Here is a 263,186-nt window from a genome sequence, read left to right on the forward strand (position 1 = left end):
CTTGGAGTAAGAAATTGGACCAAATGGTGGAGAAGGTCTCCAGGGGAAACATACTTATGTTGTTAAGTATTCCCACCAGAAAGCTTAGAAACTGCTTACATATTACCATTCTGTCCACATTTAGCCTTTCACCTTATTGCAGCTGAACAGAGTGAAGGGGGGTGGTTAGACTTTTTTAAGGAAATGTGAACCTTCTTTGTTTTTGTCATTACGTTTTTTCCCCTTATTGTATCTTGTGAGCTGGACACTGGTAATGGAATGTCTCATTTTTGACAGTAATACTGCATAAAGGTGTGTTTGTTTTATGTATGCACCACTAATGAAATCACAATTATGAAAGCTTCCTTGGAAACTCTGAATTTAGTTTTTGTTTGAGGATTAAAATGAGAGGAGCCTCTGAGAAGATCAGAAGATGGAGGTATTTGGATAGATTTATGGGACAGCAGCCATAAGAACAATGTCTGAGCTGGAACAGCATAGTGTTTCCTCTAGTTTGTGGAATAGTTCCACATCAAAGATGGAGGTGCTTGATACGGTATCCTTTATCAAATGAAAATCTCAGAACAATGAGAAATATATTCGTTAAATTTAGTAGTGGAGGTCAACAGGCTTCTTAAAATTCAGCATTTTTACTCTGTAGAACTGTTCTTTAAGGGCTGATAAGCCTGCAATTTCAAAAAGCTCCACGTCTGTTTTGCAGACAAATTAAGGACCTAAAAGCATATACAAGATGTAAGTTGGATTAGAAAAGTTTTGAATTGTTCTTCATCTTTGGTTCACACAATTACCCTGCAGCATGTAAAGTGAAAATAGATACTAGTGTAATAAAACTTAAAAGCCAGATATTACCAGAATAATACACTGGACAAACATGCCCAAATGCAGGACACTTTAGTGCTTGGTGAGTGGCTTGAATGGACCATGGAGCTGAATTAGAAAGGAGCGTCTTGCAACAATTCTGAGTCATGTTCCTGTGGGCATTTGGGGAAAGCGTGTTCTACTGCCCCAGATTTGTTTGATGGACAAAGAGAGGATTTTTGTCTCTAGAGTCTTTTCTTTGGCACCTTCAGTGCTTAGAAAAGCAAAAACAAGTAAAAACTTAACTGAATTTGTTTTTTTCCCCACTCAATTTTATATGATATTCTATAATCATAAGTGTTTGAAGAGAAGGTCAAACCTTAGAGGAGCTTTCTCTATTCTTATTTGAGATCTACTCTTTCTAAAAGTTTTTGTTTGTTTGTTTTTGGGGGTGATTTTTTTATTTTAAATGAAAGCAAAGGCAGATTTCCACTGTTCATAACAAAAAAGACCATTAAGCTGGTCCAGCTGTTGAGGGACTGGCACTAAAATTGATGACTGGAAATTGGCACAGGGTTGTAAAAGATTTCTGCCAAAACATATTTAAATTATGTAATCATATTAAATACACACTAATTACACTGAGTTATTGCTAGTTTCAAGTTATGAAATCATTCAATAACAGAAACAGTATATAGTAGATAATACAGCATTGTAAGAAGAGAGAAACTGTTCTGAAGCATATTGAAATCAATGGAAATACAAAAAATACAAAATAGTGGGTTCTAGATGAGGGTATATAATTGGTATTGCATTATTTCAGTAGGGAAAAACAATCTCCTTGTAAGATCAGCAGTTTGACCTAATGTCCAGAACCGTGATGCAACCAACTATTTAGATGTTTCATTTCTGCCATAGAACAAATGTAACGAAGTTGACAACAGGGCCAACTTCTCACACTGACAATTCCTAGTGCTTTTCAAGCCTTTAAGGCAGCAGATGGTGTATTTAGTTTGCAAGAGTAATGTCATCTCCAGAGCAAGTGACAAGTCATGTCGAAGTGTGTGGTTTTTTTAATTGTGGGTGCTTCTATGAAAAGGAAGCTCAGTCACCCCCATAGCTTGATCAGCTATGAGACTGGACCAGAATTTCCTCTAACAATCCATTTAAGATGGTAGTCCTGCAGATGTTGCCACTGGAAATCACTTGGTTTTGAAGAGCTTGTGTTCTTCAGAGTTTTTCTAACTAAAATTATCACCAGTAATGAAGCTGAGACTTTACTGCTGATGCTTTTGCTTTAATTCACAAACTCATTCCAATTTAAAAATCATCCTTTCCAGCATACTTCCTTACCATGCCTCTCAGAATGTGTGTGTCAGAAAACACATCTACTTGAAAGTTCTGAACTCTAAGAATATTTAGTAGAATCAATGGCTGCTTAATCTTCCTGCTGCTGTTAACAAAAAGTAAAAAGATATATTTACTTTTGCTTCCTTTCTCAGCCATTTTTTTCACTGCAGAACAAACTTTTAAAAACCGATTATACCAGATGATTTAACGGTATGGCCAAATAGTCCCTGCTTGATTAAGATGGATGGTAGCTGTGTTTGGAGCAATAGTAATTAAGACTCCCATGGCAAGCAAGAAAAATAACAAATGAATCTAATAAGAGCTTATGGGGAAACTCTTAAATTGAAAAGTGTTTTTAAAATCCAAAATTCCTTAACACTAGTAACACGTTAGGTTATTAAAACTCAAAGGATTATTAAAATCCAAATTATTTTTTACCATGTGTATTATTTATGTTTTTATATTTCAGTATTTGTATATTTTTAATTTTTTAAGTTATCAAAGACCTAGCAGAAACTTAAGACCTGAATTTTTCAACACAGAATAGATACTTCCAGTTAAACTACAAGATTACTTTAAAATGAGATTAACTATTTTAACAAGTCTTTTTTACCTGATGTACGCACGTGACAAAATGTCTTTCTATCACAAAATCACTGCATTTCTACAATGCGTCTTCTGTCCCGGGCAGGCATACCTTCTCAAAATATGCTGAAAATCAAGACTATGTGATCTAATAAACATTACAAGGATTCCTAGTCCTGAGCTGCTTTTGTTTATGATGTTCTAGAGCTCTTTTGATATTGGAGAAGTCATTTCATAGTTCGGTGCCTCAGTTTCTACATGTGTAAAATGAGATGTTCTCCACCTCTTGACAGCAGTGGAAAGTATATTTCCAGTCTGCAAAACACTGTGACACAACCATTGAAGTATTAGTGTTTTTAACTATTTTTATACCAATTTTATCTGTGTGTACAGAGGTGAAGCAGTTAATATCTGATGGTCAGGAGCATTAATGTTATTGCTGTTCAGGTGTGACTGAGAAAAAGCCCAAATGATTTAAGGGTGGCACTGCTTTTAGAAGAGAGGTGGCTTGTTCAGCTTTTTAAAGTCCTTAAGATAATGTCTTTTATATCTATGATTGATTTATTTGATATTTATGCAGTTGGCAGTGGGATTTGAAATATAACATAAGCACTTCCTGAGATGTCAGTACTCCAATGTTAGTGGTCTGAACAAGGATGTAATTCATATCTGCAGGTGCTTACTCTGGTATCAAACACTTCAATAACATCATGCTTGTGGAATCCGGCGCTCCCCAGTGTCCCATTTGTATCCTGATATGCCCACGTCTTTCCTATGTGTGTTTTTCTTTCTTAAGGAGCTCTCATTTCCTTCAATAGGATATGTTTTATTTCATCCTTTTTCCTGCATTTACTCATATTAATGTCACCGCATTCACTGGTAATAGCTCGGCTTGGAAATAACCCGTGTATCCCTGAAAACACTGGGCCTGAAATTTAATGCCTGGGATACTTTATTAAGAAAGAATAGATGTTTAAGTGAAGGGAGGTGATCACTTCTTTTTGGGCTCTAATTTGATTTAACTGGTTTAAAGGTGCATCAAGCATGCTCAACCACAGTATGGTGGCCCTCTGCATTGCTCTGTTAGGCAGTGTTTGAGAATGCTTGGCACAAAGTTTTCTGGGGCTTTTCTGCTTTTTGGCCATGCTATTGGAAACTGGATGCTGTCAGATGGGGGAATTTAGGCCTCCTCTAAAATAGACTGTAGACACCTTTTAGGGTTCTCTCATGAGAATTTCTGTAGAATGAAGAGAACAGAGGATGTAAGTGAGGTCATGGGCAAGTTCTGGGAAAGGAATCCAGTGTGGTGGTTAGATCAGCTGTCATTCTTGGGGCTGTATTCTCAGCCATACACCTGATAAAGAGGGTTGCTTGTACTTTTTGCACCATAAAAATTAAGTTTTCGTAACTTTTTTTTTCCCCTCCCTTTCTCCCATTTTGCTCCATTTAGGACATGTGTCAGTTTAGATTATAGTGTTTAAGGCAGGGCAGTCTATTCACTTGCTTTGCAAAAGCCATCTGCATATTTGGTGGGGTCTTAGGATAATGTTCTGTGAAAAGAATTGCTGCTTAGCACTCTTCTGAAACGGCACTGTCCCTTTTCCAATTGCTTTGTAGACATCAGTCAGTCTTAATAAGCCCCCTGTTGGCAGGGAAGAAGTATCTTTGATGGAAGGAGATGAGACTTGCACAGGTTACAGAGTTGATTACCAAATATGACAGTGACAGGAGGGATCCCATCTCAGAAGCTCCTAAATGCCAGAACAAGTTTTTTGTTCGGAGGCCATTTTGAGGAAGCATTTTTGATTAAATACTGTAGTGTTCAGTGCATGAAATCTTTTTATTTCCTGTCATTATCTTGGTACAATCACTAGTGCCTTTTTTTATTATTATTATTATTATGCCTGTGCTCATCAGCTATAGTCTTCCCCATCCCTGTGGGAATTTCCCTTCCCTGAAAAGCTGAACTTGACAATACTGGTAGAAACTGCATTTTTTTTCCCAGCTGATAAGTAGTGCAGCACCAGAGTCTCTAGTTAACAGTGCTCTACTTGGGGAAATTTTATGAGCAGTAATCTGTTTGAACAACCCACTTGAGCAAGTTAGTGCTTCATTGCAAACTCTCATAGGTGACTCATCTGGGAAACAGCAATGAACAGAAACGCATTCTGTATTTCTACAGAATATAGGGTCTTGCTCGCAACATGAGCTACCCCCTTTACAAGGTATATGATCTGTACATATACATATTACTTTAATGCCAGCCTAAATTTAATGCTTGTTTGCAGCATGAGGCAGTATGTGTTACTAATCTTTAGCTAGCGGAATAGCTCCATATTTATAGTGGAAACAGGCCCACTCATTTTTATTACAGCAGCATTTATATTGCAGCTTCATATACAGTTGTACTGAGGTATTTTTGCATTAGACTGCATACAAACCAGATTGAATTAGAGACAATCTTTGCCATGTTAGACTGATTTCACCCGAGACTGTGCGCTTTGTTCTTACATTGCATCTTTTGTATACACAAAGGTACAAAATGTAATTTAGTCCATGAGAAAAGAAGCACTATAAACAAGCTTGTGGCCCTGTTAGGATTTTATGCCCATCATTCAACCAACCACATGGTAACACTCATAGCAGATAAAATGACCATCTTGTTCCAAAAGCACTGGCTCCTACTACTTGCACTAAAGAGAAGCACTTTACCTTGAGCTGTATGGGAGCTATGACCCAAAAGGTAACTTCTCCAGTTTAATATAATGGAAGACAAGGGTGCAGTTATGCTGAGCCATGTTATGGGTTGATATGATGAGAATGCCTGTATAAGATCTTAGAAGCATTATCTGTTGGGAGTTTTAAGATACTTAAAACCTCTCAGATGGTGAGACCGGAGAGACATACAGTATTCATGTTATTACACTCTCACAGCTTATAAATAGCAAAAATGCAATTTCCTGCTTTCGATCAGGGCAGCTGCAAGTCACACTGGCCTGTGGAAACTGGCGAGTTTGACTCACGATTAAGCCCAAGTGCCACATGCATCTTACCTGCTTCAGCCAAAACTGAACTTCAGCAAAGCACTTAATATCTCCCTCTATTTCAGCTTTCCCCCTCCTCCCCATCACCATACAACTTTTTCTTCTACTGTCCACCCTTAGAAAATAGTTACGTTTCTGCTACTAGCAGGTGGGGACAGGGAATACATGACATCAGCCCTACTGTAAAAGAGGAAGAAACAGAACAAAATAAAGAGGAATTAATTTCATTTCCTTTCTTCAGCAGGTGGAACAAGTCTGCCTGCCTGAATAAAGCATTTATTCCCATCCTCCTCTCCTTTTAGCCTCTTAGGCTTAAGGTTTTTTGCTTTTAACTCTGGCAGGACTTCAGCTAATCTCACCAGAGAGGTAAGCAAATGTGATTTTTTTTTTTTTTTTTTAAATAAAGTTTCAAATATCCTAGGACTTCTAATTCTGGGAGGGGAAAAGTTTTTCCACACACAATTACTTCCTGAATGTGCTGAAGGGAAGCAAAGAAATAAGTACAGAAATCAAGCTTTCATAATTGCCAAGGGTGTGTACTTCCTCTGTGTTGCGCTGCATAAAAGCCACACCTCAAAAGAGTAAATCTCTGCAGATGAAAGTTTCTTGAAGATTCAGCAGCTACTAGACATAGAGAAAAAGACTTTGCTAAATCTATCTGAAAGGGACAGGCCAGCACATCCCAAAGAGCAACACACACAAAGGAACATATATGCACACATAAGAATGCATTAACATAATGATTAAATAACAGTGATAAACCCAAAACAGATTGCAAAAATTCACAACTTTGTAACTCCCCCTTTTACAATGGAAGTGCCTGTAACTCCAAATATGCTAAAATTTAGAAAGTAAAATACTATGCTCACATTTTCTCCTTTTCTTCTGATGGAACTTTGTGGCTATATGGCCCTGCATTTGCTTTGCACAGCTGAAGGCCGCTATTTTTACAGAAGAGAAAAAGGGTTGCTGCAGAAGGAAATTTAAGACACAACAGTTGTGCTGTGAACTGATGAGTCACCTGTGGAGCAGGCTGGGCTCAGGTGTGTTTGATTACCCCTAGTTACACTCTTCTCCTCAGCCCTAGTTCAGGTGACACTGGATTTTGTGGAGGGTGAGTTCTCTGAGAGGGTTTTCTCCTCAGATTTGTTTTTTATGTTTATCTTTCTCCATTTGTGTGACCTAATGTAGTTTTGGTACGTATAAGCAAGGAGAAGCTATAAGCTTCCTATTGCTGGGGATGCTCTATGGTAGACAAATTGTCACCTGGGATCTGGCTTAGAGCAAGCCCTGCTTTGTGCCTAGTGAATGGGGTATGGTATTGCTTTGTGAAGGAAGCCTTAGTTTTTGAAAACAGTGATGATGCTTGGCTTCTTCCCACAATGGTGCTAGTCAGTGGATGCTGGAAGTTGTCTGAATTGGTTGGGCTCCTGGGCTCCTGAAATTTATCCCTTGAAGTGATTTTCCTGACCAAGTAATGCTTCTAGTTGAAAATGGCCCCAACTCCGATAGCTAGATCACTCTCGCCATGGTCTGAGTTTCAGTTGGTTTCACCAGACAACTTGGCTGCCTAGGATTAGTTCCTTAGAAGGTTGTAGAGCAAGTAGGTCCTTTGATTTCTCTGAGAAGTGCACTCTCTGAAGTCTTATTTACTATTCAGTGGAAAAACCCCAACAAGAAATGCTCCCAGGTACTATTAACACAGACATGATAATCCACAGTGCATCTCAGTAGTACCTTGATTTCTCCCCATTGATTTTGCTTTTGTTGCAGTCCCCATCGGTCTCCCCTCAGATTCCCAGCCTTTTCTGGAAGCTGTCTCCTTGCAGAACAATGTACTGCATCCACTTTTGTATTCTCCCAAAATTTGGATCTGAGGCCTCATTTCAATCCTTCTGCAATTAGGAAAGCAGGGTATTTGGTCAGTGAAGAGATAAATCAAAAATGAAATTATGGGGTTGAACTTTGAAGGCCTTAGGGAGCATGTTTTTGCTTATGTGGCACATATTGCCTGTAAAGGAACAAAAGGAAAGGCTTGCTTTTGGTTTGGATATGAGCAGAAGACCTGAGCAGATAAGGCAGCATTACTTTGCACACTGCTGGGTTTGAGGTGAGCTTGGTGCAGGCAACCATCTTGTCTTTCCACCCCCCCCATTTTGTGCTGCAAGTCACCAGCTGCAAAATGGGTCTTTTACTTCAGAGAGCAGTTGTTAGACGTTTGGGTACTTGTTATTTTGAGGGGGAGAGAAGCAAGCAGATAAATATCATACAAAGAGGAACACTTGGCTTATAAAAAATGCCGTAACCAAATAATTAGATATATCTTGGAACTCAAAATAATGAAATCTAAAGTTGAGTACTAGGTTGATCTGGTATTAGGCAATCGTTAACTTCAAACATAACCTGTAAACAGCATGCACCTGTCTTTAATTCTCTGCATATGCAGCAGCCAGATACTAATAAACAGCAACCACTCTTTGTGAAAAGAGGATGATTTAACTGTCAGTGTACAATATTTATGGAACCTATAAAAGTCTACAAATAGGGAGCAAAGGAGAGTTGGTGGAGAAGGCTTTATTTCCAAAGTAGATTTATAGAGATGCAAACTTAACAGTCCCCAGTGAATCAAGTTCTATGGCCTCAATGCTGCTTCCATATCTGTAGGAAAGGACTTTAGTGGGTATTTTGGCTCTTCTCCATGACCATAGAGAACTCATGAGCACAAGTTTGCTTTTCTTATTTGCAGCACTGAGCCCTGAGTAAGATGCAAAGTTGTGTTGCATTTTCTTACCATTGTTCACTTCTTTCTTTTGTTTCCCTCTACATCAAAATCTTTTGATTACAAGTTGGTAGGCATTATTTCCCTTTAGTTCGTTGTCCTCTAAAGCTGTGTGGCACTGGGGTGTGCAGACACACTCCTGCAATTGAATTTTGGCGGGATGGATCCGTTCCCCACCCCTCCCACCCCAGTTTCTGTTGATGTAGCAACATAGCCTAAAAATGAAACACTAAGTGGAAATGCTAAAGATAAAGTTTTTGTCCCTACTGGCTCTCTCTGGGTACACTTAAAAAGCATAATGCGATGCTGTTCAGTGATACCTGTTTTAGCTTAGCTTGTAGAACCAGTACATATGATTCATTTTCATATGATCTTTGTTCATATGATACTTTGCCCAGACTAATCAGCCTTTCTGCAAAGTAGGATATATTAGCTAGCGCAGTGTGTCCTGTTAGTGGGACTGAACTGCTTCCTCTAACAGCTGTATTTTAGAACTAGTTCAGGTATACAGTGTTGCATCATGCCACATGGACATAACTTTCATGATACTGGGTTACTTCCCCTTTCCGTGATGCTCTTTTCCCTTTCACCCTTTGCCTGTTTCATAATGACTTAAACGCATGCTTAACTTTATGCACTATGTGTAACCCTATTGACGTGCATAAATCTTGTGAGAATAGGGCTTATGCATGTGTTTCAGGAAATTTACTCAGTGGATAAACTCAAGCACGTGGATGAGTTTTCACAGGATCAGGGCCTTGGATACAGGGCAGAATAGTCTTTTACTGTGTGCTTGGACAATGCAATTTATCATAACAGAGGGAAAAGAACACATGAATGAAGGAGTGCAAGGTGTCTGCTTGTACAAATCCAGTTGCCTTAAATTGCAAAGGTGGAAGTAATCTTTGAGGGTGGGGAGGGGTGGAGGACAATGAAAAGTTATTAAAAGCAGAAGAGATCTCAAGAAACCCAACTTCGTTTCATTCTTATGAAGAAGCTTTGAATACAATAGGGAAAAAGCATTGGGAGTAATTATCCAAAATGGGTGGCATAAATCCGAGCAGAAAGTAATACATCAGTTTTAAAGCTACTCATTTCAAACTGTGAGTTAGATTTATTTGACCTGCATTTGGGAGCAAATATTAATGAAAGGGCGAAGGCAGCTTATGGCTCTTTCAGTTCTTTCATTTCCCACTAGATGTCTCCGGTGTAAAAACTAATTATGAATGTTCTTGATTTAATTTGGAAAAAAAAATTGGATGAAGTTTTTTTTATTATTTCTTTTAAAGTCTTGTGCTATTGTGTGCAGTGTGCAGCTTAACCCTTGATCTTTCTTCAGTAACTACTTCAGCCTCAAGTATGATGAGAGGCCACTTAGAAACAATGCAGTTAATGAATACTTTTTTTTTTTTTTTTTTTTTTTTNTAATAAAGAGTTGTCCAAGAATTATGAGAAGAGAATTAAGTCTTTATTCCCACCAATTCTTTCTCTGGTATTTGTAACATGTAACTTATCTCCCAGCTCTGATGACACATGTTCAGTAGCCTATGAAACTTCCTTGTTTTTTTTAATTTATCACCTTATTGGCATGTTGTATTTGAACTTGGACCTCCTTTGGAGTTACTTTGTTCAAGAGTAACTTTATGAAAATAAATGTTCTGGGTGAATCTGCAGAAGAGGATTCTTTTGTCTCATTTGCTATTTGTTAAAATTAATGGGGCTCTAAATAGATAGAAGCATCCAGCCATGTAGATCTCACTGCAGAATTGAGACTTCACTTATCCTAGAAAAAAGCAGAATTCCTGTTGGCATTACTCTGTTGCCTGCAGAATAGAAGCCACACGGTGGGGAAGAGCTTTGTGTAACACTGATTTGGTTGTTGATTGACCTGTTTATTTAAAATGAGTTGGTTTGACCCCTTTTTTTTTCCCCTTTTTTTTGAAAGTGTGGATCTTCGTACTATCTGGATGATATCCAATGAATATCTAGGTGCAGAGGATTGGACTGATTATATCTGGAAGGAGTAAAAACCCATCTACATACTTGACCTTTTTGAGGTAAGGAACCAAACCAAAGTGCCAAACGTGGACTAAAGCATAGTTAGTTTCATTGTTGCGGACCTCCAGTTATGTGTTTGCTCTACCATTGTGCATGTTTTTGCCTTAACACCCAAGTCGACAGATTGTCAAAATCTAGATCCAGGCGTAAAATTTTTCATTTGGGTTTGGCCTGTAATGATGATTTACATTGAAATTATGGGAGGTTCTACATTTTGGCGTCAGAAAGCCACATTGTCCTGATCATCACCTGTGTAGACCACATGGAGTAAATGAGGAGGTGCAGAGAGTAGTGACTTGCTCATTTATGTCATGATTTTTCACAAAGGTTCATGGATTGCTTAAGTCTATTGAAGTCAATAGGGGATTCATTATCATCCTCAGGGGAAACAGAATTAGGCCAGTATAAGATGGTTCTGGAAAACCTCATCTTTAATTCTTTCCTGCACCATTTCAGCCTTTATCTAGGAGCCTTCACGATAGCTTCAGCCTTGAGGAAGACTGCTACAGCTAATAGTATGTTAGTGTCAGACCCAGGGCTGGAGCTCAGATATCGCCAAGGCCCTTTCCAGGCCCTAGCGGCCTGGTGACAGCTCCTCTAATGGAATGCAGGGATGTACAAATTCAACAGCTGTTCCATTGTCCTCTCCAGTCCCCTCTTAAACTCAGCTATGCTCTCCCAAGATAGACATGCCATTAAACACAGTGTAATCACTGGCACAGCAGGTGTATTGAGATACAGACATCTAGCAATGTTTTAAATAAAAGGCATGAGTAGTAATAATAATAATATAAAAAAGCAAACAAAAAAAACCCTGCCAGTCACCATAAGAAAAGGTATCCTCTGGGAAATTAATAATTGCCCTCTGTGGACTACATAGCATATGCTGGCTGCATCCTGCTGCCATTTTCATTTAAAAACCTTGAAGTTAAATTATAGCATTATAAGGAAACACATTGCAAAACCTATGCATAAAGGTACATAGGCAACAACAATCTAAACTGAAACGTCTTCATAGCTATTTTGTGAATATAAGACCTATGATGGATAGCAGAAAAAAAACAATGAGCAAATGATTCTTCCTCCCAAAAAAATGCAAATATTTTTTTCCAATTAAAAATGATAAGCCATAAACAAACATTTCAAAAGAACTGATTACATTTTTCTGATCACCTTATTTTACTCTGCTGTTCAGAATACTGGGTGCTGGGATGCAATTTTTTGTGTATGAGTGTTCTGTGGTCAGTTCTGTTTTAAACATCTCAAGGATGGTTTCCCAAAATGGTCAGGAAAAAGACTTACTGTCCCATCTAATCCCATACTCCTAAATTTCACCTCTCTGAATTTTAGACGTAATATCTGTGAGCAGATTTTCAGAATGGTTTTGTATAGTTGAGTTCATTGAATACTTTGGAAAAGATGTTTTAAAATTGTTATGCAGATTTTCCATTTGTGTTTGTGTGTTTTTAAAATCTGGCAGCTTAGATGGGAATGGAGTTCTTAAAAAATCTAATCTTTCACCTTTAATGGATTCACAACTGCCTGCTTGTGCAAATATATAATGAGGAAAGTTGATTCCTTCCAACCCACCTCCTCCTTCACTCCAGAAATGAAAGGCTTCATAATTCAGTGGAGCACGTAGGCATGTAGTTACATTCACATGATGTTAAGCCCAAGCTGATATATCCTGCCTCTTGGCAACATTTAGCTTAAACCAGCACTGCAGTAGCAGTGCTTGGCATATGGTCTTTTTGGAGCATAGACAAAGCAAGCTCATATCTGCTTGTAAAAAGCATCATCTCAGTTTTATGAATTGTGAGGAATACAGATTACACTGCAATTAAGGGTGAATCGGAAGCAGTGTATCTGTGGCTTATAGCCAGCGTGGATTTTCCACTTATAGGTCTGACCTGTTACATGATGAAATTTTCAGTGGCTCTTCCAGCATGTGTGGTGTTAGCTCAGATGTTCCTTTTCCTTGCTTTGTTAAACAGTACAGACATACACTAAACAGCTTTGTCTTCGACTACTGTGGGGGGTGGTACAGGCTAAATAGCACACAGTCAGCCTAAAACACCACCAGCAGGAATCTGTCCTTCCTTCACTTTCTTTCTTATACTTAACATATTTCTGTCTTTCGCTTCTTTTTCTTGTACTAACTTGCTGTATTGTGTTTCAAATTTAACCCTGTTCTTCAGCCTGGCCTTTCAGAGTCATGGTAGGCACAGGTCTAAACACACTGCTGCTGGGAAAGCAGAGGATTGTATATGCATCTGTTCTCTCTATCGCACCTCACAAAATCCCCAAGCTTAACAGGAGTCTGTGGGCACTATTATAATTAGATAATAGAATAATTTCATATGCAATTGAAAGTGCTGCAGGGAAAGAAGAGGGGTATTTAGGAAAGTAGATTGTAATTACTTGAGCTGGAATTTGGCCAGGATACAGAGGTTAGTCTTGTGAAAAGTACCAAGGGATCTTCAATGAACACAACTAGTTAGGATCTCAGTTAGACTTCTGATTCAAAAGATGCAGCCCTTGCAGCCTGGTGCCCCTCAGTGTACTGGTTCAGGGCTGAATAGAGCTACCAGAAAAAGACACAAGCAATTTTCCATGATAAAGGTAAAAAAGGAAATAGAGGTTATTGGCAATGATTTTTATTTTGCCCCAAATTGTCCCTGGCATTTACTCCGATACTTTCCACGTAGAAACAGAAAGTTTGATTCAGCCTAAAACAGTGTGGAATGGAAGAACATCTCTGCTGTAGGGAGTTGAAACTTTAAGTCTAAAGGTTAAAGTGGTTATATAGCATAGTAAGACACCTGAAAAAGTTGGGAATTAGGCACCTGTGTGTTCTTGATTTTTTTCAGTGGGAGATGGGCACAACCCCTGTGTGGCCTAATTGAAAATCCCAGAATAAAATTTGTGCCTTAATCGGACTGAGTAGTCCACTAATGCTTCAGTTTTCCATCATGGAGAAGATGCTGGTATCATTAGGGGAGACTCTGAGTTGTACTCTCTGAAAAAGACCTTTCTAATTTTCATCTTTACTGCTAGTCAGAAAGATATATACTCTCCAAATAATAGCAGTTTCCTTGTGCTGGAGTTATAGTGGCTTCATGATACAATAAACAGCACCCTGTCATAAGTCTTGTATAAAAAATGGCCTGACATTTCTCTAAAAGTAAAGAGAAACACTACTGCAGTGATGACCTCTGTGCAAGGTCACAGATGTTTTGCATGGTGGGGGAAACTATGGTTACATACTTATATACTACGATATATTGCTTACTTTTCACAAAGTGTTTTCCTGAAAAATTACAGTGCATTAAAAAATGTCGAGTGAGCTCCATTTAGCCTTTTGGTGCTAGCTTTTTAAGTGATACAAAACAGAATTAATATGGCTGGGTGGATTTTTTTTTCTCTTTTGTTCCCCCTTTCTTCCACTTACTTTGCACTTTTTAGAAAAATCTTTAAATGCTTAACCTTCCAAATTGGATAGAATTTCGAAGAATAACAGTAGAGCGGGTCCTGAGAAGGTTTGTAATTCAGCTTAAGTTTGGAGAGCTGCCGAAATGTTTGGATATTTATCAGAACATCTGCAAAAATTGAATTGGAAATCTCACCATAGTGTTTTGCTTATTAGATTTCTTGTGCTTCCCAGCATGTGGAAAGTCAACTGGTGGAACTTACTGCCACTGTTAAAATGCTGTTTGGTGTGTGCAAAACCCGGGTTAAAGGTTTGAGGTTTATATCCTGCAGTGGTGTAAACTGAGCTACCTCATTAGAGAGAGCTTTTTCATTTGATGTTGATGGATCCAGTTGTGCATTTGACCCTTGTATGTATTTATACTGAATGCATCATCAACAAGGAACTTGCTAGGGTTAGAAAAAAACGTTTCCCCTAGGACATTTTACTTTGTGGTCTATTCCCCTGAGAGATTGTGCAGCTGGGTTCCTACTCCTGTATCAGCTTAGTCTGAGGGTAGCAGAACTCTCTGAGCTCTGGGGAAATTGTGAAAACCTTGCTGATTTACTAACTGAAAATGGGCACTTTAATCACAAGGAAAGAAATGTGCTGAGAATCCAGTCCATCCTGCCAAAGTAAGGATTCTGACTGATGAATTCAGGTTGAAATAGCTGGGACAATTCCTGCTCCAAGCTATCTAATCTGAAGTATCAGGGTAATCCAAAATCAGTGCCAGTTTATCTTAATACAGGGAGTTGAAAATCGCATCAGTTCAACAGTTGCTCTGTGAACAATTGGAGATCTCTGCAGCAAAACCAAGAACTAGGTCTGAAGTTGGTTAGAACCCTAGTCACCAGTTGTACCTAAAACACCAGTTGTAAGAAGAATGAGCTTGAATGCAGATTTTGGTTACTTATCCAGGTCATCACAGAATGTTCACATGAGCTATTAGCCCAAGTTTTTATGTAGAGCATATTCAAGTATAGTACAGTGATGCAATTTTTCTGTTTCTAGTTCTATAGGTGGCTTCTTCAGGGTAGATTCAGTATGTCTTCATGAGGCTGTGCTTAAAAAAGTGTTGTTTTGTTTGTGTTTAAAATAAGAAGCAATTCTTCCCCAAAGAGCTTAGCACCTCAAGAAATGTAATTAAGGATACAGGGAACACGGACTGTTGTATTTCATTTTTTCCTAAAATCATACAGCAAAGCGAAGAGAAGAACCTAGTTCCCTAGACTCCTGCTCTGCTGTTTTGTATTTTGGACTAGGTTTTTTCAGATGCTTCCAGCTAGTTAGAAGGCCAGATAACAGAGGGAAAGTGAGTAAGAACCAGATTCTGCTGAGCGGCATGTTCTTTGGTGAGCATTCCCCCTGAATGTGATGGCATACATGCAGAGTAAGGCACTAGGGTAAGGAAGAATGTCCTGGTGTGAGACATTTTGAGGTTTGACTCTGGTCCAGCAATGAGCAAGGTGTAATTGTTATTCTCTGAGTCCCATGCACACTCAGAACCGTTCATGTTCTGCTTTGCAGTCTAATAATGTAGAAGTTTTAGCTACCATGTGGGACTGGTAAAGCACATAACCCAAAACTAATTTGTTATAATTTAATGGTGTAATGCCTTTCCTAGTAGGGTAGAAAATGATCATTTTCGTTGCCTGGGGACGTGGTATAATGGAAAACATTCCCCCCCCCAAAAAAATATTGTCTGTGGGACATTAATTTACTTAACTGACGTTCTGTTTAAAGGACAAACAGTGTTTAACATCAATATACTTATTCTTAAAGATCTGTGGCTGTTTTATATTTGGCTAATAGGGAGTGGTTGTTGTCTGGTCATTCCAAATGAAGGGGGGGTTTTTTGTTTGTTTGTTTGTTTGTTCTTAAATTATACTGTATTGGAGGGTCCTCGATATTTAATTGTGGGTAATGATGCATCTCCTTCATTCTCCTCTGCATGCACTTGAAAGCATACTTATTGCAACTGGGTTTCCATGTGATTGACACAAGTTGTCAAAAATGTCCTATGTCTCTGGTGACTTCCATTCTTTGGCTGCCTAAAAGGGGGTCTCTGTAACCAGATTTTTATCCATGCCTGACTTGTCATCTTCTTTATTCCTTCCTCATTCCATATATTCTAATATGGATACTGTCATAGATACTGTGCTGTTCTTGACCTTATGTTGGCACCTGAATTTAGAGGATTTTTTATAAAAGATAGCATGTGATTATAGCTAACTCTTAATAGCACTCTGCACCTGCAAAGTTCAAAAGGTTTAATAAATTAAGGTCAAGGTAACAGTTGCAATTTCATGTGTAGGGAAATTGAGGCAGAGACCTTTTCTGGATTATATGGCAAGAGATGTAAATGTATTAGCTGTTGTTACTGGCAGGCTGCTGAGCTGGTCAAGTCTTGTGATCTGAGCCAATATGCATAAATGTCAAAGGGTGGGATTAGAAATAACAACTTCTATAGGCAGAGTTCCAGCTACTCTCTTGCTCTTCACTCTTAAACTGGTGACTTGAAATGGGCTGCCAGACATGAAAAGCTTCTATTTTACAGAATTAGTCAACGTAGTCCCATGGCTTGGCATTGCATAAATTACACTAAATGCTTTCAACCCTGAGTAAACTGTAACAGGAGAGGAAGAGCAGAAACTAACTTGAATCGCAACTGTTAATGACAGAAGAAAACTTTTAGCTGTTTTTCAAATGTATGTTAGTTTAGGGCCATTTTAAACTTTTCAGTTAGTGTTCACCTATTGACCACTGTGCTTGATGCATGAAGTTGCAAAGCAAGCCCTTTGTTTGGCATTTGGCATAAAAGTTTGATCTGCCTTCCCCTTCTCCTCTCTCGTCCCTCCCCCTTCTCCCTCTCGGTTGGTCTTTTAAACTAATTAAAGAAATTCAAATTTGATCCAAGCTGCTCTTTCACTGGCTTTTTCAGTCAACAGGAAAAAGTCCTTTATAGCTTTACAACAAACAGCAAGCAGCTAATAACATGGTGGAATAGGAGTTCAGAGGTAATTCAACAGGAAAGATACTGAATTTTTTTGAGAAGGGGACTCTAGACTCTTGCTGCTCTGATTTTGGCATATTTGATTTTTAGCCACTAGATGGCAACAGACAGCTACCTACAGAGCCCTGTGTTACCACAGCTGGCTGTCTCCAGTTTAGGTTCCTTCCCTTTATCTTAGTTGCTTTATTTAAAGATATAGTATACAGTGACCTTTGCTGCCTTGAACTCTATGGAGAAATGTCTGAGACATGTACAATGTGCTTCCTTTGTTTAAATAGATACTGTCAAGGTGTTGTATACTCTGTCATTCAAACCCCCCTGGGAAGCTCACAAGTAGAACAAATTTCCTTATAGGTATTTTATCCCCTTTGCACATGTAGAATTGTTTGGAAAGGACTGTCATTTCACATGTTGAGAGAAAGGATGCATTTCCAACTCATCAACAATTTAATGTGTCACCTTGAGGGAGGTCTCTTTGCACACCCTGGCCTCAATTTCCCACCTGTAAAATGGGGGTGCTAATGACTTATTTTTGTGAAAGATCTGTAGAAAACCTGGGCCATAATATTGCTATAAAAGTATCATTCCAGGGCAGATGTTGGGGGGTTTGTTTGTTCTTCACTTTGCTTATTTTTTTAGAAGGTCATATGTGGAGGGAGTTTAAAAGCATAGCTTGGTGAAAGATGCCATGGAGTAGCAAAATACCCTAGTGTATATTTGGGAATCAAAAGCATGAACAATGTGAGAAATACCTTTTCTGCAACTCGCCTGAAAGGATATAGCGCGAATATCTCTACTGAGGCATGTACATCTTCTAAGCCGTACTGTCATGAGAGCCAACAGGGTATTCTCATTTTGTCTTCAGGTGGACTTCAGCACTGTCCGCTAGAGAGCAAAAGCTGTGTGTGTGACACATCTTCTGTGTAGGCCTCAGGCCATTATCTCTTATCCTCTGCTCTACAGAAGCGTAGGCTAGAAGCTGAAAATGCTGCCTGATTCCGCAGTTATTTGCAACTGAGTTCGTCTTGTGTTTTCTATTTGAATTGAGCTGTATGCTATCACTTTAAAAACAATAGACACTTGGGCGGGGAGGGAGGATAAAGTCTTGAATAATTAGACTAGAAAGTACCAAGGGACATGACAAATGAATCTTCCACTGAAAGACTGGCTGAATATTTAAACTGAACGTGCACAGCTGGTGATCTTGTTCTTCACCATGAGCCCCAAACCTGCTCATCTTATTCAGGAAAGTCCTACTGGCTTGCAGACAACGAGCAAGCTAAAGAGGATTTGGCCCAAATAGTGGTCTTAACCGAATATATGCTTATGTATGAACCACCTTGATATCAGAATGATAGGTTAACTGATTAAATTGTCCAGCTCGGGGCACTGTGGGCTTGGAAGTGTTTGTGAGAAACTCTCAAGCATTTTTATAGCAATAGTTTGACTCTAGCCAGAGACCATAGGCCAAGACTTTCAACACTAGCTCTTGAATTATGGGTGCTGAATCTGAGACCCTTAAAAAGGCTTAATAGTCAAAAAGGAATGAAGGCAGCCGTAAAAATCAGGCAGCTCTGGTTAACCTAGGTATCTGATATACAAGGCACTGGGACTCTTTAGCTGTTTTTTAAAGCTGAAACATAGTGTGCAGAAGTTGCCGTGAATACGTAGGAGATATTTTGGTAGGGCTCAGTCCAGACTCATACAGGTGGCACATCTGCATCCGTGTTTATTTCTACAGAGCTCTTATTGGAGATCTGGAAATGGATGGGCATGGTTTTCTTGGTTTTTTTCTGCCTTAAATATAATCCTTTCAGAGAAAGATAGAGTTCTGTTCACCAGGACGAGTACGGGAAGTTCTCACGAGGCTAGCCTGTGCTGTGTACCTCCTCTAGGTCTAAAGAAAAATATTGTGCCTTCAGGGCTCTTTAACAGATGGTTTCCACCATTACAATTGTACTGTCCATGCATTGATTGTACATATGCTGAAATTAGTGAAAGTTCACAGTAACTTTACACTCTGAAACTGTAGAGCAACATTAACTTTATGAGTGAGCATGATCTTAATATAAATAAAAATGCCCTTTTTGGGGGGTTCTAGTAACACATGTATTGGGTATGATATCAAGGGTATAGTAGTACCTTGTTTTCTAATATAACCTTCCAGTTATATGAAACAATAATGAGGATTGTTGAATAAGAAACCTAGCTGCCATGAAATTACACAGTTTTTCATTGTGATGCTATGTGCTATTAACCACTATACCCCAATGTGTTCTGTGAAATCAATAAAGTAAGATTTCTATCTTGTTTGAAGCCAGTTAGATTTCTTTACTATTAGGCATTGACAGTGTGCTCCTGGACAAATAGTAAAGTAAGGCAAATAATGTGCCAGGATGAATTATTTTACTCTACTTGTCTCTGAATTCTGAAATGTGTTTACTTGTCGAAGTTTGAGGGCTGGGTGTGCTTTTTTGTTTGTTGAGCTCTTTTGTTTTTTTTGTTTTGTTTGTTTTTAGAACAAATCTTGGTTCTCAGGTTCTTTTTGTTGCATTCAGTGTGTGTTTGTGGGCTGCGCCATGCATAAGTACCATGGGCGTTATGCTCCTTTCTTAGCTGACAAATGCAGTGATACCACCAGTGCAGTACAAATGGTGCAATATTGATTTCATAATTGAAGTGTTCAGTTCCACTATTATGATGGAACTGACCCACGTGCAAAGAACTGTCATGAAAGCTATGCACTAATTAAATTCCATTCAAGCCTCTAAATTATACATAAAAGTTCTTTTTCTGTAAAGTCCATTTTATATCTAACAAGCTGACCATCAGGCAGCAGAATTGCTGCAAGAAAAATATGACAATCTATTGTAAAAACACACAAAAACTGCATTAAACTTTATTCATATGCTTTGTTTCTTTTACTCCAAATGCATACAATTTATAGAAGAAAACATTGAAAAACTGGTCTGTTCCTTATGTAGAGCCTGATCTTTCTCTCCTACTAATATGAGAAGAATTGCCTGGTATTTTTATAGTTTTTGGCTTTTGAGTCCAACATGCTTTGATTTTACTTTTCTGTTGTATTCTTGTCTGTTGCCTTCTGCTGCAGTTGCCAGCACACTGACTCCTAGAGTAAGTCAGCATAAATGAGCCCAGGAACACACTCTGCTTTAGTGTAGCTCCAGGTGTTGTTGATATTTTTAAACAATTGTTGGAGAGTCCCCAAGACTGAAGACAGGGCTTGGCGGAGGGGATGCGTGTTCAAATCACTTTTAAATAATTAGAAGTACAAAGCAAGTGAGCAAAGGTATCAAAAGCAAACCCTTCCGATGTGGCGAACTCTCTGTAGCACTTGGTGTGAACGTGAGAACCTTAACTTGGCCCCCTGTACTGCCACACATATGGTCTCACACATAATAATGTGATATGCTGCACGCTGGGAAAATATTTTGTTGAAAATAAGAGTAAAGTGGCATCTTTGCTTTTCCTGGATAATTAGTGGTAGAATATGTAGATGACTTGCTTTTCTTGGAGCAGCTGTGCATAAAAACTACCTCTGTGTTCAATATGGCAAATAGGGATTGAATCTGGTCACTTGCTTTAAAGCTTTCATTTGTCTTATCTTGCCTATATGATTACCACATTCTTTTGGACAGGAATGGTCTCTGTCTCTAAACAGCTTGGTTACTCAACTAGTAGTTGTTCTTTGTATTAATATTAGCTTCACCAGGCTTGCCTAATGGTAATGCCTATTTCTAGGAAAGGGAAAAATGGTGATCTAGTAAAACTGAAAAACATAGAGTTGACTTGTATGCTTTTTCCTATGTTTGATGGACCTTTGTCAATTTTTTTGCCTTTGTGCCTCTTGGAAAAAATGGAATCATTTTTTCCCCTCCCCTTTTTAAAATTCTATGTGATTTGCACATTAAGTGGCATGAGTTTGTCTCTGATCCCATATCTGAATGTTCCTTTTGAAAAGGAGAAAGAATTTGACATCTGGCCTGGAGACCTATTGTACTATGAAAATGTTTGGATTCTGAATTAAAAAATGTCAGACTTTTGGAAATGTGCATTTGTATCTGGATTTTGTAGCTAGACTCTGGTTTTTTAGAATCATGGGAAAGATCTGAATTGAATATTTGATCTTTAACTGGTAGAGGTTATGGATGATGTTTTAAAGGTTCAGTAGTTTAGGGAAAGCTTTAGTTACCCAGTAGTTTAGCAGTGCAGTGTTCTGACAGCATTTTTATTTGAATATCTTCTGATGCTAAGAATGTGGCCATGACTTGAGGCTTGAAACGGCATTTTGAGGTGGGGAGCAGGAGACAAACTTGCAGGGAATAAGGTGTCTTCACTGTGCAGAGGACCTTGAGATAGGGAAAGTAAACTCTGCCACTTAGGGTCCAGATTTATCACCCACATGCTGTATTGTCTACATGCACAGAAGGGGATTTGTTAGCATTATCATTTACCTAGGTAGCGCTGAGAAGTGTGATATTGTAGAACATATGGGCTGCAATATTGTGGCAGAATAGCCTGTGTGAAGGATGCAGCAGTTCAGAAAATATTCTCGCTTTTGTCAGTTTAAATACATGTTGTTTAAAACTGAATTGAAGCAAAATGTTAGAATTACTATGGCTTGAGCAAACTGCTTTACAGTGCCTGTCCTGAATAGATTCCCCACCTCCTTCCTAATTCTTGTTACATTTCAGTGACCATAATTAAGAACAAAAAACCCAAAGGCAAAACTACAAAAGGTCGTTATCCTAAAAACATTGGCCTTGAACAAGAAAGTCACAGTGATGAAGAGGCTCTTAGCAAAGTGAAGCTCATGAGAGTCTTCGTTCCCTGAGTTGAATGAACTGCAAAGAACAAACCGAGGGTCTGGTCCTGAAAGATGATGAGCCCTTTCTTTACCGTCAGAAACACTCAATAGTGCCCAGTGTACCAAAAGGTAAATGCACTATGCATAGACTTTACTCTTCATATAGAGGTCTGATCCAAAACCTATTGATTTGGAGGATCTTCCATTTGTTTTGGTAGGGGTCAGATGGGATGCTTTCTGAGTAAATAGCAAGACTTTTTATGTTTTTAAGAGATGTTATATTCTCAGACTCTAGAAGGTCTGATTCTTCGTCATTGACATCAGTGGATAGTGTGTGGTTCCAATACTATTTTGTCACTTGTTCTTCATGCATTAGCAAAGCCACGATGCAGCTGAACCAAACTATTGTCACTTCTTAGGAGAATTTGTCTTCCCATGCCTTTTGCATCATTGTAACCGACAAGTCTAAGACACAGTCTAATGTTAATTCTGCTCATTGCTGCCAATTATAATCAGAGCTAGTCAAAATAAACAAATTAAACAAATAAACATGTCAAAACATCTCAGTTGTAGGGAAAATAAGCCAAGTCTGAACTCTATCAGTGCTGCAGTACAGCCGATGTGCTGCGTATTGTAAAATGTTCGATCACATTTTTCACCTTTTGTTTAGGCAAGGAAAGAAAAGGTGGGTCAGTTTAGAATTATGTTTTAGTTCTACCCTGCTAAGGAGTTGGCAACTGAAACCAAATCAAACCCAAATGTTCCTTTAGCTCCTTCACCCAACCTAATGATCATCTGCTGTATGTTTTAAATGTTTTTTTTTTTTGGGGGGGGGGTGGCGTTATTTTAAGTTGATTCTTCGCTGTCAGAGTGCCAAGATGCTAAATCATTGTAGGATTTGGACAAGATGCAGGTGAAAATATACCAAATGCGGATATACACTTCAATATAAAACATACTGCTTCTGTGACATAACACCATCCAAAATGGTAAAATACTATGCAGTTTAAATTAGAAGGTATTCCAGGTTTAAAAGGGAAATACATAAAACATAGTTCTGCTGCATGGAGGGGACATCTTAGCCTGGATTTGTTAAGAATCAGTGGTAATGGGAGGAGGGTTTTTTTTTCTTTTTTTCTTTATTGTTTTTTTTTTTTTTTTAGTGGTATGTTAACCTTAAAAATATGTTCTGAGGTTAAAGGAAAAAGCTGTCGCTTTAGACAGGTGGTTCTTGTAAAGAGGTGATCTTTTAAAGTGCAGTCTTACAATGTCAAAAACAACGTCTTGGCAAAGATAAAGCTATAATGCAGGTGATTACTGGGACTTTTCTGTTGTCTGTCACATAACTTTAAAATCTGTTTCAAAATTTGTGTTTGGGAAGGGACTTGCTTTTTTCCATATAAGACACATGCACCAAATATCTGTTTCAAATAGGTAGCAAGTTGGAAATGGATCCCTGAAATGCAATGCATAGAGACTAAGGCCTTGCTTTTACATATCTTAGAATAGCCCTTCTTATTGTGTGTAATCAAAAGAATAACTTCATGTTGGAAACTGTTGATGGGACTATACCCTAATTTCTTGGGAATAAACATCTGTTGTAGAATGGTGTGATCCCACTGAGATCAGGTATGCAAAGTTCTCAAAGGGCATGGAGGCAGGAGCTGGAGACAGACTGACATCTTTAACATAAAATGAAGGGGAATGCCTCAACAAATGACCATGGAGATTGACAAAGCTCTTTAACAAATGCTTGCTTGCTTATCTTAAAACAATGTTGGAAAAACGTAACAATACTTTGCTCTGCCATGCAAGAAAATCCAAGCAACTTCCTTAAGGTGTATGGAATTTTGCAACACTGTTTGAAGGGAGTGTGAATTCCCCACAAAAATATACAGGACTCTTAACTGCTGAGGTTCTTCCTTCTCTCCCTCCTTTCCTTTTCTTCCCCCCACAATGTTTTTAATGTGCATAGGGTCTGGGGAGAAAAGGAACAGTGTGCCTTTGAAATGTTGTTTGCTGAAGACAGTATATAGAATCTTGGTTATTAACAGCCTCTCACAAGACAGTTATTTTTGGAGTGGCCTCTGAGGAGGCAACCTCTTGGAATCGAACTCATTTATTCTGCGTTTCACTGTCCTGCCATTTCCTGCAGAGAGAGGGGAAAAGTGAAACCACATGTTTTGAGGAGCGAGCGTAGGAAACCCCACTGAAGACAAATGACTGCTCCTCTCCCCTGGCAATTAGTCAAACCCGGGCTGTGTGCCAGCCCAGGTGTTCCCGACTGTGTATAAATTTGCCAAAGAACAATGAAAATAGCAGCTGATTGTGCTGACAGATTCTTCTGGTAATTTCCTGTTGTTTGGCATCTTCAGGTTACTTTCCCACAATTATGGATCCTGATGAAGTCCGGGGCCTTCAAATCCACTTTTTAACTGGAAACAAAGTAATTGTGTGTGCATGTGTGTGTGCGTAGCTATGTTCTCCTCTCAAGCCTCTAGCCTTTTCTCTTAGTTCCCAGATGTTTTAATTTAATCCATTTTGCAAGATACATATTTTAATGAGTCTGAATTTAAAAAACTATTTGCACCTGCATCATATAGAATTTCTTGGCAGTCCCACCATGGCTTTTGCCAGGACTCATGCTTATTCTATCACTTAAACCTACCACTTGGAAGGCTTTCCTTTTGTGCCTTCCATTATCTTCTAAATCAGGGCTGCTCAAGCAACACTTGCTAATGGAGCTCAGAGCCTTGAGCTGGCCACGGTGGGGGGGGGGAGAGAGAGTGAGTTGACAGCTTGAGACACTGAAAACATGGTGGTGTTAAAAGTGAGGGGTGTCTTCAGATGCCAGCCATTGATTCTGGATCTGGGGGAGAAATGTCCCTGAAGAGTTTTACCCTCTAGAAGGAGAGGGGGAGAGAGAGAAGGGAAGGCAGACTTTCAAATGATCTTAAAGCTTCATACAATCCAGTCTGTCAGGAAGTTATAAATATTCGTTTGGGTTTTTTGAAAGCAACTTCCCCCCCCCCCTTTGAGTTGAACAGAGCTGGAGGGCACCAAGGGACATTAGCCCCAGGTCCATTGTCTCCTTTCTTCTCCATATGCATCCCAAAGAAAGGGAGACCAGAGTGCATGTATGTGTGTGTTTCTGTGGCGTGTTTAGGAGAGAGGGGGGGAGTTCTGTCCAGTGTTTCCTCTGTATGTTTCCTGCTAGTTTATTGTTCCTGGAAGATCAATTCTAAGAGTAAGTCTGAGTTTTGAAATATTCTGCAAATCTTCAGTGGTGTTTGGGGTGGGTTTTTTTTTTGTTTTCTTTTTTAGTTTAAATGTGCATTCCAGAGAGATCTGGCTTGTATGATTTAAGAAGATTAAATGTCCTGCCTTGGCTAGAGAATTTTCTAGCTTTTTGTTGTCCTTAACGGGATGATATTTCTCATTGTTCTAGGGGGCAGGTGAAGTAGAACTAAGGCTGATCAAAAAGTTCCTGTTTATAAACTTTTTCTCTCAGAAAATTGCATTTTTGACTATGAAAATTTCCTTAAACAAAACTAAAAACCTCAAGTAAATTCTCTTAATCTTTGCCCTTTTGAGGATGGGAGGGATATAAGTTTCAGCATCTTGAGGACCTTTTCTTTTGGCTGCAGGTTAAGGCAACAGCAACTCCCAATTGCTCTGTTTTGGGCTATTCACAAATATGAAAGGAAATGTGGAGCTGCTAAGACTGTGTTCAGGACCCTTAGCAGACCCCTTCTTTGAGGCCACCAGTTTGACCAACTCCTTGTGTAAACAACTTGCAAAATGTGTTCTGTCTCACCACAGTGATTGGCTCGATAGATTCCTTTTAAACTATCTGGTAGAGATCTGTATTTGTTCCAGAAAGTCTCTGGTTCAAATCCTGCTGACAGCCTTTGCAGGGACCATTGCAGTTCCCTCAGTGATAATGGCTGTTACCAGTGACTGTCCTATGTGTATTTCACCGAGCAGGTTAGGAAAAGGAGGGAAATAACATTGTGAAATTCCCCCCACCCACACCCTCTGGTTTTCATCAAAAAATTCTTTTTGGTGGAAATCTTCTCCCAGCTGGAGTGTCGCCTTCTGTTCAAATCCCTAAAATTAGACTGAGAGTCTTCTCTCACTTAAACAAATCCATGCTGTCTGCTTTACGGTAATTATCCTTCTGTAGCAGTGGCAAAGACATGCAGGTTTGCAAAATTCTTTGAAGACGAAAAGCCCTGTGCGACTTGTCTTGGTCCTCACACACATCGGTAAATAGGTAGAACACATGGGAAATGCAGGAGGATTTGAAATGCTTCTCCCCATGAGCAAAGATTTGGCTTCAGGAATGTACTAACCGTGCTGTGAATCCACCTTACACTGACTATTTCAGGTTTTTGGCTCTGGGGAACTGCCAGCTATCTACCCACTCAGCCTGATTCAAAGCCTACTGAAGGCAATTAGAACCTGGTCACTGATTACCAGTGAAATCTAAAATGTCTTGTGTTACCCAGGTCCTCCTGCCTGCAGGTTCCATCTTGGAGCGCATCTCTTTTATGCATCACATCCCCCCTGTTCAGGAGCTGTGGTGATTCCTTTGCACCGGGGGCTTTTTGTCCCTGGGAAGGCTGGGCCCAATTAATGTTCTCCCTGGGTGCTTGTGTGAGATCAGGCAATAAATACTGCATGAATATGACATCTCTCTAATAGGACCGCGCTGTCTTCTAATCGATTTACAGTGAGTGAGTGACATGGAATCGTCCAGCCTCCATAAATCAAGGCTTGTGTTCTAATTTCATACCGTTAGCGGCATGTTGGGGGGCTTACTCCTGTCGGGCTAAGCATTGCTTGCATCATGATTTGCAGTCTCTTGATAGCCTTATGGAGCGTTTGTAAGCTGCAACACGTCAGGTGTGGGAGGTCTGCCCTGTTGCTGGGACAGCTGTACTGTTTACACCATAACTAGTGAGGGCTCTGTCATGGCTCTCATTAGAGGTGTTCATTTTTTTTTAATCAAACTGTCTTTTGTTTTGGAGTTTTGTGGGTTTTTTTAAGTGCTGTAGCAAGTCAGACTTGGGCCCAAAATTGGGTTGTTTCCATTCTGTGAAGCAATGGATAGATGAGGTTGGTTTCTGTTCCATATGTCCTCCCTCCACCCCCATTTTTTTCTGCATTTGTTTGCCCCTTCCCTCTCCGTTTGTCTGGATGGTTTGTTTTTTATGACAAGGAACCTATTTCCCTGTGTTTGTTCAGTTCTTAGCACAATGAGGCCACCATTTCATCTGAAACCTCTGTGCATTATATCATCTTTGTGATATTCCACAGTGTTTAAATACTGTTGGATTCTGCCTGAGCTGGTGGAGAGATAACTGGAATGTGGATCTGTCAGGATCTACTTCTGTATCTTCTACAGACTTCCTATATGACTTTGGAGAGGTCATTGCACAGCTTTCTTCCTCAATTTCCCTATGTATGACATAGAAACAGGAGCTCTGTCCTATAAATAGCTTTAAAATCTTTTGAAGAAAGAGATTTTTGCCAGGGCTGAGCATTGTTTTATTTAAATTAAATGAAAATATAAATATTTAAGACTTGATCCTAGTCTGCCTCATTGGTTCAACTCTTTGATTATTAGCTTTAGCCTAAAAAATGAACCTTGGTAAATAGTGGTGCATAATGAAGCCCTGGTTCATCAGTTTGTCCCTAGACTAACAACCCTAACAATCTGGGGGTTCGTGTGAAAAGACCCCACAACAGCAGGTGGTTGGCATAAGTTGAACCATGGACTTCGGCCAACACAGACTTCTGTGAATTGTATGCTGAAGGTGTTGCTTTGTTAACTGGCTGCAGAAGCAGACTTTTAAAGACCATTTCCACCAACCACAGTAATAGGGGAGGTGACTTTTTTTACAAGTATTTTACTTTTGACAACTGGAGTTTTTATTCTGTTTATAATTCAATGAAAATGTTGCTTTCAGAATGTCCCAAGCTGCCCAAGGAATTTGATCATCCAGTTCCTATAAAATGAATGCAACTGGAAGTCCAAGCCCTGGTGGATGCCATAAAAATTAGTGTCTTGGTGTTTTGGTTTTTTTTAAGTTAATAGCACTGCCTTACTGGGAGATGGGACAAAAGGAGCCAAGTGAGGCCCTTTATCCAAATACATTTGCTATTTTCAGAGAGGTTTTCTGGTTTTAAACCATGCTTTCCATGTAAATCTGAAAAGCACACAGAACCTCACAAACAAACAGCAGGCTGGGTAGTTAAAGATACAGTTACTTTTCAGCAAAATATCTTAATATAAACTTCACCTTAAAAAAGAAAAAAAAAAACCTTTTTATTAAACTTTGCATAAAATTCAGTATTCTGGCAGGAGTAAACTTTTGTTTCTAGAAGGAAAAGGGAAAAATGCACACAGTTTCTATTATGTAATTAGGACAATAAACCACATTAGAAGATGTGCTTTCTGTGCTCTTCAGTTTGAGACAAGTGTTTATGACCATGAAAAAAGAGTGGATGATCTCTGCTCTTCCTTTTCTAAATGCAATTATTTTATGATCAAGCCAAAAATGCTGGAATCCCTGTGGAAACATTGTCCTGGCAAAAGCAGGGTTGGTATAGGCAGGGAAAGGAAGATCAGTGAGGCAGTGTGTAAATCTAGACATGAAATGATACTCCATAGGTTTACCATTTTGTCTGCCCATTCAAGATTGTGGAAATGCTGTTCCAGCTTTTGTGTATGGGTACATCAAACTACCTCCAGCCGTTGGCCTTGCTTGAATATCTGTCTTTCTCTGAATTACTGCCTGTTCTCTCAGAATGGATCGATGGGTTTTGATTTTCTTGCTATTGCTGCCCATTCTCACTGTGGACTATGTGAGTGGGAAAAGTGGGCATGCGAGAACTAACTGAAAGGTTACATTCCTGTATAGAAATGCTGACCGCAATAAAACGTTAAATGATATCTAGATTCCACTTTTTGTTAGGCATTTCCAAATAAGCTGCTGGACTCCTTGTAGTCTAATCCACTTCTGTTGACATTCCAGCTTTGTGGTACAATCTCCTCAAAAAAAAGACTCAATAGGTTGTTATTGCAGTACTTCTCTCATACTTATCCTCTTCACACAATAGTGAGTTTATGGGATTTTACTTAATTATACTTGGATCTTTTCTGTTACAAAGTTTTTACTACCACACATAGACTGGTATAGCTTTGCATGTACGCTCCTAAAAGAAGATCCATAAACAAATTATGCTGGAAGAATAGATTTCTGGGGGAGGTTTATATCAGTATAACTATTAAAATTCACACAATGGCTTATACTAGCTTAGGTTTTCAATGTAAACAAGTCTTCAATGATTAGGTTTATAAAACAGATAGGACCGCTAATAAGGTTTTTAAGTACATGTTGATTTTGATATCATTTTGAAAACTATAGTCTACTGAAAATCAATGGTATTTGGTCCCTTAAATGACTGCAATTCTGAAGCAGAAATTTTCAAAGCAAAGCTTTTGCATAGTGCTTTTTTTTTTTTTCTTAGAAAAAAAGGAACTTCTAAGGGAAACTGAATTATTTAGTAGAAGGTATCCTGCCACAGAAACAGGACAGTGCCCTCTGCCTCATATGAGGAGGTGCTTTATACTGCTGCTGCTGTTGCAGTCAAGACTCGGAGGCACACAGACTGCATTGCAAGTTGATTGTGGTGTAGTCAATTTTTGGTGTCACTGTTTTTCTGTTTAGAAGAAGCAGTTTTGTCAAAATCTAAACTTCGGTTGCAAACAGGTCAGTTACTAAAAACTTTTTTTAAAGGAAGACTTCAATACAAAAGCAATTGAAAAATTGCTCCATCTCATTTCAAATTTTGTACTAGCTTACTGATGTCTTTCAGCCTTAACAAGATAAACTACTTTCTTTATTGCAAATGAAACTTCCTTAAAAAATAATAAAAACAATCCTTTCCCCCTCTCCAACTAGTGGGAATTTCCATTCCAGAGGTGCTTCTTTCAGCTGTAGAGCTGGCTGTGTAATTTTCACTGGTGTTTTGGTAGGGAAAAAAAAAAGTTTCCTGTGCCCTGTGAATGAAACATAATCAAGGTGTGGTTGTCGAAAGATCCTAGTCCAGGCCTGCAACTTCTGAATTTTTCCAAACAGCTTTCCTAAAAAGGTCCATGTAAAATATATTACAGTTACTGCTAAATTTTCAGAGGATTCATTCTAGCTTTATATCGCTATAAGTAAGATCAGAATCTGTCCCTCCCTGTCTGAGCATGTTAACGTTCTTCCACTACCTTGCAACCTCAGGCTTATGACCTCTGAACACAAGCTCTAAAATTAATGATTTTTTTTTTTAAGCCAGTGCCTGCCTTTCTTCAAGTCAGTTATCGTGTCTTATGACAAATGAGCTTCTAGAGAACTGAAATTTCTAAAAAATTATTTTTCTTTTTTACTCTGTTCTGTCTGAAAAACAACTTTCTGCTTCTTAGTCTTGGACAGAAACCTCATGTAAAGAAAACCCTTCAGGCTGTAGCTCACTGAATTTCTTTAACTATACAATAGCTTTTAGGAGTGTTTTCCAGATTTTCTTCTTTGCTATCTCTGATATACATATTTAGCTCCTGGCTACAAGGGTGAATGCTCCTGTAAACCAGAGAAGGAAAAAAAAAAAAAAAAAAAAGCTTAGGTTTTGGTTGTTCTTGTTTTATATGCATTGTACTAACTGCACTGATTTTTGTCAGGTATAACTATAATCAACCTTTCATTAGCTGCAGAGCAGATAGTATTAGATGCTAAAGAGCTCAGTACCGGGGTAAAAGATGGCAGGCAGGCAGCAATCGGGTTTTATTAGGTTCATTTCGCGCTGGTTCTGCTGACGCAAGCTAGGTCTTGCAGAACCATTGAAGTGTTGGACTCCCAGTTCTAGAGGGACCTATATCCTCCAGGCATCTCTAGAAAGAGTGTCTGTTAAACAGATGCTTGCTACTCACATGTGGCTGCGGGTGGGAGGTGGAAACCTTATTACAGAGAGGGATATTGGCCCTGTCGTGCTGGTCAAACTTCATGCTGGCTAATGATATTCTACGTTCTTAGTTTTTCCCTGTACTTCTACTTGACTGAATTACTCCAAAGTGTTAAATGGGCTGAGCAGCGTTGCTGTGTGGTGTTTAACAGCTGCTGCTTGTCACCCAATGGCGGCTGGACTTCACTGGAACATAGAGGTTCCTTTATGCACTGGTTCTGAAACACTTTGTGGCTCCTTTAGGGATTAAAAAAGATTGATATTATTTTAATGGAAAATCTGGGAGCTAAGATTTTTCCAAGGTGAAAAATTTTGCTTTAGGTGAATCTGTTCCAGGCAGTCCAGTTTGACATATCTTAAAGGCACTCAGTTATCAGTAAGGCAGGTGCTTTTCAGTGTATTTCAGTCCCTGAAAGTCATTACTCATGACTGGAAATCTTGTTCCTGTATGTTTAAAAAGTTTTTTTCCCTCTCTTTTCCTTTTCTTTTTGAAGCAGCCAAATGTTGGGAATTACTAGTCTCTTGGAGATGCAGAAGATTTTCAAATGATTTTCATGTTTTTGGAACAGTTTAAATTTGGCTGATTTCTTTTAGCAGAAATTCCTGGATTTTTTTTTTTCCTCTTTACGGTTATAAAAAACACGTTTGTTGCCTTGGGGGAGGGAGGAGGGGATGAGGAAGGAGAGACTGGGAAGCAAAAGATGAATTTATTCTGACTTTATCTTTTATTTCATTCTCCCAAGTTAAACTCTACACTGTTTCACTGAGGCCAGCTGGTTTGAATCATTTCAAGAGACCACTATTTATTAAGTGTCTGTTTCAGGCAGTGTCAAATCCTTCAGCTCCTTCTCTATTCTCCATTGTAAGCAAGAACATCAGTAGTCCAGGTGGGCTTTGAATAGCTTCAGAAAGTAGGTAGGTGAGAATCTATTTATTACTTACTGTAGATCTCAGTAGACAGAGACTCCAATTAAGGCAGGAAACTGACATACTTAGCCAACTTAGCCAAAAAAAATCCCAAACTTCTGCATTTTCTTATACAGTCTGGAATCATAATTCCTCTGTGCTTTTCTTTTCATTCTTTCTCTTCTGCATTTATAAATGCAGAAAACAGTGAGGAAGCTTGTTTTATTAAGCTTCACAAAAGCACAGGTAATACTAAGTAGCGTAGAAGTCCATGATCCAGTGGATAACCTTCAAATTAATTTACTCTAGGACTTTGTCCCCCGTTGTCCTTGTGCCTGAAGTAAATGAATTTATGCTACTGAAACTGCTACGATTTACATCATTGTCACGGAAGATCAAAATCTGGTTTGCGGTATCTCAATTTAAGAGCCCTGAATACCATTTTGTATTATTATTTGGTAAGTACCTGTGTTCAAATCTGTTTTCCTGTGTCCCGAAAAGAAACCTAAAATGTTGAAAGACAGATCATTTATGGTACTAACAAATATATAGATTGCAAATGTACTGAATAGCCAGAAAAAAAGTTATAAATAAATATTATTGGTCAGTTTCACATGCGTTTCCTGACACCTAGTCAAGAGAGGACAGAATCTACCGAAGCCCTGATAGCTCCTGCTTTTGTTCTGAAGAACTTGAATTCAGTAATTGGGGAATCTGCCAAGGTAGTTATTATAACCTCATTTAAAAGCGACTTGTTTGTTAGAAGATAGCTGTTATTGAAATATGTTATTGTTTTGCATAACAGCAGCTATAATTGGAATTTCAACATTTAGCATATCTGATTTTGTGCCAGGACTGGTTAAATATAAGAGAAATATTTTTTTGGTGCTCATTTTTTATTGCAACTTCGATTTTTCTATAACATTTCAACCTCTGTTAAATGGCTTAGAAAACACACCAAAAACTTTTTGGAGAAAAACAACCCATCATCAAAATTTCAAACTTTGGGTGCTTTCCAACCAACTTTATTCTTGAATGAAAACAGTATTCTGTCTTCAGTTTAACATTGGCTCTAGGTTAGACAAATCAGTGCATTCAGTTACACTGCAAAAATCTTTAATGTAACTGCAGGGGAGGGGAAAAAAACAAAGAATGATGATAATCATTAGCATTTATATAGCACTTCAGTAGGAATATGTGATTGTTAAAGCATGAAATGCAGCATCTGGTACTCAAGGAGGAAGTAAATGCTGAAGGTAATTTTTGATTCTGTTGTTCTGGAAAACTTGCAGGACTTCAAACTGCTTACTTTAAGCTCTGATCTTGGCCAAACAATAGTGCAATAGAAGAGGGTATGTATTTCTTCCTCCTGCCACGCACCACCACCTCCAAAAAGCTATTTTTTCAGTTAAAAATAAATGGAAAGATATTTCATTAAAAGATTTCTTTAAGTGCTTTCCCAGGCCTACGTTTTGGTGGTTTCTGTCTGCATCTGTTGGTCAAATATAAATTCTCCATTTTAAAGATAAGTCTTTCATTCAGGATTCAAATGCTTTCCTAGACTTCAAAATGCTTAAAATCTAGCTCCAAATTTTCTGCCATTAGCACTATGCTTCAATCCATGAGATCATTAGATAAAAATTGGGAAAGCTGTAGGAAAAGCAGCATTAAAAGCAAAAAATGATTTTCAAACAAATCCATAGGAAGACTATTTCAAGGACTGAGAAAAACAAGTTGTTGATGATTTTGACAAATTTAAGTAATTAACTTTTACTTCAAAGTGGTGTTGATAACATTGGGGATGACTATCTTTAAAAAACGTGAAACGTGGGAGCTAAGTTTTTAACTGGTGTAGAGATTAACTGCACTGAAGTCTTTTTCTATTTTTATTTTTATTTTTTTTGCTTTGCTTTGCTTGGCTTGGCTTTCCAGAATCAGGTGTAATCTGATTTTCAGGAATTCAGAGTACTCATAACTCCCAGCAACTTCCATAATAGCTGAAAATGAGCCCAAAAATTCTTCCTGTAAAGTCTCCTTTTGACAGATCCCCAGCTGGTATCCGTTTGAGCTATAGCATCTTGTACAAGCTGAGAATCTGGTGAAACCCCTATTAGAGGGTCTAACATTTTTATGCAGCATACATTTTTTTTCAAAGAAAAGCTGATATCGTCCAGAAACACAACAATATATATATATTACTGAAGCACTTCAGCATGTTAAAGGGACTTCATTGTTCACACACATCTCCTCCACTTGACATTTCTGCAACCTTGTGTCATTCTGTAGCATATCCTCTTCATATTAATAGCAATTTATCATTAATCCATTTGAATAATACTTCTTTTTTTCCAACGGAAAGAGACAGAAAACATCTGCATATTGAGTAATATTAGCTACAGTTTGTGTCTCAAGTGAGACTAACTGACAACCCTCATTTATTATGACTGTGTAGGCTTAATTGGGTTGACGTAGGATTTGGACTTTGTGAAAGGAGAAGCAGTTTGAAGATCTTTTCAGGAAAAAAAAGATTTGGAGAGGGGGAAGATTAGGGAGGGGAGCAAGGGAGGAGGGGGGAAAAAAAAGAATAAATATGTAAAACAGTGATGCTGAGATGTTCTGTTAAGGCCCAAACATTTAGGAGGTGTTTTAATAATGATGCTTAAATGAGAGATTAGTTATTAAGCCATATGGTTTGTATTACAGCTCTCATCTTTTGTTTCCTGCTTATGCTGTCAAGCATTAATGTGATTGTTTTGATTCTTAATGTCTTAATGCATCATTCCTCCCGATGCATTAGGCTAATAACTTTGGTCCTCTTAAGGGCAGTGTCGCCATTCATTACTCTTCCTGTTCTGGCTGACCATAGAAGTTGAAATGAGTGACTTGAAAAATACCTACATGTTCCAACATTTATGAAGCCAACACACTGAGATCACTGAGGAAATCTGAAGTGCATTAAAGGCTGCTGACTTCCACTGTGCTGATGACATGCATGTAATGCCTAAGTTAGCCTTCCCTCAAGGCAATTTACAAGCTCTTCTGCTATTAATGAAGGTGATTTGAGTTTGTTGCCTTAACTCTGGGCTAGGTTTCAGGTAGTTCTTTGCAAAACTTCAGGAAAACAGTGTGTTAAACTAGTTGTAATTTATCACTGTTTTGGCATGGTTTTATATTAGATGTCTTTTATACATTGATGTAGGTCACCTTTTGAGTAAAGGATAGTAGTAACAACCCAATAATTCATGGCTCTACTAGTCCTCTTTTCCCACTGTATTGTGCTACCATTGTTGTGAAGCTCTGAAACTGATGTGCTTGATTAAGCCTGATTTAAAAGGGCATTTACAATGCTTTGATCTCAAGCATTTTCCCCAGATGAGAGCTGGAATTTCCAGTAGAATGGTCAACTTTGAGCTTGATAATGACCCATACTGGTTACCCGTCATAGCATAAGAATATTGGTGTACCCCAGCAAAGTCAAACCGGGGGCTTTGATAGAGCTGATCTTTTGAGGAAACATTTATCTTTTGGATCTTCTAATAAATTAGGACTGGATTTAAACAGGTGGCTTTAGTTTTCAAGATCTGCTGTGAAGACTTGATGAGTTGACCTCAAAATGATTTTATCAAAGCCTTTTAGTTTGATAAAGTTGTAGCTTAGTTTTGCACAAAACATTTAGTATTTTATATTACACTTTTTAAAATTAATATTAAAAGGTGGTGGTTGGAATAAAATGTAGCTCATCAAGTGGCAATTTAGGTTTCTGTAGCTGTAATTGGCCTTACTGGTCTAGTGATGTCAGATAAAGTATTTGAAGCATGCACAAAATATTTTGGCTCTTTGTATAATCATTTCATTATCTCCCTTTCCTGCTTGACAGCTCAAATGCTTTGTCCTACTTGTATGATGCCAGGAGCATTATTTGCTTGAGCGTGAATCATAAACTGTCCTAAGCAGCTGGGATTTTAAAAAATCCAGTGCTTTTTTTCCAGAGGCATTTTGGCCTGCATATCTTTCTAATGTAGTTATTTAAATTCTTTCTTTCTAAAACCTAACCCGCAATTTCAAATGGTGATAGTTTCACTTAATATGAGCACTGGTTCAACCTAAGTTCTGTCAACAGAAATGATGCACTGAATCATACGTGAAATCTGTAAATCACTTACGGATCCAGTGGGATGAATAGTGGTACATCAACATGAGATTATTGTCATTCTGTGGTCACCCCAATTTATACGGTAGAAAAAGCAAATGCAGCAAGGTGGAAGAAGGATGAAAGGTGTGACGAGCTGTTCACAACATTAAAATGACCAGTGTCCGCTAGGGAGTCTGTTATATATTCAACATGTCACTGAAACACTTGTGTGATGGGATTGCATTTGAGAAAGTGTCAATATGAAAGACAAGTAAATGATTTAAGTACAGGATATACCCAGTAGTATTGTCACACAGACTGAAATTTAAATACACAGCAGATCACACAATGGGAAGAGCCAGGATAGAAGCTTTAAGATGAGACATAGCAAGTATGTGGGAGAAATGTTTTGCAAGGGAAATTATCCAGATGGTTGGGTTTCAGGTTTTTTGGCTTTCTTCCCATCCCACCCCCACCCCACTGGCTGAGATGCCAGAACAGAAAGTTTTCAGTGTATCTATGAACAAATTGGGTGTGTTAGATGCAGAAATGCAACACGCTTTCAGAGACTTTAAGGGACTGAAGCTGAAGCATTCAACCTGTTGAACAAAGGATGAACCTTGGACAGATAATGCAACATGTTGTTGAAGCTCAAGAACTGTGTGTGCTCAACTCAAAGGAAAGTGGGTTTTTGTAGTTTAATTCTGTTACGTGAGTGTTGATATTTCATGTTGCTTGGCAGAACAATATCCTGTTATATGGGGGCTGTGGAGATGAAAATGCTTGTAAGATGGAGAAATGCAGAACTCAGTGAGGCCAATTCAACACTGCCTTTCTCCTTGAGTCTGACCTAAAACCCAGCATACTTTTTCCAGTAAATGATGTTGCTGTGGATCGGGTCCTGTGTTTAGTTATTCAAAATCTGTGAAGTGTGAAGGCAAAAAAAAATTGTTACCATGAGTGAAAAAGTTTTTCCTTGTCCTCCCTGTCCCCAGTGGAAATAATTCTGCAGATTATAGTGCAATATGAAAGTGGGCCCCCTCTGTTATCTCCAGGGAAGAGAGAGGTAGCTAGGAAAAGTTCCCCCCGAGGTATCCATCAGGCAGCATTCACTTGAAATCTGTTCAGGCTGCTCAGTATGGCAGGAGGGAGTGGGGAGGCCCAGTTTCAAGAGATGTGAGGGTTAAGACAGCCCCAGAAGCACAAGCCGTAGTGATAGTTTTCCAGTTGGGGATAAGGGCTTGATCTTCTCACCAGCCATCTTCACACAGTTCATCAGTTCTGCAGAGCGTGTCATTTCCCTAAAGCTCTGCACTCCTTTTCACCCACAAAATTGAATCTTGCACAGGTGTGGGCAGCATGTATAGGATTAAAGGCTTGTTTCCCCTAAAATCTAGACCTGTCTGTTTAAATGAGTGCATTCATCCTGTGAGTCCTCACTGTGTGCGAGTTTGAGATAGTTTGCTCAAGACAATAGCATTAAGTCATCTCCCATGCTGACTCTACATGGCTAGGACCCTGGAGAGAGATGCTTCAGACTCTAGTGGCTGACGAATTAAACAATGAGGAATATATGCCAGCTCTTTCCATTTGCTTATTAATAGGTTCTGTGTCTCATGCTCCAAGGGGATTGTCCTTTCTTTTGAATTGCTAGCGGGGAAGCATTCAAGCATTCACTCAATGTAAATGGAGAAAAATGGGGAAGGAAAGAAAAGTGTTTCAGGAAAGATTGGAGCATGTCTTCAAAAATGAAAGACTAGGGACCTGACTTTGCAGAAATACTGGTACTCTTGTTTCCAGTAACTTGGTTCAGGTACTTAGGGCCTTTGAAAATCAAACACTGGTGATCTGTAAGTTCTGTAATTTCCAAATACTGCAGTACTGTAACAGTTGTTCGAGCTAGAAGATGGATCTAAGCCTGTACATTCATGGGATGCTGCACTTGGTGGAATCCCTGCAAGGTAATGCTTGCTGAGGTGAAGAGGTTTGACAGTTTCAGTGGGAAAATTTGTATGAAGCCAGGACTGTAGGGCTCCTAAATATTGTATCCTCTTCCTGAATTTTCAGTGGTTTGTGAACGTGGTTAATATTCTCTACGGCTGATATTTGTGAATATGTCTATCGGTTTTGAGCTCCTTAGTTTTATTCACTTTAAATCCTTGGTTTTCTGTAAATCCTTTAGGTAGCTTTGAAAATCTCAGCTTTGTGGTAGTTGTTTCCCCAGAAATTCCTGGTGATTTAACAAACAATTGTACCTTCATGTTGAGGACAGTCCAATTTCAGTGTAAAAAAGGCTTATTTCTGTCTATCGTAAGCCTTTCTAATAGAATTGTAGGATAATTTAGGCTGGAAAGGATGTCTGAAGGTCATCTGCTCCAATCCCCCACTCACAGCAGGGCCAACCTTAAAGTTACATTGTGTTATTCACAGTCTATAAATAGATTTATACCAAATGAAAATAAAGCAGGCATAATCCCAAATAAACACAGGATAAAAATTTGAAAGTGCTTACATGTTCTGTTTTGAATAGAGATTTCAGAGTTTAAATTCTGTTGACTCTCAATGGCTTTTTTTTACCCAGGAAATCTTTCTAAAGTTATCTAGACACCTAAATAATGCTGTTAATTTGACCATTTTGGAACCCCAAAATTAATATACTTTGGGAAATTCAACACAGGCTCTTATTCTATACACAGACTTTAGCTCTACTTTAATGAGGTCGCTTCCTTAAATTGTTGAAATTCTTCATACAAGCACGGCAGTAAGTCTCTAAATGATTGTTCCAATTTATTGGATAAATGGATGAACTTTCAGGTGACGTTAGCTATAGGTGCAAAATCATGGTTTTAAATCTTGAATGAAAATTGCTAAGATGTGATGTGGCAAGTGAAAGGCTAGATGCTTTTTTTCTTAGAGTGTTCTTGCACAATATTCTCTTGACAAAATGTGCATAAGAAACTATGTAGATGTAGCAGTAATTTTCATTGTCTTGTGTAAGTGACAATGGGGGCATACGTGGTACTGAGCTTGCAATATTTGAAGTATGGATGGTGTGATTGCTCTGGGTACTCAAACAACTCTGTAGCTTTACTGTACTCTCCTGTGTCTTTCTATCCCGAGGTACCAGGCAGTTGTTCACATCTAGTTTTATTTGCTGTGTTGGACATCCATGGGCTAAGTGAATACAAACTGGACAAACCATGCATATTATTCTTGATATTCCATTGGTAAAATAGTGACATCTTATAAAGCAGAAAATTCAATGAGTTAATTAAGGAAGAATTGTCTATGATTTCCTCTTACCTTTTATTTCCACCCCCCACTCCGTGAAAGTCTATGCAGTGGAGCTGCCTCTTGCCCCTTGTGCCAGAATGATTAATGGTGGTACCACAATGAGGTCAATTAGCTGGGGTCGGCTTGAAGCTGAAAGGTGGAGTGTGTTTCTTTATTGAACGCTGCATTCACACTCCAAACCGTGACCTGGACTACTGTGATTTATTACAGGGGCAGTGTTTTGATCACTTACCTTCAGTACCTTACCTTGGCTTCAGAAATCGGGTTTTCACTGTCAGTTAAAATCCAGGAAAAGGGATCCATTCAAAATCTGAAATGTGAACCCCAACTAAAGATGGGGAGCCTGACGATGGTTTTCCAAAAAAATCTCTGTAAGTCTGAGAGTAACAAAGAAATTAGATTATATTCTCTCACTGTGACAAAAAATTGCATCCATAACTGAACTTCTACAGTCTTTTTCCTAACTGAGTTGAAATAGAGGAATGAAACCTGTCCTAACAAATTTTGAAGAGGTACTAGGAAAAAAAACCTCTGCACCTAATATCGATATGGATGTGTCAAGGTAGGGGCAGAAAAACAAACTCCTATTATTTTTGGAAGTTAAAAAATTCTCTCAAGTGTATAAATATAATGTATTTATTAATGAGCAATGTTTAGTGCTTATGAGATATCTTTCAACACAGAATCTTGAACTGTGCTACATGTATTAATTAAGCTTCCTGATGCTGTAGTGATGAAGCAAATCACTGCCATGCTTATTGTAATGGTCAAATGAAAGTATAGAAGGACTATGGGGTTTTTTTGTTTTGTTTTGTTTTGATCCTGAAAGCTGCAGAGCCCCAGATTGACTTGAACAGAGGCTGTTTGTGACTTAACCTAAGGACTTGCAGGACTAGTCCAAAAGTATGATTTGTTTGAAATGTATTCATCATCATAATGAATCATAGCTTTTACCTGGTACTTTTAATCTTGTTGGCAGCAAAGCATTTCACAAAGAAGGTCAGGATTGTCACCTATTTGGAGAAACGGGGAACCGAGGCAGAAGCATAAGTGATTTTTTTTTTCTGTAACCTCAGCTTCCACTTCTTATTAATAGGTTAGGATTCTTTGCACACTTTTTCTCTTAAAGGTTAAATATGTAACACCTTTCAAAACATCCTTAATGCAAATATTGCAGCAATCGCTAAGTAGCAAATTATTAGAGAGGACTAGCAAGAGGTAAGACATAGCCATATCTGATAGATATGGGGGTAAGCATGTTTACCCGAAAATGCTGCCTTTTGTACTATTTGTTCTCTCCTTCCTTCTCCCCACCTCCCCTCCAGTTTGAAGAACATTGCATGTTACATTAAGCTCATCCCATCTGTTAAAAGTAATTGTGAGCAAAAATCTACTGGCAGGTCTTCTGAAAGTCGTCATAACTACTGCTTAAATTATTTCTGAGATCACAATTCTGTTATGTTAGCCCATGTGCAAAATTAGAAGAGAGTCCAGTACCCAAATGGCATTCAGTCAAAGGCTGGAATTTTCTAGTGTGCAGAAGGGAGATACCCAATTATTTTTGCTTCTGAAAACCTGAGATTATATTGACAGAGGCTCAGAGGTTAAACAGCACAGCGAGGGAAATGTGACTAGCCTGAAATTACCAAGTAACCGATAGTAGATATGGGGGTTCAGTCAGGATCCCCTTTGCTGGGCCACACAACCTCTTGGACTCATAGGCAGCTGGAAAGTACAGAATTTAAAGTTGGCTACACAGAAACCTGCTTTGTAAGGATCATGAAAAGTCCTGTGTAATGGTGTAGAAACTTGCTTTGATAATATCTTCCAACATGTTTCTTGTTTGTCATTGTATCATCCCTTCCTGTCCCCTGCCCAAGTCTAATAATTAGAGATGGAGAATACCTATTAGATAATCAGGTCCATCCCCCCTCTGATGCAGGATTACTCCCAGCAGATTATTTTTCCTGTGCATCGTCCAGACACTTTTTAAATGACACATGCAATAGCCATTCAGCTAGTTTCCCTGGGGAGGGTATTCCATAGTCTAATAGTGCTGTCCATTTGCATGGCTCGGTAGCTTCCTCACAAAACAACGCAGCTTTTTAAACTCCTGGTAGAAAAGGGTGCAGGCATCTTTGCAATGCTTTACTTCTGTTTTACTGTCGATATCTGTGCTACTCTTATGGATAGAATGCTTTCATTGAAAAGAGCAGGAGTTCTCAGTAGGTAGTGTCTTCTGGTAGCCAGGCCTATGTTTGATTTACATCTGTTCTAATTTTCACTGTCTTTCAAGTAATTGTCACACCTTGCATGCTTTATGTCACAGCACAGGTTCATGAGAAGCAGGTTGCATAGCTTTGCAGTGCATTAATTCTATCTTATCTTGTGGTGATGGAGTTGGGGGGTGGAGCTGGTTGTTTGCCTAAATCTCTTTGCCATTTGAAAAATTGTGGAAGCGTCTGATTTGGCATTGTGGGCAGGCTGTTGATCTAGCAGACCCATTGCCTCTGGCAACGTTCGGTGTCAGATGTTGCAGAGGAAGATGAAATACCCACAGTGCACCTGGAGAGCTGCACAGTACTGTGCGCTGTTGCATGAGACTGGACTTTGGTGTTTAGAGCTGTTGAGGTATCAATATGAAAACAAGAAACATTATTGATACAGCAGCATAAATGCACATAGTGCTGTACAGCATATAAAAATTGCAGCGTCTCAGTCTTTAAATAGCTTGGGCCTTGGTTCAGTGGGACTACCTGGGACTGAGGATAGATGCAATACTGTTTTTAGGATCAAGTTCTAAATATCATCTGTCCAGTGGTGATCAGGTTATGTCCTGAAGTTTAAGGTTTGACTTTACTTTAGTTTGAAGAGATACAAGTATTGGTTGTTTATGAATCAATTTAATTTATGCAGTTGATTTTTTTTTTTTTTTTTCTTGCAGAATATAATCCCTCTCTATAGTCATCTGTATCCCCAGTGGCTCACAGTCTTTGCTGTGTTTATCTTTGCAACACCTCTGTAATAGAGAGGAGTGTTGTCCCCATTTGGAGCAGTTGATTTGAGTCATGGCAAGCTGTGGCCTTCAACCAAGACTTTCTATAGTCTTGGTAAGCATCTTAGCCGTTCACCTCCCAGTCCTGTTCCCTAGTTTATGAAGTACTGTTGTATCTGTGGTTAAACATATGCAAAACCTCTCCTGTATCAAAGAACAGTATAAACAAGATAGAACTAATAGTTTAAAGATGACATTTAAGTGAATTTCCACTAGGATTTATCAAGAACAGTAGAATACCAGACAGATTCATCTGAGATATAACTCAATGGTAAAATTCTACTTGATATGGGCAAGTCCTTTTTTTTCTTTTTTTTCCCCAAAACAAATAAAACAGCATTTTTTCCCAGTATCTTCATGAGATTTAGTTGTAAATTATTTCCTCCTTTAGACTTTTCTTAGGCTTTTATTGTTACTCCAGAATTTAAAATATGTGCAGTTAAAAAAGAACTTATTTAAAACCTCAGCTTTTCCAATAGATTTTAGCATAATTTCTATGACATGCTATTTTATTCTATAGACTCCTATTGACTTGGTGCCTATTCATTTTTATAAGACTTCTCCATTAGGGTTTGTAAGGGAGAGACGTATATTTAGTCCCTGGCCTGGTAAATTTTAATGACAATTTTGCATGGTTGACTTAATTCCTATTTTTCATGTCCCAGTCATGCATAGCTCTCCCTTTGTTCTTAAAGGGCTTGATTCTTGCTTTTTGCGTCTAATCCAATAACACATATAAGCATCTAACTTGTACCACAGATGTTAACATACAGTATTTTTCAAAGGCATGTTAGTCCCCAGATCCCACTGACTTTCAGTGGGAGTTGATTCCAAGCTTGTCTGTTCACCTTCCATGTCAGTGGTATTCTGACACAATGACTAAAAGAGCTTATAAAAATAAGGGGGGAAGGAGATCTCTTAGGGGGTGCTAGTTGTAGCCTGCTAGAATACTGTATCAAATCCTACAGGGTGGACCAGAAATAGTATAAAAGGAAATAATTTTCTGCTAGCTTCTGCAGAATGTTCTGTAGATTGTTTTGCACTTGCCCACTGAAAAGAATCCTACCTCACTGAGATTACTTCTACTTGTTGTGGGGCCACTTCATGCGACAGGCCACCACGCTCAGCATCTTGCAAGATCTCGCTGTTGATGGCAACCAAATTTCAAAGGGTCATCAACAACTTTGGAGAGATGCCTCAGCTCAGTCTGTCTGCTATCTATGCATTAATCACACATACTTGCAGTGTGATTATGTTTAAACTTACAGGAAAATCACCTATATAAAGATGTTAAAATATTATCACTTCCAGTCCTTAATTGTAATGAGTTGAGCACAGCCACTTGCTCACAAGAAGTAAATTTCCCCTGGATATCCTGATTAGAGAGAGGCAATGAAATAGATTTTGTAAGTATAATAGAATATGCTTTTTATATATACATTTTCATGTATCTGTGAGATGTTCTCTTTGTCTCAAAAAAACACTGTAGCATATTTCAAGAATGACTTTTCATGAGTAGCAATCTGTGTCTTTGAAACAAAAACCTTTAATAAGCTGGTTTGTTAGGCAGAAGCTTCACTTTGGGGGAAGATCAATTGCAGAGGAATGAAGGTACACCATAGCTGGCATTCAGAACTTCCCATATACAAGCCAGCAGATATGTGACCTGTGTTGCCTAGTTTTTGGTGTGTACTCTAATAACAATTAAATATTCCTCTCCAGTGTTTTATTGCAATGTGATTCAGGGAAGATGACAATCCAGCTCTTCTCCTAGAGTATGGCTGGGAGGTTTTATACTGGTGAATGGTACTGTAAACAGCAGCAATTCATGTGATTACATGTTGCGATATTGGGAGTGAAAACAGCATCCTGCTGTTGAAAATAAACAAAAAGAAACCTGAGTAGAAAAGAATATCATAATGAATTTTCAATTTTTGTGACATTACTACAGAAATTCATTGATGATTGTAGCCAAACCATTTAATTCCATAGGATTGCTTTCAATCCCCATACCTGAAGTAACCAATGGAAAGGATCTAAGTCAGATCCTATAGGTTTTATAGGGATATTTGTATGGATGGGTTTCACCCTAGTAATCTCTATAAGGCTTTCCCTAAAGGGGACAGGAACTTATGTAAACCTTAGTAGGAACAGAAAAATAAAAATACAGTTGAAAGTGTCTGGAGCACTTCAATACTGTGAGCCAAACTTTCAGAAAGTGTAAACTGGTTTAGTTTTCTTGAAGCCAAATAAACCAGTTGAAGATCTCCTCAGTTCATGAAGGAGAGGCTCTCCCTGTTGCACAGAAATATGCTGCTTTTACATTGCTGCAAATGGCTTTGTCGCTTTTTGGTTTTGTACCCTGCCTTCTGAACAGGCTCGGTGTGCCACCACGTGTCTTCTGCCTTGTCTGAGTGGGCATAGGGGCATGCTTAGGGTAGCTTCTAGCGATCTCTGCACATATACAGTAGTCTTGTTTTAATATTTAATCGCTAATTGGTGTGATGATCAAGGGACAGACAAGGAAGCACTCTGACATCTGATCTCTTGAACTGATTACACGCACTTTGCACTACATGTTGTTTATCATGGTCAGGCTAATTTCCTTCACTGAGTGCTGATTTCTTTCTGTGAAGAAATCTCAGTCTGGGCTTGTGAAGAGATACTTTTTTGGGGGAAAGGATTTCAATGTGTTTTGGACTCCTGTTATTGACCAGACTTCCCAATAAAAGCAGTGCAATTCTGCTGGATAAATAGAATTAACTATTTTTCCACACCTGCTCTTGCTCTCTCTCTGTTAAGGTTTGTTCTATATTCGTTCTCTTTCTGTCTTTATTCATTCCCTTTCTCCCTCTATTATCTCTCTTCTATTTTTCAGCAGAAATTTTAGATTTCAGAGCTCCTTTCAGTCTTAAAGAAAAAAAATCCATAACCAAGTGCAAACTGCTAATCCTAACATCAGAAGAAGGTTTTCTTTCTTTCATTATGATGTTGATGAAGATTATTATTATTTGGAAGAAGGTGGTAAAAAAAGAGAGAATTTGTCATTATTGTATAATTTAAAATTGCACAGCCTACAGCCCACAAAACAGAGCATGTAATTACACACTTACTAGAGGTAACAGCAGTGCTGATAATTATTCTTTACACAGGAGAATCTCGCTGATATCCCAGAGTCGGAAAGTGGGAACTACAATATCTTTAATACCATCCTTAGAGACCCTCATAAGCAGAAGAGAAGTATGAGGAGGCACACAGGGTCCAGAGCAATATCTTCATCGCGCCAGAATGTCAGGGGCTTTAGTACAGCAGAAATCAATAGATTCAAGTACATTTTTTTTTAAGGTACAATATTTTTTTTATGACCCTACCTACAGAAAGTACAGCAAAGCCAGAGAGGTACAGCAATGGTATGAAACAAACATTTTGAATGGAAGCCATGTCAATTTAGAAGAATAGTGAGCTAAGATTTATTCATTTATTTATTTAATTTTAAGATTTGTTCTGCTGCAAGGAGGTGTTAACCATCTCTGGGCTATATCCTAAAATTTCTTTGGCATTAAATCCCCAGATTATTTTCCTAATGTTCCCCCCACCACCTTTTTTTTTATGTATTGCTCTCTCTAGCTGTTCTCTCTCCACCTTGTTTAGCATTTTGTCTTCTTGATTTAAATAATGATAACAATTCAGATTTGATCTTGCCTTTGGTGTAACGGGAAGTATGGCATTTTGCTTGGTAATTCTTACACTGAGCTAGAAAATAATCTGATGGAGAAACTTCCCCATCCCTAATTTTTTTTTCAGTATTTCATTTAAATCAGAATGTGATTTATTGACCAAATATTTCTCCCCGTACTTTGCTAAGTGGTGTTTTATTTTACAGGTAATTCGGTTGACTTTTAAGGAATAGAAATGCTATTTACTATGAAAGCAAACAGAGCAAAATTTTTTCTCTGTCCAATATTTTGCCATTTTACTTTTCCTAGATGGCAAAAAATGAGGGCACTTTAACCCTCCATCAAAAATATTCATGGAGGGGAGCAGTTAAGCACTCAAGCAGTTGTGTATTATAAGATGGATGAAAAATTTGGTGGCACCTAATTTTCATGTGATGTTGGGTCTAATCAGATTGATTGTCATATTGTGTATATTAGCGTATCCTCTGGCTTGCTGTAACCTAAGCCATCGAGTTAGGTCTGGTGTGGCTGCCCGATGTGAATGAGGGAGGCTTGTCTTGCTTCTTGATGGTCTCAGTTCCGCCCGACCAAATCTCTGTGTTGGTGAGAATCTGGGTCATGGTCACAGGGAGTCAACATGAATAATAATGTGCATGAAGCAGTTGGGAAGAAGTCAGGGGACATAAAGTTAATTAAAAAGATCTGTTCTTAATATCCCTAATAACAAACTTAAAATGACATAAAGATCTCAGAAGTTGGTTTAAAAGGGAAATCAAACTGTTCACTCTTCACCTTTAGCATAGACTACTAGCTAGTGTCGCTTGATTGCATGAGAGCAGGACTACTTGTGGATTTTTGTGGGTTTTGTTGTTCTCCTTTGTAAACAACTTTCTATTCTTTCACATATTTCTCCTATAGTGTTTCTATATAGGGGGAATGGAATTATGGTGAAAAAACATGTGTGCACTCTCTGTACAGTTATGTTTCTGTTCCAGGTGACTTGGGATTCTCAGTGAGCAGCAGGAGGAGGTAGTGGAAAGGGTCAGAATTTCTGCCAGTCAATTGCTCGTATTTGGATGTTCTGAGCTCAAGTCTTAGTTCAGGCTCAGGCTGCTTATGTGCCACTGCTGACTCACTTACCTGCTCTGTACCTCAGTTCCACGTGTGTGAAAGTCAGTAATTTTGGCAGTGTTCAGCATGAAGGTTTTGGCTTTTCTCTTTTCAGAAAAACAAAATACATCAGATGCAAAGTATCTTGAATCGGATCTAAATAGTAAATGATTTTTAAAAAAAAACCAAAAAACAGAGGAAGCTAAGCCTTGTAATAGTCAAGGCACAAATGACGTAATTTTTATTTGCTCCCAAAATCTTGACATGGATAAGAAAGTTAAAGCAGTTGAAAACCTCAGCTCTTTACACTTACAAAGTAGGATAAATGGTCCTCTGGTAACTGTAAAACAGCAACTAATGTCTTGCAAGTTTTTAGGACTCTTCTTGAGGTTTATTAATAGTGATAGATCCGAAATGAATCAGAGTCTCAGAAGCTGGAGCAATATATATATTTTTTATATATATAATACGAGTTTAAAACCCATTGGAGCCACACAGAGATCTTCTGTTTTTGTGGTAGTTGCTTGTGCTCCTTTGTTCTGTGATTTGCAGGATGGGTCATAGATGAAAAGGTATTGAATTTGAGAGGTCTGGATTCAGCTTGTGACTTTGCTACAGATTCCCTGTGTGACCTTGAGTAAATCACAAAACCTCCCTGTGCCTCAATTCTCCATTTTCAGAACTGAGTACTGATTTTGTGTGTGTGTGTGTGTGTGTGTGATTTATTCATCTAGTTTATTTAAAATATTCTTTGGGCTCTGTATATTTTTATTTTAATTTAACCTATGCCTGTATAGTCCCTAGCACAATGGCGGAATGACCTTAGTAGCAGCTCACAGGTGGTAACATAATAATAGTGGTTCATTTCTCCCTCCCCCTACTGTCATCTTTAAAAAACATAAGCTAAGTTAGAGAGCAAATTATTATTATTAGGGAAACAAAGTATCACGGAATGAATGGCATGGGATTCGGTTATGTGGAATGTAGATCCATGCAAGCACCTTGCCTTCCCTTTGTCTAAAATACAAATGTAACTTATAGTAACTTTTGAATTGCTGTGTTTGTTTTTGACTGGAAAAATATTTCAGAGCCATCCCAAGAGGAGGTCTGCATGGGAAACACTAGCAAGTATTTTTCTTAGCGATAGTCCTCAGAAGTTGTCTTGAAGCTTTGCAAAAAATTCAAGGGGCACTTGGATCTGGCTTCCGTTATTAAGATTAGAACCATAGTCTTGCTCTCAGCTTTCTCTTTACCTGATGGTAAGACGTGTGCTGGCATACGAGGAGGTGGGTAGATATCCAGCTGCATGATCGATGTGCTCCGGCTCAGACAATGGACAAATACCTGTGACAGGTATGTTCAGTCATGGGATGGGAAGTGCCGTTCTCTTTATTACAGTGTAGAACTGCTACCTCGCTCCTATTTTGCATCTCCTGGTCCTGGAGCAAGAGTTAAAGGCTGAAAGAATAAGTCTCCTACTGTGGGCAGGAGCTGTGACAGATCTGTTGTCTTCACTGACTTCTTCGCATTTCAGAGTCAGATAAGCAGCTCCACTTTTGGTCTGTCCCTTCATATTTGTGCCCTCATCACCTCGGACTACCTGAGCCCCACCCTCACCCCACAGTTCTCTGCCTAACTCTGATCAGCTTTTCTTAGACTTGAAGTCTATTGCCAAAAGCAAGGTGCTATTACCATATTAATGCATGCATACATCTATTGTGATAGCTGGTCTGATATCTCTCTTTGCTTTTTCGTCTGGATTATATCTTGGTGTTTTGTGATTCCCATGTTATATTACTAATTACTATTATTTCACACTTCATAACATTTTGGTAACTAAAATGCTCTAGGGTTCAAAAGTTGTCTATTACATTTTAGCCCAGAGGAAACTTTGCATCCAGTTCCAACTTCCATCCCCAAATATGAATTTATATTGGAAATTCTGATGGATCCTGCCTGGGATTGGTGCAGCTCTGATAGAATATTGTAAAACACTGACTTTGTTACACATTGAGATCGGGATATTTTCTCCCCCCCCCTTTTTTTTTCTTTTGTGTAAATCTGTTTTCACCACAGGAGCACATGCTGTCTCTTCTGGCTACAACACTACTTACTAATTCATCGATTCATCTTTAATGAGGCCCCCTGCCAATGTTTAAATAGCATTCGGAACAAAGAAAAAGGCAACATTTCCAAAACAGCTGCTTCTCTCCAATCTTGACATATCAGCCTTTCAGAATTTCAAGCAAATTTTTTTTTCTTTCCTAAAGTTGGTAATTTATAATTTAGGTGTAGCTTTATAATTAATTGTTTGCAGGACAGAGGAAAAATAGTAAGAGATAGGAAGGGGAAAAAAAAGAGTAAAATTTCCCTCAGGCTGTTATGATACATGAAACCAACACGGGTTCTGTGGATTGCACTAGCATTGCAGATATAACAGTGGGAGAATTTTTCTTTGCAGCCAAAATTGTTTGTTGTACATTGTGATTTGGTACAAGGACATAACAGAGCAAAGTTTCTCTGCCCCTGTTACATACAGCTTTACTGTGTCGAAAGGCTTAACCCTTGTCATATTTGGGCTGGCTTCATAAACTGCTCCTAATAGGAATGTGTGTTACCTTGGTCAATACAGTTGTTATGATGATTTCTATATTTTCTGAGGAGTGGCTGAAATCACTGCATGATTGCGTAAGATCAGGAGTCTCCTATCATATGTATATGTATTATACTGGATTTTCAAATTCTGCTAAATTCATGTGCTAAAGCCCATTTTTTAGAAGTAACTTGGGCTTTCTGGATGATGCTCATAATAGGAGCAATTCTTACATTCAGATGTCTCACAGTCTTGGAAAATTGTATTCAATATGTACCCCACAGATAACTGTTTTAAATAAATGGAAAGGTGAATAGTAGGCAAGAGAGGTTTATTATTCACACGCTATACATGAGGTATATAGAGGATGAGCCACCAAGGTTCCACTAAGAGTCTCGTACAGAATTATATCAATTCCTTGAGTTGGCACAGTGTCATCACCAGCAGAACACTCCCCTTCTCTTTAATGGTCATTGTTAAATCTGAGCATTTTAAAGGTTGCTTGTCCTTTCCCAGAGACTGAAGTACTCGCAGTAGCACAGGCTTCCTACTGTCCTATCTTCTTCCTGACAGGGAAAATCTACATAGCTGGGTTTAGTCCCCCAAATCAATATGTAATCTCTCTGAAAAAACCCACCACTGTGGCTATCAAGTGTGCCCTGTGTATTCTGTACAGCCAGTAAGATGTACGGTAAAGCACACTGGTCTGCTCAAAGAGACCCTGCAAGCAGTCATCACCTGGTGGCAGCCTTTTCTTTTACCCACTGGGCTGCATTCAGATCTGTGACCTGGAGGTTAAGGGCTCCATGCACTACTTTGTCTTTGGCTCCTTCACACCAATTTATTTCCCAGCATCTTAATAGTAAATGAAAAGGATTATTTTTGTTCCCTCTCTTGTTGAATAGCAAAGGAGAACTAAGCCAAATTAAGCCAATTATTTTTGTTTGTTATGACTCAGATACAACTAAAAGTTTTTGAATAAATGATCTCTTGGGGAGAAAGTGAAGGATGGCAATGGGATGGCTAAAATGGAAAACTAAAGGAAGAGTCATCTTTGCTTTGAGTGGTGCTTTTTCATTTTCTGAAAAAGCACAAATTTGATAATTTTTACTTTAAGCCACTTGACTAAAATAAACAGGCTTTTTTTGAATTTTCACATTTTTAAAGTGAAACTGAGGTAAATATAGTGACAAAATACAATTTCAATATGAAAACTCAAAATATGCTCACTTCTAAGAAATATATTTTTAAATAATTTGGCTGAAATCAAATTTTGAGAAATTTATGAAAAGTTTTAGTTGAACCTTCATTTTTCAGGTGCAAAAAACTGTCAGTTATAGTAATAATTATGGATATACAATAAAACATGCGTATATTTCTCCCTTGTGCAGAAATAGAGTATCTCATAAGAGAACCAGTACGGAATAGGTGAGACATGCATGGATACAATGTATGTGTGTAAGCGATAGTGCTATGTAGTGTTCTGCTTATTCTGCAATGATCTACTGAGGAGCAGAGTTCAAGATTTCATTAGCCTGTGCTCTGCTTCTGTTTGCTGTTTTAAACCTAGTTGGTAAATCTTGGCTCAGAGCTGGCAGCTTTGCACAGTGGTATTGATGGTGAGAAACCTGTATCCAATGGGTAAAGCTGATGGTTATCTCCACAACAGTAAGACCTGATATGCTCTGCAGTCTTTTCTGTGGACTTCTTTCCACTTAAATTTCTCCTCAGGTGACCTGCCATCACTGTCAATTTGCACTCCAGTCCAATCCCCAGCATTGACCAAGGTGGTAGAAAGACTTTAGAGTGAATTGCATAGTTGTAACTGGACCCAGCAGGTTCCCTTTCTCTTTCACTACAACAAAGTCCTATCTTTCCTTGACAATGACAGATACAGATAAATCAGTGAATATTTTAATACCTACATGCCATCCAAACTGCAAGACCAATGTTTGCAAAGGAGCCCCAAACAGAAGAGAGGAAATCCATTGAAAAAGGAGAGGAAGTTGTGCACTCAAATTAATGTTGCACCTAATTCATTTTTCAAAAGGTTGTTTTACATTAAATAATAGCAAAAGTCCTACAGCCTCAGATGTAGATGCACATATGCACACACAGACTTGCCTAGAAACAACAACAAAACAAAATGAAGGCAGTTTGGAGGCATTTCCTGGGAAAAAGATTCACGATTCTGTTTCCATGGAAGCGACAGCACATCCCAAGTGGCAGTGAGAGCTGACGGAGCGCGGCTAGGAGAGTTAAAGTGCCATCTTCTTCCTCTTACTGAAGAGCAGAGCAGGGGAGCAGAGGTGGGGGTTATTGCTTTTAAAAAGAATACAGAAAAATTTAAAAGGACAGATGGACATATGGTTAAAATGGAAAGTCTGGAGATCTGTGTTGGTTCTCAGCTCTGCCATAAACTTCCTGTGTCCCTTTGGGCAACTTGCATAAGGCATCTTCCAGCTCTTGGTGACATCAATAGTTGATTTCATTGGGCACTACATCAGAGCCTTAAGCGTTCTGGACAGTGTTCAGACTTTCTTCTCTGGCACCCAAGTAGTCTATGATGTTTCAAGTTCAAGTCCAGCTTAGTTTGCATGTTGATCTGCTCCCTTAAGAATAAAACATTTCTTTGTTTTTTATAGTTTATGAGCTCTTCAAGACTAGGGCTTGTACTATATGCCTGTACAGATCTTAACACAAGAAACGTTTGTTAAATCAAGTACCAGCAACTTCACGGAACTGAAGATATGGCACCTTGAGGGAAGCCTTTCATTGACTTTATTAGACTTTGAATCAGATACTTGCATTTGTCCCTGTGTATTTTTTTTCTTATTTTAAATATGATTTGATGAGTAAAGGTGTAAAAGGATGAGAAGAGGGTGAGATGGGATAAGGATTTCAGCAAGAAATTCACTCTAGATTGTGGAGGAAATGGAATATACTAAATCTGTTTTCCTGAGAAAAATGGAACACTCTTCTCATCTGATAGGATCTGAGATTAATTGGTTTTAGAAATGAAAGCACTGTGGAAAAGGACAGGAGAATATCAAACTGCAGCTCATTACAAATATCATGTATGTTTTTGTTGTGATCTCCCATGTTCCACTTTCTAATTCTTCACTACTTTCAACCTGAAAAAAAAGTCTAGTTGGCTCAGAAAAGCTTTTCTGTGTAATGTTTTAGGGGCACAGAGAGCAGATCGCAGCAAAACTCTGTTGTTTTACAAAAATAATTTGTCATAAGTTTGGCTGAAGCTTAGTTTGACTGCTATTTTAAGCAGCTGTTTGACCCGCTGCTTAGTTTGGCCACTGGGACAAAGAGTATATTAAAATCTTTCATCTTCTCCACATTTTGATAGGGTGTCTTTTTGGGAGATTTGCTTTAATCAAGCACAAATTCGTGAGGTCAGTGCAAGGGCAATTGGTGAAATTCTCTAGCTTGTGCTATATAGAAGGTTGAGCTAGATGATCTGATGGCCTTAAAATCCAAGAAATAATTCTACAGACTTCTGGGCCCGTGCAGAGACTTCTGCAGATCCCTACTAATATCAGTGAGTCTGCACAGGGTCTGACCACAAGGACTTCCTTACATAATAATAATCGAAAACACTCTGTTGGCAGTGCACATATTCACTGTTCATTGTGTTCATTAATATAGCTGTTGAGTTTCAATCCTGTTTCAAAGAGCTTTAACTATTGCTACATAGATATAACTGGGGTGCAGGGCCATACGCAGCAGGCAGGGCAAATAGTTGTAGTGGTCTGGGTGTGGGTTTTTGTTTTTTTTTTTTTAATGGTTTCTGGCAATGCATTGCACTGAGGTAAGTGCTTTCTTTCTCCCTCAAGTGGCACTCGGTTCCCCAGGGTTTCCTTATGAATGCTGGAGGAAAACGTCCACTTGGGTTTATTTTTTATATACATACTATACAAGCTTTTGGCTGTCTGTACCAAAGGAAAAGACAGGTTACTATTACTTAAAAGAAATATTTTTAATTGCATAGTATTGATTTTCTTTTTTCTTGGTGTAATGTGTGTTTTGTTGTTGATGGATATAGTAGAATATGGGGCAGGTTTATGTGGATAGATTAGCAGTGAAATAATGAGACAATTGAATTAAAAACTGTTCAGTTATTTCGGTGCAAGTGTGTATAGTTCAGCCACCTGGAGTTTGGCTTTTCTTTTGACTGATTTAATGAAATACCCATAGTTTATCCTTTTTCTTTTCTTTCTCTCTCATACTTTATGTATTAATATAATACATACAGCAGTATAACATAGCCATCAGTATCTATGAAATGATACCAAGTCTGCATTTGTGACTGCTGTAATTTACATGTTAGGTTCCTCATCCCATAGCATTCAGTGACTTTTATGGGGGGGGGGGGGTAGGAGAAGATAGTCCATAGATTTTTACTTTGCTTGCCCTTGCAAAATAAAACAGGCTGTAGAGCCCTCTGCACCCCCATATACCCCTTAAGGGAAAAAGAGTAATTTTGCAAACGGTTGGATATAAACAGGTTAACATAGAACTGTGGAGTATAACCCTTTCCTTTATCATTACTCTTATGTGTTATGATAATGTGCAGTTCCGAGCTGGTAAGAGACATATGCATGCATGTTGATAAAGGATCAGGGAGTTCTGAAATTGTTTTCACATTTATATGTAAAGCAATTACTGATATTTCTCTGCCTCATAACCTGAGAAATGGAGCAGACATGCAGGAAGTCTTACTTTTTATTTCACTCTAGTAGACTTGTAAAGCATGCAGCTCTGGTGTACAGCGCAACAAGAGTCAAATGAAACTTGATTTTTTTTTTTTTTTTTTTTTATTGCATTACTTGTAGCCCCTTAATGCAGGCAGATACCTTTAGAGTAGGGAAGGGGGTAAGTGAAAGAACAGCTGACAGTACATTCATTTCATATAGGTCTGCATTCACGATGATCAGTGTGTCAGTCCTAACATACAAATGTTTCTATCATGGTGGTTCCATTCTGTCGTATCTGCAGCACTGAGGAATGCAATTTACTTTTTTTCCTCCTAATTGTTACTTTGTAACAATTTTTTGTAAACTGCTTAGTAAAACACCATTCCAAGCCTACATGTTCTTTCATAGGGTCTAATTAATTCATCTGCAGAGTGTGTTTCTCTTAATGCTCATTCTGCAGAGGTGCTAAGTCTTGTAATCGGAGGGAAAGAACCTGAACAGGTTTGTTTTCACATTCTACATTGCAAAGCTGATGGAATCAGACCCAGCAGCTCTGTGTTGGAAAGACATGTTCTTGTAGACTAACAACAGTGCTTAGCTCAGGACTGTACAGAGTCAAGCCCTTGCCATGCCTCACTTTTCCCCCTACATGCAGCAACATGTGCTTGATACTGTCAGCAGAGATAGGCAGTGCCTGACAAGCAAAGTCTGGGCCTATTTGTGCTCAGCTTTATCTGTAGCAAAAGGTAGGGCTTGCCACAGCCACTTTATTTGCTCAAGGAATGTCTGCAGCTTTCCACCCAGAAGTGGAAACTAAGGGAAAGCCACTGAGTACATCTATCATCAGTAATTAATAATCTATTGCCTGCTACTCGTCTGAGGCTCATGTTTATGCGTAGGCATTTGGTAAATGAATGTGATAGTTTATAGCCTCCATAAAGGGAAGGGGCAAAGGTGATGGTGAGCAATGATGTCTGCCTGCATCTTCCATCTATCTTTGGGTTTTATACTTAGGTGTTTGCTACCTGTCATCATACTTTGCATGAAAAAAAAGGAAGAACAAGAATCCTAGATGGCTATATGGAGTCCTAAGAGCTTCTGCTTTTATGGCTTCAGAACTCTGTTTATATGAGGGTGGCTGCTCACAGGTTTCAGAGGTGGATGGGACCCTGCATTGAAGATGGGTTGCTGTTGTCTGACCGTTATTTTTAAGGGATAGGAAGACTCTATGAAGATATCATCTTCTGAAAGGTATGGGTTTGACCTGGTATCTCTGAGATGTAGTTTCATAGCTGGATCACTGTTCTTTAAAATCTTAGGCATAACTGATGTCCCCAGATGAAGGGATGCTAAAGTGCTGAATGCTGCTATACTAGAGACACCAAGCTGCTTGTGAGGAGTTTGTTGCAGGGTCAAAGCCTAAGATGTTTGTTTATTTTCCCCCAGAAGCTGCCTGTGCTGTACCCTAAAGCATTTTGTTAGTGTCTATAAACTGTAAGGTGTACTAGTTGAATTATTCAATATTCAAATGAGGCACCTAATCAAACAAATGAGATTGCAAAATACCTGCAAGTATTTCTTCATCTTTTAGACACCTTTAGACATTTGGACATAACTTGTTTAAGTTTGACTGTATGTGCTTATTTATTATGTATAAATGCATTCTTACAAAATTGCATAATCTAGGGTGCTTTTTTGGAGGAGGAGAAGGGAGGGAGAGGAACAGGTTAGCAGGGAAGTGTGAGGCTACACAGTAGCTCCAAAAAGAAAGTTCACACTGTCAGGGTTACGTTTTTTAATGAGTTCCTTCCAACCTGGCAGTTTTCAATGGTTAACTCAAGGCTTTATAAAAAGGCTGTTATTAACAATAATTTATTGTGGAAAAATGTTTACATAGGTATCAACATTTCACTTAGCATGTTAGGATCAGGAATAAAACCTCTCTCTTGTCCTGTAGCACTTATATATTATATAATTATCATGCTTGCTGTTTGACTCTTTTCATGCAGAGATCTCAAAGCATTTTGCAAATGAAGGTGTAAGTTGTTATCCTTATTTTATAGAGGAATGGCTTAGAGAGAAATAACTGCACTGCAGGTTGATGGGAGACCTGAAACGCAGTCCTGTGCCTTATATACTGAATTCTGCAGATGCCCTTTTTATTAAGGGGGAAAACATGATAGGTTATATTAAGAGGAAAAAGCAAAGTTGAGAAGTTACTGGCAAGGAAAGGAAAGGGAAACACAATACCAAGCTTTGAGGGGATTTAGAATACATGGAGAAGACAGGTCTTGAGTAAGAGGTAAGTGAGGATTATTCTCTATGGTTGGAACGAACTAAAATGTAAGAAGCTGAAAGCAAAAGGAATTTAAGGTGCATGTGCTCTGATTTTCAGTACTGTCAGATACTGTTCAGGGAGTTGGATAGAATTTCCAGAAACAACTGTGTCCATAACTTTTTCAAAAGCAGTGCAGACGTTTAACCTGCATCCCTTTCATATGCCAGGGGAAAGAGGCACCTACCTTATTTTTTTGTACTTTTATAATTACCAGCAAATATCTAGCTAACTTTATTTTGCAAATGGGAGAAGTCACACTTCAATGCCTTTTGAGTCTGCTGTTAAAATATGACCCCATGTCCTTGTGCTCATTTGCAAATCACCTGGCATATACTCCCTGTACAAATGATGCTGCTAATGGTTCTGCTGCTGGGTATTCATAATATGTATATCCAGGTGACAACATATCTTAAGTCTCTGAGACTAAAAATGTCACTCTGGGCCTGGAAGAATGTTTGATTTCATTCCAGGCATAAAGTAACAAATTGCCTTTAATGGCAGCATCTCCAGAAATAGGCCTCCGTCACTTTTTCGTGTCACTTTCAAGTGCCTCGTTGATATTTTTATGGAGTTTTATTATACAGCTTGTTATGCAGCAAGAACAGCCATGCCAGGTTCTTGGGGATCAGCAGGCAGGGGGGCCTAAGCTATAATAAGAACTTGTACACTCATGGTTTTAATATCTTTTACTTCAAAGCAAGGAGCTGATGTGATCTTTCATCATCTCAGCTGTTGTTTACCAGCCTCCTACAGATGCTGTTTGAACTAACAAACCCCACATTTCCTGGTTGGAGTGAGTAATTCCCTCGGTAGTTGCAATCCCTTCACTTGGAGGCTTAGTAGTCCTGATTGAATGATGCCACTAACAAGAAGGGGATAAACCATTTAAACGTTTAGTATCACCTTTCAGTCAAATAATAACTGGCCAAATTAGTTTGGCTCAGCTTCTCAGCCCTGCTCAGTGTTTGCTGCTCTGAGGGAAAACAACCAACAAGAACAGGACTGTATTTGGGGTCAATTTGCTCCATGTATCAGAAACAGACAGAGGTGTTTCTGATACAAGGACTTCTCTTTGGCACTGATCTGTGAACAGTATTTTGTTTCCTAACAGTCTTTTAAATCAACTGAAGTCTAGAAATTACAGATGGGGAAAGAGCTGTGAGGTCATCTATTCTGAGAAGATCAGAGCAAGTTCTTATTTAGCACCCATGATTATGGTGTGCAAGTATCTTTAATAGCATCAATCACAGACAGACAGGTTCCATCTTTTCTTCCCCTGCTTCTTCCTTTTTTTCCTTTTCCCCAGCCCATTAGCAGAGCAGTCCTGCTGCAGAAGTTGATGAAACTTTGAAATACACCAAAATAAATGTAGTGTAGTAAAAATAGGCTGAGGTGTTAGTGTGCCAGATTGGCTCTTCAAAGAAATATTGCTTTCTCTTTCAGTGAACAGGATAGTAGCCAACCTGGACTTCTTTCCCTACTATATATGTCTGAAACCCCTTTCCAAAAGGATTCCACACAAAAGTGTGCTTTTATGTATATTTATGGTAACAATGTATTATTTAGATCCAGAGACATCAGAGCCTTAGCGTGTGTATCTTGCGTACAGTGAGACAGAGTCCCTGTCCCAACTAGTTGATAGTGAGCAAGTAAGTGTTGGGAGGAAAAGCAGACTCAGGAAGTGACTTGGTTGAAGATTATTTAGCAAGCCTGTGGCAGCGATGGGAAACAGAACATGATTTGCCATGGAACCAGTCTGTTTCCCTCTTCTATGGGACATTTTTTTGTTCTTTCATTGTTCTCTAACACATGCTGTTTTATGGGTATTTATTGGTGAAGAAATGCTCTTTGAAGCTGAGATTTGTGACAGACCTTGGTTGTATCCTGCAGGAATCAGTGCTGCATCGAAAGTTGGCTGCTGCTATAATGGTTGTTGTGCCTACTATAATGACTTTCGAACTGCTAAAGAGTAGTGGTGAGCCGTGATCATCATTTTAGAGTTGTAAGCAATTTATAAAATAATCTGAGTTCGGATGACATGAGTCCCATGAAGATGTGAATCAAGAACTCTGTGATGTTCTGTAACTGTATTAATGGGCCACAGTTCCCAGTGGTTGTACTGAGCATACTCCTGGAGTCTCTGCTGGCTCCCTTTCTCCTTTTCTGAGCATTTATGTGGAAAACTGCAGCCTAAGAAACCACTTACACACAGGCAGCTGAAAATGCCCCTTTTTGAGTGCTAACAGGTTACAGTCAATACCTCATGCTCTTAGATTCTTGTCTTTAGTGCAGTTTTGCTGAACAAAAGTTTAATTGACCTAAGGAGAAACTGAAGTGATTTTCAAAGCCATCAGTGCACCTAGCAAAATAAGCCATCTTTAGGGCAACTTCCATGTTATTTCTATGTTGAGTTTTTTCCCCTGCCAAACAGTTGCCCCTTAAAGCAAAAGGCAAAAACACTCTGTTGGAGCTACTCTCCTCTTAATATTTTCTAATAAAACAGAATTTTAAAATGAAAAGGAATTTTGCTAAGAAGAGTATGTGGGAAAATGACAAGCGAGTCCTGTTTCATAAAGATCCAAGAATAATTTTTTCACTGTTCAGGATGCTTGGCTATTTAGTCTACATCACAGGCATGGGACCTTTATCAATCAAAGAGCCACTTTGTCATTAAATGGAATCTGTGAGTCACACTGAGATTAAACTCCATATAGAATCTGTGAAATAAGGGTCTGATTCTCAGTTACACTAAGGCGCCTCTGTGTACCTACAGCAGCATAAGGGCCCCAAGACTTTATTTTGTGTCAGATCTTTCATAAAATCTATTCACTCAAAGCGCTTTAGGGTTAAAATTAATTCCGTTAATGAGTTAAATAACTGCCAAGGGAGAGAGAAATTAAGAGTCATGGGCAAGGGGGAAAAGAGATGCTTCCAGCTGAGTTTAGAAGAGAGTGTGAATGAGTTGAAGGGGAAAAGAGATGCAAAGAAGATGCACTTATGGGCAGGAGTTGCAGAGGAAAAAGCTCTTATGCCCTGGGGGTCAAATTATATGAGGGAAGGAGAAAGGGCCCTCTTTCTGCAGGAGAAGTGCTGCCAATGGAAGTTGATTTAACACATATTACAGAAGTAGCAATATAAGCTAGGATTTTCACCTATTGTAGCTAGTTGCTATAAAGTCTGTACAGTCTGTGCAAACATTCATCTTTTATTGTTTGTTTATAATGTAATAGAACTTATGGACATTCCCACTGAATCAGGCATTTTAGAAACAAAAAGACAGTTTCTGACTGGGTCTTTTGACACCCAGGATCATTTGAGCCAAATATAACTGTGGCCTTTCCAGCTGAAGTAAAGAGTGTCCTATCATTAAACTTCTCTGTTCTCAACAAGGCCAAGGCTGTTGTAGGTTGTAGAGCTAAGTGGATAATTTACCTCTAGCGCACTACTGCAAACAGCTACGGACAGGCTCTTTGCTGAACCCCTGGATTACTTACCTACCACCTTGGCAAAAGGCGAGAGCTTTAGCCACTCTCCAGGAATGGTCTGCAAGTACTGTTTCCTATCAGCTGTGTCGATAAATAGGGGTGAGGATCTGTTGTGCTAAAAAATGTTTTCCTTTATCTGTAGCAATGTATAGCCTGTGACTACACTTACATGACAGATTTTGAAGTCAGTCCAAACCAAATGGTTAACCAGTCTTGGTTTGCATTCTGTCCAGATCCACAAAGACTGTCTCACATCTGTAAAATATTGGAGTGCCTAGAGTTGTGCCGTTCCAGAGCTTGTCATCTTCTACTATTTTACATAAGTGCAGACATTTATTTTCTTCTATTTAAATGTTCCTTTTCTCTTTGATATCTTCTGATAATGACTTCTATTAATAAATTACTACTTATGAGCTAAAAATAATTTCTCTTTTAAGAAACAGATTTAGCAGTTGTAAATTTCCCATTCTTCATAATTTTGAGGAAAGAAAATTTGACCATCCCCACAGAAAAAATAATTTTATTTATAGTTCTTATTAACCAGAAGCACAAAGGTTAGTCAGGCACAGATATGTGTGGACAAGCACCTAGAAGAAGCTACTAAAGGCTTTAAACACATTGAGCACCATGTCTTGAAACTCTACTGGAGTCAGTGGAGCTTAGGTATCTCTTTCAGGTTATTGCTTCATTAAAATCTTGGAGGTAGGGGGTTACTGGAAGCACTTAGCTGTGGTAGCCCAGAACACAGAATGGGCTTATTTAGCTTTCATCAGGAAGGTGGGTAAATTAACTATTGCTCCACCTGGATTCTTCTCTGCCTTTAGCAATTAGGCTTGTAAGATATTTAGATGCCTTTGAAAAATCTCCCCTCTCTCCCAGTCTTTTTCAAATTTTTCCTCCTCTGAAAAGTCTTTCCAAGCCTTTAATCATTTTTGTTGGACTCCTGGATCTGAATCTATCATTGGTCTAGACAACAAAGAGTATTTGAACAGATGTTTTTCAAGTGTGCCATTCTTTCCCAATTTTAATAGAATGTCTAGCTTCATGCGAGACAGGACTTTATGTTAAGTGGCCCTGGACCTAAACGAAGCTGTGCTAAATCAAGCTTTAAACAACCCACAGTTCCTAGCGTGGTTAGACTGATGACATTCCTTACACTTTAAGAAACCTCTGAGGCTCACAAACAGAAGTTTTATATTTAATAGTTTGGATACTAACAGCCTTGATTCATTTCCTTCGGTTTTATATCATTGCTCTATCATGGTGCGATTATAGTGCAAGGAGGTGCCTTGGAAGCTTAGAGAATAGTAAATGCAGATCTGGCTTTGCTCAGCAGAACTTGTTCAGGGCTTTACAAGAAATTTTCAGACAAACTCATCTGACAAAATTTGTTTAAAAAAAAAAAAAAAAAAAGCCCAAGTGCCTTATTTGAAGAATGTAAATAAAACATGTCCTGGATATGCTCTTGGCTGGGGTATAGTCAGCCTTTGGATGATGTAAGAGGGAATTTGCCCTCACTTAATGTTCAGTCTGTGCAAAGTTCGCTGTTGCATCCCAAGTTAGTGGGAGCCCTTTAAATCAAGGCAGTGAGAATGGATAGTGAGAGAACTGCGAGCTTTATTGATTGTGTCTGCACAGCATGGGGCTGAAAAATACCTCCCTTTACATGTGGGTGGGTTCAGCGTAAAACCGAGAGAGGATTCTCCTGGGAGGAATGTTTCTTCCAAAGTCCCAGTTAAAAATTTGGGGGAAGGATCCCTAGGACATTGTGTGTTCCAAGTTTGACTTGAGAAGGTCCTATAAAACAGCTCTGGATAAGACAGACATCCACAAGGGTTTTCCTGCAGGCCCCAGAGCTTGAAAAGGCTCATATTTTCATGAAGCCTTTTGTGAACACAGGCAAGATTTGGATTTAACATGTTGAGTGTGTGCCCGTTTGCCATGTCTGTAACTAGAACTGGGTGCCCATTCTGAGCAAAGAGAATTATTAAGATAATTTTTCTAGACTGCATATATTCACTGCTGATGCACTTGTCTTTCCCTTATGGTCTTGTTTCTTCTCACACATGCAAGTCTGATGTCTGTAGCACAGAGATGAAAATATGAATCAGTCTTTAATACAGGGTCTGCCTGAAGTCTGTTGTTTTTGGATTCTTGTGCATCCCTCTCTTTAATTTGGACCTACCTAGAATCACAAAGTAAGTCTAAGTGAGTTTCTCTGCAAGCCTCATTTTCTTCTCATCTGTGAAACAGGATAGATAATTTCTGCCTTACAGGCATGTAAATTTTAATAGTTTAGTCCTCAGTACAGCCGAGCACTTCAGTACATGCTGTTGAAGTCAATGGGATTTTAATTCTGTGATTAAATCGTTTGCTGAACTAGGGCCACAAAAAAAATACTCTGAGATCATTGGAACAGAGGTGCTATAGAACTGTAAGATGTCATTATCTTGGTGTTTTTCAGTAAAATAAACCATAGTGACACTGGAAGCATTTCAAAAACTAACACTGGGCGTGATTTTGGCAAATCATTCCAAAAAATTCTCCCTTCAAATCTGAATATAGCAAGACCATGTGGCATCGGAAATCCAGACATAGATTTTACAACATGGAACCGCAAATAAATTGTATATTATCATTTTTTTGTTTCAGTTTTTAAAGACGCTTTTGGTAAGTTATTGTAGTTTATTTTGGGGAAGTATACTTGAGTAGAAATGGGCATTTTTTTCCTACCTCCAACAAGTAATAAATGCAGTTTGGGTCATTTAAAACATATTTTTCAATTTGACAAATAATTTTGCCTGAGATGTTAAGGGGTAATGGTTTGGCTGACCTTTTCTTTCTCACACCCCCCCCCCCCCCGTTTCTTATTTAAATGCAGTAACTTGGAGTCTTAAAGTACTTTTCTGAACATTAGGGATGCAGTTCCTTTTTCTAAAAGTGGTCGAATGTACAATTCTGAGGTATGTGTATCTGTCTGAGAATGGCCCCTAGTTTAATATTAGGAGTCCTTAACCTATCCTGTTACTGATCTTCAGTTTTGAATAAATAATATTATAAATGATCTCTATAAATGACCAAACCCTAAGCTTAGAGAATTACACTAGTCTAGCTCTTTGTCTCAGCGGTTAAAGGATTTTCTGGATTCTTCAGCTGTAATATCCACAGCTGTCTTGTTTCTAACACCAGAACCTGCAGATGCAGAGAAGGGGGGGGGGGGGTTGATGAGAGCAGCACGTATAGAAGCAGAACATAAGAGGTCCCCCAGAAAGGGAAGGAGGAGGCTGAAAAGGAAAATGCAGTGGCTGGGGCAGCTTGTTTATATCACCTCGGAGAGTCGCCCGCCTGCTTATCGCCCGGCACAAAGCTCAGTTGTCTAGACAATCGTCTAATTGTCTTTGCTCAGTAAGTAGCAGCCCTGGTGACATACCAGACCTTGACCTCTGCCCTGTCCAGCGCCAAAAAAGTGCCGTTAGGAATCATGTAACACTGGGTATTAAAGATTGCTGGAAAAGGCCACGGGGTCAGCCTACTGCGGGAGTTTTAGCAACAATGCTGAATGTAGCTGACTCTCTCCTTCTTCCCTTCCTCCTGTGACTTAGGCTCTTTGTATGAGAGTTGGTACAATTCCTGTGCTTTAACTAAGAGATAGGGCTGTACTAGAACCACCTGGGAGTTATGCTGGGAAGGAAGAATATACAAAATGTAAGAGTGCTTAGGCACACCAAGCCTCTTTTTGTAAGGAGCCTGGGCAATCATTGGTCAGGAAATGTACTACTAAATATTCTAGTTGGACACTGTGGCTTGGCACATCAGAGAATAAGCCTACAAAGAAACCACTATCTAGAGCAACAGGTTTATACGTGTTATACCACTATAAATAATAATAACGAATGTGGTTCAGGGATTTAGGAGCTAGAATTCGGAGTATCAGCCACTGCTGAAAATCTGTACAAACCTGCTGAGGGGATGGTAAAGGAAGAGTTTAAAAAAAATCTGATTACGCTACCAAATATCTGCGCTTTTAGGAAGTCTTCTGTATTCAGATCTCATGTCTCCAAAAGGGACCCTAAGTGTATTCATTCCTATTTAAGAATCCTCATGGCTGTTGCTGTCAGAAAACCTAACTTCTACCCAGCCTGCTGCACACAGCTGCCTTTGGAACTGTGGTTTCTCAGCACATTGCGAGATCAGGTTCTGAGCATATAAACTGAGGTTCCACTTCAGGGAGATAAATTACGCATATTGATAGCTTCAGCTTGACCTCAAATTAGGATATCCTGAAATAAGTTCTCAAGTTAGAGTGAAAATCTGTTGTTTAATAACAGCTATTCTTACCACATTGGTTTGGTCTTCTATGAAGTATTCAAGCTAACTGCAACAGTATTTTCTTTTAAATAATGAGAAATTAGTTTGATTAAGCTTTTTTTGAGGAGGTGGACTAAAAGAAGTAAATGAAATGTATGGGAATTCTTGGCAAACTCTTCAATTGGTGTAAACTGAGATAACTATTAAAATTAGTGGAGCTATGCCAGTTTACATCAGTTAAAGATCTGGCTTTCTATTCCCAGGCATGTTAAAGGTGTTAGTGTGCAAATGATTGCAAAAATTATTGCTGAAAGGTTTTATGCTCAAAGGCAGATCAGGTATCTGGTCCAGGGAGGGTACATCCATTGCTGTTAAAGAAAATAAAGGAGAGAAAATTGTGAAGTGTTAACTGATATTTTTAGAAGTTTTATAATGACAGGTCACATTCCCAAGGACTATAAAGTGGCAAATTTAACACCCATTATTCAAGAGGGGCAAAAGGATACAGCAAGCAATTACAGTTTAACACCAGTTGTGGGAAAAATATTAGAAACCATTTTATGGGGTTTGGGAAGTGAACAGCTTGAAAAATGTAATTTGATTGGAGATGGCCAACGTGGGTTTTTAAGGTAGGTTTTAACTAACTTAGAATTCTTCAAAGATATTGCTGCCATGGGAGGCAATGGATCTTGATCGGATGGCATGTACTTGAGTTAAATTTGCCAAGTGGCAAACTGGGATGTAACTGCAGATCTTGTCTTAGTTTCATTGAGCTGTGCTGCTGAACCTATTTGAAATATGTTTAAATGAAAGGATGATGAATCCTCTTGGCCAGGCAAGGGGATGAAAGCCAGACTTTGTTTGAAGGAGTGAAATGAAGCTGGCTTCTTTTTGCCTTCTACTTCCTGAAAGTCTTAAGAAAAACCATTACACAGGACAAAAAAGTGGAACTTGGACAAGCTAGACTCCCATGCCAAACTGTGTGTGACCTCGGGGAAGCCACATAGGGAAGGTTCTTTTGAATGAGCTTTTTTAGATATGCTGTTACATGTAACTGGAATTTAGATGTTTTCATGAGATCATACAAAGACCAGAGCAGGATAACTGTTGGTATTAGTGGGTCTTAGCCTAGGTACACATCCCCTGTTTGAATCAATTTGAAAGCAAAATGCTGATGGTGTTCGTGTTGCCTGTTTAAATTGCAGACTGCAGCTCAGGGAATATCTCCTATCATAGGTTGCAGTCTTACCTTGACCACTGACACTGTGAGTCTGGCCAAGTCTTTCCTTTGCACTCTGGTTCCTTATCAAACCTTCTCTGTCATAAACATGGCGTTGGGACAATCTCCTACCGTGTGCCTGTACAGTGGCTGTTACAGTGGATCGCTGGCTGCAAAGTCCCCAAGGCTTCTTGATAGTACTGGAGCATAAATAATAATAATAAAAAATAGTGTTTCGAACAAAGAAACAGATATAGAATTATAAATAATCATCTCCTGAACTGCAAGAAAGCAACTTAGATCTAGTATAAGATGTTTATATATATATATATATTTATGTATAAAATATAATATTATATATATATAATATATATAAATAATTTCAGAAGAGATTTGTTGATAATTTCAGCGATAAGGCCAGAAGTTAGGTTAGGTTATTAAACTGTGTTTTAGACTAAATAATTTAGCTGTATTTTTTTTCCCAAAGTATCAAGTAGCTATTAATTTCAATAATTATTCTTTGTTTAGCACTTCTGAAAATCACGCTTCTTGTGCATGGTATTTCAAAAGTACTTTAGGATTCTGAGTTATGTAGGTCCTCTTGAAATTTTCTTTTTCCACTATTGAGAGTCTTGGGTATGTGTGGGAACTGTATATATTTTGACTTATTTTTTGTGCAAGCGTGGGAAGTGCTGAGCAAGGAGGTAGCAATGCCACCCCCTCTGGAAAGGCTTGACTTTGAGGCCAGCAAATGGACAATGCAGTTTTAATGCAGACGAATGTAAAATGATAGGTCTTGAGAGCAATGCACCAAAAGTGAGAGTACATATTAAATGGATGAGTACGTACTAAATGGAAGAGCCATGCAGCATAGCGATCAGGCAGGGGATTTAAGAGCTATTGTAGAAAAGTCCTTCAAGCCACCATGCCCATATATTACTGCAGGAAATTGTTCCATTTCTTGGGTGAGGCCTCAAAAATATTGTTGTTTTCTCATAGGGAACAAAGCATTTGCTCTTGGGGGGACTCAGACATATAGCAGAGTGCTGATTCCTTGGCTTTTCCTGATATTTGTAACAGAGGACAGTCTTGTGCAGCTGAAATTATTTCCCCTCAGGAAACAGAGGCCAGAGGCCTTCTGCGGTCAAATGAAGTATTTGGGATTATTAAAGGACCTGAAATAGTGGAGGCTGCAAGAAAAGTGGAACTGAATGCTTGAGGGTCAGGCCTCAGCTGGAGTCAGCTGGCATGGTGCCACTGAAGGCACCGCCGGGGCGCTACGAAGTGAGCCCAACAGTCAGAAACGGCATTTGGTCCTTTTTCTGAACCCCAGTATCATTGTAACATCTTGGTGTACAAAGACTTTCAGCTGCTATAAAATGGGTTAGGGACCAAGTAATACGACTCCTGTGTCTACTAGTGTTTAACATACCGTTAGTACCTCGTAACAATCCAACTCTGCAATTTCTGATTACCCCTTTAAATGTATTGAATGTATTTCCTGCAGTGCCAGAAGGTACCCTGCATATTTGTATTTGGTAAACATGAGATAGGTATCCTAGGAAGGAGATGGCACTGCTGTGTAATGAGAATCTGTAGGACTTGTCTCACTTAATGAGGTTATTCTAAGATAAAGGTCTTTAAATTTCCAGTGATGAAGGATGAATCCTAATTCCTTAAAACAAAAGATCCAATACAAAATGGAGGGAAAGCTAGAAAAGGTGATGGGGAATCAATATAACTGCTATGGACGTAATCGCTTATGTGAATCAAGTCAGTTAACCTGTTTTTTCTTTCTGCTGCTATCAGTACACAAGGAATAATAAGTACTCATCTTTTTACAAAAAAATGCCTTGCGGTGCTTCGGTGATAGATGTCATGTTAGGTGTAGAACTATTAATGAGGTTCAGAATAAATATGAAACTCGAATTAAGCTTTCGTTCTCATCTCCGTGTGTGTGTGTACGTGCAAACTGATGTTCGTCTCCACAGCTAATCAGCCTGCACTTAAATACTTCCAATGATAGGCGCTGCTTTTGACTTCAAAGGTTGAATTCTAGTATTTGAAATGTGTTTGTTATTTTTAAAGTGTGTTAATGTTGCCTGGGTAGATTCTAATGTAAGATTTGCTCCTTGTGTGTATTCTCTCCTTGAGATAAGGCCTCCCTTTCCCTGGACGTGACTTAGCCAATCCCCACACCAAGGAATTTGTAATATAAACGGATGGGACAGTTGTAAGGGGACAAGGGGAAACTGAGGTACATGGTGGGGAGGGGGAATTATTAGCCCGTCATATGCAACAGGTGCCAACATACAACCGTGGTCCCCTGCTTGCCCGTCTCTTAAACTGAATGCTGTCCACCAGACCAAAAATGTGATTCTTTGTTATGCGGAGGCACCCATTTTGGGAAGGGATATTTGGAATATTGGAACCAGAATCTACAGACTCCATCTTACAACTGAAGATGCTTCTTCAGTTAGATTGTAAAGTTTTAGGGGGCAGTGATTGCCCTCTGGTTTTGCCTTAGCATAGTGGAGTCAAGGTCCATGATTGGCTTTCCTAGGTGCTGCTTTAATACAAATAACTGCACCAAATTGCAGTGTCCTGCACAGGAATGGTTGGGAAATACTGAGAAACTGTGTGCTTGTTATTTGAAAAACAGAAATGTTTACTCATTATATTTAAATAGGTTAGGATCATTGTGGATGAAAGTGAAACAAGATATAAGCCTGCAATGACATGCATAAATACATAATTAACTATATTTCCTTTCCATATGGAGAGGATTAGCTTCCTTGCCTCAGCAGGGAGTTGCTTTATTTGGTGTCTGCTTTGGTGTCCCTTTCTTTTTGACAGCTTACAGAGGTACACTGAAAGGGAATTTCACTCACTGGCTAATGAATGTTGGAATAAGGACTCTCAGGGCATGTGGAAAAGAATAAGTGATTGCCTCAGAAAACTGAAGTTTAGGGACCTTAAGGGCTGTACTATTATCCTGGCTTCTCTTTTTGACCTTAAGTGGGCCCTATGGGATGATACTGCCCACCTTATCAGGACTTATTGCTTAGTCATAAATCGAGAGAGAGATGTGTCTACAGTAAATGCTGAAGTGTCAGCAAAAGCTCCTTATCTCAGGTTTCATAACTTGAGAAATATTTTATCACCCTTGTGAGCCAAACCTCTGAAAATCAATAGAACTTGAGAGTTGCCTGTATTGATCCGAAAGGCTGAGTTGTATTGAAATATTCATGGCAGAGAGAGTGTGTGTGTGTGCGCGTGCGTGTGTGTGTGTAGGGGACTAAGAGGTAGGTAGCTTTCAGAGAGTGAAACAGTCTCATTTTTCATTTAAAATAGATTAAGACTATTAGGTGACTTGCAAAGCATATACTTAAAAGGGAGTGAATTTGTTTGTCTTACAATGAGGCTTCTGATAGGCAAAGAGAAATGCATTCTCATTATTATTTTTCTTAAATGACAAACTGTTTGGAGGAAGAAGTCAAGGAGATCTGATAAAATTAGCACCACGTTCTCTTGGGGCTCTCTGGGGTTGCTTTGTTTGCAAAGCCAATTTGGACACTGTGTCTTTGATCTTCACTTTCAGTATTTGAGCAGGCATGTTTAGTATCACTCATTTCACAGGAGATTTGGGATTCAAGTTTCTTCAACAATCTAAAAAGCAGTACATTAGAAGGGGAATTGTCTGCCAGTTGTCTTAGAATCTCAATACCCTTGATACTAATTTGATGTGTTGCATTTCACCAGATGTGTCTACCTGAATGATGTTTTATGCCCAGGAGGTTTGTGCTACTGTAGAGTATTAAACTTGGTTCTTTTTTCCCCCTCCTTCCCACCCTTTTCTTCCAAAAGCAATTGAATGAAAAGCATCCATAATTTTAATCTGCATATAGATGTGACACATTACAAGTATCTGGGAGAAAGAGGGTGTGTCAGGCAGGATTCATGCAAGGAGTAGAACAGTACCATGAAGAAAAACATTGCCAATAATGATTCAAAAATGTTTTAAGAAAGTGATGCTCCCATACATACTAATAGATTAATATATTCAAATGAAACTCCAAGACCTGCCTTTTACTATGTTACTTAAGTACCTTTGTCACATCCAGGGCATAGGTTCAAGTCTCTGCTTATCCCGCAGACTTCCTAATGGGCTTTGGGCAAATCAAGATACTTCAAGGGGCAAGATACTTCAAGGTGTTCAGGTGTCATTGACTTCCATATGTATCTTGGTGCATCAAAGCCATTTCTGTAAAACCACAGCAAGCAAATACCACAGTGCTGTCCTGCCTTACTGCACCAGGTGTAAGGATTCAACAGCTGTGAGATACTTAGCAGCTCAGGTCATATGCCTTCCTCAGACAGATCCATAATTATGGATGTAAAGGGAAAGGGTGAATGGAAAAAGGAGAAATGGAGAAGAGAAAAGATAGCAGTTATTATCTGAGAAAAAAATATTAGCCATATAGGCTGCCAGTGGGCTGAAAATACTATTACGGGAATAGACACCTCCAGAATCTTTAAGACAAAAGATATGTAATGCAGCTTATCAGGGGTTTGTGCTATGTGGTTATGGAGTCCAAATCTTAAACAAAAGGGAAAATAAGGGCAATTTGAACTGATTTCTTTCCCCAGTGTCCATCATGTGTAAGTTCACCCACTGTTAAAAATAGTTATATTAAAAAAACAACAACAACAAAAAAAACCCAAACAAACAAAAACCAAAACCTTGAGGGGCATTACTCCCATGTCTCAAACTGAGCAGAAAAGCAGGCTTTGTGCATCTGAGATTTGCTGGTTTTCCTAAAGAGAACAGGAACTGCTCATTCCCTCAGTTATGTCCATGGGAGCTGCATGCCTTGGGGAGTGGACTAGGAAGCTACCTGGGGTAGGCTTAGGATCTGTGTCCTCAGCATTTGCTTCTCTCATCTCTGGAAAAAAATTCATAAAGTTGCTGCTGAATGGAGCTTACTAGAAAAGGGAACCTCTATACTGCATGGTCAAATATCTTAAAGGCAACCGTTGCCAAACTTGGCATATGGTTATGAATTGTACAGTGCCTTGTACACTAGTTGTATGTAAATACCAACTGCTGTTTGAAATATATTCAGCTGCACTGTTGTGCATGCAAGCATGCTGGAGTTTTTGAAATGCCAGATAGCTAGCATATGTGACGAGGTTTTATTTATTTAGTCTGGGAGGGCGTCATCTTATGTATGGATCTGATTTTTATCCATGTTACTACTTCCTAGGCAAGTAAATTAAAAACAAAAACACAAAAACAAAAACCCTAGAGGTGTTAGGTATTCATTTCCACACTCTACTTATATGCCCAGTAAAGAGACACAACTCAGATACTGTTGGAACTGATATTAGGAATGTCCATTATCAGTGCAAAATTTTCCTTTCATCTGAAGACCTTCTTATATCCTCCTAGCACCAGCATGTGCGAGTTAATATCTAAGTTTCCTAGCAAATAGGCCTAGAGAAGTCTAAATAGCAAAGTTCCTGCCTTTTGGCAATTTTAACAGGCCATTAAACGTCGTGGTATTCTGGATTGATCTAGAGACAAGGCCCCTCAAGAGTGAAATTTTTCTCCTTAAATTCAGAGGATCTTGGCAGGCCTGGAGAGCAAGAGAGAAAGAGAGAGACTATATGGACAGAGCAGGAAGTGTATGTCAAAGATGCTATAGACTTCCCATTCCATGACTTGAAATGCAGACTGCACTGGGCAGTGTGAATAGAGGCAGAGGAGTAACAACCCAGGCACTAAATCAGCCCCTAGCGTCTATTGAGATCCCAGACATCTTCATTTAAAAAAAAAATAAAAAATAAAATAAAAATCCAAATTTCGAAGCTTTCCTGTAATAAGTAGAGTGAAAGGAGGAAAAAACTCCATATTTGCCATTCTTTCTTTATTTGCATTCCTCAATGGCAAAGTAAACTGAATGTTTAAGCTACTGACATCAGAGGTTTGATTTCTCTGAAGCTAGAAAGCCTATTAATCACAATTTTAAAGTGTTCTTTAATTACCCTATGATAAAATGACACAGAGCAGGAGGAGAAATTGTATACTTTTGGAGTTCCTTATGTTTGCTTCAAATCTCACTGGAAATCCTTGCTGATCCCTCTTGCCTCTGCTGCTTAATTCTATTCTACCACAGCTATTGTTTATCATTTAGCAATGTGAACCATATATTCTGCAATTCTGAGGCAGGGAAAAAGTGTTTAGGGAGAGCAGGCCTGATTCTAAGCTGGTTTCTGGAGGACAGAATGGCAATGGAAGCTTTATCCTCTGAGAGGATTAGGAGGCTTTGAAATGCAGAGCTTATTTGGGGGCTGAGGGTGGTGGTGGTGGTGCTAGACCCCTTTGCTCAGAAAGTGTTTCATTTAAGCTACAGGGACCGTTCCCAGATGCTAGGTTTGATGGGCACCTTGGTGCATCAGGGCTATTAATCCATGTGGTGTTCTGGGGAAGAGGACCTTTGGTGCTTCTCTAAATAGCAAATCGGGAGATAAAGAACCAGTAGATGGTGCTCAAGATTACATAGCACTGGCCTGACTCATCTAGGACCAGTACAGCTCCTTCTACTCATCAGATGGCTGGTTTGGGTCATTGACAATGGCCTCTTGACATAAGCATTGAAATGAGGAGACAGGCAAGGGACTTTTTTTGGAAACACTTTAAAGGATGTGAACAATCAAAATTAGCTATAAGGAAAAAGACAAGGTGAGTCTTTATTTAAAAAAAAAAAACTTTTTGTAAAACATAGTATTGTTTTTAAAGGAAGGAGAATGAAAAATAAATAAAATCAATGTTACACCTCGCTGCTAGCTTTACGTTATGAGATAGGTGTTCCTAGCAGGGATTTTGTAGAAAAAATATGAAGCAAATCCAAAGAAGTCCCACAGTGTTTAATGAGACTTTCAAGGTCCTTTTCAAGTTCTTAATACTTGAGATCATTCATAAAACTGGAAACATCAGTTGCCAGCATGGAAAGCAGAATACAAAGATATGACAGTCCTCTCTTTGAGTGTTATTGACAAATCCTATTATTGGAAGGAGAAATAGCTGGTAGCTGTAGGTGGGTGATGCCACAGTCCCATCTTCTGCAGGCAGTTGATCTGGGCTAGTGTACTCGGTGTTTGAATTTGCTGCTATTGCAAACTCAGCCAAGTGGGTAACGTTCTGAGTTGATCTGTTTTCAGATCCAGACAGTTGTTAATGAAACAGTTGCTGTTTTGTTGACAGAACATTAATTACTTGATCTTAAGACTTGGTAATTGCACGGGCCCCCTCTGTATACATCACTAATTACATTAGCAATTATATGGCATTTTAAAGACAAAGAAATGACTGCAGCAATTGCAGTGTCATAGGGACCCTGCTGGTAAATTTCAATCAAGTTCCTACAATTTCAGTGAAGTGTTGAGGAAAGTCCTTCTACAGCAGGATTCTGCAGAAATATCAGTCTGTGTTGTGTTATAGTGCTGTATCCACTTAAACCAAAAATTCTTGAGAAAAGTAGGGCCACTCGAATTTCACATCAAGATTAGCTGCATTCTCAAAATTGACTTGATGCAGTCTCAAAAGCTGACTTGCTATTAGAAATATTTCTGTATATGATAGGCTGTATTTATCCTAAAATAGTCAAGAGTCATCTCAGGAGATCGTGAATTAGAATAAAAACAATCAATCACAGTTATAAACATACTTTTTGAAAGCTGAATTGTGTTTCAAGAATCTTTTTCTGCAAGTTGGTTAATAGACCTGAAAGTACTGAAGCTAAAATTCCTAGGCCTCCAAAAGTTGGAGTTTTAAAAAAGACTTTCAAAATCAACACAACTGTAAGCATGAGAACTGGCAACACAGCATATATGTAATGTCACTGTTGTTTTGGAATATGATAATAAGCATAGAGGCTCCTTTTTTCTTTGAAGAGCCTTAATTTAAATAAGAAGCACCCTTAGAATATGTAGATAATCTCTACAAGGACATACTTGAATTTCTGTTGTCATTTCCTTTTCCAATCCCACCTGCCTGTGCTTTCCTTCTTTTAATACAACTAGAGCGTCTCAACTTGAAAAACGATTGCAACTTCTTTGGGTTAGGAAGCGTTTCCGTTACTTGTTTGTACGTTGCCCTCCATGGCGGGTATGGATTTTGAAGCCCCTACACACCACTGCAGTGTAAGTAATGAAAGTGATCTGTACACTTTTGGGTGCTGTGCTAGGATGAATGGGAACATAAAAGAAATCCAATGCTTGTATTTTTTTTTTTTTTCATTTATTTTGTAGCTGTGCTTCTGGTTTGCAGGCCAGAGGGGAAAGTAATTATATGGCCAGATCTATAGATGGCCTAAATTGGTACACTTCCACTGACTCGAGTTTATGATAGCTGAGGATCTGGCCCATGTCTTGTCGAGTTTTGAGCTTGTAAACAGGGAGAGAGGGTATTATTACCAATAGACAATCTCTCTCACTTGTGCTAGCTATTTATTCCCATGTTCCTCTCTCCCCTCCCTTTTCACTCTTCCTCAAGTACTGTGAAAGGCTGGCAATTAGAAAATAGACAAAAGTGTATACAATCAACTGTGTACTTGCTACAGAAAACACTGCCTGTAGAAATCCACTTTATAAACTGGTATTTGATACAAAGTCCTTTATCCCAGGAGCTAAATGTGGGATCATGGCTGTGGCTAGGAAGAACGCTTCCCTGAAGTGCAAAAAGTAATTAGGTATGTTGTCTGGTCTGCTCTGTGGCCAGCATGTCGTAGCTGAAGTCTTCTTGGTAGTTATTTCTCACCTTAAAAGATCTATGAAAACACAGATTTTTTTTTTTTTTTTTTTTTTTTCCTCCAGTGATGAGGCAAAGTCATGGTTAGAGTTGGTTGACATGCCTTTCGAGGGATCAGCTTTCTATTGTGGAAAATAAACAGATATCAGAATGAGGAAAATCTAAAAATGTGTAAATTTTGATTTCTTGTTTCATCTCAGTGAGCGAGTGTTCAGTTGAAACTGAAAGTGTTCAGCTGTGACATTACCGTGTCAATTTATATGCTTAAACTGCAATGGAAGATGTGACCTTAGAGGAGCAAAAGATGTTTTTTTCCCAGGGAAGAGAAATCCCAGTTTCTGACCAGTTCTACCCAGAATCATATTCATTAATGCTTTGATTCAGTATTATGTAAGGTCAGTTTAAAGCTCCAACAGACTTTAATGGTGGCAAGATTAGAACAGCTCCTCATTACAGAGACATACTAACTTGTATTCAAAACTGATTAGCGTCAGTCTCTGTGTCCACACTGGATTGCGATGAATTCTTGATAATATGGGCACAAATGCCTAGGAATGCGTTTCCCCAGGTATGCAGGCTATAAAACTTGCAGAAGACTAGGAGGAAATTAGCCATCTAAGTAGTACCATAGGAAAAGGAACTGGCAGCGGACAGGCTTGAGTTTTGTCATGCTCATGTCTTTTTCTTTTGTTGTTGTAAAGCTTAGCGCAAAGACAGAGGAAGCAGGACACCGGATACGATCCCCACTCCCAGCATTCTTATATTGCTTCCGTGGGACAGTATTTTGGTGCCTTCCACTTGGGGAGGGGAAGTGTTGGGTTTCCTGCTTCCCCTTATCTACACTGATGTTTGCAAGACATTGTCTCTGTCATGGCTGCTCTGTCTGCACCCTCCGCTATGGCCACCAGCTGTCTGGTTAATCCAGTCCTGCAAGCAGAGTTAATGAGACATTCCTACTTATATAACCTGGTGCGATTAAAGCTTCAGATCTTTGCACCTCAACAGCTGTGCGTTGTCACTGAGATAAATATTTTAACTGGTCTCGCAATTCCCTAGCCGCCCTGCATAAGTGGTTGAAAGAGTGGCTATTGTTTCACCATTTATTAAAGTGAAATTCAAGTTCCGACAAAACAACCATCTAGAAACAACCCTTAAAAAAAAGGAGTGTGGGATAGAATGGTTTTCTAGAAGGCCTTTCTTAAACAATGCATTGCGCAGATGTGCAATGTGAACATGTGTAACGGTGATCGTGCAGATATCTATCTAAGAAAGATACTTGGGGTTTGGAGAAGTTGTGTGTGTGCTTTTTTTTGTTTTATTAGAAGTTAATATTTTTTTCTGAAATTCTTTTGCTGGGGTACTTCATGCATGTCCCTCCCCCGCTCAGACTAGCGGAAGGTTTCTAAAGGTCAGAGTGATAACATATCATCGGCACATACTGTACTTGTATATCAGCAGCTCCTTAGAAGAGGCTACAAATAAGTAGTAGAACATAGTAGATCTCCAGGCTTTCATTTCCACAATGAACTTCCCCACTTGAATATGAAAGTAGGTCACTGTTATAGACTTAAGAACCTTTTTCAAAGTAACTGTGAGTTATATCACTAAAATCATCACTTAATAAGCTGCTGGGAGTTCATAGGAGGGAAAAAAAGAAAAAAAACGCTGAATCTGTTTTTAGATAGTATAGGCCATAACCCCTGTTCAAGACGAGATGAAGGGTATTTCACTATGGCAGTGGACCCTTTAGGTTTCGTGGTATAGGAAGAAGGTCATCTACTAACTGCATGTTCTTCTTGAATGAGTAACTGAAACAGATGACCAAGAAAAGTTTTCTTCTCTGGTTGTTTTTTGTTGATAATGGCTAATGTTTTCAGATGCTTTCACAGACATCCGCAGGAGTTTAAACACTCACTCATATTCTGTCTTCTGTTAGTCAAAAATGTTGTCAGTAAAAATGGCTTTCATCAGCAAAGAAAATTTTCATTTGAACCTTTCCAATGAATTTCACACAAGAAAACTGAATATTCCCGTTCTTGATAGCCAGTTACTGTTTTCCAAAACACTTCTCGGCTCCCCAGTTTATTTTTTTCTGAGAGGATAAAGTTAATTTGCATTTTTGATCAATGCTCTTACAAAGGGAACAGGAATCCTCTGTCTTATGTGTGATTCACCCAGGCTTTGGCTCCCCATATATCCTCTTCCTTCTAAAGGGCAGAATGAAGGGCAAGTGGAGCAGTGCCTCTGCCCTGGGGGCTCATTGGCTGGTCAGAGCATGGGAGCTGCAGAGAAGCATAGTTATACATCCCACTGATTAAATCTCACCCTTTACTGCAAGAGGGAATAGAGATACTCGAGACCTTTTTTCTTTGCAAAGAGCTGTGCATGAAGACAGTACCTAAATTTTTTGGTCATCTAAAAAAGGTCCGAGGAACAAAAGCAAATTTAGTTCTGCAGTCTGAGTCCAAAAAAAAAAAAAAAGGCTAGTATAAGACTATATGAGTTTTTTGTTTTTTGATTTTTAGCTTTGACCAATGGTTTGCTACTAACAAAAAGGGGGGTGGTTTCCCAAAAGAAAATTATAGAAATTTGACTCCTTCTCTCCCCCAAGAACGAAGGTGTTGCCTACTTTGTTAATCAGGTGTAATGAAGAAAAAAGGTCAGAAGAGCCACTACTATCTTACTCTGTGACTTGTATAACCTATAGCTGACTCCCCCAAATTGTGAATGAACATCTTACAAGCACAAAGGCCCGATTTTAAAGCTGTTACACAACATATAATTTACCTTTTTTAAAAGTCTTATTGCTATAAGAGTATCTTGAGTGACCCATGAAGATGATAAAAGACACAGAACAAAGCACACTGAATACTCTGAAATTAAGATAATTCCCCCCCTTGTTTACAGTACAAAAATTTTATTTTTTTTGTTAGGATAATTTAAAGTTTAAAACTGAAGTAGACATATTCATTTTACAAACAAGATATTCTTCCATAAGTAGGACCATTAAAAACAGTAAACAAAAAAAAAGCTGTCTTTACAAAAGCTCTGTGCATAGCAACTTCATACCGTATAACTGACAAAGCAAAAAAACAAAAAAAACAACCAGCCAACCCCAGACCCCAAAACTATACAGTAGGGAGAAATGAGGCCTTAATTTACAGAAGGGAGAAAACGGTCTTTAAAAACCATGCATATTGGAAATGTGCAAAGAAATAGGGAGAATAAGATGCTATACCAAGATAAATAATGAAATAAAACATACTCTTTAAAGTTATGATAAAATTTGTAATCATCTATCACAACAACTTTCTTCTTTTTAGCGGCAAAAAAGAAAGCTGTTAGGGAGTATTAAACAGCAATAACTAAAAGAGGACAGATTTGCTTATTACACTGAAAAAAAAATCCTTACACATAAATTTTTACATAACTTTTTGCTGGGTGCTTGCTACTGCCAAAGTCCTTCTTTCATGTTCAGGGATTCCTGATTGTATTTATTTACACACATTTTTCCTTGTGAAGCTACCAAGTTCTACACTCATCTTCAATATGATGATTTCCATGCATGAGCAAAACTCATGTTCTAAATCATTCCTACATTTACTTTGTTTCATTTGTTTGGCTCGAATCAAAGCAGAAAAAGTGTTGTTTTTTTTCTTGTTTACATTAACTTAAGCAGCTACATTTGTTTCCCTTCCTACAAGTGTTTGAAGTAGTTTTCTAGGGAAGGTTTTCTTTTTTTCATTGGACTCATGGCTGTCCCACTTGAGCAACCGGATGGAGCTCATTAAAATAACTGAAATGTGAAAGGAACATTGAGAATTTCAGAACCTTTTCAGTTTGGGGTTTGTTTTTTTGTTTGTTTTGTTTGTTTTTGTCAGCTTGTCAATTTTTCTTGAATCTTTCTGAGACTTCAGTGACATTTTATGCAATAAACCCCCCAATTCATGTAATTGGTGGACAATTAACAGAATAGCTTTTCCCCTGAAATGTCTCAACTTTTCATTTGAAACCTTTCTAACTGAAATTTTGTAATGAAAAGCTTTGTTTGTCAAAAATGTGAAAGGAGTCAAGCTAGCAAGCTGCTGCTCTTCAGCATGTGGTCTAGAAATTCATATCCAGAATATTTGATGGTCATAACTTTTGAGTGTAGCAGAGATGACGACAAAATTTGAAAGCAGCCTGTACAAAGAAGGGCAGGGAAAAAATCCGTATCTTCATGCTTTGGAGCTATTTGGGTTTTTTTAGTAGGCCAAAATGGGGGAAGGGAAATAACATACCAGAAATGAGACTGGTATGAGAAATTTTTTGGAAATCTAGGACTTGATGCAATGTTCACTGAAATCAATGGAAGTCTTAAACCCAACTTTAATAGTCCTAAGTCTACCTTTTTTTACTCTATGCATCCAGAATTCCATGCATGAATTTAGACTTCCCATTATTAGCCTTTCTGGGATACTGATACCTTTGAATATATGGAATATAATTATTTGTTCTGAATGACAGTTATGAGGTTAGGCAGTATGTCTTGTTGTGCTATCCAAGGTGAATGTACAGCAGAACACGCATACAACTCCAGACTTCTTACCACCTATGATTCTTCCATATTTTAGAGATCACTTAGCTTCAAGGTTGGTTGCTATGTTGACCTCCAGTGATTGCTACTTCCTTGAAGACATGAAGGGCATACAGAGAACCTGCAGCGTCATTGAACTTGCAATCACAATTAACAGTGAGTTATTTTATTTCTTTTCTGGCGTGTAGACACTTTTAGTAACCTGACTTGCAAGAGCAATGAACTATATTCATGCTTCTTAAAACACGTTATTCCCACGAAAGCTTTTTTAAAATTGTTCTTAATTGCCACTTTTGCTGATAAATTCAGGCTTGAATTTTAGAAGACAGTAAAAAAAGTCTTCCTTTTAAAAAAAAATGTAATGGCATTAAAAAGGCACCTAATAAATCTCTTACTAAAAAGCCACAGCATAGTCAGGAGTAGTACAAAGCTCACAGGTGTGTCATCTCTAGCAATGACAGGAGTAGCCCACTTTCATTGTCTTTGCTGTCCCCTGGCTTCTCTGCTGTACCAAGTTTGGTTAAGAAACAGCCCGTAAACATTTCTGTACACTAGATATGTTTCTCACATAAGCTCAATTGTACACCATACTACAAAACTTGAGCTTCAGTGAGAATCTATTCTTATGCAGTTTGAATCAGAAGCAGGGTCACAGGAAGTCGGTTTAACTGCACTGGGGTATTTACGTGAGTGAATTTACACACGTTTGCAGAACGCAGTCCTATGGCAAAAACTACTGGGAAAAGCCTGCCTGTTAGATGAGGGTCTATAAATTCATACCACACACAACACCAAGCCGCTTTGTCACTAATCATTGCAGCTGGATTTGAACCATAGATCTAAATAGAGACTTTCTAGTCTATTACTAATCCAGATTAGCTCCAAAATACAAATTACCTCAGCCATGCAAGTTGTCACAGTTGTTCTCCATCCTGAGTCCAGTATTGAATTGAACATTTTCTACCATATATAATGATCACCAAAAATCCTATTTTACTTATCAATCAATAAAACTACTGGGCAAATGGACAAGTACAGTTTTGGGGCCATACATTAAGGGTATATTTATAAATAGAAAGATGTTATCATAGGAACAACTATTTGTGCAGCTATAAATAGTATGTATTTGTGTGGGTTGTAAGTAGTGTAGCTGATTTTGGTTTTTTTTCTCTCAAAAAAATGGCTTACCAGCAAAATTGAGTTCTTTAGAGTGCTCTCTGGTTTAGTCAAATAACTAGTGATTTCTTTTTCATTGCGTTGTTCTCACCTTCCAATTTCAGGAGAGGAGATGCAAAGGAGAACTAAACTTTTTTACACTAAAATGCAGAAAAATTCAAACAAAGCAATTGATTACTTCTATGAACTTCAATATATAAATGGAAAATACTTACCATTTTTAATGACTCAGGATAAAAGTGCATAAATTATTCAAATACATATTTACCCTTTATAAATGCACCCTTAACATGAAGTATAACTGAACTTAAGTTGTTCTAACTACATGGAAAACGATATGTTAGAGAACCCTTTCCCTCCCAATTCATGTATGGAATCTCTACTATAACTCCGTACCTCGTGCAAATCTCCTCTGTTGCAGTCCCTAAGCGCTGCTCCTTTGCCACTCGGCTCTCTGCAACTTACCAGCTTGTCCTAGTACCTGAACATTGCCAAAGCAAAACACGGAAGAGGGGAAGGATGAGGCGGAGGAAAATTCATACGTGAATTAGTGACCTGTACACCACAACGTGTAGAAAAGTTTCTGATGAATTTGTTAATCAGAAAGAATCCTATACATCCTTGCACACAAATTCAGTAAGAGGGAGGAAGTGAGGAGCAATTGCAGCAGTAATAATATATCTCAAACTTGTCACTACATTTTTGCATCATTTTTCTTCATTGTACAACTGGAGGAAAAAATCCAAAAAAGGGTTTAATTTCTACCTCTACATACAATAAGTTACAAGTTTATTTATTTAAATAATTGTAAAACATCTTACATTTTTAAAGAGGTTAAACTATAAGCAAATACACACATACACCAAAGTTCCATCATTCATGTCAGTTTGTCCTAGAAATTCTTTCATGCTGGTACCCTGTTTTGTTGATTTTTTTTCTGCATAAACTAAATCGGTATCTGAAAGGCTCCATAGAAAATAGAAACTTCAACTTTTTTCCCCTACAAAGTAAAACAAATTATTGTATCCAAAATATCAAACTTGAATCATTTTGCCAATTTCTTTCTCCTTTTAATATTTTACAAATCTTAGGAACGTTTCATGTCTTTCAAGAAAGACTTTGCATTTATGATTCCATCCTGCCAACTGTTGTTCATCCTGGCTCTTGGCTGATTCTTCGTTCACAATGTTTTAGGAGTTGATGTGGTTGTGTCAGAAATACGAAACAGGTAAAAGATGCAGACTTCTATCTTGTCCAATCCATAAAAAATGTTCCTTTTTTTTTTTTTTCCTGGGCCTGGCTTTCCCCCAAAAAAAGAGCTTGTAGTGCTATTTTTTTTTTCTTTTTAATGGTCCATCACAATAAGTAGTTTTGTGCTGTAAAAGAAAAATGAAAAAAAGAGGAAAAAAGGGAAGAGGGAGAGGAGCAAAGCTGCCTCTTCCTTACATTGGGGGAACGACAAGACCAGTCATGGCTGAAAAAGAAAATTGACAGAGATGAAATTCTGGCAGATTTTTATGGAACAAAATATATTTTTTCACCCTTCTGTGAGCAGTCAAATATTACAGGCTAAGTTATTACATTAAAAGACCTTCAGTTTCTTTTAATGTTTTTATGTTTAGTGAGAAGAACTAACATTGTGAGACTGACAACGATCACACACAATGGACAATCTGCTATTTCTTAGTAAATTCACCAAAAGCCCAGCTGTCTGGGGTTCTTAAATGCATAAAGGAGATAGTGGATTAATTCAAATCTCAGGACAATTTTCAGAAATGCCTAATGATTTTTTGGGTGCTCAACTTCTGAGACATCTTGGAGATGGACATTGCTCAGAACTATACCCAAAAATTCAGACTTCTCATGCTTTCTTGAGCTGAATACTCAAAATCATTCTGGAAAATCAGGATCAAGCAGGGTCTTCAGTTTCCCGCTCGGCCTGCTAATTTGCTTGCAGAAAGGGTTATGTTGTGAGTAAGGAAGGATGACGTGAAAGCAAATGGGAATTCGCCCATGAACTGCTTACGGGACCTAGCCATAGAATTACAAGTCCCAATTCATTGGACAATGACCGGAGCTAGGTTTTGCTAATTTAGTTTCAGTGGAAATAATGGACCAGCCTCTCTTTCTCGCTTGGTTTACCCCATATGTCTGAATCACTGTAGTCTTACCTGGCACATTCCCAGAACACTGGGCTTATGTAAATTATTTATTAGTCACTCTCACTGCCTTTAATTGCAGCTATATTCCTCATAACTGACAACAGGAACATTTGAAGCTGCCTGGAACTGGTCCTGTTCCCAAAGGTTTTGAGGGGTAAGTTAAGTTTATACGTATTTATATAACAAATGAGTGAGTCATATTTTCAAAGGGGCCTCAGTGCAGCGCAAGGTCCTAATCCTGCAAAGATTTATGTTCACTGAAATTTGTGGGATTATTCATGTGTTTAAAGCCCTGTCCTCTGAGAATTAATTTCACCCTTATGTTCATAGTGTTTAAAAAAATGCTCAGGGCAAGATCCTCAGCTAAGATGACTTTTATTGGAGCTGTGTTGATTTTAACCAACTGTGGATATGGTCTATGATTTAATACAATAGGAAAATAAATATTTTTGTATTTTGTAACTGACTAGGGCTAAAAGTCCCTGCCAATTTTGGCAGATGGCTGAAACAGAAAGTGAAACTGACCGGTCTGAAATCAAGTAGCTACTTTTTTTAATTGCTTAGGCATTTGCTAGCATTTTTCAAACAGGGATATTATAAGGCAATTTGCCTACGCTAAATAAGGTAGGTAAATATTCATGTGGTTGTTTTGCAGGGAGAGGGACAGGCGGGCAAACAGACAAGGCATTCGAAGAAGAGAGATTTTCTGATAGCACTAATGAGGCGCTTCTCTCCTTCACCCCATCCCCAAAACCAGAAAATGATCCTAATTTCCTTGAGGTTTGGTAGTGTTCCAGCCTGGCACTGGAGAGCCTTCTCCCTGTGCATTAACCACACACCTGCCTTTCTGTCCTCTAAAAAAGAAAACATAATTTTAGTCTCAGACTGATGCCCCCTTCCAGATTCTGCTGGACTGGTAGAAGATATAAACTGCCCTCAGCTGCTCACCGCCACCCCAAGGTTTCCCAATGGAGCAGTCTGTGCAAGCACTTCCTAATTTGCCTCCAGCAAAATCAGCCAGGTTAGCTCAAAGAGTTTAAATTGTTTGTCTGAGGTAACCCGGATGGGTTTTTTGCCTGAAGCGAATAAAGGAGCACCTACACAAACTGTGTGCCTGGCCGGCCCATACGTGTGCTAATCTTTTCTGCTGGCATAGCCAGATACAGTGACAGACTCTATACAGAGCTGTTAAGACTGTCTGTGCAGAGAAGCAGCAGACAGTCTTAACCTCGTATAGCTAAAGTGGTTTAATTTGAAACATGCAGGGGCTGTTGCCAGTGTAGTTTAAAACCTATTCCCAAGGGGGATAAGCCATACTGGCATAAAAGCTTTTTCTGATACTACTCTTATCAGCGTTATTTTCTTTCTCTTAATCTAGGAAAACTTCCAGCAGAGCTAAGGAAAGACCAAGCATGAGTCTCTTCCACCTCTCTTCAAAAATATATTAAGGGTATTTGTAGATGCAGCGTTTTGGAAAATTTAAGTTGGGGGGAAAAGTACATTTGTACTGTATAATTAAAGAGTTTATGTTAGCTAGCAGTCCTGAACTTGGACTATTGAGAGCAACAAAAAAACCTACCACCTACAATCAGCAGGAGTATGCTGTTACTTCTGGGGTTCTGATCCCTCTTTTGCCACCTTTTCTAAAATCCTTTCCTCCTGAGCACACCCCTTCTTTCCTCTCCTTACTTTTGCCCCCCAAAAAAGTCTGTTTTGTTATTCCAGGTTCTAAGTGCTCCAGATTAGAGATACTCCTCAGAGCTTGTTAGGACGGAATCTGCCAGTGGGGAAATTCAGGTAACGCTGTAACACAGAAAGGATGGGCAAAGCCTTATCATTTCCACGGCATTTCATCGGAATTTTGCAGCTTCACCTCTTTCTGCAACAACGAACAAGTAGGCTGAGGAATATTGGCTGGAATCCTCACCTGTTTTTCAACAGCACACGTAAATGCTTTGCTCTGTGGTTCTCTCTTTTTACATACCCTCAGCTGTCCATTTCTACCCACCTCCACTCCCCTTTGGGGCTACACTGTCAAAAGCCTATTCCCAGCCTGTATCGCTTTTTATTGAATGTTTGTGAGGTTTGGATTAAGGTCTTACACTGCTAGCAAAGCTGTAATTATTTTTGCCTGTATTACTATATATTGAATCGATGTAACTTTTCAATAAAGGTGGTTCAATGCAGGACACTCCCTGATGAGTTGGGAATATAGAAACCACAGTCATTATCCCAGAGGGTTTTTTTTTTCTTGGAGGGAAATGGAAAAAGAATTAGAGATGAGCCTTATTGTATTAACCTTGACAGCTTGCAATTATCAACTGAAACACTTGATTAAAATTGTCACAAGGTTGGAGAATTTTTTTATAAATAAATAATCAAACATGGATAGTACCCAGATGCTATGGTGATAGGCACCTTTAATGGGTGTAATTAATAATGATCATAAGCCTGGTGTATAGGAGAGGTTCCTGAATATGCTGTCTTGCTTTGCTGTGAAAAAGAATTCTGTGCAATTCATACAGTCATTTGGTAAGAACTGGCAAAGGGCTCAATGCTATATTAACCTGTACACACATGCACACTCACACCCCTATGGCTGGTGGTTCTGAGGTGTCTAGCTTGTGACCTGTTTTAAAGAGGATGCTTTCTAGAGAAGATGAACACTGAGTATTTTCAGTCATTTTCATATTAAATGTCTTGATCTTTCATTTGGTTATATCACCCTGATTTTTCTTCTTTTGCCACTAAGTTTCCAGAAAGCTCTGATCATATTTCTCTACAGCTCTTAGAAGAGGAAGATAAAGTGCTGCAGATGTGCTACTATGAGCATCTTAGATGAAGCCTCCTACCATTTGCAATGTCACAAACATTTCTACGCACAAACTGTCCTGGATATAAAGGCAGGTTTGTATGGTGCAAGCCACTGAGCTGTTGGTACCAGAGCTAGCTGGTGTGCAATTTGGTCTAATAAAAGATAAAACTTATGCTTGCAGGCCTCACTTTATTGATATCTTTGGACTCCCATCATGACTAGACCTGGAAACTACCATCACCACTAGAATACGTGGGGCTTTACTTTCAATATTAAAACCAGGGAGATATTGTAAAACAATGCACCTTTATTATCTCCTTCTCTAATTGCTGCAGGAAGTCTTATGTAACAAATCAACTGAAAAGGACAGAAGAAAGAAAGGATTTTCAGAAGAAAACACAGCTGGCTTTTATTTAAAGCAAGCAGAAAACATCAGTGCCTTGCATGAAAGGCACCATCATCCTTTATACTAGAATGTAAGTAAACTAAAATCCTTCCTTGAAGGACCTTGGAAGATAGTTCCACACAAGACACTAAAAAGTAGCCAAAAGTTTCAAATATTTCTTTTTCATAAATAATTTCCTCCCCCCCACCACCATAGGAAATGAAGAAAAATCCTTGCAAAAATCCTTCAATATTTGTTTGGAAGATATTTATCCATCCATCCCTGATTTGTCTAATCACAGACAGGTAAGATATTTTTAAATTACTGGTGTTTTTGTCTCTTTTAGATGATAAGCAGGTTAAAACATGTAACATTTTTAAAGAATCAAAGTCTTTGATAGCTAAGAGATGGAGGAGAAGTTAACGTGGCCTTATCTATTGAGTTGTATTATGGTAGTTATATATCTCACCATTATGCTAAGTTGTATGCGTACAAAAGGCTGCCTGAACACTTAGTATGATTTAGTTCAAGTTAATTAGGAACAGCCTTAAAACCAAAAAATGTCTTTGCAAAGTCATATGCATTAGCTTAATAATTAAAGGGCACAGGAATGTATAGCCCCCCTGCAGTTATGTATTTTTCCAGATCCATTAGAAAGTGGCTAAGCTTTTAACCGCAAAGCAAAGGTCAGGGTCCAATCTCTGTCACAACCAACTTTTTTTGTTTTCTTTTGTGTTTTTGTGATTATATCTGTCCTGAATACTTTCTCCCATAAATAAAAGAGGCCAATTTTTGTTTCCTCTCATTAAAAATGGAGCTCATCTAGCCCACATGAGCCTATGACATATGATAAGCTAGTGAAATTAACATCCCAATCATCAAATGAAAAATGAGTAATTAATAGTAACAGGACAGATTTCTGTTTAGTTAAGTACTAACAACAAATTTTAGATATCTCTTAAGAGTTTCTTTGTTTTGAGGTAAAGTGTGCCTGATGCATCTCAGCCAAGAAGCTGGGAGAAAAATGTACTTGATCCTTCCTATATATCAGATGACAAATACATATTGTTCATATATATTGACAGCATATATATATGATTTGCAACTATTAGCATACCTAAAGCTCTGCCTAGGTTCTGGACTCAGGATTTAGACAGAAGCATATTGCTGAACATTCCTAGCATGAAAATGCCCATGTAGTTTTACCTGGCTAGAATCTGTCTTAAGAGTTATTCTAAAATGCTGTAAAAGTGTTGACTGGAGCCAGGCTTTGAAAAAGAACGGTGGCTCAGGCACTGGCCTGGTAACAATCAGGAGCCTTTGCTCCGTAAATGTGATCCAGTCATGTCATCTGAGTCCCATCCTTTACATACTTTTCAGAGCAACTATTTTCTCATTACCTACATGTACAGTATTTAATGCAAGAGGACCAGAATGCCCAGTGCTGTTGACACCCCAGACTGTGTCAAGACAAGATACTAATAATCAGGGTCTTCAACTCAAATACCTGTATTTCTTTAGGGAATAGTGCAGATGTCCCCTTTGTTAAATTGAGGCTGTTCCTAAGAGTATCAGACTTCAGTGCCTTTTGGATTGGCTAGGATCCTGATGGTTAATGGAACATCTGACCTTCTGGGGCTTGCCTGCTATTCCTTGTAACTGAGCTTGCATTTTTATCTTGAGATGTGCTGAGCTGGCCAAAGGTAATCTGGGCAGTCAGCGGTCCATGCTGTTCCAGCAGTTTCCAATTTGCTTGCATTTCCCATCAGCTGCCTTACATCTGAGATGAGTTGATTAGGCATTTGTGTACTTATCATGCCATGTTGCGTCACGTCACATTATATCTTCCCAGTGCCTTTTTTAAACTGCCTTGACGTATGACACGAACTGAGCACACAATTGTTCTGATCAGGATCACCTGCTCTCAATTTGGAGAGCATATAGAACTGAGTGGTGTCCAGTATGGATTGCTGCTTGTTCTCTACCTATCATGTCCTGTTACACTGTAAGAATGTATAGCAGATGGCAGATGAAAGAGGTAAGCAAGAACACATGGCACAGGATGGGGTTATCTGAGGGTATTCCATGTCTTGGGTGCATTGTGCAGCCCAAAGCTGAAAGCCAATAGATACAAGAAGTTTCATGCCTGGCTTTGAGTTACAATATATTTTCTATAAGCTATTCTCCTGTATCCAGCACCTTTATCCACAAGAACTTCCCCCAAATACAGTCCTGAACAAAAACTTCTACCCCTACTGTAAGCTCTAAAAACTCTCAGGAGTGATGGGAATGCTAGTCTGAGGATGAAGCTTGAAGAGCTCTGTGTGTTTAAACTAGTTTTTACCCAGGCTAAAGACTGCTATGATTAACTTAACTGGAAGCTTTATTCTAGCATTTTGTTGCTGCTTCTAAGTAGACTGGCATGCCCTGAGGTGCTGGTAATATATCTAATATTCTCATTGCAAGAGGATGCAATAAGTATGATGGAGCCTATATCACCAGGAAACTTTCACCTTTAAATAACAGATGCACCCAGAGTGCGCTGCAAACATTACATTTGCAAAAATCCTTGCTGGGGAGACATTTTCCCTATATTATGGGTGGGGAAATTGAGAGGTAGTGTCAAAACATCTGTCTGATGTGCAGGGGGAAAGAGTCTGCATGTACTTACTGCTTGTTCTGCGCTTTCAGTGTTTTATCTCTATGGGGACCGAAAGCTCATTGAAATTTTTTGAGAAGAATCCTACTTAACATTATATTTACTGAGGCCTAAGTTAGAAAAGAAATAATAACAAAAATTACATTACCAGCTTGCCTGTTCTTAGCTTATAATACAGGGCAATGGCATAGCAATGGAGATTACCAAACCCCCATTGCTGCAGCACAGTAAGTCCATTCAAGAAGCCTCTCTGGGACACTCCTGTTGACTTTCTGGCCACATCTGTCTGTCAACACTGTGGGAACGTTAATTTGGATATCAGGCTTTGTGTATCTGGATCCTTTCCAAAGCATGTGCTCCCCAGCTTGCATCAATTTAAATATTTCAGTTGAAAAAAAAATCACATCTATGGCTGAAATAGTTAAATAGTTACAAAGACCAGGCATAAAGAACCTTGGACAGACACGTTCAACTCTGAGAAGCAACTACCATCTTTGCTGTGACCCACATCTGATGCTGTTTGTTGTTGTAGTCCAACTGACACGTCCCATTGTACTAGGCAGTGTGCCTACTGACAGCTTGTCTAAATGACAGTTGCAGCTATATCACTATATTTATGTAATCACAGTGTGGCTGTACAAGATTTCCCACAATGAAAGCAATAAGGTTAACCTTTATACCAGTTTATCTTTGCCCAAGTCCCTGCATTTCTATGTCCCTAAAGTATTTCAGTAAGTAATCATGACCTTAATCAATAGCTTAATTTTGAACGCCTCAGAAGCAGATTTTTGTCAGCAAAAAATGCATAGATGTAAGAACTTTGATTTCATGTTACTGTTTACATTAAGATTGTATTTCTACAGTCTCTTATTTAGTGCCCTTTTATAGATTAGATAAAATATATTGCAAACAGTGAATAATAGCATGTATTATTATAAGCAATGAGGTGGACTCTAATAATTTGCCTGTTTATAAAGGAGTTTTTTAAAAAAAGAATAATAAATCCTTGCTAAGCAGAGTCTTAAACAGGCAGGACAGACATGGTAGATGACTGAGGAAAAATATTAACTAAATAAGAAGCCAATATTCTTCAAGCTATCATTTTTCTGTTGCCCAGACACAGCCTGTCAGAAGTGATTTTCTTACTGAACTGATTGGGGTTAACACTGCCTTAAGTGATTTCTTAAAAATTAGGCCCTCTCAGCATGGTAGTTACACACATTTCAATTTAAATCAAATTTAAACCTATTCTGAATGCAAGCCTACTCTTGAGTGATTTGTCTTTAGCTTATAGCACTTTCCAACTGGATTAAGCTAAACAAGTAAACTATTCTTAAGTTGAATAGGCCTTCCTCTTCAGAGAGTTAACTAAATCAGCTTAAAATCATGTGACTTTGAAATAGTAAAAACCACTAAGCCTTCATGAATTTTTTTTTCTTTTACACACACACACACCCATCCCTCCTATAGCCGATATGAAGAACTTGAACAGCTTTATAGGGGTCAAAAAATGAAGTTCATTGCAGAACAAGTAAATGATAATAACTTTTAAAGACTGTGATTCTGCAAAACACTAACAAATATAAACCCATTTCTAAACAGTTTAGATAAATAGCTACCACTGTTGGGTCAACAAAACTTTCTATACCTATAGTTCTAAAAATTTCTTCAAATCCTTTTCTTTTTTTTAAACAGAGCAGGAAAGAAAATTATATTCCCTGTCAACATGATGCCTGTGCCTTCACATCCATAGATCACTGTTTCATTAATGGGGAGGAGATGATTTTAGAGAGGCTGACTTGCTTCTTTCCATCCTAGAGAAGGAGCACAAAGTTTCAGGTAATGGGGTAGGGAGAAGAGAAGCTGTTTTAAATGTATAGCAGAATTCTGTAAGTTAGCTTTTGAAAATGTAATTATTTTTGTTCAACACACTTAAAATTTCCTTATTGTATAAAATAATCACAGTTTATGCAAGTCCCTGTGGTCTAGCTAAGGATTTATAATGCACCCAAATCAACAGGTGTGGTTTGTAGGGCTCATTTTGGAATTACCACTGGCTCTTGGCATGGCTGAATTCCCAGAGCTGTGTTTTCTACGGTATCTCCAGTCAAGCCCGAAGGAGCCAGATGACTTCTCAGGCCCTATAAAGACTTTTTTATGGAGACTTGGAGTGTATTTATGTGCCGCATGCCCCCCACCCCCAGCTTTTTAAAAGAAAGAATTTAGTACAGGTTTTCATTCTTATCTTAATACTCACATTTGTTTTGCAGATCACCTTTAAAAAAGGCCATAAATGTACTATAGGGCTTATTCCCTGTATGAACCTAAACCTTGCAGCAGGTTTCAAGACATTGGCTATTGCATACAGAGCTGTGTATTAACTCTACAGGGCAGGCGTTTGATTTTACAAGTCCCTTAAGTCTAAGGAGAAGTCATTCCTCACAAAAGAGCTGGTATTTAAATGCAGTGTGGGTCAAATCCTTCCTGGTATAAATGAGTGTCAGTCCCCTGTTGTCTTAACATAGAATAAGCAGAGCTTGGAACCTTGCTTTAAAACAACTGAATTCTTTTTTATTTCAACTAATCCAGACCATTTTTGGTCTATATAATATCAGAAGTCAGATTTCACTATTGAGTCCTGTAATATTCAGTGCTTGCTATATTTACTTAGACTAACAATGTGCCGTTTATGTGCAAACTGAATACTAATTGTACATTTCTTACCTCTAAACCCATTTCCATTACCGCTAGAGCAGGCAGGAGAAGGAGACCCTTGGGGTCTGATGACGGGAGCAAAGGCACTCTTCTGTTTGACAGCAGGAAAGACGGAAGAGGAGAATGGAAGGATGGAAGAAGTGCTAGAAGAGCCAACTGTTGGACTTGAAGACATTACTGCAAAAATAAAAAGAGAATCCTCTTCAGAAATGCAATTATACAAGTTTGGTAAAACTGTTAAAGATGTCTAACTCTTGATTACTTATTTCTTTCAGAAGATCTCTCTCACATAATCTTGACTGTTTAAGACAAGTCTGAAGTAGAGAGTTATTTATATTGAATAGTGTAGTTCAAGAAAAATGTGCTTAATTCATTTAAATTCTGAGATGAGGATATTGGAAAACAATAAGACCAGCAAGGGAGAGATATAGTCAACATGAGCAAACAGTACAAAATAATGCTGTGCATTTCCATACTCCTCCTCACAGTGGTGAGTGTCAGCCTGTGCTACAGAGATGGGGAAGAGAGATAATTGCTCTCCTCTCCCTAGTTTTTAAAAAATGAAGATTTCTGTGGTAATGAAGGTGAGGGGGAATGTTTTAAGCCTTTGTTTAGATTTGCATCTAAATTGGATTCTTTTTAAAGAAATACCTTTCAAGAAAAAAGTTCCACTATATATCCAATAGTTCGTGAAGCGACTGTATACTTACCCTCCAGAAAAAAAACACAGTCATTTCTCAGCAAAACAAGGAACAACTGACCACAGTTTATGTGGGTTCAAGTAAAATCGCGTGACAGTACTAGTTTGAAATCAGAATAGCAATAAGCCACAGGCCTAGTCCTTTCCCTATTGAAGTCAATGGCAAAGCTCAAAAATGGGAGAGGAATCAAAAGAACCTGAACATCCTTTAAGTTGCACCTTAGCCTTAAATTACAGCTTAAACTGATGATGATGTTTAGTAGGTTTCAGACCAGCAAGAAGCCTTTATCATCACTGCAAAGCAGGTCAGTCCTTACACAGAGGATGTGAATGTAAATAAAATAAAGAATATTTTGCACAATACCAGGTAGACCCTACTTAATATATTTAAATATTTACTTACTTCCATAGGGGGATCCTGTTGGAGAGCCGTTAATGAATCCAGGTGACCCTGGAACACCCAGATTTGACATAGGGACATTGCTGTAGCCATTCATGCTATTGCTGGAAGTGCTGTAATTGGACTGTTGAGGTGTGGAACTAGATGAGTAACCTCGCGGTGAGATGCTGCTTGTATTACGAATGTAACCTAAAAATAAAACACATTTCACAGCATGTTAGTGGATTTGGCTTAAAACGGTATTTTCCATGCTCAAAGAAATTACATATTTAGATCCAAATTAATTAAAACAGTTAAGCAAGTACTGAATTCAGTGGGTTTTATGCACATGCTTTCAAATTAGGCAATCTTAAGTTTTAAAACAATGTGGGCAACTAACTTTTTAAAGGGGACTGATATATTTTCTATTCAATGAGATTTGATTTGTTAAAAGTTGAAATTTGTTGCGAGACCTGGAAAAAATGTGTAAGCTCATCCTTTAATGATGTAGAATTTATATTATATGTGGGACTTTCTACAATTTTAGGGAGCAGGTTATACTTTTCAAATTATTTATGAATTTTTATAACCAATATGTAGTTTGCAGCTTTGACATTGAAGATACTCTATGTGGGGAAAAGAATAACCTAGATAAGTGAAAAAACACTTGTCTTTAAAACCAAATCCCCAACATTTTAGAACCAAAATTTAACCTTTTTCTCACCAAAAAGAGACTTGAAAAGAAGAAGACCCTAGCTGCCAGAATTAAAGTACAAGGCTATTACAGCTGAAAAATGTTTTTCCACTGAAAAGTTTTCACTAGAAAGATGTGATCCAATAACTACTTTAGAAGTAGTTATCATATAGATACCAAATCAAGTATTTCTGCCCATCGATATTATGAAGCTCTAATTCAAATTTGATAACTTTTGCTAGTTTTATAATAAGGTCTTACCACATAATGACATTTAGCATGGCCTATGTAGAATTAACTTCACGTGACATGGTTTTACAGCCTTAGATTGTCAAACACAACTGTCCATGCAGTCAGACACCACAGACTGTGTTACTGGAATCCAGTGTTAAACTGATCAAACATTCAAGAGAGTCAGAAAATGGCCAAAGTTAAGTTCTCATTGCTGTTAGCATGCCATTTTGTGGCACGTTTCCCTAAAAAACAATGATATATTATGAGTCAACATAATATGTTGAACATATGCAAATTGGCAAAATCAACATTGTTGAGGAAGAAGCACCACAAAAAAAATAGATTCCCTGACTCTTCAGCAGTGAGTGTTTTTTTCATTTGATGTCCTTGGTCTTTTATGAGAACAGAGATATAATTACAAAAAGGTATTGAGGGGAGAAGGGAATGAATCCAGGGTTAAATTGATATCAAAAAAAATACTTAAGAATGACTTCAGCCACATCTGAATGGAACCTGGTGCAGACATAATACCATCCAAATGTGATTTGGTTTTCCTTTTTTTAAATTAACACTGTACTGCTTGCAGTAGTTACCTTGGTTGTTTCCCTGTGTTGATTCTGAAATGCTGACTCCTAACTGGCTACCATATGAGTTAATTCCCATCATACTGCTGTGAGCAGGAGAGCTAGACAGTGCAGGGATCTGTCCAGGATTCCTTGGTACACTGTAGAGAGCTTCTGCAATATCCGCAGCTCGTTTCAGAATGATATCCTACAGTACAAGGAAAGGGACAAGATCAATAGTTTATTGGAGAAAATTTCTAGAGTTTATTACAAAACCTCAAAATACTCCACCCCCATTCTAAGAGTAGCCATTCTGACCTGGTTGTTATGTGGTGTTCCGTACAGTGCCTCAACTAGGTCAGCAGCTCGTTTCAATAGCATTTCCTAGAGGATGAACAGATGCACAAAATTGACATTTTAACAGAAATGGATTTCAGTGCAAGTAAAATCATGGGCTAGTATTTTCTAAGCAGTAAGTGATTCGTGATCATGAGTGAACATTTCGAAAACTAGCTCCCTTAAAGAGGCATTCTTTGCCCATTATCAGAAAAATCAACCCCCTTACAGTATCTCAAACTAGACATCTAAAATCATCAGTTGCTTTGGAAAGCATTGATGTGCAGGCGATCGAAATGTCAAGCCCTGTTTGCGTTTTGTGGGACCAGTGTTCCATCGTCATCTGGGAGCTCTCCATAGTCCTGAAACTGCTTAAGAACACTAACTTGAAAAATTGTGGAGAAAATTTTCAGACATATCTAAGTGAAGCAGGAACTCAATTCTCTACTGAATTTCACTATATTGTTTTGTATAAATACATAAAAATCCATTTAACTTCCATGTCCATTTATTTTTTCTCAATAATGGTAACCAAACAAGTTAAAAAAAAACCTTAGCTAGTTACCTAATCTTCTGTTACCGCTGGTTGTAGGACTTAAAAAAAATTATGATCTTCCACAGAAAAAAATTATACATTATCCTATTTCTGAACATAATAGGCTTTCATTCTGCAAAGATAGTTACTTTTGGTACTACAATAAAGTGTATGAATACAGTTGCTAATAACTGTCATTGCGCTAGGTGCCACATCAACACACAGTGTGTAAAATTACAGATACATAAAATATTGAATTGTTTCAACACATAGGTACTGCAGTTGTTGCTACAGAAAAAGTTGAGCTTCAAATGATTTTTAATAAAAGATTCCCTTGGAATTAGACCTCTGCAACAAATCGTTTATGTCATATTTCACTTCACAGATTTGCCAACATGGATTAAACAAAGGACCATGAATATGAACTGGGATGATATCTGCATTGGACTCTCCTATTAGCAGTAAAAGAAAGTTCACAGGCAGTGTTTGCACTCCAACAGGTAACAATTAGCGGTAGCTGTGCATTTTACATGATCAAATTCCGATTTGGACCTACAACCAATTGGTGAACAGTTTTGTTCTTTTATGAGTTAGAACTGAAAGACAATATTTAGAGGGCTCAGTGAAATGCTTGAAAATATTTTACCTTAGCTAGTCTTTCAGGGTCACCAGGATGTCTTGGGATGACTTTCTGCAGTCTTTGGAAACCATAATCTATGGTAGGTTCATTTAAAGCTGAAAAGGAAAACAAAAAAAAAGACATATGACATGAATATGTATCTTAGGTAATGAAACTTAAAAAAAAATCCTTCAAAAAAAAAAAAAGATGTCTTTCACAGCAATTTCACAGATGTATTTCATAGCAATTTATAGCAGCTTCTCCACTGTATATCCCTCCCCYCCCCCCCCCCCAAATCTCAAAACCTCTCCTTGACTGGGTTCCTAGAAGCATACATTGCCTAATTATCTCTGTGTAAGATAAGCTGAATAATAAGCAAAGCTTTATAAGAACTTTGCATTATAAGAACTTCTACATGGGGATGCCTCATCTCTTTTTAAAGATAATTCTTATTCTACTGATAAGAAAACTGGGACACATAAGCTATTAATGTTGGACCATATTATACAAACTAGGACTCCTGACACCTAACTCCACCCATTTAATTGTACATATGTTTCTGCCATTATCTATATAAAAAAAGCTTCAGTGCTTCTGTAATTTGTTAAATAAAGAATTAGTGATATCCTCCTGTGCATTGATGTGCGTACACACACGCACAGACACCCACACACACCACTATGCCTGCTCATTCTGGTGGGCACAGCTGAACTGAATGTACATGCTCATTTTCTGCAAATATTCCAGGAAATGCATTCAGAGGCAGATATGTTGAAGCAAATGTCAAAGTTTATGCGAATGCTGCATGCTACCTGCAAAGCTTCTAACTGAAAGTATTCCAATGGGTAGCACTAGTGAGTTTGGCTTACTCAATGAGGCAACAAAAAAGCATGACATCTGCACTTGTAACTGCTCCAGTTTCCAGTGCTGACTTCTCACCATCTATTAGAAACTGAGTGGATAATTGGAAAGATATAGCAGGAAAGCATTGCCACAGAATACTCCATCAGGATAAATGTATATACTCTGTATGAACCTGGCTATGCAGTTTATATAGTAAGCTATGGTACAAATGGAAATTAGAACAGGTCATCTATATTCATTATACAGTCAGAAATCGAGAGTACTGTATTTGCTCATATAATCAACACATTCTCCCCCACTCTCCCCAGATTTTGCCATCACAAGCTAGGCTGCAGCTATTCATTAGACACATTAAGTTCATCCATTGTGTGTGGCTATTATGCATACCTTGCCACTTCACTGTAATGATGTTAATCTCTAGTGGCTAATCCAAGGTATTTTGACCCAGATACTCAGTTAGTACAAGCTGGTAGAGCCCTACTGGCATGATTGATAATTTCACAAAACTTCACGCACACTGATACGCTCTACTGTGAAATCTTGACAAATAATTATCTAATTTCTGACTATTCAAAATTAAACCGATTTAAATTAATATAGGCACCAAATTCAGTTTAGAATTCTGTATTCTCATAGTCTCTGACTGCCCTCTAAGACATTAGGATTATCAGTATTTACTAATACAGTTATAGGTCTGGTTTTTTAGAACTTCCTTATACTTCAGGATGTTCATTATAATTTAAATGATACATCCATGCAATCATGTGCTGAGAATCTTACTATGAATTTCATGAAGTATTTAATAAGTAACATATGTAACTCCTTTAGCAATATCCTCATTCAGTGCTAACTTCTTCCATCCTCTTGTGATATTTGTGCTTCTTCAAAAAATATATTTTGAAAGAACTGGTGACATTAGCACAGCTGAAAGTACCTGATTCCAGGAGATGCTGACGGCAGTTATTGCATCTTCCCAAATACACTCAGCACCTTGCAGGTGACTGTCTCAGACACTGGAAGAATGAAACTATCAAGTGAGACAGACCATTACACTGATCCAGATTTTCTGTTTATCTGTGTCTGTCTTTGGTATAACAACATGAAGGTAAAAGGTCATATTCCCGACTGAGATACATTTTATATTTACTTTTTATTAAATAATTATGGCATGGCATGAAGTTTAAATATTACAGAAGATAATCAAATGGGAATTGAATAGAGAAAACCCAGACCTGAGAATTTAGTCTTGGCTATACTTAGAATGTCTTTGCTCTCCACTGGGAGCCATTCTGGTTTGCTTAAGGAGTTTAATAATACACATTTCAACTGCCACAGAAACTACATCCCATTTGGGAAGAGGGTTTTTGGGTTTTTTTTCCCCCCCAATAATCCTGAGAATTATAGGCCAAATCTCTCAAGAGCCTATACATCATTATGTGCCATTTCTCTTCTTGATTACAAGTCTAATCAGTTACGTTATATATCTTAAGCTAAGCAAAAGCGATGTAAAGTATATGGGAATTTAAATATATATGTATATATAGTTAACTAAAAATAGCTAATGGGAATATCCAAAAATCTAACCCAGAAAAAGAAATTGGCTATTATCCAAAATTCATTTTTTTTCCCAAGGGTTGACATGCACATTTTCATTCTGTTCTGATAAATAGAAAAAAATTTCTCAGCAATGTAGAATTGTTCTAAGAAGAATTCAGCCATTTTGAATCAATGTATATATTATTTCTTTCATCACAAAAGATTTTCTGCACAGCCTGCAAAATTGCCTTACTACTAGTTTTGAAATGAAAATTTCTCTCATGAAATGCTGTTAAAAAACAACATCCAACACTTGCAGAAGTAAATGGTACCTTTCCAATTGAAGCTGCAACAGGTGAAGGCAAGATGTAGAATCCATCAGGAAGTTTAAACAGCTTCACCACAATACCACTTCCACAGAGGAAAAAAAAGAGCTATTGGATCAGTAGTGATTTAGCTACATATGTTACATAGAAATATGCCAAAATTAGATCCAAATGCTGTTGGGTGCATGGATTCAGAGACCATAAAGTAGTCCGACATGGAAGCAGAACGCTCATTATTTCCTACAAATCAGATATCTGAAATGAAATCCCCAACGAAAGTGGTTCAGGTATAGCAAAATCCCTTTGGCAATTCCCCAATCCAAATGTATTTCAAGCACAAGAGGTCTCTTGAATTTTCCAGAACATAATGTGAAAAATTGTGCATTGATGTAAGATAATGTGTTCAAAAAAAAGCAACAATCTAGTGAACAAACTAAATTGTCACTTATTGTATAAACCTCACTCCAGCATATTGTTTTAACAACAGAATTGTTGCAGTCAGTAGCAAGGAGAAGTCAAAATGCCCTACAGCTTGCCTGACTTAATTTATGACAAGGCTCAAACAGAGTATGGCACAATGCTGCCTCTTTTAAATTGTTCCTTATCCTCCAAAATCCATGCTTTCATTTTAAATACAAGTCTCCAGCTATTATGACTCACTGGGATAGAAAAAAAAATCTCTCACACTTGAGCAACTGATGCCATGACATCTGTCTGCATTTGCAAAACCTGAAACAACAGCTCAGTCCCATTCATCTCAACGGGGACTAACTCAGATACCCAATGATAGCAGTGCTGACATTTAAAATATTAATTATTTCACCACACATCAAAGCACATAAGACTGGTGAAGGAGGATGATGTTATGAAGATCTGCACAATTTACCATGAGTGACAGCTCACTCTTAATATCGTCAGTGAGTGTCTTGGGAGATGCACACTTTTCCTCTCCTCCAATCAAAGAAGGGCCACAGTCAAAGACCTTAGCAAAGTTGTGCAGCTCATCTTTGCTTTCCTTTATGAAGTGGCGCAAAGGTCGAGAAGTCCGTGCTTCGCAGAGTAGCAGAGAGAAGAAACAAAGCATGCAGAACCTCGAGGTGCATCTGTGATAGGAAAACCGAGCCAGAGCGCATAGGTAATATTTTGAGTGTGATGCCTAACCTTCTTAGAGATGTTAGCACAGAGCAAATAGGGTACCTGTTGTGGATTTAAAGGTGTGAATTCCAGCCTTGCACCACTGACTGCCCTCACGCAACCCAGCTGCAAACAGATGCTTGGTATTCACCCTGCAGAACCAAAATTGCCATGCTACTGGCTGCAGAAGCTTGCTGGCTATAACCATGCTCATCTATTGGTCACCTGGGCTGGGGATGTACATACACACAAGTCAGTCTACTCTGAGCAGTATATTACAGTCTACAGTTGGAAGTACGCCACCAGAAGTGTACTGCCACCTTTCTTTTTCCCATTCACACTCACTGCAGCCCTTTGATTGTGACATTATTCAGTCCTATGGTGTATTTGCTGTGCTGGTAACAGCTGTTCCAAACACCCTACTCCTAACACAGTGCTGTCTCCTATTTCATGTGTCTTCCATAGGCTAAAACAGTCTCTGCAAGTGCATTGTGTCATATCACTCGTATTCTGGCCAAGGTTAATTTCCAGAGCTCACGGCATCCTTGTAAGCATTGTTTCCCACAAGCAGATAACAAGACCTTCTCAAATCTCCTTACAAGCTTTAGCAAAACAGCGCCTCCTATCCGTGGCACCTGGCTCACAGACTGATACAGTACAACTGGGAGTCCAACATATCCTACAGATTATTTTATATTGCATTGCTCTGACAAGTTAACCCCTGGAGGATTTCTTCACAGCAAGGAAAATTATGTTCAAAATCTCCCCGATGCACACATTTCTAGGTTAGCATCTCTATGACAAACTAAATGCAGAGCTGTGATCAAACTTAAGATATGAAAGCCTAGGAGACATATCCTCAGCTGGCATAAACTGATGTAAGCATTATTAAAGTCAATGGAACTATAATGGAACTACTTACAGCAACAGAGAAGTCGAATTTGTGTATTATTAAAGACAGAGTATGAGGCTACTGCTAGATTAGCAGCAGAGAACAAATGTCTTATTATTCTAGGAAGAGCTGATGAAAGAAAGGTAATTCAGAACATGGAGATCTATGCCTAACTTTATTCACAACAGTCTAAGGTTCACACTGGGACTAAATGTTTAGCTGTGGTGAGTTAAAAATATACTTTTTAACTCTCTCATTTTAAATATATACCCATTACTAAATTACGTAAGTTGGTTCAGCAAACCCTGTTATATAACAAGCCATTCTCTAGATCTTTGCTGTACTCTCTGTAGTATACTGTTAGATGTCCACAGAACCCTGCTGTCTTCACTCTTATAAGAGTTTTTCATCTGGGAACCTTATGGAAAAGTCCACACATTACATTTTGGCGATGAGAGGAATTTGATGGCTGAGTTGCAGCACCCTGAATGATAGCACTTAAGAGTGGAAATGCTGACAGAACCATAACTGCAGCAATGCTAGCACAGCACACTTTGCTAGTAGCCTATTATAAATACACATTACAGAACACATAGGAGCTCCCATAACAGCTCCACTGTGGCATTTAGATTTACCCTTGAAATTTATATCTAATTTTTATACTCATCTTTTTAACAGTTTATCATTTTCTTCTTCAAACAACCTGTCTTAACATTACTCTTTAAAAAAAAAAAAAAGCTCAAGTATAATCAGGTCAAACATTAATACTTGATTGTATATTAAATATTGAGGGCATAGGCAGATATAAACTTCACACTACTAGGATCATTGCTTTTCTGTTTCCACCCTTTAGAATAATGTTGGTGGTCTGGTGATTAAACTATAGAACAGAACCTGAGAGATCTATCTCCCCGCCCAGCTTCCGTTTTCCTGCATAACCGCAGGCAGGCTGCTTAATCTTTGTGTGACGGCGCCTTGTCTATAAAGTGGAAGTACATATCTTTCTGGGCTGTAACTGTTTCACCACTTCTAATGCAGCGAGGCCCTGATGAACCTTCGGAGATCTGGTTTTATATGAATAATTATTACTGTTGTATCTGTGAAGTGCCTATACCCAGCTATTCAATACTTCTCATATGACTTGACCCTTTGTGCTTTTCATCTGATGTTCCCTCAGCACTTAATAATTATTAAGGACTTAATACAGTGAGATCCTGGTAGTACTGGGGCTGCTGGTTGTTGCTGCTGTTATTAATGCTGACAGAACTACATCTTCCAATGCTATAAGCTTGCTGGATTTCACACTCTGCAGTCTCCTGGGCTTGATGTTAAGGTCTCTGCATTTCTTAGGTTTTTGCCTAATGGAGGTTGAATATAGAGGGAATTTATTTAGAGGAGAAATTCACATTTATAAGGGGGACTACAAATCAAGAGAGAGGTAGTCTTACATCTCTGACACGTTATCATCTATAAACTTTGTGATAGCTAGGAAGACTATATTGCAATATAAAGTGCTAATACTATCAAGAAAATAACAAGCTTCAATTATCACAAGAAAATGGGTTTTCTCTGTGATGCACTGGGCTACATTACCAACAATATTAAAATCTATTGAGCTTTCCTCCTCACTATTTTATATGGTATTTGTCTGCCAAACTCTACCCAACAAATAGCTGTACTTCAGTATATTATTAAGAATATTTTGCAGAGTTCTGTGGATATACACACACACTGTGGGCAGTGGGATTTAAATAACCTGGTTTGTTGGAGTTGTTTCTCTGGTAGCTTCTCTGCTGTCTAATAATATGGTTGAGCTCTTACTTCAGCCTTTCCTTCAATGGAGGATTAATTCAGATCTGTTTCTTATGCTTTTCCATTTTCACAAAATGTGCAGGAACCGTATATCTTTGACAGTTCTACCTTTCTGATAAAATCTAGTTGAAACTGGTCAAGAGGTTCAAAAGTTATTTGGGAGGGTCTGAAAAAGAGAGATTACAGGCAGAAGGACCTTGTTTGCCTGAATGTGGTTTGCCTAGGCTAAAAAATCAATGTGTGTGTTCATAGCAGGATCACAGTAGTCTTCTGATATCACAGCCGTGGAAAGAAAAAAAAAAGCCACCATGTTATTTTCATAGCTTATAAGTTGTTTTTACTGCTATTAGCAGCAACGACCTGGGGGAATTGATTACACAGGTGAGCCTCTACCTAATAGCTGTGTTTATCATTTTGCCTGCCATGGTGGGAGAACTGCAAGTTCTTGAATAGACAGCTTGAAAAGTTGTCTATTCTACCCTCCCTCAAACAGCTCGGCATCTTCTGTGAAATGCTGTTTTGTAACATATGGCAGTAAGCACCCACTCACTCCTCAGAGAGTGCTAACAGATATCCCTATGCCAATAGCAGCAGTTAAACAGGGATAGTATATTTAACTTTCTTCTCTTCTGCCAGTTCCTACCTACATCTTCATGTTGTCTTTTGTAGAGGCAAACTAATTAACATGTCAAAGAACTGAACTACAGTTTGAGTCCAGTCCTCTCTAGGTGGCACAAATAAGTCTTGCACTTAAACCAGCTTTACAATGATAAAAAGACTTTTTTTTTTCCATGGAGAGATACACAATCCTATCTTTTACATCTCTGTGCCACTCCAGTCCTGAACTTCCTTCAGTACAGGTATTAACAGCATACATTTGGTGACCCTCAGTTATACTTGTGTTGAAGACACTGTGAGATCAAGGTCTCAACAAGCAGAAGTGTCATAGAAGAACATTTTCAATCTGTAGCAATAACCAAAAAATTAACAGTCTCTCTCTCTCTCTGAAGGTAAACGCATGAGGCTTAATGCTGCCCCTACAAGTCCTTTGCTACTTACAAGTCAACAGCACTGCTCCTTTGCTTAAGGACTGCTAGACGGGGGAAGTTAACCTGTCCCATCTCTTTACAAAAAAAATGTGTATTTTCATGCAGATTTGAAATTCTAACCTTCTGGGTGGCTTTGGCCAGTTATCTCTCAGTGAAAGGACACAGGCTTACCCTGCTTGGATTTCAGATTCATCTTTTCCCAAGGACTGATGAATCAATGAACTGCCTTAGAAGAAAATGTATTTTAAAAGCTTTTGGTCAGATTCTGGTCTCGCAGACACTGGCATAATTCTAGAACAACTTTGTACTGCTTTGGGGTGCAAGATCAGAAGGAAGTCCTAATGTCCTTGAGCTTGATTCAAAGCCAGTTAAAGTCAGTGGATATCTTTTCACTGTCTTCAGTTAACTGTGGATCGGACCTTTATATCATAACAAAAATAATCCTTTGCCAGTTAAGCTTATATATTTTTAGAGCACCTAGTATAACTGAAGGCCTAAGTCTTGCTGCACATTTCTAGGTTTACCATAATATAAATAAATACCTATTTACATACAGAACTAAATATTTATTTAGTATGTGCACTAATATGGCATATGCAAAATGGCATAAGACAGTATCGGGATCTTTACAAATTACTGCTACTTCCTAAATTCTAAAATGTCAGACTTCCATTCAAAATTTTCCAATTTTGGAAAAATTCTGACTAGTTCATTCTACAGTTGGTTAAGATCTTCCCCTAATATTATTAATAAAAAGTTTGTTGGACCTTCATTATTATTTTTAGTTGAGTTAAACCATGATTTAAAATTTGTCACATATAACACACAAATATTATTTAATGAGGAGTGCTGCTAATAAGAGGCTTTTAAAAATTAAATTGTTGCTTGTATTACCAGAAATCTGAATATTATTTGGCAGTCACAAGTCATTCAACTCAAATACAAATCCACCATTTAGAACTCAGTGCACCATTACTCTCCAGACATACTTAACAGGATACAAAAACTTTAGTATGTACATTGTATGCCATCACTATTACTACCGTTACTGACAGTTCAATAAGATGGTCATCTGGTCCCATCTGATTTTTCCTTTCAGATCTATAGATTGCTCTCTCCATAGTATTAATGTTCTCCTGCTAGCAGAGGTGAATGTAGGGCACTAAACAAGTTGCTAATCCATTTAAGAATAAAAAAGCAATTGAATTTATTTTCAGTTCAGCTCATTGGCTTCTCTCAATACAAGATACTCTCCTTGTCCTCTGGGATTATCTTGAAAATGAAAGGTTACCCCCACTGAGAGAGAAATGTAAAATAAATACTGTTATAAATAAAACATCTTCCAGTATGTAGAACAATGCTATCATGTTACTGTATACTCTCTCTGTATAGACAGACCTATACTGTAACAGCATGAGCTCTATTCTGCAAAAATATTAACGTGTAGTAACAGCACCTTAACACCTCTGCACGACAATGAAGCTATCTCCTTACGTGTTCAAATGCCTCAAGTAGCACAGTGGCCTTCAGCAAGGGGCAAAATAAATATATAAATAAATAAAACACAGAGTTGTCAATACTGTTTACCAACAGACAGACACTCAGAGCTCCAGCTCCTCTAGCGTAAATCACAATCGCCTACCTGTGTAAATAAACCTGCCCGGGGCGCCTTTGCAAAACTGTTTGGATTTGTATGATAATGTCACTTCAACCACTCCGGGAATGTGACGTGGAGGTGTCTGAACTCGAATGGCATGAGGTGTGATAAGCTGGGAAATAACAAAAGGAGGGACACAATTATGATATGTCTGCATTATTCCCCCCCCCAACTTTATCCTACACCCTCCAAACGTGCTTCTTGAGTAAATGCATCGCTTATTACTGCATAGGAAATGCTATAGATCAGGCGGGGGCTACATCTGCTCTAGTTTATTGCTTCCAAGAGAGGAAGACACATTTTAGGATAAATTGTCATCAGGAAAATCCTATTGCCTATCCCCATTGTTTAATTGCTGACTTATGTCTGGACCCAGAGGGATTTATTTTTTTCCTTCCAAAACTCTGACCCTTTCCATGTTCCCTCCCCTCCTCCTTTATTTCTTTACCTTTACCTGTCTCCAGATCCATATTCTCACCCCTAGAATTGTTCAGTCCCATTCTGGATATTACTAAGCAGTTGGCCTCAATAATATCACATAGCAAGGAGTTCCACAGAGCAAACATTCCATAGAAAAGGGTTTCCTTAAGGCAGCTTTATATGGCCCACCTTACACACCACAATTTTTGTACCACTGTTGGAATAGGCAAATAAAATGTTCCCCTTCCACTCTCCTCAAAACAGCAACGCATTTTTTCAGCTTAGCAATAGGGAAGTACTTCTGCCTACCTCACTCCATACAAGCATGGTTCCAAATACAACTTGCAGCCCGTCAAAGAAGTTGTCTCCAATAATGATCACCATTGCTCCCCCTGTAGTCCAACCTTCACTTGGGCTAATTGCTTTGATGCATGGTGTGGCTAGAAAAAGGACAAAACAGAGCAGCAGGTTAGGGTTTTTTGCACACAGTTTTGAGACTGTTTACAACGCTGGGTTTGTAAACCCTTGCAAGCAGATGGGTGCAGGCAGCTTCTGTGCACATTAAGCAGTGGTAAGTCATATTGATGCAAACTGTAGCTTAGAGCAGCTTCACCTGTCCACTCCTGAGAGTTTCTGCACTGCTGCAGCTTCTCGGTTGGCATGAATTCCCCCATGCTAACCAAAGCCTAGGACAAGTCCCCTCCAGCCATTCACCCATGAAGGCTGCTTTACCATTCCAGGAATCCCAATAAATAAATAAATAAATAAAGCATGTTTTCTGCCTTGCTAGTGTTAATTACTTGCCTATTCATTACTGGCACTTAACGTCGTGTCATTAAAGCCTAATAGGCCAACTGTAGTGGGTGTAAAAATGAAACGCTTAAATGATTGTGCAGAGGCTGTTTTAAAAAAACGTTCATTAGCATATGATCACACAAAAGCAAAATCCGGTGGAAGGAAACAAAGATTAAGATTTATTAAGTTTATCAATGGGTAAAAAAAGATATGGAAATATCAAGTGTTTCCTCCAATTCCTATCAGGAGACAATTTCTAATAATTTTCTTGACTTTATAGAGTAGATTTTTTTTTTCTTCTCTCTTCCATATGTTCAAGGCCTCTGGACTATACATCCCATCAGGAACCCAATATGGTTTCCAGGCCATAACCAAAGTCAATCCATCACTCCATTCCCAATGTTGACAGGGTCAGAGGTGGAGGGGAACTTTGGCAGGGCTCCAAAAACATGAGACTCCTTTGAACAGCCAGTCAATCACATCCAATCAGTCAAGGAAAAACTGGATGGCTTCCTAGGCTTGGAATCCTGGGATTTTCCTTCTACCATTTCACTGCCCACTGGGGGAGAATTAACACCACTCTGAATTCTTTACTGATTCAATCATTTTCTTCCAGTTCATTAATTCTTCTTTAAGGGTGATATAGGGCACATTTAAGAAGCGGGGCAACAAAACATTATAATGAAATAATATCCTTGCTTGTCTTTTCTACTAACATCACTAGCTCTTCTCACTTTCACTAGCTGCAGGGGAGGGGAAAGTAGACACAGATAGCATTTTCTAGTAATTTTGAGTACTGTCTGTGTGAGAGAGAGGTGAAACATGTTGGAAATGAATGGATTAGAAGAGGGAAAGGAGGGGCCTACCATTTTGAAGCTTAACAGATATAAGTATTTGTAATTGCTTTAATACACTCCAAGAACCATCCTGTAGACAGCCATGAGTCTTGCTTAGCCAAACAAACTAAAATCAATTAGTGTCAGTTGCCTTCTGTGCATTGTTATGCTTTGCACATAGTTTGTTTAAGGGAACTAGTGACACTTTTTCATACACATCTTGTGCTGTAACATTTCTGTTTAACTAAGATGTCATGTTGCTTAATTTGCCTGAAATCAAATCTATCCCAGCTGAGCAAGAAGTCTGAAATTTAGATAATATTTAGTGGTTTTATAATGTTTTTCATCTTCACAGTACAAACTAATTAATAATTTGGGGGGGGAGAGAGGGGAGTCAACCTCTTGATGTAAGGAGGATCATATTTTTGCATGCAGTAGACAGTTTTTCCCTGCTTCTTGCTTCTCTAAAACCCCTGAGGTTCTGTAGTTCCCCCTTAGCTCTCCCCTTGCCTCCTGAAAACAAACAGAAATTCAAGAATGGGTAATATGCTTCTGTATTAACTTGTGTACTGTTCTTCAGACAAAGATCCCACCTTCTGAGGGGTCAAGTCTCCTTGCTCTCCGTCCATGCTTGGAGTTGTTGTGAACAAACATGTTGTCAGACACTGCCAATACATGCCCATCAACATTCACTGTTGTTGATAGCACAACCTAGATATTTAAAAAGGGAAGAAAAAGGAAGCAGGTAAACAACTTGGATATTCAGCTTGTAAAGTATTAATTATTCAGTTCAGTTAAAATCCTGTTCTGTTTGTAAAACGTGATCATGTCCTGCAGGGTTTACTCCCTAGCAAGGAAGGGGGAAATATTTTCAGCCTTTATTCTGCGCATTAATTCTATTTAACATAGCATCCTAAGGGCCATATAAAGCCTTTAATGTACAATGAACCAGCAACTGCAGATGGCCCTAAATCTAGTTTCCTATGATCCACTGTAGCATAGCTGATGGCATAGAGGTCTATATGTACCAACCAGGAGGGCAGGCTGCAGAGCACCACAGCAATTTGCCCTCTGATACATACATGCAGATTCAGAGCCATCTGCTGTACTGTGCACACATGCAAATGTATCTGCATCTGCTCTGAAAATACAGGTCTCCATTGACTGAGCAAAATGGAAACTTCTATTATGTGAAAACAGTAGCTAATATCATGTCTGGTGTTTGACAGATGCATGGTTAGTGCCTCTTCAAAATCAACTGAGCCTGGGCACCCAGAATCAAGCATCAGTTTTGAAAATCTTGGCCTCTGTGCCTTATCTTGCTGGACTCCGATAGCTTACAAGTTCTTAGAGGAAGTAACTGTATATGTCAATTAGTCCCATTTTGTTCTCCCTTTAAAACACAATATCCAAAGCTGTACGTCCTATAACTCTAGAAATATATGTGCCTGTAAACCACACACTAAGAAAAAAAAAAATTCTTTGTTTTAACTACTCAAAGAATATGCAACTTATTGAAACTTTGAGGTTTGGACCCTTAACTGGTGTAAATCAGCTTAATTCCATTCAGTTGCCACACAGCTGTTGAGAATCCGACTCCAGGTGTGTTTATGAGTTTTTACAGATACACTTGTCATGCTCTAGGTAAGAGAATGTCAAACTCTAATTGTTGATAAACTATATTCAGTGTATAGCAGGAGAAGTCTTGCCGTCTTACAGGATTATGCTAGTTTAAAGACTGTTCTCTCTTTCTTGACACAAGTTTAATTCATTCCAAAAGGCTCTTGTCATACTGTACTCTAATACTTCTCAAGCATTCTTGTCACAAAATGTGTTGCTTTTGTTTGCCAACTGATTTCATCATTGTACATTTGGGTGGAGTGAGACTCCTATCCAAAGTGAACATTTCCCGCATGACATAGCTGAACCCACTCAGATGCACTTCATTATTTTCCGTTAAACAATGGAAATAAATTTTAATCTCTCACTGGCCAGAAGAGACCACACTATGGCAACAAGGGAATAGACCCGAATTATTCCAGTGTCTGAAATATTTACGACAAGTGTTTAAATGGTAACCAAATGTAAATCACAAATATATCATATGTATATGGTTACATTATACAATATACACATATCTGGCTTAACATACACAAGGTATGTGATAAACACACACCCACATGCTCACAGTATGAGATTTTTCTAAAATATGCAGACTTCAAGCATACACCCATTCCATGTTTGAATAACCGTTCAGGTGTAAGTGTTGCCCAGAATACATGAGCCCCACTTCCGCCAGAGTTGCAGAGATCCCTGTAGCGTGAACACTAACAAGAAATAGTCCTCTGTTTAGAAGATAAGTGCTGAGCATCTTCTATTCCCTGAGCAAGCGGGAAGGGAAGACACACTTTTAGACCCCTCTCCATGGCTGGTTCCTTTTTTATTTACCGCTCCCATTCATCACAGGAGGGTCAAAGCCACTTGGCATTTCACAGGCTGAGACCTAGGGTAAATAAATACAGCATTCTCAGGGACAGGACAAAATACAAAGTTCAGATCTGGACCAGAACTTCCTCAAAGTTTTGGACTTTATTTGCCTTAATCTCTATGGTACTACTGAAATTCAAGATGGACCTTTGCCATCTTTGCTAAGACACTGCTAGCCAACTCATTAGCAATGCTGTGAAATAAGAATATGTAAGAGTATGGATATAAAATTTACTGGACTTCTCCACTTTGCTGCAGTCATTTCCTCTTGCCTGATGAAGATGACAATTCAACAATCCAATTGTTTTATACTGAAGATTAAAAACCAATGTTTTATGGATAAAACGAAGAGGAATGTGCATTCCACTATGGTCTCTAACTCCCAGGCCCTTCCCTTTCACAAGCCAACTGCTTTCCCCCAGTGAGTATTTCCTGGGTCACGAAGGGTGACCCTTTCCATCTGGAATCAATCAGTCAACTCCTGACAACTTCCTGAAACACCTCACTCCATTTCCTGTTCTCTCCCCCTTCTCTCTTTCCCCCTGGTTTGCTTCACTCTTCAAAACTGCAGGCCACAGCAGCTTAATGTTAGAGGGTCAGACACAGTTAGACTCCAAAACACTACACAAGAACACCTTTGACCTTCAAAAATCTTTACATCTTAGCTAAACAAATCAAGGTCAACATATCTTACCATTACCTTGTTAACCATTTATATGCATTTTTGCCAATACCCTTCTGAATACATATTTATCAATAACACTTGTTCTCCTAACATCATAAAATATTCCAGGCTTTTTTTTTTTTTTTTTAACCTGTATTTAGTGCTGATGAAAGGTGATGTGCAGACTTCCCTGGAGATTTAAATTCTCAGATTTGTCCGATTTGTCCACAGCACTGGCAAATTACTGGCAAATGGGTTTCTTTTCCTGACCTGATGGCACTACTTGTAGTCAATGAGAATTTGGCCTCTATGCCAGTTCAATTGATGGGGGGTATTTTTTAGCTAAAATCAGTAGTTAATGCAAAATATAATCCTAGGAGAATGATGTGAGAACATCAAAATATGTCAAGGAGACAATGCATCCTGATAATTGTAGTTTAGGGCCAAATTTGACCTAGACAGCATAGAGACAAAAGATTTTGCGCCCTTAGCTGGATCCTCCACTCACTCCTCTAGAGTTTCAGAAGGCAACAGGTAAAGTAAGACATAGATACAGCAGTACGCTATTCCTTCAGAGATCCAAACTTCCCTCCATAAGAACTGTGAGGGAACTGCAGGCTCCTAAGTGGGGCTTCCTGCAGGTGTTAAGATTCTCTTTGCAAATCTGCAAGGTTCTTGTTACTAGCTGTGAAGCCACAGAAATAAGATAATGACTCCCCTGCAGCACTGAAGAAACGCATGCGCTATAATCTCCGGACTATTTTCATTTCCCAGGTGGATTTCTATAATGTACTCTCCGCTCAAACACCACGCTGAGGGTTCACCTACTGTGACATGTGGCCCAACTGTGTTCAACACACCAAACTCAGGTTCCCTGAGCTGCACTGTCCCCCCTTCACTTGTCTGCCCTATTTAAAGTGCTGCTATTACTTTACAAACCTTTACCTGGGTACCTTAAACATCGCCTCTCTGAATCCCCACTTCTCACAGCAACAATCAGTCTATACAGCTCCCATCACCAGTTTTCAGACTGAAATCTTCAACTCTTGCAGCAGAAGGTTTCTGTTAATTATTGTGTCCCCTAATCAGTAGAGAGCGCACAGAAGTGAAGGGTGGGTAGTGGAGAAGGCAAGTTCTGTATCTACCTAAAAGGTATTATATTCAAAAATTTAGAAGTACTGTGAAGCGTTTCGAAATCCTTTGACAAAGGTATTATGATCTTTCCTCCCCCATCTATATATTGTATCAGTATTTGCATGTTCTAAAGTATGCTCCAAATCACATATATGCATGTAATCATATATCATCATTCATATAAAAGCTATATCATTCCTAGACACCTATATAGACATATGGTACAAACATTCCAGGCATACAGGCATTTACTTACATGTAACATATCTCATCACTGTGTAAATGATCTCTCTCAAAAAATTCCTGTTACCATTCCAAGTGTGGAAAAAATTCTTTATGACATTGTACATCTGGAAACAATATTACATTCCTGATGCACTTTCCCTTATAACTCTGCAGTCACAGAACCATGTTATTTTAACTTTTCAAAAGAATAACTATTATGAGGATTTTAAAAATAATTATCATTATTATTATTTTCCAGCTGGGTGGAAGAAAAGATACATGTCAGGCCTCATCCTGCTGTCTTCACTTGCACAGGACTCCCATTGATGTCAACAGGCTTTTTGGTTAAGTGACTAATACAGGAGTAGATGCTATAATATAATGTGTTTGCTTCATAGTTGGATTAGGAAAAGGATGAACAATGTGAAAAATGCCAGCAGCTTCTCTCTGCTCAAAATTTCCACAGAATTCTCTGGGAATTCCTCTCTGAGCCCCTGACACTGCTGCGTGGTCCAGGCTAACAGAAGAAACTGGGCACATGGCCTTCATTTCAGGAGTAGGGTCTCCTCAGATTGGAGGGGCACAGGGCTAATAGACACCTCCTGGATCACTGACATCCAGTCTCCTTCTATTACAGGCAACCAAAACATGTAGCCACTTTCCTACAATTGTCTTAAACCAGTTCAAGTTTTTGTCTTCAGTATTCCTCTTGTTTTAAAGCCTACTTGTCCTCATGGTTAGGGACCTTATGTCTTACAGCCTAAATTTATTCGTAGTCAGTTTATACCTAACACTGTCTTTAAAATTATTATTTCCCTTTCTGATCCACCTCAGGATATTTTTAGACAGCAGTTAAGTCCCTTCTCAGCCAATGTTACTAAGCTAATTGAGTCAAGCTTTTCTACTGCTCTCCTGTCCACTCCCCAGTCACCTTAATGATCCATTCCTGCACCTGTTCCAATTTCATTTTCATCCTTTTTTTGAAGATAGTTAAACCAGAACAGTATATTGTATTCTAAACAAGATATCAGTGGGGTACAGTGGTACAAATACATCCTTCTTTCTACTGTCAGAGCTTACCTGAGACATCGCAGGATCTCATTTGTGGTTTGTTGTTAATAGATTTAATAGATTCTTAACTCACAAGAACCCACCTCTCTTACCCATTTTTCTCTTTTCTGAATGACACAGATCCTTCTGTGCTTCATATTAGAACCTAGCTGGGTGAATTCTCAAACAGAGCCAGCTTTGCTCACGTGCCTGGTGATGAACTGATCCAACCACTCTGAGGTCAGGAAGGAAACTCCCCAGGGATATACCTTATTTTTCCTTTCTCTCTCTCCCTAGAGCACCTAGGGGGGGGACACCTGCCAGGAAATATCCCATGTCATGATTTCTGCTGAAAACAGAGGGCAATCGCTGACCTTTCTCTTTTCTGTTCCTAAAAAATCATATTGGTTCAAAGATGACCATTGTTAGCAGTGGTGTTCTGTTACCCTGTACCGTTCTCTGGACCGTGCCACTTTAAGATCTGTTTAATCAGTATGTTACTGGATGAGGCAGAATTCCCAATCAACAGGAGGCTAAATGCGTTACCACCAGATCTAAGCTGAAGCACTTTAGTTGAAGTGCCTCATCTTAATTCCACAGAATTATTGTCCCCCATTACACACTGGTCGTTACCATTAAGTATCATTGGGCTTCAATCATGTTCTCTAGGAGAAGTCCTCATTAAGTGGAGGGCATCATGGGTTTTTTATTCTGTTCCTGGGAGAATCACTCTCTGAGAATACAGCAATGACAGTAACAGCAGTATCTATGAAAACTCAGATGTGCTTATTAGCTGAACTTAAAGAATCATCATTAGGGTCATTTGAATAGGTGATTGAACCATGTTTTGTTTCGTCTTCCTCTGATGATCTCTCCCTTTTATTCAGAAACATTTTAATTGATAAACAATCAATATTTGCTTCAGTTAAATTCACAAGGACATACTACTCAATCTGCATACATATTTGGGCAGCCACCAAGTAACCATGAAAATATCCATTAGTTCTAGAAAGATTCCCTTAGCCTGCTTTACCCAGTGACAGACACTGAAGGAGTGTGTGACTCACAATAAAATTATCTTATTACTGCAAAAAAACTAAGACAGTGATCACACATCCTTTAATTTCTGAGGTATAAGAATTCTTTCAACAGTAGAAAACCCCTGTAATCTGAAAGTTAAGAGATTTTCATTACGTGTTTGCAGGTCTACTTCATATTACAGCAAATTTCAAACAGTTAATGTGATCACAAAGCAGCTGGTGCTGCTCTCAAAACTAAAGAATTATACTAAAAAAAAACAAAAAACACTGCAGGCATCTGGAGCTGTATTAAATTTACAATGCAGTGTTAATGTAACCTTTCCACCCCTCATCCCCCCACCTCCCCTTTAAAAAAGGGGTGTGATAAGTGAAATTTAACATTTAAGTTAGTTTAATATACCATAACTATACTATACAATAACTAACTCTTATAGCAGATCTAGAAATGAGGCCGAGGCCAGGCTCAGAGACTGGATCCCGACGCCCTGGAACTTTGGTTATCATCCAAATCAAGCCCTAACTGTGTAGCTTCACACCCATCTCTAATCAGAAGCATTAACTTGACACTCTTCCAGACATGAGTAACCATTCTCCCATGCTTGAAGAACTCAGCAAGATGCACTGTGCAGTACAATTTCCATGTCTCTTATTTACAGTTGCGTCTCAACAACAAAGCCTGAGCTTTGGGCTTTTGTTCAAACTCCATTAAAGAGCAAAAATGTTTTTTGATGAGACTATTTCAGTTCAGATTTCAGTAGCAATTTAAATGATGAAAACTTTGAGAGAGGGATTCTCTGTTTCTTTTATAACCATAAAAAAGGTATCTTAATGTCTCCTTCACTTCTAACAAGCGCTATTCCACTAACAATGAATATATGTGGTTCTACAGAAAACACAGGTATAAATTAAAATATATTCAGCTGAGCAATGCTACAGAAGTCAATTTATTTATGTACAGAAAGTTAAATGTGTGGAAATGTTTGAAAGACAAGGGCCTTAATAACAACAGCTGTACAAATAATTTATTAGGGAAAACCAATAAATGTTTTTGAGCTGACCCAAGAATAAAACATAATGAATTAAATCATAAAATGAATAAAGTACCCTCATGCACTGTGCTTTTTGACCCTGCTTTACTCTGCTCATATGTTCTTGTACTGGTAGGATGAACAACTGTCCTTTCAAACCTAATAAAAAATCTTGCATATTAATTACTTTGCCTGGTGTAAATCTTAACTAAAATGAAAAGGAACATGTTCACAGCGTACACAGACACTAATAATGGTTGGGGTGATATCTCTCTTTTCCACATCTGACTTAAAAGGTGGCTGACAAACTCTGCTCAACATGAAGCAGGCAAAAAGTGCTTGCACAAATTAAAAGAAAAAAGAATAAGGAGGTCCCAAAAGTTAGAGACAGTAGAGCATTCAAGAAAGCTCTTTCTTACATCATATTCAGGGAAACTGTGCTTCCATCTTTAGAAACAACACGACGGAGCAAGAGCAAGCTATCTCTGTTTATTAATCCTTACAGTGACTAGATGATCATGGCTAATTTTCTGTGGAACATGAAGCATTTTTACTCCCAATGCATAAAATTTTGCAATTGAAATATATTTTTAATCTTTTTTTTTATATTCTGACCTCAGTTGTAGCTCAGTACAAAGCTCATCAACTAATGTGTCCAGTTTTGAACAAGTCTGAACGAAGATCCTGCTTTCATTCAAAACCCAAGCATTTTGCAATTTCTTTCAAAGGATTCATTTTTGTAATTCTGAAACGAAGTCTTCTCAATATTTATGGCTTTGACAAAAAGTAAGATAAGCCTAGTGGCTTTCCCTGAAACTCTTGATTAATTTAGGGGTTTGAACTTAAATCTCACAATGAAACTCCAAGGGTACGAACCCACATGGACTGAAAGTGCAAAAGGAGTTTAAACAAGCCCTGCAAAACCGAACCAGAGAGCTTCACTTGGCTCTATTTTTCAGGCTTGGCATGCTGTAAGGTAGAAAACCCAGATGAGAAGGAGTCTAGCCCAGACCATTTTCTTCTCCAATAGACCGCTGATTTGGGTAGAAAGATCAAAAGCAAGGCTACACTTCCTCACACGTACAAGAGGCATGCCAGGTGCATGGCATCCGAAACCCCGTGAATGCTCAGAGACTCATTCCAGTTTCCCTGTTCAACGTTCCACTGGAAATCTGAAGTTGTTAAGGCTCTCTAACATCACCATTTTGCATTTGGAGTTATGGAGGTGAAACACAGAATAAGGCTGATATTAGAGATAGATTTCAGCCAAAAAAAGAATTGGGTCCAAAATCCTCCTGCAGTTCAGCACTTAATCCAAATCTAGGATTTTAGTTTTGCCCGCTGTAGAGAGGGGCCAGCTAGCATAAGATTGAAATCAGATCTGAATTTTTTTAGTGTTCAGGTGTGTTTGGATCCAGAGTTTATTTTTCTGGCTGTTTTAACCAATATTACTTGTATTATGGCAGCACCTACGATCCCCAAGTGCTAATCAGAATACCCTTGTGCAAGATTCTTTACAAACCCATAATAAAAATAAGAGGTTCTCTATTTATGTTTCATTACATTCCACAGTCAGCCATGCTAGCTGGCTCTAAGAGCTAAGAAGTTCTGTTTACATGCTATAAAGCGAGTTTTCTTCTACTCTCAGATTTTTTTGCAATCTTGGCAAACAATATCTAATTGGTGTTTTTTCTTTATAGAAATTGCCACTTGGAAAAAAAAGACAGTACAAATTTGCTAATAATGACCATCTCTTTTTTCTGATCTCTTAGTATCTCTCAAAAACACATAATGGAAAAGTCACTGCAGTTGCTTTAAACCACTAGTGATAAAATAAATTTGGTCAGGAATTTTTCTTTAAATTTATTTCCATTGAAACCAAAAAATGAATTATTTGTTTGTATTTTTTGCCTACATTTTTCTTTAATGTTTTTGGAGCTTTCAAAAATATCAAAATGGATTTTTGTTTTCATCATTCAACATTTTCATTTTTCAGGATTTCTATTAAAAGCTGAACTTTTTTTTTTTTTTGATAAAAATACACCTTTTGTGACTTTTTTTCCTTCCCGGCAAAAGAAAGAAAAGTACTTTTCTGTGGAAAAATGTTTTAGTGGAAAGTTTTAAACAACTCTGCAAACTCCTAGGGAGTTTTAGCTTCATTTCATAAATGGCAACATGGCAAGTACACAAGCAGTCAAACATGAATTGGCAAACCTAAGAATAAAAGCCACTTTCCCATTTCAAGTCTTGTGAATCTGCAAGAAAATCACACTCCCCGCAACAAGTTAAGTTCCTCTTTGTACAGTGGATGTGTCCCAGTGAAGGTGCAACAGTAACGGTAACAAGTAATAACACCATTTACAAGGATAGCCTTTTTCATCGGTAGATTTTGAAGGCCTTGACTAGCAAAGTATGCATGCACTTTCTCAAAAGCTCTCCCGAATCAAGACCAAAAAATTTTATACAGGTGAATAAGCCCATCTGGAGAGGTGGAAAGTCATAGGTAAAGAAAGGTAAAATGATTCATCAAAGTCACCCTGTAAGTTAGTGGTCCAGCCTAGTCATCTAACTTGCAGTCCTGCATCCCCTCTGTTAGACCCTGCTACCTCACTCTCAATTGCACAAGGAGGAGTTAATTCTAGCATCACTTTTCTGCAGGGGTCTCCACAAGGCCACCTCAGTGCCACCATACAAAGACGCAGCAATGCAGCAATGCATCCAGCAAGTAAAAGGCTTGAGCATTCTGATAAATTTTTGCAAGGGATAAGTTACGGGTGAAATGCTTTTCAAACATAGTTGCTTAAAAGATTAGGGTAAGAGAGAAGAGGGATTGTGCCTGCCTTTCTCCTCACCAGTGTTTCAAACCTGACACACTTCACCTCCTTCTGTGTTTTTATTAGCTGGTATTCACAATACATCAGCGACAGCTATGATGAAACCAGTGGCAGGTTTCACTGCAAAGCAGCTGGGTCATTATCCCATGGGTCTTGTTGCTTTGCTGCGCGAGATCTTAAAGTGACCATGACTATTTTGGCAGCTGTTTTTAAAGAAGCTGAAAGGAAGGGAATGAAAGAGTTAAAAAGCAAAAGAGATGGTAAGAGATAGGGAGTGGAGGGAAATAAGGAGGCTGCTTGTGTACCACGTACAGAGCTACTTTGAAAAATTCTGAGGCATCTAAGTATCACAAACATGATCCCTGCTGTGGGCAGCTGTATGTGCGAGTGCTTTGCCCGAGGGTGTCAAATCAAATATCCACTGCTGGTTGGTACAGTACATCACTTCCCCTTGGGGATTCAGAGTGGGAAAAGAGAGAGAAGGGAAAAAAAAGGTTTAAACACAACAAATGAAGAAAAACTTTAACAATATCTGATATGACTTATCATTTACTATCATATTTATTATGAACAGTGTAGGAGGAGAAGAAAAACAAAAAACAAAAAAAGAAGAGAAAAGTAAAAAAGAGGAAGAGAAGGGAGAGAGAGAGGAGAGAGAAAGGAGAGAAGAAAGCAGACAGCTTGCTTAATGTTGAGCCTTATAAGACTTACCTGGAACCGTCTCATATCTCTGGGGTTCCCTGCTGTTTTCAAACAATTCTGATTGCACTTGAGAAAAAATTTTAAGAAGAACCTGGAAAGATAAAGAACCATGTCACTTCTATTAACCATAACAAAGTATGTGGTGTTATATTCCGTCTTAAAGTAGACATCACAGTGCTTTACATGATGGCATGTCAGTAGACCAGGACTCTGAGAACTTACAAAAAAACCTCAGAAGTTAACAAAAATCAGGTAAATTATAACCAATGTGATTGTAATCCACTTTGAGTTGCTCTCTTAGCTGGTATGAGTCAACATATCTATGCTGATTTATACCAATTTCTTCACTGCACTATTTTAGCCAATTTCTTTATCTTTCTCTTGCAGATAAGGTCTTTCTTTTGCTGTCTGAATGGATTTTTCATGAAACAATATAGAAGGATAATGTTATTGTAAAAACTACAAAAACCGACAGGGCAGCTCTGAGGCAAATAAGCCCTGAAACTACTTAGAATGTATTCAGAAACATAGAAACAAATGCAACTCCCAAAAGAAGCTGATAAGATTTCATGACGACTACATTTTTAGTTATTAAGATTGCAGTAACTAAAGCAGAAAAGCAGAACTGCCAGGAGTGCAGATTATAATCTTACATAGATTTTGAGAGAGGATAACAAAAACACAAATTGAAGTAACACATGACAGCTCATGCTGTCCAAACAGATAAACCTATTAACAGTGTACAAAGTTATCATGCCAATTATTTTTGCCCTGTCACATATACCTATCTTCATTAGTTATTTATTCTGCAGAATTTAGTTTGTCATGTACGTAAATTGAATCTTCAGTATGCTTGACTGGCCTACCCAACCCTATGAACTAGAGCATACAGATTTTTATTTAGAAATATTAGGCAGACATTTTTCAATAAGCTTTTCCATACAAAATTTTCTGTCAAAACCATGGACAAAAGGATCCATCCCTTTATCATCTGATTCATTTATTAAACTTGTGAATTTCAGAGACTACACTGTATGAAAAATCATAGCTGTTGGATTAAAAACAAAACAAGGATGTCTGTAAAATTCAGATGTAACGAACAAGACTTTTTTTAGCATCCTCTATCACAAGTGAAAATATTTTCTGTGATTCCTTTCTGATTGTGCATTCCCATTTGCACGACAAAATGGGTTTAACTACAACAATTAAAAAAAATCAGAGATTTTAAGATGGGTGTGAAAATAAAAAGGCTCCGATACAACAAAAAAGTAAATAGTTGAAGAATTGATTTAGAATACAAAGAACAGTTTATTTATTTATTTCTCTTGCTGAGTGCTTTCCTTAAAAAAAAAAAAAAAATCAGCTTTTGCAGTAAGTTAAAGTCCCAGGTGAGCTAGGCCTATTTCCCTTTCTGTTACTATGACAACGATTTTTTACCGCAGTCCCTAAGTCCCTTCAGAACTCACACATTCATGCCTTGAATTAGAACTTTAAAGGAGAAAGATGTATATTTCCTAGGGTTTACCAATAACAACCACCAAAATAGTCCTAATACAAGACAATAAAGCAGAAATCCACTTTTCCTTGTTATTGCTACTTTCTTTGCATCGCTTACCATTGTGGTATTTCTCTTCCATCTGCCCCCAACGCACAAAGACATATTGAAGGACCTGATCCATTTATATGTTGCTTGAACAAAAACCTTCAAAAATCTCTCTACTACTGAACACACAAAGAAAGACCCAGCTAAGGTCATATGAAAATGACCATCACAAAATACATCCTTCCGGTGAGCTATTTTCATTACAATGTTCTTCTTTCCCCCCTAACATTTGTGATAATATTTTTAAAAATATCTAAAGTATTTATTTTCTGTGTGTACATTTTGCAAACTATTATTTTTATCCCCATTATTCCTTCTTGTTTACAATTTAAACAGCTCACTGGTTCTTCATGTGGCACAGACTAAGGCAGAAGTGTCGTGTCCCTACTGCAGTCTCTCCTCACGTTGGTATTCAGGTTCAGTGGGAAGGATGGATCAATGCTCCTTTGTCTGAGGGCAACTTCTGCGAACAGAGCCCTAGTCACTTAGCTGTATCTGAACTAAAAATCATACACAACTTCATGTCTTCGGAGTAGCACCGAGTGAATACGGCACACAAATGTGTCTGCTAACATCCTCTCAAATAAGTCCTATTGACTTCTCATGCTAAAACCTGTGACCTCCTTTATTCGAATGATTTGGTAAGCAAGATTTTATCTGTTAGAATGTTTTCAAAAAGTAAAAATATTATGCAGACTGGCATACTCAAACATTCACAGGAGAATTGGAGCCAGAAATATTTCTCGCAAACCTTTCTTCCCCCTCCCCTCTCCCTACAGTTATAATGCTCAAAAAATATTTGCAAATAGATAAACTGTGACGAGATCTATATATGCAAGGAAAAACTATAGAACAGAACTAAACTATATTAGGAAACCAAGACCAGTAACTATTTACATGGAAATCAATGAGCCATTGGATAACTGATTGTTTTAGAGGGTAACGGCAAACAAACCCCACAAGAATCATGCCTGTTGTTACTTTGAAGGAAAAACAAAAGATCAAATCAATCATGAAAATGTTTACTGTTTTCTTTTAAAAATTTTCAAATGTTTGCATCGCTATTCATCCAGACCAGACAAACACACAACACAAACTAAAGGAAGAAGATCGGAGCACAGAAAGGTGTCTATAAGAGAACTCACGGTGTCAGCTCAACTGACTTGAGAAGAGCTAAGATACTGCGGCAGTATATAGTACACAAAACCATAAAAGGCAGATACAGAAAGATAAAAAAATCTAGTTATGTGTTTAACAGTATTCATGGCTGAATTCTGTAGTATTGCATAGCAATGAAAAGAATTCATATTTTCTGCTAAACAAATTCAAAATTTTGGGGTCCAGATCCCCGGCTGGTGTAAATCAGCAGTGTATGTGAAAATTGACTTAGATCTCAGTTAGATCTGTACTGATTCACACCACTGGATGTATTATCCCTTAAATATTTACAGAAAACAAAACTCTTCTTCTCTCAGTGTTGTCTGTCTCCTACGAGATGCAGAGCATTCTCATCTCTCCTCGCCTGCTTTGGAATAAACACCATTCAGCACGCAAACATACTCTGCTTTAGAGTACTTAGGCCAGGATATTTAAGCAACAGCAATTTGGGGAGTCCCACTTGAGACAATTTAAAGGTGCCTGACTTTCTCAAATTGCTCAGCACCTAGGCATCTGAAAATTATGCACCTTTAAGATAACACAAATTGTGCATCAATAATCCCGTGCTGGCCTTGTTTTTTAGTACTTAAGCATTGTTGCAGTATTCTTATATTGCCTGACTTAAGGAATCTGTAGTTTCTTTGGAACCCACTAGACAGGCTACACAGACAGTCTTCCCTCCCATCACCCCAGATATGGACTTATTTAAAAGCACATAGAGGAATTTTCATCGTTCCTCCAGTTGAACCAGGTCACGCTCTTTTCTCCTTTCAGAGTTTTTCCAGTCAATTTTTAACTGCAACTGAGCATCCACATAAAGTATTTGGTCTGTTGTTATATATACATATATATTTTAAGTGGTTGCATCTGGGAAAGGCATTAATATTTATTGCAACATTAGAATAAGAATGACTTGGGGGGAGCAAAGAGGAGGGAAGGCTTAGCACTAAATGAAGCTGATTTAGGGCTAACAGGAGAATTGCAGAAGGACTTTAATATATATTTTTTTAATTAGAACCTTTAGCCAGTTTTTGGCCTTAACCTATAGATATATCAAAAAATAAAAAGTAAGTTTTAAAAAATTAGCCCATTTTCATGTTTCTTAGTTGGCCTTTGTTCCCTCCGAAGGACTGCGTTAGCTATGGGTTTAGCAGATAACTCTGATTCCAGCCAAGCAGAGAGAGCATAGATCAACATTCAAGGGCACTGAGGGAAAACTTAAATAACACTGAATGACTACCACCAAAAATTCTGGCATTGCTATAGAAGAACCAATTAATTTAACGCAGAGACATAAATTAAGAAATACCATAGACTATCTTTTTTTCTCTCTCTATCATATACTACAGCCTTCTATCTACAGATTGAGTACACTCGCAGAGGTCTCCAAATTGCCACTTTAAATATTCTAATAACTCCCTCCTTTAAGATTTAGAGGTAGCGGTTTTAAAAGTTACTGCTTCTTCTAATGGGAGTTAATATCATGCTGCTGAGTTGGGTTGGTGAATCATTTAAATGCCCTTTTTCACTTCAGTAGAAAGATAGTTGCGTTATCTCAACTCTTTTTCAGCACTAGTTGGAGCAAACCTGTCTGACCGCGCGAGCAGACTAGGAGCGCCCAGCTCACCCCACCCCTGCTGCCGTGCGGAGGGGGCGCAACAAGCTCCAGCAGGGCACTGGCAACCAACAGCGAGCAAGGATGAGGGCAAAGTAGGGAAGGTCTTGAATCTCAAGCTGCTTCCAGAGTGACTGCTGACCCACACCCTCACTCTGTCTATGCATTCCTGCATTATTTGCTTCTCTAACTGTCTGAGGCAACTTTAAAATGTGACTAGAACTAGAAAGCATGTACTACCTTTGGGAGTATTTATCCTCCATCTCTCGGATGATTGATAAAAAAGTCAAAGGCTGTTGGAGTCAGAAAAAAAAAAAAAATCTTTCCAGTGACTTCAACAGGACTAGACTGAGGCCCTAAAGAGCAGTCCCACATGCAACAGAAGGTGTAGTTTTAAAAAAAAATCCATTAATGTTTTTTTTAAACCCTGCCACAAGACCTGGGACTGATTAGTCTCACCACATGGAGCCACAGAAATAGATAATACACTTTGCGCTTTTATAGCGCCATTCTATGGGACTTAAACTTCAATTAATTCTGCCTCACAAAACCCCTCTGCAGCAGGTGGTGTAACTCACCATTTCACAGGCAAAGATGCCGGGGCCTGCAAACTGGGAGGGAATTGCTCCCCATCACATCCCATCACAGGTTTGCCGCAGAGCTGGGACCAGAACTCAGATCTCCTGACTCCTGGTTCTACATCTTAACTAACCTTCCTATCAACCTTTTGTGCTTTCTTACAGTATAGGTACAGAGCCAAGAGATCTAACATTGTTTTAATCTTGTAAACAGCCACTAGAGACACTTGAAAAAATATCCCTTGTGAAGCAAATACTGAGGTAGTCTTGTCCCGTTTGGGTTGCTGTAGAAGTTGGATTCATGGCCTCAGTCATTCTTTGGCATGGGAATGTGCCTACCATCTAGTTTCATTATGTTTTTCAGTAAATCCAATGATGCTACTATCTAAAGAGAATGTAAAGACATGATGACATTCTGCTTCCATGATTAAAGTGCTTTCCAAAAAGTCTCAAAGTGAACTAAAAGAAAAAAACAGAAGCTGTTACTATGAATATCTTTGCTCCAGTTTAACAGTATTAAGATGAAATAGGTGATGAACCACAGAGCTATCATTACACTAAGGGCCTGACTCCAACTCCATCAAAGCTAGGAAATTCTGAGATCAGGGTCTCTTGTCCTCCCCTCAACTCACCCATGTGTGTCTTGGCACTGCAAGCTCTGAGGTAAGTGTGACAAGTAACCTTACCCAATGCCACAGCACGACAAAGCGGAAGGCTTTACATGGACTTTCTTCCTTTCAGAGGGACTAGATCAGATCTTACACATACATTTGAAGGTCGGTATTTAAAATCAATTAATTGCATTTATTTGATATCACCATCTTGATTTTAATGAATATCTCAGTAGAAGACTTCTTTATAATCTGCATATTTGTCTCTGGAGTAATTCTGCTCTATTATGTCAGTGAGTATTATCAGGGAGCTGATCAGAAAATTTCCTACCCTTTTCCAGCAGTTATAGTCAATGTGGGATCAGGCATTTCACAAAGGCATTCTAAATGAACGTACGCCTTATACTGCGTGAGAAATGAGTGAGGTTATTATAATAACCCAGAGTATTTATATGATACTCCACAAACAGCAGCTAATTAATCTTCACAAAACTCCTGTGCATAAAGTGTGAACCCAGTTTCACAAATGTGAAAACCAACATATGTAGGTCAAAAGACTTTTCTGACTTTGTCAGAGCTTTACTGTGAGAGAAGGCAAAAGGAGTCAGACGATACTGTATCCCAAGCTTAGACCATGAGAAGGGAAGTTGGTTGTTCGTTAGTCCCTTGGTTTTTAATAGAAAGACACCAGTTGAACCAAAGAAGTCACATGAACGTTATGCCTTCCACTCCTGCCCCCAGCAACATTCTCATTTCCCGACGTGAAAAACGAGAACTTCTCCATCCTCCTGCCACCCCAATTCAAAGCAATTTCTTTAGTTACGGAAGCACCAGTCTGGTTAGACTTTTCTCAAGCATTCTACTTTTGCGTGCAGAGGACAATCAGGCTACACAGGAGATTTCCATGCATAAGGGATGAGGGCTGAAACACCAAGTGAACTCTGGAGAGCAGCGCCCAGTGTCCCACTTGGCTCTAATGAACACGGGGACCTCCCACTACCTCCCTGAATCCCTTGGTTTTTGTTCACACTAATTCCTCAGTTCTCAGGCTTATAATTTCCTAACATTTATTGCCCTCTACTTGTCTTCCCATACACTCTTCTATCTAGTCTTTGTCTTTACATCTTGTCTGTAAGTTGATATAGGGAATAGTAAATACAGTACTATATACAGTCCTAAGGGAGATGGACTAAGTGATTTTTTTGAGGTCCCTTACACATAAGTTTCTATGTTTCTTACTTTTATGCTTCCATCTATACTGTTCTGCAAAATATAGCCGCTTACATCTTTCTCTTCATCTCCACTTCTCTCTATGTCCCTCAGCTTCTAGGTACTAATCCTGACCGCTTTCTACAGAGTCTTTTTCCTGTACTCTGCATTTCTTTTTTAGCTTTGAAATAGAAGCTGCCCTAGGTAGGGTCTGCTTCTGCAATGGTCTAAAATGTACAGTTCAGGAGTAACTGCACTGATGTTAGCAGAACTGTAATGGCAAAAGTGAAGCTGGCTTCAAGATGTGAGACTTTTGTGTATTTCTACTTGTATTATTAAATCAAGGTGGTTTGGACCAAAATCTACAAGTCTAGATCAGAAGTTTTCTGTTTAGGCCCATCTTTATTATTAAATTAATATTTAATAAATCAATGACAGCATGCTCATTCCAAGAAGCTTGCAATGCAAAGCATATGAAGACATACAGATCAGATAAACATAATAGAGAACAGGTGGAATCAGTGCTTTTATTTTTAAAAAGGAGAAAAGCTCAAAAAGGATGTTAAAATGCCACAAGGCATTGTGTTCCCCAAATAAATTGGAAACATCAGATAATTTTAAATATCAAAACTATTTAGCATTCCAAGGCTAATGGTCCAATGTCATATATCCACCTCTACTGCTTAATATCCTGCTTTCTTTCTCCCACGCTTAGTTAATCCCTTTAATTTGGATTTTTAATCTAAACTTTAAGTTTTGAGGTTGGGACCATTATTTACAGCCTATTTTCCTGTGCTATGCATTCAGATCTGGAATGCAACCTGGAAGCACCATGAGAAGGCAGACAACTATAATAGCAGGTATCTGATTTTCAGTCTCTGTCCCCTTCCAATGCTGAGCTCAGAAAAACTAACACAGGGGATGGATGGGAAAATGGAACAAGAAAGGTTAGTGATTCGGCTAAGGTAGGCTGATAGATCAGCCTACCTTAAAAGTCTACCTTAAAATTATGAGATGACAGTATTCATCTTAAAACTGCATCTAATTATGATTGTCATGCCAAGAGGTCCTAATCACACTTGGGCAAATAATGCTCTGTGAAACATATTAAACAAAGAAAATACAGGGTTGAAGTGCCGATATCTTGCATTTCCGATGAATTAAGAAAGAATGTTGCACCTTGAGTTCATGACAAAGGTTGGACTTGAATTCATGTCTGACTCCCAGTCTCATGGTTAACCACAAAACAATTCCTCAGACACCCTGTCTCTCCACAGCTTAAAACATTGTATTCCTCACTGCCCTCTATCTTAGAGGCTGTTTTTAAAGGCTTAGTTTCCAAACTAATAGTAACTAAAGGTAAAGCTGCAATATGCCATCCAAACCCAAAACATGTCAGTATACTTGATATTTATATTCTGTATATTCTCCAACTTCTATACCAGTTTCATCTCTGAAGTGGACTCTGTCCCACTCTGTTCTACCTGCGGCAGCAGGTATACACATCAACAACTGCAATTCACACTCATTTGATAAATGCTTATGCTGTCTTGAAAAATGATCCCATTTTCAAGAAACAAGGGTTGGATGAGAGGGCATTGCCAGTTATATAGACAGCCATTTCTCAGTGCTGAATGTAGTTATTTGGCATGGCCACATTTGCTAGGAAAAAAAATCTCCAAGGAAAACCTCCTTGTTTGTGCACTCTGATGAAAACCTGACACCATTAATGAAAATAATAATTGAACTCTATGGGTTCGAATTGAAAATGAAACACAACACTAACAGCGTGTTTGTAATTGCAATTGTTCTCCAAAAAGTCTTTGGAGGGCTCTTTGCAATCTGAGCAGTTTCCCTTTTCCTTTGGGTTTTCCTTCTCCCTCCCACGCCAAAACTTTCCAGTAACTTACAAGACAATAGCTAAGAGCTTATTTATACTGTAAGATCCATATTATTCATGCCATTTGGCACACAACCAAATGCCATAGCATAATCAAAAGTCAATAGGCAGGGAGGTAATAGAGTAGAGGATTGGGCTGACTGGCTGTTGAAAGGGACGTTCAGATAATATTCCCTGGTTTATTACAGTATCTGTGGGCTCCAACTGTGCTAAGCGTTGCACGGTCACATTGTGAAAATGTTATTGGAGACAAGATACACAAAGGACAGGAGGAAAGAAAGGCTTTTATCCTCATTTCACTGATGAGAAAATCAAAGCACTGTAAAAGTAAGTGACTTGCCCCAAATCATAGTTGAAGTTGATCTTCAAGCCAAGCACTGAACACTGTTCCTGCAAGCCGTGTTTGTGCTTTTACTGATACTCGTTAATAGCGGAACAAAACTGAAATAGCTCTTTGCCTCAGAATCTACCCCTCAGCAGGATTTTGAAAACAGGGCCAAATTCTTCTTCATTACAGTTATGTAAGCCTCGACAGTACATGCATGGTTTGGTGCTGGACTCTTTCAGACGAACTTAAGCCTTACGATACTCTACAATATTTGTTACATCTATTTATTCTTTAGTAGCACTTTGTCTGTGCAGCTGTACCCTAGTGCAAATTTAGCTCAAGTTCTACTTTGGACCTTTGGACCTCAGAAAAAGGTTTACACAGGTGTTAAATGAGCACAGAATTTGATCGCCACTCATTTTCCCAGTGAGGTGGTTCATTACCCAGAGAAACCAGTGATTCTTCTGTCTCTTGACTGTTCTACTCTCTCACCCCATCCTTCTCAAAAAAATGTATATAAATTGAGGCATGCTAGGCTGAACAGTGAACACCAATTACACCAATAGCCTTTTTGCTGCTGATTGGTCTGCTGGTTTTTACTATTTCTGCCAGATGGTAGAGGCCAGCACATAAAAGCTCTCCACCTTGCAGTTAATTCGAAACTTGATAATAACTTCCCCGTGATCTGAGAGATCAGAAAGTTGGGCTGATGCGAATGTTAGAGATGGAACTAAGGTTAGGCGCCTATTTTACACCTGCCACAGCGGATATCACTCATTGAAAGCTCTCACTCATCTATCAAGTCAAGAATATTGCCTGTCCCTAAACTGTTGTTGTATGGAATAAATGTGCATTCGTTTGCTAAAGAAGCAAATTTACACCCCCATAACTTGGTTCCACACACATTTTGCCACCTCCCTTTTCTGAGGTCTATTCAGTTGGTGGGTTTGCACCTATTGCACTTCTGGGTCTAGTCGCAGATGACCTTGAATCTCAACATTGGTGTAACATTATATTCCTATGACAGATTTATAGATTGGCAGATAGGGGTGCATTCAGTGCATTCCTTCCCTAAGACAGGACAGCATCCAATGTTTGTTAGCATCATTAAACTAAAACTGACTTTTCACCTGCTCCCATACCATATGCAGCTGCAAATTTTTAAATTAAACTATGAAGCCATGCATAAATTTACATATATTACAGACTAGCCTCTCCATTTAACATGCAAATGTACTCCAATGTTTCAGAACACCTTCTGTCGCTAATTAATTTGCTGAATTATAATTAGACTAATCCTGCATAATTAATAAGCACAGATTTTTTTTTAATTTCTAAGCAGCTTGATGAGATCATTCACTTCCTTCTATAAACTGCTAAGTAACTGTTAAAAAAAATCTGGAAAGAACATATGTGAAAAGGTATGTTTGATGTCGCATACAAATTTAAACTAGCGGGCAAGCTTCGAGAAAGTCAAGATTAATATAGGTATATGGCTGAAGCAAAGAGACCATCAGCACGTTATTTTCAGGAGCAAGAACCAAGATTTTCCTTGTCTGTTTTCTTCCTTTTGCTTTTACCCATCGGACCTTCCAAGATCATAGACTGAGACAGAAAAGGATTACAGAACTGTATGTAGTATTAGGAGATGATATGATATTAACACACCGTTGTATATCAAAACACTCTCCCTGTACATGCTGTGTGTGGATAAGCTCCTTTGATGGTATTTGGAATTGTTTTCATTTCAGCTGCCAAAACCAACGGAAATCATTCTAGTGAAACAATTAAGTGCTATTAGTACTGGATCCATTCTGTAATGATTAAAATGAAGGGTCTTGCTTTAATGTTGAAGAGCTTAGACTTGGAGAAACATGCATGCCAATATGTTTTTTAAATGTGCAGCGTTATAGCCTGTATACTATGGAGTCTACTCCTGACATGCAAAGCAACCCTTGCACATAAAACAGCCAAGTCCTAAGATCTCCTCCAGCAATTTAATAATGCAGAGAAAGAGGGAAAGAGCATGTAGGACTCCTGTAGGATATTTTGTAAATAAGAATGCAGACAATAATATGAGTGTATTATATTTATACACATATACATACATTGTTGGTAGTCTCATTTACTGATTATTTATTTATATAGTTACTAATATGTATTTCAGCTCTATTACTAATGTCCTTGTTCAGTCTTCAATATTTCTCACATGCAGCATGCTCACCAACTTCACTGGGTGTTTGCTGCAGTTGTGAGTAAGCAAGACCTTATGGTTTGACCCAAACAAAGGAAGAAGGAAGAAGGAAAAAAAAAATTCCTATTCTAGGAGATTACTGAACCATCTGAAGTCTGTAAGTACGTAATTTAGGGAGGATGATGGATTGGAATATTGCCTACTACAAACAATATACGTAAAATACTTATCAGTCACTTCTGCCTGAAGTCTCCATTATTTTTTTAAATTCAGATGGGTGCCCTTCTTCAGATATATTTCTCTTTTAATGTAACTTGTGTTCTACGTGCCCATACATAACTAGAAGACTTAAATCAGACCTGGCTTACACAGGGCAAGGTATTGGCATTGTGGGTCAACCAACTCACTTTCAAGTATTTCCTACTGGGCACTCAGAAATCACTTGTTTTATTTTTTGCCCGAGGAAGATTAGAAATTATCCTGCTGTTCTTTAACTCATTGTAAATCTCCTCAGAAAAGATGGGCACATAAGAACAGCACATGTTCAACAAAGACATCTCTAAGAGAAGAAACACTATCTAGAAATTAAAAATACAGATGAATTGCACACTTGGAATCCCAGACGCTCAAGAAACATAGCAGTAGCATGAAACCCGTTCATTGTGGCAGACTACCATGGAACTAAAGGACTCCAAACAGGGAACAGCCTCTCTAACAATCCTGTGCTATGTTCGTTTTGGACAGTCCCAGTATACATTGTTTTTCTAATAGCCACTGAACATATCACCAGATGACATGGGAAGCTAAAGGGGAATGAAACAAGCAATATAAACAGAAAGCATCTTTCTGTCTGATATGCCTCTATTTTTTATTTTCCCATAGCTCAGCAGAGAGAAAAAAAATGTAATGAGTACAAAAAAATACAGGATTGGGTCTGTATTTTTCCTTCCTCATTTCTGCCTGCACCTCATTTTAAACCGTGGATGAATTGGCCCAAAGATATATGGGTCACATGGTTGAGGCAGAAATGAAATCCATGTCTCCCAAGCCACAGTGCAGGGTACAAGAGCAAGTCACTGAAATTCTGTTTTTGTTTCAAGCTAATTCTTCTTTTCTCACAATAAGAAATTTCTAAGACCTTTTTCAGCCATAGCATAAGGCTGAAAATATCAGCATCTACATCTTTTGGAAGATTCCTGATGTCCAGGGCTTCTTACCGTTTCCCACTTCTTTGACCATGGAATTTGGCACAGCTGATATTTACTTTGCATCACGAACACTCATATGCCCTATGCAGTCTGTTATTGCCTCAACTCAGGAAAAATGATTGCGTGTGTGTGTAGGCATATATATAGAGAGAGATATTTTTACTTTAAAGAGAAAAATTGAATGAATACATTTAAAGTGATTCCACCTTTCACTGCAAACATTTCATTTGTCTCTGCTTACTAGCCTCCAAATTTAACTAACCTTTTCAGTACCCTTTGATGTCATGCACATGTGCCAGAGGCCAAAAAAGCAGCAGCATTTTGGGGTAGGAGCTCAAATCAGATGAGAGAATACAAGTGTGAACTTTATAAGCTGGTAATGGGTGAGCCTCAAACGATGCAACAGCCTGATTCTAAGAAATACCCTGCAGTTCATATGCCTTTCCAGGACCCTAATATGGGGCTGAGGAGAAATGGGGGAGGGAAGAAAGGGGGAAATGAGAGATAATCTACTTTCCTTCACTTTTGCATCTCTGCTTGGCTTAGTTAACATGGTGATGCCACTCAAGGGGACCTGACTTTGCTTGTTTTGACTCCTCAGTGATCTCAGGGCAACTGTCCTATCCTAAGGAGTTATGAAGATTACAAAGTTTCAAAGCGCCATAAGCTAATGTTTTTAGAAATAACTAGCAGTTTTAGTGGGCCCAATATGAGGCCCTTTAGAAATAACACTCTATTAAGTCACGGTCCCAAAAGGTGCACATCTTTGGAATCAAATGGGTCCCAAAACCAGCATGAAATTTCTCTTGGTTTGGAGGGTGGGCTTCAAATTTGAAAAGCAGTGATTGTACACCCATGCCCTACACACAGGCTCAAAGGCCACGTTTCATGCAAGAAGAATCATTTTGTGCAACTGCACATAGTGTCCCTAGCCTGTGTGAGGGCTCCAGATGTTTCCAAATGCAGCAACTACGATCTGCATTCCTCATTCACTTCAAATTCTTCTAATATACTTCCCTGATTTTTGAAGATCATAGGGACAGATTCAGCTCAAGGCATAAGCATGTATTGCAAAAGCCAGCGATGAGAGTCTTTCACGAGTTTGGCAGTATTAAAGCTGGATACATTTCTTTCACAAAATCCATACTTTGCTGACTTTGAAAGACTTCTCATGGAATAAATCCAATCCACTTTACCTCTTGGAGAGGAACAACATATTTTTATGTATATATATGTTTTATGTACTCCCAACTACAGTCATACACACATACATACAGAGCACAGTTTTTTAAGGCTACAGTTGGCTGGCTGATTGGAAAATATTTATTTTTGAGGCTTTAAATAATAAGGCATTGTTCCATATGCATCATCACAATATACTCTCTACTGAAAAAGGTTTCTTGGCGGTTCCCAATTTTAGGTCTTCCTTCCCATGGCCATGGTGCAATGAGAAGCTGATGCATGCACTGAATTTTGAATTTTTTCCTTCTCAAGTTGTACTGCAGTCATAATTTCTAGAGAAAAGTTTTAGAGTGCATGCAACATTTGCTGGATGTTCTCTTCATTTATTTAATCCAGATGTTTGCATTTTAAATAATTGAAAAGCTGCTATGGTAAATAGACATCAAGGGAGGCTAATGGGAGTAGCACTGTCATTAGAAAGAACTTGTGTGATGAGACATTAGACGAAGGAATCAGCCTCCGGAATGTGTCAGGACACATGAATGCATGTTGCATGTTGTAAAACTTTACACATCAATGCAGGACCATCAGTGACAGAGATTGGTTAGCAAGGTTTAACACAAATTGGATAGAACTTCTAATGAAAAAACATGTTGTGACCTTTTTCGTTATAAATGTTCATATTTCTTCATATGGTTTGATTTAGTCGCACACAAAAAGTTTGCCATAGTTCAAGTGAATTAATTTTTTTAAAATCACTTCTTAAATTACACTCATGTAACTGTGGATGTAGACCAGCCTTACAATCACTGAGCTCTCTAGGATGTCTTACTGTTATTTTCCCTGAAATAGTTTAAAAACTCGCAGCCATATCTCAGCTACGTAAACTGACGCAGAAGTCATTAGAGTTATAATTATTTGAACCAGGTAAGGATCTGCTCTGCAGAAGTCAGCTACTGTATATTTTCCTCCCTTTGCACAACTATTTTTCCCCCAACATGCAAAAAGATCTTAATAGTTCCAGATCATGACACAATCCATTCTAAAGTCTCCTTTGAAGCTGTTATGAAGTTTCTACTGAAATATCTATGGAACAGCTATTTTATAGTCTATTGGGCCTAAATCCATTTTTTATAAGAAGCTAGCAGGAGCACGGGAGAAGAAAACTGTTCCATAGAAGACCAGAAGATTTCCAAAGATGTTTTGTCTATAAAGAAAATAAATTCTGCAAAGTTTCTTCATTCATAAATGTATAATTACATCATTGATAAATACTGTAAAGATGAATAATATCTGATAAATCATTCTAACTTGATTTCCATTGAGGCTGCCTGCATATGCCATATATGAAAACGTACATCATTGTGTTAATTATACCAAAAGTTAAGTTTAATACAGAAATTCAAGGTTAAGTAGCTTTGAATAGTTCAGAGACACTAATTTTTAGATATTGGGGATCTAGTGGAAAAATGATGTTGCATTTCTTTCTAGAAGACTTACACATCTTAATACATGTGCTGAAGAGATGTGCCATAGCTTTGAAGTCATAAGGAATCATCAAACCAATGAATGTCAAGATTGAAAATCTGATCTCTGCCAAGACACTTAGAGATCTTTAGAAGATTAATCAGTTCCTGTAATATTCCATCTCTGCCTTCTCTACTTCCCCCTTCCCCTCACCCCCAAAATTTCCAGTCTCCAGTTTCAGTCCAAATTCTGTTTCTGCAACAGTTCAGTGAATGCCAACATAATCTTTTGCTGCTTAATCAGACTACCAGCTTGCAGGACAGTTTAGGAAAACACTTCACTATAATTCTAGAAGTGAGGCAGTAGAAACCATTTAATTTGTCTTACATAATTACTTTGCACATATCAATTAGCTAGCAAAATATTAAGGGAAAAGAAAGCATCTCTTAAACACAAGCCTAGAACACCACATGGTTTCTTTCTAATTAAAAAGATGCTTATTTTTTTACTTGGTGAGTAAATTCATATTCCTGAGCACCTGAGCAAAAATAATACTGCAGCCATTGTTTTTGACAAAGCTTTTACTTTAGCTTAGAAAAAAAATCACCAAACATGGAAAAAAGTGAAATTGTTTTTCTAAAAGGCTTTCCCTCTACCATTAACTGGCATCGTTTGGCTCACCACGACTACGAACGCCGTTGTAAACAGGCCAGACTGGCAGACTGAGATGGCTAACATTTGGGGACTTGCGAACATCCTTCTCTCATAATTAGAGGAATTATATTTACTAAGAGACTATCCAAAAACTCTGAAGAGGGATCGGGGCCTCGTTGTCCCAGCAGTTATAAAATAACAGAAGACAGAACAGTCCCTTTCCTGAGCCTCTAAGAAACGAACAATGAAGGGAAATTGTTCCAATACCTTTCTTAGGTCCAGCAAAAGTTTTGTTTTACAAATAAGCATTCCCAAGCAGAGCATTTGCAACTCAGTCATTACAGACTTGCGCTGAAATCAGGAGTGGAAAGTAAAGCTGACTAAAAGTTAGTTATTTAAAAACAAAACTCCTGTTTCCTGTTTATTAAACTCTCCTAGTTTCTTTCTTAGAACCCACCCTCTCACTGTGAACCTTTCATTCCTTTTTTTTTCCCCTCCCTCCCGTCCCCTCCAGCATCCTGTAGGGAACTCCCTTTTGGCCTAAACTTTGGGCCAAATGTTGCAAACCTAGCCTGCCGCAGCCTTAATGGGACTCTACCCATTTAATTAGCATCCCCAGTGGTAGTTAATATTGTTTTTGTAGTAGCTGTTTACAAGAACAGATCCAAATCTTAGAAACACTACCACACAGACTTTGTTTTGAGCTGCCTTATTTAAAACTACTAGGATTTCTTTTAAGTTTAAAGTGAGGCTATTGTAGCTAGGATCGTGTGAATTCTGACTCCTCCTGTGAGCTTCAGTGCAGATGCCCTGTAAACATAACAGTCACCCCAAATTGTGCTCTGCATGATGGTATCTCCAATTAATCACAAGCAAATAACAGATCTGACCATAAAACAGTAATACTCACAACAAAATAGGATGACATGGAAGAGGCAGAGATTTTGTAATAGGAATTTGTTTGATAATGCTGGAGAACAAGGATTTTTAAACATCAAAAAAAAAAAAAAAAATCGCAGCACAGTCCAACGCTGTATGAACTCCCCCAGCTGACATGGTCCAGCAGTCCTCAGCACTTCCTTAGGGACAGCCAAAGTATGATCGTTTATTTATCCCTTCATATTCGTGCCTATGATCAAATAGATACTATCCGCTAATTCGCCACGCCTTTCCGTCTTTGGCCTACTTGAACTGTCGACTTAACAGACAAAACGATCTTGTGATGGGGGAAATCTGAGACAAAACTCAGGGAAAAGGCACTTGAAAAGAGACAAGTAATAACAGTCCCGTTTACTTCAGACGGAGAATTGATACGAGCATCTAGAAGGAGCTCAGAGCCCCCCTCAAACTCCAGAACCGAGGAAGGGAGGCTTCCAAGACAGCTCAGCACATCCGGACTCTCAAAACTAAGTGCTAACAAGGTTTTTTCAAAAAGTACTCCCATTAATTCACGAACGAACAAATGAAAGAAAGAAAGGAAGGAAAGCAGCTACATTTTCTGAAGTACTTAACATCCAGTAACATTTCGGGCCCATCAGGGCGCAGGAGCCGAGCGCATTTGGACACCTAGCCCCGTGCAGCCAGCCCCCCGCGGCACCAGGCAGCCCGCAGCCCCCGCGCGGGCCGCGGCGCGCAGCGCAGCCCGGCAGGCTCGCAAGGGCTGCAGAAGCGCCAGCGCTGGCCTACGGGCTCGCTGCTTGAATGCCCAGTGCGAGATGCCGTCAGATGAGCCTGATTTTCTCCAAGTGCTAAGCACCAGCCCTTTCAGTGCCCTAAGTTTAAGATCCAACATTTCCGGACCTTTTGGAAAGGTTGACCACCCACTATTTCTTTAATGCCCCGTGTTTTTGTGGTTATTACCAGAAGAGTTCATTTTATTACTCAAAGACACTGAATAAATATGTGTACGCATGAGTGAGTGAGTGAATGAGAGAGTGTGTGTGTGTGTGTGTTTAGGTAGGCAGAGAGGGGTAAGGGGCATAAATCACTTCAAATTGCTACTGTAATAAATGTGGACAAAAGAATAAAATTTGTCACCAACCTAATATTACCATCAATGTTTTGTCTAGCTACATTCCTTCCAATTTAAAAACAGTTCAATACCCCTTTTACCTTCAAGTAGCAGCACTTAATAAACAGTGATGGATGCTTTTTATTCCCTTTTCCCCCTTCCTCCTATTCCAGGCTTTCCTAAGTCTGTTACAAGGGGATTGTTTAGCTTGGGGGAAATGTAGATCCTCCATCTTTCTTGCATTGACATGCATCCCTCAAGGAATGACGACCATATTTAATTCATAACCCCCGTTGGCTACACAAACATACAACTTCCCATCAATTAGGCAACACAGAGATGCTGTTAAAAATCAATGAGCTTATTATTAAATATATTTTCTTTTCATGTTACAATAACAGTTATTGCTGCTCCATTGTTATAACTGCAATATCAGCTGGTTAAGTAGCTCTAAAGAAAGGGGGGTTGATTGCTTTTTGATCAGCCTGTGTAATATCAGAGAGTATCAGAATAACATTGTCCTTGCTGTACTGCTTGACAGAGATGCTGAAGAAAAAGGTGATAAAAAGTGACCAAATGGATGCTTCTCGAATAAAAACATCTGAGTTGGAACGCAGCAGTTGCTGAATATTTACCTGATTTTCATAGCCATACACAGAAATTCATAGAAGTACAAGGCACTGAACATCCGTCACATACCAGACCCATCAAAACACAGATAGGCACACATGTGTGTTTTCACTGTGGTGTATTTATTAGAAATTATTTGGATATTTTGACACATGCCACTACTGCGGGAGCTCCCTGCCTACAAACAGAGATGTTAAATCTGTGCCAGCTCATGCAAAGGTTAAAAAAAAAAAAAAAATACACACACACGCACAAAAACCACAGTGCACAGATTTTGGCAAGTACATCATATGCTGTCTGGCCACAGCTGATCTGAAGCGAGTCCCCTGTAATTATGGGAGAAGGTGGAACAGGTTTCCTGCTAATTGGAAAATTCTGCAAATGGCACCACTGAAGTAAATTGACAGTCGTTAGAATATTAGCAAAATGAGGGAACTGATTAGGAAAAAGCTCAGATGTGGATTTTTTTTTTTTAATAGTGCCTGAATCTACTGACAAATTGATAATAAAAGCTGAACTTAACAATAACAGCTGTTAGTTGACCTGGATGCAAATATATTTGTGCATGTATGTGTACATACACATACAGTTACTACATATTCCCACACAGACATTATATATGTATTAAGTGCATAAACACATCCATATACGTATACCTGCCACTCTTTCCACATCAGTATAAATACACAGAATGTTTGTTAACTTTTCTAAAAGTATTTCCCCCCAAACCATATACACACAGTGAGGGAAAAAAGCTGCATTTAAGAGCACTATCAAGAGGCATGTTCTGATGAAACTGTACTCACTTGAAGCTTTTATGCTTCAAACAGATCTTGCAAGATATTTATTTACATCTTTAAATCTTTAAGCGATTTGTTCCCAGGGGAAGCTGGATTTCTTTTGTAAATTTGTTCTTGACTGACTGCTGTTGAGAATTCTAGGAGCAACTTCTCTTCATGTTTCAGTTTAAACTGTACAGGAAGCAAAGTGGGATTTGGCCACGACTTTGGCCATCCATCAACACTTCGGTATTTGTATTCGTTATTTTTCAGCTACTAAGGGCAAGGGAAAAACAGACGTGAGGGGAAAAATAAGACATCTAATTAGAGACACTCCTACAAATACCAGCAAATCCACCTCTCTGTAACTTCATTACGAGTCTCATTTCTTTTCCTACAACCCCCTGTTTAGTCTCAAAATAATCTCTGATCCTACTGCATTGACTTTATTGGGAGTCCTAACTCTTACAATGCTAACAACCGTTTTTGACACAGAATGATCTTTTTCTGTTTGCTGAAGCTCCTCATTTCTTATCAGCTTCAGTGGAACAAAAAGATGTTGAAATGGTTGGGGGTGGAGGGGGCAAAGAATGTTGCTTGAATTTTTTGGTTTTAACCAGGCTTAGCTATATACTCCCATCCTCACAGAGAAGTCCAAAAGATGCTAATGGGAATTTAGCCAAAGCATCCTGAAAGAAATTCCTCTAAAATCCTGTAACATCTGTAAAAAAATGAGATGCTATCAATAGATTAGGAATTTTTTTTTAAACAATCCAGTGGAATTCTAGAATAAATATCCAACTGAGTCTGAAATCCTACAGATAGTCCAATAAAACTTCAAGTTATCATTCCAATAAGACCTTCCCCCTCAGCAGCTCCCACAGAAATTTTTATTACGTCTAAAACAATGCACACTCAAAATGTTTGCTGTGAATTTGAGATTACTTTATTCATCCCAGTGATACAATAAATCTAATAAAAACTCTAGCCTGGATGATTATATCACACTTAGAACCAAAATAACCACATAATATTTTCCATGCCAAACACAGTCTAACCCTGAATATTGATGTTATGTATAACACTTTCAGGCTTAGGAGACTTCAGTATTAAGTAGCTCTTCTTCCTCTTCCTTGTATGTATATAACATTTTATTTCCTTCTATGTAATTTTTATTATAGGTTTGGTGTCTCTTCTATTGTACTTCATTATTTTGGGGGGAGTTCTCATACCTATATCTTATCCAATAACAAAAACATTTATGCCTAATATATAATTTTACATAAAAGCATAAAGAAAACAGAAGGAACTTTCACAAAGAACAAGGGCTTCTAGGCCAGATCCTTAGCTAATTTAGATCAGCATGTGTTTGTGTGCGTGGGAGGACCTCAACTGTACCTCCAGAATCAGGCATGTTGTGTTTATAGAGCAATTTCAACAGAATAATATTAGTTTATATCTTGTTAAAATTCTACAAGACAATTGTAGTATGAAATTTTCTGTATAATTTGGTTGATCTGATTGAGCAGACAGCCTAGTGTTTGCATTTCGAGTATCCATGTTTATTTTCACATATTTATTTAAACAAATCAGGGAGTCAAAATAATGCCAGAACTAGTCTCTTCATAGTGGTCCCTAGATGACAAGAATACACAGTAATTCCCAGTCCTCATGCTGTTCTGGCCACTTCAGCATCTAATATCCAGCCCCAAAGCCAATTCAAAATCAATGGGCTGATTCTCTTCAACTGCTATGGATTTTGGATCAGGTCTTTTGGTGCCAAAATTCAGCTGAGTATTTTTTACAGGAGCAGATCTGTGTGCCCACAGAGTTAGCTCAAAAACCCACATGGAGCAGCATGCAGGACAGGAACAGATAGGTTTTTTGTTTTTTTTTAATAAAATAAGAGAGAAAGCACACAAATAAAAAAATATTTTGGTTCGGTATGTTGTTTCCCTTCCTATTCCTGTAGATGATGGATGTACTGTCCCAGGCTTCAGCTCCCTCAAGAAGAATTCTCCCTACATTCAGGAGGTACAAAGACCTTTGAGACATTTGCTGACGGTCTAAGAGTAGGTGGGCTTTGACAGGTTTTATAGGAGTAACTAGACTCCACTACACATAAACCTGGTTTTTCTTTCCCACCTTTCCATGTTTTTTTTCTAGTTTTTGCTTTGTTTTCCATTTTTGGTGTGCTCCATTTCCTAGTTTTCATTCTTCCTGACAATTCCGCTTCATGAAAACAAAAGGGGGGGGGGGGGAAGGAAGGGGAGGAGGAGAAATCCTACCAAAAAAAAGAAAAAAGAAAAAATCCAACCCAGACAGTTTGTGCCAAATACAGTTAAGAGTGGTTGGGGAGTGGGGGAGGGGGGAAAAAATCCAGTCACTTTCAATCAAGTGTCACACCTTTAAATAGTGGTTAAATCTTTGCATTATGCAGCTCATCCCTTTTACAACACGGGGTTCCCGTAGAGAATTCCCTGTTTACACTGGGAATTCCTCCAGGAGAGCATCAATAAAGCTGAACAGATGTCAGGGTGGAATGCCAGCGGCGGTGGCTGTTGTCGGGGCGGCGGGGAGAGAGGCAGGGAACAATGAGCGGCGGCAGCTGCCGCACAAAGCCCGGCGTGTGGGCCCGGCGCGCCGGCGGCCGCGCTCCCTCCCTCGCCTTTGTCTGGGCACCTCGCCTCTCTTGTTCCTGCCTGACAGGGGTTGACACATGTCACCCAGCCCGATCAGAAGGGCTATTTGTTTGGCTCTTGCATATGCACCAGTGTTTCTGACCTCCCCTGCTTGGAATACATTGAACGACCCTGGCGGGGGGAGGGGGGGGCTCGCAGGTCCTCCCTGATACACAATTTCATTATGCACTTTGTGTCCAACGTGAGGCTGGAGATGCCCTTCTTTTTAATTAAGAGAGTGATTGATGAAATTTAACCGACAGAAAAACCCAGGATTTGAATTACTTCTTAAAGAGGAATCCACCCAAACACTTGAACTGAATTTAGTTTTGCAATGAACATATAAAAATGAAAGTTATCAGCCTATAAGGAAAAAAACAAGCTAAGCTTCAGGAGCACGGAACAATATTTAGCTGAAGGAGCTGAGTCCCAGTTTGACTGAAAACTTCAGCTCAGCCCTAACTAACGACCAGACATAATACAGGCTTTTGAAAGTCCATCCCAAAGCTTATGCAGAATTTGAACCTCAGCATGACTTTGTTCATATTCAAGTCTTGTGATGGCTCAATAAAATAAAAAAAGGGGGAGAATGAAATTAAACGATAATGCAAAAGCAAACAGCATTAGCTACATAAGGAGAACTCTTATGAACGTTAAATAAGAAAATAGGATGCCGTTGTATGGCAGACGAGCAGTTTCCAGTCCTAGAGTCCCTTCCCCCAGAAGAGGTTAACTGTATATATTTGAAGATCCCTAATGAAATGCCGATAAAGCCTTCCTGTACTTACTCCTCAAAAAATAGTAACGACAAAATAATGGAGAGATTAAATGCTGACAGTTTGATTAACTTTTCCCCTTTAAGAACTACTCATTGTTATTCTACTATCCTTCCCTCCAATTAATTGATAGTAAAAAAAGACTTATTTTAAAATCTCTACTAAAATTAAAATCTGCCCCGAAGCAATGCTTACTGTTTCGATTGCCCTTAAAATTGCAATATTCCTGACAATAATAAAATATAATTCCGAACTAAAAATTGATCAGTTTTAAGTACTGCAATAGGTCTTCACTGAAAAATGTCCCCTAAATAGTAATACTTAGTTTTAATTTTGAATTGCCACATTAGGACCAGCACGCAAAGGCCGCAGGCCGGATTCTCAGCTGGCAGAATTCAGCCCGTTACTGCTGTGAAGATCTGCCGCTTACGGCCCCAAAGCGAACACTGCAGGCTGTGAAAGTACTGCAGTAAGCAAAACACAAAAATGAAGGGGAGGCTAGTTGAGTTTTTCAGGTAAAATGAAACGGTTTGATCTGAGATTCTCATATCATCTTTTGTCTCCTACTAATATCCTTGCTGTGAAAGGGATATTTTGGGGAAAACAGAATCTTGAATTACAGGGAAGGAAAGTCCGTCTTTCACCCAAAGGGATTTAGAGATACCTTACAGGTGGCACTGTGCAACTGTGCAGAGTCAAACCTTTGAATATTTTTCTCTCCAAATTTTTTCCTTACTTTCAGAAGTCCAAAAAAGAAACACACATCTGCAGAGTTTAGAATTCCTCTCTGATTAAGTGCTTGCAAAACAAACAAGAAAGCCCACTTTTTCAAACCTTTATATACTTCAGAGGTTCAGGATTCCCCCGCCATTTGACAATTAGAAATTATTTTTGGCTGCTATGTAGCTAGCAAAGGTTAATTGGTCTTGCTGCTGTAAAATACTGACTTCTGATCACTTGATTAATGAGGTGTCAGAAGCCACAATTAACCAACATTTTTTTGGAGGAAAAACACACACAAAAATGTATTTTTAAAGATTTAATGTTTCCCCCACTCCTCTTCCCACCATCCAAAGAGGCAGCTGTTTCAAATGCAGTTCAGTTTTCAACATGGTCAGAAAAAAAAGAAAAAAAAAATCACTACTCCAAATCAATCAAGCTTAAAGAGATAACCCACAAAAAATGTTTTGTGGTGTATAACCTCTTTAATCTCTGAAAACATGAAATGAAAACTTCTTGGGGCCAGGTCTTTGGATGGCACGGAACAGAGTAAAGCAATGCAGCTCTACACGAGCCGGAGCTGGACTAATCGAGCGTGAAGGATACACTTCCTAAATTCTCTACCTACTTCATTCACTTCTTTTATTTCTATCATCAATAGCAACGTTTGATACATACATTGGGATGATTCCTCAGCTAAAAATCTTTCTTTGGGTATTTTAAGCAGACTCCATGCAATTTGAAGGAACACAAGTTTCATGTATATTTGTCTTACGCCTGCAGTGAAAAAACCCCATAGTAAATAGCATTATGCTCCCATTTGACTCCTCTCAAGAGCAAACTGATTTTCCTCTATTTGTGGTATAGATGCACTTTGTCACAATAAACCACTGTATATTATGTTTATATATGTCCTTCAGGCATGTCACAACAGTTTGGCATTCTGAGTTGCTCTACCACTGTGTACATTAAATAGTCATGTAGTTACATTAAACAGTAGGGAGTTCACACTTCACAACCACTCAGTGTTTTAAAACAGATGTGGGCTGTCTGCTGTCAGGCTGTAATAGAAAGACTTAGGAGGATCTTGGTGGGAATTTAATCTCCAGATGATTGAATGCTCCCCAGTCTCTTTCCACGGTATCTCCCCTCCTCCTGGAACCCCAATTTTAAAGGAGGAGGATGTAAATAAATAAATAACTGGGGCCTACAACTTTTGTACCATCGAGACCGGAGATGGGAAGGGAGGGGGAGAGGGGGCGATTCGGAATTCGCAATACTTTGTGGCACAGAATATTTTTGAGTGGGGTGGGCTAGAAAGAGTACCCAGGGATTTACTGACAGGAGAATTTTTGACAGTTGATGGACAGATGAATTCCGTCATGGAAGCGTTAGTCGAAAGCAGCAAGGCCAGATGGAAACTCACAGCTTGTCTTTAATATTAATTTTCTCCCCCCCTCCTCCTCTTTTTTTTTCTTTTGCAGGAGATCAGAATTCCCTAATTCCCTAAAATGTTTCAATGCATCTTGAGGTATTATTTTTCCAATGCCTTTACCCACCTACTCTTAATAAGAAGTGCTCCTTTGTGTTAATGTTATTTTTTCTCTTTCCTCTCTGCTTATTCCCCCCCCCCCAAAGTCAAAAGAAATCAAGGAGAAAAAAAATCAGTATAGCTACACAGCTACTAAAAAGTCTGCCTGGGTTAAAAGACAAATAGATGAGTAATATCTTAACCTTGTACAATATTTTAAAAATACATATGACTGGTTTAGCTAGTGAGTTTTAGCTGCAAAGAAAGAGGAACAAATAAACACCTGAAAGAAATGAACAGTCAGGGAGGAAGTCCTAATGACACCATCCGTATTTTAATAGAGAGCAAAAACCCACAGAAGTGGGAGCGCAATTGTATGTTGCATTCCAGAGGAGAGAATTTTCAGCATTTGCTCAGCGATCCCTTTTGATTAAAACAATTTTTGATACAACAGAGAATCAAAAATCAGCCAAAAGTCATACACTTCTAGATATTTCTTCCATATTTGTTCATAAGCTTGACTGCCAGAACATGTCCCCTTTTAAATGAAAATTGACTCCCAACATCCAACAGTGGCCTCTTAAAATAAATAAATAAATAAAGATCCTTAACGGCTTCATTTCCCTAATACTTCCTTGTGAAACTGATGTAAATAGACAATGATGGTTATGCTGAAAAAGTTATAACACCATCCTCTTTTTCAAAAGTCCCGTATTCACTTGGGAATAAACCATATGGTTCTATCATAACTTAACATGTAAGATCCTATGGATATTTACTCAGTAGAATTCCAAGAGGGAGGAAGCAATAAATATTTTTTCCAACTATTCTACTGAATTCAGTAACAGATACAAAATTAAAAAATATACATACAGAAGATTCAAAAGACTTCAGGAAGGATCTCCTTCTCCAGGAAACCCAATGGACTAATCTTTAAATGTTCTTAACAAAAGGACTCTCATTCTAGCTTCGCAATCTCTGAGAGCAAGTTCAGAGATATTCCCTCGTAAGAGTATTGCTCCCATCTAGTGCATATTAACAAGCCTGAAGATTATTATTTCACATTGAAATTAGAACATATGCACATTTTGTATATTTGTTTTCTTCTCAATCTTGGTTATGTGCAAACATTTGCAATGTAAGATGATTGATGTGCAAGCATGATGCCCTTTTGTAATTGCAGTAATTAAACATTTGGCCAAACCACTCAAATCAGGGGTTTATGATGGAATTGGAGTTTGGGAAAAGACAAAATACCACTTTACTGCTACAGGCACACTCACTTCCAGAGATCTGACTGAAGCACTACTCAGAAAGAAGTAATTGTTTGCACAGAACTTCAGCTTCAGCAGAGGTTCCCTGTAACCGGAATTGCAATTTGCACATTACAATCCAAACTTTGGGAAACGTGCAAGGATCACGCATAGATGATGCAAGATACAATTATTCAAATTTAACGTAAGCACCATGCCTAGTTCCTAAAGACATTCGTGCACGTATGACCTATGATTGTTTCATCATGCACACAACATCTTTGCATTTTTGCTAGACTGAGACCCCTCAAAAGAACAGTTATGTGTATTAGCTGTTTCACTCCGTCATGATTCTATGCTCACTGACAACAGACTCTGAATCCAACAGTTTTGCAAACCTTCACTAACTTATGCTGTGAATTAGAGTTTAAGGGAACAAAACAATCTAGGAAAGAAAACACAACAATCTAAACTGGATTTGAACCAAGGAGTAGCTCAGACTATAATATCACATCCCAACGCCCATCACTGTGAATCTGGAAATGAATCCAAGCTTGTGGCTCAGACATATCCTTATTCACAGCTGCAGTTTCTGCATACTTTTGACACAAAAACAGCAACATTAGCCACCCACACAGGTCAGGAAGTCCTCTCAACCCTATTAGCAAATCTGGTCCTATTTTTGAGTCTGGAAATTTACCATCTTCCTTCTCCCATCATCACCCTATCAATCTCCCCAACTTGCGCAGACTTAAAGATTAAGATTTAAAGATTTTGGCACATATCCTAGCATGAAAGTTGAGAATTTTGACCTTCCTACATTGTTAATAGAATGCAACCACCTAGAACCTCCATTAGAGATGAGTTCCCCAGTGTTACAGCACTTATCTTGTGGGCAACGATCTCATAGACAGATAGATATATCACTAAATGGGGATATCCCCAGAAACAAGCTACCCACCAAACCAATGAATGAGCCATAGCTAAACAGGAATCACATCACAAGTTGTCCTTTAACAAGGGACATCTTGGATCAATAACTGCCCAAGCTAAGTTAGTTGTTTAAAGCATGCAGTCAAAAATATGCAATTTTAAAACTGGGACCAGTTTTGTCACAGTCAGAACTACGCATGTCTTGTATAACAGAGCAAGGGTCTCACCTGTGGAACATTTCTGATTCTGGTCAATGAGATAAACTTTCAGTTGCTAATCTAGATACCACTCACATCATTAACAGATTATCCTAAATTAAAAGACTGCTTATCTGCAAACCACTGCTTCTTTGTCAAAGGATTTCTTTAAATCAGAAGATGGGAGATTAAGAAAACATGTCTGACCAATCTTTGGCAAAGGATACAGTCTGCAAAGAGGAGAGACTGAATCAGGAAGTATCCCCCTGGAGCACGGCAATTAGAGAGGGAACATTCCCAAACCTTCAGCTCCCCTAGTGCAGCAGGCATAGCAAGAGCAAGGAGAATCATCAGGCCCTGGGAGATGGCCATGGGAGGGTTCCCAGAAGAGGTGCAGCAAAGAATCTTCCCCCACGTAAACCCTCTGATCACGTAAGGATTAGCAACCACAGCAGCACTTTGTTCAGACTGCAGATTAAACCACCTAGTTTAGCCACGCAGAAACGGACAGCTTCACAGAGTCTGTATGTAGCTAAACCCTTCATCCTGTGAATCACAGTGGCAACTCTTTGCACAGGAAAGGCAAATTAAGCAGAACACTATCATTAGTGGATTTTGGAGCTCTGAGGTAAAACCTTTACAGTCGCATACGTTTCATGGACAGTATGTGCATAACACCTTTTGTTTTAAGGAAAGGGACTTACTGCTATGTTGCTGTTTTGAATTCCTGCTGTGGATGAACAAGACACTGTGCATCAAATTGCAGTGCTTCACCACAGAGATGACTGCATTTTAGTACTGCTAAGTACTAATCCTAGTACAGATTAAAAAGATGAGAAAGATGACTTTGCAATTAAAAGGTATTATACGCAGCAACAAAATTATTAATATACATCTCCTCCCTTGAAGGATCCCAAAGTCTTCTTAAAACTTCAGTGATTTATGTCTCTCCTCATACAAAGAGGCTAAAAGATCTATTCACATGGAAATTAAAAAAAAAAAAAAAAAAAAAAAACCAACAACACTATTATCATTGACAACAACACCTAAACTGAAGTTTCATTTCTTAGGTTTTATTATTAGATGTGGTTATATATTATTAGCAACAGGAATGTATTTTCAGATGCAGGCTTTCAAAACATTTGATAAACAGTCATTAAATATCAACCCTCTACATCTCCCCAAGGTAAGCAAGAACATTTCCCTCCAGACCCTTTCTCCTGTGTTTGTTAATGGAAGGGAAAATGGAGGCACTGATTTTCTTCTCCATTTTGTTGGTGATCTTATGGAAAAACAGGTCTCTCAAGTCCTGCTCTCTGACTATCATCACCTCCGTAGTAAGAAAAAGATTCTGTGAAGCAATAAGAGCTCAAAACTCCTATTGAAGTTGAGGGCACTGTTCACATTGGAATTCCCTGTTGCCCTGAGCAGGCAGCAAAAATCAGTGTGTAGTAGGTGCAGGCATAAGCTGAAACAAGCAAACACTGGGTGACTGACCATCACCAGCCTACTGACAAGGAGCACCATTAGAAACAGATGTTTACTTGAGGAAGGAGAGAGTAGGAGGCAAAGAGAAGAAAGTGATTGACTTTGGGTCATTAAAAAAAAAATCAGCTTAATTGTGCTTAACACACCCTGCTTTTTGGTTTCAGGTCCTGTAACATACTCTAACTTTTACAACCCTGATGTGATATTTTAACGCATATATCTCCAAAACCTTGATGAAAACCTGTTCTTTGCAAGGGCGATATTTACAGTGCTCTAGTTAGCTATGCACAGTCAGCTATTCTGTTTGAAACTCAGTTTGCCCACTAAATCCTGCCCTAGTGAAGAGCAGATCAGCAATCGTTTACAGATTTCTCATTAGCTAACTTTCCTGCTTTTTTTTTTTTAGTTCTGTAAATCAAAAAATCTACTCCTATTTCTCACCTGTTTATATTCCCACCTTTGTTGGGCTTTTTTTTTAAATGATTTTTCTGTACCACATGTAATTTAGTCAACCCCAGCTTCAGGGTTTGAGGGATTTTGTGCATTTATTCTACATTTTCTGATATCTCTGCCTTGCTGTTGCACAGCATTTATCCTTCATAATCCTCTAAAGCCAGTTTCTCCTTTGCTAATTTGGTCTTGTCCAAAGGTATAGTCCAGGATCTGGGACCAGACGCATCATTCAGCAACACCTTAAACCCTGAGGCCTGGGTCATTTTGCTAAATACTAGCTGGCCATAACATCCTTTCCACCTCCAGGGACAGAGCCCTTCTAGATACTCAAAGACTTTGAACATAAGTTAGTGGGAGAAGATCCCATCTTACTGATGCCAAAAAATTATATACAGAAAGGTACTGACAAAAAGTTGGTCTTGCTGAAGTGCTGTAGCTAAAACTCTTCCATTTTGGGTCCCACTTCTACTTCTAACATCACATAAGCCAGAAATCAAACCCTTTGATGCCAATGCCCCCAGATCTTTGGGAGAGCTCAGATCAAAATCTTAGTCTCTCTCCATACTTTTTTTTAACTGAAGTAAATAAACAAATCATGTCAGTGAGATAATTGTGTAAACATTCCTTAGTTATAAAAAGGAGGTTGTGGAAAAGGGTGGGGAGAAAGCAAAAAAGATGCAGAAACTTGAGAGTACACATGAGAAAGGAACAATAAGAGGCTAGCTTTGAAATTGGAAGTCCTGTGCCAAATGCATTACAAAGAATCCGCAGATGCATGCATTACACAAAGCTGAAAACCAGAGTCTGATAAGCCAGATGTCTGGGTATGCAGAAGGGTAAGTGGTTAGGAACAAACATTACCCACAGTTACAGCTAACCATCTGCAATTCCTGCATATATAAAGATGCTTAGTGTTGTATCAACAGGTTGCACTTCCTGACACGCGATAGAAGATTCCACATGCAGACAGACCTCTGATCTAACTCGCAGAAACTCCCCACTCCTTATGCCTGCTGCAGTTATCTCTCCTTCCAGTACAGGCAGGGCCACAGAGTTTCACAAAACCCCTCTGCTCCAGGAGCATACTGTATTTGCCTAGAGGCAAACAGCCCATGGTTCAGATGCCATTAGATGATGTTCAAAACCATATCGCCTACTACTTGCTATTTGTAGTATTTGTTGCTGCCCACCCTGCAAGTTTCATAAAGCCGCTGTGCTGCAGCCGCGCGTGCCCAGCCCCATCCTGCAGGGCTGATGTTCTCAAAGATGGGTGGTCCAGCAGCAACCCCAGCTCAACAAATTGCTCATTGAGGACTTATCCACCAACTCCCAAATGCACATTATACCGAGGTATTTAAAGAAGTGAGGTAAGATTTACACCACTGCCACTTTCTCCAATGACTATGGAACATCTACGAAAGGCAAAAAATAATGGAGCAAGGGCAAGCTAAAGGATTTGGTGAAAGGACTGTGAAATCCCTGTCTGTGCTGGAAAAATCTAATCTGCATCCTCAGCATGGGATCAAAGACCATAGAGTTGGAAGGAACATCACAGTGTGTTCCAGCTTGTCATCTTGCACAGGCACAGTATTTCTAATTTGTAAGTTTGTTTAATATTCTCTTTAAAAAAAAATCTCAAAATGAAGATTATACTCCTTTATCAGGCTACCTAGCCAAAGGCTTACTGTTACCTTTCCTGCTCTAGCATAGGGAGCAAAGCATTGCTGCTGAGTTCTCCCTTATACGGCCCTCTTGGAAGGGAAGAAGCGTCTCCAGTGTGGTGATAGTGCTGTCCATATGTATGCCTCACTATGGCGCATCTGTTAGGCATTTACAGGGGGTTTGCACTGGTAGTTTTACAGCTGTTTAGGCATGTAAGTAGCATCTATACTTAAAAGACTCCATAAAGGGAAGAGGAGGGGGGAGGGATGAAGAAGAAATGGAGAAATAGAAAAAGTGATGTGGCCAGATGCTACTTTAAAGGCAGGCATAGCAATCCTTTTAATGACCAGGATTTTTGTCCCTTTCAAACTGCATTTGATTTTGTGAGTTTATTTGCCTGTTTATTAGCATCATCTAGGAACTGACACAGGAAAAGGCAAGAGTTCTCAGCTAATATAATAATGATTTTGCAAAGGAGTATAATGGGGTTCAGCTGTGAACTCCTTAGCACCGAGATCCACTCTTTCATTTATATTTGTACAGCACCTTTCTCAGTTGGCCAGGTTTGGTAACTGAAGCTCTTCAGAGCTTTACGTTGCTTAAGGATCAACTTCTTTTAAAAAGCAGTTGTTTAATTTCAGTGGTTACACGAGATCTAAACTCTATCGAAATCTCAGCTACAAATAAATATCTATTAGAATAGTTCACACAAACCTACATCACACAAAGCATAAAGGTGTAGTAAAGAGCTCAGAGACAAGTTGTCCGTACTTTGGCTTCACTTAACCTGATCCAAGCTTTGGAGGCTAACAGCCGCTGCCAGAGTTTTTATTAGCGTTGTTAGTACAATCTAGCCAAAGACATTCAACTGTCTGTCCATAAAAACTAGGAAGGCTGCACTGATTTCAGTGAGTACCAACAAAATACCAGACACACCTGTTTTTTTGAATCAGGAAATTGTCTATTGGTTACAAAGGAACACACATAACCAGAAAGCACAAGGATTACAGTACCAAATCCAACCTTAGGCTGGGTTTGTATTCTAAAACGGTCAGTTCCAAGTGCTTCTAGAAGGAGGTATAAAAAAAAACCACTATGGCATAAACTGCCCAAAGAGAAAATTTCTGTTTATTCTGAATGCTGCTAGCAGTCAGTTTATGCACTGAAGCACAAGGATCTCTCTCTCTTAAAAACTATGCGTGTTACATAGTGCTGACTAGCCCCGTTGTCCACATCAATGCCACTGGCGGGTAGTAGAAAAGTTGCCAGCTATTATGATACTATTAGGCCATTTAACCTAGGATCTGGTCTCTGATAGTAGCCAGCATCAGACACTATTACAGCTAGATGCAAGAAAGCCAACAGCAGTTAGTCGAAAGATAGGCATCATACAGCCATACAGAACTTGGCTGTAGCCCTGAAATGGGAGCTTTAATGTCTCTTCACAGCTTTTCTTTTAATAATCAGTGTAACTTTGATAAACTGTATCTTGGGGGTTTGGGGGGAATGACTGGGGGGAGGGAGCAGGGATTTCAACCCATATAAGCATTACTCTTATTAAGTCCCTGTTTCTTCCTTTAAACTCACTGTCATCTTTGTCAAGACTCTTGTTTAATCTCGCCACGCCTTGCTTTCCACATCTCTTTTTTTCAAGTGTCACAATAATACATGAAGTTCTGTTTGTGAGCCTTACACCACACTTAGAAGTCACATTTTGCACTTGTAGGCAAAAAGAGTTCCTCACCCATGCACATGTGACCGCTTAATACATCAGTGAGTATGGTTCTTTGCAACTGCCTTGGGTTAGGTCCCAGTGTAGTGAAACAATTTTCCTGGACAGGCTCTTAAAAAAGTCAACAGGGCACAGTACAGATCAAGTTACAAGATGAGGGTCTAACACCATGAACCCAAAACCCACAGTATAAATTGGTCAAATACAGCTCAAAGACTGCCATTCATTTTCACTGCTGTTTTCAGAGAGCTGTGGTCTCATGCAGCACTGCACTTCATTTATTAATATCAACCAACTGTTAAGTAGACACAAAATGCTAACATACTTTCTTAGTAAATGACATGTGGTATGGGTCAATAGAGAATCAGGCCCTTCGGATACCTTCCAAAATATTTATAATATACATATTTAAGTTAGAGAGAAAAGTTTTCAACCAAAAGTAATTAAGTCTATATGATTTCCACAGTGAATGCAGTTACACGGCTAGAAGGACACTGTTTATTCCCTTGACAGTTTACATCCTAAGCTACATCCATAAGCACAATATCAAAGGAATATGGTTCAGTGTTTGAAGTCCTAGCCTAAATTTGGAAGACCCAGATACTACTCTCAGCTCTGCTACGGGGCTACCTGAATATTTGGCAAGTCACTGAGAGTCATATTTCTTATTTTATGTGCACAAATTAATAGGAGGCAAATGCCTAAATGCCTTCAAAGCTCACAGTGCTGTGGTTTACCAAGTATACAGCAGTATAACAAGCATGACAGACTTCCCTCTGTCACTGAGGCAATCTGAGGCCAGATACATAGAGAAGTACTCAGAAGGAACTGTAATGTGGGCCATAAAAGGACTTTAGGGAAAGAATACAATAGCATTACTCATCAGATGAAATGTAAAAAATGAACAAAACTGTAATTAGTCTGCCCAATTGCAGGGAAAAATGGCTTCACATTCACAACAGTTTAAGTAAATAAGCCTACTTTGTAATTAGTAAGAGCACATCTATTGTCAATTGTCACAACATGGGTTTATTTATATAATCCATGATAAATTTTGACTGTGCAACCATATGCCTAGATTTAGGCATAAATACTCCACAGTAGAGAGGTAGAGAGGAACTAAAACAATTGACAAAAGAAACAACAACAACAAAGTGTAAACAAAACTTTTACATCATAGTGTCTTTATAAGGAATCCAGAAGCATAAATCCTGTAGTCCCTGAAATGACATCACCTCTGCTTCCTAAAGAGATACTGCCAGATGATGAACGAGCAAATCCCTAAGCCCCACCTCACACCTAGATGTTGAATGCTGCATGATCAAAAAAAACGTGGGGCAGAAACACGCTCGGGGCAAGACAAGGTATATGTAAAATACGTTCCCTGCAGAATGCAGCAGTCTGAAATAAACCTAGACCTGTCATTCTGTACAGACACACAGAGAAAAATCATTTCAGAAAACGCCAAACATGAATGCACCTACTCTCAGCATTATTTCCCCTTGATTTTCTTTTTTCTTTTCTTCATTCCTCCCTCTCTCCCTGTCAGCCCCTCCCCCCTTTCCACTTTCTACATCTGTACTTTATTCAATGAACACATCTGCATTCTTTCTTTCTGTTTTTGGCCAGAAACTCTATCCAACCTTTATCACTGACACCTCTCTGCAGTTTCAAATTCCAGCGTTGTGCCAAATCCCCATTTCCTGCTGCTTAATTTCCATTCATTTACTCTTGTTTTTGCTTCTTCTGCCATTCCCAGCATGGACCAGCTCCAACCCAGCTTCTTCTAATTTTTTAAGGAAGGCTCCCTATTGAGTGCTATTGGAACTTGATCCTCTGCTCCAAGCCAATGGCTGGCTATTGTTTATACTACCTAACAACAGTTGCCAATATTACTGCTTTTTTCCTTTTCTTTATTTCACTCTTTAAGTGTATATCCTAAGACCCAAGAGAACTCCTCTCCACATATGGTGACCCATTAGGTCTGGTTTTATTATTACTTCTGCAGAATCTGAAGTAGCCTCTTTATATATATATATATATATGTATATAAAAAAAAGTTAAAAAAATACTGAGAAGAAAGTCTGCGGTGTCTTGTTTACACAGGTCTGTTGATCTGGCTCTGTTCCTACTTGTGGAATAAACTGGTATTAGGACTGTGGTCTTTAAAGAAAAATTATCCTCTTAGTGGTTCAATAAAAGATGTGCTTCATGCAGGTGAAACCCAAAAGCTGAGCTGCAGCAGAACTCAAGTCTTCACTGTAATTGTCAAGACTGCAGGAACTTTCCAGGTTCTAAATTACACACAACTGTTCTGCTGGATTTGCAAAACTTCTCTCCCATTTTTACACATAAGGGAAAGACTTTTAATAAATAGGAAACAGAGTATCAACGCTCTCGCTTACACTAAGTAGATGTCATCTACCAACAGATAATCAGAGGATCAGGTAAAGGACTAAGATACTAAGCCAAAGCAGCCTTAAATGAACACTAGGGTTACATGTGAAATGACATTTTCCTCAAGTTGCAACCTGAAAGTGCTGCATCTCTCCTCCATGAGCATTCAGTTTGGTGCCTTTCTTCTGTGTTTATTGGCTCTTTGTCCAAGATTAACTTCTCCTTAATACCCCCTTCCTTTAGGTCAGCTTGCTCCAGTAATATCTATATGTTTTCCTGTACTCGCACTTCAGAGTAGCCTGTCTCACCTGCTAGAAAAGCTCAAACTTCTCCAACACTCCCTAAGTGTTCTCTTCCACTCTTGTAGCATCTGACCATTTCATGAGCAATTTTATCCAAGGACTTTATAAATTTAAACAAATAGTCCCTGCAGCACTGTTTGCAGCACCTAGGCTGTCTTTTCCTCTCCAACATGAGCCCTGTAATCACTGAACAATAACAGGATTAATGTCTTCTGCTCTTTCTCCTCTGGTGTGATTCATGGCTTCAATGTCTTTCTTACCACAGCTTGAGGCAACTTCACCCTTCTTAGATTTGGGCCTTCTTCCTTTAACCTAAGGATTGGAGATCTGGAATTTGGTGTCAATCAAACATTATTATTCAAGTTTATCTGCTTCTTTATTTCAGATATTTGAGGACCTAATTCTGAGGACACTCAAAGAGAATGCTATGCATTACACTTTGGTGGGAACCGACAGCGTTTTACACCTGACAAAACTAGATCCCAGTATCTCGCTTAAGCTTCTCACAACCTTACTGTGAGAGAACAGAACTCAAGCAAAAGCTGTGTTAAAAACCCATCCAGACTCAGATGAAAATTTCAGCCCCACAGAGAGCAAGGGGGGCTGCAGCGTGCTCCAATACATTCTCCTGCCCCTGGCTTGCATAGCAATGGTGTTATAGCTCAGATTTTCAAAAGAAGTTTGCCTCCTTATAACACCTTTTATGACACAGATGTGTTGCACGCTTTGCTGAGCTGCATTCTCTTTTTATTTATTTATTCTATTGGAAGTAATAATAATAAAAATGTTAAAAGCAACAGGTTTCTTCACAGTTTTGGTCTCCGTTTCCACATTTACTAGCAGCCTTGTGAGCTAACATCGCATCTCCCAGCTCTCTCATACACTCTACCCAAAGACAACAACCAGCTGTTCAATACTATGGCCAAGTCCACCTGACAGAGTCAAGATCTAATGTTGATAAGGAAAAAATGTGAAGTTTCAACCTCTAGTCCGGTAGTAACACAGCCTAGCAGGTAAGTGACAAGGTTAAGATTCACAAAACCTGGTTTCTAGAGGTAGCTCTGAACATGATAGTCAGGAAGTAGGATACTAAAGGCAATGTACATGGGATGAAATCAGGATAACACTCCAGGACTATTTTCAACTCTTCTGCTGATCTATCCTGTAATCCTATTGCTTTCTCTTCCAATTTAACAGGTATTAGTCCTGTTTGGACTGGGAGCTCACCAGAGCAAGGACCATCTTTTCCTAAATAACAGGATCCCTCATTCACATTGGTATGTCCAATACTCTGAAATATAGTATTTCAGACCCTACGTTACAGACTGAAATTGAATCAAGATCAGTGAAATATCAGTAGCCTTTGGACCTCATCTTTTGAACCATATGTTAATTAGCAAACCCAGGAATCAAATACTACATGATCTCTGTAAACCTATGTGCCAAGCAATCAACAAAGTAGAAATGACACCTAGAGATTTCGTTCTGTTTTTCAGCCTTCAGATTCTAAAGAATGTTGTATCAGAAAAAGAAAAATTGCCCTCTCAAAATGCAAAGGCTCCAATTCAGTAGGCTCTGAGGTCCCAGGTTTTGATGAGCTCAGATTAAACCATTGCTTCTTCTGAAATACAGCAGATGATGGGAGTTTTGCTTTCTTTTTCGCAGAAGTGTCAAAACAGCTGAGAAGAGCACTCTTACTCCATATCAATTAACACACAAGTAACTATCAAAAGTTAATATCTTAGCAAAGACAATGCAGTTTTGCTATGAACGAGTTTCAACAAGTCTAAATAAACCCCTCATCTCCTCTACTATTACCTTGACCTGCTAACACTTATGAACATTAAAAAAAGCTTTCTTTTCACTCAGAATTTATCCTGCCACTTGAAATTCATGCATCTGTCTCCCATTTGTTTTTATGAAGATATTCTTGTGAGTTTAGAACATTCCACTAACATAAGGGATTTTCTCTAAATCCATGCTTAATATTTCTTTATGCATGCTTCATTTGTTACACGGCATGGCCTGATTCTGACTGCACCCCACCCCAGAAGCAGATGCATTTCTCTAGTGCAGAATACGCACATTCTTTTGAGAAGCTGGGTCTGAACACAACTATTCTTTTATTGTCTTCTTTCAATGACTGCCAACATTTTAATGGCACAGAAAGCAGGCAGAGCCAATGACTGGTAGCTGTGACAACAAAAGTGTGTACATGCGTCTACATGACTGAAGCTAAAACGATTTACTGGGGATCAAGATCATATGTAAACGAGTGTCTTCTATGACAACCAGCAATCTTAAAAAGCCATTAGGCTGCATCAGGGCATTATATCAGTTTTTCTCATCTAAGGGAAAGTGAGTCTACCCGACCCCAGAAGTAGGTATCGCAACAGAAGTAATACAAACTTATTCTCAAACATTTTGTAGTTCTAACCTGTGCTACAGTTCAAATGGCTTAGAAAAAATAAAGTGGCATCATTATGATTAATATTTAAAGAAAATACAGTAACATATGAAGCTTTAATGTGCATGACAAAAAATGAAAACACAGATAGGCTGAAGATATTTGTTATACTTTTCATAGTGGGCGGAGACATCAAAAGCACAAAAATATTATCACATTTTTTGAAATAAGTTCTTTGATTTTGAAACAAAATTCTGCTATTAAACTCAAAAACAAGAAGAAAAATTCTAGTCTAACTTGAAATTTCATATTTTTAATTTTCCATTTTGTCGCAAAACTTTTAATTTTGTATTACTCAGAAATATTTTAAACAATGAACTGAAAAGTCAACTAGCAACATAGTTCTAATCAAAGCACTTAGGTTCTGCTTAATGTAACACCCCTAAACCAAAATCAGGAAACTTTGCTGTCAGATGAGAAATAGACTGAAAAGGACAGGACTTGTACAAGAGAGTCTGTAGCAAACGAGTCAGATCTTCCGCACCCCTTTACTGTGAATGTCTACCCACAAAACCAACCATCATTTCCCTGTAAACCTTGTACAGGATGACAAATGAAGACCAAAACAGCAGGTATCAAGATTCTGGCAAAGATTCTGCAAGTTTAATGCTAGCCAGTTCTAGAAACCGTCACTGTTGGCTAAGAGGTTTGTAATTACAAATGTTAGATTATTCACTTGGAGACAGCTGACACATCCTGAAGTTAACACTTAACCCAAATACAAGCTGAGGGACTGTTTCTTGTCCTTAACACAAAGTTACTTTAAATAAGTCAGCTGACTACTTCATACCTCAGTTTCCCCATTTAAAAAAAAAAAAAAAAAGTGAAGTAATGCTATCATAGCTGAGACTGGGATTTAGGGAATATGCTCTAATCCTAGCACTGCCACTACCCTGCTGTGAAATCCTAAGGAAGTTGTTTCACATGCCTATGTGGTTTCTGTGCTCAATGCCCTGTGTTTATACAATCTGTTTTGAAAGCAAGTTCTCTTAGGCAGGAACCGTCTTCTGATGATGGCAAACAGTACCTAGCTTAGATAGACCTGATCCTGGCTTGGTCTCTGGGCGCTATTGTAACACAAACAAACAACAAATTTTGCAAGTTTTGATGGAAAGTTTGCAAATCACTGTCAATTGTAAGGGAAGCAGGGAGAAATTACAATCCAAATATTAAGTGTAATTATAATAACAAATCCAGACAAATAGATGTCATACTTTGTTGAAGACTTGTCTGTCAGTACAAATTCCATTTTGTAAGAACTTTCTAACTCATGACATAATTTTAAAAGTATTTTTGTGGTTCTTCGCCCTCCCGGATCCTACAGCAGGCCTGCTACTCGCTTGGTAGCTTTGCGCCACTGGTGGCCTCTAAATCTTGCTTAGGATAAAAAATAGGGTATCAATACAAGGCACGTATTCCCCCCTGTGCATTTAAGCCCTTCTTAAACCTCAGAAAGGAAACAGCTTTCAGCTCACTACAGTGCACAACTGCAACACAGGATATTTTTCCAGCTCACTGATATTTCATAAATATCATTTGTTGTCATGTGGTTAAATTAAAAACTCAGGATATCAAACATCAAACAGTATGTTAATGTCAAGTATGCTTGAATAAATACTAAAGAGTTCAACTGACTGAAATATGTGGACTACTAGCTAATTAAGAAAGAAGCAGGTGTGAAAAAAACCTAATTTAAGCAATTTTTTTTTATAATTAATAATGTTTACTTGTAGTTCCCCTTATAATAAGGCTCCAGTTTAACCTCCAGAGAATTCATAGCTGTAATCCAGCATTTTAAAAATAATAATTGAACAGGACATTTTTAAAAGGAGATCAGTTTTCAAACCTGGATAATCCGCCTGGCATATATTCAGAGAGGATTTTTATTTTAATAATGATGAAGCTTTGTATCAATTGGATCAGTTACCAAATTATTCCAGCAAATTAAAAAAACAACCAAGTTCAGTGTCCGTCATGTTAATACCTGTAGGGATTACAGAAGTAACAAGCAGAAAAATGTTTGGTGTGATTGCTGCAAAAATCATCCACTTAACAAAACAAACAAAGGCAGGCAGGTAATTTGGAGGCCGAGTTTTCTGGTGGTTCTGAAACTTCTCAGAGGAACAACATCTCTCTGACATTATAGTCTAGTTTTACACGGGCAAAAAAATAAAAAACAACATTAAGATTTTTATTTGAACTGTTTTGGCAGTATACACACAGCCAATCAACTAATCCAAGACTGTATTTAATGTAGACTTTCTTTCCAAGAAGGCAAATGGAAGTAAAGGAGGAGAAAATGGCTACAGATGTAAAAACAGACCTGGAATATTTCATTGACATGACATATCTACTGCATTTAATTAAAAGAAGAATGTATGGGAACAATGCATCCTACTCAATCTGGGTCGGGGGAACAAAACAGGACTGGATTAGATAGGACAACTCTAATCCCCAGAGAGTTTCCCATATTTAATGGGAGCGCCACATGTTTGATATGTAGGGAAGCAAGTGGGTGTTCCTGGACTTGATCCACTATTCATCATAATACCGCAGCCTTGTTCATTCCCAGTGTGGAGGCTTAAAACCATGAAACCATATGTAGAATATTAAAAATCATTTAAAGTTAAAACGAACATTATGAAACCATGCACTCCGGTTGAGGCTTCAGTCCAACAGCCCTCCGAGTGCTCACTGTTCCTGTTGATATTGGTTAAGGGAGTAAACGAAATCACACGCACACATACGTGCGCACACACGCGCACACACACCCCTTCAGAGCGGCAATGCTTCAGTGCAGATGATGGTTCCTCACTAACACTGTAGCAAGCTCATTATCAATAATTGATGTGACTTTGATACCTACAGCATCAATGCTTTAATTTATAATTAAAGATCAGAAACTCCAGTTCTATTTTTCCACCCCTACTTTTTGGTTGTAAACTTGTTTTTTTGCTTTTTTTCTGACTTTAAATTGTTTCTCAGACACAGTCAATAACTTAACTATATTCTCATTGCCGCTGAATTAATCATAGCTCTGCCCTAACCGCATGGAATTCAATTTCCCATAAGAGAAATGTTTACTTTGGTTTACTTTGTTGGAACTCAATGTACTTATACAGTCTATAAAGATTTACTGTAACATATTTTGTTAAGCAACATTAAAGCCTGTGCTGACAGATCTTGTCTTACATTACTTCACTTATATTCAGATCCTTAATGCTTTTGCTATACACCATTGCACCAATAAGACATCAGGACTAACTTAGATATGCATGTTGCAAAAATACACGAAATACAAGAAACTTAGGGCCATATTTTATCACAAGTTTATTCATGGTCAGCTGCTCCTTACTTTGCATGAATTTTTGTTGCAGTCATTATAACCATCAGGATGAATGAACTGCATGAATAGAGGATAAGAATTTTGCTTTTTAATTCCTTGTAATACATTAATTTAATATAAATTTATTGCATCTAAGGAGACAAAGGAAGTTTAAACTAAATCTAAGGCAGCTCCAGACAAAGTACCTAAGGGACAGGACTCGAGATATGAGAACTGTAGCCTAATTGTGCAGTGGGTCAGTTCATTCCTCTGAGCCTCAGTTTCCCCATTCTCACCTTTTATCAATTTGGCCCATTTATACTGTCAGTATCTCAATCTGCAGGGCTTGCACTGTGCATGTGTACGTGGTCTCAGCAGAATGAGTTTTAATAGGGAACTGACAGCGCTACCACCAGCAACAAAAGCCACAGCCATTCCTACTTGTAATAGCCAGCAGTGTTGCTAATACCACACAAATATACCCAAAGACAGAGAACGACTTCTCTTCTTTGCAGCATCCCTGTCCTCTGGCGCTCAGAGATCCTATGGTACAAGTGCCACTGAAGCCCAGGGGAATCATGATAGATCAGTGCCAGTGAGGATCAAATCTGAGATCTCAAAAGCAGAAAATTCCCCCAAACATTCAAGCACTGGAAAGCAGACTTGCATGTATATATTAGGCAATCCTATTACACAGACTACATTCAAACATCATGCTTTTGGACGTTAAGCAACAAGAACTAAAATATTTACTATAGCATTAGCAAACTTGGTTAGGGGATTCCATTTGGTGCTGACAAGCTTTCACAAAAACTTTAGTATGCTCTGTCTGCTGGCAACTGTGACCAGGTTGTTCTGATCTTGCATTTCTCAGTGATGGATTATCTCTACAGTATATATTAAGGTCACATTCTCACTGTGTGATGATCTGTTACCCTAGGATCCATAATACCAAAAGGACATAGGTAAGGGGAAAAGAAAAAGGGAACTCGTGAGGGGAAAACAAAACAAAACAAAACATGATTGCATTAAGTTCTGGCGAAATCAGACCTATCACTCACTGCATATGTGAATTCAGTTCACATGCGTGCATGTGTGTACACACATTATGGGGGTGGGAGCTGGCAGCTGGGTGGAGAAAGGAAAATGTGATTTTTAAATATATTTATTAAATCACTGCTGAGAACAGAGGAGGAAAAGAGGAGCCTGGGAATCTGCAGCTGAGGCTCAGCTGGTGAGAAGACAAAGAGAGACCACAATGTATTCACTATAGGAAAGTCATTTAAAAAAATGAAAAAGAAAAAAAACACCCACAAATTTTCACTCTCCCCAAAGAAATTGCAAAATTTGCCTTAAAGTGACAGTACAAGAATCAGCCAGACAATTTAATGTTAGGATACTATCGTGCAAATATTTTGCACAAAGCCTGCATTTAGCACATCCCACCAGTTTTAAACAGAACTACTCAGGTTAATAAGCTTTTATAGTAATTAAGTGTTTATTGAGGGGCATGCTACTGCAGCCACTTGCTGCAGACAAGGGGGCTTCATCAAAGTCAGTGTGACTGCTCCCAGAGCACTGACATGGCACATTACAAACCCTCTCGCTTAAGGGACTGTGCCCAGTAAGATTGAACTGTGTCTCCAGGACAGTCACAAATGAGTTACTGCTCGCCTGCAGGTCTTCCGGGAAACCAGTTGGTTCTAATCCTTTTCCATTTTCCTTCCTAGTGTCAGCTAAGACCCTGGAGATTGAAACCAAAACATTATTCCCTGTCCCACCCACCTACCTACACAAACAGGGAATGGGAAGAACAGACCAACAGCAGTCCTTTCCCCTTGAGCCCTAAAATAGCATTTCAGTTGAAAAAGCATGTTTTTCTGATGGTCATCGAATGCTAACGATTAGGTCACATAGGTGCGATACCTCCACATTGCACCAAGTGGCTTCAATAATCTGCTCCAATAATCTGCTCCAATTATTCACTAGACTGGATCCCACACTGTTTTGTACCTTCTTTCAGTTTTAACTTCTTTGTGAAGAGCATGCAAATGCTCATACACCAGAAGCTGCTTTTCACCACCTAGAAAACTTGCAAGTTGCCTAAGAGGGAGATTTAAACCTTCTGCCTCTTCAGCTGGTTTATGAAGTTGGTCAAAAATGGAAATCCTACAGAAAGCCCTGTTTTATGAAACCTGAAGTGTTTCATGGATAATGATTAATCTTAAGAACAATATTTCAACATTTCTATTTTCTTATTTAATTTCACCCATTTAGGGTTATATTCATTTTATTACAGGTAAAATGTAAACATAGCATATAATTAGGCATTTTGCTTGTTATTCAATACTTATTATGTTGCAACAAAGTGAAATTCTGCCAGAAGACTGTTTCACTATTTCCTAATCAAAAGATTCTTAAATTTCCACCCCATGAAATGTGAAAAAACCTTGACTTTTTGCATTAATTTGAGCTAAACAGAAACTTCAAATGTTAGAGCTTCCCACAGAACACAAAATATGTTTTGCAACTATCTTTGTTAAAATCTCACAGGAAAAAAGATTTCTAAATAATTTCTATTGCTATTTTCCTTGAAATTCTGAATGCAGCCCCTGCAGTTGTTCTAGGTAGAACCAATTTATAGATCAGTCAGAAGAGAGACTTTTCCTGTTCAGGATAAGGTAAACACAGCTCTGCATTGGGTGTTAAAGGACTGAGTTCCCATAAAATTGGAGCTGATGGAAACTGCTTAAACAAAGAAAATCCTTTATGGAACTTTTCATTAAGTGTGCATTCCCTCCCAACTTTTTCCTGGGTTTGGGCAAGAATGAGAAAGACAATATTTTGCTTGGTTGGGGTTTTTTATTCCTTTTCCCATTCTCTTCCCTACTTTCATTTTTCTGTATCGAAATTCTGGAACAGGAAAGTGGCAAGAAAAAATAATTTTTTAAGAAGTATCTTAAGGAGCTGTAAATAACCAAAATATAAACACTATATCTGGAAAAAATCTGAAAAATTTTGGAAGAAATATAAATATATATTTTTTAAAATATGCAGAACTAGCCAATATTTGGGAATTTTCCCCTGGAAAATCACCTAAATTCCATTTTTTTCCCACTACGTAAACATTTGAATACAAATATACCAGCCCAAGACTCACAGGCCTGGATGAAAAAACAAATTGCAATATTACCTTCCTCTCATTTTGCCCCCAATCTGCCCTGGCCTTCTGGGAACAGGAGACTCTCAGAGCACCACAGAAGCAGGTGTAGGTGTATTTTAAGCAACAGAAAATCAGTTTAATTAAGCTCTCCTCAGACTTGCAAACCAAGAGAGTTGCTTTTCTTTCCCTAATAAAATAGCCCACAACAAACAGAGCGGCTCATGGGTCAGTTCACCCACCGTTTCACACCTCCGATAGAAAGGACTCAGTACTCAAATAGGGAGCGCTTTTGAAAGCACATCTATTCTTGGGAAATGCTAATGGGGAATTATTTGGGCCCATTTGACTTTGTGGCACTAAAAATCCCAGGACCCCTCATCACAAGCCAGATTCCCAGTTTGCTAAGCATTTCACAAACTCAGGATAAAACACAGTCCCTGCTAACAGGGGCCTTCCAAAAGGAGCCGAGCGTTGTTAGTGCTGAGGTGGAAAGAACAGCATCAATTCTTCTTTCAAAAACTTATTTTGTGTGTTTCTCTTTAGTATTTACCTGCCACAAACTTTGAACCTCTCCATCATCTTTAATAAGTAGAGAAGCACTATTACCCTTACTTTATGTGTGGGGAAATGAGGCTCAGCAAGACAAGGGTTGTTTTTTCCAACCTAGCTTGCTTAGATGTCTTTTTAAAACCTTTCTAGACCATACATGTATTCTCAGATATCACAGACATCCACGGTCACCAGAACAGCCTATGACAAAAAACAACTGAACCCAGGACTGTTTCTGAATTTCACTCTGTCCTAATTACTATCCTTCCCTTTTTTATTTAGGGGGCTGCTAACAGTTTCAGTAAACGTATAGACAGGCGCTCTGTCTCACTGACAGAAATTGGTTCTTGTCAACAAGAACAAGGCGTAGTTGTGTCAAGGCAGCTCCATACCCCTAATTGAATCAACACAAGGTTGAACCAGCCACAAGGCTATCCATTTCTGCAGCTTTAAGGACAGTTGCTGAAACCTGGTAGCAAGCTCCCCTCAAATACATGAGCTAAACTGTACTCATAATGATGATCTACAAAGGTTTAGAACCTGTGACTTATTAGTTGCATGCACTTGGGGTGTTTGTATGGCAGGAAGACGGGGGAAAAAGAAATCTCACTCACATACACCCAATGCACGGGTTCCAGACAGAAAAGCTCTGGGAACACCCAGGAGCAAGATGCAAGCAACGCACTATTGGTTCTGGATATTGATTTACAAACCCTGAATGCTATTGTAGGAAAGTCCAGAAGGAGCAGTTTACAACAAAAATTATTGCAGGCAAATGGTGGCTGGCGTTTTAAATCACTCACTGAAATTGATAAGTTAATGTATGTCACACTTGCTGAAGGTCCATGAACCAAAAAACCTCATCATCTTCTTGTTACTACCTCTAAGTCAATAGGTATACACACTTTAGGCTGGTGAAGGCTGCTGTATTATTTACAGTTTTCTGAGTCACCGACTTTAATTATACATCTGAATTTAAGAATTATACTTGCAAAGTCATAAACAGAGACAAACCATTTTCCCTTCTCCAACCTCCCCTTTTTCTCCTGGGGGTTAGTGATAAAAATTCTGCATTTTTCAACTCCCTTTTGTTTTAAGAAACTAAAAAATAACTCTGGTCTTCAAAACTGTTTGAGCCAAGTCTTTTTTCAAATTTTCATAACATTTCTGCTTCAACAAAACCTGAAAAAGTTTAATAAGGAAAAATGCTTTTGAATAAGGTTAAGTGTCTGGCTTAAGCTGACAAAATCCAGGAAATTGAAATTTAAGGCTGATACTAACAAATTCTGCCTCTTACGAAAAATATAAGACAAAGACTAAATAGTATGAACCATAAATAATATCTGCCAAAACTTTTCATCTTTAGCATCAAGCTCACTTGTGCACAGATGGAAGTGCAAGTACACAGACACACACCCTATTTATGTTATTTAAATGTTGTTTTATGTATTTAATTTTTATCAGATTCATAAAACAATTCACACAAGGGACCACCACTGTATCCAGGGTAAGGACGTAACTAGGCGGTTTTGTAAAGTGTTCGTTCTTTACCTGCAAGACCAGAAAACCACCAACAGAGATGTTTGGTCTCTCAGGTAAGTAAGGATTTAGTCTTCAGGAAAGAATTCAAATACCCTTCTAAAGACTCCTTTGATAAAATATAATATATACAGTGTTGTTGCTTTAGTTAATTAAGGATTTTTTTGGCATATCTAAATGATTGCACCTAATTACAGAATTGTATGTTAAAAAGGAAAAGGAAAAAAAAAAAAGCCCACACTCGTGCTGAAATCATTTAAATGAAAAAACTACTATTCCTCCTCCATAAAACACTGTGAGATCCACTAAGGAAATCACATTAAGAACTAGGGAATATTAGCCATAGTTTAGCACATAGATTACAGTAGCATCTATGTTGAGATGAGTGTCTCTTTAATTACAATAATAATACCAATACTTAGAATCCTTAAAAATCCAATCTCAGTTCATCTTAAAAGACCTTGTTATTTTTTTTAATAGATAATGAAAGTGAGGCATATGCAAGGAAAAAATAACTTGTTCAAAGAGCTTCAGAAAGCCAGTCTAAGATAAACTTTGATTCTTGACTCCTAAGTCCACACACAGCCTTATACATTGTATGTTTGCAAATAGGAGATTACATGTGCAGTACACCAAGAGAAAGAGCAGGTGTTTTGAGAGCATGAATGTTAGAAAAAATAACCCCCAAAGAGGTGCATTGTATAAACTTTAAATCAAATACACCCTTCTCTCCTCAAAGTGTGTGTGGGGGGGGGGAGGAGGGAATCTTGGCTTGCTAACTGAAATCTTAAACTGTTGACTAAACTTTTTGCAAGTTGTATGCTCACTATACACATTTTTGGATATTGGCAAAAAATCTGGAAATGCTTATAAATCCTAAATTGCAACATCAGTCACAAACAGCTAGTTTGCAATCAGATTTGTTATTATACAGTCTCAGGCTGTGCTCTGTCTACTACACTAAACAGTACTTGGGAATTCAGAGAAGCAAGTGTACGATCCATAACCTTGTATGTGTCCAAATGAAAAAAATGTTGCCAAGGAAACACCCAAATATCAAAATTGAAATATAGCTTGGCCCTTAACGAGTCCAAAAGGAGCTGTAGGAAGTTTACTCAAGTTCAGCAGAGATTTTGGCTAAATGCGGAGAAGACATTATTAAAGGAGATCCCAGTTCCATGATACAGGCAGAAGGAGAAACACAATGCAATTTTGCAATGTAACTGCGTATAAGATCTTCTATTACATTTTTTCTTCTCTTGGGGGAATTGTGAACACCCTAAACACAATAAAAATGTGAACATTATTGAAGGGACGGAAGAAAGGAAAACATGCATTTGGGGACAAAACAAAACAAAAAGGAAGAAAACTTGTAATGTTAGCACAATGATGCAACCTTAAAAAAAAAAGGTACAGTTTTCCAAGAACTGCATTTTTCTGACATCTTGTGCATATTGAGGTCCATGGAGACTTCACATTTTCCACACTCAGCACTTTGAGGGTCAGAGAGGTCAAGGTACCAGTATTCCCAATGGATCGCTGATAGTTCATCCAGAACAATCAAGCTACTGGCTGTTCCTCCCCCCTCGTTACCAAGCTGACACTGGAGCAGAGAAATAGCCACTGCCAGTGCCATTTGGAAGTAGAAATCCAGCGGCAAAAGATTAATTAGAGATAGTCAGGGGTTTTTTTTAATATATTAGTGGTTTAATTCTTTTAAGTGATGGCACATATCTCCCAAAAATTACAACTAAAAGTTTCTACCAATCTCCAGCTGAAAATAACTCCATCCCAAACCGCTCCTTGGCACCTATAAAAGCTGGGTTATGGGAAGGATTTCTAAATTTGTTATAGCCCTATAACATTTAAACTTAGAAACTCTCGTAAGTACATTGGAACAGGGACTGTCTTCTTTCTGGCGCATTCAGAAAGCACCTACCACAAAGAAGCTGATGTTTTGAAAAGTCATCCATAGCTAAATTACTCTATGATTCTATAAAAAATACATATCAGCAAAACCAACATTATTGTTCATGCTTGCACTCCTATTCCCAGCTAAAAACTAACAGAGTTCACTTGATAAATAAGGCAGGAAAACAATTTCCTCCTAAAGAAATAGAAAGGTAAACAAACAGGTATAACAGTATTCCTTCCTCCTTGTTGCCATAATAAATTGTTTGCATACCTTAACTGAGAATCCGTATTAGAATCACTGTTCCATTCTCCAGCACAGAGCTTGTCTGTTCAATATGTTCACCTACTAATTAAATCTGACCTTTTAAATATTCTATTCAATCCATCTTTATCTGAAAGAACTGTAAACTTTTCATTTAAAGTAACTGAGAACTGGAACCAAACACATGTATATGTTTTTATATTTACCTAAATAATAGCTTTCAGAATACATTGTTAGTTTTGTTCCAAAATTCCTAAAAGAATTAAAAAGAACCTCAAACCTTTGTTAACCACATCAATGAGATTTTCAAAATAAAAAATTAGGCAGCATACAAAAAATATATATATTTTTAAATATCAGCAAGCTGTGAAATTGTGTTTAAATAATACTGGTCTTTCATCAATGTTGTTCAGAGTTTACAAGGATATTAGTGAAAAGTAAAAATTAAAATCCAAAAGATGAACTGATGCTTTCAGGTTAAATCTTTATGAGATTTTTAGATAATATTTAAACCAATATCCAATTAAAAAATAGATACACATACAAACATGTATAAAAAATATGTATCATGAGTTAATTCTGACTTGTTCTTTCTAATCCTAATGAATAAATAACTTTTTATAAGATAAATCACATTGCATCATGTGTTTCATAAAAATAAATTAATTTTTAAATAGGATGTGGTTAAAAATTGTTAAATCATTATTGAATATGGTTCTTAAATGAACACATGAAGTTTTTCCATGTTATTCCCCACTTCAGAATCAAAATCAGTATAATTTAGCCAATTTGGCAATCTCCCACCATAGACTGCTATTAAACACTATTCAAGTGCTAAGCTTTCTGACTTCCATAAAGGTTTGTAAGCCCCAATAGATGTTGTATGGCTATTTGACATCTTTAGAAGCACTCATAATATTCTGGGCAAAAGACTTAGGAAAATGACATAAAGTGGGAGTTAGCTGCAAAAATATACAGTCTATTGCAGCTGAACACTGCTATTATTTGGGTATGAGTCCCCACAGTTTCTCCTATTTGTTAGTTATTCTGATATATTTTCCAGTACTTGGAATTTCCAGGCTTTGTATATTAAAAAAATGACAAAAGTTTACAAGAAAAAAAAATCTAAATCTCACCTTGGAAGTGTCTTTGCTAAAAGCGTAATGCCTGATTTTTAGTTCCTACAATTCTATGCTAATAAGAATCATGGTTCTACAAAGAGAGAAGAAAAAGAAAGGAACCAAAAACACCCCTAAAATGGTTGTTGCATTCTCTGCAGTTACTGTAAATATTTTATGAATGGATACCTCTGAGCAAAGTACCACGATTAAAATTCTCTATAATTATTTCTCTAACATATTGAGTAAGGATTTGGACTTTGCTGTAAGTCCTTAATGCAAAGAACTTGTCAACATCAGGTTGTTGAGACATTAAGAGGATTTCTTTGGGTGCCACCTTTTAAACTCCAGTATTAAGCTGCATCTTCTAGTGAATTTACTCCATGATAAGTAATTCCAGATGAGTTCTAGTGACAGGCTTCGGGCTCAAGGTACTTATTCACTGCACATTAAAATCTCGTGTTCCCAGGTCTGGGTTGTTTTCTGACTGATATCCAATTAGGCAATAGAGAAAAGAGAGGTTTTCCAAAGCTAGAGTTGAAGAAAATAAGCCAGAGCGGTAACTAACTGATAAGCATTCTCAGCAGTTGGTACTTTCTGTTTATTAACAGTAAGGTAAACTGGAAAGAGACTAGATTAAAAACAGTATTAACTCAAGTCCTCACAAGGGTTCGCAAAATAGAGGGGGATCAGGATTTTAGCCCTAGAATCATCTTCAAAACAAATTATGTAAAATGTTTGTAAATATTAAACACTTCAGTCCATTAAGATTGCATTGACTTGAAAATAATTCTTCTTTTTCCTGATTAAGCTCAATAAATTATTGTAATAAATCTTTCTTACCAGTCCATACATGAAACTCTACGATCAGCACAGAATCTGAGCAACTCATAGACAGTTACTAGTTGGCAGAAAAGTACCATAATATCCATTTCATAGACAGGAAAGCGAAGACTTGCAGAAGTGAAGCAGTAACCCAAGTCACTACAGAAGCTTATGACAAAGTACAGAATTGAAGCCAGGCCACTTATGTACTAAACTTTAGATACAAGTTCACTACTCTTACCCTGTCCTACACCAGATAAAATTATCAGTGGCACTAGAAAAAGTGTTGGTCTCTGACAAACACTAGATGCCAATGCTTTCTACAAAGAATAATAAAATATATGGCTATGGGTATAGCAGTACCTGGGGATGCTTTCCTGGCTCGCCAGCAGCATTCTAACAACAGCTTATCAGCTTGGCACATGGAGTAGGCTGTTATTCTTCTGGAACAGAAGGCTGCACACATCCTATAGCAGTGGTTAAGGGAAACGGGCAGGCTTCTGGCACCACTGCAGTAACAGACGTATCGTGCTTCCCTGCCACTTAATGGAATGGGACCTGTCGTTGGGTAGCAAGGACCAGAGCCTGGCATCAAAAACCTAAAGAATAGTTGTCTTGCTGCTGAAGTTGACTGGAACTTTGCTACCAGCTTTGCTAAGAACAGGTAGGGTTTCCTAACTGCCAAAGCAGGAGTGGGAATTCTGGTTCACATCTTTCTTTGGAAACTTAATGTCAAATCCATCTGGCAGTTTTCAAGGGCCTAGCCTTTGTGAGCATCTCTGCCTGAGAAACATCTGTGTCACTTTACCTCCATGAGCTCCATGATAGGTTAAGGAGACAGTAATACTGGTATCATGACCAGAAGAGAAGAACCAAGAGTTAACATCTGTTTCTCTCCTCTCACCCTCATTTACCTGTCCTGTTTATAGTCACTTCAGAAAAATGACTATGACCTATTGTCACTTTGAAGCGGTAGGAAAAGCACCATGAACCCTGTCCAGCAGAAAAGTCAGTTGTCACAGGCTGGCGGGCAGGTCAGCCTCAGCCTCAGCGCCCATCAGAAGTGTCTGTCACTGAACTCTTGTCACATCGTGGAAACTGCATTGAATAGTTACGCATGCACGAATCTTATCTTTCTCTATGAAGGGATGACTCGATAGAGACAGACAGACAGGCCAGAGAAAAACAGAGACACACTTGCCTGAAACTAAACAAGAGTCAGGTCTGCAGGGCTGCTGCAGGAGCATTAAAATAAAACGTAGAAAGCAGCAATCCTTTCAAGAAGCAGCAGCAGGCAGCATTTCTTTTTATGACTGCTAAATGCCTGGCTTTTTCCCTAAGCAATTTACAGTGCAGCCACACGTCAAGATGGCTGGTGGGAACCAAGATGCTCTGAGTTACTCAAAATAGATCAGGGATTCTACTGACAGATGCCTGTGGTACTTGCCTGGCTAATTTGCTTTTATTATAGTGAACAAGGCTTCTGTTAAATGTTTGCTGCCTATTTCACTTTTACTACGATGCGGAGGTTTATATAGGTGTTTGTAGAACTGTGTCTACTTCTGTGATGGTGCCGGTTTTATCAATGTTTGTATTAGACTACTTTCATCATAATGGAAATGTATGCTTTTAACTGCCTACTTCACTTTAACTATATTGGATGCTTTAGTTAAGATGTCCTAACAGCCTACTTTTAACACATTTATGTGCAGGCTTTTGTATTTAGCTGTTTTTATTAGGTAGGAAAGTTGTTGTGCATATCTCTGCTAATACTAAAGACTTTCTATATCCATAGACTGTTCCATGCAGGATTTCAATGTAAAGCAACCCTTTGCAAACATTTGCAAAGCACTGGTAGAAATTTAAGTGTGCTTGGCAATATACTGCACAAACACCGGTTGTCCGTAGGGTTTACTATTCAAACTCATAAGCTAGCATGCTAGAGAAGAAAGAAGGAAGAGGAAGTCAACCAATACAGTATCAAGAAGGCAAGGTGGCTCATCACAGAGGTTAGTGTTAAACGTTATTTTGATAGAAAAGACTGAGAGAACTTTTCTAAGTTCCCTAAGGTGATTAAAAAGTTGGGAACAGGAAAAAGAAAAAAGCTCATGGAGACTACTGGAAAGGAGAATAACAACAGTGAAGAGGTGAGAAATAGCTGTGGATGCAGCAAAAGGGCCTAGTGAAACGAGAGGAACCGCATGATTGAAGGCCTTTCGGAGCCAGGAACACTTTTCAGACCCAGAGGAATACATGGTAAAGTTACAATGACGGGAATGCTTTTTCGCTTGATTGCAGTGGTGAGGAGGTTGCAGTGCCCACTAGATGAAATGACCAAGGCACAAACTGGGAAAGAAAGATGTCTACTTTAAAGAGGGACCTGCAGAGAGAGTGAGATGTTACTATGCAAAGACAAAGCAAAAGTGGAGAGAAAAAGCAAAGACAAAAGCTGAAGATGGTATCAACGGCATGGGTACAAATGACCAGGTGAAGGATGCTGCCCACAGTTACCAAGAAACAAGAGGAAAAAAATTAAAATTGACCTTGAGCCTGTCATTCTTTAAGGCAATATAGCAACAAAACATCTGGCAAAAGAGTTATCAAAATAAGAGAAGTCAAATGCTCAAATTTACCTTGGGAGACTATTGCTATAGGCATAAAAAGCTACGATAGTTAGTGCTGATCCTGCAGGGAGACAGTGAGCATAATATCAGAGACAGAACAAAGGAGGAATATTTGAGGAAAACTCAGAAAGGATGGGGTAAGAGAAGGCAAATACTGCAACAAAGTTAAACACTGAAAAAAAGTCCAAGAAGAAAAAATGAAGTTAAAAAAAGGGGGGGGGGGGCTTGACTGAATTTGCAAAATGCAATGAGGATAAAGATTATACAGAGGGGAACTGCTGGTGAACATAGCATCTAACAAGTTTGATAATGTAGCACCTAACAGGTGGAATCCAAAAGCAGCCAGTCTAGTCCATTAAGTTTTACACCCTGCTGGGAGGCAGAGAAAGTATCTTAATCCCTATTTAACAGATGGGGAAATCTAAAGCAGAGATCCAGACTTCTCCCACCCCCAAATCACAAACTGGGATGAGATTGAGACACACAGCAGACCCCATCTATTCCCTCATGTCCCTTTCCTCATCTCACTACTAGGCAATATGCTTCTCAGAGCAACGCAAAATACTGAAAGTCTTGATTTCCGTTTTCCTTATCTACCAGACCCAAAAATTACAGGCCCTGGGGCTTGCTTCCCAGCACTACTCACGATAGCAAAGCTAAGCATGTGTTTTAAGTGTTTGTAGGATCAAGGCTAGGTTAGTAAGCACCTCTGTTTTCACAAATATTGTTTTATGAGTCAATCAATAGGAAAAAACACATTACAGATGTTAGATTTACTACCTCCCCCATCCAAAGTAAAAAGCCCTTAATATTCTCAAAGCTAGCAAGTCCTTAAGCAGTTACTTTACACAAAAGCTGGATAGCAAATGTCAATTACTTCAGATAATTTTTCAAATGACATACGATTCTCTAAAATTGTTTTAATGGAAATACCAGATTTTAGCAAAAAAAGGAATTTTAAATAAAATGAAGCTTTCCATTTAAAAAAATAAAAAGCAGAAAAAACATTTTTCCTTTAGAAAATCCAAACGAAACAAAAACAAATGTATTTTGCTAGGTTCTACTTTGCCCAGATTCTCACACATGATTTAGTACATCTCTTAGATGGTCACCACAGACGCTCTGAGTTAACCTGGCCAAAAGTCAGCTACGTTTTTTTGAAAATCCCTTTTAAATTAATTTCTTGTCCATTCTCACTCACTTTTTATGAGAATTAGGTGCCTAATCCCTTCATGCACATTTGAAAATTCCACCTTTAATATTCACTAATAACTATTCCATTCTGAAAGGAAGGAAGGCAAGTTTCCTGTGTCTATGGATTCTAGTAGTCCATCATATTTCCTAGACAGATTGCTGAAGGGGATTGAAATGGGAACTTCCTGACAAAGTACCTAAATATGATTTGAATTTTCCATGTAAATATCACCTGATAATAACAGATTTGCATTTCTCTAGAAAGGAGGAGGAAAAAGAAGCAACTAGCTTCTCAGTTTATTGGTTCTATATAATTAGGAGAAATATTTCATCCTAAAACCAAGAAAGTAGTGCACTTAATAGTTTAAGCTGGATCAGTAACTTCTGTCCTGAGTAAGAGGCAATTGTTGCATTCCTTTCCAGCATTTGGAGCTCTCGTAGCAGTGCCTGCAGCACCTTGCACTGAAAAGGAAGCTTGACCCATCATACTATGCAAAACTTTTGTCAAAAGGGGCTTACAGGATTATTTTACATCATCTTTCATTATTTCTTCTTTTTAGTTGATCTAACATTTGAATTATGCCATGAACAAGCAAGTTTCATCTTGTGTAAAGTAACAGAGGATCACAAATACAATATGTCATTTTTAAAAATTCTACAAAGTTCTTAGGCGCAATAAAATCATGTGGCGGTGAGTTTCACAAGTTAACTATGTTTTTCTGTTAAGAAAAAATGTCTACGTACCAACAGGCTGAATCCCAAAGCATCACATAAACCATCTCGTCTGTCAGCATCCCCTCAGAAGATGGGAGGAAAAAACACCCATTACTTACATAGCACAAACTGCCCTCAGAGCTAAAAATCTGCCTTCTGAATGAGAAGCACACCCAGGCCTTACAGCCCAAGCTCAAGTCACTGAAGGGGGATGTGACAGAGGTATAACATGTCCAGTGGTCATGCAGCCTCACACAGAGAGCAGAGGAGATGCTGGTGTGCTCGCAGGAGGTTACTAAAACTTGGACCTGGTCCTGCATCTCACATTGCACTCATTGTACTAGTGTTAAAATAAGTATCCGTGATATACAGCATCAATATTTGGACTGAAGGTTATAGTCCAAAGCCCACTGACTTCACCTAGCCACAGGACACCCTGTGGCTATAGTATTACTGTTCATAATGCATAAACAGCAGGAGGTCCCAGTCAAAGCCAGCAAGCTTACTGGACTGGGCACTTAATCACAGGTGCTCCTTGTACTGAAAATCCAAATAGATAAGACAGAGAGACGAAAGGGTGAAAAGTGTCCTGGCCAGTCAGTCCAGCAGGCCGGTTGCAGAGTCAGGAATACAACATATATTTCATCAGCACCCTGTCTCAAGAAGAATATGCCATCTGTGAAAATCACATCAAACTATCACACACACACACTTCATCATATCTTCTCTTCTAAAAAAAAGAAAAGAAAAGAAAAAAACCACAAAGGTATTCCTCCCCCCAAAAAATCACCTTCTGAGCCTCCATGTTCCCATTTCTCTTCTTCCACCAGGTCTAACCCTGCTTTTCTTACTGATGAAAGCGCAGGTACGTTTGTCCTGTTTGACCCTTGGCTGATGTTTTCTCTTACACAAATTAAACACGAATGGTTCCTCTCAATTTATTAGAAGATGGACTATGCATTACCCAAAGCAAAAGAAAACAATAATCAAACCCACAAACCAAAAATGCCAGAACAGAAAAGGCCACAAAACCAGGTTTGCTTATGCAAAACTTTGTTTAAATTCAGTTCAAAAAAAAAATCCCTCTGTGATGAAAACCGTGGTTAAAGTCACACTGGTGAACATTTCATCTGCAAAAAGAAGGTAGGGGAGTACATTTGTTTGCATGTATGATGGGAAGAAGAAAAATTACAACTGTAAGTAATGTGCACTCATACACGCTAAGTAAGAGCAAAACCCTCATTTCCTCCTCTACACTGAAATACAGTCAGACACTCCCAGTCCCAAGAGTGCCACCCCCATGGACCACCAAAATACGGCAGAACAAAGGAGGCTCATTTAGTCCTTACTCAAGGAAAATATGTTGTTTACTGATCTTGATTTTCAGAGGAGGACAGCAGCTGAAAAATCTTTGTGTTACTGAGAAGTTGGGGCGGGGGGGATGTTTGTTTTTGGTTTTTTGCTTTGCAGGGGAGAATGGGGCAAGGGAGAACAAGGAAAATTCAGACAACTTTATCCTGGTAAATGCAATCGGAGGGACTGCTCGTAATGTTGCTAAAAAGAAAAAAATATTAACATTTCACAAGTTCCCCTTGTGGCCTCCCATGCTCCTCCTCCCCCATCAAAAATTCATAAAGGGAATCAGCATTCTTTACCGAATGGGTCCCTGAGGTGCCATAGACCTTGTTGGAGAGAAAGGCTATAAATATCGAATTATACACCTCATGGGAAGAAAGGGTTGAAGATTCAGCTTCAAACCCACTGCACTGTCCCCAGGGGAACTCACTCCAGACTCAAGGTCCGGCGTGGCAAGGAAATGGGTCAAGTGTGTCAATTTTGAGATCGCCGACCTTTGACACCTTTAATGATGCTCGGAGTCCACCTCCTTGACGTCCTGTTGCCCCTTGTGCACCACAAACTTTCCAAAGTCCCTTCAAGTAAAAAATAAATAACTGAGTCGAGCAGCATTGAGAAGCTGTGCTAAAGGCCACTTCACAGACATCTCTGGCCCCTTAAGGAGAGTGCTCAGTCCTCAGATTTTCAGGCCTCCTTCCCCCATCTCTATATAACTGCAATACAATGGAATTTAAGGCAACTGTGCTTTTACCGTCAAGTCCTCTGCATAGGTTTTGTTCTGGTTACAATGTAAAGTCCACATTATTAGGCTACACAATACTCATAAACAAGCAGCAGATGTTTTTTCTTTCCTTTAAAAATATTTCCACTTTAAGCCGCAGTAAAAGATAATGGGTGTTAAACAGTTAAAAAGCTAAACAAGCTTTTTTTCTTTTTTTAATCAATAAAAATCCTGTCTGCAGGCACAATCCAACAAATGTTTACTATTGAGACGCAGGAGGTCAGAAGAGCTGCCTACGGCTCAGCAATAAGCATCTCCAGGATCTGGCCTCTCCCCAGATTCTTCTCATCTTTGGCTTAGGCTGGTGGTAGCAATAGCCACCCATCTCCAACAGCATCTCACAGCAGAAAACAGAAAGAAAAACATACTTCTCGTCACAAGCCAACCTGAGTGCGTAATAGCTTGTATCACTGTAGTATATTTCATCTTCAGAGACTTTTAGAAAAACACGGGCAAAGGAATATCACTGAGTTGCTTGCCTACTATTGAAATTCAGTCACTTATGGGGTGGAATGCATTTAAAACAGGTTAGGTCATACCACAGAGGACAGATGTTATTCAATAACCTCATAAGTAATCATAGGTAGGAAAATGAAATGACCCAGTTCCTAAATTGGGATCTGGCTAGGACATCAGGGCCAACATTTCCTCTTCCAAAACAAACCACCATGGTATCGTAATGCCACAATATATTTTCGGCATAAAATAAAAATAAAATAGGGCTTAACACACTGTGGTTCCCTGGAAACATGCAAAAAACCAATCCACTTGAAACCTGTCTTCTACCAACCCAACCACCCCACCTCCCATGGGCACTGGGGTGTGAACTTTTTTTTTTTTTTCCCCCCACAATAAAAATTCACCGAGAGACTGATGCATGCACGCCCTGCAAGTATCTCAGGCACAGTTGTTTCTGGTCTCTGATCCTGAAGAAAAGATGCAAGAGTCAGCTTCTATGGCTGTGTACAGACACCAGGAAAAAAATTAGCTCATCATTCACCAGCAGCACAGTTCTACTGAGAGAAATAGGTGCGGAAATTTTAATACAGACAGGACCTTTCATGGGCTTAGCCAACATCATTTTTACAAAGGTCTACACTTGATCCAACTAACAGCTGCTATTATTAGGGCGAATTACAATGGAGAAGATGTCACAGTGAGATGGTTAAGACAAAACATTACAATTCAGAAATGCCGGGTTCCATTCTCAGCTCTACTACAGAGTCTTGGCCTGTCCAAGTGAATCCCTCCCACAGCTCTGCTTCAGATCCTCAAATCCTAATCCTAAATCATAGTCTGACTTTCTCAGTGCTGTTGCAACACAACTAATCAAGAGTAACAACCAACATTTTTGTCAGTGTAATATATATATACACACACACACAGTACACACAATGAATGAAAGCCCACTTTTGCCTCATCTTAACAACTTCTACAGTCAGCTCTTCTCCTGTGAATTGGTTCGTTCGTTGGGCAAGAAAAGTTCTGAGCCCCCAACCAAAATTTCTCTGCTCTAAGGAGGAAACTCACCTTTCTTATCACATTGGATTATAGGAGGATAGACTTGATTCCCCAAGAAAGCCACATTACAATTGTAAAGGTAAAAATCATTTTAAAACTCCAAGTAGTACATTGAGCTGGAAAGATTTTCTAGCCTTACAGCTGTCCATCCCCAACTTGGACAGACTCTCTCATTCTATTCTACTGAAAACCCTCTGCCAGGCAGGCTCATATAAAAGCATAAACCCCACTTATCCACCATCTCAGGGGAAAACAGGTTCCTTTGGATAAGCAGGGTTAGAGATGACGTGGGCTGTGGGCCTCCTAGCACAGGAAGGGCCATGTTGCAGGTCTCCACTCCTGAGGCACAATGAAGAGAAGACCAAAAACTTTGCTGACTCACTAGATTTTTAAGGGATTGTGCTCCAAGGAAGCAAAAAACTTAGTGGGTGTACACACACACACACACACACACTCTGCAATCCCAAGGACACAGTCTGCAATCCCAAGAATATAGCTAAATGTCTGTTAACCCTCTTGCTCCCAACCCTACTGAAATGAATGTAATGTTGAGGAAAATTAGATGATTACTGGTCCTGTTGTAAGTTGTTTATTCCCAAGTCGGGTACAAGAGAGGCCATGGCGAGATAAATATATTGTCTCATATCACAGCTGCCTCTGTCGACATCTTGTCATTCTGAGACTACCAGCAATATGTTACTTCAGTTGTAATGCAACTGTTACTGCATTTATGCATATAAATTAATGTTCCTATATGTAGTTTCTGAGGTCTCCTACACTTCTCCCCTCCCCAGGGGAGAGGGGGTAAGGGGAAGGCGAATGGTTTATACAGTTGCAAGCATCAAATTATTAGCATATCCGTGGGGGAATTGTTGTCTCAACACCAAAGGGGAAACACCCTCCAAACTTATCACCTTCACTTCTCCTGCTATTCTCCAGCCTAAAAGCATTGAAGTTTTTAGCCCACATCCTACATTTACATTTCAGTTCCATGTAACACTATACCTTTACACACGATCTTCCACCCCAAGACAGCAGAGCACTTTATCACACCTGTCAACGTTCACAGGTCAAAAGCAGCCCCATGCACTCATACGCATTGGACCTACTATATGTGCACAAGTGATCCAAGTCAGATGTGTCCCACATGCATCAGCCTGCACATTATATGGACAGGGAGTAGGATGCCTTTCACATGCCTTGACTCACTCTGCTTGCAACATCAAGCTACACCACACACCCCATGCCTGCTTAACCAGAACTGCTAGACATTTTTGTGGAAATCCAGAAAACTGATATTGTTATTGATAAATGCAGGAGAGTAGGCAATCATGCTTTAAAAAATTGTAAAGATCTCATAGTTGCCTATAAAGCAAGATCTTTTCCTCAGCACAGAAAAAGGAAAATAGACTCACCAGTGGTCACAATGCAGAGGAGCTCTGGATACAGCAAGGTCTCTTGCCTCTACATCTTACCATCCCTATAAGATTATAATGTGATATGTGCTGTACACAGTAAAAAATTTGCCTGCAAATAAGTTCTTTTTAATATTTATCTACATAACATTTGTCCAAAGATTATATAAGAAATGTTTTAACATCATAAATCAAAGCTGCAGTGAGCTACCTTGGCACAAAGCCCCAGCTTCCTCACTTCTCCTCTGTGACTTCCAGCCACCACAAAACCATAGCCCCTGTTTCTAATCAGAGCTACAGGACTCAGCTACACTCCTGTCGTCGTCCCCCCCCTTACCTTCACAGCTCTCTTACAGGTAACATGAGTATAGTGTGCTTAGGCTACATTGCTAGGTTTGGAATACACAACTACTTCACATTTTTATTAAAAAAAAAAAAAAAAACCACAGCAAAAAAATACCCCCAAATTTGGTTCGATTCAGATTAAGTTTTGATCCTGACATTTAAAAAAACTCAGTTATGACAGAAAGGGGAAGAAGGAATGAAGTTGCTTAAGAAAAAAAAAAAAAAACCACAGCATAAGTGCTAGCTGAAAGACTCAGGATGATTTGGTCATACACATACAGTGGGCTGGAAAACAAAGAAATGTAATCTATAAATAACAAAGAATTATCAGTTCTCAGAAGAAAAAGGAAGACAGGCTAACAGGACACAAGCTATAGAGAGCTGTGTGCAAAATTTATGAAAGATTCCAGGAATAAATCTAGTCAGTTGTATTTGGTAAGAGATTTAGCAGATCTTGGTTTACAAAACTGAGCTGAACAAGATCAAGTACCAACATAAATGTTTCCCATCCTCATATCTTTTATATATGACAAGATGAGACCTGGACCAATAAACATGCTTTTCTCAGCTTCTTTCCGAGTTCTTCCCACGCATAATGGAAAGATGCCACCTAAAACTAACACTTATCACGAGATGCTTACCAAATCAGAGACACACAGAAGTAGGGTAATAAAGATTATCAAAAATTAAATAAATAGTATGAAACAGATGTCAACCAGAATTCTGGGTCTGCATACCTAGAACAAAGAAGACATTATAGCCCAATCTGAATTATGACTTAAGCCCTTCTTTTTAATTATAACCCAAACTTTTTACACTTTGATAGAAATAAAGTGCACAGAAAGGATCCTGATAGAAATAAAGTGCACAGAAAGGATCCTGTACGAGATAGTTAATTAATAACGAATATTTTCAGTCTCCTTTATTCATCTACAAATCAGCTTGCAGATAATTCATTAACTTTCACAACAATAGATATGGATTTACTGCATATACTCCTCATTTTACACATGAACAGAGATACACAAAGCTAGATGTGAAACACCGAAGATCTATGATTACAGAATTTAAGAAGCTTGTCTGTTGGTTTGGATTGGTTTGGGAGTCCACATTCAAGACCCAAAAGTGCTTCCTTTTATTTGTTTGAAGCCCATACATGAGAGTTTCCTCGGGTGACCCAACAGGGTAATAAAAAGTTAGCAATTCCCTCTCTCTTTCTCTGGGTTGTTCATAATTTCCTACACCTCTATTCAGTACTTCCTCAGCTGTGCAATTTCCAAGCTAGAGAATCTTTATTTAGTCTCTCCTTATATAAATGCTGTATCACACCCTGATCAAGTAAGCAAAGGATATAGTATATGACAAATACCTCAAAATATGTGGGATATTTCTACCTGCAATAGAAATAATCCTGATATCTCTTGATCTGTAATTTTTGGGGGAGGAAATGTGGGGGGGGAGGGGGTCCAAATGTTAAAAGCAAGGGTTGACAGAAAGATGCATATAACAGGTAACTTTGCAATCAAAGCAACATCCTTAGAAACAGAGGTCCTCAGTATTAGAACCACAGGTGCAGGGACCAGAGAGGAATAAATATTCACAATAGAGAACACAGACTAAATTTTCAAATCTCTCATGTCAATCTTATTCACAGAACATGGAATGATTTTGCTAAAGATTTTATTACATGCCTTCAATTCTGCCAAGTCAAAGCAATCTGCAGCATTAATTAGAATACACTAAGTTTCTAAATACTTAAAGAGTAAGATCATGTCAGAAATGCTGGCCTCAACCCTCACATAGTACAGATTAGCTAGAGTCATTCAAACCAGGTGAGGCATATGAATTTATTCTAGCTAAGAATCCAGCTCATTCATTTAGATTTCTATGAAAAATCTAAATTCCACTGAGCACCAGAACCAAAACAATGATTTTTTTAATGCAAATACTGCAATTACTGGAGATATAAATTTCTTGTAGTCACGTTATTTGCACTAAGTTTAACAAGAAAAGCTCTCCACTCTTATTTTGCCTATGATCAGAGACACATTTTAAGAACAATATCATTTATGTAAACTCATCTTTCCATGGACAATTCATAACTGCCCTGTTTTCTTCTCTTTTGCTTATAACACTTCCCACATTGCATTTCAGAGTGTCATTAAATGTCCTTTTATTGCTCCCTTGTTGTAAGTACCTGAGTATTAACCAGGGCTTCAAGATTTACAGCCTATTTTAAACTCAGATAATGATGTTTAATTTGTTATTGGCTGTGTAAAGGTTAACAAAGAAATAACTCAAACTATTAGCAAAGGGATAACGCATTACGACAGGGCAATTAAGAGCTATATCTGGCACTGCATGAAAAGATTGATCTCATTTCCAAAGGAGCTCGATGATCCGCATTCACAACCCATGAAGCACAAGGGTAGCATGCAAGTCCACACTTCACTCTGATAATGTATCCCTGAGTTGGTTTTCATTAAGAAACTTGCATGAGTAACATGCTGACAGGCAAGTTCTAGCAAATCTAGCCATGAGGTTTAAAAGTTACTGCCCTCAGCAGTTCATACTACTCCTTCTCTGGGGGTTACCTCTCCCAGAACAGAGTTGGTGGAATGCAATAAGCAGCGTGTACCTTGGGCTGCATCACTGTAAAGCCAGCAAGTTGAGCAGCACTTTGGGCGGCACTTTGAGCTACGTCTTTGCCCCTTAGAGGCAATCATGCTGGCATACTTTTCATTCTGCCAGTTCTGCTGCGGAGAAGAGGCACAATCTGAAATTAATGTTGTGCAGTAAGTGAACATGAATCAAAGCCCTAAGTAAGAAGATTTCAAACTGATTTTATAGTACTGCTGCAACTGTACTCCAAGGGCTTGCTTTTAAACTTCATTTCTGTAGACTCCACTGATCACGTTTTGGGTTTTTTTTGAGGGGAGAGGTGTTTTGGGGGGGGGAGGGAGGGGAGGGATGTTTTTAATTCTGTTACACTGTTACAATTGTTTCTATGTAGATACCTCCCTTTTTTTCCTCATCTTCATTCAGGCTGTTGGGCAATTGCCGGAAATACTTTTTGGAAGAGTTGGGGATAGGTTATTGGATGTGGGCCCAATGCTTTTGGAAAAACAGAGGAGAAAATACACAGAATTCATGGAAGAAAGACAAGCAGATGCTGCTTGAAAGGATGGTTGTATTCTTGTGTCAACAAATTAGTACATGAGCAGCCAAAAAGCCCACACAGAGGTAACATAAGCAAATGTGTCCTTAAGACATTCAAGGGAAACACAAACTCTCCCTGTAGGATCTAGACTAGCAAGCATACCACTAAGACCCTACTTAGCAATGCACTCGAGACAGATTCCCATAAACTTTGGATCAAGGCAGTGGAAAGGCTCAGTACGAAGTAAACCCAAGCCTGAACTTTTGCAACTGAATTATATTTTTGAACAAATCTTTCAATTTAAAACCAGTTATAAATTATCTTTCATGGGGGTGAAAAACATGGATGGGATTGAAAAAAACATAGATTCTGCAACTTTGGCTAGAACAGTATCTATTATATTTCCTTGACTACTTATCTGACATTGTAGCCAAAGGCTGGTTCAATCAGTCTTCACAGTCACTGCTGGGAGGGGAATAGACCTCCAACTGGTATAAAATAGAATGCAACTTCAACAGCTCTAAGGCTGTTTCCACTAAGCCCAAGGTATAACTTTTTATTCTTTTTAACACCCCTTTCTTCATTCTTTCTACCTGCAAACCCTACTTCCATCTCTTCTCCGACTCCACCACCTAAATTTTGCATTTCTTGGCTTTAGCTTTGCAGAAACACCCTAGAGAAAAAGAGGAAAAAAATTCCTTTCCCTCTAGGATTTTAGCATAAATTCTATGCAGGCTTATTAAATTGTGTTGAACCTTCCCATCCTACCCTTCCCCCACCTTTTTTGCCTTTTTTCCTCCTCCTAACTCTTACCACATGTTGTAAAGGCCAGACATGAGTCAGACCAAGCTCCTTAAGCAGAAGGGAGGGGGAGGGAGGAAGGAGGTAAGAGGAGTGGAAGGCTCCTTTATCGGCTAGAGGGGCAATTTCCCATACTGCCTATTCCACACTCCTGTGCTGCATCCCGCAGCACCAGGGAACGGCAGCAACAGCAACGCAGCTACACCCATAAACAGCCCTGTGAAGAGGCTGAAAACTGAGGACCAATGAGAAACTCATAAAAGCAGTATGAAAATTGTGGAATTCACTCTTTTATTTCCCAATAAATTTCTAGTGGGTCAACATGTCCTAAATGACAATCAGCTGAAGAGGTTAGGTGCATAGGTTCCTGGCTGCTCTCAGATCAATGCCACAATTGGAGACTGAGGATGAAATAAACCTTACGAGCCATGTCACACTTTCATATTAAAACAAGGTGGAATTTAAGGCTCACAGCTGTGGATTGGTTTTCTATCTATTATCTCCCATCACATTTGTGTTTTATTTGCTCAACTTGGTCTCGCAATCTGTTGCTAAGAGGACATTTGTCAGCAGCTCTGCCAAATCACACAGGCTTTGATCATGGGTGTTGCCACAACAGACAGGATATTTGACCCTTCAAATCCTACCCTGTCTTGGGTGATGAGCCCTCCTAGAAAATCCTGCAGTGCATCATTACAGAATCACTGATTAGTAATAGAACCCACCAAGCAAGTGGTTACATGCTTTCTAAAAGGAAATTCTCTCTTCTCAATATTTCATTCATATGGAATATTTATAAATCTTCATAATCTCATGACTTTTGTAATATACACTGGGAATGAATTCCAGAGGTCAGCTATGCCTCAGATAATACTACTTCTTTCTGTCATTTTGAGGGGTCTTTCTGTTTCATTGATTATCTCTTTACTTAAATTATGACAAACTACACCCCTGCTACATGCCATGTATTATTTTTATATTCCTTCATGTTATCTTTTTACCTATCTCCACCTTCATAGAGTTCCTCCAGGATGAAATCTATAGCCTTCTGTGCCTTAGGAGTTCAATCAAAAGTTTCAGGCTAGACAGAAATTTTCCCACTCTTCTCTTTCTCCCCATGTGAAAAGGTCTTCCAGCCTCCAATAACAATTTTTTTCAGTTACCTCTGAACAATTATCATCAGTCTTTGATTTCAACAAATTTCTAATCCATTCCCATCAGTCCCACTGAGGCAAATGGGCAGCTCAAAGGTCCATGAATAAGCGAAAGTGATGGTGTTTTGATTATAAGGCATAATTCAGGTGGCATTAAGTATTGCAGTGGTAGGAGAATCCCCAGGAAGTAGAATCATCCAGATGGATTTCCTGCAAAGTGAGCTCAAATATCTCTGCATCATATTTGCTAGTGCTTCTGGAGCCAGGAGGGCTTATTAGCTTAGTCATATAAGACACAGAATGAGCTCAGGTCAAAAGCTGGACAGTCATGTCCACACAGCCCTGTGCCCAAGGTAGTATGTCCTTCCAAATCTGTATGTGCTGGAAAGTATGCTACAAAGTACAAGTTCTACCTGGAACCAGTATAGATATATATGCAACATATTTAATATTTCTTCCAGATCACTGCAACGCTTGGCCCAGCAGGATTTCTGAGCTCTGTACTAACGGCATAGCTTACCAACAATCCAGATAATCTCACTCACTGATAAGAGAAAGAACCACAGATGGTGCTATATTAAAAGACAAACCTCCAATTTCTTGATTAAGAAAAACATGGTTCCAGTATTCAGCCAGAGAAGCTGCCCAAACAGCTGGCTCTATTACCTACTGTATTTCTCTCTAAGGCTGCAGGAGAGAAGACTGCATAGGAACAGTGCACAAGATTTTTGCTTCTTCTAGGATATCGGTGTTAAAAAAAATTATTGATGAACTACTTTGTCATTGTTAACAGCATTGCTGACAAACTCACAGCAGGCCCACTGAGAGGAAGACAGCAGCATGTCTACTGAATGCCTGTTGTAGCTGAGACATGTGCTCTGAATTAGGCAAGGTGTGTAAATTATGACAGCCAGAGCTCTTTAGAGAATGCCCAGGTCTGAAGAATTCTGGTGCACTTTTGTTGTTGCTGCTGCATTTCCCTGTAGTTCTTCTCTCAAAAGAAGCCTTGCTCCTCGGAGAGAGCATTAACAGGCTCCAACTCCTGAAGTGTCATTTGACAGAAATAAAATTGAAATGCTAAAAAGAAACTCCAGTTTCCTTTCCTCATTGCATTCATTATTTTATTCTCTCCAACTGTAGCTTAACCTCAGAGGAGGAAAACTACTGCACTAGGCTGGGGGAGATGGGGGAGGAGAAAAGATGAGATAGACAACCAAAAAACATGGTTTCCTTGGCAGAAAATCTTGCATGAAACTACCAGCCCGATAACATCTGGAAAGACCTTGTCTGCAACACAGACTGCCAGATGCATCCATGAAAGCTTCATTTCCAGGAATACCCCTACCAGGGCAGTACCACTCTGCAGTGCATCATCAGTATTATTACTTCAAGGAAAACAGGCTACACTGCACTCAGTCATTAAAAAATAATGTTGAAAGAGACCTTGAAAGGGCATCTAGTTCATTCAGGCCTGCCTGCCTTCAGGCCTGAGTATGCTCAGAGGAAGGTGATATTCGGAAAGACGTACCAATCCATACAGAACAGAGGCAGCAGCAAAGGGAGCGAGACACCAAAGCTGCAGGCTGGCTAGGATCTGTGTAAAACAAATTCTAGAGGAAGAGCTACAGCTTTCTGCTGACAATGTGGAACAGACAAATGGGGTAAGCACATAGGTAGTCTAATTGTTAAAAGAAAGGCAAATTTTTCTCCTAGTGAAACTGCAGGCATTTGTTGTGTTGGTCTGGTTCAGCTGGGCGGTACACATTCTCTGTCAAGATGAAGAGGTTAGTAGCTTAGAAAAGCAACCAAGCCTATAACACAGCTATGAAGAACCAGGGTTAAAACCAAGTTTCCTCTCACAAAGAATTACATAACACTTTAAAGATGAGATTATTGACCTTTTCTTGAATGTCTAAAACAGTATTAGCATATATTCTCATATTCTACAGACATTCCAAAGGCACGAACCGAAGTCCTAATCATAGGTGAAATCAGGCACTGAGAAGCTGGTCATTTTACACTTTCAAAAGTAAATCCATTACCCTGATCCAAAAGTTGTAAATAAAAAGGTTTCTAATTAAGAATGTCCTGAAATTAGCACATAGCCAACAGAATGGTAGGCTGGAACTGAAAAAACAAACTGAAAAGTACTGTACTACAAAAGATACCCATTAAATCATTAGAGAAATATTGCTAATCAATCCTATTCCTTAATATCCAGGGACTCTATCTTTGTTTTCATCTATGGGTCCCCCAAACCCTTTTCAAATATTCTACGAACAATTCTCAAACAATCACATAATACAGAGTTATCCCCATTATTAGTTATGCTATTTCCAGGAAATATTTTGACCTCAAGAAGTATTGCAATGCAAATGTTCATTTTTTTTCTAAGCATTCCAGTTTTCTGGCAGGAAAAAATATTTTCTTATTTTTTACAATAATTGAAAAAAACAAAAAGCTCTCTGAAACTAGAAAGTATAAAGAGAGGAAAACTGCATAAATAGTTCAAAAAATTAAACAAAAAGTACCAACCAACTTCCAATCATTTCTAATTACCACCATTATCACACATTTGAATGGGATTTTCCTCATTATCAGCCTAGGTATAGAGAGATTACATTATTTGCTGAAAATGAGAGATTCAGTTAAAGATTTAACAAAACAAAAACATCATTTCATCTTTCTGTTGAACTAGACTTCATACTTCAGCTATGAAAACACTGTGCTTTTGTTCCTTTAAGTGTGGCAACATGTAGGAGGACTGGGAGCGTTTTGTACTCAGTGCAATCAAGGCCATTTCAATCCCATTCTGCTGCAATGCTCAGAAATGTTCTCGTTTTGATATAATTAGCACTTTATTGCAGGGAAAATTAACCAAATGAAACTTTATCAGCTGTTTAATTAATAGTCAGTTTGCCAGTGCTTTTTGCCAGATATCACTGTGTTGGACTTGTTCATTCAACTGCTACTGCAGGGAATGAGCTCAAAATGCCAACTCACCACTGGTGCCTCCAGTGCGCTACACATTGACTCACATCTTTGCCAATGAGCAAAGATTCCCCTCAAGGAAGAGCACATAAATGAGGAGATATAACTGAGGAACTACCATTCACAGCACTCGTGTCACAATTCATGGTAGCAATTTTACACTGTTCCAGGAGCCACAGCTATAGCATCGGATACGAGCTACTTCCCCATATGACCTAAGCAAGAGCAAATGAAGGGACAGCAAGCGAAGCACCTTGCCCAAGGTGACTTGGTAAGTCAGTGGCAAAGCCAGGAACAGAAGCCAGATCTCCTAAGGTATGGTTCAGTGCTCTAGTTCCTGGGCCATACTACCATCCATTTTATAATAGTCAATGGAAGGCCTCCCAATGACTTCAAAGAAAATAGGAATGTGGATCCTAGTGTTTCAAAAGGAGCCATATCTTTTGGCTAGTGATGAACAGCCACCACAGTTCTATTCTCTTAATAAGCTTGATATTGTGTTAAGATCTTTTCAACTTATTTAAAGTTATGCTACTCTAGTAAAAGAAATTTCCAAAACTGCAACCGTCTATCTGAGCAGATACTTACTTCTAGTCCCCCAACAGTTCTGTTTAATACTTAAGCATCTTCCAGTCATGAATATGAATATTCAGTGGGATAGGTCACTATAACTGTCCTCCATTTTACCAATGAGAAACTGAGGCACAGATATCCTTAAGATGGAGAGGAAGGGTACACTCTTTCTGGGCTGTAGTCAGTCAGACAGGCTTCTGGAGGGGGTGGTTCAGCATGGGAGCTAAATTAGCTGTACTGACTCACTCTCTGAAAGATTCTCCTCTACCATGAGTCAGCTCCTGTGAACTACCAACTGAGTGACAGGGACCTACATGAGCTCTCCCAAGTTCCAGGCTGGTGACTCAGCCACAGGACACTCCTTCCAATACAAGATCTTGTTATTTCCAATTTTCCTCTCTCTGTTCCAGGCCTAAACACATCAGATGTCACTGTCTGGGAACAATGGATACATTGAGTCATTTGTCCTTTGGAATGGAACTACAGAGCACCAAGGTCTGACAGCAGGCACAGTGCACAGTTGAAGTACATGGTCTGAACCAGTTGTGAGATACCTCTCCTGTTTCCCAGCCACAGCTTGGTATTGGGGTGATGACATTTTACAGTGGGAGGTCACAGTGCATTCATATCCTTCCTTCTAAAATCATATCCTGCCTTCCCTATCACAACAGATGGCCTAAAGCATTCCTACCTGCTCAGAAAAGCGGCTTGCACATCCGCAACAAGATCACACAGCACATTTCCACAGAGTATTCTTTACTGTTCAGTCCAACTTTAAGCCATGATATTACTGTTCTGATTTAACAGTCTGACATGACATACCATAACAAGCCAGGATAAGAATGATTTGTTTATCAGAACCTAAATTAGGCTGAAAAGTTGCAGGACAAATTTTTCATAAATTAATTTAAGTTGGAATTGAAAAAGAAAAGTGTTGATATACTTTCACATTATTTTCCTTTAACATTTTTCTACCTTTTAGTTAGCTATGGAAGCTAGCTGAAAGCCCCTAATTGAAAATAGTTAAAATTATTTACAAGCATTTTTGAAAAAAAATACAGGGCCATCAAATTAAACATATGTTCTTAAATTTTACTGGTGTTTCAACTAGCTCTAGTTATTGCTACACATGAAGCCAATCAGATTTTATAACAGCACTGACGATAGACTCAGAAGCCTCCTTGTCTGGTAATAAACTAAGGTCATCTAGAAGCGTAATCCATTTTGGTTGTTAGGTAAAAGAATTCTAGCACTTAGTGGTGAGGTTTTGCATTGTATTCACGAAAGAGTACGAACGGCCATTTTCATAAAGCCATCTAAAGAGGACAAATCTTTACAATTTATTTACCAGTACTTGTCAGATTCAGAAATGTTCCATGCCATTGACAGCAAGGGTAGCCTGGTTCCTCACTCACAGAAAAACAGATCTGGTTTAAATTCACACTTCAGTTAGTTACTTCTTATGTAATCTCAGACAAGTCACTAGTCTAACACTGGACCTCAGTTTTTCCACCTGCAAAATGGCCGTAATACTTCATAACTTTATGGAAATAAAAACCATGATAAAAATAATGTGCATTGATACACCTGATATTTGATTAAGCTCTTTATGTCTGCACATCAGGACTATGATCGCACAAAGGAGAGAGGTCATTTGTCTACTACGTATACACCTCTCTTGCAGCCTGCAAGACTGCTTGCAGGACAAAGCTATTAGCCCAGATCCACAGAGGCAGACAGATTTCATTTTCTAGTACCCTTACATTTCCAAATTTCTATACCAGCTTTAAGAGCTGAGCAGGAGTAGAATTGCAGGAAATTTTTCTTGTCCTGAAAGAGTTAAGTGGTATTTACTTTAAGGGGGTATTTACTTTTTAAGTAAAAAACAAAATACTTATAAAGTAAGTACTTTTAAGGGGTATTGACTTTTATAACTTTACATTATGCTTTAAGAGTTCATCACGTGAACCATCTTCTGCCCATTTGGAACACGTTGCTCCCAACTCACCTGATCCCTTCACTGCCTTATCAAGCCCAGCTCTCACAGTGTAGAAATGCTAACCTCACAGCTGCCACCTACCCTTATGAGCTAATCTTTTTCTGTGTTTGTTTTCCTGTCTTTCATGCAAGGATATCATCAGCTTATCTCACAGCAATAAAACATTCTGAAAAATCCACCAACTCCTTAAGTTTCTTTCAATACTACATATAAGAAACTTTAAAAGGTGCATTCTTGAAGAGCAAATATTGATTATACCTCTTTGCAAAGAAGTACGTGCATGCTTCTATTTTACAGACAGGGAAATTGAAGCAAATACATTGAATGACTTAGTTAAGGCCAGAAAGGGAAACTGTATCAAATATTAAGATTACAACTCCAGAATTCCTGGCTTATGATCCTCTGGTTATTCCATGTCTTCTACTGCCAGGATTGTCTCATCTCTTCAAAGAGCACAGCTACATCCTACAAAATGGGTTTTACCAACGGCTGGTGTGTTAATGTAACATTTCCCCAAAGCAATTTCTATAAATTTTATCTGTACTTGCAGCCTTCTCAATGCTAAGAGCAGAAGACAGAAGCTGAGTATAAAAACATTTTAAAGCAGAATAACTGGTCAAGTAAACTTGTGCAAAAAGAGGCCAAACAGCAGCTTCACAGGGGGAACAAAAAAGAGCTCAGCTCAGCAGTTCTTATTGGCACCGTTTCATGAATCACAAGAAGGCTGCTGAGAACGAACACAGTACATTATTGGCATTACACAGCTGGGAGGAAGGGAGTAGGGGTGGGGGAGAGAAAGGTTTAGAAAGAGAAATGGGAATGAGACAGTTCATTCAACATATTCAGCTTTCAATGCAAAAGAGGAAGAGGAAGAAAAAGAAAAATCAGATGGAACTTCCTTATGAGTGAGTGACCAAAATAAAGGGCTAAGCCCTAACTCTGAGAAGAGACAAAGAACTTGGCAGTCCTGAACAAACTCTTTATAAGATATAGAGAGCCCCATGGGGAGAAAGAGGGCACAGCATGTAGCAGTAATAACCAAATGGGAAAGCTAGTTTCTGTGAAAAAAGCATGCACTATACAATTCACCAGGCTATTACGACACATAAGGGCAAGCGTAATATTATCATTGTCTAGCCATAACTCTATAAATACAGTCCAACTTCAAAAATTCTTGGAGAAAATAAAAAAAAAAGAAAAAAAAAAGTGAGTGTCTGCTGTTATTGGTCTAATGAGCTAACTCTGAAATATGAGCTAAAGACAGCTCCCTAGCGGCTGCTGACTATTCCACAAACAGAGAGGAAACCTCTTTCAGAGTCCATCAGTGCAAACCGTTGCTGACAGCTTGGGACTATACAACACACAGATTTATTTCACAGACAGCCACAGACAGGAATTTAGCACCCCAAGCTGGCCTCCTGCTTAGCAGAGAAGGTGTTAAAATGCATCCAGGCAGAGCTCTCCTGCCCACCCCACCCCCCCCCACCACACACACACATTTTCTTCCCCGAACCCGCTTGAACAAAACACAGTAGCAATTAATCAATTTGGTCACCTGTTCCAGGCAGCAAAACACTCACCAAGTTCCCCCTTTTCCATCTCACTCCTCCCCCCACACCCAAAATATTATACAACAGCAACCTGGTAGAAGAAATGCAACAAGCCTAACAGCTGCTCCCAGTGCCAACCAAGTTCAGCTACCGCGCCTCCAAAATTTCCAAATATTTTGCACGACCTTTCATCTTACAAATTAATTCATTTCCAAACAGCAGCCAACTCCTTTTGTACCTGACAGCTTGGAATCATTGAACTCATCAAAAATGATTTAAAGGAGGAGAAACTGAAAAACCATATAAAGCCTGCTGATATTACCTACCCTGAGGGATTTTTGTCTTGTTTAAACTTTGGTTTCAACTTTTAAAGTTTAAATGTCTCTTTCTTTAACTGTTTTCCACAAAATTTGCTTGTAAAGATTAAAAAAGGATTTGCAGAATTCCACATCGTTTGTGTTTAATAATATGTTGATAAACTAGGGTTTGAAAAAAATAGCTCGAACTGATCTCTCCAGGTTCTCTTACACACGCACACACACACATTATATATACATATACACACACACACACGTATGTATACATATACATGGAGAAACTTCATTTCTATTAACACAACTGAAAAAGCTCCAATAGATTCATCAAAACTGAAGGAAGTTTAATACAGTTGGCAATACAGTTATTACTGATTAGATATACAAATCTTGTCTGCTCACACACCGTGCTCCTATTTTTAGATTTTTAGGAAACAAAGAGCCCTTATTAATGGCTATCTTCTTGTTTGGGAAAGAGAAGGGGAACTATTCCGTTTAGATTTCTCAATCAGCCTGCTGACTTTCACACAAAGCACTAAAGCAATTACACTGGCTAGCGCACTAGTTGAGAGATTTAGCAAACATCATTAATATTATTATTGATGTTACTTAACTCATCTCTTTTTCTTTCCATTCCTAGAGATATCACACTGAGGTTCTAATACGTCCCTCTGCTTGAGAATGTAACTCCCATTAATGTTGGATACCTGCCTTCAGGGAAGCAATGCACCAAGTTACAGCAGGGAAATATATTAATAAAGTACAGCAAGAGATTCCTTAGCTTGGCCACACTAGGGAGAGCACAAGATGACCTAATCGAGATGGAAAAGATCTAACTTTCATGAGTCTATGATTCCATTGACAGAGCAGCCCAAAACCTAAGGGTGAAAAGAGAAAAATATTGTAAGCACATTCTGAGCATCGAAAGTAAAATTTTCTCTTTGGCCACTGACAAAAGATTCTTCAAACTGACTTCGTTCTCTCTCCTGAAAAGAGGTCACTAGTTTTATGCAACATTAGATAAGATGATGATTTAGAGCCCTGCCCCTTAAGCTCAAAAGTAACAGGTTAGAAATGGCTTCATTTTCAAAAGCTCTTAAAAGACAGCAATTTCAATAACTTCAACTGCTGTCTTTAGGAAAAATTTTCCGAGCCATCCATCGGATTTGGATTATAATTTCCATTATAAACTTTTAGACAACACAAGATCTCAGTCTAAATAGTGACTTGGGAGCTAAACCTTAAGCTTTTAATGTTCAAAACCTTGGCCTGTAAGCAGGCCAGTTTCAGAGAAAGTTCTGATTTGCTGAATAAGAAATGGCCTGTAATCAGCAGTAAGACCCAGCCCTTTAATGCTGTCACACACATACAAATCAAAATCATTCCTTGTGTCACTACGAACAGCTTGAGATGATCTTCTTGCCATTCAATTAAAAGCTACTAGCCTTTTAGCATTTCAAGTGATTTCTGATGCATGTTAAGAAACTCTCTTCCTGGCCCAGAGTAACCAGGCACTATATTAACCAGACTGCTCAACAGTGACAAAGTGTATTTGCATTCCAAGGTGAAATCTATTAAGGGGAAAAGATGAAGTGTGAGATTTCAGTGCAGACAAGGTGATCAGATAATGACATTATCCTACACAATGCAGGATATGGTTGCTGTTTTAAACTGAACTATATGCTTACTCTCTCCTCCACCCACCTACCAAGTACATGAGATGCTAGATTTTAACACAAGATACAGAGGTGCACATCAGGGGTAAAGCTTCATATTGCTCAGGGTTTAGCTTAGATAAGCATCCAGCTGAAGCCTGTGAGTTTGAAAAATTGAATAGGAAATCTCCTTGGTATAGACTCTCCCCCTCTTTTAATTGGATTTATACAAATGGTCCTTTCACATTTCTCTAAGCACACTTACAGTCATTTAGGTAGAGCACTTAATTTAAGAAGTGGCTTATTCTCAGCAAAGGAGCTCAGTCCAAGAACCAGGTTATTGGCAGAAACAAAAAACATTCCACCCTGAAAACAAAGACACGTCTCAGTTTCCTGCCACCACAGGTGAGCAGCTTGCTTTGCTAGCTCACAGCAGAAGGCAGTAACATCAACTGGGCAGAGCACTTCGCTGAGGAGGAGAAGGCCTATGAGCCTGTTTTCCTTCCTGCCAGTGACCCTCGCAAAACTTGCTTCATTTTCTTTTCTACACCTTTGTTGCTCTAGTATTTTTAGGAGGTAAATTCTAGGGATAGGGCCTGATACAATGTTCCAAGAAATAAATGGGAACTCTTTGCTGCATTGGTTCTTAGATCAGCTTCTACTCTCTCACACAGATGAAAAACTAACTGCAATGAATGAAGGCAATCAGCAAATGCTGGTTTCATTGCACAAAGAGGAGTGAATTATAGTGCCTTGGTGTTCTGGTTTGCCTTCTTTAAACCTTACCTTTTCCTTCTACTCCATAAAATGACCTCTCAGAATACTTTTACCTGCAGCAAATCCTAACATAGAAGAACCTGGGAAAGAACTGAAGCCCAGTTCAGGCTTCAGAAAAGGGGAAAGATTCACAAACCAGAGGCTCAACTTTCCCCCTTCCTGTAGTCTTATGTCACCAAAATGAAAAAAAGCACTACTGCATTCCGAGTCTCACAGTTTAAATCTCTACCCAGTCCTTTCCTCAGGGTCAGGAAATGTCTATGAGCCTTTATTTGATTGGTATATTTACTAGTTCCATCCATATTTCAGGCTTTTCCTTCTTATCTGTGGTTTAAAAAGGAATGTCCAAAAGGGATTCCTTAGTTAAGGTATTCTTCTGACTCCTATTGACTTCTTCAGCCTCATTTTCCCTGTTTCTGTTTTAGAAACATCAACATCAATCCACAGTTAAAACCAAAGGCTGAAAGTTTTGATTTTTTCAGCCAAAACAAGTGTTACCAGATTTAAAGTTTTCTAACATGGGATAGCAATTTAATTGCAGATTTTGCGTGTGCACACACACACACACAACATCCAAGATATGCAGTCACTCTTAATGCTTCATTGAAAAACAAATCAAAAATACTTTTTTTTTTTTAAATCAGCAGCCCTGTAAAAACACTCTTAAAGGCTTAGGAATTTAATTTATTACTGATAGATCAGGGAAGCTCTTTCCTAAGAATTTAAAATCATGAAGAGCAGCAAGTAATGTAATCTTAAAAATCAGTCATGGCATCAAGAAGTTGGGGAAAATAGCTCAGACTGAGACCCCACCCAGAAAAATGAGTTTTTATGTCCATAACTCTTTCCTGCCTGATCACTGATCTTATTTTCTTTCTCTAGATCTGATCATTCCCATTAATCAACCTTGACTCCTCAGGTTTCTTTTCCACCCCCAGCCTCCTTTCCCATTCCTGTTCCTCCTTCTTACCCCAATTTCCCAAGACATTTCCACCCTCCATTTTTCTAAGCCTGTTCAGCCACCCATACAAACCAATTGGAGATTAAAAAAAAGAGAAAAAAGACACAAGAGGGGGAGTTGAAGCTCATTACAGCATGTAATATTAATTAAATAGAGCAGGGGTGAATACATTATATACTTGAGAGCACTAGAACTGCTCTTAGCTCAGGCCACACCAACACAGCACATGAAATCTGTGCTCCTCTCCGGGTTTTTTCAGTCTAGGGAATGTGAGTGGGCTGATTCCTCCTCTGGGCTCCCAGTATGCCTCCCCACCCCAGTCTAGAGAGGATCATTAAGGTATATTGCAAAAAGGCTCAGAATAACAACCAGATTCAGGAGCGATGTAACAGACAGATGAACTTGTTTTTATCCACCTCTTCACTTTACCCAGCACGATGTGCTACATCTCCCTACAACCACACACTTTTCTTCACTGCAATCTCGCCAAGGGCACTATGCCTCTTGATAATACACTCTCTGTACGCACCTACAGAATTAAGGGAGATGCAGGGGAATTGAGGGTGGGGGGTGGGGATAATTTCACACCAAATGTAAGAAAGAAGCACCATGCAGGGCTAGGTGGTGCAAGATCAGAGAGAACTTCTCTCTGACCCACCTACCAATCTCTTTCCAATGTCCCACTTTTCCTGCAAACACACAAGTCCCCCTTATGTTAGCACTGGATACGGATGGAAAACTCAATGGTAGCAGCAAGAAGCCCCCTTGATTATTATTGGCAGTACAGTTAGATTAAGAAGATTCACTGTGCTAGACACTGTATATACATTGGCTGCAAGACAGTTCTTGACTCGGATTCTACAATCTAAACCTGGTTGAACAGCAAGAACTTCATTTTTTGAAATTTAAATTAAAAGGTGTTAAGAATAGTCATTTTCCTCACATAAGCTTTACTGATTAAACAAGTGTTCGGTATGGCCAGGATGCTCTCTGATTTTGATTTTCTTGTTCCCTGCCCACACATTAACTCCAAAAATTTTAAAAATTAAAATCATTGTTACAATTTGCTTATCTTAATATAAAGCAAGATGCACATTGTCCCTTCGTGAATGCTACTGCAAGTGGCTACATAGCATGACTCTTATTTATAATCCCCTGTAAATTCACCCAAAAAGTCATGAACTACATAATATTAGTTCTTACAGACTGACATATTTCCCTGATCTTTCATGAGCCACATGGGGAAACAGTTTTCGCCTGATCTGAATGAAGAAGAAAAACAGTGATCCTAATCAACCGTTTACCCTTAGTGGCTTCCCTAAACAAATCTGGGAAAGAGCTTAAAGGCTTGGGAATATCCTCGACCCTGCTTGATGCACTGTAATAACCCTACCTAATTATACTGATATAAAAACTAATTGGAAAGATAGCAAATGTCAGGGTAAGATGCAAATTGTAGGGTGTTAATTGCTGAACAGGTGCTGGAATAGAATTAAATGAGCATCTTGATTAGGAGACTGGAAAAAACAAATGTGGACCCCGAAATCAAGTTGGCCACGTGAATTATTTAGCAGCCTCCTTGTACCAGCAAAAGGTCATGTTGATGTGCCCTCTGCTTTGTGATGGTTGGGCTGACAAAACAATAGTGAACTCCAGGAGAAAACATGGCTTAGGAGAGAGACACGATGGTAGAATGTATTAGATTTGCAATAGCAGAAGGGAGGAGCTTTTTTTATTCGATGAATTTATTGGTGGACTTACAGGTGGATAATGCTAGTGGAAAGTTTTCCGTATGGATCATCGCAGTGATACAGGTCCTAATACTAGGACTTAATCCCTAGTAGACTGCAGAAGACAGTACAGGTATACAACCCAGTCCTCTTCTGACCTGCTAAATGCAAGGTTAGTGCCATTTATAGCAGATATTTTGGGATGTGGATTTGGTCAAAAAAAAAAAAAAAGGGGGGGGGGGGGACTAAAAACCAGAGAACAGCTTTATTTTGTATTTGCACAGTGCTTAACATAATAAGAATCTCATTCGTGACCAGAAGTTCTTCAGTGATACTACTATAGTAAATTATTTTTCACACAGGCCATCAGAAAGCCATCTTATGTTTCAGTTGCCACTGAACAACCAGCAAACAGATTAGATCGAATAACATAAATTAGAGCAAGCAGTCTAGAAATAAAAGACCTTATCACTAGCAGTTATTACTTGGGGCATATGACTAGATTCATTTTCACAAAAAATTTAATCTAGCTTCAGTTTTCACTAATTTTGAATTTGAGACAACTTTTTCTTGGTGAAAAATTCTAATTTTGCAAGAATATGCTGGAGGTGGATGAAAGGTTTTATAGAGAAAGGGTTTTTTAAAGACAGCTTCAACAAGTGATAGAAGCTATTGAAATGTTTTGCTTATTGTGAGAAAAATGGCCCAAAATTTCTGAAAACCAGTTAAAAAACAATCAATATTGAAAATATTTAAATGGTTTTTCAGTTAGTTCTATGAATTATTTTAAAATATATCACATTGGTTCAAGCAACAGTAGCATGGGGGGAAAAGGGGCCTTTTGCATCTAGTTCACTTACTGAATGAACACATCTCAATGGATGGTAGCAATTACTGTTGGGTGCTATTTCCAACACTTGTTTTGTTTCAGTAGCAGCTAGAGACCCAGCCTAGAGCAGGACTCCAATCCATTAGACCCTGTACAAAATGATAGTACAAAGAAAGCCCCTGCATTGCAGAGCTTCCAATCTAAACAGAAAAGATGAACAAGGAATGACTGAAATGCAAGCAAATGAGCCATTTACGCTGGCCAGGCTTAAAACAGCAGGAGCCTAAAGGAGACTTTAAAATGAATATAAACTATAGCACAGTTTAAGGCCTTTAATAATGCTAATAAAGTGCAAAGGAGCCATAGCATAAGAATCAGACCCTTGGGTTTTTTTTACATGTATTAACAAACTTTGGTATCTCTCCTCTTAAGTAGTGCCTTCCAAAAAGTTCATGCAACACGATGCACTACAGTCATCTCTAGACTAATTTTCCATTATTTACATTTCTAAGTGTTGGACCCATTTTACAGAAGACAGAGCTAAGCACAGAGTTCATAAAGACAATGAGATGGTGTCCCATATCCCTCTGACACCAAGTAACAGGCTGAGTTAAGGCAGCAGTGAGAATATGACTGTCGGTGCTTTTGACAATTCCTCAAGTGGAAAAGCATCTTGCACAAGATGACAGCCTAAATCAGTGACAAAGAGAGACACCGAGCATAACAGACCCAGCTCACTTTTCCCCAGCCTAACATTAGAAAATTCAATAAAGATATCTGCAACAGTTCCAAGTCATAAGAAAGGCACGTTTCTGCTCTAAGAAACACAAAAAAGGGACAATGCCTACAGCGTGCGCTCTAAGGTGGGCCTGTGCACTGTGCACAGATAAAGGATGTGCTGCTAACCCACTGCAGTCGGAAAGGAACAGATACCATTTCAGAGGAAGATGAAACATTTTACAGAGATCTTGGGGGGGGGGGGAGGAGGAGGGAAACTGGGGGGGAAGCACACTTAAGACTGAAAACTTAGATTTATGACACTAAGAACTGAAGTTACCTTTGTATCTAGGGGATATGATACACCATGGGTGACAGGAGAATAGAGTGGGTACAGCATTGCAATGCTCAGTCTCCTGGGATAAAGACACCAATTCATTATCTGCACACCATCCTTCTTGGGGCCTCTGCTGCTAGAGGAGGTAGCTGCCAATCATGTTCCATTTTGCAGACTTATATTTAGTGCTTGCAGTGTGGGCTAGAAGCAGCTGCAGGGAGAAACAGACTCCGTTAATTCTTCAAGTTCAGGTCTATATCTTTAGAGGGGCAGGGCTGCAACTCAAAGCAAGTTGTCTGTCCAATGACTTCACCTTTAACTTTTCAGTTCAGTACCACTACAAATATGCAAGGTGTACCTGCAACATCAGGGTAGAGGGGAAGCAGAGGAATACCAAGAAACATAATTCATGTAGCATTAAGCTGAGCAAAATCTTGGTAGTCTGTTAAAATCCTATAGACATTGTACATGGGTGAGAGCAGAGCTGTGTTGCAGGCTATTCTATGCAGCCATGTAGAGCTACTACTGTGTTAAAAGCTAACCAATATTGCTCCTTTCTGATTCTGCCACTGTCCCCAAAAGCCTCTCTGCCAACACAGAGCTCACCAACCAGCTCCAGATTTATTATAGATAGAAAAATCCCCTGTACCTTGAATGTACCTTATTTTTCTACACTCATGTTAAAAATTCCAAGAAAATAAAATTTCATGCACACATGCAGTTGATGGTAACATTAATAGGATGTGTTTCGCATGCCCAGGTAAAGTAAAGGAATATTACTGAGCTTCATTCAGAAGCTAGGGAATGCTAGAATTAAGATTGAAGGAGTAACTCTAATTTAAATCCCCTTTGACATATACATTACAATATAATACTTAATTATATGACCATATAATTCTTTCTCGATGTGCCAGTGTGTACCTTGTCACCAGTTCCTTGACTGACAGGTCACCCTTCTTCATTCTTACCTCTCATTCTAGCTGCTTCTTGCCTTTTCCCTAGCCTCCAGCTGAGCCCTATCCAATGTTAAGTCCTAATCTTCCACTCAGGACTCCTAATAGCATACAGATTTCCCCACCAAGCCTCAAAACCTCATCCTCTTGACCATGAAGTATCATTTCCCCATACCACAGCAAGCCATCAATAGGATACTCACAAACTGTACACTACCTGTATCCACAGCGTTACAGGCAAGCCTTAGCCAGCACAAACTGTCATAGCTGAATGACAATTCACATTCGCCAAAGATCAGAACCCGTGCTGCTCTAAGGAAAGCTTTGGTCTATGCAAATAGAAAGCATTTATATGTGCCTACTTTTCTTATACTAAAGGAGTGCTCTCCAGTGGAGCAAAATAGCCATTCAATGAATGAGTGCAGGAAAAGACAAAACTTCACATATTTTCATATATATAATAAAATACACATTTTGCCAATAAAAAAAAGTTTAAGGTACAGAAGAAAAGCAAGACGAACATAGTTGTGATATGCATCAGAGAAAGTTTTAGACAAATTATCAAGCAGGGCTACTATTCTGTGTGTGTTGTTTGGTTAAATAGTAAGAAACTGACTGATATTTTTTGAACACATGAAGTCAAGCTAGAAAATGAGAGAACCAGATGTCTTGAAGGAATGCTGGTAAACGCTCAAGATAAAGTGTGTGGGGGGGGGGGAACTCTTTAACAAAAATGTCCCAAAGGATTTTTTTTTTTTGAGGTTCTACTTCAACAAGTGACGCTGACACAATGCCATATACTTTTCTCCCCTCTTTAACAGAGTGATTTTGACTGACTGGATATTTTGTCAACATGAAATAGAATGAGCTGGCATGGATTCAACTCCAGAAGTTGTGAATATTTTTCTTTAAGGTACTGAGCACCCATGTTCCTGCTAAGAGTATAGATTTGGGAAAACATCTCTATTCAAGTATTCACTCATGCTCAAATTTAAGATCTAACGTAATCTAGTTTCAAGTCCAAGTGAAATTTACTGGAGTGGGTCCTAGTAGCAATGAAGTCAAGAATCATTTAAAGCTATTTAGAATAAAAGCTTAAGATCGATACACAGGACAACAACATGTACTAAGGAGGCAGACGTCTTCAGTTTTTACCAGATCTTCCAATACATCGCTTTTTCTCTCTCAGATTCACATGAACATAAGAATCCTAAGTTTCATGTTTTCAAAAAAGGAAATTTCTAGAACTGTTTCTGATAAAAAGTTTGCAAATGTGAAACAAACCGGAAGCCCAGATGGGAGTCTTAACAGTTTCCCTTTTCTTTTTAGAACTTAGTTTCAACAAAATACTTACATACATGCCTCTTGATGTTGATGCTAACCAATACTAAGTACTAATTGCTTTGCTGAATCGGGGCCTATTTGCTGAAACAGCTTTTATCAATGTTGCATAAGAAAACCTAAACACATCTCTTCAAAAATAATTAAATCCAATTTGTATTGGCATCAACATTCTCAGCTTCAAGTCTAATTTCTTTATGCCATCAACTAATTTCATGTATTCACTGTGTACTGGCTTTCAACTGCTTTAAACACCTCTGTAATTACCCTCACTATACCACCTCTTTTCAAACACTCAGTGATCTTCCTCTAAGGTTTGGCATTTGGAAAGAGAACGTGCATCCGGCTAATGCAAACATACCTTGCACAGTTGTGCTTTTACAATATAACTCTTGGGTATGGAACCATAAGAGCAAGGCAATTATTTCTTTCCTTTCTGATACAAGCCTCTTGCACAGAGCTCCAAAGATCAAGACAAGGACCCAGAGGGAAAATACGGTCGTGGAAACCTTTTCCCCTGGAGCGAAAGAACAGACCTAACTAGAGCAAGGGAACACCTACAATAATCAGGGTAAGAAAACAGCTTGGTGTTGCAGCCAGCAGCAACAGAGAGCACGAGAAGTGTGCAGAACTGATGGCATATCCTGTGGAGAAAGTCGACTAGTTCTTTGAGGAGAGCACCAGAAACAAAAGGGAAAGATTGTCAAAGGAGCATCTTCCTACCAGGCTACAGAGCTTGAATCCTGAAAGGATTTGTGGTAATTGATTATATCATTTTAGCTTGCTTGGGATTCACATTTCCAATTAGACTATTTACTCTTTTCTTTTTCTGCCTTCATGCCAAAAACTGAGCAGAGGGAGAAGGGCTCAACGTTCCCCAGGCTGCAGAGCTAGAGTCGCTTCACTCACTAATCTCCTCAGGCCATACGGGTATGAAGTTGTGATGCTTTGAACTGCAAAGCTTCCATAAGCCAAACTCTTCCAGCTCAATCTGTGGGCTACATTTTCAGGAGGAAATTAAATGGTACTTAAGTGTATGTATTAAACCCCATGTCAGCTGACGTGATGATGTCTGAACACGTAAGCAAGAATGATCTGTTCAGGAATGGATCACCTGTGTGGACTGACTCTGCTCATCCTCTACTAGCTGTCAAGATACTCAGAACATCTTCATCTGTCAATGTGCACAAGCATTGTCAGCGTCGTGTAAATTGTCCTCACAATTAGTACTACAGAATCACCAAACACTCCTAGCCAAGATAAGACTGTCCTCCTCCTTCTTCTCCTTTATTCCATCTTGCTTGCAGAACAGTCCCTATTTCAAAGGTCTTGCAATTTAAATAGATACATCACAGGGAAACAGAAGTTAGGGTAAGAGGGAAATGATTTGTCCAAATTCCTCTGCAGGCCACAGGAAGGGAAGTGTTGGAAATAGATTTCAGACATCCTAATGTCCACCCCTTTCACTAAAGCACACTAAATCCTATGATGGAAATGGGTTAGAACTATCCCTCCTGAGTTTGCTAGAGGATCTTGAATAAACAGAGCAACAAGAAACTTAGAAACACAGTTTAAAAAAAGGACATCATACTATGGATTTTCTAAAGTCAGTTAAACTTTCTCATCCTATTCTATTTCTCTTTGCCATGGAAGAAATATTCATCTTACAAAAACCCTTACCTTGGAGTTCTGCTTTCTGTCTGCTAAGAAACTATGCCTTATGTAACACTCTCTCTGCATTAATTTCCCTGAGAACAACTGCTCATATACAGCAGAATGACTTTTCCTACATGGCTGTAACAGCCTAGCTCATGGGCACGTTCGTATTATCACCAACAGCTTCACCACACTTCCCAGCTGTAGAACTGTAGCTGAAGGCTACCTTATTTTGGTACCTTGCAACAGGAGAAGGAGAAGGAGAATCTCTGTGCAAACAGAAAACTTTCTGCTGGAACACGGAAAAGAAAAATAGCATCTGTCAGGCTGATGCTGGACTGACAATAAAGAGATGGTGTTTCTACCCCACACATCACCTGAAATATGCTAAGGAAAAACATCACAACACACAACTGTTGCACACCACCTTATAAAACAACAACAACAACCACCACCAATAGATTGGTTATATGCCAGATAAAGCTGTTTCAGACACTCGAGGAATAAAAGAGTGTACATACTTGGAGCATCATCAAGTGACTTTAAACACCCACTTTAAATGAATAATATAGTTTGATTTTCAAAGAGTGATGGTAAAAGACACAATAAAACTGGCTAAAAAAAAATCTAAAGTTTTCCTGCTCAAATTGCAAGTCTTTTTCTGGAAAGGCAAACTTTCTTTTTCAGTCCTTGGTTTGGTTGTTTTTTTTTTTTCTTCAATGCAAGTACATTTTAAATGCAGATTAAAAATATGTTTTTCATTTGTTTTTAAATAATTCAATGAGAATATTTCTGCTAGATGTAGTGCCATCTGGAAATGGAACCTTTTTAAAATGGCTAATAGTTGGGACTTGAAAAAAAAATTGGAAGCACCAAAAATTGTTAGTTACTTCTGATAAATCTTCTGCTAAATTATACATAACAATTTCCAAAATACTTGAATACAACCTTGCTCCTGCTTCTGCTGAAATTAAAGAAAGTTTTGATGTGGATTTCCACAAGAATAAGATAAATCCTGAAATCCATAAAGCGTCATACAAATAGGAGCCCTGCTTGTTGTTCTCTGCTGGTGTAAATACAAAATCTCTTCAGCGTGAGAAATGCCATCATCTGGTGAAATTAGCTATAAGCCATCTCCTGTCAGGTGCGACAGCATTTGGGAGTTCATGAGAGGGGCAAGACTGTGATTAAAGGCCACCACAGGGCAATAAGTTGCTACTTTTTATTCTATTTTATTTAAATAGCCTCTGTAAGAAAGATGCAAATCCACAGAGGAACAAGCAGCGCCCTTTGCCTAATGGGTTCACAATCACTGAGACTCAAATAAGCTGACTGCTTAAAAACAGCTCAAGAACCACAGTAAAAGATAGAAAATTATTGCTTCCTGTCATGACCAAATATTAAACACAGCACACACCTAATGGCTCCATCACTCCCCAGGGAAGAAGCTTTATGAACAATAAAATCCCAGCAGACTTGCACTGTTCGGACTTAGCAGCCTCATTATAGGCTCACTGATCCAATACAATTTACAAGCTCAATGGACTCCACTTGAAGGAAAAGCCACCGAACATGGAGTTATAAATGGGACGCCCACAGAGAAATAAGCATGGGGCTCTTCAGTTGGGAAGGAAATTAACAGAGAAGAGGAGAAGATGGGGAGGGAAGAGAGAGGAAAAAAAAAAAGGAGAGAGAAAGAGAGATGGCTTGGATAACAGCAGCCCATTAGAGCTCCAAATCAAATGAGAAAGATAGGAATGTGAATTACACTTGGAGGAAATGCTGTTCCAGGACATGCTTACATGACCCAGCCTGGAACACACCTTGGATTCGACTTCTCACTGTATCACAGACCTATATGATCTTGAGCAAGTCACATAAGCATTTAATATCTTTAAAATTATGAGCCCAGATCCAACTGATTTAAGTGAGTTTCAGACACTTGAGCACTTTTAATCTAAACCTTGTCCTCATTTTACAAAGACTTTGGGTGATGTTCTGAGTGGGAGAGAAATTATTTCATAAGCTGTCTGAGAGTGGGAAACAGACACCACGCATTATTTGGAAGGCCTTCTTCGTAAGTGAAGCAGCTCACTTCAGAGAGGCTGAAATCCTGGGATGTTTACAGGGTGGAAAGTATGTGAGATCCTACCAGAAACAGATGGTGTCAGAAACACACAAGGAAGGGATGGACAGAAACAAAAGGTTCAAAAGGGAAGCAAGAGGCAGTAACAAGAAATGTTAGGGCAGATGAAGTGACAAGTCCATAAAACAGGGTCTAGACAGAGGCCAAGAAGAGTGGAAAGGTGATAAGGGAGACTATTTTAGGTCACAAATACACAGAGGATGCTTTCATTAGGATGAAATTATTCTGGAATATTGGCATGTTCAATAATGAGTGCAAATGGATCCAGGGGAATGCTAACCAATTTTCCAAATGTTGGGTTGTAGAGATCCCATGCCATATACTACTGCTCCACATGCACAGAATTTCTTTTGTGTTGTTTGCATAGCGGACTTAACATCAGCTTCTATTCCCAGCGGCACTTTAATTCATGGGAAAGTTTATTCCATTTTCCTCCCTACTGCTACTAAATTCATTGATTCTAATGACTCCACATTGCTATGTCATCTGCCCTTTTGAGATTGCTTATGCTGCCTGTGCAGGCATTTAACCTCTTCACTTGCTGTTTATGAGAACACAGCAATTAGACTGGATAAAATTCTCCTCCTATTGCAGTGACAAAACTCCAATAAATTTAAATGGAGAAAAGGATTTTTCCCCACACACAGTGTTTTAACTTTGCATTGTCCAGTCAGGATTAACCCAGCCAACACCATCAATGTTTTTTATCTCAGCTAAAGTACAACTAATCTAACAAGGCTGGAATTCATCCATGTTTGCCATCCAAACTGTACTAAAGCATCGTTGAAGCATATCTGATTCATGCAGAGTTGCTAAAATCCTTTGGGTCTTGTCTTCATTAGACTTATTTTCTTAAGGCCTCTACACAGCAGTAGCAATAGTCATATTTTATTTCTTTAAATTATATATAATACATCCTAGCTCAGACTTAGCCATGTTCATCTTGCTGTTCAGAAAACAGAATATGTGCTGGCTATTCTAGTTGCAGGCTTATTGGAACTAAAAGAATCACTACTGGTTAAGAGACTCACCCATTACTTTTTTTTCCCCACAGCCCCCTTTTCTAACATTGTGTTTCAGTCTAACATAGCCAAAAAGGTAAGCATTCTTCATTCACAGAGCTCATGTCAAGTGCATTGAGGACAAAATGGCTGCACAGTCATGTAATGACCTCACATGGCTAGGAGCACACATCCATAAAGCTTGGAGAAAAGAGGTTCCAGTTCTGTTAGCTCCCTAATAAATCTGTGCCTGAAATCAGCAGTGATTTAAACTAATCTCATTTATTTTTGGCTCAGTTTCAGAAGCAGCACCCTTCAGCCCACAGGGCAGCAACTAATAGTCTGGGGGGAGAATAACTTTTTAAATCATTCCAAAACAATCTCCACCCTAATGGCAACAGTTTCCCGTATCACCATAGTATTTCCACACTTCAATCTTCAGCATATTTGTCCTCATGTTATTGATGAAAGATAGGAAAGCATGCACTTATCCCTGTTTTATTGGCAAGGAACTGAAGCACAGGGACTATATGAATGCTCAGGGTAATACAGGAAGCTTGCAATGGAGAGAAAAGAACAGAACCCTGGACTTCCATAGCTCGAGCTAGTTCCTTAACCACTGGTCCATTCTTCCTTTTTCTAGCACACTCATTCAATGAGATATTTATCCTTTTTTTGAATCACCAGCTTGCTGGAAAATGGGTTGTCTGTCTACATTAAAAAAAAAAAAAAAAATTAAGTGACAAAACTAGCCTCCAGTCTGCCCTGCTTACAAGCCTACATGACCACACACTTTGAAGATTTCAAGATGCTTTGGACTGCAAACTAGTAAGAAAATTTTGGGCTGGCCTAAAAGAAAAAAAAGAGAGAGAGAAAGAGAGAAAGAAAGAAAGAAAATGCACTAAGAGAACCACTTGTCAAAATGGCTAGGATAGTGCACTTTAAGTTACTGACTCCCCACAAACATCCAGTCTACTAAAAAATTCATAAAGAGACAGATGGCACAACAGCAGCTCTTTGCAGGAGAGCAGGATTTAGCAGTGAACAAAGGACTTTGACTCCCTAGGACAAGTGAAGAGATCATTGTGGGTTTTGGAGGCTTTGAAAGGGGAATTGGAGCATGTGGGAAGCTGAAGAGAGCTGCGTCTATCGGCGGCTCCTAGCTTCACCCCACAGCAGCAGCAGATTCGAGACGTTTATTCCATCTTGGCAGGCTCACAAGGAGTAAGGGGAATAGAATAGAACAAGAACAATTCCAAGTGCACCATGTATTGGAAATTTGCCTTGCAGTAGAAACATGAAAAACAAAAATAATACTATTCAAGGATCTGCAAGCACTTTATACAGGTAATTGCTAACATTTTTCATTAAGGGGTGAAACTGAGGCACAGAGTTACGTGACTTGTCCTGTCACTTTAAGCATCAGTGGAAATTTGATCCCGGTCTTTCCATTCATGGTTCTACCTCCAAGCATTAGGAAATATCCTTGCGTATACTTTATGGGTTCAGCAGGAAAGGGGGATGGAAGGGATAAAGTCCTTTTTGAAAGGCCGAGATTAAGAGAAAAAATGAGAAGAGCCAAAAGTCTGCACTTATTTCAAGTCAGATCCTTCAAAGAGATAGGAGTGAAAATGAAAGCTAACCTATATGCCCTTTTGCCTTTTCTGGGGAGAAGGAACGGGGGAACAGGGGGAGGGCAAGAAGACACAAAGCCCAATCCTGTTAATGTGGTCATCTCACGCAGAGCACTTTAACATGCAGCATGGACACCATAGTGGCATAGTCAAAATGCTTAAGCCTGGCAACGGCTGTCTTTCCTGAAGTGAGTTATAGTGCTTGTGAAATGTGCCAGACAGACAGCCCGGGAGAGTTCAGTCCTCTGTTTATCTATACAGCAGGTAGGGCAGGAATATCAGCAGGGAAGAAAATCTCCATCCATGTGGCCCCATTTGTGCTTTGAACGGAAGGGCCCTTATGGTACAAGAAAGTAATCCACTCTCTTCAGCTTCTTTTTAGAGATGCTAACAAGAGCGTCACCAATTTGTGGTTTGGGGTATTTCTTTAAAAATATTAATAAAAGGCTAGATATTTACAGCTTGTGTCAGCTGACCAGCATTGTAGTTCACCATCTACTGCAACCACAGTGCCAAGTGCTCAGCTGGTACAAGTCAATGTTGCACTGCTGGCCCCAGCTGCAGCTCTGGCCCCATGCCTCCACTCACTGGTTAGGGCATGTCTCTAACCAAGGTAATATTCCACACACCGCAGCAGTTCACTCAAATCCCATTCATCACAACATCCCCTGCCTCAGTAGCGTGAAAAAAGGGGGGGGGGGCAACAAAACACATGAGATTCTTTACAGGACAATTAAGAAGAGTTTGGGTTATCACTAGTGGGAATTGAACCCAGGATCTCTGCTTCTGAAAGCATGACTCTGAGCTAAATGACCTCATTCCATCAGCTCAATGATGGTGGAGGACTCGAGAGCTTCCACATAGTAAAACCACAGAGAAACACAGAGAAAGACAGCCAGCTACATGCTGTACAGAGGTTATATTCACATTTTGCAGTGCTGTTGCAAGTAATTTCTCCCTGTAGTAACAAAAAGTCACTTCCATCCCATTTACATTCTGTAATTTTAAGTGAATTAAGACCTTTTGTTTGAACTAAATAGAAATTTCTTTTGACTATTTCTCTTTTATTAGAGGCAAGAAAAAATTAACAAGCAAATAAGCTGTTCAGCCAACAAAATGTCACCCAGTTCTCTCCAGTACCCTGGAGACTTCAATTAGATCACAGCTTCAGTAAACTAGGTAAAGCACTAAGGGTAACAAGTGCACAGAGTGATAGCCCTGCTCCAAAGAGCTTAAACCTACAAGCAACACAAAGCATGAAAAGGAGAATTATTCCCATTTGATAGATGAGGTGAGGTCACATACAAGAGAGAAAATCTGCAGTAAAACAAGAAATTAAACTTACTTGCAGTGTTCCTGACCTCTTAATCATAAGACCAAATTTCTTTCTAATTGCACACCAGGACGGGGGGGGTGGGGAGGGGGAGTAAATTACATAATGATAATATAGATGTGCCAAAACACAGTTTTCATTTGGGAAGTATCATTTTCAAAAGTAAGAACTTATAAGCCTTCCATGGTTCTTTCTGTCAGCCACCCCACACCATTCACTCTATATCATTGTCTAACAATTTCAACAGTGAAGGAGAAAACCTTAGCAGGCAAAGATAACACTGTAAATTCCGTTAACTACAAGGAACGGTGGGAAGAACCACTTCAGCCATGAGGAAAAAAAAAAAAAAAAAAATTTACATTTACATTTCTGAAGTCTCATAAAGCTACCAAAATCACAGGTTCTAATTTCAAAAATTAAGCAGGAAGACAGGATAAAATAGAAATTAAGATCACTGGTAATCTACCACTGCTGTGATACACTGTGGGAACATGCCAGAACAAAAAAACCCTAGAGTGCGTATTTTGCAAATGCTTCTGGACTAAACATTCATTACCTATTCTCCTGTCAGGTGGGTAAGACAGGCCTTCCAGGCCTATGTTCCAGTGGAGTTATGTCGGTTCCTGCCTGTTGATGCCTGCAATAGCAGCATCACAGCATTTGAGATCTATCACAGCTCTTAAAGCAGAGCAAGCATTCTGAAGTCAGATTCTGATCTTTCTGATCTGAATTACCTTGGTGTAAATCAGCAGTCTACTTCACATCACAGCCAGAATGCCGAAAACCAGAAAATGGTCCACAGATATAATTTACCCATTCTTATTTCCAAAAAACACTGTGCACAATATTCCAAATGTTGAGAAATGGATGTTCGTGTATCAGTCCAAGATTTAGTCTGGTAAAGAAACCAAAAGCCAGCCTATCTTTCACAGACAGAGCACGTAGCCAAAAAACAACACACTCATATTTATCCTTGTCCAAACAAATTTATCTGCCTTCAGGAAAGTGAACATACACAACTGTGGACTCAGGCAAAGAAGAGGAGTAAGTCTTCCTGTACTTCCTTGCACCCATGCACGCACTGCATACCTCCTTGTCTCTAATAGTACATCTCTGCAGTGTTTTGCTGGATATACACTTTTCACTAGTGAGGTGAAAAAGAATCTTTAGAAGATTCTGGGTCAGCTTAAGCTTGCAGGAACCTGAGTAGTCTATTGCAACCTATGGATATTTATTTGCTGGGGGGGGGGGGGAAGAGGGGAGAGAAGATGGTAAATTCCTATTTCATTAGAAAAATGCTAGTATCCAACAGTAAAGGGAAAAATAACTACAAGGTTCTTAGTATCTAAATCTAGTCCCCAGAGCAAAGGTCACAGCGGCAATGTTTTGTTCAGCATAAAAACTTTTGGAATTCATTCAAGAGGAAGAAAAAAAAAAAACGAACACACAACAGCAACAACAACAACATGGCTGGCCTTTTTTTTCCCCGTTGAACTATTTCTTCCTTTTTAAACAGGACACAAAATTCATGATTCAGCAAACACAGTAAGTTATGCCTCTAACATTAAACAGGTAAACCAGTACAATACTCTGAGCATCACCTTGTAAGAAAATCTTACGTTTTTGCTGCATTTTGAATGCTCTGTCATGTGTGGCTGATCCCACTTTGCTCATCTTATCCTTCGAATTCTGCTAATGTTTGGTAGCCTCCTATGCACTCGCCCCAGGAAAGGGCATTCTTTCTCTGAGGCATTGACAGATCTTCCCAAGGAGTTTGAAGAAACACCCACTTCACTTTCTTAGACTCCTTTGGAAAGTCCAGCTGACATAACAGATTTTAAAGCTTTATTTTGCCTGTAAGTTGACTAAGAAGGCCTGTTTCAAGACTTGCACTGGCAGGAGAGGCTTCAGTACATTTCTGAAACAACCATACCACAAAAATTTGTTGCTGTATGGTAACTGGTCCTGTTTAAGCAGATTCAGTGCCTGCATGTACTTCCTATCTGTTACCACCTTTGCAATTTCTTTAAGTGCAGCTCAGCTCATTTCTTTCAAATTCCAAATAGCTTCCTTCAAGTACATGATTTTCTTCCTAACAAAGACATACTACAATATAACAACTGCATTGTTACAAGACAAATTCTACATTTACCTGTCATTTCAAACCATGAAAAAACTCCACTTACAGTTTAAAATGAACTACAGGCTTTCTTTAAAAATAAATAAAGAAAAACCCACCATGAAGCTAACACAGAACTGACAAGAAAGTACTTCGAATAAAAAGATGCAAAATATGCATAAAATTTTGCCATATTTATTGGGCTGCATGATTGCAGAGGGATGCAAGTTGTACTTCAAAAATGATACTCCACCTATGACTGAGTTGTTAAGCATAGATGTTTTCTTCCTAAGAAGCCATATAAAGTCACCCTAAATAAAAAAAAAGAACACTGCTGCCCACATTCCCAAGCTAGTCCAGAACACAAACTGCTCTCTAACAGAGGTTTTTGTTTGAAAGACAGAAGGATTAGTCACATTGATTATACCTTGGGAGAGGGGACTGTTTAGTTTAACTCTGAAGCAGTTGTACTTACTGCTGTGGAAATGCGTCAGGATAACAGAGTAGATAAGTTCCTCTATGAACAGATATGTGCAACATAGCTTTGTTGTTATATTTGCATTACATATGTTAAATAAGATGCAATACACAGGATTACCTCTTACTCCTCAAAACTTATTTAACTGGATAAAATAGTGGAATAGAAATAACTGCACAGAAAAGGGAGTCATTTGCTTGATGCTGCACTACCAATCAGTGGTAGAACAAAGAAAAAAAGATGTAGCTGTGACTTCTCTATTCACTGCACTGTTCACTAAACCATGCCACCTCCAGACCGCAGTGCAGATTTGTATTTGTTTCTTTCCTTTGGGGCCAAAACCCAGTTTAGTGATTCCACCTTTAAAACGAAGGGAAAAAAGCTTTAAACAGGCAACCCCCCTTATTTCTGTCATCTACCTTATTACCACCACCCCTGCTGGACTCTAGATTTCACCTGCGATTTCCAGAAAAAGAGGCACACACACAGACAAAGAGAGATGGAGGGGAGGAACTGATACTCAACAAGTAACAGCCAAATTCAACCTAGAGGATACTTCCGTGCAAGTGGTAGAACCCTTATTGCTGTTGGCAGGGGAGTTTTCAGTGAAAATTCTAGACTTAGAGCGAGTTAGGAAAGCTTAAGACTCACTATCCACACAGATGACTTGTGATGCATATTTTGCAGACGGTTGTTAAAAAGAATAATCCTATTCTCTCTCTCTCTCCAATGGTTTCACTTCCATTGCATTTTACATTAACAAATCTCAAATCCCTCTAGAAAGCAGCAGAATCCTCATTTCGCATGAGAATGGACAGCTTGCTCAAGATGACAAATTCAGTTAGTGGTAGGCCCTCCCGCTTTCATGGTTCATGGTCTTAATGTATAAGCCAATACACTGTCTTATGCTATGCTGCTTCTCCAGCAGCAAAACAAGCCTTAGAAAAATTCAGACTTCAAATTGGAAAGTTCCCAAATGCAGATTAATAGCAAACATCAACACAGCCAAAATCAGGATAAAAATTGCAAAGGAAAGGTCAAGATGGCATGTCTAGGACTTCTGCTTCTAGTTTGGGGGGGGGGGGGGGGGGCACGGGGAGAGATGGGACAAACAAAACTGGCCCAATTATGGTTTGCCAGATTTCCTAGCTTTCTACCCAACCACAATTTGCAAGGACAAGAATAAAGGTGAAAAAGGGGAGGGGAAGATCCCACCATCACAACAGCAGAAGTTCCAAAAGGATTTAGATTAACTTTGTGATGAAAAACTGCAGGAAATAATTGTAGATCTTTATTCAAACTACCCTGACCATTCTGAATACCAAAACAAATTCATAAAAATGTCAATTAATGCTTATTGGAATGTAGATAGAACATTAATGATACATACAGACATAAAAACCAAGCTTTCAATCCATCCACTTCAGCACTGGCTCTCCACTGGCAACCAGTACCAGGGAAAAGAAACTCTGTAAACAGTTACTACAGAATAATCTATCTGGGGGAAAAGATTTCTTCTTGACTTTTCATTATTTACTATTCTCCTTCTGGAGATCCTGGTTGTGGCATTTCTTTTTGAAACAGCTCTGTGTATTCTCGTTTTTCCTTTTTGAATCTTGCTGATTTTCAGATCTTAAACACCACGTTGTGGCAGAGTTCCACAGGCTAGTTTCCTAAGCTACCGCAAACACTGTCAATTTTGAATACATCATTTCATGATTTAACCAACTGTTGTTCTCCCCCGTTTGTGTTTTTCACCCAGAAACTGACAAGCAGAACCTAGGACTGGATCTGGAACTGAGTAATATATGAAGCTGCTGTTCTGCATAAAATTGATGGCAATCCCAAAACTATCAGTTTTAAGCCCAGCTAATGCACTCCACTTCTGTCATCATGCCTTCCTTCCTCCCTATATTTCTACAAAAATATGGTTATTTTGTTAAAGAATATTAATGAAGCTGCCAGGCTGCTCAAAGCTTTATCTGTTTTAGTGATCCAGTTGGATCATATCCCTGGCGAGCAGACAACATTCAGAGACGCATACATAGAATATTTGGTCACAATTAAAATGATACACATGCAAAATATCATTAAAAAACAAAACAAAACAAAAAGAATCAACAATTCTGTCAAGGTAAACCCAGATGGACTAAAGGTAACCAGTTCTTAGGCTAGCATTTTTATAAAGAATCATGAAGCACAGATATCTAAGAACAGCAGAGGCTAACAGATAACCATCAAGACCCTCAGCTGCCTCAAAGCACACACAACAGTTTGGGTTTGCTTTTGTGGAAAAATGAGGATTCATTTCCTACCTGTCAATGATCACGGGGTCAGAGGGAGTCTCATTTCTGTTGCCGCAACTTTTCTTCTCGCAGCACCGACTAGAGAGAGGAAGAAAACCATGATTAAAGAATTACTGTGACAGTTGATAGCAAAGCAACCACCTAAAAGTCTTGTTTGGCAAACTTCAGGACTCAATACATGCCTAGAAAAGCGGCTGAGAAAATTCTGGCTAGGATTTCCAGAATGGAGAAGAACTGAGGGAATTGGGTGCCCAAATCCTGGTCTATTTTAGCAGGAGTTTGGCACTTGGCTCCCTTTAGTCTTTTTTGAAATTCTGAGCCAAAATGAACAGCAATATGGTCACACTTTAGACTAAGGCTCTATTTATAAAGGATTTATAAATGATTAACAGATGTTATAACCACATTACAGACATGAGAATCGTGTGTATGGTTAAAAGTCCATTAAAATAAGGTGTTAAAATTGACTATAAGCAACCTACTGGTTTATTATATTATAATATCTGATTTGTTGTTTATTAAATATAAAGTAACCCTGAAGTTTCATATGCTCACAGAAAACCTCAGCTGTATAATAACACCAGTGAAAAAAATAAATTGAACATACAGTTAGATTGTATTAAGGATCTGAAGAGAAAGTTTTCAGGTTGGAATTTCATCTCTAAATCTCTGAAATTGTTTCAGTGATGATAAGCCCTGAATATTAAGCTTACATTTATACCTATTTTTGATTGTGTGGCCACCTGCATGATTGTACAGAAATTGTAACTATCTCTGATAAGTTTACAATATAATTTGGACGCATTTATTAAGATTAAAAATTACTGCTCCTATATCTCAGATAAAATAAACAAATTTATCTGTTCTGGCAAGAAAACGCAAGATAATGCTGCTGTCCTGAGGAGCTTGCAATGAAGTACACATTGCAGAATGATTTCCATGTTGTATCCACATCTATGTATGCGCATGCACACGTACACAAAGACTCTGTATGTGTGTGTGTATATATATATGTATGTGTGTATATACATACACACATACATACATATATATCATGAGACAGCACAGAATAATACAACCCACTCTCAGGAGCTATTCAGCATTCTTCACTCCCACTGAATTAAATTGTATTTAGGGAAAAAAGAACTAAACCACTGCATCTCTTTTCCCCATTTCAAGAAAAATCAAGAGACAGATCATTATTCGATTTCCACTGATACACTTGTAAACAAGAGTGATGTTCCCTTCAATTACTCCAGCTGAGTACCAAAAGTTAATATATTTAAAAAGCAGTCCTTGGTCTGAATTTCTCTCTCCATTCTAAAAATTTATCTTATAGCAACAAAATCTGTTAGAAGTTTTAAGCTGTCTCAGTGCTCAGATAGTTTATTCTGACAAAACTTAACATGGGAAGGAAGGAGGAAGACAAAACTTAAAGAGTGTAATCATGGAACTTTTAAGTATATTCTGTACCAGAATTTCCGCAGGCTTCAAAAGTCACTAGATCAGATTATGCCCTCAGTTACACAAATGCCATTCCAAATTAAGTTTATCACATTCTGAATTTGTTCAAATTTACACCTACAGAATCAGGAGATAGTTTAGTTTTCTGTACAGTGGTATGGGGGCTGAATACATTTGTGAAATTCTTAAGCCAATCTGAATCCCACTGCTTTCCACCTAGGAAAAATTGCAACCAGAGCAGTTAAAAAAATATATATAAAGCTAAAATGCTTGAATTCACTGAAGGTAGTACAAAATATGATAGAGTAGCTTTTTTCTTGAAATGCATAATATTCAATTATAAATACCTGAAATAAGTGTTTAGACAAAAAAAAAAACCACTCCTTTAGGCATGAAAATTTTCAAATGCATTTATCCATAAGTTACAGTGTGCCAGGAACTTCCCCTTTGCAAGTTGAAATTGCCCACAAGATGATACAACTAGCAGATCTATTTGAATAGCAGTTCTGTTTCAACATTTCTACATTCCCTTCGCCTCCAACCTGCACTTATTCATCAACGTTAGTCCCTTTAAAATAAGAAGATACACTAAATATTTAAAAATCCCTGGGGCAGACCCTCTAGCTGCTGTAAATTGTCATAGCTCCATTGACTTCAGTGAAGCTATGATAATTCACGCTAGCTAAGAATTTCCCCACTCCCTCCGACTCCTAACTTTGTTTTAAGTATGTCTTATGCGTTTCACTGCCTTATGACTGTTTATAAAGAATTGCATATTTTTGTAATAAAAAACAAGATGTAAGGTATTATTTTCCATAGAAAAAGAAAAAAAAAACCTTCACTTAGAAGAATATAAATTTGGCATGTACTTTTGACATGTCCAATATTTCATTGCATTGGAAATACCACCAGGAACAAAACCTTGTTGGTTTCTAACGTAACATGCCACTATAATAAACAACAAAAGGAACTCAATTTTTTAAATATTTTTGTAGTGGTGTTATATTTTTTACGGCTAGCTGAAACAGAAGTTATTTCCTCTCTTTGCAATAATACTAAAAGAGATATCCTTTAGTCATATAAGTTATGCAGATGGTCATAACAAGAATACATCTGACTGCATCACACCACAGTAATGTTTAGGCAGAATAAACTGGTACTACCTCCACCACATCTCATCAGCTCATATGCACTTCCCAGGGAGGTTGCCATTTCCTTGCATAGTAAGTGTTTAGAATGAATAATGTGGGATTGGAGTGCAATGTGTCTGGGTTCCAAAATTAGCGTATCTTGTTTTATTTTAGTTTGCACAATTATCAAAGTTATGAACTTTACATTTAGTAATACTTAAAAAATTTCCTTTTAAAACTGTAGTTTACAGCTAAAGTCTTCCAAACATTTTACAAATATCCACTTTCTTATCACTCCTCATTTGGAAAACAGATTTTTGCTAGATTACTAGATCATTTCCCTTTGACCATAACACTTTTTGAGCCCCAAAATATATGAAACATTTTCTCTTTATTAGGGAAAACAGTCGCTTTTTTCCAGTGAATGAGTAGTCTACACATAAACCAGAGTGTTTTTACAGATTAAGGATATTTCAGGCCAAAGCTCTAGTAAAAGTACCTCTCAAATCGTTAGACCACTGTCTCCAAGTATTTCATCACAGTATTCAAGTACTAATATTTCCACTGGCTTTGTTTTACAAGTGCTACCTGTAACATAATTGACCCATTCCAATTTAAGTCAGTGGCAAAAATCCCAAACTCTGGTGGTCCAGGATCAAGCCTATAACACTCACTTAAAGAAAATTAATGTCATGACTTTAGCCATATTTAAGCTTCTGATACAACAGTGTCTTAGGAACATATCTTCAGAGGTACTCATTTGCTTAAAAGAATATCAAGGCCAAATACTTTTCTTTTCTACACCTTTTCTTATTACACTATGAGTGGTATTACTTTCCCTTCTAATGAGATCTACACATGAAAAATTATGGCTTACATTATGAACAGTCCCACAAAAAAAATAAAAACAAGGCAGACCAAAAAGCCATCACGCTCGATGCCAGATCTACAAACTGAATACCCCAGAAGGCTCATGTCAGAGGAGAACTTGCACCCTTTTCCCTCGCCTCACACTTGACTAAAATGGTTTTAAAATTCAGCCCTCAACTTCCCTCCCTTCGCCCCCCCCCCACTCCCCCCAAAAATCTGTCTCTAATTTCAAACTCAAATAAGCTCACAGCATGGTGGCCTTTGTTTTGTTTTCTTCTCCCCAACTCCTCCCTGCAATTGCATAACAAAAGTGTCTAAATTCACACCATCTGGCCGATAAAGACACAGGCCCCAGTGGCCGCCTGGCCCAGCTGATTAGAGCTCCTGTCTAGTCTGAGCCTTGTGGCGAAAGTCACAGCTGTGGGGCTTGCTTGCACTCAATACAACTCTGTTATTAGCCAGCTGTAGGCCCTGAGACTACTTCTGTTCAAATTATAATACCTTTTAACCCTCTGAGCATTGAGGGCATAGGGGGTTGCTGGCAGCAGCATAACAACTAGTTTCCTCTTAGTTGATAATTGGAAGAAAAAGATGAAGAGAAAAAAAAAGTTATTCCAGGAGAGGAGACTGTTTACCTTGATTTTCCAACCACTGGGGGGAAAAGACTGCGTATTTGCAATAGACCCACCTAATAGGAACAGTTCCCATTAGGCTGTAATAACCCAAATGAAAAAATTCAGATCTGCAAATAAATAAATAATGCTGCTCACTGAAAGCACTAATTATTGAGAGTTGAGAGTTTAACTTTCAATTGGTATGACAGATTGTTGTAGCCATATCAATATTTAGACAACTTTCCTGCTAAGCATGCATCTGTCACTGTCTGAGTGGAAAATGCAGAGTTTTGGATGCACTTGTCTCTATACAGCATGAATATCTGCATGTGTGATTATACACAAAAAATACCGGGGGGGGGGGGGGTGGCAAAAAAAAAAAGCCTATCTCCAACTAACAAGGACTGGAAGAAGGGGAGCAGAAAGACAGACAGACCCTTCTTTTTAAAAACAGTAGGCATCAATTTGGACAGCAGACTGAGTACAGTGCATTAAATTTTTATATACTGTTACTAATGCAAACTAAACTGGGGCGTTAAAAATTGATGCTGCCACTTAAGCAGCACACAATGAGGAGGATTTGATTATTGTACTTAAAAGAAATAAAATAAAATGTCAAGTTTAACTGGAGTTGGATCCATTCCCCTGGCATTATTCAAAGTGATATGTGGAATGCCGCTTCAGATTACGCAGCATCCTGTTCAGAGATACTTTAGGAAAACAAGACATTTAAAATCAAATGTCTTGATTAGGTTACAGGGAGCTTTTGATTTGGTTCACTAATCTGTGTATTACATGAAAAGGAAGTCCCTGAGTTGTAATTCTTCCTTGGCTAATCTATCAAGCAGGAGAGTTCAGTATAATCTGAATAATGGTTTACATTTGTAAAACACTACCTTAAATCAAGCATGAATATGTTTATAGGCATCAGTGGAAGCCAGGTATATAAAAGGTGAACAGAGTGTTCAAAGATACTTCAAAGGATGGATTATTGTGGAGGGACAGAGCGAGAGGAAGCAAGGAAAAAGAAGCCAACTGAATTTTATTTTAAAGTAGTACACTTGAATGGGAAGTAGTACACTTGAATGCTGATGTTTGAGCTCTGCTGAGATCTCTTAACTTCTAAAATAGAACCTATCCCCATCCAGGAAGGGGGGAGAAAAAGTATGCTGTCATTTTGTTATTACAAACAGGAACACAACTGCACAGAAATTCAAAAATTTTTCTTCTCTAATGTTCATCTAGTTATAGAGAGGTAAAGATTTTCACCAATAAGGATAGCATATATATTTAAATAAATATGTAATTTCTAAACATGCCAAAAAGTATCATATATCCATTTAATCTTTGCTACTACATCTACAGGTCATGGTAAAGTGTGTCTTATGCATACCTCACACGCAACATAAGCTATGTGTGTACGTACATATGTAAAAGTTGGTCAAAAGGAACAATGCTCAGATTCTTAATTAATGAGAGCAAAGCACAAAAGCTAAAATATCTAATGCATGTATAAATACATAAACACTATACATTTACTTAATTCTTGTATTCAACATTATGTCAGCTATTTCATAACCTTTTAAGTACTGAAACTAAGGACTTTCCCCGACAGCAAGAAGCCTATCCAATTAAGCTACTTTTACTACTATATTAATTTAGAAGGTTACTTTAAAAAAAAAAAAACTTATCGTGAACATCAATGTTAAAAGAAGCAACATTCAGTCCAACAGCTTAACCCCCTCCCACTAATACAATAAATCACAAAATGTGTTTAATAAAGGTCAAGATTGGTTTTGCCTTTCATTTTATGAAAGAACATTCTACGCACAATTTAACACATTTTAATATAAGAACATTGACTGTTTGCATTGTTATATGTATTGAAAAAAATTTAATTACACGAGAACAAGAAAAGTAATAAGTTACCATGGAAGCACAATGTACATACATAAGGTACATGTAACTACAGACTTGCACAAATGTTATTAAAAACATCCTCAACTGCATTTTATCCTCTAATTTTCACTTTACATGCTAAAAATAGCGTCTTCCTAATTAAATGATGGAAGTCCCATAGATATTGCTTACAAGGTATGAAAAGGAAGGATTTAGGTTTTGGATTGATTGGGGTTTCAGGGAGTAGGAAAACTAAGGAAAATTAAAGAACATTTATTATGTTAATTAAATTAAGAATGTTAAAATATTTTGCTAGAGAAAACTACAGGAAAAATACCTTCTAATTTTCAAGTAAAATCTTTAAGTCATGCTGCCCATTTTAGGAAGGTAAGCGGGAATATTTTAAGAAGCAAGCAGTGAAAAGTCTGTATTTAAACAACACACGAGAACGCCTAGTTTACAGAACAAAAATAGTGTAGCTCAAACTGTGGGCCTGGGGTCTGCAAATCTGTTGCGCAAAAAAACCCCAACAACAACAAATAAAAAATAAAAAACACACTCTATTGAAACTAAATATTATCCATCTGTAAAAAGGTCTTCCTACAGGAAGAGTCTCTCTGATCAAAAATAAAACTCCCCCTACCTACATCTTCTATGGAAAGATGATTTTGGCATCTATGGAAGCAAACTTTGCCTTATTGAGCAAATCATATATTGTCAATAAAGTCATCTTACCTGCACATGACTTCATGAGTGAGCAAAACTCTGCACATTTCAGGATTCTTGTTCTGTCCTTCATAAGTTATGGGCTACAAAAATTAAGAAAATGAGTAAACCAGTAGCATTAGGGGATTACTTATTTGACATAATATTCAGATTTGAGGTGAAGTCTTTTTACCGTTGCTCATCATGGCTTGCAAATAAATGCCTTCCCTAAAAGTCTTTTTAAGCAGGGAAGGCAGCTTATACATAAATACTCATTAGAAAATGGTTAAAAACCTACAGTCAGCAGAGGCAAAGAGGAGATTTGAGAGCATTATTTTTCAATATTATTTTTCAAATTCAAAATTAAGGTCCAGTAATACCAGCAATACCAGAGGAGGAAAAAAACACGCAGGGTGAGGGGTAGGAAAGAGCAAGGATGAGATGGGACAGGATAGCACAGCACATATTAGCTCTGCTTACCTGCTTAGTGACTGAATCGATGAGTCTAACATACAGATCCTGTTCAGTCCTGACACCTAGAGCGAGAGAGAAGAGTAATAAGTAACACTGTTACAGATATTCACAAGAATTCATTCATTCACAGGAATTAATACATTTAGTTTCACCTAGTGACTTACTAAACATCCTCTGAAAACACCATTTTATTTTGTTTCCACAAGTATGTACCTCAAGGCCATCAACGCAAGGTAAACTTCAGAGCCCATTCGCATACTGAGGAGGCATCATCATGCAAAGGAATTTCCGTGTGTTTTAGAAACTAGTGACAACACCTACAAACCTTACCTTGGTTTGCTATCTACAGAAGGTGACAGGGAAGGGGGACTCACCATTGCTATAAAGGAGTTGGAGTTTGTAATGTGTGCCATTGTTTGTCTTTTCATTGCCTTGCTCCTGAAAAAGAAAATTAAAAATAAAAAAATCTATATATATCTATATATCTTCCAGTACTTATTTGGCACATTTAAAATGCAAAAGCTGATAATCATTACGGAAGTGACAACGAAGTTCATTAAAATTCTGCAAGGTGGATTCACTGATTGGGATATATTAACCTTCCGAATGACCCAGGACAAACTACAAAATACTGCTGACATCTTTTCCTGTAGGAGTTCAAGAACTTTTTTCGCCACCTTATTTGCTATTATGATCTCAAATTTTTCAAGATCAAACACTAAGGTGAGCTTGTACATTTCAAGTCAGTTACTATAAAGCAGATGGATAGTGGGAAGGCTCAGCGTTCTTGGTTTTTAGTAACAGTGCTGTTTTGAGTCATTAAGTATATTTATTTCCTGAAGGTTATGTTACTGGGATGTTTCTTGGATGATTTTTTCCCTGTAATTTCCTGAAAGATAATTATTTATGAGCACCCTTCACAATTAAAAACTCTTGTTCTTAACTAAAAAAGAGAAAAAAAGACAACGATAGCATGAAGCAATATGAAGTGCTTAACATATGAATTTAAAATCCAAAAGCAAATGCTTTTTTGAGTCCAGCCATTGACTTTGGAGTGTTAAGAAATATAATCAAGCTCAACAGATTCTATGACATATTACAGTTTAGTTTTCACTTCTGCTAGGGTACCTAGGCAGACCTGTCAAGTACAAAAAAAATGGATTTGACTCCCATGCAATTTTTTAATACTAATTTAAATTGATGTATCAAATTCCCATTGTATTCCCCGATACAGCTGAGGCTTGCAAACCCTGTTAACTATAACAGCACACAGAGGGCAGCAGCTCTGCCGAAGCACCCGAACCCTTGACCAAGAGCTGGTTGTATTTTGTTAGGGACACAGACAACAGGTATTAAAGGTTAGCAGCTCTCTGGGGAAGGAGAAGAGGTCAAATCTGAAGAGAAAAAGGAGGAAGAAGAAAGATAAGAAGCCTTACTTTATCGTTTTCTACAAAGTCCACAAAAGCTGTCCTCTCTATTTCCACCGGCTGCCCCTGTCTGTCGTAGAGAGCCAGAACAAAGTGAAAGAAATTGGATTTCCTCAAGTTGGAGGGTGGCTGCTTTTCAAAGTGAGCTCTGGACAAAGCTACTCCGCTGTGGAGGAAACATACGGGACAGGGTGTGGGGGGAGAGACAAAGACATTAAAAGGCTATGCAGTGATAATGGCAAAACAACAGAAAAGGCAGAACACGTTCAGAGAAAAGCCGGGAATGATTCACCTTGTGCAAATGCCACACTAGGCTACGAATAACCACTTGTCACCAGTGATTCCGACCTTGGCGCTTTCCCACAGCCGCGGGCAAGCACAGCGGCTTTCAAAGCAGGACGGCCGGGAGGGCTGGATGCCGCCGCGGCCAAACACGGGACCGGGGGGCGAAGGGGCAATCCCTAAGTTTGAAGTCGTCACTCTAAGACTCATTTTAGCTTGGCCTCGATCTTTATAGTTACACTCCGAGGGCAAGAAAAATTTACAAATCCTGAACGTTTAAAAGATTGGTTGAATGCAATGATTGTTTTAGCTCTTCCTCCATTTTCTTCTTACCTGTCATACTCATTTCTGGAATACAATGCGCGGGGTGAGAATTACATGTAACTTATTATTAGAGAATCTGAAAGTGCTATACAGTCCAGCCTCGGTCACTTTTCTTCTAGACGAAGTCAAGCGACCTTAAAACATTTGCTACAAGCGGACTGTCAACTCCCTCATCTACATTTTCGGTAGAAAGCAACTAGTTTCAAGCAAGATATCTACTTTCTTCGGCAGCAAAGTTTGTCAATGCAGTCTTTAGTCATTGACCTATTTGAACGGATGCCTGGGTCTTCCGTTTCTAGGTTAAATGGAGAGAATTTAAACTCAAGTTAACTAGCCCTCGCCCAAATCTTGTCTCGGACTGCAGAAAACGCAGTGACGTTTCCCACACGTTTCCCGTCTTGGAATGATTCAAAAGCTTTTGCGTGCCTGCAGTACCCCGAAACGCAGCTACACTTGTTAGTGGACTTAGTTGTACCTTCCTCTCCCTAATGCCGATTTGTGCCTACTGCGGGGAAAATAGGTGCACATGAGCACCTCCATATCACTTAATAGTTTCGCCAGACAAGTTGGGAGTCGGAACAGCTTCAGTTTTTTAATCCCCGAAATCGCTTCACTGCATTGGAAAAAGTCTTTGACTCTTTCAGAGAACTACAAAAGTTTCCCTGTGATTTCCATTCCTATCAGACAGGTAGAGTGCAAGCGAACCGCATCCGCCAGAACTGCACCTAATTCGGGGCTTCCTCTCATTCTGCATGTAAGAACTCGGATCTCTTGTTGTGTTATGGATCTCTGGAAGAAGGAGGGGAAAAAAAAGAAAAAAAAAAGCGATGACACTACCCAGCCCAACGCGGCTGCATTTCCACCGCTCCCCTGAATTAGGGGCTTCTTAGAAGCCATTTCCTTTTACTTTCGGTTTCACCAGGAATAAACCCTTCTTCCTTTCTCCCCATCGTTACCCGTCGTATTCATTAAACCATCTATCAACATTCATAAAAGTCTGACAACTCCTCCCATGGTGCTTGGAAAACCTTGTTCACTGATCAGGACGTGGGTGGGGGCATGTATTTACTGTTTCTATGATGCCCCTGTTTCATTATAAGTCCCATACACCGTTACATGCCTTTTAGCTTATCTCTGTATTAAGCAAAAAAACAACTTCCTCCCCGGGTTGATTCAGCCTTCCCCTTCCCGAGGCTAGTCTGATGTATTTTTTTAAAAAGGTACCCACAGAGAAAGGAAAAGAAAAATATTTTACTTAAAGCGGTTTCATCATCTCGTCCCTAAAGAGAAGAGACTGGAACAGCGATCCTGTGCCGACTTGGCTAGGGAGAAAAAATCCAAGCCAAACTCCCAAACAAGCAAAAAGAGACAAGATCCCAGTTCGGTATGTTTACTAGCATTACAGAGCCGGCGGGATCTTTCCTACACTCAGGTGCTACCCGCAAGCGAGCACGGAGATTTGGAAGCGGGTTCAACAGAAACCCTGTAGGTTCTCGGCTCCGCGCAGTGCCTGGACCCACAGGGCTCCGGGCAACGGGCTGCGCGCTGCTGATGAGGTTTTGCAAAACTGTCGGCACGTTCTTCCTTTCTGCAAACTCCCCTTTTTACTCGAAACCATGCTTTGCGAGCTGCCTGCCTGTTTTAGTCAGCTAGTACTCTTGGATCCAGTAGTTAAGATTTCACCAATACCTACGGTAGCTAGAGGCACTTGAATTAAGTGAAACAAGATGGGGAGTTGAGGGAAGAAGGAGATATCTACTCTTAAGTTAATTTTAACTTGGTTAACTGCTATTCGGCTGTCTGACCCAGAAAGCGTGAAGCAGGGAGGAGTCGTTTGCGTCGCTAGGTACAAGCAGTTCCCCCCGCCGCCGCAAAGAAAGAAAGAACGATCCAAACCCCTGATCTGATCTCGCACTGGTTTTTAGAAATCTTGACGCTCTCCGTTTTTGGAACGCTTGTCCCTAGCTCTAGCTGTACTATCTTGAATTTTCCACTGACTACAGAAGACTTGGGAGGTGGGGGGCACAGAAGGGGAGAAGAAAAATTTAATATCTAATGCAAACAACAACAGGGAGTGAAGGAAAGGTTTGCTTTAAAAAAAAAAAATGAAGGGGGGGGATACAGTCCGTTACCTTTGTGCTGCTACGTTTGCATCCACAACCCCAACGTTTCTGACCCAGGACCTGACGGAATCCATTTCAGAACCTAGAGATTTATCTTTCAGAATTGGTCCTCTTCCTAAAGTATCTTGAATCCCAAACATTTAAAAAGTCTATTCCAACTAGCAACAGTTTCCTTTTGGGGGGAGGGAGGAGAAAAGGAAAAAAAAACCGCAGCCTTTGAAATTGACACACACAAATCCCAAGAAAGTGGAAAAGTTCAGCTTTAAAACCAACTTCTTCTGTTTTTTAAGTTCTATGTGTTTTTAATGCCTTCAAATAGAAAAAAAAAAGTTTTTCCTCTTGCAAAGTAAAAGTTATGCTGATTCAGTCTTGCCTGGTATCATCATCCTTCAAACGCAGGAGAGGAAACTGCATCCAGAAACTGATCGCTGTTAACAAGGTTCACCTGTTTCTCAAAAGACACAGAGAGAAGGATTGATTACTGCCTAATCCAGAAAAAAAGAATCGGGATAAATTGTGAAAGAAAGGAAGAAATGGAGCTAAAGAGAGTCTGATTACACACTACGCCTGGGAAGAGACGATACTTCCCCAACTAGTCACCATGAATGGGTTACAGCAATGGGAGAAAAACATACTAGGAAGAGGGAGGGGCCTGATTCCATATAAGGGGCTTACATTTGCATAGTCTCGCCCCATTGGAGGGCTGCGGACAATTCTAAAGCCGATATGCACTAGCCCTAGCTCCCGGCTACAAACAATCACCTATGGGGAAGGAGGCGGCGAGGCCAGCAGTGGTCTGGCTTTCCTGGTAGGGAGAAGTTAGGGACCGACATCCTTTCCTTGCAGTGGGTTGTCCTAGGTTCAGTAGGAGCCCTGTCACGTTAACTTCTAACTTAATTTCATATCCTATCAGCCCCACACCAAATTTTCCTGCCGCATCACAATTAAACTGTGCTAAAAGCAGCAGTCTTTTTAAATCCGTTCCATACTTTAATAATAAAGCAATCGCACAGGTAGTTGGCTGGTTTCTTTTCAGGCGCGATATTTAAAAACAAAAGCGCTCAGGGGAAACGAAATAGGTCTTGGTAGGGATGTCTACAGGCGTTTTGTATGCAGAGACTGACTGCGTGAGCAAAAGCAAGGAAGAGAGATTCTAACACATAGAAAAGACCCAAAACTTCTCACTATATGCGAGCTGTCAGGTCTATCCCTAAAACTTTTTTCATAACATCTTATGTAGGCAAAAGTCGTGTAAACCACTGAAGGAAATCAGAGCTCTTCCCATCCCAGCCGGCTGCGAACCAGGACGATACCTGTGTTTGTAATTTTTTTTTTTTTTCCCAAAACCACTCTGCCTTGGTGATATTTTCCTTCTGGCCCTTTTGTATTCTGATCTGTGTATAGATCTGCCTCTGAAATCTATATAACACCAACGCGAAAACAGATTTCAAGACAATGAATGCAAATCTGTGCTCAGAGACCATCTGCCAGATGAGGGAATCAGATGTTCGCTAGTTAAAGGGACAGCGCAAGGATTTCCTTAACTCATTATGTATAGCTCCTCTCTTTAACCTGCTTTATTTATTTTATTTTTTTTTTTAGGGGGTAGAAATAGTTTCCTTTTCAGACTAAATCCTAACTCCTCCTATCCATGTTTAGTCGCATTTCAAAGGCACACCTTTGTATTAAATGCCAGATGATTTTCATAGAGTTTTATGTATTTGTCTTTCTTACAAAAAATAATAATAAAATCTTCCCATAAGACTTTCAGAAAAATATATCCTTAATTCAGGCACGATTGAGGGCAAAGCCGGAACTCTGAATTATTCTGCCTACATAAATGACAGACATGGTATTAGAGGAACTAATACATCTCACACGATCTCTGTTCAAAGATATTTACCATACTACCCCCCCCCAAAATGATAAATATGCAATCAGTGATTTTTGTCAGGTTAGCCAAAGGCGAGGCTGGCGTTATTTTAACGTTAAAGAAAAGCAACAGCAGTTTAATGGTGTTACAGAGTTGAGGCCAATCCTTTAACGTACAATCTTAGCATCTTTGAGATGCAGTTTCTCAATTTAAAAACAAGGTAAAATATTCAAAACAAAACATATGAGAAAATAAGAATATACGACGTAAATGTATAGACGATGATAAGGCTCATCACAGGAGCAATACGACAATTTTCTTGACCGTTTCACAACAAGCGTGGGTACATTTCCTTGTATAAGGTTCCTCTTTGTACTAGGATCATTTCTGGCGGTGCCACCCTGATCGTTTCTGCATTTATTCTTAAACCTGAAGCAGGTGAGGAGGGGGAGATTCCCAGTTGATCTAACCTTGGCGGACACATTCATAAGGAAAAAAGGTTTCCTAATAGTGAAGTCCTCTGGTCCTAGTGATAAAGCCGATTCCGTCCCTGTAACGTGTCAAAGGGAGTCCGATAGGATTCATCCCAGATGCTTATTCAATCCCAGGCTAGTGGTTTAAGAAATCTTCGTGCGTGGCCGGACGCGCACGGCGGGACCGTGCCAGCTTTAGGAACAATGAGGACTCGTGTGCCATGGCCCCCGGGGAGCCTTGCTTTTAGGGATTCATAGCGGGTCAGAGGGCAGCGGCGCAGGTCAGGGGAGATGCACCCTTTTCGCTCCCAACAGCTGCCACCAGAATTTTGCACTTCAGGGATAAATGAACGGAGTCTTCTCCGCCTGCCCCAGCAGGGGCTGCTCGCGGTGGGGCGCCCTCCCCATGCCGATCCCGCCGCGGGGAGAGCTTTGTGATCGCCGGGGAAGCGCTGCGGCGGAGCCGAGCCGCGAGCGGCACAACTCCGAGCCCGGTCGTTTCATCTATCCCTAGAAGAGGGAGCATTTTCAGGAGGAGATTCCCCCCCACACACACGCGCGCGCGCACGCACTAAGTTTCTCTTCCTTGCGGGGTTTCTTAAAAGGATGGGACTTCTTAAATACTTCTGGAATTATTAACTCCACAACTAGATTTTCCTTTTCAAGCACTTGGTTTAAATACAGTTCAGGAAAAGCCCATCTCTCGGACTCCTCTGATGTAAATTCACTTAGTAAAATCAGCATTTGTACTAGTGCAACCGCCGCTTAATTTGGATTTGTACTTTAGAGGCTTCTGTGGTTCGGTTAAGGGAGTCGGTTCTACCGGCTAGTGACAGGTAAATGACACCAGATAACTCCAGGAGGGATGAGCACGTTTACTTGGAGGAGGGGAAAAAAAAAAAAAAGATGGACGAGGACACCTCGTAAAGAGAAGGAAGCGTCCAACAGCATATTTTCTACTTTGTATTTGCACCTAGTTCTAAATACAATTTAGAGCCATAAATAAGAGCTCGCCAAAGACTTGGGGGAAAGGGTTTCTAAAGGGCCAAGTAGCGCTGAGAGTGAGAGCGACTCTGAAGCGGCAGCAGTGAGCGGCCGCGGCGCACGGACGGAGCGCGCCGCGGAGCCGCCCCGGGGCGGGGAAGGGTGCCGAACCGCTCAGCCCTGCACCCCCCGGGCGAGCGCCCGCGGGGCCACGGCTCCGGCCCGCACCAGCGCCGCTCTGCGCGACCCCCCGCGCCCGCACAACTTCCACGTGCGCGGCTTTCATTCTTCTGGTTCTCGCTTGAGGCGATTTTTCTCCCTCGCACCCAAAAGAAGAATTTGGGGGGSGGGGGGGGGGGGAAGCAACTGTTCAGCGACTGCCGCTCGCTTCCTTCAGGAGAAAGGGCTATTCCCCTCAAGACTGTCACTCTTCCACATGCCGGGGTCAAAACGACAGGTGAGGCAGTTTTGACACGGTAACGTGAGGTGCTCTTCTTTGTTAGTAGTTTTTAACAACGTCGTTTCATGCAAAGTCAACTTTCATCTCTCGGCACATTTTAGAAATCCCCAGCAGGAATAAACATATATATTGAAGTTAACATCTAGGTCCTTTAAACGCATGACCTTAAATATGCTATGCTTCCTCTCACGTTTAAGGGGAAAATTTGAATGGGAAAGTTAAACTACTCCTAAAGACGACACTTAGGAACAAGACTGAAATGCTTTCTCCTATTCATTCGTGAGAATTCACCATCCTTCAGGTGTCTCAAAGGAATGAGTCATAGGTTAAGATTATCCATGTCAGAATGGAGAATAACTGATCTTTCCCTCTCTATCCAATAATCTGGAAGTTTCATTTCACACCTATACCAGAAAATAAATGTTCCTGTTATAAGCAGCTTGAAGTTTTAAGGCGTTTACGATGCAAATGATTCGCGTTTAAGCATTCATCAATCACTTTTTGAAATATAACGGTATTTATCAAACAAAGAACTCCCCGAAAATAACTTTCAATAGCCCAACAAACGCATAGAGTAAACAAAATATTTACTTGCACGGGATACCCTGCGGCAGAAAAGGGGCTACAAGAAACAGAAACAGGTTGTCTTCTGAATTCGTGTAGCGAGAAGTGTGTGTGTGGGGAGGGGCAGTCAAAGCACTATACACGGATCCAGTTTAAAAGCTACTCCGACCAATGTAAGACTGTTCCTGATTTATAAGACCCTCGATTTAACTGAAATCAAAACGTAGGTAGTTTAAAGAAAAAAAAGTTTCTTAAAATCATTGTTAAAAACAAAGGGTTTAAAGCAGTTCAAGTGCATGCAGCTAACAACCATAAAAGCAAATCAAGCTCTTAATTGTAAAGTGCAAAACAAGGACATACCTAAGTAGTTTTGTGTACATTTATTATAAGCCCAGTTTCATATAATTAACATAAGGGTTCTTTCAGAAGAAAGCTTCCCGATTTGATTGCTAGGAAAAAAAAAAGAACTCCCCAAGTATAAAATAATTGATTTCCCCTTTCCCCACACCATTAGGAAATAAACAGAAATGTGGCTTTATAGCTGTAAAATCCTGAGCTATACCTGGTCTCTCTGTCCCTTCCCTCTTGCATCATAAAGACACTATGGAGGCAGCTCTCCAAACTGATCACCGCTTATAAGATGTGCAAGTTTCAAAGGTTCCACTGATCACATTTATAAGCAGTGAACAAAGGAATTCTTTGAAACTTCCAAATGTGTAAGTAAACATTTAATAACTTCTCCACCTCTTCTTTCCCCAAAGAGGGAAAATATTGTAGCCATCAGATAGTCTTTCGAGTCTCCCATTCATTCCAATAAGCAGATTTTTTTTTCCACTAAAACAGAAAAACACATCTGCTAGGTTTTATATCCAACTTTTTTTTAAAAAAAGATACTTTTACTGCTTTTTGCCTAGCATGGTTTTTGGAACATGTTAGCAAATAATATATTACCATTGGGAGTGTAGGCTCCATTTTATTTTATAAGGCAGATTTGAGAAATCTTAGTGCTGAAGTTTGTTTTCTTAACCACATGGAGGTTTGAAGCAACAAGCACATTCAGGAAAATACTTTAAGTGGGTGTATATTTGTGCTGAGATCTTCTCATTTTCCAGTTTATGGAAAACAATCAACATCACTTTTTCAATGTCTTTGTATAAGACTGTCTTAAATATTCTTCATCAGGAAAAATAGAACTTTAGGTTATCATAGTCTTTTTAATTCCCCCACAGTTTGTACATACTTATGGTTCAACTTCAGCTGTCAAAAACAGTCTCCACAACCAACTGGCCATGTGCAGATATACCAAAGAGTAGAATTAATTTCATCCTTCATTAATGTATAAACCAAATAAAAAGCCATGCCCAATCCAACAAACATACCAATACTGGTGCTTAATCTATATTAGTCACTAGAGTGGTCTTGCAAGAATTACTTGACAATATACATGTTTAAGCTCGTACTTAAACATCTGTACAAGGGCCTCATTTTTATTTCTTGATTCAATTCGATGCAGATGTTTTAAACAGGTATCTAACTTTAATTACATGAATAGTCACTCTGAAGTGATGCCAAGGGGACACTTTGCCTGCTTAAAAGTTAGAAAACCTTAAGGATCTTCCTGGATAAAGACTTTTTGTTTGGTTGGTTTTTTAAGCATTTTAAAATAAAAGAACTGTGAACACTTTCAAGTTTACTTAGTTCCCCCTCACATGCAGCACAGCCCAACACTTAGATTTGGAAACTCTAAACAGTAACACAAAACCACTTCTGCATAAACTAACTAATATTTGTAGCATGAGTGTGCAAGTCTCATATTACTTTAATTACAAATTTGATAGCTTTGCCTGTGAATGTCAGAAGAAAGGGGTGGGGAGGAAGAAGCACATATCTATTGCATATCTTGTTGCACTGTTTTGATTGTCCCAAAGAACAGCCCCCAGCTAAGGTGAGCTACCTAGGAAAGCAACAGTTCCCAAAGTTCAGTCATTTATATTTATATATATATATATATATATATATATATATCACAGAGATTTTTCAAAGACAGACATTTGTTTCCTAAGAGGAAAGTACACCGATTTTCATACTTGCATAACTCAAACAAGTGAGTAAATAGACACACCTCAGACTTCCCAATAACCTTTCACTGTTAGGATAAATCCAGAACTTCAACACACACAAAAATAAAGAAAATTATGGGGTTTGGTTCAAAGCCCAGTACATTGTTGGAAACATTTTGGCTTCAAAAGGGTTTGCATCAGACTGGTGTTAAGTTATTGAGGAGTCATTATAAGCTCAATTATAACGTTTGGTTTTCTTATTTTTAGATGCATTTATATCTCAGTTTCAGTGTTTGTAAAGTGCTCAAGGTACTACCGAGAGAAACTTACCCAAGCCATACAGCATTACTCTTTTATAGACTGAGAAGCTGAGGCACAAGAGTCATACAGTATGCAAGAAATAAGGGTCCAATGTTTTCCATCACATACAAGGCCGTCTTTCCTCTACCAGACCATTTTTCCTTTTTCTACTACACAACAGTCTGTAACAACTAGAAGATTAAACAGGTCATGTGGCATGCATGCACTAAGACCCTTGGCTGCTATGAGCTCAGGGAAGACTAGGTAGCCTAGTTTATGCTATTCAGGGATGTGGATCTGTTACTGATGTAGACTATTTTCAGTCTAGAGTTAGAGATGTTAGTACAAACCAGTTCTGAAAGTGGTATTGAGCTGTGTGATTTAAGAACTAAAACAGGTTATATTATTAGGGGGTACAACTGCAGGCTCCTGCAAGGAGGAATTAGCTTTAATCATTCTGTATATCACTGAAACTAACTTACCAAGATCCTGATTCTCTGACTAGAGTTTATTGGTACTACCATAACACAAATTATTAGGATGATACCTCATGAGGATGGTCAATAATCAAAACATCTGCCTCCTTCAATGTTTCCTGTACCTTCTTTTAAAGCATCTGGTACTGGAAGCTGAAGTATAATAGAAAAGATATACAAGAAGCTTAATCTGATCCGACTATTGCTATGTTCTTTCCGTAAGGCAAGAAAGAAGTAGTTAAAGCTCAGTGTATCATAATTAGAGCTTTACAATCTTAGAGAGTTCCAGTCTTCGCTGAAGTATATGAAATAATCTGAAGAAAATTACAGTTTTTTGGGGCTTAGTGGAATGGAACTATTAACGCACCTAATTTCATGAAGCCAAATAAATTTCTACCTCAGTAAATGACACTTCAGAAGGGACCAATTAAGTTACATGAACAGATTCTGATCCTGCAAACATTTGCACTTGTGTCACATACCACCAGCTTCACTGGTTGTAATGTCAGCTGCTCCCAACAGATCTTTGCCAGGTCAGGGTCCCACACCCCATAAAATTCAGAGCACCTAACTCATGGAGGCTTTTGTTTTTGAGAGTTTATTCTAAGTCATTAGAATATAGTTTAGCCTAAACATTATTTTCTGGGAGGGTATAAATCTATCCAGTGTTTTATACCTCCCATGCTATTCAATTACAGCTTACTATTTGAATTGTTTCTTTCATCACTGATTTTAAATATTCATTGGTAGTGTAAAAATGTAGATACTTTGAGATTTACACATAACTAAATGGTTCTACTACCTAAAAGGATTTGATCGGTCTGGTTGGATGGCATCACATTTCTATCAGTGTTAGATAGGGAAAAGTAGTATCTTTTACCAGATTACCCGATACTATCAAAATATTTCCATTAGAGGGCATTCCTACTAAATTTTTAAGGGGTGGGGGGGAGAGTTGTACACAGCACATCCCCCCCCCCCAAGCTCAACTAGCTACCACAATAGGAAGAAGAAAATATCAGTTTGTTAGCTTTACGCCTCTGACTGGTGTACTGTATAATTAATGTTATACAGTTGGATGGTATACAGGACTCTAGATGTGGCTCCTGCACGTACATTTTCAATAACCAAAAAGTTGGAGCAGAAAAGCTGAAATCTGAGGATGGAGAAAGAAAGTCTATAAGCACATTTATAAGATGATGGGCTCAAGGCTGATGTTGTGCCTAGGCACGCACATGAAATTCTCTTATATAATAAAGGAAAAAATCAAAATATTAGCATACAGTATGAGAAGTGGATCTCTTTCTCAAAACCTTAGGGTTCAAGTCAGTTTAATTTTCTGAAGCATCAAGTTAAAGGCATCAAATTAGAACTAGCTGATAACACAGATAAGTAAGGAATTTAAGTTAGATCTCACCCTGATGAAGGATTATTAGCACAAGGCAAAAAGGCACCTTTGTGATGCCCAGTCAGAGCCTGGCTGTGCAGTGGGTAGATTCCCTCACTGTAAACTTCATTATAAATCATGAGCTATTCTACAGTATAGCAGCAGCTACAGGAAGTCATGATATGAGCTCAGATATGTTTCTCCTTCCTTATTTTATTCTTCTACCTACAGGAGAAACACTAAGAACTACCCCATGAGCTGCGATTCATCAGAAGATGCCTCTACTTGGGACAGTCCTTTCATGACAGACAGCACTGCTATACATATTCATTGTGCACCAATTGAATAATACACGGCGGGGGAAGGAGGGAGGACAAAAACCAGTTTTTCCTGGGCTTTTCTTTCCTCCTATTTTTCTAATATTTAGTTACTTGCCAAAGACATAAAATAAACCCTTGATGACTTGGAGTCCCCAGGACTTCAGTGAGAACAAAATGAATGAGCAGGTTCAGTGGGTTTCAGAGGGAGACCCTGAGCAGATGCAGATTTCTGTGGTCCACATGTATTCTTTGGCTTTAGGGAAGGAAAACACCCTATGTTGTTTTCAAGCACATGTGTTCAAAGCATCTGAAGGGTATAATATGTTGAAGCATATGGCATATAATTTCCTTCCTTTCCTCCATTCATAATCTGCAGCAAGTCAGCAAGATCAGTTCTAGAGAGAACAATCTCCAGGTTTCATGTGAATTTGATTCCATACCCATATCCTTCTAGGTGGCCCATTTAGGAATCATCTAGATATAAACTGAAAAATCAGTAAAGTGTAAGTTGTTGTTATTCCTATGGATGGATTAAGGATTTTGCTTATAGTGAGTACATGCTGTACATCTTTAAGATTTTCCAGCTGCTTGCTTCTTCCACCGATATCCAAGCTGAAAGTACAAACAGTTCAGGATGATGCTATCACCTTGTTCCGTGCTTGCACACTACCTGGTATACAGAGGCCCTGAACCAGATGAACTAAAGCTCCTTCCCTGCACTGCTTACAATCCAAATACAGAAGAGAAACAAAGAGGGAGAGAAGATAAAATGGAGGTAGAGAGAGGAAAGTCAGGAGGAGAAAAACGTAATTTCAACTCAGGACACTTAAGACCACACAGTACAGCTTTTAAGTAATCAAAGGATAGCCACTCTCTCTTAAAGACTTGTTTTTAAAGACATCTATTTATTTTCCTCTTCACTACAGTCCCCAGTCAGACTGAAGCAGTCCCCAATTACCCTGTGGGACAGAGAAAAATATTAACCCACAGAAGTCACAGTATCTTCAAAGATTTCCTCACATCAGCCTCACCTTGTACCTAGCTCAGCACCTAGGAAGAACATGATGGCTTGCACGGTTGTGCCATAATGACTACAGATTTGAGACCCTCCTGAATCTATGGCACACAGTGGTCACGGTTGTCGCTTAAAATAGAGTCTTCCATTGAGGCCATGCTGGTCTGGCACCAGCTTTTGCACCAAGCTGTGTGCAAGCACCCTTACCCTCAGGATTTGCTGGGCTGAGTGACCCTGACTTGACTGTGCCGAGAGACCTAGGCAGGGTAACTAGAACGCACACTGTGTAGAAAGCCAAACTGCAAAGCAGCACAGCATGTACAACCTCCACAGGAGAAAAGCATTTTACAAGATGGTTTATGGCATCTTATTTTTCCCCATGTAGAAAATGAATAATGTTAATGGTGACAGAGTCTACACACAATAAAAGGCCTTTGCAGGTATCAAACAGCTTCAAACTTTGCTTTGGCTCTTTGCCAGCTGCTAGTCAGCCAGCACTTCCTATTTAAGGCTAGGACCAGTGTCCATTAAGTAATCACATGGTCCTACTGGTTTCCAGTGAGAAAGCAGATAGAAAACGTATTATATTTTGATTTAAAAGATCATGTGAAAACTTGAGAGGATGAGATTTGTTTCACATACACCTGGCATTGAGTTTAATATATATTATTCTACTGCGTAAGGAAATTCTAATATGCAACTGCCAAAGCTCAGAACAAGGACACAGCTTGGGAAGCTGGACATTGAAATCACTACCAGTATTATTATCCCTTGTTCAGTTCTGAAGAAGAATGTTGCAAGAAATACATTTGCAAGATGAAGTAAGAAAAGAAGACATAAACAAGAATTTTTGTGTGTCATTAGTCTTGTATAGCTTGCAGCTTAACAAGATTTGTCCAGTTGTTAAGGACACACATTTCAGAGAAAAAAAAAATTTCCACTGTCTCCACTACCACTCAATTTTGTACCAGATAGGGTAAGCAGTTTAAGACCACACCAATTAGTTGCAATACTTTCTATAAACCAATAAGCTCTCTTAATAAAGATTTCCTATTTCATACCTCCAAATTAAAATAGCAAGAAACAGGTTTTCTTCAGTGCTTAGTCCAATTGGAGTGAGTGCTTATTGAAGGACTGACCCAGACATTTTGTTTTTCCTCATATTTCCATTTTTCATTTCCTGATTTTTTCTGTGCAAGTGTTGACCACTGCAAACTAGTTTCCATAAAAGTACAATACAGTGATAGTCAAATCAGATGTTTCTTCATTACTCAAATTCAAGTTGACAAAACCCATTATAATGAATAACCAAGTATAACAAACACTTTTCCAGCTACCCTATAGGCGTTTGTTAGAGTGGTTAGCCTGTACACCTAATGCCTTCAGTCAAAGCATCAAGAAGCACTACAAGGTGGGGGGAGGAGACCACCTCCCCCATACACCTGCATTAGGTAAGTGCTATTGTATTATTCCTATTCACTGATAGAGGAAGCAGGAGCACATAGAAGTCAAAGTTGCAACAGGTCAGCTGCAAAGATGGGATTAGATCTCAGGAGCTCCTGGATTCTGGGACAATGATATCCATGAATATGTGAAAGTATTTCCCCAAAGCTCAATTATTGGCACAGTTGCCACATACCCTGCAAAACAATAACATTTAAGAAGTAAATCTGCAACAGCCAAGACACAAACATCTGTTTTAAGGAACATTCTGTGAGCTGGGAACAAGACAACCTTTGCCTTTCCACCAAGAAGTGGTTCAATGAGCCAAATACACTCATTTGTATTTGCAGTATTATCTAAAAACAACTTGAATTTGAAACACATAAAAGCTTTAACATATATACCGTATGCATGAACATATGTGCATTTATAATGTATATAAAATTATATATGCTTAGCTTGCCACTAGAGGTAAGACTTAAAATATTGAGAAAATGTTATTATAGAGTTCTACAATATTATTCAACAGTTGGAAATTTTCCACTTCCACACTTCTTTTTAAAATGGGGAATATAGTTTACAAGTCTTAATATTTAACAGAACTGCTGTTTTACACCTGGTCTTATTATTTTATAAGATAGGAACCAGATATCTGATCATTTGACATGTTTCAACATCTGCACCGATTCCCTTTCCCCTAGTGTCTTAGGTACATTTGTTGTTCATAATTACAGCAGATACAGAATTAGGAAACTGGACCAGCTGTGAAAGTTTTGCCATCAGTTTCAGTCATAGCCAAGCTGCTCTTGGACATCTGCTCGCTGACTTCACCACACACACCAGTCTTGTGCTTTCTGTCACAGTGGAACCCCTGACATAAGACCAGGTCTCTCTTGTGTAAGGTGCTACACAGTCAGGTCCAAAAATAAAGCCTGTGTATCCAAGAATTCATAACCTGTGTGCAAGTCAAACACCAGTTAGAGGAGATAAAAAGGTGTGTTCTTGTAGGTTAAATGTAAAAGCAACACTTAGAAAAGCAGGAGTACTTATTGATCATTCAGTTGACAGATGCCAGCCATAAAATATAGATTTTTTTTTTTTTAATTCTTCAAGTCAAGATAATGTGGTTCAAAGATCCTCACAACACAAATCAGATAATTCTGCCCTGTGTCTTTTTCAGGAAGCTTACCTTCTGAGCAAGCTAGAGAATCCCTATCTGAAAGGAAAAAGAAAAGAGATTATTGATCTTGTTTTAAAGTTCCAAAGTCTGAGGAGTTTGGCAGGCAACTTTCTCCTCAGACACCAACAGATGATCTAGATGTAAGAGTGTGTGCAGGGAGGGGGAGAGTGGAACTAAACCTACATCACTGTCAGGGTAAAGGTGATGGCAAACAGGCTGATAAAACAGCACTTCTGATACCACTGGAGAAAGTCTCTAAGAAGCAATGGAAAGATCTTGTGGAGAGGGAGGACTGACTGAGGCATACAAGAAAGAGGCAGTGTAGTTGAACTGATGACCCAAGATGATCCTGCTAGCAGCACTTTCAATGGGCCTGGAGAGATTGCATGGTAGCTGTCATCAAGCCCACAGAAGCAGGAGATTCCAGTTCTAGAGCAAAAGCCTTAACAGTTTGGGTAGACAGACAAGAGCCAGATCTTCAAAATACTATTGGAGTGAGAGTAGCAAGGCTTAACTGCAGTACAAGTCAACAGGTCAAAGAACAGGGCTCAAGCCCTGATCTCAGTATGGGTTGCCCATTGGTGAGCATCTGCAGTGAGCCCCTTTCATTTAATTATTGTTAATGAACCAGTACAAATGATGAGTTGAGTGAAAGATGCTACAGTGTTGCATATCTTAAAAAATTTGGAAAGATTACAGGAGTACTTTATATACTCAAGAAGAGACAGGATGCTAGTTAGTTAGGTTCTATACATACATGCTAAGAGCTGTGCCTAAAGAGGCTGCACTTGATATAAGATGAGATTAGAAGAAATAACTACTATATTCTCAATTTACAGATTGGAAACAGAGGTCTGCAGAGATTAAACCGCTTGCCTGAAATCACACAGGAACCTGGGAACTGAACCCTACTCTCCAAATTCCCAGAGCTGTTTTCCAGAGCACATCAATATTTGTAATACTCTTGCAGGACAGGTAAATGACATTCAGATTGCTTAATAACTGGGATTGGGGGAAGCAGGAGAAAAGGCATTCTAATAAAAAAAAAAGAGAGAGAAAAGAGTAAAAACTTTTATATATAAACAATGATAGCCCTTCCATCAAAAACAGTATTTTACACTCCTGGTTAGCTATGTGACAGATTAAAATGCTAAACTTTTGATTTCCTTTTCCAAAACAAAGCTAGCTAGCACACAGGACAAACTCTCAGCTCAGAACAAAAAAAAAAACAACAAAAAAAACCAAGGTATTGCATGTACCATTTACCTGTGTAATGCCACCACCTTGTGGTCTGTATAGTCCCAACACTACTGGAATCTTAATTTCTCCAATAGTAAATAAACCTAATCCCCTTTTGCTGTTTTCTTTCAAAAGAACTTTGCTTAGAGTTAATCCATGAACAAACTGAATAGCTTTACTTGCCTGGTACATCCTGATGGAATTTAACAATGCATTATTATTTACTTATTGTTATTACGAAGTTGAGGCCCATTCTCAATACAGTTAATTAAATAGAGAAACACTGAGTGAATATTACACCTCCTACTTATATATCCTGAAAAAAGTCTTCACAGCAATGCTATTCTGGTAAAGATGCTTTTTCTGTCTTTGAACCATATTGTACTTCAACAGACTTTCCCCTATAAAGTTTTCCTTCTTTCTTTCTTACAGCATCTAAGTTCAAACTGATGCCTAGAAAATGGAGAGCTGCAAGACTAAGTAGTGCATGTATTTGCTCCTCAAATAACATTTCACAGAAGAAGCATTTGTTTGCTCGGTCTCTATGTTCAAAGCAGAGATGGTGCAATATTTTCTCTCCCATTATTCTCTTTGTCTGGCATTACTGAGGAACAACGTTGTCTTTTGTTCAAGAGAGTAGAATATTTCCTGCCATGCCACATTGATAGATACAGGAGAGCATTTCTGTGCACATACCCCGCGGAATTACTTTAGCACAAGAGGCATAGGGTCAGATAATTAGCACCACAAAAATCAATCCTCCACAAACTGAAAATACTGCAACTTCCAGCCTGTTTCATAATTGTCGCAGAACTCTGGTGCCACCACCTGTTAGTCAACCACTATGTGCAGATAGTAAGCACTTTGTTAGCTGCCAGCCTTGAAAGCAACTGGCAACTTACAGTCTGTCTTGCCCACTGACACCTGCGAGCAAGATGCGACATTCTAACGGCAACCTCTCTGCAAAATGTAAGGCACATCTTTTGTCACTAAAACTACGGACCTGCTGTTTCAAGTATTATCTAATTTACAATGAGCATTTTCTCTAGAGGACAAAGTGTCAGGATCAGCAGTAACATTCTTTATAACATACATGAAAATTCAGCAGGTTAGATGGACTGCTTTTATCCCAACATGAAAGTGCTGTAGGTCAACGGGGGCAACCTTGCCAGTCACTGGAGAAGGATCCCAATTTCATGGCACTAATAGGGAACTTTGCTGACACACAGATGACCTCAGTCAAATCTAAATTCCATAGTGGTCACTGCATAAAAAGATGCTTTCCTCTCCACTGAGCCTCTTTGCCCCTCCAAACACAAATGGCAGTGGAGACTTGAAGTTATGCTACGTACAGAAGCAAGAGGAGGCACTAATCACCCAAAAGCACTTCTGGGTGAGGCAGAATTACCTTCTGGATTAGATTCAACTCAGAAAGTAGACCACATTATTAACAGGTTTGAGCAAGAAATGGAGGATCAACAATCCCAGGCTTTGATATTGAGTTACTCTGCAGCTTGAAACATGTCTGCCTCCATTTCCTCATCTGCTAAATGGGCATAACGTGCCTTTGCATGTGACTGAGGATCCGCAAATGATGAGGAAAAAAATAAACAAAAAAACCCCAGCGGACAATGATGTCAAAATTCTCATGTCTGGCCACAGTGGAGAAAAGTGAGTATATATTACAAAACTACGTTCTACTCTGACAAGAAAAATTTATCTGAAACTTCCATAAAGAAATAAAAATACTATGGATATCTGCTACTGATATAATCAAGGCATCCTGTATGATGCAAATCTGGGCTGCTTTCCAGGATACTAGCACACAAGCATTTACAGCAATTCTTCCTGTGATGACCAACACAGAACTGGTTCAGGGTAATGTTAAAGGCAAGAATAAACCTTCCAAGAATGGATGTTGAGGAGGGTACTGCAGACTGTCAGAGTCAGAATTATATCCTCCACTTGCACTACAACTTCTTGATGCAAGGCATACTACTTTGCTGGCTTTATACCCTTTTTAAAAATTAATTTTGCAGCTCCAGTACTTGGTTTAGTTTACAATTTCCAAGTAGTCAGGGACCTCAGAGATCGAAACCTTGTTGGACTCATTCCAAAATATCAGAAGCTACTACCTTCTCTTCTTCTTTTACTTTTTGCTGCTTTTAGGGCCATGTGGGGTGGCTACAGAACTCTGCTGGTGAAATTACAGAGGCCACAAAATTCCAAGGGGAAGAATGACTGGAATTCATTACAGAATCATTCATTTTAGAATAGCTCTTTTTCCTCCAAAGCAGATTAAGAAAAATAGAAGTTCTGGACTAGCAATATCTGTTTAGGGAAGGATTAAGAACAGTTATGGAGTCATTCCAGTCAATATTCTCACTCAGCTAAACTCCAAGGTCCAATTTCTATAGGCATTTGAGCACCCAAGTCCCTTGAGGTCCTTCGAAGATTTTAGTCCATAAGATCTTTTTCCCCAAAAGCCCACTAACATTTGCTACATTCACCCACTACATTTTATCTCTTAATCTAAATTACAAACACTGTAGTCTCTTTACAGCATTCATAGCACATTTCACACAATAGGATCCTTATTGTCAATATGCATTTCTGCAATTATTAGCAAAAATAATGTTTTTATTTGGGAAAACAATTAAGTGTTCTATTTGAAACATGTCTCATTTGCCAGTATTGTAAATATTTGGCAGAAATAGGAGCCACAGAGAGAAATATTTTAAAGAATGCAACACAGGAAACGACATATATACTACATATTTTACTATATACCTACACTTGTTATATTTGTCTAGGTCTATTCAAAGTGCCCAGAAAAAGAAACCACAACTTGCATAATATATGTCTGTGATAACAATGATAACAAACTGCCCAAGCCTCCAATAGTCTAGGAAATTCACCAAATAGGTATCAGTCTTGCAGAAACCCAGGAGCACAGAAGCATTAGCCTCAGACCACATCATGCATTCAGATGACAGTCTATCTGAAGACTCCTGCCCTCTACTATTTCATCACACAGTGCAGCTAAACAAAGTGTATAATCCTTAGGTTAAAAAGGCTGACTCATTAGTGTATGTTTTCATAGCCAATAATCACTAGACTGGCTACATGACAATCTGCGAGATGGGTCAAGCTGTGCACGTGCGTGTGTGTGAACTGTGTAATTCTTGTTACAGTCTGACATTGGGAATGAAGCCTAGTTTTGTGGACTATTACACAAATGCATCATTTTTCTCCCAGTGGAAGACCTCATAGCATCAAGGTACTACTCCACTGAGGCTTTGAGATTGCTGCCTCTGTTTTGTTGGAAGAGAAGAGGAGGCCCCTAAAGATGCAGGGTGTATGAGTTGCTTTCCCTGGACCTGCCTTGAGCTGGAGTTGAGAGGGAATACAGTAAAGAAAGAATAGCTTTAAAAAAAAAAAAAAAAAAAAAAAAGTCTTGCCAGTGCCCCAGATATCAGGTCATGGCAGATGCTTTGGGAATTAGCACAAAGTTCTGTGATGAGCAGTAAGATCATAATATTTGCATACTACAGAATAAAAGCCTGGGCCTCAGCACACAGCTGTATGCCACATAGTGGATGAGGTGTGCTCAGCATGTATTCCATGTCTACCACTTATGTTTGATGCACAGTGGCACATGCTGCTATTGCTTCTGATTACAGGATCCATTTCTTTATCTCAAGCAGAGGGCACCACTCTTGATGTTCAAGACATTCAGACCTGTAACACCTCCTCTTCAGAAATACGCCTTGCTCCATTCCAAAGAGAAACAGAAACATCCCATTCAAAGTCAAAACAGCCTTAGTTAGCCTCCAGCCCCTGCAGAGCACAGACTTCCCACTGAGACTGGTCAGATCACCTGACAACACTTGGAAATACCACACACATCCCTCAGGCAGTCCTTGCAGCAAGCATGAAATAAACATTTTCTTGGCTGCAATAAGGCTAAGACATCAAGACATGAAGACAAATGACAACTGTGCTCATTGCATCTTTGATGTTAAAGGGTTATCTTTTCCACATCCTTCAGAAAGGGGCTGATAACTTCTGACTGAGCAGTAGCATACTTGAAGATGAGCTCAGGTATGAGTTTGATGTTTCAAAACAAACAAACAAAAAACCCCCCACATAATTCATAGCAGCACCAAACTAGGTCAATATAACAGCTTATTCTGATTTTCAAATCTAGTTCCATTATACCATAGCACCAAAGAAACTTCAGCAGGAACCAGAACCCTCTTGTGTTTGGGGCAGTACAAGCATAACACAGACTGACATTTCCAACAAAGACGTTTTACCACTTTGTTACTTTTTGTTTGGACACTTCTTGCATTCAGCTTGACACTATGTTGAAAGCTCAACATAATATTGCCCATTTTTGTTACCTACCTTCATATCCTTTGGCTCAGCAGTGCCCTGATTTTTGCTCAAGAGCCTCAGGTGGTGCATAATATAGGACAGCTTGGATTATTATCTTTTTAACTAGAAACTACTTAGTCTGGGTAAGTCTTTAACTTCTTCTAATGAAAGGCTAAGAAAAAGAGTAATCACTTTGCAAACCAAGCTATGCCTTATAATAAAAGGGAGACATCAGTTATGATAACATTTCTGTATAACACATTATACTTCAGGAATACTTGTCTTGATAAATAAGTTGCTTAAAATATTTCAATGTGCAAAAGCGGAACATATGGGATAACCACCCTCTTTGAAATACACTTATGAGTCAGACAGAATTAGGTCACAGCCATACTGCAACATACTCAGTTAAGGATAGTTCAGCCTCTTTCACTTTTATCCTGCCTTTTTTAAGGGTTTAAAAAGGTTGGAAGTATTTAAGTCCCAATAAAATCCTGTTTTTCTGAGGGATGGGGAGAGGAAAGGAAAGATATTTTAAAGGATTTGTCCAAGTCACCCATAAGTGCAGGAATATTACCTACATGTTGCAAACCCCAGTCTGTCTTGCCCAAAGCAACAACTGAGTGCTAGATTTTTAAGTCGACACAAAGGCCTGCACTGGTGATTGCTGAACCTTGTCTTAAGGGCACCACCTGGGTATCAGGACCTTTGCCTCTTGCTCAGCTCTTACTACTGGGCAATGCAACAGCAATGCCCTCATTAATACCAGATTGGACTTTCCTGTGTTCCTCTTCACATTGCCTCCTGTGCTTAAAGCAACAGTGCTCCACAGGATGAGCCAGAGAACAGCCAAAGCACAAGCTATTGAGTGCCTAGTTCAGGAAACACGAAACAGCTTGCAGGATTAAGGCCACCATAAATATTTTCCTTTCAAGAGAGTCCAAAAAGGTATCATTACATATGCACAGTTATCATTTTATACCTCCATTTTCTACTTTTCCCTCCATCATCTACACACATGCAGGTGGGAAGGCAAGAACTTAAGTGCCAAGATTGCTCACAAAAAACTCACCAAATGTGTGGGGAAGGGGGATTTGCTTTTTCAAAATGAGAAGTGGGTTAAAACAAAAAAACTTTATGCTCTGGACTCCACTGTGCCTACCACATTTCCACAGAGCATCCAAAATTCTGTACCTGCTGTTAAAGAAAACCACAGTACAGCTTCACTACTTTTATGTTTTAATTCTCCATGTGCTAACACCCTTCTTTCTTGGCATTGGCAGAGCAAGAAAGATGACCTACCCATGTTACTAGAGTCTCAAAACCATTCCAGCACAACACCCCTTATCCTAGCACTAGCTTATTAGCTAGAAAGGAAAAAACAGAAAAGAAATTGTAGAAAAAAAGACTTATCCACAATAAGACGTTAATTGGGGCTTAGATAGATAGGAATGTGAAGCACAATGGCTATACTGAGACACCACACTTCTTTCTGTAGCACCAGTACCTTATTCACTAAGTTACGCTAAACCTGAACACCCATGAACAAATCTTTGGCAAGCTTTGGTATGTTTGCATTAAGTTATCTATACATACGGTTTGGAGCAGCTTTCACTACTGATTATTTTACTATTACATCACTCACAGTAGACCCAGCTGAACTGGGAATCCTACCATGCAAGAGCCCACAAAGGGAAGAGAACAGCCATTACTGCAGAGCAGAAGGGGCTCCCCAGCCCCACGCAGCCCTTCCCAAACCATTTCTGAAGGAAACACTGCCATTTATACCAGTTTGCAGACTGCAACCATCAAAAAAAACCAATAATAATAATAATAATTCAGGCACCACAGAAAGAGAGCTATATCCTACCCACCCATCCCTCTCCACACTGCCACAGCTAATTAGGCCAGCTCCTACCTGCTATAGGGCTTCACGTGCTTGGTTTTCAACAGGGAAAAACACCCAAAGCAGCGAGGACCACAGCGTGGGAGAGGGAGCGCGGCATTACCTCAGCGGGGCCAACGGCCGCTCTGGGTTCTGGAAGGTTCCGCCAGCCCCTCTCAGGGCTCCCCTCAGCAATCAGCCCTCAGTGACGTCACCTGGGGGTGGGGGGGGAGCTCGCTCCTTCCTCCCCTCACAGGCTTTCGCCCAGCCACCCTGCCTTTCGCTGCACCGCAGAAATAAGGTGAAGCGAAGGGATAGCGGGCTTTCCCCCTCTAAATTCTCCGCTCCGGCCCAGGGCTGCGTGCAGGTATTGGGGGGCCAAGCCGTGCTTCCCCTCTGGGGGAACGGCTCGTGAGGGCGCAGCGCTGCCTCGAGCCTTCGGGGTTGGCTCCCGCCGCCTGCCCGCACCAGAGAAGGGCATTTTCAGCGCTGTGCCGCGCGCATCGGCCGTCCCAGGGCGGCACGTGTGGTTGCAACTCCGAAACACGCCTTTAGACTGCAGAGCCTGCGCCCACAGCCTTGCCCACCCGCTTCTCCCCCTGCTCCTCACGCCTAAAATGGGGCCTTTTCTCATGACGGTACCCGATGCACAACTCTCCTGGCAGGGCGCCATTTTGTGAGTGAAAGTGGAAACGAGTCCAGGGCAAGGCTCCGCTGCAGCCTCCGGTGCCATCGTGTGCGCACAAACATATCACGTACGTGCAGCGAGTCCAGTGTCTCCCCGAAGCACCAAGTTTTCCTTACGCCTTTGTCGATAGTGGCAGGAAAGAGGGCTGGAAATGCCGCCCAGCACCAGCTCTTTCTGAAGTTTGCGCAGCACTTAGCATAATGGGCCAGTGGTATTTTTACATGGGGGCCTTGAGGTGCCAGTGTCAAGCAAAAATATTGCCTTAAGGACCAATTTCCGGAAGCAATTTCAATTTCAAAACTGATTTATTTGGAAGGAAGAGAATTTGAGCCACCTCGCGTCTAGATTAACAAAGACCTAATAAAAAAACATGGAGTTATATCTGCAGATCAGCGGGGCCTGTTCAAATCCTGTTTTCACAGCTGCACATGTATGAGCTGGATTGCAAAGGTCAGGTCTCGAAATTTTCCATAGGTGGCAGCATTACTGCAGTGTTTCGGCAAGGAGCTGGAGACGAGCAGTATTGCTGCTTCAGCAGCAGCAGCAACCTCGCTTATGGGAAAAGCCTTCTAGGAATGACTTACTTTATACTGCTGTCACCCAGCACAGGCAGCCCTACAAACCTCGAGGAGGAATTAAAAAAAATACCCAATAGAAAAGCTGTAATTGCATCTGAACTGGACTTTATGATGAACTCGATATGAGTATCACTACTTTATAGCTTTGGGTGGGCCTGTTATTGCTAATAAAAGCAGCCCTTACTTTCAGAGCTTTGTTAAGTTTCTATTAAGAGTTAGTATGAGACCCTTGTGAAGGGGCATATTTTTGCCATACCTGTTGTCTTTGGGCTTTCTTTGCCTTTGGAAGGATCTGATTCTTTCCAATGGTAGCTGTTATGTGAAACATATATGGAAAAGCCCACAGGTATGAAGCAATTTGGTAATTCTCACACCCTTGTGTTATATGCCTATATTGTATTTATGGGCTGTTTAAAGTGATTCGCGTAAGCCCCATGAGAAGCTATTAGCAACCATCATCAAATCAGGGTTCATGCAAAGTATTGGCTTAACCACAGCCTAAAGCTCCCTGCTTATATCCATAGGGCATGTAACAACAGAGCAAACTGCCTCAGATCACCTTGCTAGCATATCCCACACCATGCTCTATGGAAAAGATAGCATCTTCCATATGCTTAGGAATAAAATTCTCAGATGTTGGGGGAAGAGAAGAGATCAACTGGGCCATGTTTATACACAGCTGTTTCACATATAATAAACCTTACCTGACCCAAAAATGTCTTGACATGCCACAGTAGTATGCCAATACTCTCAAAAACATCAGTCCAACAATCAGACAGTATTCTTAGAGCCAAATAAAACTGCACTGTGGATTGGATTTGACTGAAGAGCTATGGGTTGAACAGCCCTTTTTTAGGGATCATCTCCCAGAAAGGATTTCCAGGGCTCACTCATTAATTCATTCATTAGTCTTTCCGATGTCTCTAGGAATAAAAAGTATCAGCCAGCATGACAGCTTTTAGTTTCAAGGACACCTGTCCTCTAGGAATTAGACTAAAACCCAGAAAAAGCTCATTCCTTACAGGCCAGTAAACAGTTAATAGATGGCAACAATTCAGTTGTCTCCAGTTTGGGCTAGATTTGGACTGTCAATCTGGAAGTGAAAGATTACATATGCCACTTCTAAACTCCTGAACACTCCTTGTCCCTGAAAAAAATATGGGAGAGATACATGGTGGGGAGGAGGGGAAGGTATATATCATTTCAATCATCATCTTTCAGCTGCTTGAAAGATAACTATCAGTGGATATATTTCATTGCAAGTCTAATGGGAGAGCATAAGGTAACATTATCATTTTTATGGGTCAGAAGACCTCTTGGGACGGGGGGGAGCTAAGCAGTATATATGTCTTTTCTCAGCTGGAAAAGTGACACTTATATATAACATTTTCTACCCAAAATTGAAAGGGTAGCAATAAAATCGCAGCTGAGTCATGAATCTAGCTCTGATTTAGAAGTTAAGCCAGCAATCTGATTGAAGAACTCTGTAAAGAGAAGGAAAAAAATGCTAAAATGCTTTTTCTACTCTTCCTCTCACCTTTGCCAGCCAACTTCATTTCCTATAGGATAGGTTAGCACAGAAGCTTACCTGAAATACAAAAACTTCTGAAGTGAATCTTTTCACAGCATCGGAGAAAAGTCCTGAAAGGTGCCAACCTCACTGGAATCAAGATCACAGTTTGCAGTACTTTAAACCAGTTAAATAGTCATTTTGAGTTTCAGCGTTGCAAGTATCTGCTATGTGTTCTTAAGATCCATATAATAGGCATTAAATTGCCCTGAATTTTATAATCAGTTGTCGCACAGTTCCACTGGTGAGTATTAAACAGGAGTTACTTACATTTTAATAACTGAATATCAACTTCAGAAATGTATCCTCTAGCTTCTTCAAAAACCTTACAAAAGTATCTTTTCAGATTAGCAAGCAAATTAGAGGTAAATTCTGGGGTTATGGAGTCTGCTGGGAAAATATCCTGCCAATAACAAATTCTGGCCTCCAAGGCTAGGGTCATCTTTTTACTGTGTTACCAATATAGCTGCTCTCACCAGGCACCCTTAATCAAACTTTCCTGCTTTTTTACAAAAGGAGCATGATATTTTTTCTTTCAACACGAATTAGGTGAATAAAAGCCCTAACACCAATGTAACTGCAGTATCACAACACATGCCTTAAACTGGTACAACTTATTTTGCATTGTGAGACTTGGATTGACTGGATGGCATGCGCACATTTTCAGTGGTATGGCTTATTATAGATGGAGAGAAATGAAGAAAACTAGGGGATACTCCCCTACACCAGCACACCTAAAACTTAACTTTTAACTGTAGACAAAACCAGTGTCCCACTGTAACTCACATGGCAGTAGCAGAAGACTACAAATCAATTTTCCTGAGCTATCCAGTTCTCTGTTTAATCAGCTTCATATGTGCACATGATCCAGAATTCCTGCTTACCCTTTCGCATCTTATATTTAGGATCCTGGTAAAAAAAAAAAAAAAGTCCCAAAGGAAGCTGCCTATTATCTCACTGCTGTTGTTTCACATCTGCCTCATCCGTCTGATCCAATTATGCTGTTGCTTCCCTCTCCTGGCTGATTTCATCCTAAAAAAACAAGGGAAAAAATGCAAAAGTATAAACCATTACCTTTAGAGAAGGCTGAGAAGAGGAGACATTCTCTGTTCTACGTGCCATGTTGGCTCACCATTTGACAACTAAGATTTAGAATAGAAATTAACCATAATTTATGAGCTCCCATCTCACAGTTCCTTGCCCTTCCAATATAGCTAATGCTCTGTCCACGCATCAAATGTTAACCTTAGGCACATCAAGGACAAATACCCTGAGTTGCTCTGAAAAACTTGGAAGTATTCTTGGATCTTAGTATTAACTGAAATGCTACACACCTTTGTGAAAATATAAATGTGAGAGACCTGACCAAGCCTGTCTAGGATTTATTTTTCTTAGAGACCCAAAGGATATTCAACAAAGGAGAAAGAATTGGTTGTTTTTCCACTGAACTTTTCATTTGAAGCATTTTGAGAATTTTGTCAACTGCCTCCCCCCAAAATCACAATAATTAGCAGATAAAATTTAACATAAACTGGAAACTTCACATACAAATTTCCCATTTTGTCAAGTATTTTATACTTTTGTCACACAGATCTGAATGAAAGTTATAATTTCTCTAGGCTTCATGCCCATTTCATAGCATTTTAGCCAACAGACCACATTTCCACGAAAAATTTTTCTTTTAGAGATTCCTGAACATTTACAGATTTCCTGATTCTCCATCATCTTCATTCCACCAAGATTTTCCCTGTTACCACCCAGTCTTCCCCCACCTCAGCCATTACATGGAGACTCACTCTTTTAAAAACTGACCTGAAAGGCATCGCCATTCCTATTTTAGTACATTTTCCTAGTCTATGCTAAATATACTCTTCCTAGAGCATGGGAATCTCTTCTGGCATGACCCATTAAAGGGCAGCTAGTCTATGTCACATTGATTAGATCAGTGCTCTGGGAGGTAAGCAAAATTTGGGGAATGATGATGAATTGATTTTTCTTTTCTTAGAACAAATTGAAAAATGCAATGAGCTCTTAATTAATTGTTCTATCTGGTCCACACAGTGAGCTTAATTAACTATTTAATTAAGCAATGAATTAACACTGTTGTTAACAAAACGTGATATGGGTCATCCCATCCAGTCTTCCTCCTCTTTGCCTCCCTCCTCCACGCCCCTACTCAAGCTCTGTATCCCCAGCGAAACAGAAGCCGCTCTTTGTTACGGCTGCAACACTAGCGTCATTGACCAAAGTGCTCATGCGGCCAAAAATAACCGAGCAAGTGTCCATTCTCTGTGGAGCCATCCAGCATCGTGTCCTCGCGCTTGGCACATCAGCCGAAATTCTACACCTTCTCAGATAGCAGTCAAAAAACAAGGTCCTGACTACTTGCATACATTTAAAGGGATGGTGAGTTTGTTTTCCTCCCCATGTCAAGGATTTTTAAAGAGCTTACAATACCTGCCTATCTTAGCGACGATTGCTCAGAGAGTTATTTTCTGTGTTCTTGGCCAAATTCCACCAAGGGTAATTACTCTCTACCTTGAATTTCCCAGGCAGTTTTATCTGATGTTTTCCTTTTGTTTTCTTTTACAATTTTTCTGACATCACATAAAATCTTATTCAGCATACATTTTACACATAAATCCAAAGGAATTTCAGCTCTTACTTAGTAAATAACAATTACAGTGTCATTCATGTAGCATTAACAGGTACCAAAAGAAGTCAGGCCACCTAATGTTAGGTGCAGTGAGAGAAATATCTGCCTTGAACCCAGATATACAAGTCTAATGAAGTCATTAATGTCCCCGCTTTTACAAAAAAGGAAAGAAGAAATTAGATGATTTGCCTAGCTCATGCAATGAATGTGAAACTGAATTGGGAACAAAATCCAGATCCCTCAAGTTCCTTGTCAGTCTTCTAATTAAGAACTCACCCTTCTTTTTTGTAAAGAAAATGAATAGGATCAGTCCCTTTTTGATCCATGCTGTAATCTTATGCGCTACCTAACAGATTCCAAAATCTACCCTAGAAAAGGGTGCATTTCAGTACTACGTAAAGTAGATCCTACATCCATACAACTCATTAATCAAATAAGTCAATCTCAGCTTAAAAAGCATTATATAAACATTGGGATTGCATATTGTGAGGGAATGAAGCTACATTTGTATTCAACTCTTGAGTGGTTTCTGACAAGATGCAAGTGGAAACCTCAGCTCAGGTTGCTTTGTTTTGTTGATGTGTATCAGCACAGAATGAGGAACAACAACATTTAATAGTGCATGTAGCTGCACCCTCTTCAGGAGTCCTAGAAACATCACACGCTGAGAAAGCAAAGCTCTGGTGGTTTATTGTTGCTCTCCACAGGAGTCCCAGATGGGTTGGAATGCTCCTCGTGGAGATCGTGATTTGAGTTGTCCCATGGCCAAAGCCATGTTTCTAAATGCAGGGAGCAGCACTGGGTAAACACAAGACTGGTTCATGCAAACTTACAGCTGTCAGAGTGGGCTCTGTGGACGGTATTTTCCAATTCACTCTGCGCTCCTTCCCTGCCCTCCCCCTCAAGGCCAACGTCACCCCAGTTGCAGCAGAATTCGGCAATGAGTCCAGAATTAACTCATTTTAGAATTCACCCATGGTGACAGTGCCTTCCTGGTAAATAAAACACCCATTACAGTCACAACAAAAGCGAGATATTTATTCCACAGTGGCTCCATTTTGTATAGAGCACTCTTTGGATCATATAATCCATGCTGTGTGGGTGGCAAACACAAAACTAAAACCGGTGGCTCGCCTATGACTTGGGAGGGAAGGAGGGGCCTGGCTCTGTGAAGCTGCAAATTTGGCAACATCAGATGAAACTTGTACTACACACTGGCTGCTGCAACAGTTATGCTGATGCTGGCACTACGCAGAGGAGAAACGTCAGAAGGATCTATTTCAAGCTGCTACAGAAAATACCTCGGCAGGTTAACACTGCAGCTTCATTTCTGTGATAACTGTTCTGATTTCTTGTGACAGATCCCAGCCTCAGTTGCCTCATACTCATTACTGCTCTATAAAAGGACAATAGAGATACAGCGTGTTAAGCAAACAATTGCCTCCTTATGTAATGTTCAATTTAATGCAAGGAGAGGAACACTGAGCAAAAACATGACTGAGAAATGAGTAAACAGGAAAATGAAACAGGGTAAATGGAGTAGTTAAGAAGGAAAAGGATCATTTTGAGCAAGAAAACAGGGAGACAGAGGTGCAAAAGATGGGGAAGGAATACACACACTATGATCTATTCTTGCCTCTGCCACAAACTACCGAAGTGATTTGGGTGGTCACAGACAGATTTTCAAGTGCTCAAAACCTGCAGCTGAAGTCAGATCAAGGAAGGATTTCCCGAAACACCCAGCACTTTGTAGCTCAGCTGACCTCAGTGGGAACTCCTGAGTATTAAGCAGCTTTGAAAATCTGCAAATCTCTATCTTCTCTGGCTTTGTAGGTAGGACACTAGAAAGCAAACCCAGAAGACTTTGCTTTCCAGCTCTGTCACTGATCTGCTGAATGACCTTTGGCAAGTCATTGGGGCTGTTTGTGCTTCAGTTCACATGTGGATAAAGAAGATTTTATAAGAATGGGGTATTGGGAAAAGAAAGTTTCTATTTCTGAAAGTTTTCCAGGTTTCAAAATGCATTTTCCTTCCAGTGCAGAGGAAAACCAAGGCCTTTCAAAAACCTTTTGTTGTGGTTGCTGTTTTGCAAAGTACAAAGAAGAAAGAAAGGCAGACAGACAAACAAACAGACAGACGGATTCTTTGCTGAAAATGGCCTGCAACAAATTTGTTTAGGGCACTGGTTTGTAATGTGCCAGACCAATTTCAAGATCTTGGACAGAATCAGGCAGAGCAAGAACTTGAATTTCAGTCTCTTGTAGGAAAAATTCACTAGAAAAAAATCACATGAGAACACCGTACCTAGCCTTCTATCGTGGATCGTTTCATGGACGTTACATCCTTTCTTTAAATAAAATGTTATAATTAGCTTTGTCTCTGCATATAACACAATTGCCAACAATGTCTTTGAATAAGCTCACTAACTTAACCATTGTGTTCAGTGTATTGATAAGAACTGCGCAACCATATTCTGAGAGCAGCAAATGAACTTTGCTGAGACCCAAACGCTCCAGCCGCAGCAACGCAGCAGGCCATGGCTCCTTGAACATTCATGCTTTGCCTGTCAATGGTTTGTTGCTCCTGCCCTTGCACCCTTCCTCGCTGTGGGCCCCTCTAACTGTAGGACTGGTTTGTGAACCAGAGCACTGAAGCTTGCTACCAAGAGAAACATTCATGCATTCACAGCCTCCCTTCTGCCGAATCCAAGGACTTCTAGTGGACTGCTCAGGACTGCTCCAAAGAACCAGAGGTTTGTTTCTAAAGGGTCTGGGGAGAAGGGAGGGTCTGAGTCCTTTGGCAAAGAGTCTGTACCTGGTTTAGTTTGGTTTGGAGACATAGGTCATAAAGGTTCATGGTATTTGATAGCACTACAGTTCTCCTGGCAGGTTTGCAGGAAGTCAGATCATGGGAACCCCCTGCAGTCGCTCTCTGAATTGATGTTCTTGGTAATTTCCTGCCCGCTATTGGAAACACGAGTGATAAGCTTGTTGCTTTCTCAGAGCCCCTGCAGAGTCCAGGGAACTTCTCATTTGTGGGAAATTAAAAATATTTGTAGTTGCTGTCCAATTTGGATTGAAACCAAGTTTTGGAAAGATGAAATTTCTCTCAAACCAGAAAACCCATGAGTTCTTTTTTTCTTTTTGCATAGAAGGTAAGTTTCTAGCACTGATTACTTAAACATATATTATTACATGCACTGCTTTGTGGTCCAGGTTTGCCTGGAGAACAGCTCTATGTTTTCAAAGAGTATCTCTGATTTGCCATACTGTCATTTTATTCCTCTAACTTTTTACAATTATGATAAAGAAAACATGGAATATGATGATCTGTTTGATTTGCTCTAATCTTGCAGCTCTCTGCCTCCAGGCTGCTCAGCCTTGGATTCAATGTCACCACCAAGAGCCAAGCAGAGGAGGCTCTGCGCACAGCAGCAGCTGAACCAAGCAGCTCTGTGAGCAGCGGAACTTGTAAAGTCTGGTTTCTTAAACACATATAGCTTACAGCTGGAGTCTCTGGTGTCTAGTAACATGCAATTTTTGATTAAGGCTTTTCCCCCACATGTGAAGCATTTTAAAACCACTTTTCCAGTATGGATTCTCTGGAGTCTTATGAGGTCCAAACGCAGCCTCTTTGTCAAGGCAGGTAAAAATTGGAGCTGTATCTCTCTATATCACATTTTCTTGAAATTTGTAAGTAGTCCAATATCCTTGAAACACCTGTTACTACAAAACCTAATTGGAATTGGTCATTGAGTCAAAAGCTCCTATGGGGAAATGGACACAGAGCATGAATATGTAAGCCTCATTTTGGTTTGGGCAGAGGGGATGGGAGAAGACTACTTTTTACTTCACTAAAAATGCAGCTATAACAATGAAACTGCAAAGCCCAGCTTCACAAAGTGGTCTGGCTTAGTGCTAGGAATAATTCTTCTAGCTCCGTGCCAGCTCTAAGGCTATTGTTAAGCAAAGTAACAGGGGTTAACCTGAACCTCTTTTAGTAACTGAGCCCTTCGCTAGTGGTTTAGATGAACTCGTTTCACTTTGCATGCAACATACTAGGCAAATGTATGTGACTAATTACTGCATCTCAGTGCAGTGACTTGTCAGAGATATCAACTGGATCTCGTGTGCTCATGTGACCATGCTCTAAATTCCACACAGTTTATAGAGGCGGCTCGTTTCAAGGATATCTGCATGCCTTCTGGATCTATCTGTGCCTATTTACTATGCTTCTCATCCTTATATAGATATGCCATGCAAATATTAAAATCTTTATATTTTTTACCAGAAGACAAATGGATGCATATACCCATGTATGTATGACCATGACCAGGATTTCCCTCTTTGTGCTTGAGCAAAACATCCTATTTACCCATCAACATCTGATTTTAAAGGTTTCAGCATTTTGGCAGTGGGATCTGTACCCAAGCCTGAACTATGTGTCACTGAAACCAAAGATGATCTCTCTATACTGACTTCTGTGAGAGTAGGCAAAGGGCTCTAAGACAAAAGGTACAACATACTTATAAATTACTATTATTTTGTGTGCTACTTATGTGATAACATTTTTGGTCCAAGCCATGAAATTAACTTTATTACACATTCACCTTTAATTGAACACTGCAATAGTGACCTTATCAACAAAATTTCTCTTTCAGCTTCATCTGTCTCATCTTTGCTTGTACCAGAGTAGGCAGCAGCCCCCTTAGAGGAGTCTGAAATCAGTGTTTGATGACAGAATGATGAGAAGGTGGGAGTCTAATTATAGATCATAAAAAGCTGAGGTGCCCCAATGCCAAAAGGTCTCAGGGTTGTGCGTGGTCACTCTCGGAAGCTTATCCTCCAGGAGGGACTGGAGCACGTATCTGCTGTGTTGTTCAGCTGGGGGAACCAACAGCTAAACAGGGAGTAGTGAGACACAAGCAAAAAGATTTTGAGAAAATATTACTGCCTTATGGGGGAAAAAGCTACATTTCCACTTGTTTCTCCTGCTTACTATTTAAACTCCTTGTGTACCAGGAGAAATAAGCTCTAGGTCTACACTGAATATTAGAAATGAGAACCGATGCATTATTTGGAAGGCCTAGCTATCAGCTAAAACAATTAGTGCTTTTACATTATGTTTAATATACCCTTTTGAGAGTATATTGGTTTTAATCAAATAGAAAATAAAAATAGGACATAAACAATACAAATGGACAATTCAACCTGATGACTTAGAAGAGAGAAGTTCTAGTATTCTTTCTAATATTCTTCAAGAACAAGCTTCACGTAGTTTAAATGAACTGATACGCAAGTGCCAGTAAAGGTCCCCCATCTCTTGTAGAGTCTCTTACAGAGTAAATTGTGATTAAAAAATATACATATATATTTTTTCTGTGATATAAATACAGAGATACCTCTGTTTACAGGCAGAGAAAAAGGAAGTAACAGGATCTTTTCAAAAAATGTATGTACAGGGAACCACAAAAGGAAAACCTGTTCTACTCCAGGTACTGAAACAAGTGCGACGAGGACAGAGGCACTACAAAGGAAAGGGAAGAAAGTCAAGAACCAGAATAATTCAGGGCTTAGTGTTGCCTAGGATTCTTAAATAGTCCCTAGGGCAGGCCAATTAAGTGCCACTGTTAAACAACTTGCCCTTTCCATATTTCTCAGGGGTTCTCTCTACACAGCTACTTTAAGCCCTGTCTTCTTCTGAAGAACTCGAATACATTGTAGCTCTGGGATTTGTGAAGCAAGTGACACATTTTCCTCCTGGAAGGCAGCAATTGTATGTGGCAGCAATCCGGAGATTTACTGGCAGGCTTAATTCCAAATCTCTCTTTCACCAGTTTCTTGTGAATAGCTCCCCATTTGCCAAGCTGAGAATGGCTCTGTCTAAAGCATAAGCATGTAATTCAGAGAGCTGAGTTCCGATCCCCAAAGTCTCATGAGAGTCCCTAGGTCATTTGTACAGATTGGCACCTCCATGCAGAGTAACTTGCAGGGGTGGGGACAAAGTGAAAAGAAAATTACTGGGCCTGCAGTAACTTTTGTTCTTTTTTTGCTTCTATGAGGGTAAAAACCTCAGTTTGGATTTTGAAGGGGAGAGATGAAGGAAAAAATGGGAGGGAGGGAAGAAAGCGGAGTAGGGGAATAGGTTGAAAAGAGGAAAGAATGAATGGAGAAGCAGGGAAAAAGCAAATCCTGCAAACTCTGGAACATATCTTGGACTAAGTAGGAAGATTCCCACCAGAGAGGTGAATTCTCACAACTAAAAGAGGAGAGATTTTTGTATTTGAAGCAATATTGGTAAGTTAGTAGCTCTGAGCTGAGAGAAAAACAGATCCCAGGAAGCATAATAGAAGATAATTGAGTTTCTGTGAATCTAAAACTTTGTGGCTGAATTCAGGATAGCATATCAAGCTCAGGACAAATGATATGCAAACCAGGACCCAGTTTCTTTAGGTTCTCAAAATTAGATGTCTCTCAAGCTAAACCGAGTTTACAAAGGTGCTCACAGAAAGTATTAAATGGGTTTTTAAATAAAAGTATTTACAAATAAGAACATTGAGAGATTTCTTCTCTAAATTTCAGCAGCATTTCTTAGCAGTTTTGACAAGTCAAAATGCTTGCAGCTAAATGAAAAGTCAAGAAAGTTTGATAAATAACACTGATAGATGTTCAACGAGTTTCCCTTATCTAATTATCCGACGGAAGAAAATCAGCTCTCAGAACTAGAAACATTTCTATGGGCTCCTCTGCACTAGCATGAGTTGTGTACACTCAGTACCTTTGAAAATTAAGCATAAGCACTAGTTATAGAAAAACAGAGAAACCTGAGATAAGGCATACTTTTTAGGAGTCTGGATGTTCCCCTTTCCACGCTGCTGTCACTAGACAGTGTTACCACAGGTTCTTCCCACTTAAAGCAGGATGATAATGATGCAAGTCTGATTCATCATCCACGCAGTCATTTACATCTGCGCAGAGAATCAGCAATGACAAATCAGAACCATTGCCCAGGCGTCGCACGGGGCTGTCACGTCTCCGGTCTCTGTGCTTCTCCAGCGTTCCCAACCCAGCACCACCACCTCCCACGCCGGGACCCCTCCCGTCAGGCGCAGCTCAACGGCTTGCCAGGCAGCTGCAGCGGGTACGCGGGGTCTCAGGGCGCAAGGGGCTGCCATGCTGCTCAGCAACCACAGCGTCTGTGGGCTTGACACACAGAAGAGACCTCCTGAAAAACGTACTCTTCTCAGCCATAATCCCTTCTCACACGTCCTCCCTCGCAGGGGTGCTCCCCGCAGGCCAAGGAAGAAAAGGTTAAGATGCCTGTTTACACCGGGGCTAAACGCAGCTACAGGCTGTACTAAGGACGGCCGAGCAGACTGCCCAAGCATGAATCACACCGCACAATGGCTAATGGTGGCGGGGCTACGTTTCCTCATGTCCCTGGTAAAGCATCTGCTCTGCATTGTTCTACGCGAGAAAAACAAAGCCTATCCATTGACACGGGTGACTTGGGCCCCCGAATGTCCCTAGTCCTCACAGCAGTGTAAGGGACAACGAGCCAAGCTAATTTCAAGCCTCCATGTGCCACATGCTATTTTCAAAGTATGTTACCAATCTTTTAACTGAAGGAGCTGCTTTTATGAGCTTGTTAAGTGCTATCATCCCCAATTTATTTCCAATGAAAAAACAGCAGAAAGCGTTTGCTCAGGGTCTCCAAGGGAATCAACAGCACAGCGAGGATTAGAACTAAGGATTTCCTGTCCAATCTGCAAACCCCACCTCTCTCCTGTTTACAGTGTTAACTTATTCCCTAGCAGAAAAGCCATGTGAATGGAACAATTCACTTTGCTATTTCGGCCTCCCTTCCTTCCCTTCTCAGTTCATTCCTGGCATTACCTTCAGACCCTTACAAACCTGTTACCAGAAGAACTGTGTGACAAAGGAAAGCAAGCAAAGAATGTTTCAGAACAATTTCAGTAGCGAATACCTGAATATTCCCTATTTGCTAAATTGAAGAAAGTTTGAAAAACTTTAAAAATGCCCTAGAAATACTGTGCTGCTAATAATGAAAATAAAAATGAAACCAAAAGGTAAACAAACTCATGTATCAAGGGATAAACTAATGAATGACCCAGAACAATCATGCTAGTTACCCGCACATGTCATTTTTTGCATGCAGAAGTCTAGCAATACTAGGGTAATAGTATTGCTACTCAGAGTCATCCTCCCTCTTACAGTACAGCTAAGAATCAAGAGAGTTTTAAAGAAGAATATCTTGAGGCTCTTTGCATTTGTTCCCCCCCCCCTTTTTTTTTTTAGAAATTACATTTTGACATTTCTCTCTGGAGTCACAGATCCTTGATAAGTTCACACACCCTGCTAGCAGCAGACAGAGATAGCAATTAACTTTCTTACTGTGAAATCCCTCTAAAGCTACAGACTTCAAAGCACAAATCATGATTCCAAAGAGCTGATTGTGCTCTTTTCTTTTAGATCAGTTGGCTTATATATACATATTTTATTAACAATGGCTTCAGTGCTATAGAGAGGACAGCTACAGCACTTGAGCCAAGATACTTACATTTTCATACACCTTTTGAAATAAATCTCCGCAAGCATAATTCTTCCGATGCACAGTAGAAGATAATAGCTTTTTAATTAATGCATAAAAGTACTTGGCTGTAGTGAGAACCTCAAATGGAAGACACTAAACCCCACTACTAAAAAATAACAGGGAAATCCTATAAAAGGAAATGGTTTTAACATGCTTGCTTTCAGCTTCCTGCTTTTGTTAAGCAAACTCCTTTCCTAAAGGTCTCTGAGGCTACTCTTTCACCTATTTAGATCACCTGATTCCTCTACAGTAGGTTTATTAGCAGGGAAATAGGAACATTTCTATTCCCTCAATAACACTGCAACCCTTACCCAGAAAGAAACATTTTTGTGTATAGACCATGACAGTCTGGACAGAAAAAAAAGTATTCAAGGTTGTGTACCTCAGCTCCTCCCCTTCCTGCAAGGTGTCTCATAAAGACGGTGGTGGCCAGGGCTCCTCTCACCTGTGAGTTACTCTGCGCTTCTCAGAGATGCAGCATGTTATCAGTTAAGTCTATTGCATGAAGTGTTGTTTCTCCCCAAGGCAACTTTTTGTTGTGATTATTGATGTTGCTGTTATGTTCCTTCCATTGATCTCAATGTACTTAAAGAGCCTGAGGAATGTTAATTATCCCCTTCCTAAAGATTAACAGGGGAAAGAAATCTGGTATATTTTAAAGTATTCTCTGATTTATCAGTCTTGGAGCATCCTGACCTTGACTGTGTTACTGGTGAAAAGAACCTGCATTTTCAAGCTGAGGAATGTGGGTTCCCTGTTGCAGAATGGTAAAAACCATCTCTTACTAAGGACTAAGCCATCCCTTACCCTTAGGCAGGAGCAGCTCTACTTAGCTTATTCCCAGTAGGTGGTTATCTAATCTGCTCTTAAAAATGTCTGGTAGTGGATGTGCTGCAGCCTTTTTTTGACAATCTAGTCTAGTGTTTAATTATTCTTATGGGGAGAAGAAAAAAAAAAAAGGAGGGGGGGTTCTGCCATCTGTTCCTGGTGCTTAGTTTAGGGTCACTGGCTTTGGGGTTTGTTTTCTACTGCTAGCAGGTTTCAGAGCTCTCAAAGTTATGTCTGAATAGCCTGAGGTGGGAGATTCAAAGTCAGAGGTCCCAGGTTATTCTGAACTTTGTGCTTTATTAATCTCAGCTACTAAGTTATAGTGAGGATTAAATCCAGGTCTTGTGGCTCCCATCTTGTTCCTCTGGCTGCATTTTTAGGTTTAACAGGGTTATGTTAGCTTCTGGTAACAGTTCTCTTATCTTTTAGTCAGATTCATCCCCCCATAGAACAAACTACACTTTATCAAATATAACAAGAGATTTTAAGATATTAAAAGCATAGTTTTTTTATAGGTATCTCAAGTTATTTCTCAGTTTGACTTCAAAAAAATACTTAACTACAAAATACTGGGATACCTCCTACCCTCCCAACCACCTCCCCCGACTGAAAAATACTTGTTTTCCTCCCTCCAAACAGGTGCTTCCTGTCTGCATCCAAGACCTTTTTTCTTCTTTTCCAGAAGCCTCACTTTCCCTGTATCCTTGCATGTATTTTTGCACTCACTTTAAAGCGGAACTCCTGCCAAAATTCAGGTGTATGAATTCTATACAAACTGTGCTTAAATAATCCATTAAACTAATGTTTTGCAAATTGTGGTTTCAATCATTGTAATTTAGACCTGCTCTAAACAGATCAACTTTGGAGCTGGTTTTAAACCTGTCTTGCAAACTACTACTTTAATGAATATATGAAAATCTTTTCAAGCCTAATTAGTTCTTCTGTTTGCTTGCACCAGGCTAAAGTAAGGGCAGGGAAAAAGCCTTAATTCCTGAAAGATAACGTTGAGGCTTCCCCTCATACTAGCAGAGCTTAAATCCAATGAACTTTACACTTTTGAGGTGACACAAGCTGCTTGTCTACCTAAGCTAGTGAGCTCTTTTTGCATGCTCAGTGATGAGTAGTTTAGCGCACTCAGTTACAGAACCATTAGATGTTATTGTTAAATTGTTTTGCTTGGGAAAGGGCTTTCTAGAAAATTGCTGGCAGTTGCACAGTGAACTGAAAGTAATGTACCATCCTTGTCTGTTTTTTACCAGTGGTAATACTTAAACTAAACTGTTCAGGAGAAGATTCAATTTTTACCCCTCTTTGGAGTACTTCCTCAATAGTTTCAATTCTCAGAACTACTAGAAACTCTAATTTCAGTTTGCCCTTTCCAAAAATAAGCCAGTGACTTCAGTGGACCTTACTCACTAGGGCAGTTTCAATATATGCCTTTGTAGTGCTCAGGTTTAGGAGGGTGAGGCAGGACTGTAAATGCTTAAACCTCTGTTTATACCTCGGTTATGGCTGAATTTCTCTGGCCCCTGGCAAGAGATTTCTGGGACTATACAAGTGGCATCTGCTCAAAGTGAACTCAGGTCAAGTGAAGCCTGACTGACAGAAAAAGCAAATGGAAGCTCCATATGTCCGCGGAAGGCTTCGTGGCATGCTAGTTGGCTCACTGCAAATAACATTAAGGGCCTACCTGCTCGAGGGAGGTTGGCGATGGTGCAACTCAGAGGTTAGACGGGTTGGGACTTGCACCAAATGCAGTTCACCCTGCGAGTCTGCCTGCCTAAAACTCGTTACAGGTTCAGGGTCGGTCTGACCTTTTGTTAAGCATGAACTTCCATCTGGCAGTATTAAGACATGACTCAGCACTGTTTTGATAATAGTTCTTAATTAAGTGGCTACATACATAGAGACCATTATGTGAAATTCACAGGGTGAATATTAGCAAACATTTTCTAAGAGTAAAGCCGGCTAGGCTGTGAAATGCTCTTTCCCAAAAAGCAGTGGAAATCTCTTTTGCTGAGATACTTCAAGCTAGATAGTATGAAGTGCAGAAGAGTATGCCCTAGGGAATTACATTGCACTGATGTTAACCTTCATGTGGCCTAAGATGGCTCAGCTATTACTAACTTCTAGTGATAATTTTGGTGATAATTACTCCCTTTATTTCTAAACTGAATTGTTGTAATTCATTATAATCTTGCCTAACAGGTCAAATTACTAGGAAACTAAAGCAGATATAAAATGAGTTGCTGATAAAGAGTTTTTTCTCGGGCCTCAATTGTTTGATCAGTGATTCAACATTAATATATTTTTATCGGCTACAAGTTGCATTTTACATTTTGATTTAGGTTGTTCTAACTTCTACAGCTCCTGATTTACACTGCTGTGAACTAACCACTCACTAGCCTTTTAACAAATACACCAGAAATGCTATTCTGTGGATCCTTGTCCCTATATTATTTTCATCTCCTAGTGATTCGCCTTACTCTGAGCTGAACAGTCTGTAGAGCAGGAATTTGTGATTAGCACATAATTGGAATAGAGAAGTGTTTAGCAAAGCTTTGTGCTGTTGGTGGTTGTGTATAAATTTAAAATATTACAGTTACTATCTCCCCAGAGCACCTAAATAAATGCTTAAAATCTGGTGAAATGAAAGGGATGCAGGTATGTGCTTACAAACTTTTTTGAATCAGAGCTGCAAAATACACTTGCTAATTTGCACTAACCATTAATACTAGTGTGAATACTTGCGTTGTTGGAATTAGCAAATAAGTGAACACCCAGGCAAAGATCATGATTTCCAAGATGTTTCACTAATTACCATGGCTGTGATTTAATGTTAATTATTTATTATACTTCATTATATTCCATAGCTCAGCTTGTTCAAAACAAAACCCTGAAATGCTGGAATTATGAGCCTTCATTCCGGCACCATGATATTAAATCTTTTCTAAGAGGGATTTTGTTCTAATTATAAGGTATATACTAAAGCCTCATTAATTTATATTACAGAACTAACTGTAAGCTTTCTTTTTCGCAACAGAAGTTCTTGAAAGAATGTTCATTCTATTAGGAGGGCCAAATTGTGGAGTAATAGCACAGAAGGCAATGGATTAATTTCCCTGTTTGCAAATTTTCCTGCTAAAAGGTTGCAGGACATTTCTGTTTAGGGCTGAGAAGGATGTTCTTAAGGAATCCTGAAACAAGAAGACTACCAGCTTTTATTCAAAATTTGAGATTGACTAAATTTGGCCAAAAACTTGTAGAATTGAGTGAGCGTGTTCCTGAGCTTTGGGAAATGTGCACCTGGCTGTTAAGGGAAGGCTCTTAACACTGTAGTGATCAAAAACCAGCCTGTCTTGCTTATGAATGTTTTCAAACTTCCAGTGTATTAGCTTTTAGATTTTTTTCTGGATTGCTCTCAAAATGGACTAAGCAAAATACTTGGTTGCAGATATCCCCGAATTTAGGGGAGTTGCCATTTTTTAGAATGCCCCATTATGTTTTGAGTGCTTTTCAAACATTACTTTATCATCGTTTCCAAGAATTATTTTATTCACATATGCAGTCCTTTGAGGAATGTAGAGATAAAGCTGCGTTTGTCTGAAGTGGCCTTTAGTCTGGGGCAGTTCTGGGTTCCTGGTATTTACTCTCCAACACGGGGAGGCTGACTGTATCTGTGTGTTTGTACAGAGGTGCTCGGTTCCCACAGCGCTGTGTTTTGTGCTGTACTGACTAGGAATTGAATGGTCTTGCATTTTAAGAAAAGCAGCCTCTTAGGTGTTCTGAGCTGGAAATGCAAAATTAGTGTACGTGATGACTTAGGAGACCTGTCTGAAGGCACATTGCGAGTTTGTGGCTGTGCTGGGTTTGCAGTATGAGCTCATGAATCTCAAAGTGAAATCTGGATTAGCGAGCCCTACCCTGCCGGAGAAGAAAGAAAACGTTTGCACAAACGTCTGGCGAAGGGAAACTGATGACTTTCACAAGATCCTAAATAGATTGCGCCGAATGAATCAATTGCCCGAGTCCTGTATGTTAACTGCAGCTGAGACTTTAACTGGGACCGGTTGAGCTGAAAAGGCGCCTTCATCCTTTCGGAGCCAGCAGGAGTTGTGCCAAGCCGGGCTCGGCTGGAAGTCTTCCTTTGTAGATCTTGCTGGCTGTCAACATGAAAGGTGGATGGAGGCTAAAAATGGCTCAGAAGCACGGCTGGGTGCACGCGGGGAACAGCGACGAGAGCGGCGAAGAGGCACTTGGGTTCTCAAGCGAAATCGGAGACCGAGCGTGCAGACAAAATGGAAAGCGTCCAAGAGGGCGGAAAATGTGCCTCGAACAGGTTGTGTGGCTACGGCGGCGGAACTGCTGGACGGGGAAACGTCACGAGGAGGAAGCAAGGGAGTGGAGGGA

The 263,186-nt window shown here is 39.0% G+C and overlaps 1 protein-coding gene across 6 annotated transcripts; it reads right to left on the reverse strand.

Annotated features, from left to right (window-relative positions):
• Positions 1-81,264: 81,264 nt before the first annotated feature.
• Positions 81,265-224,354, reverse strand: EBF2 (early B cell factor 2). Of its 6 annotated transcripts, XM_026081818.1 has the most exons (17): positions 223,814-223,944; positions 221,085-221,241; positions 220,023-220,086; positions 219,655-219,710; positions 219,205-219,278; positions 212,502-212,570; positions 117,623-117,704; positions 107,032-107,160; positions 106,480-106,489; positions 105,128-105,258; positions 104,384-104,510; positions 95,156-95,244; positions 93,957-94,022; positions 93,669-93,846; positions 92,172-92,357; positions 91,078-91,245; positions 81,775-81,806 (listed from the first exon to the last, which is right to left on the reverse strand). In XM_026081818.1, the coding sequence occupies exons 1-17, from the start codon at positions 223,942-223,944 to the stop codon at positions 81,775-81,777; spliced, it is 1,749 nt and encodes a 582-aa protein (XP_025937603.1). The 6 variants fall into 6 exon arrangements, with proteins under 6 accessions (XP_025937602.1, XP_025937603.1, XP_025937605.1 ...); XM_026081817.1 differs by lacking the exon at positions 106,480-106,489 and having other exon boundaries at positions 81,265-81,806; positions 107,043-107,160; positions 223,814-224,354; XM_026081820.1 differs by lacking the exon at positions 106,480-106,489 and having other exon boundaries at positions 91,078-91,169; positions 92,174-92,357; positions 107,043-107,160.
• Between the last annotated feature and the right edge of the window lie 38,832 nt (positions 224,355-263,186).

The sequence above is a fragment of the Apteryx rowi genome, unplaced genomic scaffold (genome assembly GCF_003343035.1).
Source record: "Apteryx rowi isolate R43461 unplaced genomic scaffold, aptRow1 scaffold_56, whole genome shotgun sequence".
NCBI lineage: Eukaryota > Metazoa > Chordata > Aves > Apterygiformes > Apterygidae > Apteryx > Apteryx rowi.

Excerpts from the sequence above, each read along its gene's own strand:
- EBF2 (XM_026081815.1), bottom strand. The coding sequence starts at position 223,944 with ATGTTTGGGATTCAAGATACTTTAGGAAGAGGACCAATTCTGAAAGAT. Across the intron at positions 219,711-220,022 it reads CCAACTCCTTTATAGCAATG|GTGTCAGGACTGAACAGGAT; the intron begins GTGAGTCCCCCT and ends CTCTCGCTCTAG. Across the intron at positions 105,293-107,037 it reads TTGACCCCTCAGAAGGTGGG|CCTAACCTGCTGCTCTGTTT; the intron begins ATCTTTGTCTGA and ends TGTGCAAAAAAC.